This window comes from Mya arenaria, chromosome 17 (assembly GCF_026914265.1).
Source record: "Mya arenaria isolate MELC-2E11 chromosome 17, ASM2691426v1".
Taxonomy (NCBI): domain Eukaryota; kingdom Metazoa; phylum Mollusca; class Bivalvia; order Myida; family Myidae; genus Mya; species Mya arenaria.
In genome coordinates, this window is record NC_069138.1 from 8270269 (window position 1) to 8558626 (window position 288358).

General features: G+C 35.4%; 13 protein-coding genes across 31 annotated transcripts in view; 3 read left to right on the forward strand and 10 right to left on the reverse strand.

Annotated features, from left to right (window-relative positions):
• Positions 1 to 1524: 1524 nt before the first annotated feature.
• Positions 1525 to 15815, reverse strand: LOC128223918 (neurotrypsin-like). The gene is made up of 9 exons (XM_052933385.1): positions 15640 to 15815; positions 14529 to 14688; positions 10799 to 10971; positions 9831 to 9966; positions 9137 to 9306; positions 7380 to 7524; positions 4893 to 5083; positions 3351 to 3486; positions 1525 to 2347 (listed from the first exon to the last, which is right to left on the reverse strand). Exons 1-9 carry the CDS (start codon positions 15695 to 15697, stop codon positions 2164 to 2166), a joined length of 1353 nt encoding a protein of 450 aa, XP_052789345.1. The 5' UTR covers positions 15698 to 15815; the 3' UTR covers positions 1525 to 2163.
• Positions 15816 to 20430: 4615 nt separating this feature from the next.
• On the reverse strand, positions 20431 to 34692 carry LOC128223919 (neurotrypsin-like). Its single transcript, XM_052933386.1, has 9 exons — positions 34583 to 34692; positions 32748 to 32907; positions 29385 to 29557; positions 27428 to 27563; positions 26409 to 26578; positions 24841 to 24985; positions 23348 to 23538; positions 21610 to 21745; positions 20431 to 20743 (listed from the first exon to the last, which is right to left on the reverse strand). The coding sequence occupies exons 1-9, from the start codon at positions 34638 to 34640 to the stop codon at positions 20560 to 20562; spliced, it is 1353 nt and encodes a 450-aa protein (XP_052789346.1). The 5' UTR covers positions 34641 to 34692; the 3' UTR covers positions 20431 to 20559.
• Positions 34693 to 42495: 7803 nt separating this feature from the next.
• LOC128223921 (neurotrypsin-like) lies at positions 42496 to 56086 on the reverse strand. Its single transcript, XM_052933390.1, has 9 exons — positions 55962 to 56086; positions 54849 to 55008; positions 52437 to 52609; positions 51507 to 51642; positions 50814 to 50983; positions 49111 to 49255; positions 46523 to 46713; positions 44799 to 44934; positions 42496 to 43796 (listed from the first exon to the last, which is right to left on the reverse strand). Exons 1-9 carry the CDS (start codon positions 56017 to 56019, stop codon positions 43613 to 43615), a joined length of 1353 nt encoding a protein of 450 aa, XP_052789350.1. The 5' UTR covers positions 56020 to 56086; the 3' UTR covers positions 42496 to 43612.
• Positions 56087 to 61227: 5141 nt separating this feature from the next.
• Positions 61228 to 78421, reverse strand: LOC128223920 (neurotrypsin-like). 2 transcript variants are annotated; one of them, XM_052933389.1, is made up of 9 exons: positions 78321 to 78421; positions 76501 to 76660; positions 69965 to 70137; positions 68501 to 68636; positions 67842 to 67987; positions 66488 to 66632; positions 64993 to 65183; positions 63292 to 63427; positions 61228 to 62420 (listed from the first exon to the last, which is right to left on the reverse strand). In XM_052933389.1, exons 1-9 carry the CDS (start codon positions 78376 to 78378, stop codon positions 62237 to 62239), a joined length of 1329 nt encoding a protein of 442 aa, XP_052789349.1. In that variant the 5' UTR covers positions 78379 to 78421; the 3' UTR covers positions 61228 to 62236. The 2 variants fall into 2 exon arrangements, with proteins under 2 accessions (XP_052789349.1, XP_052789348.1); XM_052933388.1 differs by having other exon boundaries at positions 67842 to 68011.
• A 21581-nt stretch (positions 78422 to 100002) lies between these two features.
• LOC128223863 (kelch-like protein 24) lies at positions 100003 to 120095 on the reverse strand. 4 transcript variants are annotated; one of them, XM_052933300.1, is made up of 10 exons: positions 120063 to 120095; positions 113215 to 113293; positions 112481 to 112657; positions 110559 to 110675; positions 108125 to 108235; positions 106013 to 106417; positions 105078 to 105201; positions 104126 to 104242; positions 102943 to 103068; positions 100003 to 101685 (listed from the first exon to the last, which is right to left on the reverse strand). In XM_052933300.1, exons 2-10 carry the CDS (start codon positions 113269 to 113271, stop codon positions 101150 to 101152), a joined length of 1770 nt encoding a protein of 589 aa, XP_052789260.1. In that variant the 5' UTR covers positions 113272 to 113293; positions 120063 to 120095; the 3' UTR covers positions 100003 to 101149. The 4 variants fall into 4 exon arrangements, with proteins under 4 accessions (XP_052789260.1, XP_052789259.1, XP_052789258.1 ...); XM_052933299.1 differs by lacking the exon at positions 120063 to 120095 and adding an exon at positions 114112 to 114182; XM_052933298.1 differs by lacking the exon at positions 120063 to 120095 and adding an exon at positions 114002 to 114157.
• LOC128223864 (endonuclease V-like) lies at positions 114222 to 134502 on the forward strand. Of its 2 annotated transcripts, XM_052933301.1 has the most exons (9): positions 114222 to 114494; positions 115564 to 115668; positions 117796 to 117881; positions 118663 to 118769; positions 121307 to 121481; positions 123285 to 123397; positions 127867 to 127935; positions 130164 to 130292; positions 131847 to 134502. In XM_052933301.1, the coding sequence occupies exons 1-9, from the start codon at positions 114472 to 114474 to the stop codon at positions 131913 to 131915; spliced, it is 876 nt and encodes a 291-aa protein (XP_052789261.1). In that variant the 5' UTR covers positions 114222 to 114471; the 3' UTR covers positions 131916 to 134502. The 2 variants fall into 2 exon arrangements, with proteins under 2 accessions (XP_052789261.1, XP_052789262.1); XM_052933302.1 differs by lacking the exon at positions 127867 to 127935 and having other exon boundaries at positions 114224 to 114494.
• A 3800-nt stretch (positions 134503 to 138302) lies between these two features.
• LOC128223797 (pre-B-cell leukemia transcription factor 1-like) lies at positions 138303 to 183146 on the reverse strand. 8 transcript variants are annotated; one of them, XM_052933191.1, is made up of 11 exons: positions 182660 to 183146; positions 181291 to 181364; positions 171783 to 172027; positions 167906 to 168004; positions 166110 to 166300; positions 164179 to 164314; positions 152495 to 152606; positions 151297 to 151395; positions 146881 to 146957; positions 145557 to 145718; positions 138303 to 144032 (listed from the first exon to the last, which is right to left on the reverse strand). In XM_052933191.1, exons 1-10 carry the CDS (start codon positions 182854 to 182856, stop codon positions 145602 to 145604), a joined length of 1347 nt encoding a protein of 448 aa, XP_052789151.1. In that variant the 5' UTR covers positions 182857 to 183146; the 3' UTR covers positions 138303 to 144032; positions 145557 to 145601. The 8 variants fall into 8 exon arrangements, with proteins under 8 accessions (XP_052789151.1, XP_052789152.1, XP_052789150.1 ...); XM_052933192.1 differs by lacking the exon at positions 164179 to 164314 and adding an exon at positions 163649 to 163784 and having other exon boundaries at positions 182666 to 183145; XM_052933190.1 differs by lacking the exon at positions 164179 to 164314 and adding an exon at positions 163649 to 163784 and having other exon boundaries at positions 182660 to 183145.
• Positions 183147 to 187150: 4004 nt separating this feature from the next.
• LOC128223081 (prefoldin subunit 6-like) lies at positions 187151 to 192019 on the forward strand. Its single transcript, XM_052932316.1, has 4 exons — positions 187151 to 187271; positions 187852 to 187922; positions 188720 to 188844; positions 191241 to 192019. Exons 1-4 carry the CDS (start codon positions 187196 to 187198, stop codon positions 191356 to 191358), a joined length of 390 nt encoding a protein of 129 aa, XP_052788276.1. The 5' UTR covers positions 187151 to 187195; the 3' UTR covers positions 191359 to 192019.
• Positions 192020 to 194702: 2683 nt separating this feature from the next.
• LOC128224427 (uncharacterized) lies at positions 194703 to 209166 on the reverse strand. 2 transcript variants are annotated; one of them, XM_052934267.1, is made up of 6 exons: positions 208957 to 209166; positions 207527 to 207660; positions 202536 to 202669; positions 196527 to 196654; positions 195794 to 195932; positions 194703 to 195402 (listed from the first exon to the last, which is right to left on the reverse strand). In XM_052934267.1, the coding sequence occupies exons 1-6, from the start codon at positions 208982 to 208984 to the stop codon at positions 195090 to 195092; spliced, it is 876 nt and encodes a 291-aa protein (XP_052790227.1). In that variant the 5' UTR covers positions 208985 to 209166; the 3' UTR covers positions 194703 to 195089. The 2 variants fall into 2 exon arrangements, with proteins under 2 accessions (XP_052790227.1, XP_052790228.1); XM_052934268.1 differs by lacking the exon at positions 208957 to 209166 and adding an exon at positions 208794 to 208865.
• A 1168-nt stretch (positions 209167 to 210334) lies between these two features.
• Positions 210335 to 214067, reverse strand: LOC128224436 (sulfotransferase 1B1-like). Its single transcript, XM_052934278.1, has 3 exons — positions 213864 to 214067; positions 212452 to 212629; positions 210335 to 211169 (listed from the first exon to the last, which is right to left on the reverse strand). Exons 1-3 carry the CDS (start codon positions 214065 to 214067, stop codon positions 211078 to 211080), a joined length of 474 nt encoding a protein of 157 aa, XP_052790238.1. The 3' UTR covers positions 210335 to 211077.
• A 3258-nt stretch (positions 214068 to 217325) lies between these two features.
• Positions 217326 to 226343, reverse strand: LOC128223086 (sulfotransferase 1B1-like). Of its 5 annotated transcripts, none has more exons than XM_052932326.1 (7): positions 226232 to 226343; positions 223617 to 223870; positions 222074 to 222262; positions 221328 to 221462; positions 220444 to 220544; positions 219544 to 219721; positions 217326 to 218151 (listed from the first exon to the last, which is right to left on the reverse strand). In XM_052932326.1, the coding sequence occupies exons 2-7, from the start codon at positions 223795 to 223797 to the stop codon at positions 218054 to 218056; spliced, it is 882 nt and encodes a 293-aa protein (XP_052788286.1). In that variant the 5' UTR covers positions 223798 to 223870; positions 226232 to 226343; the 3' UTR covers positions 217326 to 218053. The 5 variants fall into 5 exon arrangements, with proteins under 5 accessions (XP_052788286.1, XP_052788289.1, XP_052788288.1 ...); XM_052932329.1 differs by lacking the exon at positions 226232 to 226343 and adding an exon at positions 225944 to 225964; XM_052932328.1 differs by lacking the exon at positions 226232 to 226343 and adding an exon at positions 224706 to 224813.
• A 2888-nt stretch (positions 226344 to 229231) lies between these two features.
• On the forward strand, positions 229232 to 259647 carry LOC128224735 (DNA (cytosine-5)-methyltransferase 1-like). 2 transcript variants are annotated; one of them, XM_052934722.1, is made up of 36 exons: positions 229232 to 229353; positions 231595 to 231643; positions 232093 to 232200; positions 233422 to 233521; positions 234314 to 234483; positions 235669 to 235717; positions 236071 to 236158; positions 236600 to 236725; positions 237480 to 237606; positions 237907 to 238016; positions 238953 to 239164; positions 239580 to 239731; positions 240101 to 240178; positions 240893 to 240996; positions 241678 to 241843; positions 243919 to 244146; positions 244949 to 245032; positions 245412 to 245536; positions 245879 to 245984; positions 246230 to 246333; positions 247402 to 247513; positions 248205 to 248387; positions 248992 to 249164; positions 249894 to 249967; positions 250722 to 250840; positions 251379 to 251450; positions 252068 to 252182; positions 252744 to 252895; positions 253139 to 253270; positions 253693 to 253895; positions 254821 to 254932; positions 255316 to 255465; positions 256048 to 256214; positions 256901 to 257141; positions 258118 to 258234; positions 258647 to 259647. In XM_052934722.1, the coding sequence occupies exons 1-36, from the start codon at positions 229301 to 229303 to the stop codon at positions 258854 to 258856; spliced, it is 4671 nt and encodes a 1556-aa protein (XP_052790682.1). In that variant the 5' UTR covers positions 229232 to 229300; the 3' UTR covers positions 258857 to 259647. The 2 variants fall into 2 exon arrangements, with proteins under 2 accessions (XP_052790682.1, XP_052790683.1); XM_052934723.1 differs by having other exon boundaries at positions 236603 to 236725.
• A 25903-nt stretch (positions 259648 to 285550) lies between these two features.
• LOC128224438 (CCN family member 5-like) overlaps positions 285551 to 288358 on the reverse strand; it is a gene marked incomplete at its 5' end in the record, with an annotated part of 16619 nt that continues 13811 nt past the window's right edge. Inside the window, 2 exon segments of the mRNA XM_052934280.1 lie at positions 285551 to 285731; positions 288020 to 288173. Coding sequence (XP_052790240.1) covers positions 285551 to 285731; positions 288020 to 288173 — 335 coding nt within the window.

Genomic DNA, 288358 nt, shown 5'->3' on the forward strand with positions numbered 1-288358 from the left:
TGAGAATTCAAGAAATTTAATGAATAGTTTACGGGAGAAAAGCACAGCAAAACTTAAGTATACCAATTTATGAAAAATAACACGATAAATGCACTTTAAACAGCGAAATATGTTTTGAACACATTTTTCTCAAGTGAATGTAATAAAGTTCAAATGCTATTTTAATGAAAAAAAGAAAAGAAATAAACTTCTGATTATAATAATTATTTGAATGTTGCCTCGGTATCGCCGATATACAGAAGTCTTAAGTTTTTTTATGGTGTAGGTAACACCTTTCATTAATGGCTTGGACATTTCATTTATGAACCACCAAGTGTTGCAGACTTTTTTTGAAGATGTTCTTTTAAAGCTGCACTCTCTCAGATTGAACGTTTTGACAACTTTTTTATAAAACAAAACTAGTCAAATAAGACTGCTGACAAAAAATTAAAACGCAGAGTTTTATATTTAAGTTCAAAAATTGATGTTTTATGCATGTTCCTTAAACCGTTAGTAACGGTTTAAGCTATAAAACATTATTTTTATGAAATATGAAAATCTACGATCTTTGTCAGCAAACTTATAACATTGGTTTGCAGATATTTACGCAAAAATTTGCTCCCTCCAAGACAAATATTAAAACGTTGCAAAAATGGTATATCTGTGAGAGTGCAGCTTTAAGGTCTCATCTAATACTTTAACCAACTCGAGCGCCGTGAAATAATACAAACGCTTGCGCGCGTTCTTACTTTGCAAAGCTATATTTCAGTTAGCGTATATGTGAACATGCTTTACATCATGGGCAAATAATGGTAAAACATTGCTTAACATGACCTACTAATGAAACACCGTCTACAGTTACTAAACAATCACCTACATTTTATATCGCAATTGTAAGGGCATCTTTCATTCTCTATCAATCTCGGTCTAGCACATGTAAGTGTTCATACAATTATATTCAATTAAAATGGAATCGTTTTTTATTTCGCAGCAAAAGTGTTTCCCTCTAACATGTATCATAAAAAAAAAAATATTAAATCGGTCTAATTTTACCACCGAAATTTTTATCACCCTATATTTCAAAGCTTTATTGCGCCCATCATTTCGCAGAGAAATAAAATTAGGGTGTCCAATTGTGATCAAGGCCATATGGAATGGATTTAACTCCTGAAAATTGTATATTTGTGCGAATAGTGAGTAATTCTAGGAAATATCATAAGACTGTGGTAGTAATTGACTTTTTTGTATGATATGAATACTAAATATTTTTAGGGTTTTATCTGTATTAAAACGTTTAAGATATCCATGTTTAAACACGGTATATCTTTAGAATAGTTAAATCAATGGAATGATAAAACGATGGAAACTTCAATAACAAGGCCAGTATCCTTATATTTAACATGGAGCCTGTTTAAAGGCACAGAGAGTACGTCTTTATGGAAGAGTTCAAGTACTTGGGGTTTACCATTAATTTTTATTATGTTTTATTTCTTACGTTTCCTCAGTTTAATGCATATTTTGATAAGATTTTTCATTTTGCTGACCGTTCATTGATTAACACTACTAGTTTGTTGTATATATTCTATATGCTGTGTGTTGTTTGGTAAGTGTTGCGCTGTTGATCCGTGTAGCTGGTATGTTGATGTGTATGTTGTTGATCCGTGTAGCTGGTATGTGGATGTGTATGTTGTTGATCCGTGTAGCTGGTATGTGGATGTGTATGTTGTTGATCCGTGTAGCTGGTATGTGGATGTGTATGTTGTTGATCCGTGTAGCTGGTATGTGGATGTGTATGTTGTTGATCCGTGTAGCTGGTATGTGGATGTGTATGTTGTTGATCCGTGTAGCTGGTATGTGGATGTGTGTGTTGTTGATCCGTGTAGCTTGTATGTGGATGTGTGTGTTGTTGATCAGTGCAGCTGGTATGTGGATGTGTTTATTGTTGATCCGTGTAGCTGGTTAGTGAATGTGTGTATTGTTCTTCTGTGTTTCTGGCTTTGGCCCTGTGTCAGTGAACGTGATTAATGTTTAAGCTTCCGACTACTAAACTAGTTTCTGTAGTTTTTCATGTAAATATTTCCATATCTTGAGCAAGGAAAATCATAATTATAACATAATACTTTCGCTTCAACTTAATGCAACATCGTCAAATCATTCGGACATGGTAAATATCTACATAAGACATCAGTTGCATGTCAGCATGACGTAGCCTTTACACTCTGTCGATGGGTGGTAGGAAAGGTAACTGAACTGGTGTTTGATGTGACAGTCGATAATGCTTTTTGTATTTGGATTACAAATTATCGATCCCAGTATTTCCGTATCCAAATCATCGCCATTTGTCTTAACTGCGAAGCTTCCTGTACCACTGCAAAAGAAAACATAGAAGAATAGATTAAGCTTCAACGATTCATCAACTGTTGTCTTAAATGCAAAGTTTTCGATATCATGTCAAACAAGATATAAGAACAAATCGATCATAACCGATTCGTCGACTATATCTTAATGTCTTATTGTCTTAATTTTAAAGCTTTCCATAGTACTTCAATTAGAGTAAAGTAATGTATAAATCATGATCTATTCATTGACTGTTTTCTTAACTATAAAGTTAAAAACAGACAAACATACACTTCTAACATTTGAATGACTTTATGTTGTTTTAATCACCATCACCTATATTTTGTCATTGCAGTGATTTTTATACGGCAAAGGGAAGTAACCACTGTGAAAAGTTTATAAAAAAGTATGTTATCACAAATTGGTCATACGCAATCAAATGAAAAACGTTATAAATTGAGTTGCCATAACCGAAAATATATCCAAAGTCTCGAAGTTTATTGTACACTCTTCACATACATTACATGTAATACAAAGTTAACAACAAGTGAACGAACGAAAATAAATAGGTCAAGCTGTGTAAGTACTTAGAAAGGAAAACACACGGTATTATCTATATGTATATTTATAGAGTAAACTAAGACTTATACTATAGATATATTTACATCCTATGGCAACAGCTTTAAATCGATGGGTGAAAAGCATTTAAATGACATTAAATCAAGACGCAGTCAGAACCTTTTCGCATTCAACCGTAGAATAAAACTGATGTAAGGTACCCAATTGTTTACCTTTCGCCAGCCGCCAATCGAAAAATGAGTTTACCATTAATAAAATTAGATGTTTTTTTATGAAAAAGCACATGATTGCATTATCCTCTATCGAATGCAACTATCATTCAATACAGTTATTAGTCAACAGTCTGTTTGATTGGCCACTGGCGACTCAAGTCAGTTGCTTTGGCGATTGGGTAAAAGGTGTAGGAATACTACTTTACTAGACTCGTCCACATATACAGTTCATAATTGACTTACTGAAAACCAAGCACAGTACAGACGCTATTGGCTGTTTCTAGGGTAAAGAATGCGTCACAGACAGCCCACAACTGGCCGTTCACGCCCACTTGTATAACGCCACTCGCTGATAGGCTGATATTTTCCAGTGTGTAGTCTAAAAATAGAAACATTTTGTAAGGGGAATAATAATGCTTAGTCAGCTATCTAAAAGTAAAAACATGAAGCAATGGGTTGAGAATGCTATCACAGCGGGTTCTTTAATGGAAACGTAACGATGTACGTATATTTTATACTGTCTTATTCGTTAATTACTGTTACCGGTCAGTCTATTTGTAAACTAGAGTTATCTTACTTAGTTATTTAAGAAGATTGGATGATTGAGTAACGTTGTATAAAGTCTCAATGCAATACATAAAGTAGTTGCCGAGATATTAATCTATGTGTGCCTACATGCAAAACCTAAACCAGAATTTCTAAGTAAAATAATAAAGGACCATTATCTGCATTATATTCAAAAAAGTGTTATCTTACTTCATTAATTTAGTAGGGTAGATAGTTGGGAATACATATCTAAAGTTTCAATGCAATACATGATATCTTTGCTGAGATATTGACTTAAATGTGGTTACTTGCAAAACCTTAACAAGAATTTTTAAGCCGATAAATAAAGGGCAGTTATTTTGCATTAAATGCAAACTAGAGTTATCTTACTTAAGTAGGTTGGATGGTTGAGTACCATTGTATCAAGTCTCAATGCAATACTTCAAGTAGATGTGTGCTTGCACGCAAAACCTTAACCAGAATTTCTAAGTCAAATAATAAAGGCCTATTATTTGCATTATTTGCATAAAATGCAAGCTAGAGGTATCTAACTTGGTTATTTAAGTAGATTGGATGGTTGAGTACCATTGTGTAAAGTCTCAATGCAATACCTCAAGTAGTTGCTGAGATATTTACCTATGTGTGCTAGCACGCAAAACCTTCACCAAGGTGTGACGCCGACGCCGACGCCGACGCCGACGCTTGGGTGAGTAGTATAGCTCTCCTTATTCTTCGAATAGTCGAGCTTAAAATGTATTTTATGTTAATTAAGAAACAAATAAATACAACTGCTTCATAAGTATAGTAAAGATATTTTATTACCTCCCTTTAATACATCATAGCGTAATAGAAGCGTCGTCATGGTTGTTTTTTTTTAAATGTAATCCAAGCAAAAATAATATAAAGGTTAATCCAAATAAATTAAAAATAGAAATAACCTCGATGCTAAAATGCACTAACACATCTTTGTAGTCAGTTGACGGATGGGTTACTTTAATATAAGTATTAATAATGCGAAGTTGTCTGCATATCAAAAATGACAAATTATTTTACGTATTATACGAGAAATATCTTTTTTCTTAAAACAACTCATTCCGCAGTGGACAGATATTGGTTCAGAAAAAGCAGTATTTGATAAGCAGATAGAGAGCTGAATTGTATACATTCTGTATTATGAGTGCTATCTGGTTTAGAAATGACCTCAAGTGCGAGGGAATGCGTATAAGAAAAAACCTTTACCCGAGCAAAATAATGCCACGTGAGTTAAGCTATTTGACATGTGGTAACAGCCTGAATATCCCTGTGTGACACAGTATTGGAGCTCGCCCTGACACTCTTCTATGTATTTCTCGTGACCGTTACAATTAACGTCTTGCTTAAAGTAATATAGATTTTTGCCAGGATGCGCACGACTGGAGAAACCGACATGGCTGAAACATAGTTTGTTAAGACAAAGAAATAAAAATAGGGTAATTAAAAAGTCGTGGTGATCATGACAATTACATATATAGCTTTTCAATTTCGACAGAAGCCAAAATTAATGCGTACTCGTGAGTCTGAGAAGAATGGACTCATTAATATAACTTGTATTGTGATTCAAATCACATTTAGGAAAGCGCTCATATGTGTCATTCAAAGTTTGAGCGTAAAACGTTTTACTTTCATGTTTTAGCATAGAGCTTTGGATGTCAATTATATGTTAAACTTAAATCTATGGCCAGCTGAACAACGATGGCCAATCCATGAAACTTGGCCGTTTTATCTTACAACCCTTGCCAATTCCTGAAACGTCTCCACAACATTGGCTAAAACGACGTCACAAATCTTTGTATAACGTCATCTGATAAATAAGATGGGTTAGACTAAATTGGTTGAAAACTAAATAAAGAAACAATTTGCAATAGATAAATAGTTTGCGCTGTTTTTTGCTAAATATAGTCTTATTTAATCCTGATTGAAAAAAGGGACTCGCTCATGTTCTAGCACAATTTTTCCTCGTTATGCATCTGAAAACACTTATATTATTACCATTTTACTCTTTGGAACTGAAATTGAAGACCCCCACCCCCGTTCATATTCAGGTACCTAGTATCACTTTCATTATAGGGACTCATACACAAACAAAATGAGAACTTAACCTTAAAGACTTTTGTTGAATTAGTGTACTAACGCTATTCAAAATCATGGACATTAAAACCAATTTTTCAGCATACATCAACATTTGTTGAAGGGTTCCAGCCGTCATTATCTTAGTTTAACAATCCTTATGATTGGCCACACCTTTTTCATCATACAAAAACTGCATTTTACATGAGTGTGTCCATTGTAAGTTGCCTGCAAGAAAACAAACGCTTCAGTGAAATTGGCTTATTTTGCCAATAGTATAACTAAATGACTTAACTTTACCTGTTTGACATTGTGTAACCCCCAGACATCCTTAATACGAAAACATCTGTGTTGCTTTATATACATAAGATTTCCATTGTTTAACAAAGAAGGTTTTGTTTTGATTTCCATCCTTAAAAGAATACACTTACATATTCATAAAAAATATTTCACTCCGAAGCTAGATTATATTCAAGTGAAAAAAGAAAGGTTATAAGACAAATAGTTTTGTTATATCAAATCGGCGATTTTTCACTAAACAACATTGATATTTTTTCGCTTGCATCACATTTATTATAGAAAAAGGAGCTTAATTTTCATATTCATATGAAAATGTTCCGTATTTCTCTAGTCATTTCTCCAGTTTTAATCCGGCAACTGCTCAAGTTCCAAAGCGCTATGCTCCGTCAACTTGTCTTACTGGTTAACATATAGTGAGTCAGTGCTCGGAGAAGTGATTTCGATGGAAAATTCCACATCAAACATCGCGTGGACGCCGGGATTTTATCAGACATTGTCTGAGACTTTATCATATTTATATTTTCACTTCATTTTTTCTCACTAATTTTCAATCCTACGTGACACTGGTCTTTTAAGCCTAACTTAATGTAACAACAATACGCATACTTTTTCTATATCTATAAGGTATTAGTTTTATATGAAAATAAAAGCGGGGATGCTGCACCCCCCCCCCCGCCACTGACTCTATTTATATGGTATGGATTGCAGGTGTAGCCAAGGTTGTGGAATGAGTCACGGCTGTGGGACTTTCCACCACTCTGAGTCTTACATTGTATAAAGCTGAGATAAGCTGTTCCCAGGTTAACTTAACTAGTAAAAACCTTTCAATTTCAAAGTTAATTAAAAAAAATGATAAAATTTGACAAATCATCAAACATTTTGGTTAACTTTGACCGCACCAAAGATTTAACCAGTTTAGCAATAAACTTGTTTAACCATACATTTTTAAAATATTTGTTTTGGGCAACACATTAATAACATATTGAGAAAAGGAGTGACAACAACCTTAGATGTACCATGGACCTAAGCAATACGTCACACCATTGGTGCCGCCGTTCTATTTTTGCCACCGGAAACCCTATCGCATTAAAATCAGATCACCAAAACAAGCTTCACGACGTTTCTCGTTGTACATAATGTAATGAAATGATGTGAACGTAACGATATGTCTTGAATCAATTGCGAAAACATTTTGTTTAGTATTTTGTTGATTACTTCACATTACTTTGTATTATACAATCTATTTCCACTTGTTTCGGTTTAATTATTATAGCTTTGAGTTAGTAATGCTGTGATATGAATAGTTTTGTAGGCACTCACCCAAATCCAAGAATAGAACACATTGTCTTCGCCGTTGTTTCCGAAACATTACCAACGAAGTCATACAAAATGTTGTCATGGTAACCGACTAGTATTCCCTCGTATGAACGATTGCCCTTGATCTGCTCCAATTTGATTGGTCCGCCTATGGAATGTATTGGACATTTAAAAAGATGACGGTATTCATATGAATACATAAATATTATTCACGCCAGTAGCCGTATTCAAAAACTTAATTATAATTATCCTAAAATTAACAGTATAATCTCAATGTTTTGTTTTGACAGTGTAACAAATTGACCATAGGCTAAATAGAATCATTGGGGCATTTCGAAGGATAAGGGTATTTATTTCAATTATAGCCCAGGACTACACCACTCAATCCTTTTAGCACCACAATCGCTTTGATAATTTGTATATAGCAATCTTCTACACAGTGATCTTCACTGAAGAGCGAAGTTAAGGGTATTAACCGCTGTGTGGGGTTAAATCATATATGCTTTTTTTCTTCTTTTTTTCTTTTTGTTTTGTGCAACTCAGATTTAAAAGTAGCTTTTAGTATGTACTAAAATATTATTTTTTGTTTTGTTTCGACCTTAGAAAATGTACTATTAGGTTCATTTGTTATTTGTTTCATGTTATTTGTAAACATGTTTTAATTTACAACTCTTATGATTCATATTAAGTCATGATTTTTTTTAATAAACCTTGAAACCGTATATCTATATATAAGAAATTGACGGTAACGTCAATTAAGGGATTCAAAAACCAACTTAGATTTAAGAGAAAATACAGTGTATTTTGATTTGATTGTAGACTGAATTGGCCAATAGAATGAACGGATTTATGGAGCCATGTCTAAGGTTTGGGATAATGAATAACGCCCAATAACTACACTGCCCCCATCCTTCAGCACAGTAAGCGCTTTGATTAATTGTATAACGTAGTGATCTCCCTTGACAAAGCTCCACACTGCACTTCCCTTTGCCCTGAATCAAGGGAGATCACTACGTTATATATATATATATATATATATATATATATATATATATATATCCGTTGATGAGAAACTCACGGTTGCTATAAAAGGCAATGTAGGCTGTTCATGCATGTTTATTTTAAAAACTATTTAAATGACACTTCTGACAAATGGTATCCTATATATATTCGTTGATAATAGGTTATGAAGGCTGTCGTTGCAGGTTCAATTTAAAAACATGAAACTACTGCCGAATGGTGTCTCTGTGTAGCGTAATCAACAACCATAGGGTAAGTATAGTTTATATAGTGGTCAAACATTGCTATAAGTGTTATAAGAGATTCGATTTTAGAACAATATTAAGGGTTAGGGTTAATTACTTAGGGCTGCAGTTGGTCATGAATCCCCGCCATTATTTTCCACCACCAACTATTTCACCTCCACCAAATAGTTCGACCATCACGATCAACAAAAAGGTATTGTTTATGCTATAATAGGTGCAGTTTTCTTGCATACTTAACATGTGTTTCCGGTCTGCATAAAGAGAACTTAAACCATATGGGTGTTAATTCAAGCAGATAAACGCACCATTTGAAACTATTTAAGTGTAGAACATTTTTCCAAATTAGTTTGTGTTATGCGAAACGAAAAGCAAAATCAAAGAATTTAAAAGAAAACAAATATTTTCGAACTCCGTTAAATTGCGATGTTTGTATGAACTATGTGACGTCAGCTTTTTCCCACGTGCTAAAATTCAAATAACACTTATATTCCTTACCATCGCAAGCAACACTGACGACGTTAGCCGGTGTGCGTGACGCGGCGTAGTCCCCAGAGTGATAACATTGCTCAAGTGAAAGCTCGGTACCCGTGCACTGGATGTTGCGAGTATACAGGGGTAGTTTTCCCGCGCCATAATGCGTGCTGGTGTTATAGGAGCGAACTCCGCTTCAGGTGGAAAACATGGGGTTATTTAGGGTTAGTATGAATCCATTACAGTATGAATCTAACACAGTGATATGTAAATAAATATATAATAAATGACAATGGTATTTAGAGCAAGATGCTTAAACATGTGTATATATTTTGTGGGGTTTTTAATTGTTGCTGTTTCTGCATATCTAAAAACTAAAGAAAAATGTTAACGCTCGAAATTTGTTAGAGATGTTAAGACATATTAATCGAAATATGAAACAACCAGATTGATTATCTTTCTGTTTACACTATACACCTGATTGAAACAGTTTTCTTAGTTAATGGAAACCGTGAGATTTCTCAGGTAAAAACTAGTGGCTCTTTGCTGATCTGCTTTAAATGAAGTTCGTAGAAAATATAAATATTTCCACCATCGATCTTTATAAATCATACACATTTGATAATTTATGAAAACCAGTTCTGAAGAATTCTTATTTCCGCTACATTTGTGCATTTATTGAACGAAAATATATTTGCTACCGACGAATTATACTCACCGATATCCTAGTGATGTACACGTGACATTTGCCGCCTTTTCATCAAAGGTACGCCCGTAGACGACCTGCAGTTGCCCGAACAGTCCCGCCTCTAGCCGACCCTCCAGTGGGGAAGGACCGTCTACCAGTTTTAACGCTGTAATATGAACAGCTCATTCAATAGTTGTGTTCATTTCATTCGGCTGTCATTTCCTTCACATCTACATGAAGTCACTGCGCATGCTCAGATGTATAATGCATTTCTCTTACGTTTAAAACTGAAGTAGCGCCTTTGTCTTTTAATCTGCACCTGACGTTTATAAGTGATACGTAGTTATTTACAGTGTAAGACTGTATGTGACTCAAAATTGATTACCCAAACGGCTTACGAACCAAGCAACGGATTGACTAGTAAACTACATCTGGCCCAAATTTCTCTAAAATTCGTTAGCGTAACCAAATATCTTCACAAGAATCTTATTCATTTTTGCAAAATTATTTACTTTAACTTGATAATATTCAATAAAATATATAGGCTGCAGAACTTTTCAGAAAATATTATTACCAAAACAAAAATACAGTCGAACCTCGTTGGCTCGAATTCTCAGGGACCGGCGAAAATTTCTCGAGCCTCGGAAAATTCGACTCAAGCGGAACTGCCTACCATTAGTATAAACAAACGGGTCCTTTACATACAGTTTGATCCCACTGAGTTCAAGCCAACGAGGTCCCACTGTAACGTTCTTAGCTTGATTATGTTATAAAGGACTTAAAACTGTTGGAGAAATCTTGGCCAGGGGTGGTATTCAATATCACTTAATGGTAATTTTATAGTCATACTTCATTGACTTCATTCTCTCGATTTGTTTGTGATTAATAACAACTAATCCGATTAGCTACACCGCTCTTAGATCCTTTTCTGCTTATATTGAATACCAGTCCCGATTTTTCTGCGTAAAAAACGCTGCCGCAGAGCTTTGCTTTGATACCTTGACAGTTTATGGTTTTAAAGATGTTGTCATAGTCATCCTGTGGATTTCCTGCCTGGAGTTCGCATGATGTGTTTAGCACCTGCAGTGACGTCATGTCGACGGGGCAGTGTCGGATAGTAAAGGCGGCATTCGGTGTTCCGTAATCTTGGGGCTGCATCACAGATTCATTCCTACAGAAACAAGATACTTTAGGGCAATGCATAAAATGGGCTTCACAACTGTTTGTTTGCTGAATGTTAAAATGTATACACAAAACATCATTATTCAGGCTGCCTAGCAGTGTCTCCCATACAATATGAGTTTTATGCCAAAATAAAGATTTCCGCATCAGTTTTAGATCGTTTTGTAACTTTTTGTTTTAATGCCTTTTTATACCCTTTTCCTCAAGCCTGCCAAAAACAAAGCCTTGAAGAAACAGTTTCAAGTTGTTGAAACATTAGCATCTTAATATGGAACATTGCCATGCCCATTAAGGAACTTCACCAATGTCGTTTATATAACATTCATTGGTTGATTAAACAGACAACACTTGTTTGTTTCTTGCAAGATCTCAATATATGTCACAGAGTGAGCTCCAAATGCTATAGTTTTACGAGTCGCGTAGTATAACCTTTACTTTTAGTGTTGACGAGGTGAATTTTATTGCGATATTTCTGTTTATAAATGCCTAAATAGGATATAAAAAGGCATATGTTAATCATAGCTTTTCATCAAAATACGCCATGTTGGCTGGTGCGTCATGTCATTGACATTGTGTCCCAGCGCTGATGTTTGATTTGGATGTAAAATTCAAAACAGTGAAACATATCAAACTGTTATTTCATTTTGTTTTATTTTTTATTGCACTTATAATTCTCTTTAACCGCCGAAAAGCATATAATAAATACAGATGTCGAGATTTACACATTGGCTTTCTCACAAAGATACACCTCATATGCAGGTTGTAGAACAGTCAGTGTAGCATAAATGGGAAGCAAACTTAAAACAATTGTGTTAACCACGCCAAGACATGATACTACATATACAAGTCCTATGTTCGAGGATGTCTAGAGGTGTTTTTTTTTTCAATTATAGCGGGAGGTGCAGTCGATAATCAATGACACCCCGACAAGTTACAACTGATAAACATGATCTAATGAGCTCTACACCGACATAATACAACGTTCACGTATCCGAATCAGTTTCGCATCGGAAAGTTACAACTAATGAATATGCTCTCAAGAGCTCTACCCCGACGTATTTCTACTTTTCCATATCCGAATCAGCTTTGCACCAGAAATTTACAACTTATGAGCATGCTCTAATTAGCTCTACCGTGACATGTTACTTCCTGCACATATCCGAATCAACTTCGCACCGAAAAGTTACAACTTATGAGCATGCTCTCATGAGCTCTACCGCGATATGTTACTTCTTGCACATATCCGAATCAACTTCGCACCGAAAAGTTACAACTTATGAGCATGCTCTCATGAGCTCTACCGCGACATGTTACTTCTTGCAGTATCCGAATCGACTTCACACTGGAAAGTTACAACTTATGAACATGCGCTCATGTGCTCTACCGCGACATGTTACTTCTTGCACATATCCGAATCGACTTCACACTGGAAAGTTACAACTTATGAGCATGCTCTCATGAGCTCTACCGCGACATATTACTTCTTGCACATATCCGAATCGACTTCACACTGGAAAGTTACAACTTATGAGCATGCTCTAATGAGCTCAACCGCGACATGTTACTACTTGCACATATCCGAATCGGCCTCGTACCGGAAAGTTACAACTTATGAACATGCTCTCATGAGCTCTACCGCGACATGTTACTTCTTGCACATATCCGAATCGACTTCACACTGGAAAGTTACAACTTATGAACATGCGCTCATGTGCTCTACCGCGACATGTTACTTCTTGCACATATCCGAATCAGCTTCGCACTGGAAAGTTAACACTATGAACATGTTCTCATGAGCTCTACCGCGACATATTACTCCTTGCAAATATCCGAATCAGCTACGCACCGGAAAATTACAAGTTATGAACATGTTCTGAGTTCTACCGCGATATGTTACTTACTGCACATATCTGAATCAGATTCGCACCGAAAAGCTACAACTTATGAACATGCGTTCATGTGCTTTACCGCGACATGTTACTTCCTGCACATATCCGAATCAACTTCGCACCGCAAAGTTACAACTTATGAACATGCTCTCATGAGCTCTACCGCGACATGTTACTTCTTGCACATATCCGAATCGGCTTCGCATTGGAAAGTTACAACTTATGAACATGCGCTCATGAGCTCTACCGCGATATGTTACTTCTTGCACATATCCGAATCAACTTCGCAACGAAAAGTTACAACTTATGAGCATGCTCTCATGAGCTCTACCGCGACATATTACTTCTTGCACATATCCGAATCGACTTCGCACTGGAAAGTTTAAACATATGAACATGCGCTCATGTGCTCTACCTTGACATGTTACTTCTTGCACATATCCGAATCGGCTTCGCACTGGAAAGTTAAAACTTATGAACATGCGCTCATGTGCTCTACCCCGACATGTTACTTCTTGCATATATCCGAATCAGCTTTGAATCGGAACTTACAACTTATGAACATGCTCTCATGAGCTCTTCCGCGACATGTTACTTCTTGCAAGAATCAGAATCAGTTTCGCACCGGAAAGTTAAAAGTTATGAACATGTTCTGAGTTCTACCGCGACATGTTACTTCCTGCACATATGCGAATCAGCTTCGCACTGGAAAGTTTAAACTTATGAACATGCGCTCATAAGCTCTACCGCGACATTTATATTCTTGCACATATGCGAATCAGCTTCGCACTGGAAAGTTACAACTTATGAACATGCTCTCATGAGCTCTACCGTGACATTTAAATTTCTGCACATATGCGAATCAGCTTCGCACTGGAAAGTTACAACTTATGAACATGCTCTCATGAGCTCTACCGCGACATTTTAATTCCTGCACATATGCGAATCAGCTTCGCACTGGAAAGTTACAACTTATGAACATGCGCTCATGAGCTCTACCGCGACATGCTACCTTTGCACATATCCGAATCAGCTTCGCACTTAAAATTTACAACGTATTAACATGCGTTCATGAGCTCTACCGCGACATGTTACTTCTTGCAAATATCCGAATCAGCTTCGCACTAAAATTTTACAACTTTTAGACATGCGTTCATGAGTTCTACCGCGACATGTTACTTCTTGCACATATCCGAATCAGCTTCGCACTAAAAATTTACAACTTATGAACATGCGTTCATGAGCTCTACTGCGACATGTTACTTCTTGCACATATCCGAATCAGCTTCGCAATAAAAATTTACAACTTATGATCATGCGTTCATGAGTTGTACCGCGACATGTTACTTCTTGCACATATCCGAATCAGCTTCGCACTGAAAATTTAAAACTTATGAACATGCGTTCATGAGCTCTACCGCGACATATTACTTCTTGCACATATCCGAAACAGCTTCGCGCTAAAAAATACAACTTATGAAAATGCGTTCATGAGTTCTACCGCGACATGTCACTTCTTGCACATTTCCGAATCAGATTCGCACTAAAAATTTACAACTTATGAACATGCGTTTATGAGCTTTTCCGCGACATGTTACTTCTTGCACATTTCCGAATCAGATTCATACCGGGAATTTTCTATTTGCATATTACTTACACATATCCGAATGTTCTACAAACGAGGTCATCTAGCGGATCTCGAAAATTGTACCGGGATATGTAACGGACGGCACCCCAGGTGCCGTTTACTTTCGCTTCCAGCAGTCCTTCGCTAGGTACAATTGACCCCGACAGGCGAAAATCTTCGACTATCAATCCTAAAAAATACATATACTATTAGCATAACTTACAGTCATACATAAATGTCTAAATAGTTAAGCATATGTGGACAACGGTGCCCCAAGACAAAAAAACCGACAATCGAAAATAGTTCTCTACTTTCAAGCCATCAGCTGCATTAAAAGTATTGCGTTAATATGAAGAGATTTACCCTCTTAGGCAATTATGATCAAATGAATGCAAATACCCTCTGGGATACATTGTTTTTATCCCATGTTATGAGCTTGAGTACATTTACCACCGAGGGTATTTCAAGTCATATAAGCGCAACAATTAATTTGTCATTGGGGTTACGTTGGTTTTGGTTTAACAGTTACTGATTTGCATAAAAACTTACAGGAGGAGGAGTTTTGTTATGTATACAACTTTATTTATCATGTCAACCTTATTTGTAACATTTTAGGCAGGCTGTTTTTACACAGGACTGAAAAACTTTATATACATTTTTGTGTCTGTTTTTTTTTGGTATTTTAATATTTCACAAAACCAACATTTTTTTAAGCTGCATTCTCACAGATTCAACGTTTTGACAACTTTTTTTATATTTTGTCTTGGAACGAGCCAATTTTTGCGAAAATCCATGGGAACCAGTTATGTAAGACTGCTGACAAAAAACTAGATCGCAGATGTTTATATTTAAGTTTGAAAATTGGTGTTTTATGCAATTTTCTTAAACTGTTAGTACCGGTTTAAGCCATAAAACATTAATTTTCGAACGGAAATATGATAATCATTGATCTGATCTTTTGTCAACAATCTTTTATCATTGGTTTGCAGACATTTACGCAAAAATTTATAAAACAAATAAAAGGGTTGTAAAAATGGTTTATCTGTGATTGTGCAGCTTTAAGAAACAAATGATTAAAGGTCGCAAAATAATACATCCAATTTATTGTCAGTAAAATCCAATGTAAATGTATATAACTAACCGTGTGTCCAAGGAGATACTGAAACAATCCACAACAAAGATAAATAATAGCGAAGCATCTTATAGTTTTCTCATCAAATGACAACTGTATCGTTGAACACTGGTTAAGAAGAAAGCGTTTAAATTTAAAATCCACGATAGTATTGCTGATAATTTACGTTGTATTTTGATGGCATACAACTTGTGGTTACAGAATTAACCTAACTTTAAATAAATGATAACGTTGCGGGCGAGCTGTCCTGGTTTGCTTCGTTTGTTTGTCTTTCTTCTTTTTTGCGTCTTTTTAATCAGTGCTAATGGAGTTGTTTATCTCTTTAACTAAACATTTCGATGTAGCTAACAAAACAAGCCTTTCTACAATCGTAACTACTCGGCAATGTTCCAAATGGCCTTTGAACAGTGTCTTATTTATCCATATTCAGCAGTATGAGTCAGAGATGGTGAAATATATTTTTGTACAATAATATAAACATAAGATGTAAACGTTGATAATATAGGTCAAATACTTCCAAGTAATTTCCCTATATAATCTAAAGACAATTTACCAATTTGCACGCGAAATAATACTGATTTCCTGGGCATCACGATCCTCCCCGAGACAGGGAGAAGGTTCCACGTGTGCATTAATTATTAAACAGCGTTAGAAAAACAGTTAAGTTTCTTATAACAAAATATATCAGTTGGAGGTAACCACTGTCTATTGGATAAAGTGATCAAATACAGTTTATCTGTACAAACTATTCGGTGAAAATGTTAACAAAAAGTAGATCAATTGAATCCAGCATGTTCGGCCCTTTTTTTGAAATCATAAACTATTCAGCTTCAAAACCTTAAAATATGGAAAGCAGCAAATGGTCTGAGATGGTATAACCATGTTTTGATTCTCAGCAATGTATCAATAAAAAGAACCAAGGCATGTAACAATGAGTAGGCACTTCCTATTTGAAGTGATTTGCCCTATTCATATCATAGATTATGAAGCTAAAGGGGCTGCAACAGAGAGTCGTTTAGATTCATTTGTTTTTAGTTGCATGAAACACAAGCTTTTATACTATATAGAAATTCATTTTGGATGGTTCGTTTTCTTTTATTCAATACATATATAAAAGCAAGATGATCCAGTTGAGAAAAGAGATGTTAGATTTGATGAAATGACCCGTCAGTAAGCTGTTCATGCGACTGGATAGTAAAATTCCTGTAGCAAATCGTCATATTAAAATACCATCACTTTTGATAAAAGACATGTATTGTTAAACTAAAAAAGCTGTTTATGCGACTAGATAGTAAAATTGCTGTAGGAAATCGTCATATTAAAATACCATCACTTTTGGATAAAAGACATGTATTGTTAAACTAAAAAAAACTAAATTGTTATTTTCATGAACAAACGTATACCAACCTTGGCAGCTCAACATCATCTTCCTCCCCACACTCGGAACCAGAGGGTGCCGACACGGACCAGGCAATGATTGTCCATTGATAATGCCACTTCCGGGAAAGACGCAGCCACAGGCCAGAGTTGCATTGTTAAGCAAAGCGGACTGCCCCTGATGAGTTTTCGCACCGAAATTACCCCAAGTATTGAATTATACCACTACTACGCTCAGGATGGTCAGCCGACCCCCAATATTTTTAATCCGGATTACATTGTTCGTGCAGCCTGAGTTGCATTCCAAATCAACGCGGAGTGTCCTTTGGACATTTACGAAAAGCATTTAGCTCTAATACTGAATTACACCATTTACAAGCTCAGAATGATCACTCGACTCCAATTTTCTCATTCTGGATTGAATTGTTTATGCAGCCAAAGTTGCATTTCAAAACAAACTGGACAGTTTAATGATCGGTTTACGAACAGCAATGTCCTCGAATACTAAATTACTTCCCCAAGACACTGAGGATGGTCATCCAACCCCAATTTTTATTCCGGATTGCAATACTCTCAATGCTGTCTGAATTGCATTCAAAAGCAACAGGGACAGTCCACTGAACAATCTGCGCACAGCAATGACCAAGAAATCTGAATAACACCCTTAAATCGCTGTGAATGGTCACCGACCCGCATTTCTCTTTATTTCCCTTATTACATTGCTCCTACAGCCAGAGTTGCATAGTAAAGCAACACGGACAGTCCCCTAAACAGTTTGCACACAGCAATGACTCCAAATACTGCATACCCTTATACACTGAGAATGGTCACCCGCTCTCAAATTCTCATTCCGGATTATAATGCTCTTGCAGCCAGAATTTCAATTTAAATCAAAGCTGACAAGCCCCTGAATAGCTTACGCACAACAAAGACCCCAAATACTGAATAACACCCCTGATATGCTGAGGATTGTCACTCGGTCCCCATTTTTTATTTATTCCTGATTACATTGCTCATGCAAACACAGTTGAAAAGCAACGCGGACAGTCCCCTGAACAGTCCACGCAGAGCATTGAATCCGAATACTGCATTACACCCGTAACACGCAGAGGATGGTCACCGCTCATTTTTTTTATCCCGGATAACAATGCTCGTGTGAATTATTAATACATTCGGGCATTGCAACATTGACAGTCCCCTGACCAGTTTGCGCACAGCAGTGACACCGAATACTGAATTAAACACCTAATACGGAGATGATGGTAACCTGAACCCATTTTTTTTTCCTGATGACATTGCTCATATTACCATAGTTGGATGCTAAAGCAACGCGGACAGTCCACTGAACAGTTTACGCACAACAATCACCCCGAATAACACCCCTTATACGCTGGGGATTGTCATCCGAACAGCAATATTTTAATCCGGATTACATTGCTCTTGCAGCCAGAGTTGCATTCTAAAGCTACGCAGACAGTCACATGAACAGTTGACGCCCAACAATGACCCCGAATTCTGAATTACAGCCCTAATACGCTGAGAATGGTCACTCGATCCCGATTTTTTATATTTAGGTTTACATTGCCCATGCAGCCAGAGCTGAATTCTTACGCAATGTGGGCAGTCCCCTGAACAATTTACGCCCAACACTGACCCCGATTACTGAATAATTCCCCTTATACGCTGAGGTTGGTCACCCAACCCCCTTTTTATTTCGGAGTCGTTGCTCATGCACCCAGAATTGCATTTTAAAGCTTCGCGGTCAGTCAATTGATCGGTATACGCACTGAAATGACCCCGAATTCTGTATTATACTCCCAATACGCTGATGATTTTCACCCGACCCTTAATTTTTCTTCATGATTTCATTGCTTATGAAGACAAATGTGCATACTAAAGAAACGCTGACCTTCCCTTGAATAGTTTACACAGAAATGAACCCGAATACTGAATAACACCCTTTATATGTAAGGATGGTTTCCCGATATCCTCTTTGTGTTTTCAAACTCAAAAGGGTACCCATTAATTACATCGCAATTGAATACTGGCCTTTTTATTAGCTATGCGGCTTCATTTATATATGATATGGGTGTAATTTGCTGCGAAATGGTTTTGGAAGTAAGTCATATTGACCCGCGAATTTCTGACCCCAACGGAGATTTTACAGAAAAACACTGGGTTTTTCACTTGCCCGTGTTCTTTTCCCCCAGCTTTTAAATAGCTGAGGAAAAATCATGCGGGTTTTCAATAATACAAAATATAAGTTACATTAGCACAAAACATCTAGACGAGCATTATTCTTCGATACCGGAAGTGAAATAACGTAAAACCAAAAAAAAAGCATTTCGTTACTGGGTTTTCTCCTGCTGGATAAAATAACCAGATTTTATCAATATCACGCAATCCATTCAAGCGTTTTATCTTTGAGCTTATATACATGAAGTTTAAGTTAATATTTACTTTGATGTATTTTTAGAGTGTCGTTTCTCCCATTTGAGAATTCTAGAAATATAATTGATATTTTACGGGAGAAAAACCAAGGAAAACTAAAGTATACCGGTTTATGAAAAATAACACGATAAATGCACGTTAAACAGCGAAATAAGTGAATGTTTTAAACATATTTATCTTGAGAGAATGTAATAAAGATAAAATGCTTATTATTTTAATTATCAATTTTATGTAGCCTTCGACATCGTCGATATACATAAGTAGTAAATTTTTGTCACCATCTATGATCTTCGGGTTTATTCATTGTCTAGATGATAGCTTTCATTAATGGCTTGAACATTGCATTTAGGAAGCACCAAGTGTAACAGACTTTCGTTTAAATAATGTCCTTTTAAGGTCTCACCTCATATCTTAACCAACGCAATGGAAACTACAATAACAAGACCAGAAGCCTTATATTTAGCATGGAGCCTGTTAAAATGCACACAAAATACGTATTGAAGAGTTCAAGTCCCTTTATATTGCTGACCGTTCCAAGGCGATACCAAACAATCCTTGATAAACACCCCTAGTTTGTTTTAAACAGTAGATCTGTGTTTCTGGCTTTGGTCATGTGTCATTGAACGTGGTGTAATAAGCTTCCGACTAGGGGACTAGTTTCTGTTGTTTTTCATATAAATATTTTAATATCTTTTTTGACCAAATACGTCTAAATTGAAGAGTTCAGGTACCTTTATTTTGTTGACCGTTCCAATGCGGTACCCAACAATCCTTGATAAATACCCCTAGTTCAATTATTTCCATATTTTGTGCGTTGTTTGTGGAGTTTTGTGTTGTTTATCCGTGTAGCTGGTTTGTGGATGTGTATGTGTGTTGTTGTTCTGTTTTTCTGGCTTTGGCCCTTTGTAATTGAACGTGGTTTATGTTTAAGCTTCCGACTAGGGGACTAGTTTCTGTAGTTTTCCACATAAATATGTCAATATCTTTATTTAAGCAAGAAAAAACTTAATGATATTAAAAAACATTCGCTTTTAGTTAATTCAGACACTATGTAACTGCATGTTCAAGTCATTCGGACATGGTTAATATCTACAAAAGATATCAGTTGCATGTCAGCAGGACATAGTTTCTACACTCCGCCGATGAATCGTAGGGACGATAACTGAACTGGTGCTTGATGTGACAGTCGATAACGCTTGTTGCATTCGGCTTACATATTATCGACCCCAGTATTTTCATATCTGAATTATCGCCCGTTGGCTTAACTTCGAAGCTTCCTGTTCCACTGCAAATGAAAAAAATACAAGAATGGATCAAGCTTCAACGATTCATCGACTGTTGTCTTAAATTCGATCAATATCACTGCAAACAAAATCGATCAGGACAAATCGATCATAGTCGATTTTCGTCGACTATTTTCTTAACTTTCAAGCTTTACATAGCACTTCAATTAAAGTTAAATGTTAGGTCAATCATGATTTATTCATTGGCAACCAATTCTAACTTTTTCAATGAAGTCAAATGAATTTAATCATCAAGTGTTTAGTGTGTTTACTATACGGCAAAGGGAAGTAACCGCTGTGTAACATAGTGTGTTATCACAAGTGTGTAATACCTAGTCAAACGTTCTTAATATATTTGAAATGACAAAAAAAATGTATCCTAAGTTTCAAACTTTATTGCTTACTCTGCACATAAAGTACATGTGACACGGGGTTTACAACAAGAGAACGTACAAAAAATAAATAGGTCAATCTGTGTTAGTGCTGAGAATAAAAACGATATTATCATCCCTTCTACGGTAAACTAAGACTAATACTATAATTATATTTATATCCTATGGCTATTAAATCGAATGGTGAAGCGAAAAGCTTCAAAGTAACATTGAATAAAGACTCAGTTAGAACCTTTTCACATTCATCCCCAAAAATGCTTCCTTAAATGAAACTGATGTAAAGTAACTAAATATTTGAACATTCGCCAAGGTGCCAATTAAACAATAAGCTGACCATTATCCAATACTATAATTGGTCAACAGACTGTTTGATTGACAAACGGCGACTCAAGATCAGTTGCTTTGGTGATGCGGTAAAAGGTACAGGAAAACTACTTAACAACACTATCGATGTATACTGTGTAGTATTTACTTACTGAAAACCAAGCACAGTACAGACGCTATTGGCTGTTTCTGGAGTAAAGTAGGCGTCACAGACAGCCCATATCTGGTCATTCACGCCCACTTGTATAACGCCGGTCGCTGATAGGCTGATACTATCCAGTGTGTAGTCTAAAAAAGAAACATTATATTATAAGGGGGATAATAATGCTAAGTCAGATATCTAAATATAGAAACATGACACAATGTACTGAGAATACTATCACGGCGGTCCTTAAATGTGAACATGTACTTTGATAAATTTCTGTCTTACTTGTAGAATACGGTTCCTGGGAGGTCTAAGTCTACACATAAAAGAAGAAAACGGCTTTAGGGTTTAAAAGTACGATGGACCTATAAATTCAAACCGTTGTGTTTGTGGACGTTTAAAGCGTACAATGTTCGGGTAATCAATCCATTAGGAATGCGAAAAATGTTGGGTGGATGCGTAAGCTTATTTATACTCGCAGTCGGACAAGGCCCATTCAGATTGTGCTCCGATAAGATTGTTAGTCATTTTGATTTTTTTAAGCATAGTGAACAGACAGATAGTAACCCTGGTTAGACAGTGTGTGTATACCACGTGATAAATTGCGTCATAAATGCTACGTCGAATGGCAATATTTTGCTTCGAATGAAGGCTTTAAAAAAGATAACTTTGCTATTTTTTCACCATTTTAAATGAAACATAGCGCAGTCTACCCCTCTTACGGAGCCCTGCCTTCTGTCGTTTACCAGAGTTTGATTAAAAGTTTAGTTTCTTAAAACACTTCGACAAACCTTTTCACAATACGGCCGTCTGACGGAGCACTGTCAAATCATGATTTTGGAAATAGGTTTGTCGAAGTGTTTAATAAAACTAATCACCTTATGAAACTTCGGTAATAAGATGAATGCGGGACTCTTTAAGCGACATAGACTGCCCTTTGTTTCATTTAAAATGGTGTAGTAAAAATAAAGTTATTTTTTATTTAAGTCTTTATTTTAAGCAAAGTTTTGCCTTCCGACGTAGCATTTATGACGTTATTTATCACGTGGTATACACACACCGTTAGAGCTACCCTGGTTTTTCAAGGTGCGCCAGTGAATAACACTGTCCCACGAGGCCTTTATTTACATTGTTTGTAGTGCGACAGGGAATGCAACCCCTGGACTGTCACTCAAGTGAATTACCTACTTAGCCACAGATACGACACAAAAATATGAAAAATTAAAAAAATACATAAAAATTCTACTAGTAAAGTTTTATTCTAAAGCTACAAAATGCTTGATTATGTTTGTAGTTCTCACAGAGAGCATTTTAGTAGATAGACATTGTATTATTTCAGAAACAAATAAATACAACTGCTTATAATCATGATATTGTTTATATTACCTCCCTTCTATACAACATATCGTTATTACAGAGGAATTTATGATTTTTTTCAAAAATGCAATCCATGTAAAAATAATTTTAAGGTTAAAAATATTATTTCAACATATAATTTTAAAAAACTTTTAAAAAGTTTAGTTTCTTAAAACAATATCGATGCTATTATCCAAAAAGCCTAACACATCTGTGCAGGCTAATGGTGGATTGCTTACCTTAATATAACCATAAAGTATGCGAAATTGTTCATATCTCAAAAATGACAAATTAGTTAATGTATTATGCGAAAATGGGCTCATTTTTTACAATCTGATTTAAGTCTAACAAAAGACCTCAAGTAAGAGGGAATGTATAAAATAGTTTACCAGAGCAAAAGAGAGCTACGTGAGTTAAGCTGTTTGACATGATTGTACAGTGGTAATATCTCTGTTCGACGCAGTATTTCAGCTCGCCCTGACACTCCTCTATGTATTTCTCGTGACCTTGACATACAATGTTTTGTTTGTAGTAATGCAGATTCTTGCCAGGATGCGCACGAGTGGCGAAACCGACATAGCTGAAACACAGTTTGTTATGAAAAAGAAACAAATAGAGTAAATAATAGTCTTTGTAGTTATGACAATTACATATATAGCGTTTGCAATTTTGATAGAAACCTAAATTAATGCGTACACCTTATTCTGAGAAGTTGAACTAATTAGTATTATATATATGAAGCGTTTAATTGTGTCATTCAGAGTTGGAGCTTAAAGCGTTTTACTTTTAAGTTGTATAATAGAACTTTGGATGTCATATATAAGTAAGACTGAAAATATATGTCCAGCTAAACAGCGGTGGCCAATGCCTATTTAAAACGTGACCAATTTATCTTAAAAAGCCGATCTCTGAACATTGGTCAAAATGACGTCACATATCTTTATATGACGTCGTCTGATGAACAAGATGACAGACAATATGACGAACTGATGCGTCGGTTTAATAAATTGAGAAACATCTATCAAAAGATAAAAAAAATCGGGTGTTCTTCTTGCATAATATAACCTGATCTTACCCTGATTAAATTAAGCTGCCAGCAAGCAAGACCTTTTTTTAAAACAAGAACAATAGATAAACATTAATTGTACGAGCCTGTAAGTATTGATTAAATATTTTGCTTAACTTCTTTGAGCTTGATATACTATAACAACAGTAAGCATCCGTTTTTTGTATATTTATAAGTAAATAGTTATATAAGATTATTAAAGCGGGGATGCTGCCTTGACACCCTCGCTGACCAAGTTTATATGGTACGGACAGAAGTTGTAGCCAAGGTTGAGGGTTTAGTCATGGCGGTGCGGCTTGATGACCAGTTTAAGGACTGAAGTTGTGGCCAAGGTTGTGGGATTAGTCATTGATGCCATAAATCTGAGTCTTTCATTGTATAAAACTTGAATAAGTTTTCCATAGATTAACTTAGGGCTAGTAAGATTATTAGAATTATTTGACTAGTTAATATTAAATAAATATTGACCAATCATTTAACATTTTGGTTAAATTTGACTGAACAAAAGGTTATTAGGTTTTATACAATTGACTGCTGGCTTACATGTACAATTTTAAATTATTAGTTTTGAGCATTATATCAATATACTATTCAGAAAAAGAACATTAAACTGCCTTAGATGTACAATTGACCTAAATAATACATAACACCATTGGAGCTACCGTTCTATTTTCGACACCGAAAACTATGACGTCATTTTCTCGATTACGTCATATAATTATATTACTAGTATATGACCCATTTCCTCTTGTTTCGGTTCAAATACTCCAGCTTTGAGTCAGTTATGCTTTGAAACGAATAGTTTTGACCACTCACCCAAATCCAAGAATAGAACACATTGTCTTCGCCGTTGTTTCCGAAACTTGACCGACGACGTCATACCAAATGTTGTCATGGTAACCGACTAGTATCCCCTCGTATGAACGATTGCCCTTACTCTGCTCCAACTTTAGTGGTCCGCCTATGGAATGTAATTGGATATAACACGAATGTGATCATTCACTAATCATTACAGAGATACCGTTCGGAGTTTGAAATGTATGAAAAGTTATGTAATGTATCTTGTGTTTATATAAAAACACATAGACAAATTCAAATGTTACAACAGGAGTTAACAATACAACACATGAACAAACCAAGAGTGTTTTCAGTTACAAACGAATAAGTTGATGAAATCTTAAAAGCAAAGATTATATACAACATGTGACGTTTACTTTACATTTGTAAAAATACATGGATTATGCCATACAACAGTTAAGGTATTCAAAAACCAAACTTCGAATAAACTTTAATTTAAAATTAAAGAGAAAAGACAGTGTGTTTTGATTGGACAGTAAACTAGATTGGCCAATAGAATGAATGGATTTACGGAGCCATGTCTAAGGTTTGGGATATTGAATAACGCTCAATAACTACACTGTCCTGTCCTTCAGCACTGCAGGCGCTTTGATTAATTGTATAACGCAGTGATCTCCCTTGACGAGCATAGCTAAGGGAAGAAACTGCTGTGTTGGGTTAGGTTATATATATTCTTTGATAAAAAAACTAACGGTTGCTATGTAAGGCAATGTAGGCTGTCAGCGGCGTACCTAGCGTTACGCAAATACTCAAGCGCGTACTCCTGAAAAAATAACTGAAAAAAATAACAAACGTTTTAATTGCGAAATTTGATGTAAAAAAACAACTCTTACCCGGGTATTAAAGGCGCAATGGTACCCATAATAGTAACATGTAAAGCAAATGTTACAGTTTAGTACAAGACGTAATGATTGATAAACGGCCGAAATGTTTCATCTTTGTTTGAATTTTACATGTGATTTTAACCGAAAATAGCGGGGAATGGGCCTTACCTAGGTATCACGGGGTGCGGGGCATTTTGCGAGAATTTTACGAGCGATTTTACCCGGGATTTGCTGGACCGAAAGTCAAAGCCCTCGCGATTCCCCGAACCTGGGGGAGGCTTGGTTACAATTGACTGGTGCATATATATATATATATATATATATATATATATATATATATATATATATATATATCGTGGGCAGACACTTCTGTGAGTGTTTATATGTATTCGATTTGAAAAATCATAAATGATAAGTGTAGGGTTAAGTTTAATTAAAAAAAATATATATTCATCAGCATTTACATACATAACATAAAGACAAACAAGAACAAATGTACTGTTAAAAGAAAAAAAATCAGAACGAACGATAACTATGTCTTTAAAAAAGGTCTTTTCCAAGATGAGTCACGCGCAAGAAAAACAATCAGAATCTGTAAAATTGCGATGTTCGTACGAAGTATTTGACGTCAACTTTCGCGAATGGCACCAGGTCGGATTTTTTCCCACATGCTATAATTTTAACACTACTTATATTCTTTACCTTCGCAAGAAACACTGACGACGTCAGCCGGTGTGCTTGGCGCAGTGTAGTCCCCAGAGTGAGTACATTGCTCGAGTGAAAGCTCGGTACCCGTGCACTGGATGTTGCGTGTATACAGTGGTAGTTTTCCCGCGCCATAATGCGTGCTGGTGTTATAGGAGCGAACTCCGCTTCAAGTGGAAAACAGGGTTATTTAGCAGTGTGTGTATACCACGTGATAAATTGCGTCATAAATGCTACGTCAGAAGGCAACATTTTGCTTAAAATGAAAATTTAAATCAAAGATAACTTTTCTTTTACTTAACCATTTTAAAGATGCACTCTTACTCCCAAATAAGATTTTCCACAATTAATACAATTGTTTTAATATACCGAAAAATGATAAATAAATGTCAAAATCAATGGTTGATATAAAGGATACCCAGTTTGATTTGAAAGATAGGTGCAGAAAACACGCTATTTCTACCTTATGAGACTATAGTAGAACGCACTTAATCTTTTAGCACTCACCAATCATTTAATATGTTTGCGTTTTCAGCTATTAAATACATAGTTACAACCTTGTTATCAATAATTTATATTTTCCATAAATGCATCATTTAGTAAGTAGTTATAGGTTTATCACTCAATTTATTTAGGTTTGTTATACAAGTGTATATATTGATTTTGAATAAGAGTGCCACTTTAAATGAAACAAAGGGCAGTCTATGCCACTTAAAGAACCACGCCTTCGTTTTATTACCGGAGTTTGATAAGGTGATTAGTTTCATCAAACACTTCGATAAAAACGCTTTCCAGTGTTAAATGTTATAACAGTGCTCCGTCAGACGGCCGTATTGTGAAAAGGTTTGTCGAAGTGATTTAAGAAACTAAACTCTCAATCAATCTCTGGTAAAAGACCGAAGGCGGGGCTCCGTAAGCGGCGTATATAAAATGGGGATGAAATAGGAAAGTTATTTCCGCTACATTTCTGTATTAATTGAATGAAAATATATTTGCTACCGATGAATTCTACTCACGGATATCCTAGTGATGTACACGTGACATTTGCCGCCCTTTCATCGAAGATACGCCCGTAGACGGCCTGCAGTTGCCCGAACAGTCCCGCCTCCAGCCGACCCTCCAGTGGAGAAGGGCCGTCTACCAGTTGTAACGCTGTAATATGAACAGCTCATACAATAATGTGTTGTTGTTTTCATTTCATTCGGCTGTCGTTTCCTACACATCTACATATTGAAGTAACTGCGCATGCTCAGATGTATAATGCATTTCTCTTCCGATTGCCTGAAGTAACGCCTTTGTCTTTTAATTTGCACAGAATAAGTAGACTTGTTGTCTACACTAGCGGATTTAGGTGTGGGGCGCATTTAAATCGTCCAGGTTTACTTTTTATTTCAATATAGGAGAAAAAAAGTCATAAAATACGTCCAAAATGCACCGGACTAAAAATTGTTAAACTTTTCTTGAGGGGGGGGGACACCCAAACCCCCCTGCCAACACTTTAAACCGAATAAATTACGTTTTCGAGGGAGGGGCGGAAGTAAAAAGGGTATGCCCCTAAGTTACGCCCCCTCTAACGTGAATCCGCCCCTGGTCTATACTCTTTAGTGTATACGTAGTTATTTTGCAAAGACAGTGTCAACAGAATGATTACCCAGCTGACCGCTTTAAAGGGACTATACACCAGATGGTTCAAAAATCGGCAAATACAGTAGTTCCTCAAAACAAGCCTAGAATTGTCAATTTTATAACGAGCTAGAATAGGGCCGATAATCCATCATTTAACAGAATTAAAATAATAAAATAATTGTTACTGTCTGAGCTGAGTTTACCCGTTTAAAAATAGCGCATAATGGTTTCCTAGTCTATAGTGTGTATATTTAGCATGTGAAAGTAACGTCATTAGATACAGATACATATACATCGCTTTTTTTTTAATAACCTGGGATTTACTTGGTAAACAAACACAGTAAATATTCAAATTGGAAAAATATGATAACACTTCGCAACATGCATGCGTCGTAAGCGATGTGATACATCAGTTATAAAGATTTAAAGCGTTGTACACAGCGATATCAATTGTATGTAAGTTTGTGACAATTCCTTTTTTTCTTTCAGTTGTTTTCATCGTGTCTAGTCCCTTTAACGCAGTATTAATATGTCGAAGGAGTTTTCTACATCTGGCCCCAATTTCTCGAAAAATCTTAAGCCTGACAAGCAAAAGTATATTGTTTCAATTTGCCATAGTGCTTACTTTGATATTTCTCAATAAGATATCATTTATTATGATTATCATTAAGTCAGTTTCTACAAGACGGTAACTTACCGCAGAACTACAGAAAAATACAAATATTTCAGATTATACCAAAACAAAAATACTTTCAAAAATATTTCGAGCCTCGGAAAATTCGACCCAAGCGGGAATGCATACCTTCAGTATAAAGAAATGGTTCGTTTACAGTTCGAGCCAACGACGGTTTCGAGCCAAGCGAGTTTGAGCTAACGGGGTCCGACTGTAGTGTTCTTATCTTGATACTATTATAATGCACTTAAGATTGTTTGAGAAATTTGAGCCAGAGGTGGTATTCAATATTTAACTTAAATGAATCTTATGGTCATACACCATTGACTTTATTCACTCTATTGGTCAATAATAACAATTAGCTACATCGTTCTTATATCCAAATAGGCTAATATTGAATACCACCCTTAACTTAAGTCACTTTCCTCATTTTATTATCTCATTAGTCATATGAAATAAAAATTAAAGAATTTCCAAAAAACATTATTTCTATTGACCTTATTAAAAAACATACTTCAATGTTAAAAAACAATCAATTTGTTCTTTTCATTTGACTTTATATTTTTAAGAAATTGACTAAAGAAAGGAAATGACTTAAACAGTTTTATGAATACCGCCCCAACCCTGATTATTTTTTATGTAAAAAACGCTGCCTCAGAGCTTTACTTTAATACCTCGACAGTTTATGGTTTTAAAGATGTTGTCATAGTCAGACTGCGGATTTCCTGCCTGGAGTTCGCATGATGTGTTGAGCATTTGCAGTGACGTCACATCGACGGGACAGCGTTGGATTGTAAAGGCGGCATCCGGTGTTCCGTAATCTAGGGGCTGCATCACAGATTCATTTCTGTGAAAACAAGACACTTTAGGGCATTGCATCAAATGGGCTTCACAACTGTTTGTTTGCTCGATGTTAAAATGTATACACAAAGTAAACATTATTCATGCTGGCCAGCAGTGTCCTCCATACAATAGGAACTGAAATGATATAAGAAATAATGAGCTTTTTGCGACAAAAAGAAGGAAAATAAAAAAAAATTCCTACATCAGTTCTCGATGGTTTTACAACATTTTTTTATCATAGCAAACATTTTTGTTAATGCCTTATACCTCTTTCATCAACCTACCATGAAACAAAGTCCTGAACAAACAGTTTGAAGTTGTTGAAATATTTATAGCCTGATAACACGCATTGCAGTTCTCATCAAGAAATTTCACAAGTGGTGTGTATTTAACGACAAGAGTAACACACATGAGTTAAATAAATAGATGATACTTGTTTGTTTTTGTATAAGATAGCAATATATTTCACCTCTTGAACACCGAAAGCTATATATCACGCGTCGCGTAGCTACGAGTGTAATATTTACCCCACCTGGTGAATTTATTGAGCTATACAAAAATACATTTTATGACATGCCTAAAAAGTGTATATAAAGACGGTTAAATGTAGATTTTCATTAAAACGTGTCGAGATGTTTGGTTAGTGTCATTGACATTGTGTCCCAGCCTAGTGTGCGCTGATGTCTGATTTGGACGTGAGAGCGGGCTCAAATTGTGTCCCAGCCTAGTGCGCGCGCTGATGTTTGATTTGGAAGTGAGAGCGGGCTCAAATTGTGTCCCAGCCTAGTGCGCGCTGATGTCTGATTTGGAAGTGAGAGCGGGCTCAAATTGTGTCCCAGCCTAGTGCGCGCGCTGATTTTTGATTTGGAAGTGAGAGCGGGCTCAAATTGTGTCCCAGCCTAGTGCGCGCTGATGTGTGATTTGGAAGTGAGAGCGGGCTCAAATTGTGTCCCAGCCTAGTGCGCGCGCTGATTTTTGATTTGGAAGTGAGAGCGGGCTCAAATTGTGTCCCAGCCTAGTGCGCGCTGATGTCTGATTTGGAAGTGAGAGCGGGCTCAAATTGTGTCCCAGCCTAGTGTGCGCGCTGATGTTTGATTTGAAAGTGAGAGCGGGCTCAAATTGTGTCCCAGCCTAGTGTGCGCTGATGTCTGATTTGGAAGTGAGAGCGGGCTCAAATTGTGTCCCAGCCTAGTGCGCGCTGATGTCTGATTTGGAAGTGAGAGCGGGCTCAAATTGTGTGCCAGCCTTGTGCGCGCTGATGTTTGGTTGGGAAGTGAGAGCGGGCTCAAATTGTGTCCCAGCCTAGTGCGCGCTGATGTGAGATTCGGAAGTGAGAGCGGGCTCAAATTGTGTCCCAGCCTAGTGCGCGCTGATGTGTGATTTCGAAGTGAGAGCGGGCTCAAATTGTGTCCCAGCCTAGTGCGCGCTGATGTGTGATTTGGAAGTGAGAGCGGGCTCAAATTGTGTCCCAGCCTAGTGCGCGCTGATGTTTGGTTGGGAAGTGAGAGCGGGCTCAAATTGTGTCCCAGCCTAGTGCGCGCTGATGTTTGGTTGGGAAGTGAGAGCGGGCTCAAATTGTGTCCCAGCCTTGTGCGAGCTGATGTTTGATTTGGAAGTGAGATTTTGAATTTGGAAACAGTGAAACATATCAAACTGTTATTTCATTTTGTTTGGAACAGTGAAATATCATTTTTATTTCACTGATAAATCTCTTTAAACTAGCAGAAAGCATATGATAAAAATAGATGTCCTGATATAAGCATTCGCTTTCTCATAAAGAAACATCACATATGCCGTGCAAAGAACAGTCAGATAAGCAAAAGAGGAAAAGTTAAATTAAACAGGAAAGTTACAACTCCCCGACAGGATACTATTATGAATTTGCTCTAATGAGCTTTTCCGTGACATTTTACTACTTTCACATGTCCGAATCAGCTTCGCCTCGGAAAGTTACAACGCCCCGACATGATACTATTATGAATATGCTCTAATGAGCTCTTCCACGACATAGTACTACTGGCACTTATCCGAATAGCTTCATGCCGGAAAGTTACAGCGCCCCGGAAATTTACAACTTATGAATATGCTCTATTGAGCTCTACCCCGAAATGTTACTACTTTCACATATTCGAATCAGCTTCAGCCCGGAAAGATACAACTTATGTACATGATTTAATAAGCTCTACCCCGACATGTTACTACTTTCACATATCCGAATCAGCTTCGTCCCGGAAAGTTATAACTTATGAATAGCCTCTCAACAGCTCTAACGCGACATGTAACTACTTGCACATATCCGAATCAACTTCGCCCTGGAAAATCACAAATTATGTAAATGCTGTAATGAGCTCTACCGATATGTGTTACTACTTTCACATATCCGAATCAGCTACCCACGGAAAGTTACAATTTATGTACATGCTTTAATGAGCACAAACGCGACATGTTACTACAAGCACTTATCCAGATTTACCACTTATGAATATGCTGTAATGAGCTTTTACCCAAAATGTTACTACTTTCACATATCCGAATCACCTACGCCCCGGAAAGTTACAACGCCCCAGAAATTTACAACTTATAAATATTCTCTAATGAGCTCTTCCGTGAAATAGTACTATTGGCACATATCCGAATCAGCTTCGTGCCAGAAAGTTACAGCGCCCCGGTAGTTACAATTTATGAATGTGCTATAATGAGCTCTTCCGCAACATAGTACTACTCGTACATACCCGAATCAGCTTCGCACCGGCAACTTTCTATTTGCATACTATTTACACATATCCGAATCAGCTTCGCACCGGTAAATTTCTATTTGCATAGTACTTACACATATCCGAATCAGGTTCGCACCGGCAACTTTCTATTTGCATACTACTAACACATATCCGAATCAGCTTCGCACCGGCAACATTCTACTTGCATACTACTAACACAATTTCGAATCAGCTTCGCACCGGCAACTTTCTATTTGCATACTACTTACACTTATCCGAATCAGCTTCGCACCTGTAACTTTCTACTTGCATACTACTCACACATATTCGAATCAGCTTCACATCGGCAACTTTCTATTTGCATACTACTTACACATAACCGAATCAGGTTCGCACCGGCAACTTTCTACTTGCATACTACTTACACATATGCGAATCAGCTTCGCACCGGCAACATTCTATTTGCATACTACTTACACATATCCGAATGTCCTACAAACGAGGTCATCTAGCGGATCTCGCCAATTGTACCGGGATATGTAGCGGACGGCACCCCAAGTGCCGTTTACTTTCGCTTCCAGCAGTCCTTCGCTAGGTACACGTGTCCCCGACAGGCGAAAGTCTTCGATTATCAATCCTAAAAATTCATATATACTTTTAGTATTAGTTACTGATATGCATAAATGTCTTTGTAAGTAGTTAAGGATATGTGGACAACGGCTCCCCATGACAAATTCACAATTCATTCTGGTTGTTCTTTGCTAGAAAGGCGCAATTCCGACAGGTGAAAATAGTTCAACACTTGTCATGAAGATTACATACCACTATTATTTTAAAATTACATAAGTTTCGTTGTATTTGTCCTGGAATATATTGCTGTCGGAACCAAATGACTTGTAGAAGCTCCTGTTTCCCACAAGCGATAATAATTTACTAGTAATGTATATGTACTAGCTTTGAAGGTTACATACGACTAATAGGTCATCAGCGGGATTGTGGTTGTAAAAACACATGTGTTGTCGTTTATATGACGAGGTTTACCGTCGAGGGTAATTATGTTCACATGAATGCAAATACAAACGGGGGTAAATTTACCCAATGTCATGAGCTGGAGTAGATTTACCACCGTGGGTATTTCAGGTCATATAAACGCAACAATTTATGTGCCTCCGGGGTTAGGTTGATTTTGACAGGGTTTTACAGTTACTGATTTGAATTTTAAAAGAATAGAGGCAGGATATCGTTATGCATACAAAATTATTTATTCTATCATACTTTTTTTAATAAAATAGGCAGACTGTTTCTACAAAGGATTGAGATACCATTAATTTGTGTCTGGTTTAACTACATTTAATTTGATTGAGATTCATATATGCTTTCCAAACTGAGTGCGAAGCTTACAAATACAGCTAAAAAATTGGGAAAAAATATTAACCTTAACACATCATTCATTCTTATTTTTAGGATTAAACAAACATGAACTCATACAGTTATATTTTTGACAGTATGGCAATTATTTTTATTTTATTCTTTGAAAAACACAGATTTGTTATATTATCTTCCTGTAATAATTGCAACATGTACCAGTGGTACTAAATACAGATATTAAAGCATATGTCAGTAATATTAGATTTATCATTGTGTCTAATAATTTTTTTGACACAAAGTTTTTTTCACTGTGTTATCTTAATTGCCTTAAACGCGTCCAAAACACATACCTAAAGGGCAAATTTGCTTATTTGGGTATTTTCTCCCTCCCGAGGGCAAATTTGCTTAAGTTGGCATATCACCCCTCCCAAGGGCAATTTTGCTAAAGTTGGTATTTACCCCTCCTCCCAAGGGCAAATTTGCTTTAGTGGGTATTTACCTCCTCTCAAGGTCAAATTTACCTCCTCCCAATGGCAAATTTGCTTAAGTGGGTATACCCCCCCTTCCCGAGGGCAAATTTGCTTAAGTGGGTATACCCCCCCCCCCTCCCAAGGGCAAATTTGCTTAAGTGGGTATACTCCCCCCTCCCAAGGGCAAATTTGCTTAAGTGGGTATACCCCCCCCCCCACCCAAGGGCAAATTTGCTTAAGTGGGTACATATCCAACCTCAAAAGGCATATTTTCCCCATTGGCAAATGTTCAGTGTATAAACGCAGCACCTGACTTTTATATTTCAGCCGAGTCCCGAGAACTGACACAATACTTAAGTGTTCGACTAAGTTCACAACACTAACAATTCTTTAATAACATGTGTCCAAAGTTTGCAAACTAAAACATCTTCTTTAATGTCAGTAAAACCCGATGTAAAAATAAATATTACTTACCCTCTATCCAGGGAAATACAGAAAACATCCACACCACAGATAAATAACATCGAAACATCTTGAAGTCTTCTCAAATGAATGACAACTGTATCGTTGAATAAGAGTTCAAATTTATTATACTCGATATACTTGATGATGATTTACGTTATATTTTGACCAGGGGCGGCTCCAGGATTTTACATAAGAGGGGGCTTAACATAAAGGTCTTACCTTTTGACTTGCGCCCCTCTCTCATTACCGAAATTTATTTGGCTTAAAATGTTTGTGGTACTCCTCCAAGAAAACTTAAACAAGTTCTAGTACGAAATGGTGCATTTTGTTTGTTCTCCTATATTTACATAAAAAGTAAACTTGGAAGATTTCAGGGGGCGCGCGACTGACGCGCAACCCTCTAGATCCGCTAGTGTTGACATGCAAATTGTGGTTACTGAATTACTTTAACTTTAAACAAATGATTACGTTGCGGTTTCGTGTGGACGTGCTGTACTGTTTTGTGTTCGCTGAAATTTTCTGTTTTGTTTTTGCGTCTTTAAACAGTGCTAATGGAGTTGTGAATCTCCTTAAAGTGACTCGCTCATGGTTTGTAAAATGCACTTTTTTAATTACGAAATAAAGTGTGGCAAATCATAAGGGGTGTTATAACAAAAATACCAAAAGCTGTAACCCTTCAGCAAATGTTGATTTTTGCTCAAATATTTCTTTGAAAACCACGATTTTCATTAGCGTTTATAACGCGATTAAAAATTAATTACGGTTGTGGTGTTGCGTGATTGGTTGATTGATATTATCACGTGATGTTATCAATGTATCCTTAACAGGTCAACATATCCACCAATTTTGTTTAAGATCAAGTGGCCATGTGGACTAGCCGGCTGTTTTCTATTTTTCTTGACTTTACCGGCGTGGGTTCGAACCCCACTTCAACACTATTATGCTATAACAGTATTTTTTCTGCAATTTCGATATCATAGAGTAAAATAATGATAATTAACAAACCATTCAGATCCAAAACCTATAAAGATGGAAAATAGCCAATGGTCTGAGATGGTATAATCATGCTTTGATTCACTGCCATGTGTCAATTAAAAGAAATAAGGCACGTAACAATGAGTAGGCACTTCCTGATTGGTGTCATTTGCCATATGCCGCATAGATCTGCAAGTAATACATATCGTAGAATACATTTGTTCATATACAGCCGTATTCCACTCTGCAGACGTCACTTCTAAGATGTATCATTCCGCGATGTTAAGATGACGTCATTACAACTACAAAGCGCCCCATTAAAATGCGATTAATAATGCATGTACTAGCGTGTCTTTTAAGTAATTTAAACCAGCATTGAATGTATTAAAGGGGTTTTAGTACTGCGGTTTGTTCTTACATAGGTCGGGATTTGACTCTTTTTTGCAGAGACGTTGCAAGAATCGATTAGAGTGGAATACAACCGACCAAAACCTAGTACTATTTGGCCTAAATATATCCTAAAAACATATTTTCACCATCTCTGCCTGATTCTGCGACCTGTGGTTTTATTCGAAAATTAAATTATATGTCGTGGCCTGTCAGCCAAGAATTATATACGTATAGATCTCCACCAGGGATGCTTTCTCGTGGCCTCTTTTAATGGACACCAGTACTGGTTTCTAACCAGAAATGGACAAGAGCATATTTCTATCAGCCATCAGATTTCGATAACATCGAACTACAAGAAATAAGTAAAAACTAACTAATTTCTAGTATATTTACTGCTTCAATATATTTTAACCAGAAACTATATTCAATTGCTAAATATTTCAATGCTACGCTTTTTACGTTCATTTGAACAGGATCTAAATTTTATTTATTACAAATCACCTGTGGTTTTTGAGGTAATCGTTGTTAAAAGTGATAAATCACATAATTAAATTTTACATTACATTGTATTATTATAATAAGACAAAATTAAACATGGTAATTAATTATAACTCGCACATTTGTTTATCAACTACACACAATTAAAACGATCTCACAGTGCATACAAATAATTTGTAAATGCAGATATTGAAATTAAGAATAAGTTTTTAATTCAACCAAATGTTGTTGTTGTTTTTATTTTCTGTCACACAACCCTTCTCCTTTTAAATCCGTGCTTGGGAGCGGCAACGGAGGAGTTAACGTGAAACTTGCAGAAACACGTAACGCGCCTCTTCCGTGAAACCTCCGGCACTTCCGGTTCGCTGCAGCTTTGCCGACAGGGACACTAGGCCGGACAGACAGGACTTGCTCCTACATCGTCAAAATCAGAGCTGGAGCTTCAATCATTGGAATTATATGCTTCCTTTGAGTCTTCGTCGTCGTCGTCGGTGGAATCAGAGCTACCATACGGATATAAAAAAAACGTCGTCGTCGGAATCATAATATCCATCAGCGGAAAGACTAGCTTCCTCGTCGTCGAAATCAGAACCGGAATGCTCGGAGCATATATTCCCATCAGAGACGTCGGAAATGCTGTCGGAACTTCCGGAAGTGAACTCCTCATCGACGGACTCGGTTTCGTCAGACGAATCGGGATATAGGAGACGGACGCGCATGTGGCCACAGAGTCTCACACGACGGCCTTCTCGCTTTCATTCATCATCTGACTTCCGTTGGTAGGGTTTAAGGCGGGTACAGGCAGCAACGATTGTGGAAGGGGCTGCACTAGAGAGTCGATGATATTCATTTGTTTTGTGGTTGTACTAAACACGAGCTTTTAAGAGCTTCAATAGAAATTCATTTTGAATGGTTCGTTTTCTTTGTTTTAATACAAAAGCTAGATGATTCAAATGCGAAAGGAGAACTTGGAAAACTTCAGTTAGCAGTTCATGCGACTAGACAGTAAAATTGCTGAAGCAAAACGTCAAAGTAAAATACCACCATTTTTCAAAAAAGACATACATGTATTATAAAAACAGGAAACAAATACTATTTTCAGGAATAAACGTGTTCATGGAAAGAGTTTCAAGATATACCAACCTTGCTGACGCCTTTCGACTACAGTCGTGAATCGGCGGCGTTTTATTGGCGGCTCAACTTCATCTTCCTTCCCACTTCTTTCACTTCCGGTAAATAAGCAGCCACATACTGAACTCGACAGCGTTTTAGGGACAACTCAATACCCTTATCATCTCAGAAAGAACCAGAGGTGTGAAAAAGGAATAAGGAACAAGTTCTTTGTAATATGTTTAGTATTGTCATTACAATTTAACAACTAAGTGAATAAAATAATGCACGAAAATATAAAAAAAAAGCCAATAAGGAATAAGGAACTAGTTCCCAAATCTTTATTCAAACTAGAATAAGGAACAGAAATGATGAATTTTCAACTTTTTAAGGAAGACATTTTTTGATCAAATAACTATGGTGGTCCACATACAAAGTTTACAGAAATGCATTGTGTATCCAAGAGAGTTTTAGTACTTAAAGTGCTTTAAAAACGTACCAAACTCCGAATAAGGAAACAGAAATCTTGAAAACTTTCTGGTTGTTCTTTGCTAGAAAAATTTCACTAACTGGTTTTATCACTTTTCGAAAAAATAACTATGCAGAAGTGGTTTATATAAAAAGTTTAAAGAAATGCATTGTCTATTCAAGAGAGTTGTAGTGCTTAAAGTGCTTTAAAAACGCTCCAAAATACGAATAAGGAACAGAATTTCCAAAACAAATACTCAAGTTCAAAGTGCTTAATTTGCTTTTTTTTTAGGAAATATCAATTGAACATTGATCTTATCAAATAATTTCAAGTGTAATATAGGCAAGACAAGTCAATATAAAACTAGGCAAGGTAAGACAATTCAAGCAAAGACAAGTCAAGATAAGTCAAGACAAAACAAGTCAAGACAAGGCAAGATAAATCAAGACACAACAAGACAAGGCAAGAAAAGTCTAGACACGTCAAGACAAGTCAAGATAAGTCAGGATAAATCAAGACAAGGCAAGACACGTCAAGCAAAGGCAAGACAAGACAAGTCAAGCCTAATGTAGGCAAGACAAGGCAAGGCTAGACAAGTCAGAAAGAAACAAGACAAGGCAAGGTTAGTAAAGCAAAGGCAAGACAAATCAAATCAAGACAAGTCAAGTCACATCTATACAAGACAAGTCAAGCCTATTATAGGCAAGACAAGTCGAGGCTAGACAAGTCAAGTAAAGGCAAGACAAGACAAAGCAAGACAAGTCAAGTCAATATAAATCATCAAGACAGGGCAAGTCAAGTCAAGATAAGTCAAGACAAGGCAAGACAAGTCAAGACAAGTCATGTCAAGTCACGATAAGTCGAAACAATTCAAGTCAAGACAGGTCAAGCAAATGCAAGAAAAGTCAAGTCAAGATAAGTCAATACAAGGCAAGGCGAGATCAGTCAAGCAAAGGCAACACAAGTCAAGATATGTCAAGTCAAAATAAGTCGTCAAGACAAGGCAAGACAAGTCAAGTCAAAATAAGTCAACTAAATTAGAGTTAATTCAAGGCAATCAAAGGCAAGACAAATAAAACCAAAATAAGACAATACAAGTTGAGACAGGTTAGGACAAGTCATAATAAGTAAAGAGAACACAGGACAAGTCAAATGTAGACAAGACAAGTTAATCAAAGACGAGTCAAGACAAGATAATTCAAGATTGGTCAAGACAAGACAAGTCAAGATTAGCCACTAATACGCTGAGGATGGTCATCCAATCCCCATTTTTTTATTCCATATTACATTGATCAAGCAGGCAGAGTTGCATTATAAAGCAACGCGGACAGTCCATTTAACAATTTACGCACTACAATGACCCCGAATACTGAATTACACCCCTAATACGCTGAGGATGGTCACCCGACCCCCAATATCTTTATTCTGAATTACATTGCTCATGCAGTCAGAGTTGTATTCTAAAGCAACGCGGACATTCGCTTGAACAGTTTACGCACAGCAATGACCCCGAATACTGAATTACACCCAAATTACGCTGAAGAATGTCATCCGACTCCCAATTTCAATATTCCGTACTACATTGTTCATGCAGCCACAGTTGCATTTTAAAGCAACGCGGACAGTGCGCTGAACAGTTTACGCAAAGTATTGAGCCCGAATTTTGAATTGCACGCCTTATACGCTTAGGATGGTCACCCGACCCCCATTTTTTACTCCGGATAACATTGCACATGGATCACGAGTTGCATTTCAAAGCAACGCGGGCAGTCCCATGAATAGGTTTCGGACAGCAATGAGCCCATATACTGAGTTACACACCTAATAGCTGAGAATAGTCACACGACATCCAATTTTCTTATTCCTAATGACATTTCACATACAGCCAGAGTTACATTCTAAAGAAACGCGTACAGTGCCCTGAACTGTTTCCGGACAGCAATAAGCCCGCCTACTGAATTACACCCCTAATACGCTGAGAATGGTCAACCGACCCCCATTTTTTATTCATGATTACATTGCTCATGCAGCCAGAGTTGCATTCCAAAGTCCCCTGAAGAGTTTACACAGAAATTATCCCGAATTTTGAATTACACCCCTTATATGCTGAGGATGGTTTCCCGACCTCCACTTTGTGTTTGCAAACTAAAGTACCCATTATTACAATGCAATCGAATACTGGCCAGTTTTTTAGTCAGGGGGCTTCATATAGATATGGTTTTGGTGTATTTGCTGCGAAATGGTGTTGGAAGTAAGTCATATTGACCCGCGAATTTCGGATTTCGCGGGAATTTTACAGAAAACCAGTGGGTTTTTCACTCGTTCGTGTTTTAAAAAAGCTGAGGGAAAATCATGCGGGTTTCAATAATACAAGATATAAGTTATATAAGCACAAAACACTAGTTTATATTAGAAGAGCATTATGCTTCGACACCGGAAGTGAAATAACGTAATACAAAAAAAAACGCATTTCGTTACTTAGTTTTCCTCCTGCGGGATAAAATAACCAGATTATATCAAGAACACGCAATCTATTCAAGCGTTTTATTTTTGAGCTTATATACATTACTTTTAAGTAAATAAATTTGATTGATTTTTGAAGTGTTCTTTCTCTCATTTGAGAATTCTAGAAATTAAATGAATATTTTACGGGAGAAAAACACAGCAAAACTTAAGTATACCAATTTATGAAAAATAACACGATAAATGCACTTTAAACAGCGAAATAAGTTTTGAACACATTTTTCTTAAGTGAATGTAATAAAGTCCAAATTCTATTTTAATAAAAAAGAAAAGAAATAAACTTCTGATTTTATTAAAAAAATTAGAACGCAGAGTTTTATATTTAATATATATTATATTTAATTTCAAAAATTAAAGTTTTATACATTTTCCTTAAACCGTTAGTAACGGTTTAACCTATAAAACATTATTTTTCAAACGGAAAAATGAAAATCTATGATCTGATTTTTTGTCAGCTAACTTATATCATTGGTTTGCAGATAGTTACGCAAAAATTTGCTCCCTCCAAGAAGAAAAATAAAAAGTTGCAAAAACGGTATATCTGTGAGAGTGCAGCTTTAATGTCTCATCTAATATTTGAACCAACACGAGCGCCGTGAAATAATACAATAAGAATGTACGCTTTCTTACTTTGCAAAGCTTTATTTCAGTTCGCGTAAGTGTGAACATGCTTTATGTCATGGGCAAATTATGGTAAAAACCTGCTTGACATGACCTACTTATGAAACACAGCTTACAGTTACTAAACAATCACCTACATTTTATATCGTAATTGTAAGGGCATCTTTCATTCTATATCAATATCGGTCTAGCACATGTAAGTGTACATACAATTGTATTCAATTAAATTGGAATCGTTTTTTTATTTCGCAGCGAAAGTGTTCCCCCCTACATGTATCATCAAAAATTATATTAAATCGGTTTTTTAACACCGGAATTTTTATCAACCTATATTTCAAAGCTTTATTGCGCCAATCACTTCGCAGAAAAACAAAATTAGGGTGTCCAAATGTGATCATGCCAAGGAAATGGATTTAACTCCTGAAAATTGTATATTTGTGTAAATAGTGAGTAATTCTAGGAAATATCATAAGACTGTGGTAGTAATTGACTTTTTTGTTTGTTATAAATACTCAATATTTTTAGGGTTATATCTGTATTAAAACGTTTAAGATATCCATGTTTAAACACGGTATGTCTTCAGGATAGTTAAATCAATGGAATGATAAAACGATGGAAACTTCAATGACAAGGCCAGTATCCTTATATTTAGCATGGAGCCTGGCACAGAGAGTACGTTTTTATTGAAGAGTTCAAGTACTTGGGGTTGGGGTTTACCTTTAATTTTTATTATGTTTTTTTTTACGTTTCCTCAGGTTAATGCATATTTTGATAAGATTTACCATTTTTTTTTTTTACTTTATTCGGGATTGTTGGGATAAGAGTGAGGCTGTGCACAAAAACTAGTAAATATATATTTTGCTGACCGTACATTGATTAACACTACTAGTTTGTTGTATACATTTTATATGCTGTGTGTTGTTTAGTAAGTGTTGCGCTGTTGATGTTGATCCGTGTAGCTGGTATGTTGATGTGTATGTTGTTGATCCGTGTAGCTGGTATGTTGATGTGTATGTTGTTGATCCGTGTAACTGGTATGTGGATGTGTATGTTGTTGATCCGTGTAGCTGGTATGTGGATGTGTATGTTGTTGATCCGTGTAGCTGGTATGTGGATGTGTATGTTGTTGATCCGTGTAGCTGGTATGTGGATGTGTATGTTGTTGATCCGTGTAGCTGGTATGTGGATGTGTATGTTGTTGATCCGTGTAGCTGGTATGTAGATGTGTATGTTGTTGATCCGTGTAGCTGGTATGTGGATGTGTATGTTGTTGATCCGTGTAGCTGGTATGTGGATGTGTATGTTGTTGATCCGTGTAGCTGGTATGTGGATGTGGATGTTGTTGATCCGTGTAGCTGGTATGTGGATGTGTATGTTGTTGATCCGTGTAGCTGGTATGTGGATGTGTATGTTGTTGATCCGTGTAGCTGGTATGTGGATGTGTATGTTGTTGATCCGTGTAGCTGGTATGTGGATGTGTATGTTGTTGATCCGTGTAGCTGGTATGTGGATGTGTATGTTTTTGATCCGTGCAGCTGGTATATGGATGTGTATGTTGTTGATCCGTGCAGCTGGTATGTGGATGTGTATGTTGTTGATCCGTGTAGCTGGTATGTGGATGTGTATGTTGTTGATCCGTGTAGCTGGTATGTGGATGTGTATGTTGTTGATCCGTGTGTCTGGCATGTGGATGTGTATGTTGTTGATCCGTGTAGCTGGTATGTGGATGTGTATGTTGTTGATCCGTGTAGCTGGTATGTGGATGTGTATGTTGTTGATCCGTGTAGCTGGTATGTGGATGTGTGTATGTTGTTGATCCGTGTAGCTGGAATGTGGATGTGTATGTTGTTGATCCGTGTAGCTGGTATGTGGATGTGTGTGTGTTGTTGATCCGTGTAGCTGGTATGTGGATGTGTGTGTTGTTGATCAGTGTAGCTGGTATGTGGATGTGTATGTTGTTGATCCATGTAGCTGGTATGTGGATGTGTGTGTTGTTGATCCGTTTAGCTTGTATGTGGATGTGTGTGTTGTTGATCCGTGCAGCTGGTATGTGGATATGTTTATTGTTGATCCGTGCAGCTGGTATGTGAATGTGTTTATTGTTGATCCGTGCAGCTGGTATGTGAATATGTTTATTGTTGATCCGTGCAGCTGGTATGTGAATGTGTTTATTGTTGATCCGTGTAGCTGGTATGTCAATATGTTTATTGTTGATCCGTGTAGCTGGTTAGTGAATATGTGTATTGTTCTTCTGTGTTTCTGGCTTTGGCCCTGTGTCAAGTGAACGTGATTAATGTTTAAGCTTCCGACTACTAAACTAGTTTCTGTAGTTTTTCATGTAAATATTTCCATATCTTGAGCAAGGAAAATCATAATTATAACATAATACTTTCGCTTCAACTTAATGCAACATCGTCAAATCATTCGGACATGGTAAATATCTACATAAAACATCAGTTGCATGTCAGCATGACGTAGCCTTTACACTCTGTCGATGGGTGGTAGGAAAGGTAACTGAACTGGTGTTTGATGTGACAGTCGATAATGCTTTTTGTATTTGGATTACAAATTATCGATCCCAGTATTTCCGTATCCAAATCATCGCCATTTGTCTTAACTGCGAAGCTTCCTGTACCACTGCAAAAGAAAACATAGAAGAATAGATTAAGCTTCAACGATTCATCAACTGTTGTCTTAAATGCAAAGTTTTCGATATCATGTCAAACAAGATATAAGAACAAATCGATCATAACCGATTCGTCGACTATATCTTAATGTCTTATTGTCTTAATTTTAAAGCTTTCCATAGTACTTCAATTAGAGTAAAGTAATGTATAAATCATGATCTATTCATTGACTGTTTTCTTAACTATAAAGTTAAAAACAGACAAACATACACTTCTAACATTTGAATGACTTTATGTTGTTTTAATCACCATCACCTATATTTTGTCATTGCAGTGATTTTTATACGGCAAAGGGAAGTAACCACTGTGAAAAGTTTATAAAAAAGTATGTTATCACAAATTGGTCATACGCAATCAAATGAAAAACGTTATAAATTGAGTTGCCATAACCGAAAATATATCCAAAGTCTCGAAGTTTATTGTACACTCTTCACATACATTACATGTAATACAAAGTTAACAACAAGTGAACGAACGAAAATAAATAGGTCAAGCTGTGTAAGTACGTAGAAAAGAAAACACACGGTATTATATAAATGTATATTTATAGAGTAAACTAAGACTTATACTATAGATATATTTACATCCTATGGCAACAGCTTTAAATCGATGGGTGAAAAGCATTTAAGTGACATTCAATCAAGACGTAGTTAGAACCTTTTCGCATTCAACCGTAGAATAAAACTGATGTAAGGTACCCAATTTTTGACCTTTCGCCAGCCGCCAATCGAAAAATGAGCTTACCATTAATAAAATTAGATGTTTTTTATGAAAAAGCACATGATTGCATTATCCTCTATCGAATGCAACTATCATTCAATACAGTTATTAGTCAACAGTCTGTTTGATTGACCACTGGCGACTCAGGTCAGTTGCTTTGGCGATTGGGTAAAAGGTGTAGGAATACTACTTTACTAGACTCGTCCATGTATACAGTTCATAATTGACTTACTGAAAACCAAGCACAGTACAGACGCTATTGGCTGTTTCTGGAGTAAAGTAGGCGTCACAGACCGCCCACAACTGGCCGTTCACGCCCACTTGTATAACGCCACTCGCTGATAGGCTGATATTTTCCAGTGTGTAGTCTTAAAATAGAAACTTTATGTAAGGGGAATAATAATGCTTAGTCAGCTATCTAAAAGTAAAAACATGAAGCAATGGGTTAAGACTGCTATCACAGCGGGGTTCTTTAATGGAAACGTCATGATGTACGTAGATTTTATGCTGTCTTATTCGTTAATTACTGTTACCGGTCAGTCTATTTATAAACTAGAGTCATCTTACTTGGTTATTTCAGAAGATTGGATGGTTGAGTACCATAGTATAAAGTCTCAATGCAATACATCAAGTAGTTGCTGAGATATTAACCTATGTGTGCCTACATGCAAAACCTTAACCAGAATTTCTAAGTCAAATAATAAAGGCCCATTATCTGCATTATATTTAAAAAAGTGTAATCTTACTTCATTAATTTAGTAGGGTAGATAGTTGGGAATACATATCTAAAGTTTCAATGCAATACATGATATATTTGCTGGGATATTGACTTAAATGTGATTACATGCAAAACCTTAACCAGAAAGTCGATAAATAAAGGGCAGTTATTTTGCATTAAATGCAAACTAGAGTTATCGTACTTGGTTAATTAAGTAGGTTGGATGGTTGAGTACCATTGTATAAAGTCTTAATGCAATACCTGAAGTAGTTACATTAACCTATGTGTGCTTACATGCAAAACTTTAACCAGAATTTCTAAGTCGAATAATAAAGGGCAATAATTTGCATTAAATGCAAACTAGAGTTGACTAACTTGATTAATTAAGTAGGTTGGATAGTTGAGTACCATTGTATCAAGTCTCAATGCAATACTTCAAGTAGATGCTGAGATATTAACCTATATGTGCTTGCACGCAAAACCTTAACCAGAATTTCTAAGTCAAATAATAAAGGCCTATTATTTGCATTAAATGCAAACTAGAGTTATCTAATTTGGTTATTTAAGTAGATTGGATGTTTGAGTACCATTGTATAAAGTCTCAATGCAATACCTCATGTAGTTGCTGAGATATTAACCTATGTGTGCTAGCACGCAAAACCTAAACCAAGTTGTGACGCCGACACCGACGCCGACGCTTGGGTGAGTAGAATAGCTCTCCTTATTCTTCGAATAGTCGAGCTTAAAATGTAGTTTATGTTATTTAAGAAGCAAATAAATACAACTGCTTCATAAGTATAGTAAAAATATTTCATTACCTCCCTTTAATACATCATATCGTAATAGTAGCGTCGTCATGGTTTTTTTGTGTAATCCATGCAAAAATAATATAAAGGTTAATCCAAATAAATTAAAAATAAAAATAACCTCGATGCTAAAATGCACTAATACATCTTTATAGTCAGTTGACGGATGGGTTACCTTAATAAAAATATAAATAATGCGAAGTTGTCTGCATATTAAAAATGACATTAATTATTTTACGTATTATACGAGAAATATCTTTTTTCTTACAACAACTCTTTCCGCAGTGGACAGATATTGGTTCAGAAAAAGCAGTATTTGATAAGCAGATTGATAGCTGAATTGTATACCTTCTGTATTCTGTGCGTATGAGTGCTATCTGGTTTAGAGATGACCTAAAGTGCGAGGGAATGCGTATAAGAAAAAAACTTTACCCGAGCAAAATAAAGCCACGTGAGTTAAGCTATTTGACATGTGGTAACAGCCTGAATATCCCTGTGTGACACAGTATTGGAGCTCGCCCTGACACTCTTCTATGTATTTCTCGTGACCGTTACAATTAACGTCTTGCTTGTAGTAATATAGATTTTTGCCAGGATGCGCACGACTGGAGAAACCGACATGGCTGAAACATAGTTTGTTAAGTCCAAGAAATAAAAATAGAGTAAATAAAATGTCGTGGTGATCATGACAATTACATATATAGCTTTTTAATTTCGACAGAAGCCAAAATTAATGCGTACACGTGAGTTGAATGGACTCATTAATATAACTTGTATTGTGATTCAAATTACATTTAGGAAAGCGCTCACATGTGTCATTCAAAGTTTGAGCGTAAAACGTTTTACTTTCATGTTTCAGCATAGAGCTTTGGGTGTCATATATATGTTAAACTCAAATCTATGGCCAGCTGAACAACGATGGCCAATCCATGAAACTTGGCCGTTTTATCTTACAACCCTTGCCAATTCCTGAAACGTCTCCACAACATTGGCTAAAACGACGTCACAAATCTTTTTGTATAACGTCGTCTGATAAATAAGATGATAGGCATACTGCCAGACTAAATTGGTTGAAAACTAAATAAAGAAACAATTTGCAATAGATAAATAGTTTGCGCTGTTTTTTGCTAAATATAGTCTTATTTAATCCTGATTGAAACAAGGGACTCGCTCTAGCACAATTTTTCCTGGTTATGCATCTGAAAACACTTATATTATTACCATTTTACTCTTTGGAACTGAAATTGAAGACCCCACCTCTGTTCATATTCAGGTACCTAGCATCACTTTCATTATAGGGACTCATACACAAACAAAATGAGAACTTAACCTTAAAGACTTTTGTTGAATTAGTGTACTAACGCTATTCAAAATCATGGACATTAAAACCAATATTTCAGCATACATCAAAATTTGTTGAAGGGTTCCAGCCGTCATTATCTTAGTTTAACAATCCTTATGATTGGCCACACCTTTTTCATCATACAAAAACTGCATTTTACATGAGTGTGTCCATTGTAAGTTGCCTGCAAGAAAACAAACGCTTCAGTGAAATTGGCTTATTTCGCCAATAGTATAACTAAATGACTTAACTTTACCTGTTTGACATTTTGTAACCCCCAGAAATTGAATACCTTTATAGAAATTACAAAATGCAAATAAACCGAGATTATAATCTGAATTAAAGCGCACAGCGTCGTCATGATATTTGCATATCTAAAGACATCCTTAATACGAAAACATCTGTGTTGCTTTATATACATAAGATTTCCATTGTTTAACAAAGAAGGTTTTGTTTTGATTTCCATCCTTAAAAGAATACACTTACATATTCATAAAAAATATTTCATTCCGAAGCTAGATTATATTCAAGTGAAAAAAGAAAGGTTATAAGACAAATAGTTTTGTTATATCAAATCGGCGATTTTTCACTAAACAACATTGATATTTTTTCGCTTGCATCACATTTATTATAGAAAAAGGAGCTTAATTTTCATATTCATATGAAAATGTTCCGTATTTCTCTAGTCATTTCTCCAGTTTTTATCCGGCAACTGCTCAAGTTCCAAAGCGCTATGCTCCGTCAACTTGTCTTACTGGTTAACATATAGGGAGTCAGTGCTCGGAGAAGTGATTTCGATGGAAAATTCCACATTAAACATCGCGTGGACCTCGGGATTTTATCAGACATTGTCTGAGACTTTATCATATTTATATTTTCACTTCATTTTTTCTCACTAATTTTCAATCCTACGTGACACTGGTCTTTTAAGCCTAACTTAATGTAACAACAATACGCATACTTTTTCTATATCTATAAGGTATTAGTTTTATATGAAAATAAAAGCGGGGATGTTGCACACCCCCCCCCCCCGCCACTGACTCTATTTATATGGTATGGATTGCAGGTGTAGCCAAGGTTGTGGAATGAGTCACGGCTGTGGGACTTTCCACCACTCTGAGTCTTACATTGTATAAAGCTGAGATAAGCTATCCCCAGGTTAACTTAACTAGTAAAAACCTTTCAATTTCAAAGTTAATTAAAAAAAATGATAAAATTTGACAAATCATCAAACATTTTGGTTAACTTTGACCGCACCAAAGATTTAACCAGTTTAGTAATAAACTTGTTTAACCATACATTTTTAAATTATTTGTTTTGGGCAACACATTAATAACATATTGAGAAAAGGAGTGACAACAACCTTAGATGTACCATGGACCTAAGCAATACGTCACACCATTGGTGCCGCCGTTCTATTTTTGCCACCGGAAACCCTATCTCATTAAAATCAGATCACCAAAACAAGCTTCACGACGTTTCTCGTTGTACACAATGTAATGAAATGATGTGAACGTAACGATATGTCTTGAATCAATTGCGAAAACATTTTGTTTAGTATTTTGTTGATTACTTCACATTACTTTGTTTTATACAATCTATTTCCACTTGTTTCGGTTTATTTATTCTAGCTTTGAGTTAGTAATGCTGTGATATGAATAGTTTTGTAGGCACTCACCCAAATCCAAGAATAGAACACATTGTCTTCGCCGTTGTTTCCGAAACATTACCAACGAAGTCATACAAAATGTTGTCATGGTAACCGACTAGTATTCCCTCGTATGAACGATTGCCCTTGATCTGCTCCAATTTGATTGGTCCGCCTATGGAATGTATTGGGCATTTAAAAAGATGACGGTATTCATATGAATACATAAATATTATTCACGCCAGTAGCCGTATTCAAAAACTTAACAGTATTATCTCAGTGTTTTGTTTTGACAGTGTAACAAATTGACCATAGGCTAAATAGAATCATTGGGGCATTTCGAAGGATAAGGGTATTTATTTCAATTATAGCCCAGGACTACACCATTCAATCCTTTTAGCACCACAATCGCTTTGATAATTTGTATATAGCAATCTTCTACACAGTGATCTTCACTGACGAGCGACGTTAAGGGTAAAAACCGCTGTGTGGGGTTAAATCATATATGCTTTTTTCGTCTTTTTTTTCTTTTTGTTTTGTGCAACTCAGATTTAAAAGTAGCTTTTAGTATGTACTAAAATATTATTTGTTGTTTTGTTTCGACCTTAGAAAATGTACTTTTATGTTAATTTGTTATTTGTTCCATGTTATTTGTAAACATGTTTTAATTTACAACTCTTATGATTCATATTAAGTCATGATTTGTTTTCATAAACCTTGAAACCGTATATCTATATATAAGAAATTGACGGTTGCGTCAATTAAGGGATTCAAAAACCAACTTAGATTTAAGAGAAAATACAGTGTGTTTTGATTTGATTGTAGACTGAATTTGCCAATAGAATGAACGGATTTATGGAGCCATGTCTAAGGTTTGGGGTAATGAATAACGCCCAATAACTACACTGCCCCCATCCTTCAGCACAGTAAGCGCTTTGATAAATTGTATAACGTAGTGATCTCCCTTGATTCAGAGCAAAGGGAAGTAACTGCAGTGTGGAGTTTTGTCATATATATATATATATATATATCCGTTGATGAGAAACTCACGGTTGCTATGAAAGGCAATGTAGGCTGTACATGCATGTTTATTTTAAAAACTATTTAAATGACACTACTGACAAATGGTATCCTATATATATTCGTTGATAATAGGTTATGAAGGCTGTCGTTGCAGGTTCAATTTAAAAACATGAAACTACTGAAGAATGGTATCACTGTGTAGCGTAATCAACAACCATAGGGTAAGTATAGTTTATATAGTGGTCAAACATTGCTATAAGTGTTATAAGGGATTCGATTTTAGAACAATATTAAGGGTTAGGGTTAATTACTTAGGGCTGCAGTTGGTCATGAATCCCCGCCATCATTTTCCACCACCAACTATTTCACCTCCACCAAATAGTTCGACCATCACGATCAACAAAAAGGTATTGTTTATGCTATAATAGGTGCAGTTTTCTTGCATACTTAACATGTGTTTCCGGTCTGCATAAAGCGAACTTAAACCATATGGGTGTTAATTCAAGCAGATAAACGCGCCATTTGAAACTATTTAAGTGTAGAACATTTTTCCAAATTAGTTTGTGTTATGCGAAACGAAAAGCAAAATCAAAGAACTTAAAAGAAAAACAAATATTTTCGAACTCCGTTAAATTGCGATGTTTGTATGAACTATGTGACGTCAGCTTTTTCCCACGTGCTAAAATTCAAATAACACTTATATTCCTTACCATCGCAAGCAACACTGACGACGTTAGCCGGTGTGCGTGACGCGGCGTAGTCCCCAGAGTGATAACATTGCTCAAGTGAAAGCTCGGTACCCGTGCACTGGATGTTGCGAGTATACAGGGGTAGTTTTCCCGCGCCATAATGCGTGCTGGTGTTATAGGAGCGAACTCCGCTTCAGGTGGAAAACATGGGGTTATTTAGGGTGAGTATGAATCCATTACAGTATGAATCTAACACAGTGATATATAAATAAATATATAATAAATGACAATGGTATTTAGAGCAAGATGCTTAAACATGTGTATATATTTTGTGGGGTTTTTAATTGTTGCTGTTTCTGCATATCTAAAAACTAAAGAAAAACGTTAACGCTCGAAATTTGTTAGAGATATTCAGACATATTAATCGAAATATGAAACAACCAGATTGATTATCTTTCTATTTACACTATACACCTGATTGAAATAGTTTTCTTAGTTAATGGAAACCGTGAGATTTCTCAGGAAAAACTAGTGGCTCTTTGCTGAACTGCTTTAAATGAAGTTCGTAGAAAATATAAATGTTTCCACAATCGATCTTTATAAATCATACACATTTGATAATTTATGGAAACCAGTTCTGAAGAATTCTAATTTCCGCTACATTTGTGCATTTATTGAACGAAAATATATTTGCTACCGATGAATTATACTCACCGATATCCTAGTGATGTACACGTGACATTTGCCGCCTTTTCATCAAAGGTACGCCCGTAGACGACCTGCAGTTGCCCGAACAGTCCCGCCTCTAGCCGACCCTCCAGTGGGGAAGGACCGTCTACCAGTTGTAACGCTGTAATATGAACAGCTCATTCAATAGTTGTGTTCATTTCATTCGGCTGTCATTTCCTTCACATCTACATGAAGTCACTGCGCATGCTCAGATGTATAATGCATTTCTCTTACGTTTAAAACTGAAGTAGCGCCTATGTCTTTTAATCTGCACCTGACGTTTATAAGTGATACGTAGTTATTTACAGTGTAAGACTGTATGTGACTCAAAATTGATTACCCAAACGGCTTACGAACCAAGCAACGGAATGACTAGTAAACTACATCTGGCCCAAATTTCTCTAAAATTCGTTAGCGTAACCAAATATTTTCACAAGAATCTTATTCATTTTTGCACAATTATTTACTTTAACTTGATAATATTCAATAAAATATATAAGCTGCAGAACTTTTCAGAAAAGATTATTACCCAAACAAAAATACAGTCGAACCTCGTTGGCTCGAATTCTCAGGGACCGGCGAAAATTTCTCGAGCCTCGGAAAATTCGACTCAAGCGGAACTGCCTACCATTAGTATAAACAAACGGGTCCTTTACATACAGTTTGAGCCCACTGAGTTCAAGCCAACGAGGTCCCACTGTAATGTTCTTAGCTTGATTATGTTATAAAGGACTTAAAACTGTTGGAGAAATCTTGGCCAGGGGTGGTATTCAATATTCACTTAATGGTAATTTTATAGTCATACTTCATTGACTTCATTCGCTCGATTGGTCAGTGATTAATAACAAGTAATCCGAATACCAGTTCCGATTTTCCTAAGTAAGAAAACTCTGCCGCAGAGCTTTGCTTTGATACCTTGACAGTTTACGGTTTTAAAGATGTTGTCATAGTCTGACTGCGGATTTCCTGCCTGGAGTTCGCATGATGTGTTTAGCACTTGCAGTGACATCATATCGACGGGGCAGCGTCGGATAGTAAAGGCGGCATTCGGTGTTCCGAAATCTTGGGGCTGCATCACAGATTCATTCCTACAGAAACAATATACTTAAGGGCATTGCATCAAATGGGCTTCACAACTGTTTGTTTGCTGAATGTTAAAATGTATACACAAAACATCATTATTCAGGCTGCCTAGCAGTGTTTCCCATACAATATGAGTTTTATGCCAAAAGAAAGATTTCCGCATCAGTTTTAGATCGTTTTGTAACTTTTTGTTTATATCAAAGCAACATTTGTTTTAATGCCTTTTTATACCCTTTTCCTCAAACCTGCCAAAAACAGAGCCTTGAACAAACAGTTTCAAGTTGTTGAAACATTAGCATCTTAATAAGGAACATTGCCATGCCTATTTAGGATATTCACCAATGTCGTTTATATAACATTCATTGGTTGATTAAACAGACAACACTTGTTTGCTTCTTGCAAGATCTCAATATATGTCACAGAGTGAGCTCCAAATGTTATATTTTTACGTGTCGCGTAGTATAACCTTTACTTTTAGTGTTGACGAGGTGAATTTTATTGCGATATTTCTGTTTTTAAATGCCTAAAAAAGATATTAAAAGGCGTATGTTAATCGAAGCTTTTCATCAAAATGTGCCGTGTTGGCTGGTGCGTCATGTCATTGACATTGTGTCCCAGCACTGATGTTTAATTTGGATGTAAAAGCGTGCTCAAATTTCAAAACAGTGCAACATATCAAACTGTTATTCCATTTTGATTTATTTTTTATTGCACTTATTATTCTCTTTAAACCGCCAAAAAAGCATACAATAAATCAGATGTCGAGATTTACACATTGCCTTTCCCACAAAGATACACCTCATATGCAGGTTGTAGAACAGTCAGTGTAGCATAAATGGAAAGTAAACTTAAATAAATTGTGTTAAACTAGCCAAGACATGATACTACATATACAAGTCCTATGTTCGAGGATGTCTAGAGGTGTTTTTATCCAATTATAGCGGGAGGTGCAGTCGATAATCAATGACACCCCGACAAGTTACAACTGATTAACATGATCTAATAAGCTCTACCTCGACATAATACAACGTTCACATATCCGAATCAGTTACAACTAATGAATATGCTCTCAAGAGCTCTACCCCGACGTATTTCTACTTTTCCATATCCGAATCAGCTTTGCACCAGAAATTTACAACTTATGAGCATGCTCTAATTAGCTCTACCGTGACATGTTACTTCCTGCACATATCCGAATCAACTTCGCACCGAAAAGTTACAACTTATGAGCATGCTCTCATGTGCTCAACCGCGACATGTTACTTCTTGCACATATCCGAATCGGCTTCGCACTGGAAAGTTACAACTTATTAACATGCGCTCATATGCTCTACCGCGACACCTTACTTCTTGCACATATCCGAATCAGCTTCGCACTGGAAAGTTAAAACTTATAAACATGCGCTCATTTGCTCTACCGCGACATGTTACTTCTTGCACATATCCGAATCAGCTTCGAACCGGAAAGTTAAAACTATGAAGATGTTCTCATGAGCTCTACCGCGACATGTTACTTCTTGCACATATCCGAATCGGCTTCGCACTGGAAAGTTACAACTTATGAACATGCGTTCATTTGCTATACCGCGACATGTTAGTTCTTGCACATATCCGAATCAGTTTCGAACCGGAAAGTTTAAACTTATGAACATGCGCTCATGAGCTCTACCGCGACATATTACTTCTTGCACATATACCAATCAGCTTCGCACCGGAAAGTTACAACTTATGAACATGCGCTCATGATTTCTACCGCGACATTTTGATTCCTGCACATATGCGAATCAGCTTCGCACTGGAAAGTTAAAACTTATGATCATGCGCTCATGATCTCTACCGCGACATTTAAATTTCTGCACATATGCGAATCAGCTTTGCACTGGAAAGTTACAACTTTTGAACATGCGCTCATTAGCTCTACCGCGACATGTTATTTCTTGCACATATCCGAATCAGCTTCGCACTTAAAATTTACAACTTATTAACATGCGTTCATGAGCTCTACCGCGACATGTTACTTCTTGCTAAATCCGAATCAGCTTCGCACTTAAAATTTACAACTTATTAACATGCGTTCATGAGTTCTACCGCGACATGTTACTTCTTGCAAATATCCAAATCAGCTTCGCACTAAAAATTTACAACTTTTGAACATGCGTTCATGAGTTCTATCGCGACATGTTACTTCTTGTCCATTTCCGAATCAGCTTCGCACTGGGAATTTTCTAGTTGCATACTACTTACACATATCCGAATGTCCTACAAACGAGGTCATCTAGCGGATCTCGAAAATTGTACCGGGATATGTAACGGACGGCACCCCAGGTGTCGTTTACTTTCGCTTCTAGCAGTCCTTCGCTAGGTACAATTGACCCCGACAGGCGAAAATCTTCGACTATTAATCCTAAAAAATACATATACTATTAGCATAACTTACAGTCATACATAAATGTCTAAATAGTTAAGCATATTTGGACAACGGTGCCCCAAGACAAAAACCCCGACAATCGAAAATAGTTCACTACTTTCAAGACATCAGCTGCATTATAAGTATAGCGTTTATATGAAGAGCTTTACCCTCGTTGGCAATTATGTTCACATGAATGCAAATACCGACGGGGATTGATTGTTATCATCCCATGTCATGAGCTGGAGTACATTTACCACCGAGGGTATTTTAAGTCATATAAACGCAACAAATAATTTGTCCCCGTGGTTATGTTGGTTTTGGTTAAACAGTTACTGATTTGCATTTAAACTTAAAAGAGGAGGAGTTTTGTTATGTACACATGCTTAATTTATCATGTCTACCTTATTTTTAGCATTTTAGGCATGCTGTTTTTACACAGGACTGAAAAAACTTGATATACCTTTTTGTGTCTGTTTTTTTTTTTTTTTTTTTTTTTTTTTTTTTTTTTTTTAATATTTCACAAAGCTAACATTTCTTTAAGCTGCATTCACACAGATTCAACTTTTTGATTTTTTTGTCTTGGAACGAGCCAATTTTTGCGAAAATCTATGGGAACCAGTTATATAAGACCGCTGACAAAAAATAGATCTCAGATTTTTATATTTAAGTTAAAAAATTGATGTTTTATTCATTTTACCATTTTGCCATAAAACATTAATTTTCGAACGGAAATATGATAATCTGCGATCTGATCTTTTGTCAACAATCTTTTTTCATTGGTTTGCAGATATGTTCGCAAAAATTTGCTCTTTCCAAGACAAAAATAAAAAGTTGTAAACATGGTATATCTGTCATTGTGCAGCTTTAAGAAACAAATATCCAAAGGTCGCAAAATAATACAGCCAATATATTGTCAGTAAAATCCAATGTAAATATATTTTACTAACCGTGTGTCCAAGGAGATACTGAAACAATCCACAACAAAGATAAATAATAGCGAAGCATCTTGAAGTCTTCTCATCAAATGCCAACTGTATCGTTGAACATTGGTTAAAAAGCGTTTAGATTGAAAATCAACGATATAGTTGCTGATAATTTACGTTGTATTTTGATGGCATACAACTAGTGGTTACAGAATAAAATCTAACTTTAAACAAATGATAACGTTGCGGGCGAGCTGTCCTGGTTTGTTTCGTTTGTTTGTCTTTCTTCTTTTTTGCGTCTTTTTAATCAGTGCTAATGGAGTTGTTTATCTCTTTAACTAAACATTCCGGTGTCGCTAACAAAACAAGCCGTTCTACAATCGTAACTACTTGTCCATCTCAGGCAAGCTCGGAAGACTATTATTTTGGATAATAGTCGACAATGTTCAAAATGGTCTTTGAATATGTTTTTGTACAATTATATACACATAACATGTAAACGTTGATAATATAGGTCTCAGACATCTAAGTAAATTCACTATTTAATCTAAAGACAATTTACCAATTTTCACGCGAAATAATACTGATTTCTTGTGCATTACGACCCTCCCCGAGACAGCATATGGGGAGAAGGTTTCGCATGTGTATTAATTATCAAACAGCGTTAGAAAAACTGTTAAGTTTCTTATAAGAAAAATAATCAGGCGGAGGTAACCACTGTGTATTGGATGAAGTGACCAAATACAGTTTATCTGTACAAACAGTTCGATGAAAATGTAAACAAAAGAGTAGATCAAATGAATCCAGCATATTCAGCCTGTTTTTTTTTTAAATAAAAAAACTATTCAGTTTCAAAACCTTAAAATATGGAAAGTAGCGAATAGTCTGAGATGGTAAAACCATGCTTTGATTCACTGGCATGTATCAATAAAGAGAAACAAGGCATGTAACAATTAGTAGGCACGTCCTATTTGAAGTGATTTGCCCTATTTATATCATAGATTATGAAGCTATGCATACCAACATTCATTTGTTCATAAACCGTATTTCACTTTGCTGACGTCACTTCTAAGAAGTATCTTTCCGTAACTTTAAGATGTCGTCATAAAACTAGCATATGCCAATCAAAAAAACATTAAAATATGCATGTAGTAGCGTGTCTTTAGAGTGATTTAAACCACCATTTTAGGAGTTCAAGAGTTATGAGTTACTTTCAGTTTCTTGAAGAGACGTTGCTCAAATCGAATCGAGAGGAATACAATCTTCCGGATCAAAAAGCTATACTTTTAACCCTGAATGTATCAGAAATATTATTTACGCCATCTCTGCCTTATACTGCGAACTATGGTTTCGTTCTTAAATTAATACATGTGTGTATAGAGTGGTCTAGTGGTATCGGTATATGTCTCTCACCCTAATGGATGAGTTCTCTACCGGGGGCGGAATTCAATATCGTTCTTATGCTTGTACATTAGCATTTGCATTAAGTAATTCCATTCAGTCCATTGACCTTATCTTAAAGGTAAGTAAAATTTAAGGCTTTAATTGAATTCCGTCCCGTTGCCTCTTAAAATGTACACTACTTCTGGTTTCTAACCAGAAATGGACTCCAGGACTTGGCATAAGCGTAACCTTTCGACCTGCATTCCTCCCTCAGAATCGAAATTTATATGGTTGAAGTGTTTGCAGAAGGAGTTGGACAGTCCCATCAGACATTTTAAACATTTTCTTGTCCGAAATGGTGCATTTTGGGCATATATTGCTATATTTCTCTACCAAATTGAAATAAAAGTAAACTTGGAAGACTTTATACGGTGGGGGTGATGGTTGGGCGCAAGATGTGTCCCCTGGATACGATAGAGGACTCAAGCGTGTTACTTTAAGCCATCAGATTTCGGCAGCATCGAGACAAAAGAAATAATTATAAACTAATTAATTTCTAGTATTATATTTACTTCTTAAATATATTTGAACCGCCGACTTTAATAAATTGCTAAAAGGTAATGCTCAGCGTTTTATGTTCATATCAACAGGATCTATTTTTCATTTTGTTCAAATCAATTGTTATTCTTTAGGTGATCGATGTAAAAAGTGATAAAAATATCCTATGAATTTTACAAAACCTTGTCTTAAGATACATTAAAACACTGTTGTTAATTAAAGCTTTGTAAATTTCGGTCGGGAACGATTAAGAAAAGGGCTGCAACAGAGAGTCGTTTAGATTCATTTGTTTTTAGTTGCATGAAACACAAGCTTTTATACTATATAGAAATTCATTTTGGATGGTTCGTTTTCTTTTATTCAATACATATATAAAAGCAAGATGATCCAGTTGAGAAAAGAGATGTTAGATTTGATGAAATGACCCGTCAGTAAGCTGTTCATGCGACTAGATAGTAAAATTCCTGTAGCAAATCGTCATATTAAAATACCATCACTTTTGATAAAAGACATGTATTGTTAAACTAAAAAAGCTGTTTATGCGACTAGATAGTAAAATTGCTGTAGGAAATCGTCATATTAAAATACCATCACTTTTGGATAAAAGACATGTATTGTTAAACTAAAAAAAACTAAATTGTTATTTATATGAACAAACGTATACCAACCTTGGCAGCTCAACATCATCTTCCTCCCCACACTCGGAACCAGAGGGTGCCGACACGGACCAGGCAATAATTGTTCATTGATAATGCCACTTCCGGGAAAGACGCAGCCACAGGCTCAATTCTTCAGCGTTTACCGGTCAGCTTAACGCCTTCGACGTCTCCAAGATAACCAGATGAGTGATCCATCGACGAAGTCACATCCGGTACAAAACCCCAAATACTAAATTGCATCCCAAATACGCAGTGGATGGTCATTTACGGATTGCATTGCTCTTGCAGCCAGAGTTGCATTGTTAAGCAAAGCGGACTGCCCCTGATGAGTTTTCGCACCGCAATTACCCCAAGTATTGAATTATACCACTTATACGCTCAGGATGGTCAGCCGACCCCCAATATTTTTAATCCGGATTACATTGTTCGTGCAGCCTGAGCTGCATTCCAAATCAACGCGGAGTGTCCTTTGGACATTTACGAAAAGCATTTAGCTCTAATACTGAATTACACCATTAACATGCTCAGAATGATCACTCGACTCCAATTTTCTCATTCTGGATTGAATTGTTTATGCAGCCAAAGTTGCATTTCAAAACAAACTGGACAGTTTAATGATCGGTTTACGAACAGCAATGTCCTCGAATACTAAATTACTTCCCCAAGACACTGAGGATGGTCATCCAACCCCAATTTTTATTCCGGATTGCAATACTCTCAATGCTGTCTGAATTGCATTCAAAAGCAACAGGGACAGTCCACTGAACAGTCTGCGCACAGCAATGACCAAGAAATCTGAATAACACCCTTAAATCGCTGTGAATGGTCACCGACCCGCATTTCTCTTTATTTCCCTTATTACATTGCTCCTACAGCCAGAGTTGCATAGTAAAGCAACACGGACAGTCCCCTAAACAGTTTGCACACAGCAATGACTCCAAATACTGCATACCCTTATACACTGAGAATGGTCACCCGCTCTCAAATTCTCATTCCGGATTATAATGCTCTTGCAGCCAGAATTTCAATTTAAATCAAAGCTGACAAGCCCCTGAATAGCTTACGCACAACAAAGACCCCAAATACTGAATAACACCCCTGATATGCTGAGGATTGTCACTCGGTCCCCATTTTTTATTTATTCCTGATTACATTGCTCATGCAAACACAGTTGAAAAGCAACGCGGACAGTCCCCTGAACAGTCCACGCAGAGCATTGAATCCGAATACTGCATTACACCCGTAATACGCAGAGGATGGTCACCGCTCATTTTTTTATCCCGGATAACAATGCTCGTGTGAATTATTAATACATTCGGACATTGCAACATTGACAGTCCCCTGACCAGTTTGCGCACAGCAGTGACACCGAATACTGAATTAAACACCTAATACGGAGATGATGGTAACCTGAACCCATTTTTTATTCCTGATGACATTGCTCATATTACCATAGTTGGATGCTAAAGCAACGCGGACAGTCCACTGAACAGTTTACGCACAACAATCACCCCGAATAACACCCCTCATACGCTGGGGATTGTCATCCGAACAGCAATATTTTAATCCGGATTACATTGCTCTTGCAGCCAGAGTTGCATTCTAAAGCTACGCAGACAGTCACATGAACAGTTGACGCCCAACAATGACCCCGAATTCTGAATTACAGCCCTAATACGCTGAGAATGGTCACTCGATCCCGATTTTTTATATTTAGGTTTACATTGCCCATGCAGCCAGAGCTGAATTCTTACGCAATGTGGGCAGTCCCCTGAACAATTTACGCCCAACACTGACCCCGATTACTGAATAATTCCCCTTATACGCTGAGGTTGGTCACCCAACCCCCTTTTTATTTCGGAGTCGTTGCTCATGCACCCAGAATTGCATTTTAAAGCTTCGCGGTCAGTCAATTGATCGGTATACGCACTGAAATGACCCCGAATTCTGTATTATACTCCCAATACGCTGATGATTTTCACCCGACCCTTAATTTTTCTTCATGATTACATTGCTTATGAAGACAAATGTGCATACTAAAGAAACGCTGACCTTCCCTTGAATAGTTTACACAGAAATGAACCCGAATACTGAATAACACCCTTTATATGTAAGGATGGTTTCCCGATATCCTCTTTGTGTTTTCAAACTCAAAAGGGTACCCATTAATTACATCGCAATTGAATACTGGCCTTTTTATTAGCTATGCGGCTTCATTTATATATGATATGGGTGTAATTTGCTGCGAAATGGTTTTGGAAGTAAGTCATATTGACCCGCGAATTTCTGACCCCAACGGAGATTTTACAGAAAAACACTGGGTTTTTCACTTGCCCGTGTTCTTTTCCCCCAGCTTTTAAATAGCTGAGGAAAAATCATGCGGGTTTTCAATAATACAAAATATAAGTTACATTAGCACAAAACATCTAGACGAGCATTATTCTTCGATACCGGAAGTGAAATAACGTAAAACCAAAAAAAAAGCATTTCGTTACTGGGTTTTCTCCTGCTGGATAAAATAACCAGATTTTATCAATATCACGCAATCCATTCAAGCGTTTTATCTTTGAGCTTATATACATGACGTTTAAGTTAATATTTACTTTGATGTATTTTTAGAGTGTCGTTTCTCCCATTTGAGAATTCTAGAAATATAATTGATATTTTACGGGAGAAAAACCAAGGAAAACTAAAGTATACCGGTTTATGAAAAATAACACGATAAATGCACGTTAAACAGCGAAATAAGTGAATGTTTTAAACATATTTATCTTGAGAGAATGTAATAAAGATAAAATGCTTATTATTTTAATTATCAATTTTATGTAGCCTTCGACATCGTCGATATACATAAGTAGTAAATTTTTGTCACCATCTATGATCTTCGGGTTTATTCATTGTCTAGATGATAGCTTTCATTAATGGCTTGAACATTGCATTTAGGAAGCACCAAGTGTAACAGACTTTCGTTTAAATAATGTCCTTTTAAGGTCTCACCTCATATCTTAACCAACGCAATGGAAACTACAATAACAAGACCAGAAGCCTTATATTTAGCATGGAGCCTGTTAAAAGGCACACAAAATACGTATTGAAGAGTTCAAGTCCCTTTATATTGCTGACCGTTCCAAGGCGATACCAAACAATCCTTGATAAACACCCCTAGTTTGTTTTAAACAGTAGATCTGTGTTTCTGGCTTTGGCCCTGTGTCATTGAGCGTGGTGTATGTTTAAGCTTTCGACTTGGGGACTAGTTTATGTAGTTTTTCATATAAATATTTCAATATCTTTGTTTGAGCAAATACGTCTAAAATGAAGAGTTCAGGTACCTTTATTTTGTTGACCGTTCCAATGCGGTACCCAACAATCCTTGATAAATACCCCTAGTTCAATTATTTCTATATTTTGTGCGTTGTTTGTGGAGTTTTGTGTTGTTTATCCGTGTAGCTGGTTTGTGGATGTGTATGTGTGTTGTTGTTCTGTTTTTCTGGCTTTGGCCCTTTGTAATTGAACGTGGTTTATGTTTAAGCTTCCGACTAGGGGACTAGTTTCTGTAGTTTCCCACATAAATATGTCAATATCTTTATTTAAGCAAGAAAAAACTTAATGATATTAAAAAACATTCGCTTTTAGTTAATTCAGACACTATGTAACTGCATGTTCAAGTCATTCGGACATGGTTAATATCTACAAAAGATATCAGTTGCATGTCAGCAGGACATAGTTTCTACACTCCGCCGATGAATCGTAGGGACGATAACTGAACTGGTGCTTGATGTGACAGTCGATAACGCTTGTTGCATTCGGCTTACAAATTATCGACCCCAGTATTTCGATAACTGAATTATCGCCTGTTGTCTTAACGTCGAAGCTTTCTGTTCCACTGCAAATGAAAAAAAATACAAGAATGGATCAAGCTTCAACGATTCATCGACTGTTGTCTTAAATTCGATCAATATCACTGCAAACAAAATCGATCAGGACAAATCGATCATAGTCGATTTTCGTCGACTATTTTCTTAACTTTCAAGCTTTACATAGCACTTCAATTAAAGTTAAATGTTAGGTCAATCATGATTTATTCATTGGCAACCAATTCTAACTTTTTCAATGAAGTCAAATGAATTTAATCATCAAGTGTTTAGTGTGTTTACTATACGGCAAAGGGAAGTAACCGCTGTGTTACATAGTGTGTTATCACAAGTGTGTAATACCTAGTCAAACGTTCTTAATATATTTGAAATGACAAAAAAAATGTATCCTAAGTTTCAAACTTTATTGCTTACTCTGCACATAAAGTACATGTGACACGGGGTTTACAACAAGAGAACGTACAAAAAATAAATAGGTCAAGCAGTGTTAGTGCTTAGAATAAAACGATATTATCTTCTCTTCTAAGGTAAACTAAGACTAATACTATAATTATATTTATATCCTATGGCTATTAAATCGAATGGTGAAGCGAAAAGCATTGAATAGAAGTAACATTGAATAAAGACTCAGTTAGAACCTTTTCACATTCATCCCCAAAAATGCTTCCTTAAATGAAACTGATGTAAAGTAACTAAATATTTGAACATTCGCCAAGGTGCCAATTAAACAATAAGCTGACCATTATCCAATCCTATAATTGGTCAACAGACTGTTTGATTGACAAACGGCGACTCAAGATCAGTTGCTTTGGTGATGCGGTAAAAGGTACAGGAAAATTATTTAACAACACTATCGATGTATACTGTATAGTATTTACTTACTGAAAACCAAGCACAGTACAGACGCTATTGGCTGTTTCTGGAGTAAAGTAGGCGTCACAGACAGCCCATATCTGGCCATTCACGCCCACTTGTATAACGCCGGTCGCTGATAGGCTGATATTTTCCAGTGTGTAGTCTAAAAAAGAAACATTATATTATAAGGGGGATAATAATTCTAAGTCAGATATCTAAATATAGAAACATGACAATGTACTGAGAATACTATCACGGCGGTCCTTAACTGTGAACATTTACGTTGATAAATTTCTGTCTTACTTGTAGAATACGGTTCCTGGGAGGTCTAAGTCTACACATGAAAGAAGAAAACGGCTTTAGGGTTTAAAAGTACGATGGACCTATCCATTCAAACCGTTGTGTTTGTGGACGTTTAAAGCGTACAATGTTCGGGTAATCAATCCATTAGTAATGCGAAAAATGTTGGGTGGATGCGTAAGCTTATTTATACTCGTAGTCGGACAAGGCCCATTCAGATTGTGCTCCGATAAGATTGTTAGTCATTTTGATTTTTTTAAGCATAGTGAACAGACAGATAGTAACCCTGGTTAGACAGTGTGTGTATACCACGTGATGAATTGCGTCATAAATGTAGCGTCGAAAGACAATATTTTGCTTCGAATGAAGGCTTTAAAAAAGATAACTTTGCTATTTTTTCACCATTTTAAATGAAACATAGCGCAGTCTACCCCTCTTACGGAGCCCTGCCTTCTGTCGTTTACCAGAGTTTGATTAAAAGTTTAGTTTCTTAAAACACTTCGACAAACCTTTTCACAATACGGCCGTCTGACGGAGCACTGTCAAATCATGATTTTGGAAATAGGTTTGTCGAAGTGTTTAATAAAACTAATCACCTTATGAAACTTCGGTAATAAGATGAATGCGGGACTCTTTAAGCGACATAGACTGCCCTTTGTTTCATTTAAAATGGTGTAGTAAAAATAAAGTTAGTGTTGATTTAAGTCTTTATTTTAAGCAAAGTTTTGCCTTCCGACGTACTATATATGACGTAATTGATCACGTGGTATACACACACCGTTAGAGCTACCCTGGTTTTTCAAGGTGCGCCAGTGAATAACACTGTCCCACGAGGCCTTTATTTACATTGTTTGTAGTGCGACAGGGAATGTAACCCCTGGACTGACACTCAAGTGAATTACCCACTTAGCCACAGATACGACACAAAAATATGAAAAATTAAAAAAATACATAAAAATTCTACTAGTAAAGTTTTATTCTAAAGCTACAAAATGCTTGATTATGTTTATAGTTCTCACAGAGAGCCTTTTAGTAGATAGACATTGTATTATTTCAGAAACAAATAAATACAACTGCTTTATAATCATAATAGTTTCATATTACCTCCCTTTTATACAACATATCGTTATAATAGTGTAATTATGATTTTTTTCAAAAATGCAATCCATGTAAAAATAATTTTAAGGTTAAAAATATTATTTCAACATATAAATAATATCGATGCTATTATCCAAAAAGCACTAACACATCTTTGCAGGCTAATGGTGGATGGCTTACCTTAATATAACCATAAAATATGCGAAACTGTTTATATCTCAAAAATTACAAATTAGTTAACGTATTATACGAAAATGGGCTCATTTTTTACAATCTGATTTAAGTCTAACAAAAGACCTCAAGTAAGAGGGAATGTATAAAATAGTTTACCAGAGCAAAAGAGAGCTACGTGAGTTAAGCTGTTTGACATGATTGTACAGTGGTAATATCTCTGTTCGACGCAGTATTTCAGCTCGCCCTGACACTCCTCTATGTATTTCTCGTGACCTTGACATACAATGTTTTGTTTGTAGTAATGCAGATTCTTGCCAGGATGCGCACGAGTGGCGAAACCGACATGGCTGAAACACAGTTTGTTATGAAAAAGAAACAAATAGAGTAAATAATAGTCTTTATAGTTACAATTACATATATAGCGTTTGCAATTTTGATAGAAGCCTAAATTAATGCGTACACCTTATTCTGAGAAGTTGACCTAATTAGTATTATATATATTAAGCGTTTATTTATGTCATTCAGAGTTGGAGCTTAAAGCGTTTTACCTTTAAAGTGTATAATAGAACTTTGGATGTCATATATAAGTAAGACTGAAAATATATGTCCAGCTAAACAGCGGTGGCCAATGCCTATTTAAAACGTGACCAATTTATCTTAAAAAGCCGATCTCTGAACATTGGTCAAAATGACGTCACATATCTTTATATGACGTCATCTGATGAACAAGATGACAGACAATATGACGAACTGAGGCGTCGGTTTAATAAATTGGGAAACATCTATCAAATGATAAAAAATCGGTTGTTCTTCTTGCATAATATAACCTGATCTTACCCTGATTAAATTAAGCTGCCAGCAAGCAAGACTTTTTTGAAAACAAGAACAATAGATAAACATTAATTGTACGAGCCTGTAAGTATTGATTAAATACTTTGCTTAACTTGTTTGAGCTTGATATACTCTAACAACAGTAAGCATCCGTTTTTTGTATATTTATAAGTAAATAGTTATATAAGATTATTAAAGTGGGGATGCTGCCTTGACACCCTCGCTGACCAAGTTTATATGGTACGGACAGAAGTTGTAGCCAATGTTGAGGGTTTAGTCATGGCGGTGCGGCTTGATGACCAAGTTTAAGGACTGTAGTTGTGGCCAAGGTTGTGGGATTAGTCATGGATGCCATAAATTTGAGTCTTTCATTGTATAAAACTTGGATAAGTTTTCCATAGATTAACTTAGGGCTAGTAAGATTATTAGAATTATGTGACTAGTTAATATTCTTTTTTAAATAAATATTGACCAATCATTTAACATTTTGGTTAAATTTGACTGAACAAAAGGTTATTAGGTTTTATACAATTGACTGCTGGCTTACATGTACAATTTTAAATTATTAGTTTTGAGCATTATATCAATATACTATTCAGAAAAAGAACATTAAACTGCCTTAGATGTACAATTGACCTAAATAATACATAACACCATTGGAGCTACCGTTCTATTTTCGACACCGAAAACTATGACGTCATTTTCTCGATTACGTCATATAATTATATTACTAGTATATGACCCATTTCCTCTTGTTTCGGTTCAAATACTCCAGCTTTGAGTCAGTTATGCTTTGAAACAAATAGTTTTGACCACTCACCCAAATCCAAGAATAGAACACATTGTCTTCGCCGTTGTTTCCGAAACTTGACCGACGACGTCATACCAAATGTTGTCATGGTAACCGACTAGTATCCCCTCGTATGAACGATTGCCCTTACTCTGCTCCAACTTAAGTGGTCCGCCTATGGAATGTAATTGGATATAACACGAATGTGATCATTCACTAATCATTACAGAGATACCGTTCGGAGTTTAAAATGTATGAAACGTTATGTAATGTATCTTGTGTTTATATAAAAACACATAGACAAATTCAAATGTTACAACAGGAGTTAACAATACAACACATGAACAAATCAAGAGTATTTTCAGTTACAAACGAATAAGTTGATGAAATCTTAAAAGCAAAGATTATATACAAGGTTAACTTTACGTTTTTAGGAATACATGGATTATGCCATACAACAGTTAAGGTATTCAAAAACCAAACTTCGAATAAACAGTGTGTTTTGATTGGACAGTAAACTAGATTGGCCAATAGAATGAATGGATTTACGGAGCCATGTCTAAGGTTTGGGATATTGAATAACGCCCAATAACTACACTGTCTCGTCCGTCAGCACTGCAGGCGCTTTGATTAATTGTATAACGCTGTGTGGGGTTAGGTTATATATATCCTTTGATAAAAAAAACTAACGGTTGCTATGTAAGGCAATGTAGGCTGTCAGCGGCGTACCTAGCGTTACGCAAATACTCAAGCTCGTACTACTGAAAACAATAACTGAAAAAATAACAAACGTTTTTATTGCGAAATTTGATGTAAAAAAAACAACTCTTACCCGGGTATTAAAGGCACAATGGTACCCATAAAAGTAACATGTTAAGCAAATGTTACAGTTTAGTACAAGACGGGTCCGGGGGGGATACCGGGGGGAATGGGCCGTGATTTTACCTTCCAGGTCACAAGCCCCGCAGTACCGAGTGATTGCGGTGGTATGTTTTCGCGCCGAAAATAGCGGGTAATGGGCCTGGTGATGATGGGGATATTTGGCGGGGATTTTACCAGCAGCTTGCCACGGGCTTATAATTGACTGTTGTATATGTATAATATATATCGTGATTGAACATTGCTTCTAGTGTTATTGGTGATTCGATTTGAAATAACGTAAAGAGTTAGTGTTAGGGTTAGGTTTAATTTAAACATATTTTATTCATCAGCATAAACATGTGTACATACATGACATAAAGACAAACAGGAACTCATGTTCTATTAAGACAAAAAGATCAGAACGAACGATACATATGTCTTAAAAAAAGTAAACTTTCGCGAATGGCACCCCGTCGGATTTTTTCCCACATGCTATAATTTTAACACTACTTATATTCCTTACCATCACAAGCAACACTGACGACCTCAGCCGATGTGCTTGGCGCGGTGTAGTCCCCAGAGTGAGTACATTGCTCAAGTGAAAGCTCGGTACCCGTGCACTGTATGTTGCGTGTATACAGTGGTAGTTTTCCCGCGCCATAATGCGTGCTGGTGTTATAGGAGCGAACTCCGATTCAGGTTGAAAACAGGGTTATTTAGCAGTGTGTGTATACCACGTGATAAATTGCGTCATAAATGCTAAATCAGAAGGCAACATTTTGCTTAAAATGAAAACTTTAATCAAAGATAATTTTTCTTTTACTTCACCATTTTAAATGAAACAAAGGGTAGTCTATGCCGCTTAAAGAACCACGCCTTCGTTTTATTATCGGAGTTTGATAAGGTGATTAGTTTCATCAAACACTTCGATAAAAACGTTTTCCAAAATAATGTTTTTAACAGTGCTCCGTCAGACGGCCGTATTGGGAAAGGTTTGTCGAAGTGTTTTAAGAAACTAAACTCTCATCAAACTCTGGTAAAAGACCGAAGGCGGGGCTCCGTTAGCGGCGTAGACTGCGCAATGTTTCATTTAAAATGGGGATGAAATAGGAAAGTTATTTCCGCTACATTTCTGTTATTAATTGAATGAAAATATATTTGCTACCGATGAATTATACTCACGGATATCCAAGTGATGTACACGTGACATTTGCCGCCTTTTCATCAAAAGTACGCCCGTAGACGGCCTGCAGTTGCCCGAACAGTCCCGCCTCCAGCCGACCCTCCAGTGGGGAAGGGCCGTCTACCAGTTGTAAAGCTGTAATGTGAACAGCTCATACAATAATGTGTTGTTTTTGTTCATTTTGTTCGGCTGTCGTTTCCTACACCTCTACATATTGAAGTCACTGCGCATGCTCAGATGTTTAATGTATTTCTCTTCCGTTTAAAAATGAAGTAGCGCCTTTGTCTTTTAATTTGCACAGAATAAGTAGACTTGTTGTCTATACTTTTTAATGCATACGTAGTTATTTTGCAAAGACAGTGTGTGAAATCGGGGGACGGAACAAGCGACAGAATGATTACTTAGCTGACCGCTTTAAAGGGACTATACACCAGATGGTTCCAACATCGGCAAATACAGTAGTTCCTCAAAACAAAAATAGAATTGTCCATATGAGCTAGAATGAGGCCGATATATATCATTTAACATTATTAAAATAATATTTTGTCGCTGTCTTAGCGCATTGTGGTTTCCTAGTCTATAGTGTGTATGCTTAGCATGTGAAATTCACGTAACTAGTACAGATTCATATACAACGCTACTTTTCAAATTACCTTGGATTTACTTGGTAGACAAACACAGTAAATTTTGCAAATTGGAAAAATACGCAAAATACATGCGTCTAAAGATCTGTAATACATCAGTTATTAAGATTCAATGCATTGCACACAGCGATATCATTTTATGTTAGTGTCTGACAATTTTCTTTTTAACTTGCAGTTTTACCATCTCGTGTCTAGTCCCTTTAACGCAGTATTAATATGGCGAAAAAAGATTTTTACATATTGCCCCAAATTCTCGAAAAATCGTATGCATAACAAGCTTAGTTATTTTATTTCATTTTGCCAAATTACTTAAACTAGGTTTTACTTAATAAAATATAGTGTTTCGTGCTTAACATAAGGATTAAAATAAGCCGCAGAACCCATCAAAATAAGAATATTACAGATTATACCAAAACAAAAATACGGTCGGACCTCGTTGACTTGCACTCTCAGAGATCGGCGAAACTCAAGCCTTGGGAAATTCGACCGAAGAAATGTGTCTTTTACATCCAGTTCGAGCCAACGAGGATTTCGAGCTCAGGGAGTTTTAGCCAACGGGGTCCGACTGTAGTGTTCTTAGCTCGATTCTATTATAATGGACTTATGCTTGTTTGAGAAATTGGGGCGAAAGGGTGGTATTTAATATTCAAGTTAACCTTATGGTCATACACCATTGACTTCATTCACCCTATTGGTCAGAGATTAATAACAAGTAATCCGATTAGCTACACCGTTCTTAGATCCAAATAGGCTAATATTGAATATCAGTCCTGATTTTTGCTATGAAAAAGGAGCTGCCGCATAGCTTTACTGTAATACCTCGACAGTTTATGCTTTTAAAGATGTTGTCATAGTCGGACTGCGGATTTCCTGCCTGGAGTTCACATGATGTGTTGAGCATTTGCATTGACGCCACTTCGACGGGGCAGTGTTGAATCGTAAAGGCGGCATCCGGTGTTCCATTAAATTGGGGCTGCATCACGGATTCATTCCTGTGGAAACAAGAAACTTTAAGGCAATGCATCATATGGGCTTTGTTTGATCAATGTTAAACCGGTTCAGTGCAGCTCGAGGGCGTACAAGTGCGTACTAAAATGCTCTATTTTGGGCTCAAAATGCGTTTTTGTTACCGCATGTAATCGATTTTTGTAATCGATTTGAATCGATTAAAAGTTCTGGTGCACTCGAGGGCCACCCACTAGCGACAACCAAATTGGTTTGAACCGGTTCAGTCGTTTACAAGGGCTCTAAAGTGCGCACCAGAGTTGCGCGTTTTGGCCAAGTTCGCGTACTTAGGCTCCCAAAAATATCAGTTTTGGAAACCTTAATAATGCCTCTCTTTAAAGCTGCACTGTCACAAATTGACCGTTTTAACAACAATTTTATTTAATGTCTTGAAAAAGCAATTTTTTTGCGAAAATGCATGTAAACCAGTGATGTTTGCTGAAAAAAAATCAGATCACAGGTTTTAATATTTATGTTGAAAAAATGATGTTTTATGCATTTTTCTTAAAGCGTTAGTAACGCTTTTAGCCTTAATTTTAATTTTCGAACGTAACTATGAAAACCTGCGATTTGATCTTTAGTCATCAGTCTTGTGTCACTGGTTTTTAGATATGTACGAAAAAAATAGGGCATTTAAGGTAAACAAAATGGGAAACAGTTGTCAACACGGTAAATCTTTCAGAATGCAGCTTTAAAATGCATATACAAAAAGCATTATACAGGCTGCCCAGCAGTGTCCCATACATAAGGAGCTGCTTTAATGACAAACGAGTAGGTTAAAATATGATCTTTTTGCGTCAAAAAATAGGAAAATAAATATTTTTGTACATCAGTTCTAGTTCATTTAACAACCATCATAATGACTTTACTCTTGGGAATCGTAATCAATTTAAACTAAGTTATGCAAATGCACGTTAAAACACAATTAATTAGGACTATTAACCAATAGTCTACGAACTACTTTTACTGGTGAACCGGCATACATCCGAGGTTGTTTTCGATGGAAAATGACCGAGGTGATCCGACTGATCATAGCAAACATTTTTTTAATGTCTTATACCTCTTTCATCAAACTTGCTATGTTCACAACAGTTTCAAACGAAAACGTTATAGCCTAATAAGTACACGCATTGCCGTTCTCAGGGGCGTAGCCAGCGTCACGCACTTACGCATGTGCGTAACAACAATTTGAAAAGAAAAATATGGCCAAAAATGACATCAAACTCGAGGGCTAAGCTAAATATTGATATCAGAATAAAGGGAAGATCAGTTGTAGTAAGCATTGTTTCTCTGTTCTAGATACGGCTAACTGAGACTAATTCAATCACTTGGTAACTACAAAGTCGGCGGCCTCGAACCTATAAATCCCTCCAAATACACATCAGTGCTCAACATGTTAGTTCGATTTTCCTTTTTTTTGCCTGGGGAGCCCCCCCCCCCCCCGAACCCACTAACGGCTACAGGGATATTTCCCTCCCACACCATCCCGTAACATTCAGTAAAGCCTAGCTACGCCCCTGGTTCTCATCAACAATTTTCACAAGTGTCGTTCATAAAACGGCAAGAGTAACAAAAATCAGTTAAATAAATAGACGAAAATCGTTTGTTTCAGTTTAAGATATATAGCAAAAATATTTCACCGAGTAAGCCACGAAATCTATATATCACGATTCGCGTAGCTACGAGTGTTATATTTACCTCACCTGGTGAATTTATTGCGCTTTACAAAAAAAAACGTTTTTATAGCATGCCTGATACGGATATAAAAAGACTGTTAATCGTAGATTTTCATAAAAACGCGTTGAATTGTTTGGTACATCACGTCATTTAGGGACGTTTATCGGTTTTCTCAAATAATAACGGGAGGTGTAGTCGATCAAATCAACGACACCACGACAAGTACCAACTTATGTACATGCTTTAATGAGCCCAAACGTGACATGTTACTACATGCACTTATCCGAATCAGCTTCGCCCAGGAGATTTACTACTTATGAACATGCTCTAATGAGCTCTACCCCGACATGTTACTACTTTCACATATCCGAATCAACTTCTCCCCGGAAAGTTACAACTTATGAACATGCTCGATTGCGCTCTTCCGCGACATGTTACTACTTTCAAATATCCGAATCAGCTTTGCCCCGAAAAGTTATAACTAATGAATATTCTCTTATGAGCTCTACCGCGATATGTTACAACTTGCACTTATCCGAATCAGCTTCGCCCCGGAAAGCTACAACTAATGAACATGCTTTTCTGTGCTCTTCCGCGACATTTTGCCTCTTTCACATATCCGAATCAGTTTCGCCCCGGAAAATTACAATTTAAGTTTCTTATGAGCTCAACTGGGACATGTTACTACTTTCACATATCCGAATTAGCTTCGCCCCCACAAGTTACAACTTATGTAACTGCCCTAATGAGCTCTTCCGCGACATAGTAATACTTTCAAGTATCCAAATCAGCTTCGCCCTGGAAGGTTACAACTTATTTACATGCTCTTATGAGCTCTACCGCGACATGTTACTACTTTTACATATCCGAATCAACTTCGCCCCGAATTATTACAACTTCTGTTAATGCTCTAATGAGCTCTACCGCGACATGTTACTATCTTCACATCCGAATCAATGACACCTATACATTGATTCATTGCTTGATAACGACGAGAAAAGTACAAACTTGCTGCTATATTTCCTCTTTATTAGGAACTATTGTCAGTGTGTTTAAACAGAACATACGTGGTGGCTTAAAATGTGTATTTCTTACATTCAAACTTGCTATAGTTTGCTGATATGCGTTTATAGTTATTTGTTAAATTGTAACCCGTTTACTTAAATCACAAATTTAAGCCGGTTTAGAAATTCATAAACATATCATTTATACGGAGGAAATAAAGATGATTAAATTGGGTTAAAATTTTCGGGAGAATTTTAGTGCGTGCGTGCGTGCGTGCGTGCGGTGCGTGCGTGCGTGCGTGCGTGCGTGGTGGTGGGTGGGTGGGTGGGTGGTGGTTGGGAGCGCGCTGTACATAGAGTCGCACATAAAATAAACTTTATGTATACATGTGTGTTTGAGGTTTCGAAATAATACAGTTTGTATTGAGTCATTTTGATAATTGCATTTTAGGTTCAGAATGGACGAAGAGGACGATATCCTTGCAGATAAATCACAAGCTATACCTGAGGAAAACTACATAAGTGATTCTTACGTTCTAAGGAAACCATGTTTGGTCATGTTTTTCTCGCGTACTGTTCCAAATTGAAACCGGTCTTTAAGTTGATCCGGAATCCAACACTCGAAATTATAGACGGCAAATTGGAGAAGCTGAAGGATAGGGGACACAAGTATGGTTCCTTTATTATCGTCATCTGTTCTTACCTGGGTAAAGGGGACGAGATTGAAATATACAATGGCTCAGTTTCAATAGATCACTTCTTCGACAAAATAAAATCATTCGAATCCATGGCTGCAAAACCAAAGCTGTTCCTGATACAAGCTGACGACAAGATGCTCATTCCAACTGCATCCATCACAAAAGGTTCTTTTGCAGAAAATGTCGTAACAAAGAAAATCCCCACTGACGCAGACAGAATCGTGATTTTTTCTACCATACCACAGGTGTTGGTGAATAGACGGATATCTGTCGAACAACACACTGAAAGTGGGCAGTCTGTAAACCAGCCGTTGGAAGAACCAAAATCTTCCCTGTTGATCCAGGCTTTCATCGATGTGCTGACAAGCAATGCGAACATGGATTTACTCAGCAATACCCCGTTTATTAATGGTAAAGTAGTTGAGCTATTCAGAGAACTCGATCCTGCCAAAGTCGACATCCCCTTACCTCTTGTTACATTGACACTCACCAAGCAATGGCTTCTTGGAAGAAATTTACACGTTTAGTTACCTTATAATGACTACAAAACAACTGTTCCGGGCATTTGCAAACATATCATGTACTAACCGGACATTGTAAAAATCAATTTACTGTTCTAGTTTATTTATGCAATTTATAAGATCTGTATATACATTTGAACGACATTATTGTACAATAAGAATAGAAAAATTTATGTCTAAATAAATGTATAAAAGTTTACATGTATGTACAATTGATTGAACAACACAGATATATTGTTTCATTCAAAATGGTTCAAAATAGTGTAACGTGTGCGAGTGTACCGAGCGGCTGTACACTATTTTATCAAAGTTATGGCAGAACTCTTAAATAAATGACAAAAGATCAATCTGTATAATAATTTTCCTACTCATTAACCTCAACATGTATTGTACCTACAGTGATGCCACTTCAATTGCAGTGGCAATTTGTGGTCGCCAATGTATTGCACTTGAAAATTTCATTTGTTTATTTTTTCGTCATTAGTGGAGACGTCCTTGATTCCAATACGTGTTCATGTCGACATGCATGTTTGCAACACTCCGATCAAGTTCCCGGGGATCGCATTACCATTGGTTCCATAGCTATACATACCCACACTTAATAAAGATCACTGGTGGTAAAACGTTTTTCATAGAAGCATCCCATCCTTTAAGAATATAGACAACATTCAGTTATTTGTTCAACTCCTCAGTATTTTTGTAATTTTCGCCTAGTTGTGCCTTGTGGTCAGTTTTAAGAACCAACTACGATGGGAGACCACCTGTGTGTATCAGCAAACTGACCCATCTCAGACTCAGCCATATCTTACAAACTCATGTTGTATTAATTTGGTTATTATTAAGAAGTTTGAAACTACCAAGCTCTCAAGGAACAGTGTCAATCAAATCGAGACAGATAGCTTTAGAACGAAATCTTTTAAAGTAATTTTATGAGCTGATATATAAATTGCTAGAATAGTACACTGAAGTCGTGCGCACGAGATACTAAGTCCTGCGCACGAGATACTAAGTCCTGCGCACGAGATAGTAAGTCGTGCGCACGAGTAACGACGTCCTGCGCACGAGATACTAAGTCCTGCGCACGAGTAACTAAGTCATGCGCACGAGATACTAAGTCCTGCGCATGAGTAACTAAGTCCTGCGCATGAGTAACTAAGTCCTGCGCACGAGATACTAAGTCGTGCGCACGAGTTACTATGTCGTGCGCACGAGATACTAAGTCGTGAGCACGAGATACTAAGTCCTGCGCACGAGTTACTAAGTCTTGCGCACGAGATACTAAGTCGTGAGCACGAGATACTAAGTCGTTCGCACGAGATAATTAAGTCGTGTGCACGAGATACTGTGTCGTGTGCACGAGTTACTATGTCGTGCGCACGAGATACTGTGTCGTATGCACGAGTTACGAAGCCGTGAGCACGACATAATTAGCCAATCAGAATACACTTTACATACATGAATGTTGTTTGAAAACGGCTGATAGCAGAAACGATTTTATTCTATTATATTTTAATGCAGGTTGTCATGGATATGCGCGCAGTGATTTAGATTATGTTAATAGTGAAATCGGTCTTTAAATATTTCTGAGGAGAGTGAAGCAATATTTCTTGAAAGGTGAGTAAAAACTTTTTTATTGTGACATTTGAAGCGAGAAATAATTAATAAGCATTCTAAATATTGCAACAAGACAAGGTTTCTATGGTGCTACAGACGACAGTCTTCAACAAGGGAGGTAATTACAATGTGGTGACCATTATAAAGGAGTTCCATACGGGCATTTTGTCTTCGCCCGTGGGCAAGATAAGAATTTCTGCATGGTTAAATTATTAAATCTACTTATCTGAGATGAGAGAAAAGAATTTCTAACATGGTAAATTTTTTGGATCTACTTATCTGAGGTTGGAGAAAAAAAAAACATACACATGTCACCTCTATGCCGCCGTAGTCACAACCTTGTTATCAGTAATTAATATTTTCCATAAATGCATTATTCAGTAAGTAGTTAAAAGTTTATTAGTCAAAAGTGTTGTTTTCTATACATGTGTGTGTATAGATTTTGAATAAGAGTATCACTTTTACATTCCAAATGAACCAGTTGTTAGCATACCATTTTCATTACCAGCTGTCATATGTCTAAAATTATTTAATGCTCATTAAAAAACAACAACATATTTTATAAATAAAGTTGTATTAAGTTTAACTTGTCAATAATTATGTTTAACACTTTTTCCAAATCTTGACCCAAACCGCAGCATTTCCCATGACATGGTAACATGAGAATTTGACCTTAGATTCTCGGACAATTGGGGGTTAATGTGTAGCTGAAGCTGACCCTCGTGTAAAAATGAAAAGTGGAAAAATTGGCTGGTATTTCTTGGCATGGTCACCCCGGATAGTTTCAACTGATGAACATGCTCTAATAAGATCAATTCCGACATAGGACTACTTACACATATCCGAATGTCCTACAAACGAGGTCATCTAGCGGATCTCGCCAATTGTACCGGGATATGTAGCGGACGGCACCCCAAGTGCCGTTTACTTTCGCTTCCAGCAGTCCTTCGCTAGGTACACGTTTCCACGACAGTCGAAAGTCTTCGATTATCAATCCTGAAAATTACAATTCGTCACCTTAGTGCAAGAACGCAATATCTGCTTCTATTTCTTTATGCAGTTATTGAGTTATTGCATTAAGGTGACGACATATACTATTAGCATAAGTTACTGATATGCAAAAATGTTTCTGATGAAACAAGTGGATATATATTCCCTCCCAAGGGCAAATTTGTTTAAATGGGTGTTTACCCCGTCCCAAGGGCCAATTTGCTTAAGTGAGTATGTCCCTCCCCCTCCCAAGGGCAAATTTGCTTAAGTGGGTGTTTAACCCCTCCCAAGGGCAAATTTCCTTAAGTGGGTATGTCCTCCCCCCCTCCCAAGGGGTAAATTAGCTTAAGTGGGAATATCCCCCTCCCAAGTGCAAATTTGGTTTAGTGGGTATATCTCCCCTCCCAAGGGCAAAATTTGCTCAAGTGTGTATATCACCCCTCCCAAGGGCAAATTTGCTTAAGTGCATATATCCCCCCTCCCAAGGGCAAATTTGCTTAAGTGGGTATGTCCCCCCTCCCAAGGGCAATTTGCTTAAATGGGTGTTTACCCCCTCCCAAGGGCAAATTTGCTTAAGTGGGTATGTCCTTCTCCCCTCCCAAGAGCAAATTTGCTTAAGTGGGTATATCCCCCTCCCAAGAGCAAATTTGTTTAAGTGGGTATATCCCCCCTCCCAATGGCAAATTTGCTTAAGTGGGTGTATCCCTCCTCACTCCCAATGGCAAATTTGCTCAAGTGTTTATATCCCCCTACCAAGGGCAAAATTTGCTCAAGTGTAAATATCACCCCTCCCAAGGGCAAATTTGCTTAAGTGGGTATATCCCCCCTCCCAAGAGCAAATTTGCTTAAGTGGGTATGTCCCCCCTCCCAAGGGCAATTTGCTTAAATGGGTGTTTACCCCCTCCCAAGGGCAAATTTGCTTAAATGGGTATGTCCTTTCCCCCTCCCAAGAGCAAATTTTCTTAAGTGGGTATATCCCCCTCCCAAGAGCAAATTTTCTTAAGTTAGTATATCCCCCCTCCCAAGGGCAAATTTGCTTAAGTGGGTATATCCCCCTCCCAATGGCAAATTTGCTTAAGTGGGTGTATCCCTCCTCACTCCCAAGGGCAAATTAGCTTAAGTGGGTATATCCCCTCCCAAGGGCAAATTTGCTTAAGTGCATATATCCCCCCTCCCAAGGGCAAATTTGCTCAAGTGTGTATATCACGCCTCCTAAGGGCAAATTTTGCTCCAGTGTGTATATCACGCCTCCCAAGGGCAAGATTTGCTCAAGTGTGTATATCACGCCTCCCAAGGGCAAAATTTGCTCAAGTGTGTATATCACGCCTCCCAAGGGCAAAATTGCTTAAGTGCATGTATCCCCCCTCCCAAGGGCAAATTTGCTTAAGTGCATGTATCCCCTATCAAGGGCAAATTTGCTTAATTGGGTATATCCCCCCCCACACCCAAGGGCAAATTTTCCCCATTGGCAAATGCTCAGCATATAAACGCAGCAACTGACTTTTATCGTTCAGCCATGTCCAGAGAACACACACAACACTTAAATGGTTGACTATATAAGTTCACAAAACTAACAATTCTTTAATAACATGTGACCAAAGGTTGCAAACTAATACATATAATTTGATGTCAGTAAAACCCAATGTACAAAAGGAATATTACTTACCTTCTACCAAAAGAAAAACAGAAAACATCCACAGCAAAGATAAATAACATCGCATCATCTTGAAGTCTTCTCAAGAAATGACAACTGTATCGTTGAACAAGGGTTCAAATTTATAATCCACGATATACTTCATGATAACTTACATTACATTTTGACCAGGGGCGGCTCCAGGATTTTACGTAAGAGGGAGCTTAGCCTAAAGGTGTTATCTTTTGACTTGCCGGGTTAATATGTTAATATGTTAAACCGGGTTTATATTTAAACTTTTTGCTACTGAACTTGTTTCTGTAGCTTTTCGCATGAATATTGCGATCCTCCCTCAATACCGAAATTTACTTGGTTTAAAATGTTCGTGGTACACCTTCAAGAAAACTTTAACAACTTCTAGTACGAAATGGTGCATTTTGATTTTTCTCCTATATTGACATAAAAAGTAATTTTGGAAGATTTTAGAGTTTGGGGGTGCGAAGGACGCGCAACCCTCTAGAACCGCTATAGTGTTGTCATGCAAATTGTGGTTACTGAATTACTTTAACTTTAAACAAATGATTATGTTGTGGTTTCGTGTGGGCGTGCTGTCCTGCCTTGAGCTGGTTCGTTTTTGTTTATTCTTGTTTTTGCTGATATATCATTGCTAATGGTGTTGTGAAGCTGTTTTATTAAACAGCTCATTCTTATGTCCCTAACAAAAACAAGCCTTGAACAATCGTAACTACTCGGCCATCTCCGGCAAGCTCGGAAGTATATTATTTTGGATTATAGCCGACAATGTTCCGAATGGCCTTTAAATCGTGTCTCTTATATCCATAGGCGGCAGTGAAAGCCAGAGATGATGAAATATTTTTTTGTAAAATAATATACATAAATATATATATATATATATATATATATATATATATATATATATATATATATATATATATATATATATATATATATATATATATATATATATATATTATTTTACAAAAAAATATTTCAAGATATCAATATCAGTTTGTATACGTTGATTATATAGGTCAAAGAATTCTTAATATATTCCCTATATATTATGTAGACAGATGACCAATTTGCACACGAAATAACATTGATATATCACATGCATATTATATGCCATGATGAAAATAAAACTTGAAACTTGAACTTGATTACTAGTGCTTCACGACCCCAACACAATATATATTGGGAGAAAATTCCATATGTTTACTAAACATTAAACAGCGTTAGATATTGTTTACGTTTCTTATAGAAAATAAATTAGTTGAACGTAATCACTGTGTATTCGATCAAGTGACCACATCCGGTGTAGGTGTACAAACAATGCGGTGGAAATATAAGCAAAAAAGTAGATCAAGTAGATCCAGCATGTGCAGCCTGTTTTTGAGATCACAACCCATTCAGCTTTAAAACCTATGGTATGAAAATAATCCAATGGTCTGAGATAGTACATCCATGTTTTGATTTACTACGATGTGTCAATTAAAAGAAATAAGGCATATGTTACAGTGAGTAGGCACTTCCTAATAGGTGTAATTTGCCATATACGTCATGGATCTGCAAGCAATACATACCGCACAACACATTTGTTCATATACGGCCGTATTCCACTCTGCAGTCGTCACATCTAAGATGTATCATTCCGCGATGTTATGATGATGTCATCAAGTAAAAATGTGGCCGATTAAAATGATTTAAAATAATGCATATAAAGGCGTGTCTTTTAAGTTTTTTTAAACCAGCATTGTATGTATTAAAGGGGTTATTCATACTGCGGTTTGTTCTAAGAGGCCGGGATTTGACTCTCGTTTTTGCAGAGACGTTGCAAGAATCGATTCGAGTGGAATACAACCTCCCGGACCAAAACCCAGTTCTTTTTACCCTAAATATATCCCAAAAAATCACCATCTCTGTCGATACTACGAACTGTTGTTTTATTCGAAAATTAAATGATATGACGCGGCCTGTCAGGCAAAAAGTATATAGATAAAACAAAATCATCTTTGTAAATTACGCAAATCAAAGTAAAAACCTGCGCATTAATAATGACTATGGTCATTTCTAACTGCTATGTTGCTTGTAAGAACAGTTTTGCACTTTTCTTTTAATACGGATATTAATTCATTGAGAGAAGCATTAATGTAGTAATATCTATAATAATGATGCATTACACTTGTATTTAACAGGTGATACTTAACGGAGAAAAATAGAAAATCAGCGAAATCCATTGAAATTTGACATCTAAACATCGTTGTGTTGTGGGTTTTTTTACTTTCGTAAAGGAAATTAATACATGTTTTATTTCCCTAAATTTTAGTTCTAAAATAGTAACTGTTATTCTACTGTAACAAACAAAAACGAGGTTATTTAGAAATTAATCTTATTAAAGTTTTGAAATAATTTAATGTTTTACTTCCTTTTCTTGTTATGTTTTACCATTCTCCATGCATTTTTAATCTGATTCTCAAATAAACCTGTTGTATTATTATCGTCTGCTTCTGCGTACTTGTCGGGGGACCTTACGATGAGGTCACGTGACACTGTATGCGTAGCCTTATCGCTATCGGCGTGCTGTCAATTTGTGTATAGAGTGGTTTAGTGGTATAGGTATTTGCCTTTCACTCAATGAAAGTGTGAGTTCGATCTCTTCCAGGGATGCTTTTTCGTGGCCTCTTTAAATGGATACCAGTACTGGTTTCTAACCAGAAACGAACGAGAGCGTATTTCTATCAGCCATCAGATTTTGACAACATCGAGCTAAAAGAAATAAGTATACAATAACTTATTTCTAGAATATTTACTTCTTCAATAGAATTTAACCGCCAACTTTATTAAATTGCTAAATATTTCAATGCTACGCTTTTTTTACGTTTATTTGAACAGGATCTAAAATTTATTTTTACAGATCACTTGTGGTTTTTGAGATTATCGTTGTTAAAGTGATAAATCACATCATTAAATTTTTACAACACTTTGTTTTATAAGACAAATTTAAACATGGCAATTAATCAAACTTGTACATTACTATGTAAATTACACACAATTAAAACGATCTCGGTGTATAAAAATGTTTGTAAATCCAAATGTTGACATGAAAGATAGGTTATTAACTCAGGCAAATTTATTTTTCGTTTTCTGTCACACAACCCTCCTCCTTTCAAATCCGTGCTTGGACCGGGAACGGCGGAGTAAATGGAAACTTGTAGTAAGGCGGCACCGAAACACCCCTCTTGCGGGGAGTCTCCGGGACACAAGGCCGGACAGAAAGGACTTGATTCCACATCGTCGGAATCAGAGCTGGAGCTTCAATCATTAGAATTATATGCATCATTCGAGTCTTCGTCGTCGTCGTCGTCAGAATCAGAGCTACCACAGGCAATAGGAAAATAATCGTTGACGTCGGGATCATAATAGCTATCAGCGGAAAGACGTCGTCGGAAACAAAACCTTAATCTTAGGCGACGTGGGCATTTCGGTCGGAACTTCTGGAAGTGAACTCCTCGTCGTCAAAGTCGAAATCGTCAGGCGAGTCGGGATATAGGAGACGGGCGCGCACGTGGCCACGGAACCTCACACGGCGGCCTTTCCTCTTCCGGTCGTCATCTGACTTCCGGAGATTGGTTATAAGGCGGGGATTGGCGGGAACGATTGTGGAATGGGCTGCAATAAAGAGGTTTATATTAATTTGTTTTGTGTTGTAGGAAACACGAGCTTTAAAGCTCTATAGAAATACATTTTGAATGGTTCGTTTTCTTTGTACCAATACATTCATAATAGCTAGATGATTCAAACGAGAACAGATATCATAGATTTGATGAAAACATCTTTACTAGATAGTAAAATTGCTGAAGAAAATCGTCATAATAAAATACCATCACTTTTGATAAAAAAATGTATTGTAAAAACAGAAAACAAAAATGTTATTTTCAGAAATAAATTTGTTCCTGGAAAATATTTCTAGATATATCAACCTCGCTGACGCCTTTCGACCACAAAAGTCAATCGGCGGCGTTTCCTTGGCGGCTCAACTTCATTTTCCTTCCAACTCTCGTAACCAGAGGGCGCCTACACGGAGAGGGAAGCTTGATGACGAGAAATAAGCAGCCACAGCCTCAACTCGACGTCGTTTACGGGGCAGTTAAATGCCCCCATCGTCTCCAAAAGCACCAGATGTGTGATCCGGCGACGACGTCACATCCGGTTGAGCAGCAAAGAGGGACGAGACGAAACCGTAGGCAAAATCTAAAGATATGCTAACTTATACTAAGTCACTCTCGTTTGCACGATGTTGCGCAAAAGTGTGGTCTTGTGTTATGGGGGAAACCGGAATACCCGGAGAAAACGCACTTGTCCGGCTTGTTGACCACTAACCAAACTGACATCCACCCAGGCCGGTAATGGAACCTGGGTCACCTTGGTGAGAAGCGAGTGCGCTGACCACTGCGCTAACTGGACAAACAATATTCACCATTGGATTGTAAACATTTAGGCGAAATCTAAAATGAGGTTCAGGTAGCCCTTCATCGCTCCCTCTGACTCTGCAAATGAAGGCAAATTTGCTTAAGCCATTGCCAACTTTGGAGCTTATCAGGGTAACGGCGGTCTCTATCGATTTCTCCTCTCAGTGCAATAGTGGCGTTAAGATACGCTAGTTTAGCACTTATTAATCTAATGGAAGCATGGCTAGATTAAAGCTGCACTCTCACAGATTGAACGTTTTGACAACTTTTTTTTTGTCTTGGAACGGCGGTTTAAGCCATAAAACATTAATTTTCGAACGGAAATGTGAAAATCTACGGTCTGATGTTTTGTCAGCAATCTTATATCATCATTGGTTTGCAGAAATTTACGCAAAGATTTGCTTTTTCCAAGACAAAAATAATAATAAAAAAGTTGTTAAAATGGTCAATCTGGGAGAGTGCAGCTTTAAGGCAGATAAGTAATACAGAAATATGAGGGTCATAAAGTTGACCCGTCCTTTTATTATAAGTTTTGATAGAAAATTTCAGTAATGGACGATTTTAGATTTAGTCATAATTAAGTAGAGCTTGTTCTATAGGGGAAACGTTAGTTCAGTACTGAATTCTCAAATCATCTCTGATTGCACGTAGTTCATGGGTTTATTGTCTGCAATTGAGTAATTAGAAACAAGCCATGAAATATATATAACAAATTAACGTTTTTTAGCAAAAGCTTGCGGTAGAACTAAAAAGCGTATCAAACTTTGAAGTACTTAAACCATAAATTGGCTGCATTATTTATAGCTCAATAAATTTCTGATTCTTTATATATTTCTGGTAGTAGCATTAGCGCAGGATTAGTTTGCAAGGGGTTTGTCTTATGACATTACAATACATTGCCGATAACGTTTTCTAAAATTATATAAAATACAATGGTATAATTGGAACTGGTAAGAAGAAAATGAAGATTTTGAAACGGAATATGAGGAATTGCGAAAAAAATATGAAAAGAATACGAACTAGACGAAAAGGATAAAAAAAAGGTACCAAGTAATTCGAACTGACCGACACAGAGTCAAGCCAGATTAGCGAGAGCAGAGTTACGGTCGGGTCAAGGTCAGCAGTCTTGACCTTTAGGGTGTCACTGACAGCGCAGTTGACCTTGGGAAGGTCAAAGGTCGTGACCTCCATCAAAGTCACTGAGTGAAGCTGGTTAGGAAACAGGGTTGTCACTAAAAAAAGAAAAAGAAGCATGTTTACAGTATTGAAATGGAACTTATATAAGCGGAAAAACGTGGATATGACAGCGCCTACCGTCAACGCATTGTTAACACGGTTGTGATTGACTTGGTACCTGAAGGGCTGAAACCAATTTGGCGATGGGTTTCGGGAGCGCTATAGGATCCCAATACAGGTCAAAGAGGGGAGCACCCTGACACACCTGGCTTTTTATAAGCCTTTGGGGGGGGGTATCTTTCTTTAAATATGAAGCGAACTTCGAACAAATAGAGTAAGAAAACCAAAATCAACCAAAACTTTTTAATCAGTTTTTTTTTAAGATTCGTGGAACACCTCGGGCCATTGTAACGAGCAGTCTTAATGGGCAAAACAGTTCATTTCTATTTCATTGAAACTTTGGTGATGAAATTTGCTAAATTTTAAAACTATTCGAAATTGTACAATATTTCACTTTTATGTGTGTAAAACGAATGTAATGAAGATGATTCTTTGTAATTTAATAAAAGTGCTTTCCCGAGTCTGGGTCCAACATTAAATTTACATCTATACTTGGACTTGATACTGTTCGTAACCATGGCCCCAGCTGTTTCTGTGTATTTTACAGCTACATGTATGTGCCACAACCCATATTTTCGTGCTAAATTTGAACGAGTACAAAGTGATTGTATGTCTCTCCTTTTTTCCAAATTTAGCCCGAACTATGCTGAAGGACATGATATCATCGTTGCATGCAGAAACAATTGTTGACACAAGCGATTTGATCTTTAGTCATCAGTCTTGTGTCACTGGTTTTTAGATATGTACGAAAAAAATAGGGCATTTAAGGTAAACAAAATGGGAAACAGTTGTCAACACGGTAAATCTTTCAGAATGCAGCTTTAAAATTTATATACAAAAAGCATTATACAGGCTGCCCAGCAGTGTCCCATACATAAGGAGCTGCTTTAATGACAAACGAGTAGGTTAAAATATGATCTTTTTGCGTCAAAAAATAGGAAAATAAATATTTTTGTACATCAGTTCTAGTTCATTTAACAACCATCATAATGACTTTACTCTTGGGAATCGTACTCAATTTAAACTAAGTTATGCAAATGCACGTTAAAACACAATTAATTAGGACTATTAACCAATAGTCTACGAACTACTTCTACTGGTGAACCGGCATACATCCGAGGTTGTTTTCGATGGAAAATGACCGAGGTGATCCGACTGATCATAGCAAACATTTTTTTAATGTCTTATACCTCTTTCATCAAACTTGCTATGTTCACAACAGTTTCAAACGAAAACGTTATAGCCTAATAAGTACACGCATTGCCGTTCTCAGGGGCGTAGCCAGCGTCACGCACTTACGCATGTGCGTAACAACAATTTGAAAAGAAAAATATGGCCAAAAATGACATCAAACTCGAGGGCTAAGCTAAATATTGATATCAGAATAAAGGGAAGATCAGTTGTAGTAAGCATTGTTTCTCTGTTCTAGATACGGCTAACTGAGACTAATTCAATCACTTGGTAACTACAAAGTCGGCGGCCTCGAACCTATAAATCCCTCCAAATACACATCAGTGCTCAACATGTTAGTTCGATTTTCCTTTTTTTTTGCCTGGGGAGCCCCCCCCCCCCGAACCCACTAACGGCTACAGGGATATTTCCCTCCCACACCATCCCGTAACATTCAGTAAAGCCTAGCTACGCCCCTGGTTCTCATCAACAATTTTCACAAGTGTCGTTCATAAAACGGCAAGAGTAACAAAAATCAGTTAAATAAATAGACGAAAATCGTTTGTTTCAGTTTAAGATATATAGCAAAAATATTTCACCGAGTAAGCCACGAAATCTATATATCACGATTCGCGTAGCTACGAGTGTTATATTTACCTCACCTGGTGAATTTATTGCGCTTTACAAAAAAAACACGTTTTTATAGCATGCCTTATACGGATATAAAAAGACTGTTAATCGTAGATTTTCATAAAAACGCGTTGAATTGTTTGGTACATCACGTCATTTAGGAACGTTTATCGGTTTTCTCAAATAATAACGGGAGGTGTAGTCGATCAAATCAACGACACCACGACAAGTACCAACTTATGTACATGCTTTAATGAGCCCAAACGTGACATGTTACTACATGCACTTATCCGAATCAGCTTCGCCCAGGAGATTTACTACTTATGAACATGCTCTAATGAGCTCTACCCCGACATGTTACTACTTTCACATATCCGAATCAACTTCTCCCCGGAAAGTTACAACTTATGAACATGCTCGATTGCGCTCTTCCGCGACATGTTACTACTTTCAAATATCCGAATCAGCTTTGCCCCGAAAAGTTATAACTAATGTATATTCTCTTATGAGCTCTACCGCGATATGTTACAACTTGCACTTATCCGAATCAGCTTCGCCCCGGAAAGCTACAACTAATGAACATGCTTTTCTGTGCTCTTCCGCGACATTTTGCCTCTTTCACATATCCGAATCAGTTTCGCCCCGGAAAATTACAATTTAAGTTTCTTATGAGCTCAACTGGGACATGTTACTACTTTCACATATCCGAATTAGCTTCGCCCCCACAAGTTACAACTTATGTAACTGCCCTAATGAGCTCTTCCGCGACATAGTAATACTTTCAAGTATCCAAATCAGCTTCGCCCTGGAAGGTTACAACTTATTTACATGCTCTTATGAGCTCTACCGCGACATGTTACTACTTTTACATATCCGAATCAACTTCGCCCCGAATTATTACAACTTCTGTTAATGCTCTAATGAGCTCTACCGCGACATGTTACTATCTTCACATCCGAATCAGTGACACCTATACATTGATTCATTGCTTGATAACGACGAGAAAAGTACAAACTTGCTGCTATATTTCCTCTTTATTAGGAACTATTGTCAGTGTGTTTAAACAGAACATACGTGGTGGCTTAAAATGTGTATTTCTTACATTCAAACTTGCTATAGTTTGCTGATATGCGTTTATAGTTATTTGTTAAATTGTAACCCGTTTACTTAAATCACAAATTTAAGCCGGTTTAGAAATTCATAAACATATCATTTATACGGAGGAAATAAAGATGATTAAATTGGGTTAAAATTTTCGGGAGAATTTTAGTGCGTGCGTGCGTGCGTGCGTGCGGTGCGTGCGTGCGTGCGTGCGTGCGTGCGTGGTGGTGGGTGGGTGGGTGGTGGTTGGGAGCGCGCTGTACATAGAGTCGCACATAAAATAAACTTTATGTATACATGTGTGTTTGAGGTTTCGAAATAATACAGTTTGTATTGAGTCATTTTGATAATTGCATTTTAGGTTCAGAATGGACGAAGAGGACGATATCCTTGCAGATAAATCACAAGCTATACCTGAGGAAAACTACAAAAGTGATTCTTACGTTCTAAGGAAACCATGTTTGGTCATGTTTTTCTCGCGTACTGTTCCAAATTGAAACCGGTCTTTAAGTTGATCCGGAATCCAACACTCGAAATTATAGACGGCAAATTGGAGAAGCTGAAGGATAGGGGACACAAGTATGGTTCCTTTATTATCGTCATCTGTTCTTACCTGGGTAAAGGGGACGAGATTGAAATATACAATGGCTCAGTTTCAATAGATCACTTCTTCGACAAAATAAAATCATTCGAATCCATGGCTGCAAAACCAAAGCTGTTCCTGATACAAGCTGACGACAAGATGCTCATTCCAACTGCATCCATCACAAAAGGTTCTTTTGCAGAAAATGTCGTAACAAAGAAAATCCCCACTGACGCAGACAGAATCGTGATTTTTTCTACCATACCACAGGTGTTGGTGAATAGACGGATATCTGTCGAACAACACACTGAAAGTGGGCAGTCTGTAAACCAGCCGTTGGAAGAACCAAAATCTTCCCTGTTGATCCAGGCTTTCATCGATGTGCTGACAAGCAATGCGAACATGGATTTACTCAGCAATACCCCGTTTATTAATGGTAAAGTAGTTGAGCTATTCAGAGAACTCGATCCTGCCAAAGTCGACATCCCCGTACCTCTTGTTACATTGACACTCACCAAGCAATGGCTTCTTGGAAGAAATTTACACGTTTAGTTACCTTATAATGACTACAAAACAACTGTTCCGGGCATTTGCAAACATATCATGTACTAACCGGACATTGTAAAAATCAATTTACTGTTCTAGTTTATTTATGCAATTTATAAGATCTGTATATACATTTGAACGACATTATTGTACAATAAGAATAGAAAAATTTATGTCTAAATAAATGTATAAAAGTTTACATGTATGTACAATTGATTGAACAACACAGATATATTGTTTCATTCAAAATGGTTCAAAATAGTGTAACGTGTGCGAGTGTACCGAGCGGCTGTACACTATTTTATCAAAGTTATGGCAGAACTCTTAAATAAATGACAAAAGATCAATCTGTATAATAATTTTCCTACTCATTAACCTCAACATGTATTGTACCTACAGTGATGCCACTTCAATTGCAGTGGCAATTTGTGGTCGCCAATGTATTGCACTTGAAAATTTCATTTGTTTATTTTTTCGTCATTAGTGGAGACGTCCTTGATTCCAATACGTGTTCATGTCGACATGCATGTTTGCAACACTCCGATCAAGTTCCCGGGGATCGCATTACCATTGGTTCCATAGCTATACATACCCACACTTAATAAAGATCACTGGTGGTCAAACGTTTTCCATAGAAGCATCCAATCCTTTAAGAATATAGACAACATTCAATTATTTGTTAAGCTCTTCAGTATTTTTGTAATTTTCGCCTAGTTGTGCCTTGTGGTCAGTTTTAAGAACCAACTACGATGGGAGACCACCTGTGTGTATCAGCAAACTGACCCATCTCAGACTCAGCCATATCTTACAAACTCATGTTGTATTAATTTGGTTATTATTAAGAAGTTTGAAACTACCAAGCTCTCAAGGAACAGTGTCAATCAAATCGAGACTGATAGCTTTAGAACGAAATCTTTTAAAGTAATTTTATGAGCTGATATATAAATTGCTAGAATAGTACACTGAAGTCGTGAGCACGAGATACTAAGTCCTGCGCACGAGATACTAAGTCCTGCGCACGAGATAGTAAGTCGTGCGCACGAGTAACGACGTCCTGCGCACGAGATACTAAGTCCTGCGCACGAGTAACTAAGTCCTGCGCACGAGATACTAAGTCCTGCGCATGAGTAACTAAGTCCTGCGCACGAGATACTAAGTCGTGCGCACGAGTTACTATGTCGTGCGCACGAGATACTAAGTCGTGCGCACGAGATACTAAGTCGTGCGCACGAGTTACTAAGTCTTGCGCACGAGATACTAAGTCGTGAGCACGAGATACTAAGTCGTTCGCACGAGTTACTATGTCGTGCGCACGAGATAATTAAGTCGTTCGCACGAGATACTGTGTCGTGTGCACGAGTTACGAAGCCGTGAGCACGACATAATTAGCCAATCAGAATACACTTTACATACATGAATGTTGTTTGAAAACGGCTGATAGCAGAAACGATTTTATTCTATTATATTTTAATGCAGGTTGTCATGGATATGCGCGCAGTGATTTAGATTATGTTAATAGTGAAATCGGTCTTTAAATATTTCTGAGGAGAGTGAAGCAATATTTCTTGAAATGTGAGTGAAAACTTTTCTATTGTGACATTTGAGAAATAATTAATAATCATTCTAAATATTGCAACAAGACAAGGTTTCTATAGTGCTACAGACGACAGTCTTCAACAAGGGAGGTAATTACAATGTGGTGACCATTATAAAGGAGTTCCATACGGGCATTTTGTCTTCGCCCGTGGGCAAGATAAGAATTTCTGCATGGTTAAATTATTAAATCTACTTATCTGAGATGAGAGAAAAGAATTTCTAACATGGTAAATTTTTTGGATCTACTTATCTGAGGTTGGAGAAAAATATAAAAAAAAGTAAAAAAAAAATAAAGTTGTATTAAGTTTAACTTGTCAATAATTATGTTTAACACTTTTTCCAAATCTTGACCCAAACCGCAGCATTTCCCATGACATGGTAACATGAGAATTTGACCTTAGATTCTCGGACAATTGGGGTTTAACGTGTAGCTGAAGCTGACCCTCGTGTAGAAATGAAAAGTGGAAAAATTGGCTGGTATTTCTTGGCATGGTCACCCCGGATAGTTTCAACTGATGAACATGCTCTAATAAGATCAATTCCGACATAGGACTACTTACACATATCCGAATGTCCTACAAACGAGGTCATCTAGCGGATCTCGCCAATTGTACCGGGATATGTAGCGGACGGCCCCCCAAGTGCCGTTTACTTTCGCTTCCAGCAGTCCTTCGTTAGGTACACGTTTCCACGACAGTCGAAAGTCTTCGATTATCAATCCTGAAAATTACAATTCGTCACCTTAGTGCAAGAACGCAATATCTGCTTCTATTTCTTTATGTAGTTATTGAGTTATTGCATTAAGGTGACGACATATACTATTAGCATAAGTTACTGATATGCAAAAATGTTTCTGATGAAACAAGTGGATATATATTCCCTCCCAAGGGCAAATTTGTTTAAATGGGTGTTTACCCCGTCCCAAGGGCCAATTTGCTTAAGTGAGTATGTCCCTCCCCCCTCCCAAGGGCAAATTTGCTTAAGTGGGTATGTCCACCCTCCCAAGGGCAATTTGCTTAAATGGGAATGTCCTTCCCCCCCTCCCAAGGGCAAATTTGCTTTAATGGGTATATCACCCCTCCCAAGGGCAAATTTGCTTTAATGGGTATATCACCCCTCCCAAGGGCAAATTTGCTTAAGTGGGTATATCACCCCTCCCAAGGGCAAATTTGCTACAGTGGATATTTACCCCCTCCCAAGGGCAAATTTGCTTAAATGGGTATGTCCCTCCCAACTCCCAAGGGCAAATTTGCTTAAGTGGGTATATCCTCCCTACCAAGGGCAAATTTTCTTAAGTGGGTGTATCCCTCCTCCCTCCCAAGGGCAAATTTGCTTAAGTGGGTATATCCCCTTCCCAAGGGCAAATTTTCTTAAGTGGGTGTATCCCTCCTCCCTCCCAAGGGCAAATTAGCTTAAGTGGGTATATCCCCCTCCCAAGTGCAAATTTGGTTTAGTGGGTATATCTCCCCTCCCAAGGGCAAATTTGGTTAAGTGGGTATGTCCTCCCTCCCAAGGGCAAATTTGCTTAAGTGTGTATATCCCCCTTCTAAGGGCAAATTTGCTTAAGTGGGTATTTACCCCTCCCAAGGGCAAATTTGGTTTAGTGGGTATATCCCCCCTCCCAAGGGCAAAATTTGCTCAAGTGTGTATATCACGCCTCCCAAGGGCAAATTTTGCTCCAGTGTGTATATCACGCCTCCCAAGGGCAAGATTTGCTCAAGTGTGTATATCACGCCTCCCAAGGGCAAAATTTGCTCAAGTGTGTATATCACGCCTCCCAAGGGCAAATTGCTCAAGTGTGTATATCACGCCTCCCAAGGGCAAAATTTGCTCAAGTGTGTATATCACGCCTCCCAAGGGCAAAATTTGCTCAAGTGTGTATATCACGCCTCCCAAGGGCAAAATTGCTTAAGTGCATGTATCCCCTCCCAAGGGCAAATTTGCTTAAGTGGGTAAATCCCCCATCCCAAGGGCAAATTTGCTTAATTGGGTATATCCCCCCCCACCCAAGGGTAAATTTTCCCCATTGGCAGATGCTCAGCATATAAACGCAGCAACTGACTTTTATCGTTCAGCCACGTCCAGAGAACACACACACAACACTTAAATGGTTGACTATAAGTTCACAAAACTAACAATTCTTTAATAACATGTACCCAAAGGTTGCAAACTAATACATATAATTTGATGTCAGTAAAACCCAATGTAAAAATGAATATTACTTACCTTCTACCAAAAGAAAAACAGAAAACATCCACAGCAAAGATAAATAACATCGCAACATCTTGAAGTCTTCTCAAGAAATGACAACTGTATCGTTGAACAAGGGTTCAAATTTATAATCCACGATATACTTCATGATAACTTACATTACATTTTGACCAGGGGCGGCACCAGGATTTTACGTAAGAGGGGGCGTAGCCTAAAGGCCTTACCTTTTGACTTGCCGGGTTAATATGTTAATATGTTAAAACGGGTTTATATTTAAACTTCTTGCTACTGAGCTTGTTTCTGTAGCTTTTCGCATGAATATTGCGCTCCTCCCTCAATAGCGAAATTTACTTGGTTTAAAATGTTCGTGGTACTCCTTCAAGAAAACTTTAACAACTTCTAGTACGAAATGGTGCATTTTGATTTTTCTCCTATATTGACATAAAAAGTAATTTGTGTATAGAGTGGTTTAGTGGTATAGGTATTTGCCTTTAACTCAATGAAAGTGTGAGTTCGATCTCTTCCAGGGATGCTTTTTCGTGGCCTCTTTAAATGGACACCAGTACTGGTTTCTAACCAGAAATGGACGAGAGCGTATTTCTATCAGCCATCAGCTTTTGACAACATCGAGCTAAAAGAAATAAGTATACAATAACTTATTTCTAGAATATTTACTTCTTCAATAGAATTTAACCGCCAACTTTATTAAATTGCTAAATATTTCAATGCTACGCTTTTTTACGTTTATTTGAACAGGATCTAAATTTTATTTTTACAGATCACTTGTGGTTTTTGAGATTATCGTTGTTAAAGTGATAAATCACATCAATAAATTTTACAACACTTTGTTTTATAAGACAAATTTAAACATGGCAATTAATCAAACTTGAACATTACTTTGTAAATTACACACAATTAAAACGATCTCGGTGTATAAAAATGTTTGTAAATCCAAATGTTGGCATGAAAGATAGGTAATTAACTCAGGCAAATTTATTTTTCGTTTTCTGTCACACAACATTCCTCCTTTCAAATCCGTGCTTGGACCGGGAACGGCGGAGTAAATGGAAACTTGTAGTAAGGCGGCACCGAAACGCCCCTCTTGCGGGGAGTCTCCGGGATTCAAGGCCGGACAGAAAGGACTTGATTCCACATCGTCGGAATCACAGCTGGAGCTTCAATCATTAGAATTATATGCATCATTCGAGTCTTCGTCGTCGTCGTCGTCAGAATCAGAGCTACCACAGGCAATATGAAAATAATCGTTGACGTCGGGATCATAATAGCTATCAGCGGAAAGACGTCATCGGAAACAAAACCTTAATCTTAGGCGACGTGGGCATTTCGGTCGGAACTTCTGGAAGTGAACTCCTCGTCGTCAAAGTCGAAATCGTCAGGCGAGTCGGGATATAGGAGACGGGCGCGCACGTGGCCACGGAACCTCACACGACGGCCTTTCCTCTTCCGGTCGTCATCTGACTTCCGGAGATTGGTTATAAGGCGGGGATTGGCGGGAACGATTGTGGAATGGGCTGCAATAAAGAGGTTTATATTCATTTGTTTTGTGTTGTAGGAAACACGAGCTTTAAAGCTCTATAGAAATACATTTTGAATGGTTCGTTTTCTTTGTACCAATACATTCATAAAAGCTAGATGATTCAAACGAAAACAGATAACATAGATTTGATGAAAACATCTTAACTAGATAGTAAAATTGCTGAAGGAAATCGTCATAATAAAATACCATCACTTTTGATAAAAAAATGTATTGTAAAAACAGAAAACAAAAATGTTATTTTCAGAAATAAATTTGTTCCTGGAAAATATTTCTAGATATATCAACCTCGCTGACACCTTTGGAACACAAAAGTCAATCGGCAGCGTTTCCTTGGCGGCTCAACTTCATTTTCCTTTCCACTCTCGTAACCAGAGGGCGCCTACACGGAGAGGGAAGCTTGATGACGAGAAATAAGCAGCCACAGCCTCAACTCGACGTCGTTTACGGGGCAGTTAAATGCCCCCATCGTCTCCAAAAGCACCAGATGTGTGATCCGGCGACGACGTCACATCCGGTTGAGCAGCAAAGAGGGACGAGACGAAACCGTAGGCAAAATCTAAAGATATGCTAACGTATACTAAGTCACTCTCGTTTGCACGATGTTGCGCAAAAGTTTGGTCTTGTGTTGTGGGGGAAACCGGAATACCCGGAGAAAACGCACTTGTCCGGCTTGTTGACCACTAACCAAACTGACATCCGCCCAGGCCGGTAATGGAACCTGGGTCACCTTGGTGAGAAGCGAGTGCGCTGACCACTGCGCTAACTGGACAAACAATATTCACCATTGGATTGTAAACATTTAGGCGAAATCTAAAATGAGGTTCAGGTAGCCCTTCATCGTTCCCTCTGACTCTGCAAATGAAGGCAAATTTGCTTAAGCCATTGCCAACTTTGGAGCTTATCAGGGTAACGGCGGTCTCTATCGATTTCTTCTCTCAGTGCAATAGTGGCGTTAAGATACGCTAGTTTAGCACTTATTAATCTAATGGAAGCATGGCTAGGTTAAAGCTGCACCCTCACAGATTGAACGTTTTGACAACTTTTTTTGTCTTGGAACGGCGGTTTAAGCCATAAAACATTAATTTTCGAACGAAAATGTGAAAATCTGCGGTCTGATGTTTTGTCAGCAATCTTATATCATTGGTTTGCAGAAATTTACGCAAAGATTTGCTTTTTCCAAGACAAAAAAAAATAATAAAAAAGTTGTTAAAATGGTCAATCTGTGAGAGTGCAGCTTTAAGGCAGATAAGTAATACAGAAATATGAGGGTCATAAAGTTGACCCGTCCTTTTATTATAAGTTTTGATAGAAAATTTCAGTTATGGACGATTTTAGATTTAGCCATAATTAAGTAGAGCTTATTGTATAGGGGAAACGTTAGTTCAGTACTGAATTCTCAAATCATCTCTGATTGCACGTAGTTCATGGGTTTATTGTCTGCAATTGAGTAATTAGAAACAAGCCATGAAATATATATAACAAAATTAACGTTTTTTAGCAAAAGCTTGCGGTAGAACTAAAAAGCGTATCAAACTTTGAAGTACTTAAACCATAAATTGGCTGCATTATTTATAGCTCAATAAATTTCTGATTCTTTATATATTTCTGGTAGTAGCATTAGCGCAGGATTAGTTTGCAAGGGGTTTGTCTTATGACATTACAACACATTGCCGATAACGTTTTCTTTAATTATATAAAAAAACAATGGCATAATTGGAACTGGTAAGAAGAAAATGAAGATTTTGAAACGGAATATGAGGAATTGCGAAAACAATATGAAAAGAATACGAACTAGACGAAAAGGATAAAAGAAAAGGGTACCAAGGAATTCGAACTGACCGACACAGAGTCGAGCCAGATTAGCGAGAGCAGAGTTACGGTCGGGTCAAGGTCAGCAGTATTGACCTCTAGGGTGCCACTGACAGCGCAGTTGACCTTGGGAAGGTCAAAGGTCGGGACCTCCATCAAAGTCACTGACAGCTGGTTAGGAAACAGGGTTGTCACTAAAAAAAGAAAAAGAAGCATGTGTACAGTATTGAAATGGAACTTGTATCAGCGGGAAAAACGTGGACATGACAGCGCCTACCGTCAACGCATTGTTAACACGGTTGTTATTGACTTGGTACCTGAAGGGCTGAAACCAATTTGGCGATGGGTTTCGGGAGCGCTATAGGATCCCAATACAGGTCAAAGAGAGGAGCACCCTGACACACCTGGCTTTTTATAAGCCTTTTTTTTTGGGGGGGGGGGGGTATCTTTCTTTAAATATGAAGCGAACTTCGAACAAATAGAGTAAGAAAACCAAAATCAACCAAAACTTTTTAATCAGTTTTTTTTTAAGATTCGTGGAACACCTCGGGCCATTGTAACGAGCAGTCTTAATGGGCAAAACAGTTCATTTCTATTTCATTGAAACTTTGGTGATGAAATTTGCTAAATTTTAAAACTATTCGAAATTGTACAATATTTCACTTTTATGTGTGTAAAACGAATGTAATGAAGATGATTCTTTGTAATTTAATAAAAGTGCTTTCCCGAGTCTGGGTCCAACATTAAATTTACATCTATACTTGGACTTGAGACTGTTCGTAACCATGGCCCCAGCTGTTTCTGTGTATTTTACAGCTACATGTATGTGCCACAACCCATATTTTCGTGCTAAATTTGAACGAGAACAAAGTGATTGTATGTCTCTCCTTTTTTCCAAATTTAGCCCGAACTATGCTGAAGGACATGATATCATCGTTGCATGCAGAAACAATTGTTGACACAAGTCGTGGACTGATAGACAAATTCGCACTATCTGTTTTAAAAATTCGTACTATCTGTTTTAAAAATTCGCACTATTCGCACTATCTGTTTTAAAAATTTGCACTATCTGTTTTAAAAATTCGCACTATCTGTTTTAAAAATTCGTACTATCTGTTTTAAAAATTCGCACTATCTGTTTCAAAAATTCGCACTATCTGTTTTAAAAATTTGCACTATCTGTTTTAAAAATTCGCACTATTCGCACTATCTGTTTTAAAAATTCGCACTATCTGTTTTAAAAATTCGCACTATCTGTTTTAAAAATTCGCACTATCTGTTTTAAAAATTCGCACTATTCGCACTATCTGTTTTAAAAATTCGCACTATCTGTTTTAAAAATTCGCACTATCTGTTTTAAAAATTCGCACTATTCGCACTATCTGTTTTAAAAATTCGCACTATCTGTTTTAAAAATTCGCACTATCTGTTTTAAAAATTCGCACTATTCGCACTATCTGTTTTTAAAATTCGCACTATTCGCACTATCTGTTTTAAAAATTCGCACTATTCGCACTATCTGTTTTAAAAATTCGCACTATTCGCACTATCTGCTTTAAAAAAATCGCACTATTCGCACTATCTGTTTTAAAAATTCGCACTATTCGCACTATCTGTTTTAAAAATTCGCACTATTCGCACTATATGTTTTAAAAAATCGCACTTTTCGCACTATTCCCATATCTGTTTTAAAAATTCGCACTATTCGCACTATTCGCACTATCTGTTTTAAAAAAAATCGCACTATCTGTTTTAAAAATTCGCACTATCTGTTTTAAAAATTCGCACTATTCGCACTATCTGTTTTAAAAAATCGCACTTTTCGCACTATTCGCACTATCTGTTTTAAAAATTCGCACTATTCGCACTATTCGCACTATCTGTTTTTAAAAAAATCGCACTATCTGTTTTAAAAATTCGCACTATCTGTTTTAAAAATTCGCACTATTCGCACTATCTGTTTTAAAAATTCGCACTATTCGCACTATTCTCACTATCTGTTTTAAAAATTCGCACTATTCGCACTATCTGTTTTTAAAAAAATCGCACTATCTGTTTTAAAAATTCGCACTATCTGTTTTAAAAATTCGCACTATCTGTTTTAAAAATTCGCACTATTCGCACTATCTGTTTTTAAAATTCGCACTATTCGCACTATTCGCACTATCTGTTTTAAAAATTCGCACTATTCGCACTATCTGTTTTAAAAATTCGCACTATTCGCACTATCTGTTTTAAAAATTCGCACTATTCGCACTATCTGTTTTAAAAATTCGCACTATTCGCACTATTCGCACTATCTGTTTTAAAGAATCGCACTTTTCGCACTATTCGCACTATCTGTTTTAAAAATTCGCACTATTCGCACTATCTGTTTTAAAAATTCGCACTATTCGCACTATCTGTTTTAAAAATTCGCACTATTCGCACTATTCGCACTATCTGTTTTAAAAATTCGCACTATTCGCACTATCTGTTTTAAAAATTCGCACTATTCGCACTATCTGTTTTAAAGAATCGCACTATTCGCACTATCTGTTTTAAAAATTCGCACTATTCGCACTATCTGTTTTAAAAATTCGCACTATTCGCACTATCTGTTTTAAAAATTCGCACTATTCGCACTATCTGTTTTAAAAATTCGCACTATTCGCACTATCTGTTTTTAAAGGGACTAGACACCAGATCGTATCAAAATCGGCAAATACAGTATTTTCTCAAAACAAGCCAAGAATTATCAATACTAGCTCGTATGAGGCCGATTATACATTGCATGATTAAAAAATACTTGGTCGTTATCTCAGCTGAGTTTACTCGTTGAAAAATAGCGCATAATGGTTTCCGTACTTATAGCATGTGAAGGTCCGGTGAAGTACAGATACATGTATCGAGGTTATTTTTAAATTTACTTGAATTTGTAGGTACACCTACAACCTAGTTGTAATATCGAATTGGAAACAAACGCAAACACTTCGATACATGAGTAGTAAGCGATGTGATACATCAACCAGTAAGTTTCAATCCGTTATACACAACGATATCAATTTTATGTAAGTTTTGACCAAAAACATTCTTGCAATCATCTGGTGTCTAGTCCCTTTAAAATCATTTTATAACATAATACTGACAGAAACCTGGTCACTAATACTATCCTTAAAGAAAGAAGATTAGATAAGACAAGATAAGTCAAGTCAAGACAAGGCAAGATAAGTCAAGTTAAGGCAAGACAAGTCAAGTCAAATCTAGACAAGTAAAGTAAAGACAAGTCAAATCTATTCAAGGCAAGTCAATACAAGGCAATTAAAGATAAGACAAGACAAGGCGAGAAAAGACAAATCAAGTCAAGCCAAGACAAGTAAAATCTAGAAAAGTCAATGCAAGTCAAATTAAGACAACTCAATGCAAGTCGAAACAAGTCAAGTGAAATCTAGACAAGACAAGTCAGGTCAAATATATACAAGGCAAGTCAATTCAAGGCGATTAAAGATATGACAAGACAAGTCAGGACAAGACAAGCCAAGCCAAGTCAAGAAAAGTCAAGACAAGTCAAGTCAATGCAAGTCAATGCAAGTCAAATCTAGACAAGACAAGCAAAGTCAAGTCATATCTAATCTAGACAAGAAAAGTCAAATCTTAACAAGTCAAGTGAAATTTGAACAAGTCAAGTCAAGTCTAGACAAGTCAAATCCTGACAAGTCAAGTCAAATCTTGTGAAGTCAAGTCAAATCTTTAGACAAGTCAACTTTAGACAAGTCAACTTTAAACAAGGCAAGTCAATCCATGGCGATTCAAGAAAAGACAAGACAAGTCAAATCTAGACAAGTCAAATCATATAATCTAGACAAGACAAGTCAAGTCTAGACAAGACAAGACAAGTCAAGTCAAATCACATCTAGACAAGACAAGTCAAATCTAGACAAGACATGTCAAATCTAGACAAGGCAAGTCACTCCAAGGCCATTCCGATAAGTCAAAGCAAGTCGAGACAAGCCAAGACATGCAAAGTCAAAATTAGTCAAGTAAATTTAAGTTATTTCAAGGCATGGAAAGGCAAAAGAAATCAAACCCAGACAAGAAAATACAATTCACGATAAGTCAAGATAAGACAAGACAAGCCAAGTCAAATGTAGACAAGACGAGTCAATACAAGACGAGTCAAAACAAGACAAGTCAAGATTGGTCAAGACAAGACAAGTAAACTCAAGTCAAGCAAAGCCAAGTCAAGCCAAGACAAATCAAGACAGACATAGACAAGTCCAGCCAAGGAAAGACAAGACAAAAAAGCCAAGATAATTCAAGCCAATTTAAGTCAAGCCACATCAAAACAAGTGAAGACAAGACAAAAGAATACAAGTCAAGAAAAGATAAGACAAAGTGAGACGACTCAATTCAAGACAAGACAAGCCAAGGTAAGCCAAGACAAGTCAAGTTAAATCAAGTCAAGCCAAGCCAAGGCAAGCCAAGACAATTCATGCCAAGACAAGACAAGACAAGGAAAAACAAGTCAAGCCAATACAGGTCAAGACAAGCCAATTCAAGTTAGCGAAGACAAGAAAAGTATAAACAAGACAAGAAAAGAAAAGTAAAGACAAGCCAAAAATCTTTATCTAAACTAGAAAAGTATAGACAAGAAAAGAAAAGTTAAGACAAGACAAAAATCTTTATCTTAACTTGGGTATAGTATACACTGTAGACAGCGCTGGAGGGTGCATGATAAAAGACATACAAGATACAAGAATCTTTATTTAGAGTCGGCTTTACGATAACAATATAAGCTATTTTCCGACATGAATAACAAATATACAAAACATAAACAAAACATAACATTAATTTTATGAACTTGTGACCTGGAAATAAAGCTCCAACATCATAAAAATATTTATTTTAAGTAAAAACTAAATCTCCCATTCTAAACTCTTTTTTTCACAGAAAATCATGGAATGTTTCAAACTTATATATGATTAAAGTGACATGCTCAAGTTTTGTAAAATGTCCCCTTTTATGACGAAAAGTGTGGCAAATCATAAGGATTGTTAAAAGTAAGATATTGATGGCTGGAACCCTTCAACAAATGTTGATATATGCTCAAATATTGTCTTTAAAGTTTGTAAAACTTATCAACAAAAGGCTTAAAAGGTTAAATTGTGTGTTTCTATTTTTTTCTTGATTGTATTGACATGAGTTGCTTCCCACTAATATCAGGTTTTTTATGTAAATTGTATATTTTGCGCAATTTCACTATTAAAGAGTAAAATAATTATAATATTAGTGTTTTCAGATACATTACAGTGAAAAATAAATTTGGTCCAAAAACATTAGCAAGTCCCTTTAAGACTTTTTAAGAATCAACGTATGATTTACATTGAAAAACCTCATTTTTGCAGTAATTTAAGTGACACTCTTATTCAAAATCAATACATACTTTTTAACAGGTTATTACTTACTAAATAATGCATTTATGGAAAATATTAATTACTGATAACAAGATTGTAACTGTGTATTTAATAGCAAAAAGCGCTAAAAATATTAAATGATTGGTGAATGCTAAAAGATTTACTGTGGTTTACTATAGTCTTATAAATTAGAAATACCGTGTTTTATGCCCATTTCTTTCAAATTAAGCTTGGTATCCTTCATAAAAACAATTGTTTTCGACATTTATTCATCCTTTTTGGAATATTAAAACAGTATTATTAATTTTGGTAAATCTTATTTGGGAGTAAAGGTGCATCTTTAAGAAAAGAATTTTTCCAGCAAAATGTTTTTAAGTAATAACAAAAATAATGATTTGGACTAAAGTTCAGAAATATAATAAATAATATAAGGAACCAACAAAAAATAGCACTTATAAGCAACACTCAGCATAAAATGTTTACTGAAAGTATGTATGATAAAGGAATCGATTATCCACATAAAGTCTATGACAGGCATGAACAGGCCTTGGACAATTGGTCCCCTGCATTTCAAGTGGAACCGATTTCGAATTCTTCACATTCACTCTAACGATGTCACCGAGATAACCTTTACATTTTTCATTCTCCGTTACAACTACCAGCTGTCCTTCCGAATGGGTTATCGCTAAAATTTTACTGTCAACCGGTAATTCTATCCCCGCGTCAGTGAATCCGAATTCGGATGTCAATTTTAACACAAGACTGGAGTCGTCCTCGTCAATAGAAGTGATGAAAACCTCATCGCCCATTGTTGTTGTGATAATCCTCTTACAGAGATAAGGCAAAGTCGATATTACACTAGAATCCTTCGTTCTTGTGTGAAAACACTGCACATAATTCATCGGTTTATTGTCTTTGCCGATTCCTCCAAATAAGAGAATCTGTTCTCCGCATACTGTCGATGTGGTGGAGTAAACAGGATGATTCAGTTCACCAACAGTCCGCCACCTCTGACCTTCGAAAATAATTAATTTCAGCTCTTAATTACGAATCTCATTGTATGTTTTCTTACTAATCATGGTTACATTTAGTTAATAATGATTTCTTTTACATCGATTATGAAGACAGCTGACAGCTTATAAGTCACTCTCGAGTCTGTTTCCTGGGCAGGAACCAGTACTGTGTCCATTTGAGAGGCCATGAGAAAGTACCCCTGGTGGGGATCGAACCCACAACTTCTTGGGCGGACACCTATACCACTAGTCCACTCTCACTTTCCCTTTTATTTCAGAGAGCTACTAGAGAAATCCTACAAGCATAAATTCGTACCACTACAAAGTTGCGCGAGATTAGATTGAAGTGGCTCAAAAAGGACTGGCACCAGAAAGGTCCAGTACCAGCAATGCCAGGTCCAGGAAGTGTGCATTACCAAAAAGGCCTGGTACCAGATAAGCCCAGTACAGAAAATGCTCAGTCAAGGAAGTGTGCATTACCAAAAAGGCCTGGTACCAGATAAGCCAAGTACAGAAAATGCTCAGTCGAGGAAGTGTGCATTACCAAAAAGGCCTGGTACCAGATAAGCCAAGTACAGAAAATGCTCAGTCGAGGAAGTGTGCATTACCAAAAAGGCCTGGTACCAGATAAGCCCAGTACAGAAAATGCTCAGTCAAGGAAGTGTGCATTACCAAAAAGGCCTGGTACCAGATAAGCCCAGTACAGAAAATGCTCAGTCGAGGAAGTGTGCATTACCAAAAAGGCCTGGTACCAGATAAGCCCAGTACAGAAAATGCTCAGTCAAGGAAGTGTGCATTACCAAAAAGGCCTGGTACCAGATAAGCCCAGTACAGAAAATGCTCAGTCAAGGAAGTGTGCATTACCAAAAAGGCCTGGTACCAGATAAGCCCAGTACAGAAAATGCTCAGTCGAGGAAGTGTGCATTACCAAAAAGGCCTGGTACCAGATAAGCCCAGTACAGAAAATGCTCAGTCAAGGAAGTGTGCATTACCAAAAAGGCCAGGTACCAGATAAGCCCAGTACAGAAAATGCTCAGTCAAGGAAGTGTGCATTACCAAAAAGGCCTGGTACCAGATAAGCCCAGTACAGAAAATGCTCAGTCAAGGAAGTGTGCATTACCAAAAAGGCCAGGTACCAGAAAATTTACCCAGTACCAATACCAGGTCCACAAAGTGAGAGCTACAAGTAGATGAGGTAAATAGTATAGCCCTCCTTATTCTTCCAACAGTCAAGCTAAAAAGGGCAAATATCTAAATACCTAGGATATTGTATTCCTCTATCGATCCATTAACTTGCTGAAATTTTGGATGCCGACCCCCAATACAATACAGGGAGCTGCTAACAGCATTCATGGTGTGCTGGACTCGCACCTTCTTCAACTGACCTAAAAAATAAATTAAGAGAGAGAATGGCTGGGAGCATAAATCCATAAACACCGGGGGTCAAGGCCAAGCCTCATTTAGGATCCTGGGGGCCATTATTTCATTTTAAAAAGATTTGAACAAGTTGTTAAAGAATTGAAACTAGTTGGACCAAAGTTAATATTTTAACTGTTTTTACATTTATAATAAGTTCTAAATAGTATACAATTTAGAAATCAGCAATAATTTCTAGTGTCGTCATTGAATGTTCAATCTCGTTCACCAGAGTGAAGATGCTATGCGTACCACAGTTAGATTTATCATGATCGAACCTTTGATGAATTAGAATGTGAATATTCAGCTTGGTGCGAAAATGGAACGGTTATCTATTTTTAACTCATGTTTTACACTATCCCAGGGTTTTATGGAAATATGTAAAAAAAAATGCAGAATAGCTTCATGGCCATAAGTTCCCCAGTTAAAAAGCACCAAAATATCGCTAATTTTTTTTTATCTGTACCTAAACCATATGTTTAATTTTTGTTTTGATCATTAAAATCAAATGAGTTAAACATGATAATGCATCAAAAGTAAGAGGAATTTTGGCATTACCCTTTGTTGTGGCTTTGTGCCCATTTAACACACAAATAATACCTGTACTTTTAGCTGTTTTTCAATCCTTTATGTATTCCCTCTTAAATGACCTGTCAAGTACATTCTCTATTTAATAAAAGTGCATTTGAAAACACAATTTAAACCCTTTGATACTGAAATTGAAGAAAAAGAAAAAAAACTAATGTGCAAACCTACCTAAGTACAGTCAAAGAAAAACTAGAAAACTGACAACAAAACCTCACGCCCACATGGACTCGTACACAAACATGAGTTTTAACATTACACAAACATGAGTTTTAACATTTCTAATGATTTCAAAAATTGTCATCAACCTACATGTATACTGTGCACATGAACACAAAAAAAAATGTAATTTTAGTTGTTTTTCAATCGTTTATGTATTCCCTATTAATGACCTGTCAAGTACGTCATCTATGTGTTAGAAAACACTAGAGCTATATATACCTGTACTCGTGACCCATTCATTCCGTTGGCTCTCGAACTTCAGAAGAGACTTCGGATTGCTGGTCCCCCCAGAGAGGAAAATGTCGTAGCCATATGAGCAGATAGCAAAATTCATTCCTTAAATATACATATAGACATGAAAAGAATTGATAGTCACCATCACCGGCTGCTAGTAAACATAAAAAAGAATTGATAGTGAATTAAATTAATCTCCAGGCCCCAATTTCTCGAAACTTCTTAAGTCTCTTATAACAGGATTAAGCTAAACCCATTATTTTTGTCTTTCAATATTTTGCGTTTTGTATACTCCTTTAACTGGTTTAATACTTACGATATGAATTTTCGTTACTATTATCACAAGTAATCATTTTTCATTTATACAAATTCACTATAAATATGTATTTTGGCTAATTGAAATAAGCAACTTAAGCCTGTTAAGCTTAAGAAGTTTCGAGAAATTGGGGCCAGAAGTGACTTCGGACTGTCGGTCACTCCAGAGAGGAAAATGTTGTAACCGTACGAGCAGATCACAAAATTCATTCCTTAAATATACATGTAGACATTAGAAAGAATTGATAGTGATTTGAAATATAATGAAGAGGAAGTGGCCTAGTGGTAAAGCTGCTGCCTCCCACCCAAGACAATGTTGGTTCGATCCCCACCACCAGAACTTTCTAATGTCCGCTCAAAATGGACATAGGTACTGGTTTTTATCCAGTAAACACTTAATAAAGTCAGAATTATTGGCCGTGCTATACCAGTGTGTATTGTCTCTGCCAACATATGTACCAAGTTTCACTGGAATATCTTGAAAGGTTTATAAGTTATGTCCAAGGTTAAAATATTTGTACAATGGTGACAACAACAAGAACATAACCTACAGGGTGCAGGCTACAATGTAATATTGTACCTTGATTAATTTCTGTGAAAAAAAAACATTCACTAAAATTACCTGGAGAATCTGCCAATGGGATGGGGGCAAGCGTAAACCATCTTCGCTGATGGTAGCTGAACGCCCAAAGGCACCATCCTCCCTGGTAAAATGAGCCTCGATCATCGCTGTTCTCCGTTATCACCTGTGAAATACACCTATGGACATTAAAGTGTGAACCATTGCATACATATAGCTGAATGCCCACAGACACCAGACACCCTGTTAATTCAGCCTAAAACATCACTGTTCTTCATTATCAACTCTTGATTAAACCCATGGACACTAGTGTGTGAACCATTGAATAAATATAGCTGACTTCCCAGAGAGACTAGCCGACCTTGTCCAATGAACCTCGATCATGACTGTACTCTGTTATCTACTGTTAAATACACACATGGACATAAAAGTGTGAAACATTTAATAATATAGCTGACTGCCCAGAGACACTAGCCGACCTTGTCCAATGAACCTCAATCATGGCTGTACTCTGTTATCTACTGTTAAATACACACATGGACATAAAAGTGTGAAACATTGAATAAGTATAGCTGATTGCCTAAAGACACCAACTGCCCTTTCAAATCGAGCCTCATTCATCACTGTTTTCCATTCTCACCTGTGAAATATACACATGTTCATTAAAGTGTGAACGAATGAATTGATTAACTTTACATCATACGCTGGTTGCTTAGTGCATAGAGACAACAGCAGCCCTTTGGAGTCATTAACTGATAACAACTCCTTGTAAAAAATACACTAGCACCCATAAAATTGTGGACCACTTCAGTTCAATACATATGAATGTTGAACAAACAGTCAAACAAAAAATAAAACTGTTTTAAATCACCCATTTTCATAGATAAATTGATTGAAGCATTCATTAAGTCCGATTAATCCCAAGTCTTAACAGACTAGCTTCAAATTAAGAATACAATGGAAAAGGTAATACATACCAAAAGCACTTCTTCTAATTCATCGTCAGCCCGATATTTCATCCGTGGGCTGCTATAATCCAACATCCGCGCAGGCAACATGTGGAAATGCTTCACTTCCTCGATTAATCGTCTACATTGAGGATCGTCTATGAAGTACTGCACTCTCGATAAATGATACACCAAGTACTCCCGTGAAATATGCGGCAAACGAACATGGCATAGGAGTTTAAATGCATATTTACTTCTTTGATCAAGATCGAAATCAATCCATTTACAAACCGCTTCACACACATGTTCCTCGTCTAAAGTTACAAGTCGATCTTCCCGGATAATCGAGATGATTTCATTCAGGGTTAGATTGTCATAATCATATGTTTTCCATAAGTTGGTGAATCCATCTAGCATGGATGGCCAGGCCTTTAGCTGTTTGGACAATATTTAAACATAATTTAGCATTTTTTAAAACTTATGACAGAGTGGCACAGTTATATTTACCTCAATAAGCCACGGCGTGTTAATAATAAAATACAGTCGAACCCCGTTAGCTCGACCTCCAAGGGACCGGCGAAAATACCTTGAGCCTCAGAAAATTCAAGCCAAACAGAAGAATTAACCTTCAGTATAAAGAAATCGGTCCTTCACATCTAGTTCAAGCCAACGAGGAATTCAAACTAAGCGAGTATGAGCCAATGAGGTCGGACTGTATTAATTGAAATCATCATGATGGTTATGTTTTCAGCTGTATACATATCTTCAAGTTTGGACAAATGTATAGACAGACAATGATATACATTTCAATATAGCTATCTTGAGTTGCTTCAATATTATCTCCCTTTTATAAATAGTATAAATATCTTGAAGTTAAGACAGTTGTAGCAGGCCAGGTGATTTTTTTATTACAGTTATCTACCTTATGTTGCTTCAATATTATCTCCTTTAAATTAATTGTAAACATATCTTGATGTTTAGATAGTTAAAGAGGCGTGCAAGGCAATACCTCTCTAAACAGTTACCTCCCTTAGGTTTACAAAGATACATTCAAATTTTGACATTTGAAGGGGCACACCAGACCATTATACTGCAAACAAATGGTTCCCTTGAATCATTCAAATATAACCTCCCTTTGATAAAATGTATGCATTCTGACAACGTTGAACAGCTGAAGAGGTGAGCAGGCATTCCAGGTGGTAGATCTCTAGGCAAATATTTCCCTTGAATTGTTCTCCCTTTAATCAAATGATTACATACCTCAATGCTTGGATAGTTATGGAAACAGGCAAGGCAAAACATCTCTATGCAGTTACCTCCCATGAATTTTCTCTCCCTTTTATTACCTGATTACATACTTTAAGATTTAGACAGTTATAGAAACCGGCCAGGCAATACATTTCTACAAAATTATCTCCCCTGAGTAGTTCTAGAATTACTTCCCTTTGACATCAACTGATTACATATCTTGAGGTTTCGCCAGTTGTAGAGGCAAGCCAAACAATACATCTCAATTCAGTTATCTCCCTTGAGTTGTTCTAATATTACCTCCCTTTGACCAATTGAGTACATACCTTGAGATTTGGAGATTTGAAGTGGCAAGTCAGGAAATACAACTAAATGCAGTTATCTCCCTTAAATAGATCTTATATTACCTCTCTATGATTACCTATACAGATATGTTCAAAATTTAACAGTTGTAAAGGCAAGGCAAGCCATACATCTCTATGCAGTAATCTCCCTTGAATTGTTCTAATATAACCTCCCTTTGATCAATTGATTACATACCATGAGATTTAGAGAGTTGAAGTGGCAAGTAAGGAAATACATCTCTATGCAGTTATCTCCCTTAAGTAGATCTTATATTACCTCCCTTTGATCCATTTAGTACATACCTTGAGGTTCGGACAGTTGAAGATGTGTAGTAAGCCAGGTAATACATCTCTATGCAGTTATCTCCCTTGAGTTGTTCTAATATTACCTCCCTTTGACCAATTGATTACATACCTTGAGATTTGTAGAGTTGAAGTGGCAAGTCAGGAAATATAACTCTATACAGTTATCTCTGTTAAGTAGATCTTATATAACGTCCCTTTGACATCTACTGAGTATTTTCCTTGATTAAATATTTACAAAGCATACCTCCAAATTTGGACAGTTGTAGAGGCAAGCCAAGCGATACATCTCTATGCAGTTATCTCCCTTCAGTTGTTCCAATAAAAGCTCCTCGCAGTGATCCCGTAAAATATCAATCTGAAGTGGGTTTAACATTTTGTTAATTGAAAAGGGGTTTGTTTGGGTTCAAAATTGACATATATGCATTTTAATAGTAAACATGAGTATGTACCAAGTTTCATTGAATACCTAAAACTGGACAGTGGACTCAGAGTTGACATATGCTCATTTGCGGGCTAAGCCCAAAACGGTTGTAACTGACATTTTGAAAATAGCTCAGGAGAGCAATAAAAACTGATTTTTTTTTCTCAGTTTCTATCATTTATACTTTGTTTTAGTATATTTCTAATTTAGTGAACTTTTCATGAATAAATCGCAATAACAACTTGCAATCAATTTCAAAAAGAGTTATTTGTTAAATAGTCAGTATATAACCCTTTTGCACAAAAAATGAGGACTTTTTCTAAATTTATTTTTGTTCAAACATTCATTTACAAGAGTTTTGGATTGAAGATATTTCAAAATGCATTTTTGCGCAGAAAAAGGGCTGTAACAAAAACTTATTTCTAATTTCTTTGATAGCTGGAAGACATTTAAGTTTTAAACACCATTTTTGACTTGCAATTTAAATTATACTTTAATACAAAATTCAGCTCAGATTATTAAGATTATGATTTTTTTTAACTTATAATTTCATTTTGGACAATTGAGTTGAGTAGAAAACTTCTTACATTCTATGTAAAAAAAAATCATAACACTTTACACAAACAGGGGTTTTGGGAAATTTTAGGTTTATATTACATTTTATTATATTTAAAAAACAGTCTTAAATAAATAATTCATTAAATTAAACAACAATAACAATATATACTTCAATTATCTTGAAAATAAAACATTAAATTAATCATCAGCTTTTAATTTCAAACTGTTAATAATTAATCAAATTTAAATTCTGTAACTTCAAACTTATATTTATCAAACAGCATTTTGTGAATACACAGCGAAGATAAAATAAAGTTAAAATGATATTAAGCATGAAACATTATTACAGTGGTCAGAATTAACACAAGCCCGCAAGCCATGCACCAGTAAAATGTCTTCCGGGCTTGCTCAAATTTTGAATTCTATATAGCAGGGTTTGTTCAAATAATTAATGCCAAGCAAAGGTATAAGAATTCGGGTTTGTTCATCAAACCCCAATTTCTCGAAACTTCTTAAGTCCCTTTTAACAGGATTAAGCTAATCCCATTATTTTTGGTTTTCAATAAATGGCGTAATATTAACTTCATTAAGAGTTTTTATACACTAGAAATTATCTTTATAATAATCACATTTACCAAAATTCAATTTAAGTATGTTTTTTGGCTAAATGAAATAAGCTACTTAAGCCTGTTAAGCTTAAGATGTTTCGAGAAATTGGGGCCTTATTTCTATGACTGTTATTACAATTCACCTCAGCATGCTATCATCAGCTTTTTTAATGACCATCAGTATACTAAGTTGACAAAATTTACAATAACTTGATATTAAAATGATTGATGTTTTTCCTCTTTCCTCTCCTTATTTGTGTTCGGTTAATTTCTGCCAATTTCCTCCTTTGAGTTTATTTGTAAAGTGTTCAGTTGTTATCGTTAACAATATGGCCGAAAGCAACAACAACATTAAATAACTTCAAACAATCACATAACATAAGCATAGTTAAGGATCACGAGTGATTGAACAAGAATTAAACAATTGTCAAAAAAATGATTGTATTATCAATAATCGGTCACTTGAGTGGAACCGATAATACTTTATTCCAGTTCTCCAATACTCAGCGCAATTTCCTACTACTTAGCTCTTGAATATTAGAAAACTTACCATCTGCTCTAAACAAATCATGTAAATATATAGAACACAGCCTGCATTTATAAATACTTTCTCTATTCAGGAAAAACATGTAAAAAATATAACAATATTGCTGGTTAACAATTTGTTCTAGATATTATGCCCATACATATTCTGACCAAATTTGGTGATGATTGGACAAAGGCTTCTAAAGTTATTAATAGGAAAATACCAATTTTAGGAAATTTCTATAATTAAATGGTGATAAATCTCGAGTGACTTGAGCAATATGGCTGATTTTTTATCTTGCACAAGATATTATGCTCATACTCATTCTGACTAAATATAGTGAGGATTTGACCAATGCTTATAAAGATATTGAATGTACAAAATACTGGACGCTGCCTGTACAGCACAAGTGAAACTATAATACGTCCTGTTCAATAAACAGGCATATAAATAATCACCCATTTTAGACTGACCTTCACATACTAAATCAACCTTGGTCATGGGAGGTGAGAGAAGAAATATTTGATGAGACATTGTCTAGTCTAAATAAACCATTTCACAATACCTGAAAGTGTGCAGCCATTAGAAGCATATCTGGAACATCGTCTATCGTCATGGAAACCTTTCCAGTATATAAAAATCCCACCAGTTTCTCAAATGGAATTTCTAAATCATCCATGTCCTAGAAAAAAAAATGCAGAAAATGATGCAAAAAAAACAAAACTTTTCAATATAATATAATAATGATAATAATATAGTTTCAATAGTTTTACTAACGCTTTCAGCAAAATAGAAAATTTTCTGTCATATTTTTTTCCAAGATCTATTAAAGTGACTAGACAGCAGATGGTTAAAAAATCGGCAAATATAGTCTGTCCTCAAAACAAGACTTTCTATGAATTGTCAATACAAGCCAGTATGAGGCTGTATGAGGCTGTATTACATCAGTTTACATGATTTAAAGAATATTTTGTTGCTGCTTTCAGCTTAGATAACCCATTTAAAAATAGCCCATGTGAAAGTCACATGATTAGTAAAGATACATGATATACTGACACAATTTTTAAACTAACTGGGATTTATGTAGAAGATAAACCCGAATTTTGAATTGGAAAAATATGCAAAAACTGCAAAAGATATAACTGTTTGAAAGGCCTAGTTTAAGAAATGTTTGCATGGTGGTCCCCTGCTGTGCATCTCCTGCTAATTGCACTGGTGTCACAGTAGCGGCCAATTTCCTGTGTATTCGTTTATTGGCTCAGGGCCATTTAATGTCCATTTCTATAATAAAACTTCAAAAACTGCACAACAGGATACTCAGATCAGAGATCTGATAAGTGACAAGGTAAGTAGATTAAGATCAATAAACAGAAGTTGTGTACTGTACACATTTTTTTTTAGATGGAGGGGGGGGGGTCACTTAAAGAAGGCTTAAACTAGGCCTTTTAAGTGATGTGATACACAGCAGTTAGTAATTCAATGCGTTGTTTGGCAACAATATCAATTTGATGTATGAAATGTTTTCAACAATTTTCTTTTTCCTTGCACTTCTATCGATACATCTGGTGTCTAGTCCCTTTAACAAAGGGGCTCTAATTTGAATTTTTGATGATGTTTTATTATTTTTATTCACATTTCACACAAAATTATTGTTTTTTAATGTAGGACTCCATAAAACATGACGGTGTCCATTCAACAATTTGAAAAACATTACGAAATGCTCCAATTTTAAGATAATTATGCCTTATTACAATCTCAGAAGATTTTGAATATAAATCTAAATATTTAACTAAATAATGCATTTATGGAAAATATTGATTACTGATAACAATATTGTAACCGTGTATTTTATAGCTGAAAACGCAACATTATTAAATGATTGGTGAATGCTAAAAGATTTACTCTGTTCTACTATAGTTTCATAAGGTAGAAATACCGTGTTTTATACTCATTTCTTTCAAATTAAACTCGGTATCCTTCATAAGAACCATTGTTTTCGACATTCATTCATCCTTTTTGAGATATCAAAACAATATTATTAATTGTGGTAAATCTTATCTGGGAGTAAGAGTGCATCTTTAAGTTAGGAGTCGTTAGCAGTAGCAAAAAGAGAACCAGGTTTTGTCAGTTTTCCTATATATATATATCTGCTATAGTTTATAACCATTCAGCCTTTTTTTTATTTAAATCAGATGAAGTGGTAGATATCAACAGTGGCTGGATCAGTTAGTGGGTAGTTTACACAATATAATGTAAACCACTAAAACACTTTAAGATTGTTAGCATTGTTCTTCAATAAACAAAATAAATTGTTATGCAACCTTGTCGCATCTAACCAATTATTTTTGTAAGTATATACTAACAAACTTTAACTGTTATCTAGTTTACTTCCCCAATTATGAGAAAATGACTATAAGTATTGTTCACATATTAAATAGTACACAAAATCAGTTATGAAATTTAGTTTAAAAAAAAAAAACTGAATACCTTTAGCCGTATGGTTCCCTGCTTCGTGGCGGCCTCTTTCATTCCTCCGGTAAACATTACACGGAAATATGGAGACAAAGAAGCCAGCACAGACTTGTGACACTTAAACACCCGATGGTTAACAATTATGTCAACATCCGACAGTTCTTCATCGCCCAGCAACGACTCCATTCCAGACTGGTGAAGAAAGAAGAGCAATGAATTATTATATGCATATATAAAAGTGTTGTTTTTTTCTATGTTGCACTCTCACAGATTGAATGTTTTGACAATTTTTGTTTGTCTTGGAATGAGTAAGTTTTTGCATAAAAGTGCAGAAACAGTGATATAAGACTACTGACAAAGATGAAATCGCAGTTATTTTTATATATAAGTTCGAAAATTAATGTTTCATAGCTAAAAACTTGGCTTAAAATAAATGCTTTAAAACAAATGAAGTTTTTCGCAAATTTTCTAAACAATTGAGATCGGTTCTATTGTGAGTTATCTTTAGAAGACTGAATTGAAGGCATTGATACCAAAATAAGCTGATTCTGAGACAAATACTAAAAAGAAATGTCAAAACTGTCAATCTGTGAGAGTGCAGCTTTAATAAAAATAAATGACAATGGCAAATACATGTACAGGTACACAATAAAAAAATATAACTTGCTGCTGAAATGCAATATTGAGAAATTGAATTGCCATTTCTATTTTAACAAAAGCCTATACTAATTGAAATTTATGAGAAATACCTTCATCAGTTCAAAATGTTTTCTTTGCAGGCTTTCCATTCTATCTGCAATAGTCATGTGTTCTACATCTTGTTGGAAGCTGTAAGTAAAACAACATCTCAACACTCTACAACGCAGTCATACAAAATATTATTTCACCGATATGTAATAAACATGATGCCGAACCATCTTGATATAGATAACCATAACAGGATAACTGTGTTAAATTAATGGAGACAATCATATTGGTTGTACAGTAAGTGCAGTGGTTAGTGCACTCGCTTCTAAGGTAGGCGACACAGGTTCAATACCCTGCCTGGGTGCATGTGAGTTTGGTTAATGGTCACCAATCCAGACAAGTGGGTGTTCTCCAGGGACGTCTAGTTTCCTGACTACACAAGACCAAACTTTCACGCAACTTCAAAATCTTTGTAAATCAATCTAGGCTCGCAGCTAGGTTAGATTCCCTGCCCCACCATTTAAAGAAATATTAATCGATTCCCGGGAGAGACGTTAATTTGGGGTACTGTGTGACGGTGCAATACACTGGTGTACGTTAAACAACCAGGAAAGCTCTAACCAGAGTCACATTCTGTCTGTGCACTGTACTAAAAAAAAAATCAAGAAATATGACTCACAATCTCCTCAGAGTCAGAGTACTCGCCGAATGGGCCTTGCCCGAGTGGCAGTATAAAGAACACACACACCCCATATACATGAAAATATAACAATCAAAATGAGACCATCTGATTATCACTAGTAGCATAGTAAATTTGCAACAGACAACATTTATTGGACATGTTGGTACCTGATCACATGGAAAAGTTCAACTCTGTCCGAAAAAATGCAGAAACCTATTTGATTTAGGACAAATTCATTTGACCATATACTCTTAAATGCAAATAAATAAAGACTTGCTCATTGACTTAGAATGACGGATGATCTGTTTCGGTAAATGCAGGCAACTTTACCAAACCCGGAAGTAAAATCGTATGTAAACAAAGCGTCCAAAGGATCAAGATCAAGTATGTACATGAATGTTGTGATGCAAGCTGAATGAAATCGTCTTAAAATGTTTCATTCCAATCTTTTTATCAATTAACATTTTATAATTTCACAACCAACTGATCATAAAGCTAGCATGTATGATTAATAGCTATTGGTGATATAAAGTTAACGCTGAAATTTTGCGTTAACTTGTAATATTTTTATATTTCTACCAAAATTCGTCTGTATCACACAGACGATTATTAGAATTATTTGGAGTGGAACTAAGGGATGTGTCTTTTCAGAAGATTGAGGTAAGTAACTTTTAATTAGTTATTTATAAAAAGGTAAAAAAAGGTAAACAATATATTCTCTTAACAATCATATAGATGTTAAATAATTATGTATGACAAAGTGTCAGTGAAGTATGCGGCTAGACTGGTAGTCCAAATAATTGTATTGCTCAGGGTCCTAGAGTCCTTCCTTTAGAAATTAGAAGAATCGCATCTTGAACTCCTGTCTTCCATGATTTTAATCTAGGTATACAGCCAGTAACCTAAAATAAATGGAAAGTATTTCAGATAATAATAATGTAATGTGCGAGACCAACAAGGCCAACAGATCCCTTCAGAGAAAAGCATGCTTGACCATGAAGGGGTCCACTGGTCTTTATAAAAAGTAAATTCTCAATCCACACAGAGCCCGAGTTTTGCTAATTTGCATATTACCAACCAAGTAAACATACATACTATTGTAATGTGCGAGCCAATGAAACAAACATCAACAGATCCCTTCAGGGAAAAGCTTGCTCGACCCTGAAGGGGTCCACTGGTCTTATTACCAACCAAGTTTTCATCCGGTATGAACGTACTTCCGTTTTATACGGAATATTATTATGAACACACCTCTGCCGCTGTAGACCTCTGCCACCTACAGGGGACCGTTACACTTCAACCATCAGGAAAGCAGAGCTTTAAAGATTGTTGAAGATCCAACTTACTATGCCTCACAGGACAGCTGAGCTTTCTAGCAAGTGCATAGAAGTGGAGACTATGAATGCACATCTGCCGCATACAGCGGACCGTTACACTATAAACATACTTCTGTCTATAAGGGAATGTTATATTTACTATGAATGCACATCCGCCAGCGGCCATACAGCGGACCGTCAATGAGTTAGTATGTCAAATGACTTGTCCAAATAATTGTACGTTTAGTACTTTTTTTACAATTTTGATATTCAAATCCCGTATAACATGTCTTTTATTTTAGACTAGTCTAACGACCAGTGAGATACTTAACTTAGGAAAATGACTTAAGTTAGGAAATGACTTGCGATGTTTAATGAAAATGACTTAAGTTATCTTTTTTATTTTCTTTCAGCGAGCTGTTTTATCGATATGTCCTTGATCCGCTAGGATTCTATGTGCCACGTCTCAGCCGAGCAGAAAAACTCCTTCCAGAAGAGATTAGGCTCAAATGGGAAAGGTAAATTTTATACCATCGACTGGATACCAGTGTTTCATTTTTACTGAAAATGGCTCCGAATATTGGGACGTGCACAATCCATTAAATCACAAAAAGTATACTCTGTATACACAAAAATGGACTCAAACTTAACTAAACCATTTTTTTTATTCTCAATTCTTTACATTTAAGTCAATTAGTACAGTAACGTTTAAATGCATTCCTTATCTCTTAAAATTCTGTACCTTAAAGTCAGGGTTGCCAGCGGACTTGAAAAGTCAGGGAAATTGGGTATTTTTTCAAGGTCAGGGAAATGTCAGGGAATTTTGAAATTTGGTCAGTGAAAAATGAAAATCCTGAAAAGTCAGGGAAAAGTCAGGGAAAAATTATTTCAAAGGTCGAAAAATATACGCATTGAAGGTCTTTCTTGGCTATGGCAGTCTTTAGGCATTTAATATTTGACTTTATCACTCTCACAGTTAAGCATTAAATTCAAATAACAGTAAACTGTGATATTAAGAAGCATTATATGTTAACTTAGTGATTATAATACCCATTATTTACCTTAGAACATCATTCAGCCTAAAGACTGAAAGGCTTTGCAACCCTTGCCTCCAGAGCTGACTAATACGTAATTTCTGTTGTATTGTAGGAATATAACACCAGAAAAGAGAATTTACCTGACATTATATTCTAATCTATAGATTATTATCCTTGTTTCAGGTGTTGCGGTTTCTTTATATCATCTAATAAAGGGATTTGATGGCAGATAATATAATTAAATTACTCTGTTTCAGGCTCTTCCTTGTTAGCATGACAAATTAACAAATATGAGTTCAAAACAGACATCTTTCAATAATAACTGGCTTACGGACACAGAGTTTAAGTGTTGGGTAGAACTAGAAGGGCTTTTAATTACTAACAAAATCTAGTCAGTATACATGTATACCAAACTACCATATTGGCATATAACCTGCTTTGCTTTTTGCTTTGACACTAAGAAATTGTACAAGAGGATTTGTCTTGCAAACATGATGGAAACTGGTTAAATTATGCAATGCTATGTTTTTCACACTAACTTTTTTTCACACTTACTTACCATACTCATTCAAAGTCTTTAATTTTATAGTGATTATTTCATGATATGCCAAAATGAGCCCTATGTTCTTGTTTTCATGCTAATGTTTCACATGTTTCACTGACCAACAGTCACACTGTGTTTGAATAGAAATAGTTAAGAATAGTAGAACACTATGTTTGAATCATTACTTTGATGTACAATGTAAATGTTTTATATTTTGGAAAATAAATACAAGATTACATGCAAAAAGATAATGGGAGGATTGGACGGCTATAGGGGAGGTCAGGAGGCCGTTTATGTGTTTGACGATTTTGGTCAGTGAAAAACATGAATTGGTCAGTGAAAAGTCAGGGAAAAGTCAGGGAATTTTATTTCACCAAAGTGCTGGCAACCCTGTTAAAGTGCCTTTGCTTTGTTTCCATGTTTGAAGTATAACTATCATAAATTCACAATTTTAGGCAGTTTTTCTGTATTTTCATAAGAGCCCTGGCCCCCATTCATAGAAAGGTTGAAAAAAACACTGGATAATCATAGATTCAACACTTTTCAAGTACCTTTTTTTTTAAACAACTTCTATAATGGACGCCATGATTGTAACCTTCACAAGGCACCTGTAACCCGGAATAACTCATTTCAAATAATGTGTCTACCATGAAATAACACCATTATATTATTTTTTATAGATCTTATATTATACTCATGAATGACATTATATTATTTTTTTTATATAACTAGTTTAATAACCAATCCCAAAGCTTGAAGATATTACTTTTTTTTCCAAATGGGAAGATAAATTTCAAATTTTCATTTTTTTTTTCATTTAATTTTTTCATTTTTTTTCAAAAATCAATAAAAAAAATAATTATTAAGAACCACCAAACTGTTTTTCGTATATATGGACAAGTTTGTGTATTCTGAAAGAAACAATTTCTTTTCTGAGAGAATACCATTTAATCATATATTTTCGAATAAATAAATATCAATTGCCCCTTACAAATAAAATATGTTTGCTTTGGGTTATCTGACTGTTCATGTTAAAATAAAGACAAGAACAAAATATCTTTCAGAGAACAAGAGGCGCTGAAGGAGAGGCTAGTTCTGGAGGACACAGAAGATCTCAAAGTGATGGCCACACTTGGACCAGAAGACACAGGTATGGAATCACAGTGCTATGTTCTTAAACATTTTGTTGGTGCACAGATTCACTTGTACAATGTCATGTTAACCTGAGCTAGTGCTGTATTTTTCAGGAATTGGCATTTTCATCGGTTTATGATCAAACAAAGATCTCCCTTTAAGAAATTCAGATTCAACAATGTAAATTGTTGTTGCCTGAGTATTGATATCTTCATAGAGAAAAATGTTTAGTCAAGTTGTTATTTCAGAATTCAGAGTCATAGAAAATATTTCCATTACATGTGTATTGTAAAATGACTTCCATATTTTTTAAAACTCCATTTTTTCAGTATATTTTTAAATTGTCAAGTTTTCCTCGCATGTTTATCAAAGGAAGCAATATCACAGGTTTAGTGCAATGCAGTGGTAGCTCAATTTAGAAATTGAAGATGTTAAAACAGTATTTTGCTTAGCCTTCGATGTGTCCTTCTTGTTTTTTCCCAATTTCCGTTCAGAGCCAACCAGGCAGCCATATTTTACCTGCATGGATATTTTATTTAATAAGGTGGATGCATTGTCGCCAAACCCATTACTGAATTCCTTTCACACTACATTAGTGTGTGTGTGGGGGGGGGGGATCCGGGGTATATGACAATGAAAAGGATGATTTGAATGCATGTGTTGCCATTTTTCTTCTGATCAAGCGGTCCGTAACGTTGCTTGTCTGGATATTTATTTCAGCAATGGTGACTGTGTGAACGCGTGTGCTGCCCTTTGAATTCCATTTTGAAAAAAAATCAGATGATATCAATTTTCAGATCTGATCAAGCAGTTCTACATTGCCGGTGTCGATATTTCGTTTATCAAGGGTGACGATGTGAACGCATGTGCTGCCCTGGTAATTCTTTCCTATCCACAGCTTGAGGTGATTATTATATCGTTTATGATATAGTATGAGGGATGTTAAAAAAATATGCCAGAGCTACAGATATTTTAAACATATTTATTTTACAATGGTTGTGAAAGAAGTTATTACAACATTATATTTATCACTCTTGGCACGATTTTACGGGAGAGTGTGGTCTTGTGTTGTGAGAGAAACTGGAGTACCCGGAGAAAACCCACTTGTCCGGCTTGGTGACCACAAACCAAACTCACATGTGCCCAAGCAGGGAATCGAACCTGGGTCGCCTAGGTGAAAAGCCATGGCCTAACCACTGCACTAACCGGACAACCTAATAACTTTTTACTTAAAGTGTAATGTACTCCCTTATGTAATTTTTGTACAGTGTAAAATACACCTTGGTTTCACTCATTTAAGTGTAATGGTGATCGTTAACAACTGCTGGCTGATTGAAGTGCAAACATACTAATTTGTATTTTTTAATAATTTGTGCATGTACCAGTATATGTATTTTACATACTCAATAAGCTAGATCCTAAACGCAGAACTTAAATTATTAAAAACGCGGGACAGTGCTTACTTCCCTTTGCATAATAAAAAATACAACGCTCCTGAAGAGAAACCACTGCTTAAGAGTTTAAATAATTCTACACCGTTTTAGCAGCCATTTTTGATTTGGTCAAATCTGTTGTTCCCGAAACAGCCTTAAATTGGTCATAGAAAGAGCATGCCCTTATAACAGTTTGTATTGGTACCCATACAAACATTGTTTGAATTAATTATTGTAATTGGCACATTTTAAAGCATATTTATAATTACAACCTTCAATTGTAGCTCTGTATGTATAAAGTATATCTTTTTATCACCCATCTTATGTATGCAGTTTCAAGATAATTTAACAGTTATATTTATAGAACTTTTAAAATGACTTAGCAAAAATGATTTATCACAGGTTTAAAACATTTTCTGAAACAACACACTATTTTATGAATCTTTAAAAAGTCCTCTCATTTCCCAAAATGGAATTGCATTTTAAGAACATATAAATATATTCAAACCTCGATTTAAAAAAAATATATAAATGCTTTCTTTAAAATGGGTATGACACATTTCATTACAAGAAAATAACAATATTTATTCTTACCTTGGTATTTATCCTGTAGTTGAATTGGAAGAATCAGTTATAAAAATTGTGATATTTTGTATAGTATTAATTTTGTAGATTTTTATTTTATTTCTAAGACCAGTCCATTTACTTTCTGTCTATACAATAATGTAAAATTAATTAAGTATTTTATTGAAAATTCTGCTCACAAGTTTACAAGAAGTATTTATTGTGAAAATTATTGAAAGATAAAGTTCAGGAAATGTCATGTTTCCTTATATACATGTCTATCACTCTTCGCTAATGAAACAACTTGAACTTGTTATGAAAATGTGTTGACTGGTTATAAAATGGTCAATATCAAACTAGAGTTATGACATCATAAAATATCTTAATCATGTTTTTCTCTCAAACTCCATGTGAATTGACTTCTAATAGATGATATTGTTCCGCCAGGAATGATTATCTATGATAAATGTCATAATTCACCGTCAACAACCGTAAATTGCCTACTGATGACCTCATATGATGAAGCAAATTAGTTAAAATACAATTCAAGAACATTGATAAATGCTATATAAACATGTACATGCCATAGCCAATCCCCCCACCCCCCTCCAACCCCTCACGGAATTTTGATCCCCCACCGCCTCCAACCCCTCACAAAATTTTGACCGCCCACCCCCTCCAACCAATCACGCAATTTTGATCCCCCACCCCTCCAACCCCTCGCTGAATTTTGACCCCCCACCTCCTCCCACCCATTGAGGAATTTTGATCCCCCACACCCTCCAACCCCTCACGAAATTTTGACCGCCCACCCCCTCCAACCAATCACGCAATTTTGATCCCCCACCCCTCCAACCCCGCGCTGAATTTTGACCCCCCACCTCCTCCCACCCATTGAGGAATTTTGATCCCCCACCTCCTCCAACCCATTGAGGAATTTTGATCCCCCACGCCCTCCAACCCCTCACATAATTTTGATACCCCACCCCTTCAACCCCTCGCTTTATTTTGACCCCCCACCCCCTCCAACCCATTGAGGAATTTTGATCCCCCACACCCTCCAACCCATTGAGGTATTTTGATCCCCCACCCCCTCCAACCCATTGAGGTATTTTGATCCCCCACCCCCTCCAACCCATTGAGGTATTTTGATCCCCCACCCTTGCCCCAAAGCAATCTTTATGATATTAATATGTTATATGAAGATCCCCTTGTTGAGGGCGAAATGCCTTGGTTTTCTGTTCTCTGAGAAACCTTCCCAGAAATATGGCAGGTATGAGATATTGATGAATCTAATTATAGGTATGTGATTTGCTCACAGACTTGTAGATTTCCACTGATCCATTTGCTTAAGAGACCAAAAATAGAAATGAAAAAAGATAATAATAATAAAAAACAAAAAATGTAAAAAGTATTTTCTTTCTTTTTTTATCCATAACTTCAGGTTGCCTACAATGATTGCCAGATGGTAAAACTAACTGCTCCATACATTCCTGGCTTTCTTGGATTCCGGGAAGTTCCCATGATTCAGAAACTGTTTGATCAGCTGAAAAGAGAACGTCCAGATCTAGTTCCACATTGTGTAATGGTGGATGGAAACGGGATACTGCATCCCAAAGGTTATGTTGATGAGAACCTTAGTTTTTGAGTAAAACATTAATTTAATTATTTTCTTGTTTTTAAAGCTGCACTCTCACAGATTTACTGTTTTTACAACTTTTTTTTTTGTCTTGGAATGAGCAAATTTTTGCGTAAATATCTGCAAACCAGTGATAAAAGACTGCTGACAAAAGATCAGATTGCAGATTTTCATATTTCAGTTCGAAAACTATTGTTATATGGCTTAAATACTTACTAACGGTTTAAGAAAAATGCATAAAACATTTTCAAATCAAACAGAAAAATCTGTGACTAATTTTTTGTCAGCAGACTTTTATTAATCGTTTACCCATTCATTTTCCAATAATTTGGCTCGTTTAAAGACAAAAAATAAAAAAGTTCAATCTGTGAGAATGCAGCTTTAAAGCTAGTCTATTTTTCACACAAGAAAAGTTGACATAAGCTTGGCAGACCCTTGTTGACTTTGGCATTGTTGATCTAGTTTTGAGGTTGTTTGTTTTCCAAAGAAAAAAGTCGAGATATTTTCTTGGCCTTAAATTGTTAAGCTCGGCCATAGTTATTTACGCTGTTAAAGAAATTGAAATGAAACTTGGCTCAAATGTTGCAAGGGACAATGTGTACAAATTTAATATTTTTATTTTATTTGTTGATCTGAAACTAACAGATAAGCATTGGCATTTGCTCCATGGTGCTCTTGTTAATATTATACTATATTTACACCTCAACTTCCATTCGTTAAATGAACTGCCTTTCGGCAATTGTGTTCATCAATCGATGAACGCAACATCTTCGGATATGTTCGGATTGTAATTCATTGCATAACAATATACATGAAAGCTATTGATCTTGTTATTGGTTGTATTGTGTCTGCAGGTCCCGTAAAATATAGATCAACATTTTTAAAAGTGTTAGTTTATTATATTTTAAATATATTGGTACCAGAAGTGTTTCAATTTTACGTTTTAAAGTGATTTCAAGTGGTTGATCTTTTCCCGCGTTATTGTGACGTCATTTGAAAAAAATGTTTCCGGTTATAGTCGGGTCGTTCTATTTACAGAATGGGTAAGAACGGATTACTGAAAGGTTTTCTTAAATGAAATAAAGGAAAAAAAATTAACAATTCTTGAATGAAATAATGAACTAGTGGTGTAAATATAAGGAACAAATTCTTCGGACTCCACACACATTGACCAACCCAATTGCGTTCATACCCCGATAATGACATCAACCCCGCAATTCATTCCTTAAATATCCTGAAAATATAGGCAAAATACCTTACTATAAAAGGTACACAATTTAGAAATTAACTTGTAAAGGGAGAGATTATGCGTTTAAAGGGTACACTAAAGATTGATGCCTGCAGCCAACAATTTTTATCTTTTATTTAATGCATTACGCAAATCATATCAGGGATGTGATTTGTCCGCGGATTCGCGGAATTCCGCGGATCACATGGCCCCAGGGCCCCCCCCCCCCCCCCCATTTTAAAAAGTTACTAGAGTGCTTTTGGTTGTTAGAGTTGATATTCCAGTTTTCTTCAAATTTTAAGTCAGAAGAACCTTCAAACTAGCTTCTAAAAAGCTTTTCTTCTACGACAGTGTGCTTTTGATCCCAACAGTGCCCCATAAACCAATGACCAAAATGGTTTCAGCCCTCCAGCTGCCAGGTCAATCACATCCCTGCATATAAAAAAACTTATTTGAGTCAAATTAGTTAATAACAGTTGAAAAAAATGGCATCAACTTATATTGTGCCCTTCTAAAGTTTATTTTTATATATATAAACAAAACTTTTTATTTTAGAGTTTGGATCAGCATGTCATCTGGGTGTAAGCCTTGGGCTGCCTTGTATTGGAGTGGCAAAGAAACTCTTCCACGTTGATGGCTTGGAGAAAGATGCCAGCCATAAAGAAAAAGTATATTTTTAATCAAGCCAATCATAATTAAACACTTTTAGTAGACCAATTATTGCAATCATCAATTGATTTTTATACTATAATAAAAATGATAATAATCATATAGAGTATAATTGTTTGTTTCAGTGTAAGATCATAATATATTTCACTAGGTGTTCCACAAAAGTTATATTTCAAGAGTGACGTAGCCACGAGTGAAATAATCTACTTTTTGTTTTCATGAGGTGAAATATTTTCGATCTTGCACAGAAACAAACAAAGAATTATTTTTTATTTTCCGCTTAATTAGGATGAAAAATGACATTTAATTGTAGTTTTTCAGAAAAAGGTGGAGGAGTACCCTGAGAAAACTCCTTTGTCCCGTCTTGGTCACCACAAACCAAACTCACATACCAGTTTTTGACACTTAGACTTTTAGAGGGGTCCACCGGACTACTTAATTCCAAAATCAAGGAGATAACGATTGCAAAATTAATACTTACGAGCTTTTGGATACCTTTAATCCTCATATATGATTTAATTGATTTTGACATTAAGGAGTCAGACTAGTCGCAAAATCCGGTAGTCTGTGCTAAATTTAGGAGTCAGTGCTAACCAGACTCCTATAAGTGTCAAAGGCTGCATACTCCTAGGCTCAGAATTGAACCCAGGTCGCCTTGATGAGAAGCGAGTGGGCTTACCAGACAACCAGTGAACTTGATCAACAGTATTAATTTGACCCTAATTTTGTCAGTGTAACATGGCTACACGCTTTCCCGTGCCAAAAAAGGTTCGCTAAAGCTAAGCTAAAAGCTGAGCTAAAAGCACAGCTAAAAGCATAGCTAAAAGCATAGCTAAAAGCTTAGCGGTATTGGCCCGAAAAAGCGCAGCTTTTTTTATATAAAAAACGCAGCTTTTTGGGAAAAAAACAACACAGCTGCTGCGCTAAAGCTATGCTTTTTTGCCAAAATAGCTTAGCTAATTTCTTAAAAAAGCTCAGCTCTTGGTGATATTGGGCAAAATAGCTAAGCTATTTTTATGAAAAGCGCAGCTTTATGGCGGTATTGGCCCAAAAGCTAAGCTTTTTGATGGAGCTGCGCTTTTTCTTAAATAGCTAAGCTAATTATGAAAAGCGCAGCTTTATGGCGGTATTGGCCCAAAAGCTTAGCTTTTTCTAAAATAGCTTAGCTAATTATGAAAAGCGCAGCTTTTTGGCGGTATTGGTCCAAAAGCTTAGCTTTTTCTAAAATAGCTTAGCTAATTATGAAAAGCGCAGCTTTATGGCGGTATTGGCCCAAAAGCTTAGCTTTTTCTAAAATAGCTTAGCTAATTATGAAAAGCGCAGCTTTATGGCGGTATAATGGCCCAAAAGCTTAGCTTTTTCTAAAATAGCTTAGCTAATTATGAAAAGCGCAGCTTTATGGCGGTATTGGCCCAAAAGCTTAGCTTTTTCTAAAATAGCTTAGCTAATTATGAAAAGCGCAGCTTTATGGCGGTATAATGGCCCAAAAGCTTAGCTTTTTCTAAAATAGCTTAGCTAATTATGAAAAGCGCAGCTTTATGGAGGTATTGGCCCAAAAGCTTAGCTTTTTCTAAAATAGCTTAGCTAATTATGAAAAGCGCAGCTTTATGGCAGAATTGGCCCAAAAGCTTAGCTTTTGGATGGGGCTGTGTTTTTTCTTCAAAATAGCTTAGCTAATTTTGAAAAGCGCAGCTTTATGGCGGTGTTTAGCTTTATGATGAAGCTTTTCAAATAGCTTAGCTAATTTAGCGCAGCTTTTTAAAAAAAAAACGTAGCTCCTATTTTCATAAAAAATACCACAGGTGAAGAAAAGATTTTACAAAAAAACGCACTAAATACACACTTGAGTGTATCTAAAGTGCATTTTTTAACAAAAATATATGCTTTAAACGAAATTAAACAAAAAAAAAATGCACCAAGTGTGTTTAAACCGCATTATATAAATATATTGAACCATCAAAAATAGAACACATTTGAATAAATACATAGACATTTTGCTTTATTTAAATTTCCTAAACATGAGTTTGTGTTACATATATTTTTATTATTTCATATTTAATTTTACATGACACCTTGTAACTGGACATAATGTATTTACAGACAGACAAACAAGTACATATTTGTCAAATTTAGCAATAATAAAATAACCTTTTACTCAGTGGCAAAAATAATTGATAGAAAATCATGAAACTGTTCAAGCTACAAATTGGAAAATGACAAGTCTCAAGGATCTTTTGTTATATTTTTGTCAAATCTAGAGATTCCTGACAGCTCTGGAATAAAACAGGGTATCATATTTTAAATATGTAATGACTTTATTAGTACTTAACTTAAATTGATTGACCCAATTTGGCCAGTTTCCAATAACTGGTAAGCCATGTGGCAGATGGCAGTTTTATGACCCCTCCAAAAACCAACACTGTAATCATTTGTATAGCATTAAAGGTGCTAGTGTGCATATGTATGGAAACATGGCAATTTCAGCTTAATATGTTAATATGATATTAACATATATATAAGGCTGAAAACAAGTGCATCTTCATAGAGTTTTAAAACTACGTAAATCTACTATCTGGGACCAATAATCCTACATCCAGCTACTATCTACAACAGCATTGTTATTTATTAAAATATGTGCACTAGATTGAAAGTTGACAAATAAAAGTCCCACAAGTAGTCAAGTGTCATAACAGTGAAATTAACAACTGAAATAAAGAATACATACCATGACCTGAGTGCTTTCACATGTCAGTTTATCACAAATCATCCAATAGTGGTATGTCATGTTTCTAATCATAGTTCATATTTATCTGATCTAATGATTATTATTTTACTTCACTAATCCCTTTACTATTAATTTGTTTTAATTGGTGTGAATTCATTTATTAATTAAAACATCATCATAATTCTTTTAATGAAATCCCAACAAAATGGCTACCAGTAGCTTTGATTTGAAATTGGCTCCCTAAATGCTGAGATTTAATTGGTCCTCGGTACAATCAGATAAGATCAGGCTTATCATGCATGTTGTAAAATTGGAAAGGAAATGACAAAGAATTTGGTAGTGGCATTACAAGAAATTTAAGGAATAATAATTCTATAAATGTTGTTATTACATGCAATTGATTATTGCCTATAAGTAAAATGTGTTCTTTTGATTTAAATAAAAAATATAATATATTTTTGATTTTTAAAATAATCTTTCTTTTTATTTCATTATTTTATTTTATTTTAGTTTGAAGGTATATTGATCAATAATAAAATGCTTATTTACTGGTTGGTTGATTGATTGATTGATTGATTGATTGATTGATTGATTGATTCATTCATTCATTGATTGATTGATTCATTCATTCATATTCTTGTATTTATGTGTATATTTCATAAATGATTACTTTATTACACAAAGATACTACTTTTTTTTACCTAAACTAAAAGATGCACTTCTTAGTAAAAAGATACACTTAAAATGCACTCTTTAATGACAGTAGATTATCAATAAAACTAAAGATACTTTTAAAAGGGATGCCAATAAAAAAAGATGTATCTTTTGTTCCTGCCAAAATATTTATGCCAAAAACTACAGAAACTAGTTCTGAGTAGCAAAAAGTTTAAACATAAACCCAATTTAATGGCACTGGTTAAATGCCAAAGACAGCCAAAAATTGTCTTATTTTAAATCGAATCAGCATGTACAGAGACAAAGAATAACTTGACCAACATGGATTCAATTTTAGTTTAAAATAAAAAATCCAAAATAGAATAATCAGGACCTGATGAGATGGGACACATTTTCAAAACAATTTAAAGGTATTTAGGAAAATGATATATTTTCAGACACCTGCGTTTTGAATAAAAAAAACAACAGAAAAATATTTGGAATTTCTATTTTAACAACTGTGTTATAAATAAATAATAAAATTTTGAAAATGAATTTCACAATATAAACCTTTGTTTTTCTCCAAAAGCTTAGTCTTTTGTTTGAAAAGCTTAGTCTTTTAAAGAAATACTAACCCAATTTTAATTTTGGAAAAGACGCAGCTAATATGAAAAAGACGCAGCTTTTCTAAGAGGCAATCTTTTACCTAGTCAAAAGACGCAGCTTTAGCTAAGCTTTGATTTAAAAAACGCATCTTCATAAACAAAAAGCGCAGCTTAGAAGAAAAAACTCAGCTTTTAGAGAAAAGAACATAGCTTTTGTTCAGCTCTTTTTTAAAAAGCGCAGCTTTGAAGAAAAAGCGCAGCTTTTTAGAGAAAAAAACATAGCTTTAGCTAAGCTATTATTAAAAAGCACAGCTTTTGCTAACCTTTCTATAAAAAACACAGCTTTTGCTAAGCTTTTTGAAAATAGCTTAGCTAAAAAAACACAGCTTTTTGAAAAGCATAGCTTTAGCTAAGCTAAAGCTGCGCTTTTTAGAAAGCTGAGCTTTTTTTTGGCACGGGTTAGATGAATGTTTCACCCTTACAGATAGACAAACTTGAAAAGGGTGGAGATACATTTCCGCTGGTCGGAAATTCTGGCAAAACTCTTGGAATGGTATGCCTTTCATATTTCTGTGCATTTCTAGTAATTGTAACATTTATTAGAGGAGGGAGGTAGCAATAAAGGACGTCACCAAAAACACCTTCTGCAGTAACTGAAATTATTCGGCTCCAAAACATAGTTTTGGGATATAGTTGATTTCTCTCAAGAATTTTACTTACAGTCGAACCTCGTTATGTCGACTTTTTCGGGACCTAGTGAAAAAAGGCGAGATAACGAAAAGTCGACTCATCCGAATTACAAAAAAATATCACCAATCCCAACACGTTTGAGTTGGATTGTAAGATGTTTACATCCACAATTGAACGGTCTTGTTAAATATTTTCGTCGTGAAAACAGCAAACTTATTATTGAAAAATAAAGTGAAACAAAAGAAGAATTATTTGTGTCAAATTAATTTCTTTTACGTTTATGGATCACATAAAACACATATAAAGCCACAATTGCATACATTTGTACATTGTAAGATTTTATACTTTTGGTCTTAAATACCGCATTCTTGTATACAGTAAAACTGCGATCGCTCGAGGTCGCCAGGGACCGAGCCAAAACCTCGAGGGAACCGATGTTTCGAACGACCCGATTTTCAATTTTCCAGTTTGATATGAAATATCTTTCAGTGTATTTTAAGTTTAAAGTCGTCAAAAAGACTGTTTACTAAGACACCAATTATGTGTTGCGTTGTGAAAATCACTAATATGTTCAAAGGTTGACGTAAACTATATATGTAAAATGCAAAAGAAAAAACAATAAATGAATAAATAGAAATGTTTATTTTAACAAAAAAGCACATTTTCGTAACAAGCAACATTTGAATGACAGTACATACTGTGGCATTAGTCAAGTTTCGCAAAATCAAGGATTGTTGATTGGCGCATATTGTCGGTTCCGCGAAACTGTTCAATCGTAATGTGACGTGACAGCGTACAGAGCATTTGAAGATCACGGTCAGCATTGGCAGTGAATTCAAAGAACCTTCTGACAACATCTAAAGCGTTAACATCTCGTCAATAACTTCTCATAATTATCTTCTCAAATGCCCATATCAACTAATATCGGTCATGCGTTAACAATGAAAACGGTTTTTCACACCTTATCAAATTGCCTTTCAACTGTCATTGCAATTTTTACAACTTGCGAAAATTTTAACACCTAGCAATTGTTTGTTTATTTTGGAACACGCGTTCGGGAAAAAGTGTGAAATTATGACCTCGAGCGAGCCATAAGGTTTTGTGCACGATTTGTGTACTTGGGACCGAGGATATTGCTCGACTGCTCGACATAATAAGGTTTCGATGCAGCGTGGGTATATTTTATATGAAAATAGAAGGAAAAGTTCGGGACCAAGCTCCGACCTCGAGGGAACGCCGGTTCTCGAACGACCGCTTGTTTGAGGGAACCCAGTTTCACTGTAATTAATTATTGAATATTTTTTCTTCCATATTGACATGTCAAGTTCACTTTGATAAATTTTGGGGTATATATATAGAAGTGAGGGAACATGAACTACTTGGAATATCTTGGACTGATGTATTCCTTGTGTTTGTTTCTTTGGTTTGAGGCTTGTATTTAGCAGTTTTGTCAGAAAAAATCATCTCAGACTGATACTGGCCCCAATATGTACTCTAAACAAATATAACATTGGGCCGATGGTTCAGAAATTGGTTTAAGTTAACCATGTTATTAAAGTCAGCGTTGTTAACTTTCAAATCAATAGTGCTCTATATGTTTCCCAGAAACATTTATGATTTGCAGTATTCCTAAAAAGAATTGAGACAACTGTTTCAGCTGAACTAATTTCATTTATACATATGAGCACTTCATCAAATATCATAGATGCCTTATCCCCCGGAATTCCAACCCATCCCCTAGTCCCTGCCAGGGGATCCATATCCTCTGGAATTAAAAAAATATAAAAAAAAAAATTAAACTTGTTTAAGGTATTTCTGTATTTATTCTTAAATTATAAATGTTTATATTGAGCAAAATTTCGCCGCGTAAAAATCCCCTGGTGTAATATCAAAATCCCCTGGAATTCAGACAAAAATCCCCTGAAAAGCCTGTCAGAAATATGGCATGTATGAAATATTTTACCTTTAAAAGTTAACAACAATGTCGTTAATCTTGTTGTTAACTTGAACAAAGTTTTGAACAATTGAGCCATTATCTGAAAACATTTTACTGACACAATTGCTATAATCTAATAAACTTTATAATCTCAGGCTCTCAGAAGCTGTGACACTACCAAGAACCCCATCTACATCTCTCAAGGACATCTGGTTTCCATGGATACGTCTGTTAGACTGGTTCAACATTGTTGTCGCCACAGAGTGCCTGAACCTGTTAGACTGGTATGTTTTTAGTGTGTAGGTTTAAAACATGTTTATAGGGTCTGACTTTAAAAAGGGCAGCGGGGTTACAGATAGAGGGGCAGAAAAAGGACAGGGGCTAAAGGGGTTGCAGAAAAGGGGTTGCAGAAAAAGGGCGGGGACAAAGGGGTTGCAGAAAAAGGGTAGGGGACAAAGGGGTTGCAGAAAAAGGGTAGGGGACAAAGGGGTTGCAGAAAAAGGGCGGGGAACAAAGGGGTTGCAGAAAAAGGACAGGGGACAAAGGGGTTGCAGAAAAAGGGCAGGGGACAAAAGGGTTGCAGAAAAAGGGCGGGTGACAAAGGGGTTGCAGAAAAAGGGCAGGGGACAAAGGGGTTGCAGAAAAAGGGCAGGGGACAAAGGGGTTACAGATAAAGGGCAGGGGACAAAGGGGTTACAGATAAAGGGCAGGGGACAAAGGGGTTACAGATAAAGGGCAGGGGACAAAGGGGTTACAGATAAAGCGCAGGGGACAAAGGGGTTGCAGAAAAAGGGCAGGGGACAAAGGGGTTACAGATAAAGGGCAGGGGACAAAGGGGTTGCAGAAAAAGGGCAGGGGACAAAGGGGTTGCAGAAAATGGGCAGGGGACAAAGGGGTTGCAGAAAAAGGGCAGGGGACAAAGGGGTTACAGATAAAGGGCAGGGGACAAAGGGGTTGCAGAAAAAGGGCAGGGGACAAAGGGGTTACAGATAAAGGGCAGGGGACAAAGGGGTTGCAGAAAAAGGGCAGGGGACAAAGGGGTTGCAGAAAATGGGCAGGGGACAAAGGGGTTGCAGAAAAAGGGCAGGGGACAAAGGGGTTGCAGAAAATAGGCAAGAGACAAAGGGGTTGCACAAAATGGGCAAGGGGCAAAGGGGTTGCAGAAAATGGGCAAGGGACAAAGGGGTTGCAGAAAATGGGCAAGGGACAAAGGGGTTGCAGAAAATGGGCAAGGGACAAAGGGGTTGCAGAAAATGGGCAAGGGACAAAGGGGTTGCAGAAAATGGGCAAGGGACAAAGGGGTTGCAGAAAAAAGGCAAGGGACAAAGGGGTTGCAGAAAAGGGCAGGTGACAGAGGGGGTTGCTGAAAAAGGGCGGGTGAGAGAGGGTTTGCAGAACGGCAGAGAGTCAAAAACCATGTGCAAACTTTAAGGTCCTTGTTGGCTTGCAAAAACTGTGACCTTGGCAAGAAGTGAAAAAACGTTTGAAAAAAGATATTTAATTGAAATTTGGTACATATGTTGTTGTCAGAGACAACATGATCATATACAGCAAGGCCCATAACTCGAGCTTACATAATTATTTTTTAATATGATAATGATTTTAAAATATACATATAAAGAGCTATCACAGTGGGTTTTATATTGTGACATGTTCAATTGTCTCTGTCGTGGGCCTCTTTATAATAAAAAACAAATGGTTTAAGACAGAGAATTTCTAAATTAACTCTGTTTTTTGCGTAAACTGTGATTCAATACAACCATCATAAGGAATTTTATTGCATAGAAAAACATATTTTTAGGCTCAAGATTGTTACACTATTTTCATTCCTTTTTCAGGCTGACATCAATTCAAGAGAATATCTGCGGACATTGGATGATTTCGTAAATGGACCTACGTCATCGTAGCAAGGTCTTGGTCATTGTCAGGATAAGAAGTTTTTAACTTGCTCTACCAAATATCAAGGATTCATCAAGGCCATCGGCCTGCTCTACAGAATATCAAGGATTCATCAAGGCCATCGGCCTGCTCTACAGAATATCAAGGATTCATCAAGGCCATCGGCCTGCTCTACCAAATATCAAGGATTCGTCAAGGCCATCAGCTTGCTCTACCAAATATCAAGGATTCATCAAGGCCATCAGCTTGCTCTACCAAATATCAAGGATTCATCAAGGCCATCAGCTTGCTCTACCGAATATCAAGGATTCATCAAGGCCATCAGCTTGCTCTACCGAATATCAAGGATTCATCAAGGCCATCAGCTTGCTCTACCAAATATCAAGGATTCATCAAGGCCATCAGCTGGCTCTACCAAATATCAAGGATTCATCAAGGCCATTAGCTTGCTCTACCAAATATCAAGGATTCATCAAGGCCATCTGCTTGCTCTACCAAATATCAAGGATTCATCAAGGCCATCAGCTTGCTCTACCAAATATCAAGGATTCATCAAGGCCATCTGCTTGCTCTACCGAATATCAAGGATTCATCAAGGCCATCTGCTTGCTCTACCGAATATCAAGGATTCATCAAGGCCAGCAAAGCTGGTTTACAGATCTCAGCCATCGTCGGAACAAACACAAGTTAATATTGGCTCGCTCTACTGTCTTAAATAGAGTGGTTTCCGAAGATGGATTTTCGGCAGCATAGCTAGTAAACAGATCTCAGCCATTGTCCGAACTAACGCAAGTTAATGATTGTGTTACATAAATAGACTGGTTACCGAAGATGGATTTAAGCCAGCAAAGCTGGTAAACAGATCTCAGTCATCGTCATTCGAACTAACACAAGTTAATATTGGCTCACTCTACTGCCTTGAATAGACTGGTTACTGATGATGGATTTTAGCCAGCATGGCTGTAAATGCCCATTTCAATAAGATATCTTTGTCATAACATCGCTCAGGAATACTAGTAAAGTTATGGGCATAATCTATGCAATAAATGTTCTAATGATACTTTTATTGAAAGCAGATGAAGAAAAAAATGGAGATAAGTCTAGAATATAATAGCCTGAAGCCTATCAAGTAATAGATACTGTACAAGTTTTTCTTCAAAAGTGTCCTCTTACAGACGTAAGAAGCCTTTTTGCTAGGCCGAACACGAAGCCAAGGATAAATTTGGTGTTCGTTCTAGCAGTATGGATTTTTACGTCAGTAAGAGGACACTTTTGAAGAAAAAACGAGTAGCTGTATCTGACTTATACAACGATAAGTGTATTTTATATATCAGTGATAAAATATATGCATTAATAAAAGAATAAATACAGATTTATAAATTAGATAAATAGAAATATTTTTCCGAAAGATAGACATTAGATTATTATCATGGCCTTTCTAAATAACGTATGGGCTAGTGGGATTCCAAATTCTCGTGCATGGTCTGCTTACAACCGTAAGAAGACACTTTTTCAATAGCTCTGCTGGGGGTTATATTCATATAATTTATATTGAACCAGGGCCAAGAAAAGAGACAATGAAACATATCATGATATATACTGTAACTGTGATACCTCTTTTAATGTATACTGTAAAATCATTCATATTTATGGAACATTAAGCGGTCATTTAATGGGATTTATCCACGATTTTAAGATCCCAACGAAAATTGAACCTTTAATTTTCAAACTCTGCTACCTTTGTTGAAGGGTATACATATTTTCAGTATGTAAAAAGGCTTAATTGAAATTTAATGTCTTCACTGTTTTATATCCATCATATGGGTGTATATTTATTTATGACCTTTAATTTACCAATCAAGCGATAATTGACATACGGTTTGGTTGATTTTGAGAATTGGACATAGCTTCTTCATTTTTTGTTGAATTGATTTCAAATTTTTTCACAGACAGGAAATGGATAATGCACTTTAAGTCACACATTTGGAAGGGAAGGGGGAGGGTGGGGGATATTTTAGTATTTTTGGACTTGTTATTTTTAGCTAGTCTGATTTTTTAAGTTTTGTGCTTGGATCACTTACTTGCAAACTATCAAAGCTATCAATTTCAAACTTTGGAATATCTGCTCACTATCAAATGTATGAAAAAGGATAAAATCAGACGTGCGTTCAGCAGCCGCAGGCGGTGCTCTTGTTAAATAAAACATTCATATGTACAGCAGTTTGGCTGGAATTTATAAATACTTTGCTTGGTGGCACCTTAACATCTGTGATGTGATCTCTGTATAAAATCAACATTTTTAAATTAAACATTTTTATGTAGGGTAGTTATGCCGGAATTAATTAATACTTTGCTTGGCCTCACCTCAACACCTGTGACATCTGTTTGTATTCAACTTAATAAATAAAATCAACACATATTTAAATGGATTCAATATATTCTGTTTTTCAGATAGTATGTAATTATCAACGTGGGTCATAGTCCTATTTATCTTTGTATCGAATGATTTTGATGGAAGACATTATTTTTGTATTGTGAAAGTTGTATTTTTGCAATAATTGTCTGTGATACATTTTAATAAATGTTAAATCTTTACTCACTGTTTTCATGTGTTCATAGGAGAAATATAGACATTTAAATACTTGAAACCAATTCCAGCTTAATTAATGAAAATTTTGAATTTTCTGTATCATACCTGCTATATGTCTGGAAGACTTTAAAAGGGATTTCGCTTGGATAGCCAGGTTATTTTGTCCCTTACACTGGGGATTTTTATAAATCTTCATTTGTTGCTCGTGAGTGGGCATTTTTTGATGCATAATTTATTCTTTTAAAAGCATTTTTTCTACTGAAAAGCACTGTATTGTGTATTCATTTTGTTTGAAAATGTATACACAGTCATTAAAATAAGACTTGGATGTACAAGCCGGAATCACTTTACTAGCGCTTGCTATCAACAAATTTAAACAAGCCCTGCTATATAAAATTTTAGAAAGCCAAGAAAGCCGTTGACCAGTACCGGGCTTTTCAGCTTGTTCTATTTTCAACCACTGTATAGTTGTATTGGGTCTTGTTTACCTGGAACATTTTTAAACAATCACACACACACATTTTTTTTAACAGGTATGTATAATATTCATCCCCTGCCGGGAGATCGACAAAGAACTTAAGCTCCGAGTTAGACTGGTTATGACCGACCTGTTTGCGAAAGATAAGCCCATATCAAAAGTCAACCACAGCTTGACCTTTTTATGTCATTATGTAATTTTCAAAATTCAAAACAATACAAAAAAAAAATTGGTTTCCTTAAAAACATTATTTTTTTCATAAATATATAGTTTTTCAAATAATATATTGTTATAACACAGGCATGTTACACATATAATAATATTCTGCCATATCGATTTTTTTTCATTCTAGTACAGCCAGAACTATATGTTAAGTGGGTATCAAACCTTTGAACAACTTGGTGTTGAGTCTTCAAACTGGGTATGCACTTTGGTCATGGTCAATAGATGACCCCTGTTGACTTTGGGGTCAAAGGTCAGAGTAACTGTTACTAGAAAAATATACTCAGTGAATAACCTTTGAATAACTGGTTGTAAGCTTCAAACTTGGTATGAACATGTCATTGTCAGTAAATGACTCCATTTGATTATGGGGTCAATGGATCAAGGCCATAATGATCTTTACTAGAAACATTAATATTTCATTTTATTCAAGAACTTAAAGCATTTGTTAAATTCTTCTAACTTGTTATAAGCATAGGTCAGGGTAAGTATCAGTGGGCAGAAGTTCATGGTGACCTTTACAAAAACAATCAGAATGCTTTTGTTTCAGATCAATAACTTTTAAATTACCTCATGTATTGTCTTCAAACTTTGTGTGCACTTTGTTATGGTCAACATATGATCTAGATTGATTTTGGGGTCAATAGGTCAAAGGTCATCAAATTCTTGTTTTGTTCAATATATATATCAGTTTTGAACCAAAGTTTCTTGTCTCGTTTTGCTGCGTAAAGCACCCTAGTTTCCATACCAAGAGGGAAACATTGATCTGGTGGTATAGGTGACCACCTCCCTTTCAAATAGATTGTGGGTTAGAACTCCACTAGGAGAACTATCTAATGAACTCTTATGTACAGATATTTGTTCTGGGTCCATGATTATGACCAGTCTCAAGTCTAGAGTTCCGACTCCAGCTCAGACTCGAGGCTGAACTGCAAATTCATTGCTTTACGATGAAATATGGGGGTTTAACAGTGAAATAACAACAGTGAAAATATCAATTTGATATTTTCACTGCAAAATAAGGAGTGAAAATATCAACTTTCAGAACTATTTTTAAATTCCTTTGTTGTTAAATGTACTTGCCTTGATCAAAATAGAACATTGGACTTCAGTAAATTATGTCAAAAAATGTTAAAAAAAGAAAAAAATATTTTATAAATTTAAATAAATATATAATTGGAAATTAACAACTTACCTTTCATTGTAAATTGTCTTTTTAGTATTGATGATGAATTTTGATGAACATTTATACTAACTACATTTATCAAGTTTTTTTATAATTCTTCACATTCGTTTTGTAAATCAAATGGAATAGATGATTCTTTGTAATTTATTATAAGTGCTTTTCTAAGTCTGAGTTTAGACTTGGACTTGCGACTACGGTACTAGTATTCGTAAATATGGCCCCTGGGAAACAGACCGTGAGACGCGAGCTACAATGATTGTACAAGCTATCCGCTTTCATCACAATAGTACAAAAAGAAATGAGTATACATTTTAGAACCCATGGATTAAGTCCGAGCACCACCACTAGGGAACCAATGTTTGATGGCTTATATATTTTTTTAATCAATCAAGGGCTAGAACTCAATGGCTAAATAATTTATCATGAGTTGTGGGACATTTAAAATGTGCATAATGTTAAAGCGAACATGTGTACCGAGTTTTAACGTTATATTTTTTAATACAGGTTTTAATTGACAGGCATGTTTTTCACTTCTGAGAATACAGACCATAACAATCATGAATATCATGTCTTTTCCTTGAAAAAAACTCAGATTGTCAGATACCCCCTGTACACTTAAATGCAGAGTACTTCGCTCGAAAAGTCTCAGAATCATGAATAATTGATGAGGCAGTTATATTGGTGACTAATGGGGACCTCTTTGGAATCTAAGCCAATGTAATTATGTTGAGTGATCAATTTCATGTTTAGTAACAAAAACTTTATATGATGACATTGTTTATCTTCTAAGATGAAGAGTATTTAGTTGTAACATGCCATTTTATTGGAACAAGAGTTCTCTCCCCTACCCCATTAATATTCATGAAAACAAGATTTTGGCAGGTCCATTTATCTTCAGTACTTATTAAGCGTGTAAACCAGAGTTGTCGATGATGAAAACAGTCAAGTTATCAAGGAAACTAAGGTGTAAAGAGACTCACTCATGTTTTTGGTCCAAAGATTAGTTTTCAAGAAAATGCATATGAAAACACATTATTTGACCATTTGTAGATGGGTTCCAGCTGTCAATATCCCAGTTGTAACACTTCTGGCCCAAATTTCTTGAAACTTCTTAAACTTAACAAGCTTAAGTCGCTTATTTCAATTAGCCAAAATACATACTGAAAATGGATTTTGATAAATGAAAAATGGTTTATTCTGATAATCATACAAATTATTCCTACATAATTTCTAAAATTTCTTGAAAAAGTTAATGTAACACATTTTTTAGAACAACAAAAATAGTGAGATTAGCTTAATCCTGTTATAAGGGACTCAAGAAGTTTTGAGAAATTGGGGCCTGATGTTTGAAACACTTTTAGGTCGATTGTTCAGAACTTTGTTCAAGTTAACAATGTTGTTAACGTCATCGTTTACAACTTTGAAATATTTGCTGCTCTGTAAGTTTAATGCATAAACTTTTGATTTTTCAAACAGGATTTAAGACAACTGTCTCAGTTATACCGGTTATATTAAAATATATAAGCACATCATCAAGTAAAATGCTGTTTAAAAGTTAACAACAATGTCGTAAATCACATTGTTAACTTTAACAAAGTTATGAACAATCAGCGAAAATGGTTTACCATGCGATGTCGGGCTGCACCTACATATATTACGATAGTGGTAAACTTTGTATTTAAAAAAAAAATCCATAAAAAGTGCATTTTAAAAACCATGAGGGAGTCCCTTTAATCAAGTAAGAAAAACAATTTGCAATACCATACATATTATATAGTTATAATCAATTTCATACATCAGTATGGTAGGTAAGACTCTTCACCCAATTTCACGCAAGTTTTTGATTGTTTTCATTTTTTCTTGCAATGGTATCATCTGGTATCTAGTCCCTTTAATCAAGGAAGAAAAACAACTCGCAATACCATACATATTATTTATTTTGAAAATTTCAGAGCCAAATCATAGACACAATATATATTGATAACATCAGTCTACAGAATATATGATCCAAAATAATACAAAATGTCTGCCATTCCTGTCATGTTTTATGAAATAAAATGTACATTCATGATTGTTGAAAAAAAATCAATAAAAAAATCGAAGAAAAGCAACTCAAGAAATTGTGGTATTAATTATTAAAGATGTTTTGTAAGTGATGGATAATTTTATAACTTAATGCTAAAATATTCATCTTTGAATAAAATGATGAAATTTGGTTTAAATGGTTGTAAAAAAAATCATTTAATAAAAAAATCAAAGATAAGCAACTTGAGAAAATGTTATATGATGATTTTTTTTGTAAGTGATTAAATTTTTTATAACTTTATTCTTAAAAATTCATCCTAAATATAACGAAGAATATTGGTTTCTCAAATTTTAACTTTAAATCCATTTAATATTTTTTGCGTAATACTATCATAAATTTTATCCTTTTTAATAAATTCGGTTTCTATAGCTACAGTAAGTAGAAGAGTATTTTCGAGGCAACACGCATAAAAATATGGAAGCACATCTGAGCTTAATTAAAGCAATCAATTATTGCGACATCGGCATGTTTGTAACTATTTTTGTTTCGTTAAATCCTAAACAGAACAAATTTCAAACTAAACTTATATTGAATTCAAAAATATTTTTGTTTTAAGGAATACAAGTTGCTGTATTCAATGTTGATTTGAATTTTGAATAACATTTTTTTTTTAAATACTTAATTTGTAGTATGAAAAAGAATGTAACTATTTATATCATTGTTGAACACAATTGACTACAATAAAACATTTAATATTTTCCTTTCAAATGCTACGGCAAAGGAAAGATTGGCACAAAATGTCATTAATTTCCTTTATAAGTGAGAAAATGCATGTATGATGTATCTAAGAGCGATTTTTAACCATTCCGATTCTAACGTACATTAATAAATCTTATGGCACACAAAACCATGACTAGTCATTTGAAATGACCCAATTACGCAAGAGAAATAACGCGTTCTGTGAAAGCTGTTGTAGATGACTTGAACTTACAAAAATAATATATGAACGAGGGTCGTTCCTAAAGTTTGCATAATTTTAATATAAAAAGAACAATTGTTGCTAATAATGTTTGTAAATTTGTACAAATGAATATCAATGTAGATTGTAGATTATATTGAACTTTATTTAAACAAATTTACAAACATTATCAACAACATTTCTTTTTAAATATTAAAATTCTGCAAAATATTTGAGCGACCCTCGTATTACATTTTTTTTTAGAAAATTATGGCATCTAATATTAGAGATCATTCTCTTATAGTCTCAGAAGAAGTGAAATGTTTGGATAAATTTAAAAGGTTGTTTTTTTCAAACTGGAAATAATAATAAACATAGTTGAGTTGAGTGGAGTTAAATTTTTTCAAGACTGCAAAAGATGCAATGAGAGACAAAATCTACACAAAGGACAAATGTGAAAGAGATTCTTTAGTTCAGATCTGGAATAAGGATTCAGAGTTTACGAAAATAACATAAAACAAAATTCTGCTTGATTTTAAAAAAAACACGTCATTGCGGAAATAATGTAACACTTGGAACTCATAAGAGAAGTCAGAGCAAATTATCTTCGAGTCGTTTTTTGAGTTGTCTTTCAAAAACGATAAACACAAATGTAAAAATACCAAAAAGAATGAAAAAATGTTAACAAAAATAAAAAAAAATAATCATAAAAAGTATCGTCTTTTCAAAAAAAATCTTTACTAAAATGAAAAAGTCTAGAACATTTTCAACTTTCTTATAATGAATTTTTGTCTCTAATAGAAATTCTTTGAATACAATGAAATATTATCTTTCAAATTAAGAAAAGAAATAAGGAAAAAATTAAGCAATGCGCGTGAAGAAAAAAAGAAACCAAACAGATTACAGTAGCACCAAAAAAACACAAAGATACAAGAATATTTACAGAATTTCAACAAAAAATTAACACTCAATGAAAACAGTGTGTGTATAGCACCTGATAAATTATGTCTTAAATGCTGTGTTGGAAGGCAAAATTTTGCATCAAATGAGGCCTTAAAACAAAGATGACTGCGCTATGTTTCAGTTAAGATGGTGAAGTAATAGTAAAGTTATCTTTGTTTCAAGTCTTCACTCAAAGCAAAAAGCTGCCTTCCAACGAAGCATTTATGACGTAATTTATAACTTGGTATACACACACACTTGAAAAACAAGCACAAGTTCATTGATAGATATGAATTCATGTTTTTATCTTTAACATTTGAAGGTAGTTTAAAAATTAACATGACTAAACAGTACATTTCTCGTTCCAAATTGTAAACTTATGTTAAAAACAAACAAAAAAACGCTGCTAAAAATGTTTTTTTATTTCACCAAAGCATATGACTGAACTTCTAACTTGTAATCGATTTTTATATTTTACTCGCAAAATAAAACTAAAATTATCTCCAAATGCATATATTAAATACATCTGCATTTTTTTTTTCAGTTATTTTTCAGTAAAAATACAAACTTTTAACAAAAATAATAATTAAAAATCCTTTTGATCCTTTTAAAAACAGTTACATTTTGGTCAAAAAAAGAAACCAAAGTTCTCAAATCAGAAATCATGGCAATTTAAACTACACCTATTCTCACAACTGTTTTTTCAACACAACCAAATTAAAACACAAGCTATATACAGGTAAACAGATCTAAAAATCAAATGTTTCAACCTTACTGCTTGTATTCATAAAACACCTTAAGTCATTTAACTAACTTAAGTCATTTTCCTAATTTAAGTATCTTACAGGTCATATGATCAGGTCCTCTAAAAACCGACAATTTACCATGTACCGATTTTGACCTTGCCGGACCGATTTCATTTACAGAAAATTGGTAAAAATCGGTCCAAATTTTTTTTCATATTTTTGCAATTAAGAATATATTTGGATGATAAATTCCAAGAGTAAAATATTCATATATACTTTCTATGTAAAAATATGTTCTTTTAAATTGAGAATAAATAAAAAGATATATAAAAAATTTACTTAAGTTAGGAAATCACTAATCATATGATTTAATCGCTTCATAATATCTGAAATACTTTCATTGATTTGGTTACAAATACATAATTTTATGTAAAAAAACAACAACACATAATTTTTTTATAATTTGGCTATGAAAAACTTAAGTTAAGAAATGACTCAAGATGTTTTAGGAATACCGACCGAGGGTCATATAACAAACGAATCTATTGGTGTTTTCAAATATAACTTAAACCACCCTACAACAACAAATTAATATATATGACTCGCAGAAGCTTCACAGAAATAACCAATTAAGTGGATAAAAAAACATATCCACTTACCAGCTTACTGTACTGATGAATGATCAATATTTTTTTTGCACAAGTACGACATAAAACAGGACATTTAAGCCTAAAAACAAGGTGATTTTTTTCACATAAAAAAGAGATATGATAAAGAAAAATAAGCTTTCATACAAACATTTGACACCAAAAAAAAAATCTAGAAAAATTGGATTTTTTTCTTCATTTTTTTAAAATTCAGATTTATGCTTTATAAATTGTTCAAATTTATTTTATTTATATTTCATGTTTAAAAGTCGATAAACAATGAAGTTTTATCAGCACTTTGAAAATTAAAAGCATTGCATGACATTATTCTGACTGTTGTAAAAAGTATCAATAACATAGTCCAAAGAATTTGAATCATTCAATTGTTTTAACTTAAAAATAAAACAAGCCCCTAAATTATCGCTATGGTATTCCACTTCTGTTTATAAAATGAAACTATATATAAAAAAATATCTGACATCAAAAAAGTTGAGAAAAATATATGCAGAGTTTCAGATAATTTTAATACTATCTGCAATATATGTATTGTAGGACTATTTAGAAAAATTCTTTCACAAATGCTTAGACAATTCAAACAATTTGGACTATAACGATCAGATTATTTATGATATTAGAGAACTTATTATGCATTTATTACACCCACTGACTGACTATTTCTTCTCAGACAAATCTTTGAAATCAAACTGTCTCGTCATTATAATAAATATTTCAATCTAAAAATACATCATTTCACAACCTAAACTCATCTCATTGAACAAATCATTCTCAGTTTATAAATATGAAATGCAGAATACAGTTTTACTTCCAAAAATTAAACACAAAAAAAAATCCATGTATGAAAATTACACAAAAATGCCTAAATTGCTTAAAAAATATTTCACATATAAAATTCATACCGTAAAGCAAAAAACTAAGAACACAAAAATTGAAGCCATAGAACAGCTTCGTGTTGAAGTATTGACATTGTTTATAGCCAAAAATAATGCTTTGATTTTTCTGGTCAAAATCCAGTTGTCCATGTTCTTTAGGGCTGAAGTAAAAAATTATTTTTTTCCGATTAGACCACCATAAATGAATAATTTGTTTAATATTACCCGACCACCTAGAGCATTGGGTAGGATACCAGGTAGGATTGTTATTTTCCTCCTAACCCATTCATTCTGTATTAAAATTAAATTAAAAAAGAAAAAAAATACTGGTATGGCTAAATAAAATTGAGAAACAGGACGAAATATTTGTGAGGTGGTCGGGTTCACTAAACAAAATATTTATTTAGGGTGGCCTTAGTGTTCATTAATCATTTTGAGGCAAAGATATATTTGTGTGTTATAATAACCATGCTTCAATAAAGTTATTGGTTTTCAAAAAATATCGTAACACTTAACAAAACAAGATGCTGTTAGCTTAAGCTTAATTCATGCTATTTTTTATGTTAAAAAAATGCATTTTTTGAAAGGGGGAAAGAGGAACGAAGTTTAGAGTGATATGCCTAACTGGTGAATAAAAATAACAAATTGGTAAAAATTTCATGCATCAAATAATATAGCACTTTTTAATATAAAAAGTTTAATGATTGTATTTTTTTTATACAAAACATCACTGAACTGTTCTCCGAATTCAGATCTGTTATTTTCATTTAGGCCCGTGCATAAGAATATTAACAAATTTGGATGAAACATAACTAAAATGGTTTGACAAAAATATGGCCAATAAAATTACTTTACACAAAAATTCCCCTGAATGACATTGATACAAAAATTGGTCTATGATTTTTCAAGCAAAAAAAATAAAAATTTCTTCTGATAAAATAATTCAATGAATTCTTAAGGCAAAAATAATTCCATGATTACTTTTGATAGAATAATTCCATGAATTCTTAAAGCAAATAATTCCATGATTTCTTCTGATAAAATAGTTCCATGAATTCTTAAAGCAAAAATTACTCCCAAGATTTCTTATAAAATAATTCATTATTTTCTTAAGTACATGATTACTTCTGATAAAATAATTCCATGATTTCTTTAGCAAAAATAATTCCATGATTTTTAGATTGTGCAAAAGCATTTGATTAAATAAAGAGTTCTGAACACCATCATGACATAATAAAAGTTAATTCAGTCTTCAAATATCCAGTTTCCACCACTGTGGAAATACATCATGCAGGGTTTCGTTTCCATGGTTACTGGTTGCGTTGTCATGCTGTCCTGTTGTCATGGCAATGGTTGTCATGCATACAAATTCACGCATTCACATGCTCTCAGAGAAAAAAAGGGGTTTGTTTTTGAACTTTGTGGCTCTCTCTACATCTACTGAAAAATTATACATGAGCAACGGTTAATATTTTGTTACATAATAGCATTCATAAAGCATTAATATAAATGCAACACATTCAACCACTGGTCTGACAAAACATACCTGTTCACACTTCAGGGAAATTAACGAGATGTCAGAAATATGGCTTAATGAAATAAGCTACTAGCCCTTTTAAGAAATTGGGCCTAGTGGTCAGTTAGATAAGACAGGGAAATTTAATTGCTGTAACAATTACTTTTGTTCTCTAAAATAAACAGGCAAGCTAACAACTTCGCGCGAAGCAAATTTATGTATTGATTGATTGAACTAAATTTTCACCTCTAAAATCTGCGGGTGCATTCCACTTGCGCACTTCGGACAATAATGTGGGTAATTCCTACTGTTTGCAAATAAACATAACAAAACATACAAGTCATTCAATTTAACAAATCTATGTCTGAAGTTCATTTTTGCACCAAAGAGAGTCAACTTGTACCTCCAGAACATGGGCTTAAAACAGTCAGTTTCAACACATGCCCCCTCTTGCGACCCACCCCTCTTGTGACCTACCTCTCTAACGACCCGCCCCTCTTGTGACCCACCCCTCTTGTGACCCACCCCTCTTTTGACCTACCCCTCTTATGACCCGCCCCTCTTGCGACCCCACTCCTCTTGCAAGCATAATTGAAGCTTCAATTGAAACCAACGCAAACTGTATATCGACGGATGAAAGCGAAAAGGTTCTATCTGCTTCTTTATTTAATGTCACTTAGAACCTTTTCGCATTCACCCATCGATATGTAATGGAAGCTTTGCGGTAAATATAAGCCCATCTCTTCAGTCGTATAAACGTTTTTCCCAATCTTCAGAGAAAAATCCCTATCAAAAGTATAAAGAAATAAATAATGTTTTTTATTTATAAAAGTCTTTATCTGGACTGGTTCATTCAACATCCTAATAAAGTTTTGGGGATAATTGAATTCAGAAATCATTGATTTTCATCACATTCAGAGATCAGTATGAAATATTATCTGTCATGATTTATTGCAATGGATATTTACATCCCAAGGATTGATATTTCGGCAGTTTCAGGTCTTTTGAAAGGGGAAACAAACAAATAGTTAATCAATCCAATTTCCTAATTCGAAAAAGACTGAAAAGCTTGTTCTTTTAACTATAAAACTTCCCAATTTTGGCATATTTCGCAACGCAAATCTTCCCAAATTGTCTAGAGTCTTTTTCCAAAAATGGGCAGAAAAAGCCCTGTTAGTTCAACTTGAAACCTTTAAGTACATGTTTAAGCCATGATGGTGGCATTCAGTTTCTATAATGTGTGTAGAAGATCCACAGGCTTAAGATGTTTTCATTCAATGCTTCAAAAACTTGAAATGCTAAGTAAATTTGCAAACAGTAGTGTAGAAAACAACTAAAATGTGTGATACATATATGGAAAAGCTTAAAAAGCACATTCAAATCAAAGCACTCTGTGCATAATTCGAATGCACCTTTGAAACAGATCTGTATTTTTTGTTTGTTCTTACATAATCTATACAACGAGCTGGAAACCAGTGGTGTCAAAACCATTTCTACACTCCAGGGAACCAAATTCCCTGATGGTTGGTACCCTGCCTTGGCTGGGGTGGATAGGTAGGGGAACCAAACCCATCATCACTGTCGGCTGCTTCTGATTTAGTGGCAATTTCCTAGCAAAGGGACACAATTCATTCATTTCATTATCTTTCTGTCATTTAGAGGCAAAAGGACAGTATTCGCTATTTATTTATATTAAACCAAAATGTTTACTGTATCTTGCGGACTTAAATAAATTTAAATGGATATTCAGATTTATACCATAATAACTGGTCTCTGCTGTGGCAATCAGAAAGGTTAGTTAACTTCATTAAATTTTCCCAAATCACCAAAAATTTGCAGAAATTGAAGACAAAAACACCCAACTGTTATTAAATTTATTCATTTAAGTATTCCTTTTGTTAATTTCAATTTAATTCAAATATCTCCTGATTACTAAAGACCTCTTGTTTACCTATCCCTTTCACCAATGAGAACTAAGCTGACAAAGACAGCAAACCAACGTGATTACTTGAAACAACCAAGTACCAACCAATTAAAATCCATGTAACAATATCAAACATTTTCTATGGACCAATCAAAACGCATGTAACATTTCTTTCCACCAATAAAAATCCAGATGACACCACTGAATTTCCAGCACCGTGTTAGATTATTCTCTATTTCTTTGTGGAGTTGGTTAGTAACATAACATTATTAATAATAACAATATTTAGTTTTTGATGTTCAATATTTTGGGCATATAGTGTTATGGGGTTCATGCAAGTTGAAAAAAGTGATTTGTTAATTGAATTAATCATATTTTTTTTCAAATACATGGATAACTGAAAAATGGAAATAAGCAAAAAGAGTGAATGTTAAATATGCCATACCAGAAATGTTAGTATCCGTAAATAATTAAACAAGAGCGCCACAGAACGAACACATAACGCTAGTCTGTTGTTTGTAAGACTACAAAGGGTAATAACTCAACCATTATTAAAGCCAGAGTTATGGGACTTGCTATACACGTGCATACTGTCTCTGTGAACATTTGTACAAAGTTTCATCTGAATATTTTGAATTGTTTTTTTAGTAATGGCAAAGCTTAGAAGTTGCTATTTCTATGACTCTGTAAGACAAATACAACGCTATCGCCAACATTGACAACAACATCAAGGGTATGATAATAGCTTGACAGTTTCTCTTCGGAAAAAAAGATAGAGCTAAACAACTAAAGAATTTAATTATTTATTGTGAACTGAATAAATATAGTTATATGTCATTGGTACTTACGGAAGTATCCCCACCACTCGTGTAACTATCGCCATTCATGCCCATATACATGCCGCCGCCCTGGCCCGGCAGACCACCTACATGAAACAAGTATACAATACATTGATGTCATGGATAGAAAACAGTTGTCAGTACTAAGGAAATGGTCGATCATGCCTGGCAGACCACCTACATGAAACAAGTCTACAATACATTGATGTCATAGATAGAAAACAGTTGTCAGTACTAAGGAAATGGTCGATCATGCCTGGCAGACCACCTACATGAAACAAGTATACAATACATTGATGTCATGGATAGAAAACAGTTGTCAGTACTAAGGAAATGGTAGATCATGCCTGGCAGACCGCCTACATGAAACAAGTATACAATACATTGATGTCATGGATAGAAAACAGTTGTCAGTACTAAGGAAATGGTCGATCATGCCTGGCAGACCGCCTACATGAAACAAGTATACAATACATTCAGGGTTCCCGCTGGCGATCGCCATTGTCGCCATTTGCGACAAAATCGCAAAAGTGGCGACAACTTTTCAAATTTGGCGAATTTATGGCGACAACGATTTTTTTCTAAAATATTTTCTTAAAACGACGTAAGTGGTGACCATGCGGCCTGCATGATAATCGATTCTGTCACTGTCATAAATCAAGCGCATCTGCTGGTGCGACAACAAAAATTAATCCGATAATTAGGGCAAGCAGTCACGGCCCAGTCAACACCTCGCTAATTATTGCAGAATTTTATTGCTTTCACGGATAAACAATGACATCCTTTAACTGTTATAATTTTAATATTTAGCTCAACAGCCTTGTTGTTGCATAATTATCGTGTTAGTTTTAAATATGCAAATCGTAGAATTTTATGTTGTCGGAAAGTCACGTGATATGCAAATTTCGTAATGACGTTTACGCGCTAAAAATAGACTTGCTTTCGGTTTTGTCGCAATATGTAATTGCTATAAATGCAGCATTCTAAGAGTTCAAAAAGTGTCAAAAAGATTAACAGAAATCAAATAAATAGGATTAAACCCCATTTGATAAGGCTTCTAATATGTTGGCTGGAGTAAAGAGTAGGTAGACAAATTTCTATTAGGAAAGTTATGGCCCTAGTTTGACGATGTATATTTCTTTGAGTTTCCATTTATTTTAAATTTATCTCATAATTTCACAAATGTATTCTTTTATTGTATGCAGGCATTAGACTGAAATCAACATATTGATGTTTATGTCACATTTTTTGCAATATTTTTTTATTTATATACTAGTCCATATACAATGAATTTTGTCAACAGAATAACAATTTGCTATTGATATCTTGTGCTTCATGTACAACAAAATGTTATGATTTGCACGACAATGTGCTAATTAAATGCAATTTAAGGCTCTTAAAATGCTTAAACCCCATGAGCTTCAGGGGGCTTCGCCCCCTTGGCCCCCACAAGGGCGCTGCCCTGGACCCGTAAGGGGGCCTATCGCGGCCCCCTTAACCCCCCGCGAAAAAGTGGCGACAACTTTTTAGAACCCAGGGGGAACCCTGACATTGATGTCATAGAAAGAAAACAGTTGTCAGTACTAAGGAAATGGTCGATCATGCCTGGCAGACCACCTACATGAAACAAGTATACAATACATTGATGTCATAGAAAGAAAACAGTTGTCAGTACTAAGGAAATGGTCGATCATGCCTGGTAGACCACCTACATGAAACAAGTATACAATACATTGATGTCATAGATAGAAAACAGTTGTCAGTACTAAGGAAATGGTCGATCATGCCTGGCAGACCACCTACATGAAACAAGTATACAATACATTGATGTCATAGAAAGAAAACAGTTGTCAGTACTAAAGAAATGGTCGATCATGCCTGGCAGACCACCTACATGAAACAAGTATACAATACATTGATGTCATGGATAGAAAACAGTTGTCAGTACTAAGGAAATGGTCGATCATGCCTGGCAGACCGCCTACATGAAACAAGTATACAATACATTGTTGCCATGGATAGAAAACAGTTGTCAGTACTAAGGAAATGGTAGATCATGCCTGGCAGACCACCTACATGAAACAAGTATACAATACATTGATGTCATGGATAGAAAACAGTTGTCAGTACTAAGGAAATGGTCGATCATGCCTGGCAGACCACCTACATGAAACAAGTATACAATACATTGATGTCATAGAAAGAAAACAGTTGTCAGTACTAAGGAAATGGTCGATCATGCCTGGCAGACCACCTACATGAAACAAGTATACAATACATTGATGTCATAGAAAGAAAACAGTTGTCAGTACTAAGGAAATGGTCGATCATGCCTGGCAGACCACCTACATGAAACAAGTATACAATACATTGATGTCATGGATAGAAAACAGTTGTCAGTACTAAGGAAATGGTCGATCATGCCTGGCAGACCACCTACATGAAACAAGTATACAATACATTGATGTCATAGAAAGAAAACAGTTGTCAGTACTAAGGAAATGGTAGATCATGCCTGGCAGACCACCTACATGAAACAAGTATACAATACATTGATGTCATGGATAGAAAACAGTTGTCAGTACTAAGGAAATGGTCGATCATGCCTGGCAGACCGCCTACATGAAACAAGTCTACAATACATTGATGTCATGGATAGAAAACAGTTGTCAGTACTAAGGAAATGGTCGATCATGCCTGGCAGACCACCTACATGAAACAAGTATACAATACATTGATGTCATGGATAGAAAACAGTTGTCAGTACTAAGGAAATGGTCGATCATGCCTGGCAGACCACCTACATGAAACAAGTATACAATACATTGATGTCATGGATAGAAAACAGTTGTCAGTACTAAGGAAATGGTCGATCATGCCTGGCAGACCGCCTACATGAAACAAGTATACAATACATTGATGTCATGGATAGAAAACAGTTGTCAGTACTAAGGAAATGGTCGATCATGCCTGGCAGACCACCTACATGAAACAAGTATACAATACATTGATGTCATAGATAGAAAACAGTTGTCAGTACTAAGGAAATGGTCGATCATGCCTGGCAGACCACCTACATGAAACAAGTCTACAATACATTGATGTCATGGATAGAAAACAGTTGTCAGTACTAAGGAAATGGTCGATCATGCCTGGCAGACCACCTACATGAAACAAGTATACAATACATTGATGTCATAGATAGAAAACAGTTGTCAGTACTAAGGAAATGGTCGATCATGCCTGGCAGACCGCCTACATGAAACAAGTATACAATACATTGATGTCATGGATAGAAAACAGTTGTCAGTACTAAGGAAATGGTCCATCATGCCTGGCAGACAGCCTACATAAATAAAGTATACAAGTAAATATACACATACCTACGAAACATGTACATAAAACATTAATATAAACTAGAAATGTGTCCATAGGACACGGATGCCCCCACTTCGATTTTTTGTCACAGAAAATAAGCCATAATGATTATTCAGGATAATCTGAGGGCCCTAACTCCTAAATGATTAAGGCGATTTCCATGGCTATCGAACTTGATCAAGATATTATGGTCACAAACATGTGTTAAAAGTTTGGTGAGGATTGGACAAACAGTTTTCAAGAATTAGATCGGAAACAATCTTCGGGACGTATTTTTCAAGTCTTTTTTTGCAAATAAAGGGCCGTAACTCCTAAATGACAAAAGCGATTTCCATGGCTATCGAACTTGATCAAGATATTATGGTCACAATCATGTATGTAAAGTTTGGTGAGGATTGGACACATACTTTTCAAGAATTAGATTGGAAACATATATTTTTGAAGTATTTTTGGCAAAAAAGGGCCGTAACTCCTAAATGACTAAAGCGATTTCCATGACTATCGAACTTGATCAAGATATTATGGTCACAAACATGTGTTTAAAGTTTGGTGAGGATTGGACAAACGGTTTTCAAGAATTAGATCGGAAACAATCTTCGGGAATTTTTGGCAAAAAAGGGCCGTAACTCCTAAATGACTAAAGCGATTTCCATGACTATCGAACTTGATCAAGATATTATGGTCACAAACATGTGTTTAAAGTTTGGTGAGGATTGGACAAACGGTTTTCAAGAATTAGATCGGAAAGAATCTTCGGGACGTACGTACGTACGTACGTACGGACAAGGGCAACCCTATATGCCGCCACTTTGTGGGGGCATAAAAATAGTCATCAGTAAGGATGGAAAAGGTCACTCCTGCCTAGAAGACCACCTACATGATACAAGTATACAAGTAAATAGTACACACAGCTTCAAAATATGTATAAAACATTGATATAAAGGATAGTGAACAGAATACCTAGAGCAATCTGCGTGAATCGGCAAATCTGCAGACAAACCACATCCCTGATAAAAATTAATTCAGTAAAATGTTATCCATGTTTACCTGAGGTCATGTTATAACCGGAGGCGGCTGGAGGTAGAAACGAGCTGTTTTTGAAACCTCCGACCGTCGACGAGTCATCTGAATCTCCGTCACCAAAATCTGAAATTATACACATTATGACATAACATTTATGTATTATATGAGCAACATTTTCATGAAATCATTTCTTTTCCAACATGTTTTTTAACCGCTGATTATAGTCAATCCTGAAAAAAGGCGGGAGTCTTTTTGAGTATTAGGGATTTATGCCCAAAAGCAGAGTTTAGAGGCTTAGACACTTTTCTAAATTTTCCAAAGTAATTTATGTTCATTTTTGAAGAGTTTTATGCACTACTGTACATGCCTCAATTATATGTATTTATTTTTCTGAAGTGTTTTTGATGAAATTATGCTGCAACTAACTACCAGTGTGACCAGAAAATTGGTCTTGAATGTGTTGAGTTTCAAAGAGCATCAGGCTTTGATTCTACTGGATATTTATGAGCGAAGTGGTTATCATCCCACACAAAAACATCAAATGTTACATTGTGGACATTTTTCCATTTAAAAATTGAGTAGCATCCCCCACATGAACATCATTACATAATGGATATTTTACCACTCTAAAAAGTGATATTTATCCCTCAAATCAATGTTGTTACAAACATGACATCTCACAAATTTCATTTTTAACATTGGCATTCTTATAACCCATAACATTAGTTACAAAATGGACATAATATATTTTACAATGATTGTGAAGAAATTTATGATATACTAAGTCACTCTCTTTGGCACAATGTCAATCGAGAATGGTCTTTTGTTGTTGGGGGAATCAGAATACCCAGAGAAAACACACTTGTCCAGATAGGTGACCACCAACCAAACTCACATGCGCCCAGGCTTGAAATTAACCCTTTGCATGCTGGGTAAATTGTCGTCTGCTCAAAAATGTCATCTGGTTTATTCTAAATTTCTTTCAATTTACTTAAAACCTTGGGGATATATTGACTGAGTGGCAAACAGCTTGGAACCTGACCAGACGCCGAGTTACTCGGCGTCAGGTCTGGTTCCAAGCTGTTTGCAAAGCCTTTAAAATCGCCATCAGCAGCCTTAGGGTTAAACCCGGGTCACCTTGTTGAGAAGCATGTGACCTAACAACTGCGCTACCGGGACAACCGAAAAGCATGAAATTTATATATTCAGGGTTGGTACCCACCGTGTTGCGCCGCAGCAGCCGCGGTTTTTGCAGCATATAAGTTTGCCTCTTCTTGTGCTTTGCCGATATTTTTCTTGTATCGAATTCTCTTGTTTCCAAACCAGTTTGAAACCTGAAAAATGTAGTGGACTATTAGAAATTGCTTCAGAGGAAAATCGATCAACATTTTAAAAAAGTAGCATGGACGAATTTTTTTATATATTCTAAATTATTCTTGGTAATAGTTCTATTATTTCATAGTATAATATAGTTAGCAAACATATGAAAGAAGCACAAATAGTGTTCTAAAATTATCTTCTCATGAATGTTATTTTTTGTATTTTCCCTTTTTCACGTTAACTTTGTTTAAAAATGATTTTTTTGAAAACCTCTATTTTTTATGCCACGCATTAAGTATTCATGATGATAAGAGCGGGTATTTATTTTGTTTTTTGGCCACAATTAACAAAACAATTGTTGGACGTTTCTCTTCCCACATTTTTTGGGGTGGGTAGGTTCGGAAGGGTTTTTTTTTCTTTAGTGGTTGGAAAATGCAAAATAATTAAATTATAAAAATTGTGGCCTTATTTAATAAAAATTAAAACATACATATAATAATTTGAAACGCTTAACCACAATGGCCAATGACAACAATGAGGAAAAATTATCTTGATTTTTTCTTCCCACTCATATTAACCATGATATTAGTCAGAATTGGGACCCACCTCTTTTATCAACAAAGATATTGTAAGAGGAAATTTTTGAAACTTTTGTTATTGTCTGTTAGGCATGCATTTAGAAAGGAAAAGATTAGACGGGTTGAATTTTTTTTTTTTTTTTTTTCAAATTATAATTTTGATTTATGGCACTTGCCCAGTATTCCTTCAAGTTTCAAGATATAATGACATTTTGTTGAATGCTCGATGACTTGCAATTTATAACTATAATTAGATTACTGAAACTCTTCTTGTATTTATTTAATTTTCCAATGAATTATAATTAGATCATTGAAACTACTCTAGAATTCATTTCAGTTTCTTAATCAAATCTTGTAGGCTCAATGAGTTGCAAATTGTAACTTAAATTAGATCATTGAAACTCTTTCTGGTATCCATTTGAGTTTTAAAGTTGCACTCTCAGAGATTGACCGTGTTTACAACTTTTTTATTTTTTGTCTTGGAATGAGCAAATTTTTGTGTAAATATCTGCAAACCAGGGATAATTGACTGCTGACAAAAGATCAGATCGCAGATTTTCATATTTCTGTTCAAAAATGAGTGTTTTATGGCGAAATGGGTTACTAACGGTTTTAAAAAAAAATGCATACCGGTAAAACATAAATTTTTAAACTTAAATATAAAAGTTTGCGATTTAATTTTTTGTCAGCAGTTTTTTTTATGACTGGTTTCAATGCATTTTCGCATAAATTGGCTCGTTCCAAGACAAAAAAAGTTGTCACAACGTTCAATCAGTGAGATTGCAGCTTCAAGATCAGATCTGATGCTGATGAGTGGCAATTTATAACTTTAATTAGATTATTGAAAACTTAAACTCCTCAACTATTTGTTCAAGATATTTTGGGGTGCGCTTTTTGGTAATTGTGATGGCCCCCATATTCCTCAAGATCTTATTACACATTAAATAAGTTAAAAAAATAGCTGTCATATTAAATTCTTTAGGCCTAAAAACAGAAAAGTTATTTTCCGGTCACCCAACCAACCCTATCTATTTACCACAGACTTTTAAATGCCCACCAAAAATAAATGTGGTAGACAAAATTGTTCATTCGAAAATATTGCTTCTTTGCTAATTTCACAACTAGAATTATTTCAGCACCAAACAGTGAATGAGTTCTTTGTTTCATATGACAATAAAAATGTCCTTTGATTGACTGTAAATGAACATGCCTTAGAACCTGCATACCACACCAAATCTTATTAGGAATGACCAGAAACAGACATATTTTATGAAACAGACATTTTTTTTTATTTTTTTAAGGCCTTGCTTAAATCAGTTTGACAACAATATCATGCAAATATTCTAAGCATTAAATGTTATTTCTATACACTGTTTTTCATAAGGGTAATTTCAATAAAAAATTTTTAATATAACCAGGCAAATTGAAAAAAAGAAACATTTGTGTGTAGGTGTAATGGGAAATTTAATACTTGATACAATTAAAACATCACCAACAGTTCAAAAGAGAGCTCTTTTGCTAATTAATATTGAAAATTGTGACAAAAAATACTCTATTTTTCTAAAAAGCTTACAGTAAGTTTTGCTTTTTAAGATTTTAAGGATTTTTTTTTTAAATCCTAACTTTACAGAATGTCACAGATGGCAAATAGTTGAAAGGTTTAGGGTTGTTTTTTTCAACTATTAAATCTGACTCCACGTTAGTTTTATCATTATAACAACAATTGTTTTCAAAGACAAAAAAATCAAGTGAGAAAAAAATACACTTGTTAAGCAACATGTGGCATTGAAAAACAACATAAATTGTTATTCTACGACTTTGACAACTCCCAGGAGACTAAAAAAGTTATATAAGATGAATATTCTGTGGAGTATTTGCTTAAAATAACACTTAAAACTGAAAATAAAGTTATAAATATTCATTGAAAATTTAAGTACGAAAAAAATTGACTTCGCCTCCTCCTGCAAAATATTTAAAACCAAATAGATCATTTCTTCTTTTTTTTTATTTCGCCCACACACTTTGAATATTTCTGGCCAAAATTTCATTGGTGTGGCCTTAAATCCCTACAGGCAATTTGTTGTTTTTTTCCAGCCTCAATTCAGGTCAGAAATTCTAATCTTAACGCCCAAATCACAAGTAATTGCTAGACCCCTATTTGTCCGATGATGAATCTCTGGTCGAAAACCCCTCATCAATGCACAAAAGCACATCGACCATTTGGGTTCACGAGGTCAAGAATGCAATTATGTTTACTAAACATGTCATTACCACCGAGCAGGGCTGCAGTTTGGTATGCAGATCACCTTCCAAAGATTTTCTTCCTCAACATGAGTGTGGTCAAAGAATGCTCGTCTAATTAATGAGTTTTTTTCGGGGGGGGGGGGGGGGGGGGGGGGGCATTTCTGAATGAAAGGGTCCAGATGGACCTTTGTGATGTAACTTTTTGGTATAACCTTTGTGAATAAATGTTTTGATAGTTTAAAGATGCACTCTTACTCCCAAATAAACAGTACCCCAAATAATAATTTTCAAAAATGCATTATTTAGTATGTGGTTAAAGGTTTATCACTCAAAATGTATGTTTGTTATACATGTATATATTGATTTTAAATATAGGTGTCACTTTAAAGAAACTGTGCACCAGATGATCAATTTGCAAGAAAAAAAGAAAATTGGCGAGAACTGTCATAAACTTGGTATTAATGTGTACAATGCATTGAAACTTACTAACTGAAGTACCACATAGTTTACAATTTATTTCAAGTTTAGCAGTTATTTCGTATTTTTCCATTAAAAAAAGATTACTGGTTATGTCTACCTAGTAGAATTCATTCTTTATGCGTGATTGGATAGTCGGTGTTATCACGTGATATTACCGAGTTAGGTGTATAGCTTAATTATGTCACCTGATTAGAGTAAGCCATTGTAGCTCGGTGGATACAACGCTGGACTTCAATTTTGGCCACACGGGTTCGAACCCAGTCTCCGACACAATTTTTTTTACATTTTGGTACTTTTTTTTTACAATTATGATATCAAAGCGTAACACATTCTATTAAATAATTGTCCTGAGATTCGTTACAGAAAAAAACTTTTTTTGGTGCCAATCTGGTGTACAGTCCCTTTAATATACTATAAAATATCATGTCATAATCAAGTTATTACAATGGTGCATTTTGTATGCAGATTTTTTTCAGCAGATTTTTTTCTGTAACAAGAAAATCTGTTTAGATTATTACATTTAAACCCCAAAAGCTATTTTGTTTACTAAACAATTTGTGTGAAATATGTTGTGTGAACAGTTTCTTCTAAAATGGTGCATTTCGTTTTGCAGATATTTTTTTAACTCCAGTCTCAGCAAGGTGTTGGACCGAATTAGGAGTTTAATGGGTAGCCTTTTCTGAGTGAAGATTCTAATACTTTTGCAGCATTTGGCACTGGTTAGGGACTACTTTTTTTCACCCATACCAATTATTTCCCCACCCTGTAAAGCCCTTAATTTGTTTAGCAATTTCATTATGATAATTTTCCATACAAATATCCATTTATTTCCATATAACTTCAGACTTCAGAACAAGAATCTAAAAATAAGCTTATCGGCAAAATTGAAATCAGACAGGAATTATGATTTATAACTCTCAGCAAAACTGGAAAATATTTCATCCAAAAAGCCAAAAGTTCAATTTTATAGAAATTAGAAATAAATACAATATTTTGAAACTTTCTTTATATAATTGGTCTAATTATTGATACAGTACATTGTCATTTTAGTGGATTTAACAGAGTATGTTTGGCACATAAAATTGTTATTAAAATAATCATACATTACTTAATCTTATTGTATTTTTTAGATCAGGGACCTTCTTGTTATAAAGAGTTATTTGAATGAAGTAGTTTGTTTATTCTCCATATAAATCTTAAGAGGAAAATGTGATCATATCTCTTGTTTCATAAAAAATATTTTTAAAGATGTTCGGTACATAATGCAGGTGAAATTAGGGAGACCTATTTTGTTATTCAAGAGTTAGTCATCAAATAAAACAATTTTTTTCAACATGTCAGGAAAATATGTTAGTAAGCTCGCCAAAGGCTCATTAACTAACAATTATTTCCAGACCTCGTTGAATAAAATTGTGTATTATATGACAACTCCTGACAGACCCTTTATGAATAAATCCTACATTTATAGAAAATCTTTAATAAATCTAGAAAATACTTCAGCAATTTCTAATTTTGTCTCTTGTGGTTTTTGAAAGACTTTTTTCTTTTATTTAGAAGATATTATATCAAGTAAATGGTGTCATTTGTGCTCCGATGTGAGCCATTAGTATCGGGTATCAACAAAAACTTCAGGAAAAAGTGAAATCGATACTTAACGAGGTTGATAATTATAGGTTTAATCATTGTATTTCAGAGATGTAAAGACGTAACACCATAAAACGCCGAACATTGACTGACATTTTAACCTTGGGGAAATGAAAGTCACATTTTTTTTTTTGTAATTAATTTCACAGCTAACTTATATAATAAAACTTGTACATTAATTTTGGATGCTTTTTCCATACTAAATATTTCAGTTTACAACAATCAAAACCACAAATGGCAAACGCTTGATTAGAATTTGAGACTTCCCGTTTTTATTATGTGTGACTCATTTTTTATTCTCCTGCAGACAAACTTTTCTCCCCTAAGTTTAATTATAGCTCTAGAATTTAATTTCGATGGAGAGATGGGTCTACTAAAATGTTGATTCAATTTTCAGATCTTAGAATCCAAGGATAAACATAACATCCATTGCTTGCTATTCACATATGCAATAAAAGAAAGCCGATGAATGAAAAACTGTGCATGTGTACTTTAAGAAGTTCTTTATTGATATTAAATTATATCCATATTAAATCTTTTATCCGTACTTTATCAATGTAACTTAATATTAATTAAATTAATATCAAATTACGTTGATAAAGCATGGATAAAAAATTCAATACTTGAGACCAATACAAAATTAATGATATCGGCATTTTCCAATTACTTCTTTGTGTAGCTTCTTAGCCAGTCTAATCTGCACTACTTTATCTCCATGTCTTCGGCATTTTATACCAAGAGAAGAGACCAGTAACTGACTGTTATCAAAATGTTTAAAATAACAAATATTCACTACAGACCACAAAGCATTATTCAGCATGATTGAATATCAAAAAAAAAAATTGCTGTTTATATTCTGAAGAGCAGAATTATTAGATTGCTGTTAAGCCCTTTTGCAATCAATTGATTATTCATTCATTCTCATAACTTCTATTTGAAAGTAGGGCAAACAAATTTAACGTAATACATTATAACTATATATATATACGACTGATGACTTGTTTAAAACTCGACAATACTTACATGTATATTTATTTACTAGGGAGCTTTCTTATACTTTGACCTTTAAGGTTTATTTTTTTTGTCTTTTTTTTTTTTCCTCTAAGTCTCATCTTAATTTGCCTTGGACATATATTTTAATTAACATGGAAACTTCCATAAACTATGACCTTTACAGTCTACATCTTATATTTTTTTCCTACACCAAAACAGGCCACTAATTACGGTATTTTCCTACCGCAAAGCCCTGCCTATAATCACAGCTACGGTATTCTGACATGAATGATTAATGACGGACAAATACTGTGTCCCTCTCGCCACTGTATTATTACCGTTCTCGCATTGCTAATAATTGTTAGATGCCACAATTGGGCGAAAAAACATCCTTCATCATCATTTATAGGATATTATTTTGTCCCAGAAACCCATTTTTGGACCAAAGGTGGCTGTTATACAGTATATTACATATATTTTCAGAGATTTTGAATGTTCATAGTATTACTGGTATCAATAATTGTGTTTGTAAAAAATGCTCTTTATTATAAATGCTTTCATATTTTATAAATGTTTTCAGATTTTTTTGGTATAGGATTTAAATGTATAAATGATACAGAAATACTTCATTTTTGTTACAAGAACGAGATACCTCAACATAGGTCAATTTCTTCAGACAGCCAGGGGAGATAACTTTAAACATTAACCAAGGGAGAAAACTCTAAAACATTAAACAAGGGATATAACTCCAAACTATATTTTACTAGATTGATGAACCTTGTTATAAAATGTGCATGATTTTTGCCATAATGACATCTGTACCAAGTTTCATGTGAATATTTAAAATGCGTTGCGTTCAGGTGTTTGCCGCCAACATTTACAATCTGGTTCCCAGCTCGGAGTTATTGCCCTGCATTATTCTACAGAGATTGAATAAAAAACAGTTTGCTAATGTTAGCCTTAACTCAGAGCAGACTTCTCAGTTTAGCCAAAGCTATATATTATATATGTTTGCCAAAGCTATAAATTATATATGTTAGCTTACGTGAGCCACTGTTAGCCTTAATTGAACTCAGGAATGACTCCTCAATTTGGCCAAAGCCATATTCTACATATGTTAGCTTATGTGAGCTACTGTTAATTGAACTTAGGGAAGACTCCTCAATTTGGCCAAAGCCATATTCTACATATGTTAGCTTATGTGAGCTACTGTTAATTGAACTTAGGGAAGACTCCTCAATTTGGCCAAAGCCATATTCTACATATGTTAGCTTATGTGAGCTACTGTTAATTGAACTTAGGGAAGACTCCTCAATTTGGCCAAAGCCATATTTTATATATGTTAGCTTATGTGAGCTACTGTTAATTAAATTCGGGGCAGACTCCTCAATTTGGCCAAAAGTAAACTCACATCTACGAAAACACAAACAGCAACACCAACTCCCTACGATAACAATACGTCAGCCTATTTTCTTTCCATCAAGAAAAAAATTATCTAATAAATAAACTGTACTTTTGAAGTTTGACATCAGGATGACAATTGTAGAAACACTCGTTTAACAAAGATTTGACGAAACGCGATCAATCCAGCCAATCACTTTCGAGTAGATTTGACGACCAATTAAGGGCTTAATAAAAATCATCAATCTCTTTATGTCTGTACTTCAGTAAATGTTAAAACACTTTCAAGTGTAGGATGAAAGAAAATTTCGTGACTTTTATTGTTTTTGCCAACGTAATTAAATGATCATAATGAGCGGTTTGAATAACAATTAAAACAGAATTAATCACTTACTACTGCGGTGTGAATATATTTTTAGGTGTGAATATATTTTTTCTATTTTTGTACTTAAATAACAATTCCAATAAAATAGCATTGCCGATTTGTTTTCCTTGTTTAAACCATTTTAAAGCTTCACAGATTGACTGTTTTGACAAAAAAAAATATATTGTCTCGGAATGAGCCATTTTTTTCGTAAATGTCTGGAAACCAGTGATATAAGACTGCTAACAAAACATTAGATCGCTGTTTTTCATATTAACGTTCACAAATCTATGTTTTATGGATAAAAGCGTTACTAACGCTTTAAGAATATATTTTTTTGGCAGTTTTCCATAAAAAAAAATTGAGATCTGTTCTTTTGTGAGTTATCTTATATGACTCAATTGAAGGCAGTGATGCCAAAATGAGCTGATTCTGACAACAAAAATAAAGAAAATTCAAAACTTTCAGTCTGTAAAAGTACAGCTTTAAATGTCCATGTATTGTGATATATGATTGCTTGGCGGTCATATTCATTTTGCATTTTCTATAAGTTAAGAATTATTAAGACATAAATAATATTAAAATCGGTCATCTTTATTTCGCAGACAAATTAAAATCGGAAAATTCCAGTATGTATTGAGTAATAAAATATAATATATGAATTTCTGGGTATGTAACTAAATACACAAAGGCCTCTTATTCAAATTTATTTACTGCTAATAAGTAAGATTTGTTTAGGCATAGATTATATTAAAACAGTCATCTTTATTTTGCAGACATATTAAAAAAAAAAAAAAAAAAACTAGAAAATTAATAAAGAAATAAAAAAAATCAGAAAACTTTTAACATGCAGTTTTTAAACCAATATTACTTTGTCCCAAAATATATCAGAGATGCTTTTTGAAATTATTTTCACTGCCTGCTCCTCCAAAATTGGGATATTTTTTTTTGAGTTAGGGAAAATAAAAAACCATGCTTGAATAGCAAATATAATAGCAAATATACATGTTTTCACTTTTTTATGCATACATTATGCTGTAAAAGAGTTAGTCTTGTCAAGATTTTGTTTATTTTTCAATAAATTTTTTGCTTTTGATTTTTTATTCATTCAAAGGATCTGAATTACTATATATAAATTGGGAAGATATCATGATTTTTTAGGAAAGATGAACACTTCTTAGCTGGGGAAAACAGTTTATAGAAGGCAGTAAATTAAATAAAAATAATCACTGTATATGAAACAATATAAAAACTCAAAACATATTTAAAGAAATAAAAAAGAGCGATGAGCTTATTTCTTATGAGCATGATGTCAGCTAAAAAAATGTAAATTTTATTACTTAATGAGCTCCAGTTATGAGCATATTTCATAATACATTGTTAATTACCATATAAGCTGGTCGTAAAACGAGGCAGAGGCATTCATATGAAACAAATGATTAAATTTGTGCGCAATTTAGCGAATATAATAAGCGACACAGGATTTCCTTATTCATTAATGTGTAATTTAAACTATTATTTAATACCACACATACACTGATTTACATACGAAAAGCAATATCTTAGAAAATATCTTACACCAAAATTGATCATAATAGCATATTATACAGCCTTAAGAAAGCCATAATTACGTATTCTATTTTATGTATTTAACTCTTAAATGTCATTTTAGCCTTAAGGCCTTTTTAAAAATACTAACATGTATTCTATATAATTTAAAATAATAAATTTACCATGTAGTCTAAACATGTTAAAAAAAAATTGTTTGAATTTTGAAAAAGGCCATACCCAAACCCCAAATAAGTGTTAAATAAAGGATTTGTAATTAAATTCTCTTAGAAATAATACCAGTAATAATAACATAGCCAATTAAACAGTATTTAAATCAGCTCCTCATTTAATGAATGTTCTTGTAATTTATTATTGAAAATTGTGTACCCCTAATGACAACACAAAATTCAAGAAATAAGAGCAAAATGGTTCTAAGTGACACAAAACAATAAATCTGATACTTCATTTTTACCTTCACCCCTTATTTTGTCAGAACTGAACAAGACAATGACAAGTTCATTTTTACGTTCACCCCATATATTGTACCAACTAAAGAATACAATGACATTTTGAATCAGCTGCGGTTTAATGTAAGTTCAGGTTTACTGGCATGCATATGCATCAGTTTTCATCATATTTATATTTACCTTGTGTATAAAAACTACTAGGAAATGAGTTTCTTGATTAAAATGGAGATGAGAATCATAATAAGACGTGAATAAATTTTAATTAAGTTTGCTGATTGTCAGTTCAATTTATGCCCCATTTGATTGAAATATATCGCCCATGCTTAGTCATTTAGAGTTATGACTAATTTGGAGTCATTCAAATTTACGCCCCATTTTGTCATTCAGATTAAAGCCTCACAATTAAGTCATAAAAAAGCCCTATTCTTGGTCATTCAGATTTATGCTCCACATTCTTGGTCATTTAGATTTGAACGCCTCACTCTTAAGTCATAAAAATATTGCCCCTTTCTTAGACATTAAGGTTCATGCCTCAGTTTAAATCATTCAGATTTATGCTCTTTCTAAGTCATTCAGATTTAAGCCCCAATAATTTTCTAAGAACAGCACAGTTGTCTTTTAAGTAAAATTTAAGTACTTCTGACCCCTATCAGGTATTTCATTTTAAAAATAACAAAATTATCCTAAATCTTTATTTACAAAAATATTTTATCTCTAAAAATGTAACTTTGACAACCTAAAAAGTTTAAGAATAAATATCAAACCAGAAGAAAAGTGAAATGATTAACTTAAAAAAAAAACAGACAGGATTTCTGTGTGAGTGTTTTCACATGTATTAAAATCATCATCTCATTATGTAAATACCTTTAACTGAGGTTTGTTAAAAATAAACAAATTAAACCATACAAGGACAAAAACAGAAAAAAACCTTCGATGAGATCATTGTGAAAGAGATTATTCAAAAATCTGTCCCAATAGACTTTAATGCCTGCAACACGGAAGAACTGAGCAATAAAATTCCTTATTTTGAAACAAGCTATAGCATATTTTTGAATCTGACTATAATATGATATTCAGATGATGTATTGAATTGAATTTTGCTTTAAAAGGTTTGCTTGTCTTTAAGTAATTTACCAATTCTTAACCTTGGACATAAATTGATGGTAGGCTTAGGAATATTTTGTCTTTCCAAAACGTTAAACCTGAAACTTTTAACTAAAACAGTTATACCAAAATAACCCTCATCTGAAACAGACTATAGCATGAGAGAATAAAACATTGATTACATGTACATAGACTAAATTGACATGAACATAGACTACTGAGGCACACACCTGGGACACTGTGATATTACATTTTCTCGCCAATTCTTCTTTTGCCTCTTCGCTAGGGTAAGGATTACTCAGATGCGAATAGAAGTATTCGTTTAGCACTTCAGTTGCTTGTTTACTAAAATTGCGCCTCTTTCTCCTGTTTAGAAACAATTGGAAATGAAAACAAAACATCCAGATATGTAAAACAAGGAAGTTAACACAGTAAAATTTCTCATTAGTAGTTCCATCCCTTGATTTATTTGGCACTTAATATTCAAGAATAATTGAAACAGACTATAAGTCCAAGTTTAAAGACCAAACTTTTTCAATTCATTTGAAGATAGCAATTTCATATTACATTATTAGCAAAATTGGTCTTTTTATCTGTCTTTTCTCAATAATACTTGTGCCAATGAGCCAATTTCTGGACAATAACTCTTTAAATATGCCCAATTTGGAAATGCAATTCCAAAAATGTGCCAAAACTGGGACAGGCGTGCTAATGAGCAATTTTATGGTTAAGGAACAAGAAATACCAAACAATAACACACCTGCGACACTGTGATATTACTTTTTCTCGCCAATTCCTCTTTTGCCTCTTCGCTAGGATATGGATTACTCAGATGCGAGTAGAAGTAATCGTTTAACATTTCTATTGCTTGTTTACTAAAATTGCGTCTCTTTCTCCTGTAGACCAGAGAAGACATTTTTTCAATTTTTAAAAATGAACACAGTCAAAAACTTTACAAAAAAAAATATTTGCGAATCAGTTTTGAAAATTGATGGTCACAAAATGTAATTAAATAATAAATTATCTGTTTGTTTATTTTTTGGGAGGAAAAAAAATACACTTCTAAAATAATCAAGCAAACAAATGGGAACCTTTTGTTTAAAGTATGATTTCTGTCAAAAACTTCTTTAGCAAAAGTAATTAAATTTCGAAACTTTTTTTTAATGGTCATTTGAAAATATGTATTGCCTGAGGTTCAGGTTTAATAAGCAATTATGATTAATCATTTAACATTTTATGACCATAAACATTCATAATTGCGATGAGAATGGCTTCATTCCAGTAAAATCTTCGCATGCATTATTACATCATATGACAGATCGGTTTGACACGAGACTGCACATTCTAATGTTTTTCTATAATTATATGACATAATTTAAATTATTCACATATTATCAACGAGCGAATCTTATGATCACTGCTTTGTATCAATATCTCTGAGTAGTTATAACATACATTGAAGGGCTTTAGAATGTCTTTGTTAATTCAGCCAGTTTCGTTTTTTGGCAATTCAAAATTAATTTAGTATCTATTCAAAATTTAACAAAAAATTGTAATTTTCTGATATTTTTCGTACGCTCGTCGATAAGACAGTTTTCAACACTCTGTGTATCTCAGGTATTTTCCTTACATGTATTAACCAGCCACATCAGCTTATTTCAAACATGGGCCATTTTAGATAATTGTTAAAGTTAACAACTTTGTTAACTTTCAAATTTGTACTGCTCTGGAAGTTTCACAAATGTGCTAATTATTATCTGCAGTATTTTTAACCTGCTAAAGCAATTTTTGATTTTTTATGATAAAGTAGTACATCATGATTCACCTTTAACAGTTAACAACGATGTTGTTAATCAAGTTGTTAACTTTAACAAATTACAGAAAAAATTGGTCCTTTCATTTTACAGTAAATGGTGGAATTTTCTGCTAAAGATATAAGAAAATTTATAGATATATTGATCAGGATATAATGCATATATAATGTTTAAGGGAATCCACAAAAACAGCTGTTATTTTTTGGGTCCATTTAATTTTTGGAATCATTTCATGTAAGGAAAAAACTGAGCATACTTCACAATAAATGTACAGCCTTTTCATTTAAATTTTCTTTTATCCAAACTTTTTATTTAATTCGGAAAAACATGAAACAAACAATACAGTGGAACCCTGTTGGCTCTAACTTCTAGAGAGCGTAATAATCATGAGCCTCTGGGAATTAGAGCTAAGCAGGAATGCTTACCATCAGCATAAAGAGATCGGTCCTTTAACATCCTGTTCGAGGCACTATATTGCATGTTTCAGCTTTATCAAATTTTTCGATATCATTTTTAGTTCAACGCAACACTGTCATAACTGCCGAATTTCATTCAAAAGGAAGTAATAGCAGTTTTGCATGGAACCTTTTATCACTGTAGATACGGTTATAATTTCATGAGGATGTGAAGTTCGAGAAGAGATTTCCTTGGATTTAACCAGATTTTGCCGATTTATAATTTACTACTGCATTATTAATCATCTTCAGACATTTGAATACTAAATTTGGAACATGATAAATATTTGGAACATGATCAATTCTAAATCCTCGAAAAATTATAACAAGCTACAGAAACCTATTCATACTAACAACGATATTTTACTTTAATAGTAAATGTGAAGTCTATAGAAATCTATAGACTTAAGCCACAGACGTACCTGGCGTCCAAAAATCGAGATCGTAGAATCATAACAGCCTCGCAGGTACTCTGTTTCAACTGCATTTCAATCGCAGCAAACTTTTTCCGTATTATGCTGACCATACGCTCGATCTCTTTTGGAGCAATAGGGCGCGTTCTGCTCTGCTCTCGAAGCAGGTTAACAACGTGTGTCGTGAACTCGCTGCAAGCCTGAAAAAAAACGTTAGAATATATAGATATTATACTTTTTTCTTTTTTTCTTTTTTTTAACCTTTTACAATACTGAAAGCATAGTTAAAGCATATATTAATGTTAGAACTTTGTTAAGATATAGTGACATGGTGTTTCTATATATGTCCTTCTTCTATTCTTTTTAAAATGTATTCATCAATTCTGAACCTAACGGAAACTAACATTTTCTTTTAAAATAAAAAACCAATGTTCATAATCAGCGTCCATAGCACCTGCATCAATTTCGATGGAAAACAAAACTAAAACCATGTTAGAAAACTACACAGCAAATTATTATTTAAAAAAATGCATTTTTTTCAGAGTAAGAATTAATCTCTTCACTTCGTTTTACATTTTTACTCCAATTTTATATACAGGGGTTCAAACAGCTGATAAATGCCAATATAGAAATATAGCCAAGAATCTGTTTGTGTATTAGGGTTTTTATGCTGTAAGAAGGGTAAAGTTGCTTCGACCCCTTTTGAAACTGTTGCCAAGGTCATTTATTTCAAGGTATTTTAGGTACATGATAAAAATGTCCAAAACACAACAACAAACCATCTTTGTATAATAGTTTTAAGTTAAAAGATCTTAATACTGATTTCAAATTTCATCCTGAAAGTTAGAACCCCTGTTTCTAAAGTTTTAAATTTATTTAATATATTTTCTCAACATAAAATCGACCAGAATTTTGTTTTCTACACCATAAACACCATGCTTCCAAACCAAATATGTCGTATTCCTGAAGGACAGAGATTGTTAGTGGAATGTAACCTAATCTACAGTATTAGTGGCCTTTAACCGTATCAACTATATCCCTTCAAAAAAATTACCCACATCATTAAAACAGGTTTTAAACAAAATATGATTACAGTTTTATGAAATCCTTATCACTATTTTACAATATTATACAATATTTTATAAATAAATATTTTTTTTATCATTATAATTGATAACTAAGAATGCATTTCTCGAAAATCTGACAGTCACCAATTTTACTTTGCACATTTTCAAATCTAAAAAGTCATATTAGTAACTATCAAAACTTCAATATCTCTATGATTTATCACATAAAAACTCCCATCAATATCACACAAAATATTATCAATGTTAACTACACTCCCTCTTTTTGCTCTCAACAACATTTCCAACTGCACCCCATTGTTACCATCACCGCATCTGCAAAATCTGTAATAAAGCTATACACCAGCAACCAACATCTCAGACCCACACTGGAAATATGTTTCGAAATGATTTTCTAAATATTAATTTTATTGAAAGATTTCCTGTTTTTGAAAGATTTACTGTTTTTGAAAGAGTTACTGTTTTTCAAAGATTTACTGTTAATATGTATTTGAATAATCCAATTACCAGTTTTGAAAAACAAAGCGTAATACATTCAAACTTTTTTCTGTAAAATTAATCCAGAACAAAGCATTATCACTTGCTTATAACTATAACTTGATAGATTTAAAAAAAAGGTTTCTTTCTATCTTTGTTAACAATTCTTTAAAATACATTTCATAACATTTCCAGTGAAAGGTCACAGACCACCAATATTGCGTGATTTGTGTAACCTACTACCTGGTCATATTTAGCCATTTCAGTCTGGTATATGCCGCGTATCCGTGCAAGTTTCGCCTGGTAATCATTATTTTGAAGATCGTTCCCCTCCGAATCCGGCTACATGGTGAGAATACATAGGTGAGTGAGGCAGGAAGGATTAAAACGTAATCAGGGATGTGATTTACGTGTTAGCTGGGCTGAAGCCATTTTTGCGTTCGGGTTTGGGGGCACTTTTGGATCACAATGGACGCCTAAAAGAGTGAATCACATCGCCCCAAAAGCCATTTTTGCACTGGGTTTTGGGGGAGCTAATGGGTGTCAAACAGAGTGAAGCACCTGACCCCAAAAGCCATTTTTGCATGGGTTTTGAGGGCGCTTAAGGACCACAATGGGTGCCGAACAAAGTGAAGCATATCCCCAAAAGCAAAACTGGCTTGTTAGAAGTTCTTTTAATGCCTGATTTCAAATTTCAAGCAAACTGACCCTAAACAAATAAAGAAACAGCCAAAAACAACCACTTAATTTTTTGAATCAATTAAAATTAAAAATTAAAATTCATTTTGGTCCCTTTAAGCCATTTGTTTTGCAAAAATCAACAAATAATTGTACAAATCACATCCCTGTTTTGTAATAATGTAATCTAACTCCAGGTGGCATGAATTATAATAAAAATACCAGCAAGCATGATTATTATTGTAATTTGCATGTGGCATAAATAATAAAAGAAGAAACCACATGCAGGCAAAATGGTTTTAAAAACATCTGCAAATTATTCTGATGCAAACCATCTGTCACGCAGTTTGGAGAATGCCAGGTAATTGCTTTATTAATGCATATGGGATTTGTTAAACAACAATTAATTGCAGGTGGGCTTAATTAAATGAAAATTCATAACAATAAATTGCAGGTGGGCTTATTTAAATGAAAACCAACTGCAGGTGTGCTAGTTATACTTGAAACCATCTGCAGGTGTCATAGTTGAGATGAAAACTTTCAGGTAGGTTTTTTAAACTGCAGCAGACAGTTTTAAATGGAAACAAAATTCATTATGGATTTTTCACATAAAAATAATGCAGTACTGCAGGTATAATTGACCAATTTCAGACCAATGACAGGTGGTAAAACAAATTGCAGATGGGATATTATCAATGACACAAACAAGATGGATTTTTTACAAGGAGACACCTGCAGTTAATATCTTCTAACTTAAAACCAACAACAGGTGGAAAACAATGCAGGTAGGATAGTCTATGAAACATATTAAAGATGGGATCATAAAACTTGGGACCACCTGCAGGTTGTTTGTTCAATAGAAAATGAATATGGCAAAAAAATAATGTAGTTAGGGTTAAAACATTTTCAGAAACAGGTAAGCTATATAAGGGTGGCTTTTTTTATAAGGATTTATGTAAGAACCTTATTGTCACCATTGGAATGGTTATATTAAAACACACACTTAATTTTTTTTTTTTTTACTAACTGGTTATAAAAACGGCAGGGTCAGTGCCTTTTTTGTAGGTAGAGTCAGGTAACCCAAACCAAGTGTATCTTTTTTATGGCCTAGAAAATCAGATAAGCAAAAAACACTGCTGATGAAATGGTTAACATAAAACAAATTGCAGGTGGAATCGAATCCAATAAAAACCACCTGGAATATTTTGCAGGTGGGTTAAATTATTACAAGCTGAAGCAGGCAAGTTGTTACCAAGGCCAACCATCTGCAGATGGGGTCTTTCATAATAAACTTATAATTCCTTAAATTAAGCACTTGAGAAACATAATTAAATGTTTTTGGTATTTTGTAACAAAGTAAAGCTAGAAGCTATTCAGAAAGCAGTTTAATAGGTGGTACTATTTTCACCAAAATGACAAATTTCTTAACCAAATCTTGTCTTCAAGTGCTTAATTCAAGTATTTAAAAAGAAATCATCATAAATATCATACATAATTATGTAATAAATATGCAACAATGTGAAGTTATAATGCATATAATTGGTCAATCTCCTATGCGGTAACCTTCCTTGACGAGCGGATAAGATCGCTGCCAACCCGTACGAAAATAGCTGGGTTTTGAGCTATTAAAAGTATTTTTTAATATATTTCTAAAGTATTGTGAGTTCCATTAAATAACATTGTCTCCAATGTTATAAAAGATGACTCAATATTTTTAATTTTTGAATGACATCATGTTATTTGGATCGTGGCGATAAATGGAACTTGCGCTGTGGCAGCGATATGGCAAAGGGACAAAACCACTGTGTGGAGATTGGTCATTAAAAAAAAGCATATTAAACCCACTTTAAATATAAGAGATCTTGAACTGCACAAGAATTGTTAGGTTTTAGCACAGGTAAATGTTTATTTTGCAAATGTATTAAATTGACCCTAACTGAACAAGCGTGCAAGCCCATTTTCTAACTCTAGTGCTTGGAGTCAACTTTTTTAGCTAGCCCTGCATCCAGAATTTGAGCAAGCCCGAAAAAACAAAAATACCAGAGCATGGCTTTATCATGGGCTGGTTCAAATTTCGACCAATGACACAACGGCCATTGACATTTTTCTACGACCCAAATCTACAAATATCAGTACAGTCCAAGGTCAGACTAGGAGTCAATATTTGTTTTATGCACTCCGAGGCCATAAAATTGACAAAAATCAAATATAACCTCAGGAGTTAATAAATTTTAAACAGTGAAATGACCTAGATGTTCGATTTTTTCGTCACAGTGATAATAGGGTTTAAAATGACATGGCATTTTTGTGCAGGCTATCAATAAATAGTTTTATTACTTGAATGGTCATAAAATATCAATTTGAAGTATACTGATTGAAAAAAGAATAAAAATGTGAATTGTTTTTTCAGTACATTGTAGATATCAAATAAAATTCTTACAGTTTGTTCTATTCACATATCAATGATTTCCCCCGGGGAGGGGACAGCGGTGGGGATCTGTGGGCATACAGTGAAAATATGGTCCAACTTTCTAAATATAATCTTTGGGGGGGGGGGTGTTATATTTTTTTCAATTTGACAGTTTCACAATGCTTGTGAGGAAACACATCATCCTATAATCAAAAGGCCTGCAAAGTGTCCTCATTAAGAGCTCCATCACATCTCTTCATAGAGGGCCCACAGCCCCACCCCTGGTAAAAACAAGGACTCTAAATAACCTGGTATTTTTGTATATACATATATATGTTTTTGCAAGTTAACATGTAACAAACATGAAACATAGTCATAAAAGCAGACTTGAAAAACAGGGCTATTTCACCTCATATAATAGTTTATTTCCTTATTGCCAAAAAAGAAAAAATGCCAAGAGAATGAAGGAAATATAATTAAAAAATTAAACAGTGTAATTCTTAAGAAGCCTAAAGCGATATTAATTTCATTCGTTCATAAGATTTGCCCAATCACACTTGAAGAAAGACAAAGCTTTTTTTTACGTAATATGTGAGCGCATGTTTTATAACTAGCTCTTTGCACATGTATGTAATTAGAAGACGTTTTTTGTAAAAGCAAAGCATGTTAGTTAAAAATGAGATAAATCTTAGAAAATAGAATTTTAATTCTCTGTGAGTCACTAATTTGACAGACTTTTCGAAGATTTGTTAGTGTGTTATTTTTTCCAAACTTTTGCAACTGGGCGCATCCAAATATATGTAGTCCTATTAAAATGAACAGCAAATCTAAATAGGGGTTGGAAAATTGGATACAAACATCCATTTTTTTTCGATTTCAACAACAATCTTCACAAATCTTTATGACTACAAAACTGGGTACACAAAAAGGGTACACAAATAAAATGCGTGTACAAGTAGCCGATAACATGAGTGAAAACAGCCATTACCGAAGCGAAACAAGGACAACAAACAGAGGACCCTTAATACACACCTGTTCATATTTTTCCAACTCTGTGTGATATATCTGTCGAATTTGTGCCAATTTTGCGCGGTAGTCTGAATGCTCAATTGCGCTGTCGGGTTGTCCGCCCGATGCTGCCGCAGTGGCGTTCGCGGCTGCCGAAGACCCGCCCCCTTTCTCTGGGCCCGCTACCCCCTCAGCGATCAGCATGTTATCTAGACGCATGAGCTGAGGATCTGGGGGCTCATCTTCTTGTGAGTTTCTGATGCTTAATACTGGAATGAAAATAAGGAAATACATTAGTGCATCTAAATAGAAATAATTTGATATGTATATTTTATTAGAATGCAATCTAAGGCTTGTTAAACGCTCAAACTCCAGGAGCTTCAGGGGGGTTTCGCCACCCCTGAACAACTACAAGGATGCTGCCCATGATAAGCAGGATCCTTACATGACAAAGTGGCTACAGCAAAGCTTTTCAAAACATAAGGGTTTTCAATCCACACTACAGCCAAAAAAAAGGGGTGGGTTTGGGAGGAAAAAATAGGGTCGGAAATGTAAAGTTCTTGGAAATAAAAAAAAAAAATTTAACCCTTAGCTTTAGTATTTGATTAAGTGTTTTTTTAAGCCTTAATCTTTGTGCTTTTAGTTAATATTTTGAGGAAATTCAATTCAAATGGCCTTGTCCAATTTATGCCTAAACTGTAGTATTTGATGAAGTGAGGTTTTTTAGCCTTTATTAATCTGTGTGTTTTTAGTTAATATTTTGGAGGAAATTTATTCAAATGGGTTTGTCCAAGCAGATTCCATTGTATAGTTTTCTACAAATCCAATCTCCCATATGAATTATCTTTGTGACCTTGTGTTTTATTGTCAGATTTACGATTTCAGTATTTCCCAAAATCTTGCGGAAACCAGGAGATTAGCTACATGCCCCTTGAACCTTTCTGGATTTTTCTCATTACAAAACCCAATTTTCGGCTATTGATTTAAGACTTGGGCTCTATCCTCTTCAGCCAATTTCAGACCAAGTATATTGTCTGAGACACCAGTTCTGGAATTCTCAGTTATAATCTTCAGCACTCGTGCAAAACACACGCAACTCCATTTAAAAAGAAGAACGAGTTACGTCTGCCTTGCGTTATGCCCTTAAATCCTTAATGTTTCATGGCGTTAAAGTCTCAAGAAATACCAACGATCAATAAATTGTCCAGAATTAGGTATGTCTGAGAAATGGCTTGTAATTAACAAAGGCAATAATTGTTAACTTTGGCTGTGATTAAATGTTGAACAACAATAGATTTCAATTTCTTTAAATCTTGCATTAAAGCTGCACTCCACAGACTGACGGTTTTTTATTTTTTGTCCTGGAATGAGCCAAGAAATGCGTAATTGTCTTCAAACCAATGATACCAGATTTTCTGTCAAAAGATCAGATTGCAGTTTTTCATGTTTACGTATGGGAATTGATGTTTTATGACTAAAAGCGTTATTAAAATTGAAGAAAAATATTTTCAGCAGTCTTCCTAACTGTTGAGATCTGTTTTATAGCGAGTTATCTTATGAGACTGTATCAAAGACATTGATTCCAAAGTCAGCTGATTCTGAGACAAAAACTAAAAAAAGAAAACTAAAAAAAAGTCAAAACTTCAATCTGTGACAGTGCAGCTTTAATACAAAGTTACATCATACAATAAACATCATTATTTCAAATGCCAAATATGTTAAGATTGTATGTACATAATCATATTATAAGTTTTAATAAAAGCAAAGGAAATATTTAACAGTCCTAAGCATTTATAACTTCTACAAAGGCAGACATTTGACAGTCCTAAGCATTTATAACTTCTACAAAGGCAGACGGGTGCCAATGCTAGTCTTCATTAGGGCGGAAGGGTGCAGCCAGAAATTGAGAGAGTGATGCACCCTTCTATTATGCTAGCTTATTTCCGATTCATACATGTATTATTTTATTGTATACATGAATAGATCCAGGTACAAACCCTGACCCCTTCAATATCTTTTCAACTAAAATGCTAATATATTGTATGATTATTATTGTTGTTTAAGAATATATGTGCAATTTCACAGCATGGTTCCTGCACATTTTATTTCCCCCTCTCCCCTAGCCCCAAATCCAGGCATGCTAACCCTTGAATTATACTTACCTTTCTGATCAGGAAAACTGTGTCATTTTGTCTACAATTGGGATTTCTTATTTTCCCTAGAAATGAATGCTTTTAAAAATTGATGGAAAATTCAACAGAATGAGATCATGCTGTTTCTCAAGAATTCATACAGCAAATCTTCTATCTGAAAATGGTTTTGGGATCCAATATGTTTTACTGGAAATTTAATTTTACATTTAGGAAAAGTACATGTTTAAGTTGGGAATTAATTTATTGGAATTAAAACACCATCGTATCATATATTAAAAAATATTTATTATTAAGTTTTTGATTTGATACATAGGTTTCTATCATAAGATCTTTTGACAGACAAAATCATTTGAAAGACACCCATATTTTTCAATCAAAAACAATAGACATTGCGCAATCATAAATCAGTCTCAAAGCAAAAATACAAGATCAAAATTTAAGACAGAATGCAGCGCACTTGTTCAAGAGCAGTTGAAAAAATATCTCAAGGATTCTTTTATCAGACAACGCAATTGTACGATATTGATTTCTTTAGCACTTAAATCCCTCTAAATTACCCAGCGTTAGTCTTTTTCCATAGCTTTAGGAAAGGTCTCTGTCTCGGCTTTGGTTATTTATATAGGAGTTAATGAAAACTGGTGCAGCCTGAATAAATTTCAATCAATAACATGATCCATTATAATCTTGAAGGAGATAAAGATTTAAAGACAACATCCTCAAAATTTCATCGCGAAATTCCCTAGGATAAAAATATAATCTCGCTGAGTCTAAAGAATGTCATTCTCTGTATCAAGTCTGAAGACATGGAGAGATGATAAGATCATCATTACTCATGCAGTATTTAGTTCATCTTAGGCAAGACTTTTTTAATACCATTAATACCGCCTAACTTAGTTCTTATATCAGTCTTGCTTATCCAAAATACCATTCAAGTTATTATTACCTCTGTCTTGTGTTCAAAATATTCAAGAGACCTAAATTGACTAAAAGTTCAAAATTGACTCAGTCTATCTTTTGAGACCAAAATATCTTTTAAGGGCCATAACTCTGTCTTAAATGACAAAAATATCACTCAAGGGTCTGAACTCTTGTGAGTCCAAAATTTCATATAAGGACCATAACTCTGCCTTGCATGTAAAAATATCATTCAAGGGCCTGAACTCCTCTGTCCTGAGTCCAAAATAACTTTCAAGGGCCTGAACTCCTTCATGCTTGCGAGTCCAAAATATCTTTTAAGGTCATAACTCCGTCTTGAATGTCAAAAATACCATTCAAGATGCTTAACTCCTCTCTCTTGTGAGTCCAAAATATCATTCAAGGGCCTGAACTCCTTTGTCTTTTGAGTCAAAAATATCATTCAAGGGTTATAACTCTGTCTTGCAATGCATGTAAAAATCATTCAAGTGCCTTAACTACCCTGTCTTGTGTGTCAAAAACATCATTCAAGGGGCTTTATTACTGCCAAGATATTATTCAAGGGCCTTAACTCCTCTGTCTTGCATGTCAAGAACATCCATCAAGGGCCTTAATTACTGCCAAGATATTGTTCAGGGGTCTGAACTCCTCTGTCTTGTGTGTCAAGAACATCCATCAAGGGCCTTAATTACTGCCAAGATATTATTCAAGGGCCTTAACTCCTCTGTCTTGCATGTCAAGAACATCCTTCAAGGGCCTTAATTACTGCCAAGATATTGTTCAGGGGCCTGAACTCCTGTCTTGTGTGTCAAGAACATCCATCAAGGGCCTTAATTACTGCCAAGATATTATTCAAGGGCCTTAACTCCTCTGTCTTGCATGTCAAGAACATCCTTCAAGGGTCTTAATTACTGCCAAGATATTGTTCAGGGGCCTGAACTCCTCTGTCTTGTGTGTCAAGAGCCAATTTTTTTTCCTTTGCCCAACATAACCTTCACCTTAACTTCCCAGTGTTTCAAATTCTTTAATGAAAATTAATGTGACTGGTCGCTTGAAAAAAAAATTAAAAAAATTACCATCTTTGATAAAAAAAAAAAAATACATGCATTTCAGACTAATAAAATATCAATTTGGCGCAGCTCTGAGAAATTATATGACGTTTTCAAGGCCTTCGTCTGCACCGATACCCTAAAAACGCCTGCACCGATACCCTAAAAACGCACCAATAAGAAAGATAATTATGCTTTAGCTTGACAATGAGGAAGCATGTGTAGTACTTTAGTGCAGTAAAAATATATTTGCACGAGATTCCCAATGATTTAGTTAAAACAATCTAAAAGATTTATATCCTTCAAGATAGGCTTGACATTTCTGCTGAAAACTAATCCTCACCCTGATAAGCAATCCAGTTTTCTGTCTTATTTTATTCTTTTTTCGAGTTTATAAAATATCTGGGATGTTACAATTGGTCTGATTTCAAAGTTTTTTATGTAGAAGCAATGCGATGGCTGAACAGAATTTTAAGAGTTTTAACTTTTACTGATTTCTTTATTGAATGTTTTTGCATGGAAGAATATTTTTCTTTGCATTGCTCGAAAGGCACAAGTGTTTGTCTATATTTTAAGAGATTTTGCAAAGTATTTTTTTTCAACAACCTATTAACTTTGGGAGATCATTTAGCTGATAAAGCCAGTCTCAGACTCTGGTTCATGTAGTTTGTAATATGATAATCACTTCATTTGAATTTCAGGATTCCATTCCTGACCTCCACCCACCCCCAATTAAGTGTTATAAAAGCCTCCTATTGTAACCCTAAGAAAAACGCCCAGATTATTTTATATCGATTCCTATAATTCTAAATTCACTTTTGAAATCAATCTGTACCACCATGACCTCTTTATTTTTAAATAAATATTCAAATGGCACAAATCCAGAATTGATAAATAAAATGCTTCATTTGGCGTCAACCGACTGACTTACCGAAAATACTTCTTGCGGCCAGGAAGATTTTGAGTCACCTCCATGTTTGTTTGAAGGTGTGTTGTTTTGATGTTTTTTGGGGGGGAGGGGGGTGGGTGAGGGGGGGGGGTATAAAAGTTAAGGGTTTATGAAAAAAGAAAAATATCTTCCTTGTCTAATGATGCGGTGGAATCTACGTCAGGTAATGTTAAACAAAGTATTTTATGTTTGCAGCCTTACATGTACATTTTCACAATAAAATTCACAGCTATTGTACATAAATTTATTTTCTCTTATGTAAAGAGTACAACTCACAAGAAGTGAATAATTTATTGGTTGAAACTATTCAATAACAGTTTGCTTTTATGTACATGTGAATAAATCAACGAGTATCGTTATATCCTGATGATGTGTAACACGTAACGAGCCATTTCTTTATTCGTTTGAACTTAACTTTAAAGCCACTTGCTCTCAAAGAATTTACGTTGGGAATAGTTTTATATCAAATGTTCAACGAACCTTTTCTTTTTCTCTTTGACAAACAACTTTACAGCATCTCGCACACAGATGTAATGTTGGAAAGTGTTATATCAAAATTTGTTTAAATTTAATTTTATTTATTTAATGACATATTTCAATAAATTTACACCATCAGCAAAATGCAGTTATTTGAACAATTTTGTAAAAAATATATCCTGCTTTTCAAACACTCCATCAAAATGAAGACTTTTCTGCAATATTTTATTATTCTCAATCTTTGTGAATATAAATAAAAAATATCATTATATATTTATAAAATTAACAAAAGAATTATTTCTCTAATTAATCTGAACTTCAAAACAAAATAAAACCATACAATTACTAACGTATCTTCACATTACATACAAAATCAAAATTTTCAATGTTTGAGAATATTAAATTAAAAATATAATTATATATATATATATATTAGATTAACAAAATAATTATTACTCTTAAATAAACTTCAAAACAAATTAAACGGTTAAAAATTCTTCACATTACATATACAAAATTTAAATTTTCAACATATGGCTCTCTAAGTATATATATAAAAGCATGTGAAAAGGTCTCCTTATATCACTTAAAATGCAATAAAAACCAAACATTAGCAGAGGAGAATTGGTTTGAGGACATGAAATCGATAGAATTTCCATAAATTTTGTCAACAAATCAACATGACAAACATTTGTCTGTGCTTCTGTGCTCCCCAGATAATTTCGTGAATGAAAACGTCATGTCAAAAGTATATACGAAAATCATTGTAGGCTATATTGTTTAAAGCCATTGTATAAGCTCCCGTTAGGCAGCGGGGAAATACGATCCATATTACATGAACGTTTTCAGAGAAAGTTAAATAAATATATAAAATATTCTGTTCTGCTTGCTGTTATGAATAAATGTTGAATTTTCTATTGTATCTTGATATCTCTTGAGAGGATGATCGCTTTTATGAAGCATGTGATGACTTTTGGAGTATTAAATTGTTACACGCTTCATAAATCATATCGTTGTGCAGTGTTTTCAACCATTTTAGGAATGGGTTGGGGGAGTTGAAATCTGAAATAACTTTAGTTACTTGTAAATACATTTCTAATAAAACTGTAATTTTTTTCTTATTTTTTTTTCAAAGCTGCACTCTCACAGATTGACCATTTTGACTACTTTTTATTTTTTGTCTTAAAATAAACTAATTTTTGCGCAAATGTCTGAGCACCAGTAATAAAAGCCTACTGACAAAAGACAAGATCGCACATCCCTTAGTTATGTTCGTAAAATGTTTTATGCTGAAAAATTCATTATTCTTAAAGCTGTAGTAAATATTTAAGTGTACAGGCTATGTTACGATCACCTGTACATTTAATTCTATGGTGCACATGCTGGTCAGAGGTCCCCATGAGGACAGAAGGGTGCTTTCAAAAAAGGACAGGGTGCAGCACTTTCCCTATCACCCTCTAGATAAAACCCTGTATCCATTCATGGTTGAAATAAAACTTTCAATTAACTTAATTATTTTTAACATTTTGACAAACAGTTACTATTATAAATATGGTGTTTAGGACTTTTAGGGAATTAATTTTTAGACTGCCTGTAGTATATAATATATCCCCTAAAAATCGTAAACACCATCTTCGCATCAGAAAGTTTTGAATGAAAGGTCAAACATGAACTCACGAACAATTAAAACACATGACAATGACTTTAGGATAATCATATTGTTCACAGCAGTAGTCACAACACAGCCTTAGGGCGAACGAAAATCAGAGTTAAGAAAAATTTAGGGCAATCCATAATTCGTTGACAGGTCGTAGGAAAATGCCTTTCGGCTATAATAAAAAGATGGTATCTAGCCACAGCTAACAATACAAGATGAAAACATAATTACACCACACATATTTCTAGGCAGTTTGTCAAATATACTACAAGTTTTCATTAATTACTAAATTGTTGGTACTCCCTCGTCAAAATGAAGAGTTTCTTTAACAAGACCAAACACTAAGAAAATTATTATTTATTTTGGCTTCAATAAATAATTCAGTCCATCAGCAGCTGTGCCTGGCTCAGGATATACCAAGTTATTTTTATGTTCAGCATAAACTTTTTTAGATGAAATCTTGTCTAGCTATCCTGAAAAAAACACACCCCCCCCTCCAAAAAAAAGTGATTACTAAATGAGTGCCATCCTAGAATAGAAACACCAGAGCCTAATAAATCCATTCTGGACCATTCTCAATTGTGAGATAGCTTTTCATTCCAAAGAGTTCAAATAAAACTTGTATTTACGCAAGTGTGTTGATCATGGAAATCCCACAAAATGGATGATTTTTTTTATATCACATGCCAAGAACACTAGTACAAAGTATGATGCATGTTGTTACACTTGTGTTCTGTAGTCCAAATTATTGTAAAAGGAAATTCAAACTATTCAGAAGGATCGTTGATCATATTAAATGTGGGTCCTTTTTTTATCTGGAAGCCCAAAACCTTCGTACACGTAACAAAGAAACAATTTGGGATGGCTTTATGTCTAAAAAATGGTTTAGTAAAGCAAAAAATAAACAATAGCTATTATATGATGACAAATCTACCGTTTGCACCATTTAATTTTCTAGACTCATCAATAAGTTTCAGCATCATCTTGAGAACATAAGTAAGGCCTGCCAGCTCTCTATTGTACAAGGAATAAGGACATTGTTATTATGGATCAACCAAAATTCACTCACCACTGATAAAAAAATCTGAGGCCTTCGTAGTGGATTTATATGGATATATGTTTATTTACCAATGGTCACAGATTTAAACCAAAGACTTTCGTACAAGTTAATCTACAAATACAGTGATATAGTCAGGATTTGAAAAGGGCAGGGTGCTAGGTCAGAAGGGCACTTTTGATGCGCTTTGAATAAGCCTGAATGGGGCACTTGCAAGGGCCAAAGGTCAATTCTTATTTCGTATGTGTTGTAACTACATGTACTTTCAATACTAATAATTTGTGATGAATACCGTAGCTGTGCCCCCACCCTGCTATTAAGGCCTAGCTGAAGCACTGCTACAGATTGTCTCACGCCACGGCCACATGATGAGGTGTGCGAAAATTAAGATCACGGAACTTGTGTTTCAGTGAAATATTTACACAGCATCATTCAGGGGTTCTGACAGCTGATTCAAGCCAAGGTTTTGATTTATATTGATTTCAAGATACTTTCATCTGTTATCTATGCAGATATCTGAGCAAAAAACAATTGTACAATTATAGTTCTGCAGTTTTCGTCGTCATTGAGTTGCCTGAAGCCCGAGACAAGTAAACAGTGTTTCAGATAAGTCAAAATTCCTAGCTGGATGCTCGAATGGGCAAGTGCATTTTCCCGAAATTTAGACACCTCTTTTTTCATAATTTCTTCAGCAACAATTCATAAATCCTGATTGAAAGTTATTATTATATTGACATATTGGCTTTCGTATATTTAAGCATGAATTGGTTATTTTAGGCTAGTAAAACTGTTTTGGGGCAAGTGGATTTGTTCAATAACTTGCCCAAAAGGACAAGTGCTTAAAAAAAATATGGCGAAGATTGGTCCTGTACAATAGTCTGAAGTTAAAGGCTCTCAATCCTAGGCCGGTATTCATAACACATATTAAGTCATTTATTTTCTTAAGCTGAATTCCTTAAATAAATAAATTTTAAGAAAAGGGTAAGTGTAATTTTTACAAAAAAATGAATATTACATATAATTAGTGAAATAAAGTGTATTAGATACTATTAATTTAAAAAGTAAGAATATCATATGACCAATCAGATACTTATTCATTGTGAATTGACCTTAGTTAGGAAAGTACTTAAGATGTTTTATTAATACCGGCCCAGAACTTTAAAACCTCTGTTCAATTAATAATGAAGGGAGCCAAATATCAGGACACTGTGAACTCTAAGAAATAAGAAAGAAGCCGACTTCAATGACATTCAAAGCAATGGTCTATTCACCTACCTGTTTTTTCTTTGATTTCACACAGAACACTGAAAAGGGCTGGCTTCATTCGATGACAGTTTAATGTGTGTTTCCTGAAAAAGTGAAAATGTCCGTAACTTCAACATATTTAAAAGTTTAATTTAGCTACCATGTTTATTAATTCAATTTAGTTCAATATGAACCTTATTTATTGCACTTGAATGTTCTTTCTTTAATGAAAACCAGGCAAATTGATGGCAATTAGCTCAGCTTAGAGAACAGTAGTTAGAACATGTTTGAACCACACGTAGTATCTTTAATAGTTCTGTCAGCTTGCTTAATTAAATCAGAAACATTACTTTTAAACTTTACTGTTCACTTAATTACATATTGCAATTTATTTTTTAAAACTAGGCTCTATAACCAAGGCTAGATATTAATGGACAAAAAACTATGCAAATGACTTATCAGACCGGTCACCCTGAAAAATAAACCACACAACATTTAACAAACATGCCTCATAATTCTATGAACCAATAAGGCCAAGTTTTACAAGCCCAAGGTTGATTCAGGCTTGCTGGTGTGTGCTTATTTTGATCACTGCAAAGGTAGCTCATTCAGTATTTTTAGTTTTGGCAGACATGAGTTCTAAGCCAATTTCATGTATACTTTTCACCCCAAGTTAACTTGACTTGGTGACAGAATGAATGTTAGAAATCACACCACTGATTGATTAATAATCAATTTCCAATGTATATATATTTACTTGTCTGTCCATGTAATATTTATTATTTCTATGTGAGGATCTAACAGCGAGGATTGATTTTGAAAAAGTAAAATTTCAAGTTGTTATAACAGGTCTAATGAGGGATGGAACTGCTGTTGGTAAAACTCAGGGCCCAAACCCTTTTTTGATTGTTGATTTTAAATATTGTGTAAAACTTTGCATTGATATTCTCATTGTAATACTTGCTTTTATACACTAAAATAGCATGAATCTTTATACTTTACGTTTGAGATAATTAATTATGAGAAAAACACCAATGAGTGTCGTTCCAATAGTTCAATATATTTTAATCCATCATTGGAACAATACTAGTCATGTAAAAAATTATCATACAAAGCACTTGGGAAACTCTTCAACATTAGACAATTCACAGCATTTAAACTCTCAGCATTTTCCTGGAACAAGTCGACTGACGGTTCACTGTAACTTTCAACAAATATAAATTTTTGTATATCGTATTAAGGTAAGAATTAACAAAGAAATACCAGAAATACCGGTGTCGTCCGATTTCAGGACTATGCCACAATGACACAACATCCTACAGGAACAACATTTAACAGTTAAGAATTCGAACCTTCACCATACCGTACAACATTTACAAGAACAAAAAAATGGAGTTACCAGGACCTTGCTTGTGCCTCATCCAAGCTCTGGTCCGTGATGGTCATTATCTGCTGTAAAATGTCCCCAATCTCTTGTTTTCTTTGATCGTTCGGCTCATCGTGCCCTTGTCCCATATTATATCCCTGATTCATGTTCATTCCAGCGGTGTTATTGTTCATATTACCACTAGGGTGCATCATGCGACTATCATCCATGATTAGTTTTGATTTTGGTTAAATTTGGTCACGACTCACGGTTTTGATTGTTGTTAGTTCACTGTAGCTAAAATGACAATGAAAACAAGACAAAACTCAATTTCGCGGAAAAGCAAATACAAAGCACTGTGTGGGTTTTAAGCAACCATTGACCGCAGTTAAACACTGCTGCTTTTGTCGCCGATCCGTTACATGAGGTCTAGATATTCCAGTAAGAATCTTGCAGACAATACAACTTTATCGTAGCAATGGCTGCCGCGGTGCATTCATCATCATTTTCCGGTAAGTCTGACCAATCAACGTGAAGATATTCCGGTCATGACCTCAAACTTACCTTATTAGCCAATGAAATGGCAGGAAATCCAATTAAGCTAGAGGCAGTCCGAAGATAATTTGACAGCTCCTTGTTTGAGGGACTTTCTCAAACTATCGAAATAGCGGAAAAGGTTATACTATACTATTTCAAACATCATTGCACACACAGTGATCACCCTTTACAAGCAGAAAAATATAATTATAATAGTACTGGGTTTTTTAAATTTAATACCTTACATGCTTTTAATCAGTGTATGTCATATAATCATAAGATCACGAATTTTAGTAGGGATAGTGACTGTCACGAATGTAATTCCCAGTGAAATAATATTGACCTAAAAAAAGGTATACACATATCTATTACTTTTGAAATTGATATTATAATTTCTCAGAAATATAGATTGTACAATATGATAAAGTCGTTCATGCCCACTATGTTATTAAAGGATGCTGTTTTTAAGTTAGATTACAAACTCAAAATGTATGTCATATCATCTTCTTCTTTTCTAAATTCACATAAATGTGATGATGCTAAGAATATAATGCATGATTCCTTTTCCGTGTTGTCTAAGGACCAGCGAAATTCCATTGAATTTCGTTCCGATAGCAGCTGTAATTATTATTATTATTATTATTATTATTATTATTATTATTATTATTATCATCATCATTATTATTATTAATGTTTTAATGTTTGTATTTCTCTCTCCATCTGTTCTAAATGTGTTTCTTTAGGATGTGTCGATAATAGATAATTTATGTTTCTTTAGAATGTGTCGATAATAGATAATTTATTAAAGAAGCTCTACTAGCTTATGATTATTGTTAATTTCCCTTGTCGACTTAAAATAAATAAAATCTAATCGTACATTATCTTATTGAAATGTCGAGCTTTTGCGGATTATAAGGTTTAATTCACAGACTGCCATATCCCCCGCCGAATTAAAAAAAGTATCAACTTCGCCTTACATCATAGGATAACAATTACATTGAAAATTATCAAAGGTCAGTTACTAATAAAACTTCACCCAGAGTTATGGTTTTTGCGCACTGTTCTTCTCCTAAATGAGATACATCTACATGTGAAGTTTGAAGTCAATACGTCAAAGACTTTTCAAGTTAGGCTCTGGACCAAAAAAAAATAAGTATGAACATAAACAAAGAGTCAAAGCTAAATATAATAGTGCAGCCAGAATGATGGTTTCTAGACTCCACTTCTCCTCAATAAGATCTATATGTATATCAAGTTTGAAGACAATACCTCAAAAGCCTTTCCAGTTATACTCAGTGCAAAAAATAATAACTGTGAAAATTTACAAAGGGCTATAGCTAAAAAATACTGCATCGGATTTATAGTTACTTTGCAGTGCATCCCCCCAATGAGATGTATCTGTATATGAAGTTCTGACAAAAACAACTAGTTCTTGAACGGACAAAATCGGTCTGATTATGCCAAATTTTAAGCTTAATTATAAGCAAAACTTTATTCGCCAAAGCTTAATTAACCAAGTTCTTTTACTAATTGTATTCTATCAGCAAATGGTACAAATTCAATTCAATACTGTATTGTAACGTACTGGGCCTACAAGGCCAACAGATCCCTTTAGGGAAAAGCATGCACGACCTGAAGGGGTCGACAGTCGACTGGTCTTTTATACATGTATATATAGGCCCTGAACCTCAACACGGAGAAATAGTTATGCCAATTTGCATATTACCAACCAAGTACATCAACGTACTATGAACGCACTTCCGCCTACAGCGGAACGCTACACTATGAACGCACTTCCGCCTACAGCGGAACGTTACAAAGTACATTACTTTCCCCTCCGGAAAGACTCGCCCTGAGCCTTGGCCTGGGAAACTCGTGGGTAAAGCAACTCCGATCCGGCAGTTGTCCATATCCCACCGCTGGCACCATTTGAAACGTGCGCGGCCATCAAGGCCAACAGACCCCTTCAGAGAAAAGTATGATCAACCCTGTAGGGGTCGACTGGTCTTATATAGATAATTCCTTAACCTCAACACGGAGAAATAGTTATGCCAATTTGCATATTACCAACCAAGTACATCAACGTACTATGAACGCACTTCAGCCTACAGCGGAACTTTACACTATGAACGCACTTTAGCCTACAGCGGAACGTTACACTATGAACGCACTTCAGCCTACAGCGGAACGTTACACTATGAACGCACTTCATCCTACAGCGGAACGTTACACTATGAACGCACTTCAGCCTACAGCGGAATGTTACACTATGGACGCACTTCAGCCTATAGCGGAACGTTACACTATGAACGCACTTCAGCCTACAGCGGAACGTTACACAATGAACGCACTTCCGCCTACAGCGGAACGTAACACATTGAACGCACTTCCGCCTACAGCGGAACGTTACACAACATTACATGTGATCACATGATTTCAAACGATCAGAATTGTTGTGTGGTGGATATAGACAGTTGTACCGTACTGGCTTAAAAGTGCATTTCCTCTTTTCATGTCCTTTTTAGTTTGTTTGTTTTTATAAATGTTTCTATTAGATCAGCAAATTGTGACTAATCATTACTGTCAATAAACAGTTTTAAAAAATGGGACTGTTTTTTTTTAATTTATACTGTAGATGTAGCTATTAGTTTTTTTATTGCATTTTTGGGTTATTTAAATTTTGTCATTTTTCCAAAAAAGTGTAGGCCCAGGCCTACAATGCCTATATGTAGGGTTAGGTTTGTCTTAAGTTTAACTATGTCTCATCCCCAGTGAGTTCTCACTTAGTTTTAAATTAGCGCGAGAAGGCAGTTACCCCAACATTTAAGTGACACTCTTATTCAAAATCAAAACATACACATGTATAGCAAACATATATTTTGACTGATAAAACTTAAAATACTTACTAAATAATGCATTTATGGAAAATTGTCATTACTGATAACGAGATTGTAACTGTGTATTTAATAGCTGAAAACGCAAAAATATTAAATGATTGGTGAATGCTAAATGATTTACTGTGATCTTCTATAGACTCATAAGGTAGAACTACTGCGTTTTATGCACATTTCTTTCAAATTAAACTCGGTATCCTTCATAATATATATTTTTTCGATAATTTTTTATCCGTTTTGGAATATTAAAACAGTAGTATTAATTGTGGTGAATCGTATTTGGGAGTAAGCCACGGTGCATCTTTACCAATGAAGATTTGTTGGGAGTTGTGAAATGTTTGGTGTCTTGACTCTTTGCACATACTGTAGCGTTAAGTGTCTTGACTCTTTGCACATACTGTAGCGTTAAGTGTCTTGACTCTTTGCACATACTGTAGCGTTAAGTGTCTTGACTCTTTGCACAAACTGTAGCATTAAGTGTCTTGACTCTTTGTACATACTGTAGCGTTAAGTGTCTTGACTCTTTGTACATACTGTAGCGTTAAGTGTCTTGACTCTTTGTACATACTGTAGCGTTAAGTGTCTTGACTCTTTGTACATACTGTAGCGTTAAGTGTCTTGACTCTTTGTACATACTGTAGCGTTAAGTGTCTTGACTCTTTGTACATACTGTAGCGTTAAGTGTCTTGACTCTTTGCACATACTGTAGCGTTAAGTGTCTTGACTCTTTGCACATACTGTAGCGTTAAGTGTCTTGACTCTTTGTAAATACTGTAGCGTTAAGTGTTTTGACTCTTTGTACATACTGTAGCGTTAAGTGTCTTGACTCTTTGCACATACTGTAGCGTTAAGTGTCTTGACTCTTTGTACATACTGTAGCGTTAAGTGTCTTGACTCTTTGTACATACTGTAGCGTTAAGTGTCTTGACTCTTATAGTGTTAAGTGATGATTGTTGGGCACTGGTCTTTAATTGTGTCTTAATGCAGTCTTGATTTTGGTTAAAACTTAGGCTGACTGTCTTGAATTGAGTTTTCCCTGAACATTCCATTTTTAATTTAATTGCCATATATATTTGCTTTCGAGATCCTTTGCAACACCCTTGGACATTGTCCCTATACTCTTCAATAGGAGGTGAAAATGGCGTCCAAAGTAGATTCCGATGTTCAGAAAAAACTTTCGACAGAGTTAGAAAAATACCAAGCATTACAAAAAGGTATTTCTTGTGTTTTCACAATAAAAGAGTTTCTTTATAAACTTGCATTGGAATCAACAGAATATCACCTGTTTTTAATGTGTTTACGTCAACACACGAGATACCGCGAAAACATATGATTTTGTTACATGTCCAGAACATGTTTTTCATTCAATGTTTTGGAAAACCTGTATTTTTCATCATACTTTTTACTTTCTCTTAAGTTAAGAATTTGCATCTCTCATAGCACTTTCGAAAATGAATTCAACTTTGTTTGCTGTTGCTACTGATCTTGTCAGAGAATTTTGTTTATAAATCCAAAGTTTGGTTCTATCCCTTAATTAATACCAACATTCTAAAATGAACCTCCATGCATGATTTTATACCTGCAGACATTATTTTTTTTAATTTAACAGTGAAAATAATCAAATGAGATAAAAAAAAAACTGAGGGGGGGGGGGGTTAAAGAAATTCATATTTCGTAAATACTGCACCAATTTTATGTTTATAATAACAACATCCTTACTTAGCAACCAAAGGTTTTGCATGTTTTATTTGAACAATTGTCATTTTCATTGTTTTTATGATTTTTCTTTTTCAGATCAACAGAAGTATATGAAAGCGCGACAAGCCCTAGATGTTCAGCTTAATGAAAACACGATGGTCAAAGAGGTAGCTTTCACAATAAATCATTTAGGCTTTTTTAGTTAAAAAAATTGGTTTGTTTCTGGTTATGTACCAGTCATTTGTAACCACGGCCCCCCCAGGTCCGGGAATAGTTGGGACTTAGGCTTTTGGTCCAGCCAAGCCCTGGTAAAATCCCCGTCCTGCGGGGACGAACTGCTGGTAAAATCCCCACCAAATGCCCCTGCAACCCAGGGACCCTAGGTAAGGCCCATCCCCTACTTTTTGGTGCGAAGACAAAACCACTGCATTCACCAGGCACTGTGGGGACATCTGGAAGGTAAAAACATGGCCCATTTCCCTGGCTATACCCAGTTTACCCCTGGACCTGGTGGGGGGGGCTGTGTTTACAATTGGCTGGTGCATTACATACCGTAACAGTACTTTTTAACTGTGTGATTAAATTAAGAAGAAAATGGCAGCCAGACCATCTTACCTTTTTTTTTTATTGATTACAAACTATTAAAACATTCTTATAATTAATTTAATAATCATTTATATTTCAAGTTTTAATCTGGAGAATCTTACTCGCCCAGGCGGACAAGTTTGATTGAATTTTTTCTCCTCTGACCATGATATTTCATTCACAATAGTGAGCTAGCAAATGGATTTATCAACGCCTGTCGATAAATTTGGGGAAAATCAAATTTTTTTTTTCAATTGTGAAGTACCGTAGCCAAATTTTGGCCATTCCTAATGAAGGTAGAATAACCCTGAAATAGAATATGCTAGGAAAGCTTGATCACTTAAAGCAAGCCCTTGTTCATGCTTTCATGTAATTTTAGGAACTGGAGAGGTTGGAGGCTGCAGCCACAGTGTACAAGATGATTGGTCCAGTCTTGGTTAAACAAGAAATGACAGAGGCAAAGGATAATGTACAGAAGAGAATAGACTACATCTCCGGTGAACTGTAAGTTAAATATAGGTTATATAATACATCAGGTTTAAGCCAGGTTTTAAAATGTACAGGGCGCTGCAGAAAAGGTACAGGGTGCTGAGGGAAAAGAAGTTATATTGTAGCAGGTAGTGAATAATTAAGCTTAATTAATTTTATAGAAAATGACAGAAAATTTGCTGTTTTGAAGTAAATTTAGGATTGAACCACTAAACATATAGTGTTTGTTTGAATTCATAATCACATTTCAAGTCTTTATCAAAACAAAAGGAATATTTGATGAGCATTTACTTCTTTGAAGGCGGGAGGGTGCACATTCATTGTCATTCTGGAATTCATGAGGGCACTAATGTGTTTCAAAAAAGGACAGGGTGCAGCATTCTCCCATTACCCATTAGCTAAAACCCTGTTATACATAATTTATATAGACAGCAAATCACTTATAAGGATATTATGATAGGACGCTGTTCTGATGTCTTTTTATCACATCAAGTTTAAATGTGTAAACCAGTATCCATTGGAAGGGTATGAAAAAGTGCTCCTGGAGACACATTGGTGACTGATATTGGTTACCATTTAACCATCTTTTTTTGGATATGTAAGCTTATTTATACTCGCACTCGGGCCTTGCCCATTCGGCGAGTGCTCCGTTAAGATTGATTTTAGGTTTTTGGAGCATAGTGCACAGACAGAATGTTAACCCTGGTTAGAGCTACCCTGGTTCTTTAACATGCACCAGTTTATAGCACTGTTACACGGGACCTCTATTTAATGCCCCTCCCGTAAGACGATTCATTTTTTTTTTTGTGATGCGACGGGGGAATCAAACCTGCGACGTCTGGATTGATAGGGTCAAGGGTGTTACCACTAGACCACGGATGCCACTTAACCATCTTACCTGCTAACCATCTTACCTGCAATTGGGTCGTGTTGTGCACTTCTGTGCATTAAGTTAGTCACTGTTTAAGGTGTTACCACATTGCCCAAGAGTTTCTATATTAATTTAATAAACTTGGGCTAAGAAATCAATCATTCAATCACATGTTTTGTTTTATACCTGGGAAAAGGACTATGACCTTTTTGTTGAGCTAGCTTTTATACTATGAGCCAAACATAGTTGTCACAATGGCAGTTCCACGTTTGTGTGTGCGTTCTGGACTAAAACTTGTCCCCGCTGTATCTTGACCATGCATTAAATAGTTTAACAAAACTGATATGAAGGTTCACCATGATGAGATGGCATGTCCTGCACAAGACACAGATCTGTACCTCAAAGGTCAAGGTCAGGCTGAAGAGGTCAAAGGTTGAAATGGTTCTTGTCTGAGCTCATCAGGTCAAGGTCACTTATAGAGGTTGAATGTCAGAATGAGTACTGTTTATAGAACCTCATCTGGGATGTTTCTTGACGATGCATTATAGAATTTTCAAAAAATGTCAAAGGTCACACTTAAAGGTCAAAGTTGAAATGAGTACTTTTAATAGGACTGTAGCTTGTCCGGACCACCTCTTAACCAAGAAGTACAAGATTTCCAAGAAACTTACATGTACGTGACATTCAAATGTTGATGACGATAAAGTAGTGTGTCAGTGACCTTGACATATAGGACTTGTATGTGACACGCCATGTTTACTTCAAGGTTAAATGTCAAAATCAGAACTGTTGATAGGACTGGTCAGGACCAAACTTTGTCTGAGCTGTATCTTGACCATGCATGATAGGATTAAAAAACAACAACTGGCAATGGAGGTCCACCATGCTGAGGCATAGTGTCACAGGTTCCATGTTTTGTTCAACTCCAATTTATTCTGTGGTGCTCTTGCATGGAAGAGCATTATGTCTTTGTCAAAAGCTCTTTCAACGAGCTTGACATGTCACCTTTAAGAAAAGATAAACAAATTATTTGTAACAATTGCAGGGCTTTTTAACCTTCTTTGCTAGGGGCCAAAATTAGGCTACTTCACAATTGGGAAAAATGGCATATTTTCCCAATTTCCAGATATTTTTTTCACAATTCCCAGATATTTTTCCCTAAAAGGAAGATCTTACTTCAAAAATTTGCAATAAAATTAATCTGTTTAAGCAAATTATTCTTTATATCTTTTAAGTTGACATAAGAAGAATGCTGTATAATTTAAACATTATTTGAGGACCAATTAGTCCATAAAATAAAATGAAAGAATTGTAATCAATTTCCCATTTTGAGAAGTTTACCCATTTAAATTTCCCAATTTGCAGAATTTCACGCGTTTAAATTTCCCAAAATGAAAAGGCTAGGCCTCTTCACATTTTTTGGTGAAAAAGCCCTGAATTGTATAAAAAACAGGATTTCTTCAGTTTATTGATACACATGCCTTTGTTACATTAAATTTAAACTGTTTTAAACTTATGTTATATATTGTGCATTTTTCAGGAAGCGACATGATGGTGTGATCAAAGATATAGAGAAAAAGCAAGATACACAAAAAGAAACCTTACAGAAGCTTCAAAGTCAGTTTCAGCAAGCTCAGCAAAGAGCAGCTAAATCATAGTTGTATCTTTACATCCCCATAACTCACATCCGGACGTTTTAATTTGCTTTGGTCAACAGGGGAAATAGCAGTGTGGTCTAAGTTTCTGGCATAATAGAGATGATTTATTGATGTAAACTGTCAAAGAGCTTTTAGTTCTGCTGACTTTAATTTTAGAAATATCAAAATAGACCTTTGGTCTGTCCCAAATAAGTCAATATTGCCCCCACTGTCATTCTTGTCAGTAGTGGCCATTATTCGTCAAACTCAAACTCTGTACAGATATGACTTATTGCCAAAATTTAATGATTGTCAGCATAAAATACCATGAATTGTTGAAATCCAAGCCTGGTAAAAAGCCAGAAGATACCAAAGCCTTCAATATTTTAATGTTGTTTTGTACCTTGTGGCATTAACCCCATGAAATAATGTTAAAACTTATGAAATAATGTTAAAACTTATAAAATAATGTTCAAACTTATAATATTGAAACAAAATAATGTTCATAGAAGATCGGCTAGCTATGATATGAAATAAACAAATGAAGATTTCCAAAGTGCAACAAGGGACATAGCTTTCCTGCCTGTTATTTTCTTGACCATATTTATTTGTGATCTGCATTTCTTGCTCTTGTATATACATTTTGTAACTACAAGTTAAAGAAATAAATGTGTAAACTCTTTCTTGTCATATTGTTTTTAACCTAGGATAATCAAAACCTGAACAATTTGTATTTCATGTAACACTGTGTTACTAAGTCTATAAAGTATAGAACCTACAGTGTAGGCTACTTTAGGGACCTATAAAATACGTATTTATAAGGCGACTATATATTAATTGCTAGATTTTTATTCCAGCCTGCCCTCTTTTTTCTGCTACCTCTTAAATTTTATTGACTCAAAAATGTTGAACAGAGGTCTGTATTTGCTATCGGTCAAGTACTGACGGGGAACGGTGTTCATACCATGTATATTACCAGCCAGGGTCGATGTAAACATTTTAACGTAAAAATGAATAATGTTATGCTTGTGTTCATGGCTCATCTAGAAATGCATGTATATGGTCCCTTATGCAATTAGAAACAATTATTATGAACATATATTCAACGGCAAATAGAAAATGTTACCCCTCCCGCTCACATTTCAGACAATATTTGGATGAAAATCTGGCAATTGATTTATATTGGCCTAAAGAACATATTTTAAAGTATGGCCTGCGTACTTGAATGCCAAACAAGTACCTACCAGTACAGATGTGGTAAATGTCACAATATGACTGTTGACATTTGTTCAGAAATGATGTATGTTTATATCGGAAAACCACTAATGAATACGTTGTTTGATAAAATGCATTTCAAACTTTACAGTAGTTACTAAAACAAGTCAGATCAGCCCATGCATGACTGGATTGTGGCCCTTGAAATGCTGCAGTTCTAGTAAAAATATTTTCTAAGGGAGACAATTTTGTACAAAAAGTTGGATAATTTGAAATAGTTGTTTTCGTATGTCTCTTCTTCTTATTGTATATATGCTTTGAAGTGTGCCCCACTTTTCATACTTTACCAATAATGCAATGGAATATACAGGGAGAGTTTAAAGGCCTAGTATAAGCCTTTTATATAACATTGATTTAAACTAGGCCTTTAAACTGGACCTTTATATTGGTAAGTGACCGGATCTCAGGTCCGAGTGTCCTGCTGTGCATTCCGGGGGGTTTTATCAATGGTTTGCCGCAGTGCAATACAAGTGGGGAAGGCCAAAAATTAAAACTTTTCAAAAGTTCACGTTGTATTTTGTTTTAAAGAACAATATTTTTTCGGGAGTAAACCGTACATACAAAATAATGGACAAAATTCACTTCCAGGTTGCGAAAATTCAGAAATCTTTATTTAAATAACTGCTATCACCACAAAGCCTCAATACATTGCCGATTGGGTAGTATGGACTATTGTGACACAAACACATACTCCTTTTGTTTAAAAAAACATTTGCGGAAAAATGCAAATGTTTGGAGATTGGAATTTTTTTTTTTTTTTTTATTAAAGTGACCTTTAAAATGCACATAACGATTGTCTGTTTGAAAGCTAAAATGTACTTGGTCATATGGTCCTCAAACTTGGCAGTGTGGTAGGTCATGACCCCTAATGATTTAAATGCCAGGAGTTCAATTGTCACGGTCACAGTGACCTTAAAGGCATAGTTTAAGGAATATTGGCATGAATATTGGCCTGCTGTGCATCTCCTGCTAATTGCACTGATGTCACAGTAGGGGCCAATTTTCTGTTAATTTGTTTATTGGCTCAGCCATTTAGAGTCCATTTCTATAATAAAACCTTCAAAACTGTACAGCAGGATATTCAGATCAAAGATCTGATAAGACAATTAGATTAAGATCAATACACAGAGGTTGTGTTCAATACACGTTTTTCTATTTGTTTTTTTTTATTTGTTTTTTTTCGGGGAGTGGGGGGGCATTTATAGATGGATTAAACTAGGTCTTTAAACACAAAAAAGGATTGTCTGTTTGTGGGCTAGAGTATGATTGGTCATTCATTTTAGGGTTCATTCATTTATATGGGTCATCTGCTGGTCAAAACCAAGGGCAAGTTCCATCTTGAACATAAAAACCTTGTCCTATCAATACTTAGTCGGGAGGTTGTCTAATGACAAATTAGCTTCAATTTGGGGGTGGGCATAAATAATTTACAAATATTTCGTGTGATCTAATAATGGCTATTCGTCCGACAAGGCCCAATCGGAGGCATTTGTCATGTTATTGTGACAGCTCTTGTTTGAGCTATCAATGGGCCGATTGCTCAGAACTTTGTTAAAGTTAACACCATGGTTTACGACATCGTTGCTAACGTTTAAACGTGTTCATCAACGTTGCTAACGTTTAAACGTGTTCTTTTTGATGATGTGCTCAAATATTTAAGTACAAACAAGTACAGTTTGAAAACTTGTCTAAACTATTGTTTGAAATACAGCAGTCACAAGCTGTCCATTAAACTTCCATAGTCATAACTATTTTAAGTTAACAACGATGACGTTAACAACGTTGTTAACTTTAACTAAATTCTAAACAATCGGTCCCATAACTATCAATGTTGACGTCAAATAGTTCTTCTAAAATCGTGTTTTTATTAGAGTTATTGTAGAACTATATGATTATATATTTTCGATCGAGCTTTATTGAAATGCCTTTCTTTACTTTCAATATCAAATTGATTTTTTTCGGTTTAGTTTTACATATTTGTATTTCGATTATATCGAGTGTTCGTTATCTCGAAGTGTTTCCCGAGTTACCAATGACTTCGAAATACAAAATGTATTAAGGTTTGACTGTATTATAAAAGAAAAAGGAAGTGGCGTGTGACTCATTTGGTATGTGTTGGACCAGCCTGTCCTGTTTGCAGAAAGATTCAATACCACAAACAAGAAAACATGTTACTTTACGACATTATATTTGTTTTACATTCTGGTTGATAAATAGCTCAGTCTAAATATTCAATCTGTATTATGTTGCGTAGAACAATAGTTGCTGAAATGAAAATTTAACCAGGTATTTAATATGTATCTGCATTTTGAAGAATGTAAAGCACTTCAGTAGGATATTTCAAATAAAACGAGACTATTGCTAGTCAATGACTGGTTGCTTTCCTTAAAAGTATAATACCATGGGTTAAAAGTCTCATAGCAACATATCAACAGTGTAAGCGCCGCTTCGTCACAAGTTGCTTTGTTGAACGTATTTTAGAACAAATAATGAATGAAGACTACAAATATCAATAATATAAGTGCTGATCTGTTACTCGTTGCTTCATCGGTTTGTCCAGGTGTACTTGCTAGTCCATAAACACCTGCTGTACCCGTTAAGTAGCGTTGATACTGCTCGTCCCCACATTGCACATCTGCCCCATACTTAGAGAAGAAGTGGTGACTCTGATCGTTGCATTTCATAAAGCTTGTACTTGCGATTGCCAGATCTTCAAAATAACTTGCATCTGCCGCGATACACTTATCAGTGATTGGAACCTTGAAGCACGTCTTGTACTCAGAATATGCCCTGGATTGGAAAATATAAGAAACACATAAGGTATGATTTCAGCGATGAAAACGAAAACATTCGTAGTTCTGCATAGAACTATTTGATTTTACCATTCGACTTATATATTTAAAAGTAGTTACATCATTTTGTCATTTAAAGGAAGATATGTATATATTAGACCCCTGTTTAAACAAAGCTTAAGTAACAAAAATTTCCAAATCTGGATTTAGTGGCCATCTGTCTTAAGCAGCCACTTAGACCTTTCCCCAAAGGTGGCCACTTAATACAGACTTGACTATACTATTAACAGAGTAAATTTGATAGTAGAGAAGCACACTTCTAGAATGGTATTTTTTTTAATTTGTACTTAATCTGGCAGATTTGTCCTTAAAACTATTTTTGTCCTTACCTGCAGCCATCGATACGGTATTTTGTAGAGTTGTTGTCTTCATTGAAGGTATTGGTCAAGTTCAGTACTGCCATCACGAGACCACTAACACATTGTTTGGGAAGCAGTTCACCGCAGTTTGATATGAACTCCGCAAAGTCTAAAAAATTTTAAAACGGTTTTGCGCTTTCAGATATTTGTCAGTCAGTTGTCTGGTAAGCGCAGTGGTTTGCACACTTCTTAGCGAAGCGTCCTGGGTTCGATTCCCGGCTTGGCCAATGCGAATTTTGATTAAGGTCACCAAGTTGGACAAGTGGGTTCCTCCGAATACTCCATTTTCCACCACTATAGTACGCGACTGCACTCCCGCGTAACAAAGTAACAACAAGAGTAATTAATACACTGTAATAACTTGTTTCACAATCCGTGTACATGTTAAATAAAAAAAAGTTTAAAGCTAATTACTCTCAGTGAACATTTGAGACTGTTAACAATGGAAACTTTAGCGATTACATATGCTACCGTGGTGGGTTTCCTTGCATGTGAACTTGACCCATCAAGGTGGCTTATGTCATCGCTAAGTTTCATGTGAATGTGAATTTAAAATGGTGAAGAATATAGTAAAGTTATCATTGTTTAAAGTCTTCATTCGAAGCAAAATATTGCCTTCCGACGTATCATTTATGACGCAATTTATCACGTGGTATACACACACTGTATCTAAAGAAATTCATTATGATAGGTTGATACAAACTATGTTTTCTGTCACACATTGCACGATGTGCAACTGTCCTAGTCACAGGATCGGACACGAAGAAATATTCGTCAGCTTGGTGACATCGGCCAATGGCTTCCGTAAAACAACGGATTGTGCATTCGGAACTAAAATAAACAAATATGATGTTAGATTAATGTTAAAGGGAACTTGCTCATGTTTTTTTTAAATTCACTTTTTTATGACGAAATTAAGTGTGACAGATACTAGAGATTGTTAAAACTAAGTTACTGACGGCTGGAACCCTCCAGTAAATGTTGGTATACATGAATGCTCAAATATTGTCTTTGAAATCCGTTTGTTACGCTTTTCAACAAGAGGCTCAAAGCCTAAATTATTCATCAAAGTAAGTAAGAGTCCTTGTGGGCGAGCGGTTTGGTTGTCAGTTGTCATTTTTTCTTGACTGTTCCGGCGTCTTCCATATTTAAATATTAATTCGGTGCCAATTTATATACATATAGTTCTTACACTATTTGGGAGATTTAATTTATCAACTTATTTCTCGGTTGTAAACTTAATTATATTTATGTTAAATCTTCTAGGTTTTTTTTAAGTAGCTCTTAGTATATTTTAATTTTTATCTTATTAGCTCTCCGTGCTTCAAAGTAGATTTTACAAATTTATAGACGCTTCAATTTTTATTTCAGTATATATGCTACAAGTTTAAACTAAAATCGTGTATTTTAATACACAGCTTAATTCGCTGATATACATATATAAATAAATTATCTTAAACATGCCGCTTCCTATAAATCTTTTTAAAAGATTGAGATAGATTGGCATTAAATTGGCTGATTTGAAATAAATTCTAACTTTAATCTTGAAATTACTTTATTGTATTTAATCAGAAGTTAAACACCTCAGATGATCCAGATCTAGACCTACAAAGAACGCTTTCACAACAGCTACAAAGAACAACTTAAACGATATACCAATAGCTACTATATAATTACTAAGAACTCTTCTAGAGAACTAGTTTTACAAGGGCTACTGGGGTTATATGAAAACGAAGGGCGTAAGAAATGGGGGTATAAGAGGAGAAGAAGGGGGAAAAAAGAGGCGGGGAATGGAGGAACAAAGAGGAGAAGAAGGAATTTAAGAAGATGGCAATAAGGGAGAAAAGAAGAGGAGTAAACAAAAGGAGGAGAATGGATGATAGAAGAGTAGAAGACAGGAGGACAGAAAGAAGAAGGGAAGATAAAAGAGGAAAAGGGATGAGGTTAAGAAGATGGGGGAAAAGGGAGGATTGAAGAAAAGAGGGGATGATAGAAGATGTGAAGAAGGGAGGAGATAGAAGAGGAGAAGAAAGACGGAAATAAAATGAAAAGGGATAAATGAAGAGGAGAAGAAGGAATAAAGGAAGAGGAGAAGAAGTGATGAAAGAAGAGGAGAAGAAGTGAGGAAAGAAGAGGGAGAAATGAAGATAAGAAGGGAGGAAAGTAGAGGGGAAGAAGAGGAGAAGTAAGAAGGGAGGAGAAAAGGACAAGAAGGGAGGATAGAAAAGGAGATACACGGAGAGAGAAAAGGTGAAGAAGGATGAAAGGAAGAGGTGAAGAAGGGAGGGAATAAGAGGGGAATAAGGGGGAAAAGAAGAGGAGAATGGATGATAGAAGAGTAGAAGACAGGAGGACAGAAAGAAGAAGCAGGGAAGATAGAAGAGGGAAAGGGATGAGGTTAAGAAGATGGGGAAAAAGGGAGGATTGAAGAAAAGAAGGGATGATAGAAGGGGTGAAGAAGCGAGGATATAAAAGGTGAAGAAGAGAGGATGAAAGAGGAGAAGAATGGAGGACAAAAGAGGAGGAGAAGAAGGACGGAAAGAAAAGGAGAAGGGATAAAGGAAGAGGAGAGGGAAGAAGGGATAAAGGAAGAAGAGGAGAAGGAAGGAAAGAAGAGAGAAAAGAAGATGAGAAGAAGGGAGAAAAGAAGAGGAAAAGAAGGGAGTGAAGAGGATGAAAAAGGAGGAAATAAGAAGGGAGGAAAGAAGAGGAAAAGAAGGGAGTGAAGAGGATGAAAAAGGAGGAAATAAGAAGGGAGGAAAGAAAAGGGCAAGAAGGAATGATAGAAAAGGAGATAAAGGGAGGCACAAAGAGGAGGAGAAGGGGGGAAAGGAGAGGGGAAGAAGGTAGAAAAGAAAAGGAGTAAAGAAAAGGAGGAGAATGAATGAAAAAGAATTATAGAAGACAGGAGGACAGAAAGAAGAAGAAGGGAATATAGAAGAGGAAAAGGGATAATGTTAAGAAGATGGGGGAAAAAAGATTGAAGAAAAGAAGCAGGGATAGAAGAGGTTAAGAAGGGAGGAAAGAAGATGAGAAGAATGGAGGAAAGAAGAGGAAAAGAAGGGAATGAAGAGGATGAAAAATGGAGGAAATAAGAAGGGAGGAAAGAAGAGGGGAAGAAGGGAGGAAAGAAGTAGAGAAGAAGGGGGAAATAAGAGGGGAAGAAGGGAGGAACGAAGAGGAGAAGAAGAAAAGGAGGAGAATGGGTGATAGAAGAAAAGAAGACAGGAGGACAGAAAGAAGAAAAAGGGAAGATAGAAGAGGAAAATGGATGGGGTTAAGAAGATGGGGTAAATGGAGGATAGAAAAGGCAAAGATGGGAGAAAAAAGAAAAGGAGAGGGATGGAAGAAAGAAGAGGGGAAGACGGGAGATGAAAGGAGGATAGAAGAGAGAAGGGTGAGGTATAGAATATGGGGGAAAGCGGAGGATAGAAGAAAAGAAGGGAATATAGGATAGGGAAAGAAGGGAGGAAAGGATGAGGTATAGTTCTTAAGGGGGAAATGAAGGGTAGAAGAAGAGGAAGAACGGAATGATATTAGAGGGAGAAGAACGGGTATGAGAGGGGAAGAATGTGGAGTAGAAGGGGAAGAAGGAAGGGAAAAAATAATGATAAGAGGGGAAGAAGAAATGGTAAAAGAGGGGAAGAAGGGAGGGTAGGAGGGTTAGAAGGAAGGAAAAGAAGACGGATTAGAGGGGAAGAAAGAAAGGTTTGGGGAAGAAGGCAGGGTATATATGAGGGGAAAAAGAGGGATATAAGATGGAATTAAGGAAGAATATAGGGGGGGGGGGAATGGATGATAGAAGAAGAGAAGAATAGGGAGTAGAAGATGGAAGAGAATGGATAGGAAATGATCGAGATGATAAATGGAGAAGGATGAAGAGAAAATGGGGAATAAGATAGGAGAAAAGGAAACGAGAAGTAGTGATCACGAGTGGTAGTATTACTAAAGAGAGTCGAATAGATAGTTCTCGTAACATGCACGACCATATGCGCATATACGATGATGACTCAATGAGTCAATGGAAAGACAGAAGAGAAGACAGATCTCGTACCATGCACGACCACACGTACGAGCGGTGGCTCTGAGAGCCAAGCTCGAAAACCAGCACCGCTAGTTTCCGTACAAATTAGTCCAAGATTTGAAACCCTGGGGAATTGTGTCTTAATACAAAATTTGAAGGATTAAGTGGCATATTTCTATATATTCCTTTCCGTGTAAACATTATATTTTTAAAAGTTCGCAGTGGTGCACAAAAACTACATGTTATAATATCATATTTTAAAAGCTTTGTTCTGAAGCGATAACTCTTCAAAATTGCGGTTGTTGTCCTGTTTTAGCGATCATGTAATATTTTTATATTATATATTATATGTATAGTAACAATGCTTGACTGTAGTGCGTTTGGCCGTTACAATAAAGGTGCGAAGAAATGTCCGTGTTTGAAAATTATGTTACATCGGAAGTACATGTTAAAATGATGTTTCTACTACAGGTTTAAGTATAGCCTATGGCGTATAAGGAGTGCTTGTTTTAATTCACAAAATATGTTTTCAACTTGACGACATGATTTTGTAGTGTTGGTGAGTTTTTTTGCTATGAATCTTAGGTCATTTTAAACTCTTCGTATTAATTAAAAGGGACTCGCTCTTGTTTTTGTAAAATAACACTTTGTGTATGACAAAATAAAGTATGACAAATCCTTATTAGTGTTGAAAGTAATATACTGATGACTAGTGATTGCTAGAACCCTTCAACAAATGATGAAATATGCCCAAATATTGAATTTGAAGTCCTCGATTTTGAAAAGCGTTAGTAACGCGATTTAACAAAATGCTAAAATATTAAGTTATCCTAATATTTGTGTATGTGTCCTTGTGGCCGTGAGGTTTTGTTGTCAGTTTTCTATGTTTTCATTGACTGTTCGCAACGAACTAAAATCAGTTTTTAATACTTTTGCTGTATTTGTTTTTGCATTTTTGGTATCAATGAGTAAAATTGTTATTAAATGCTGTTTCCAGATGCAATACCGGGAAATCGAACGTGGTGCCAAAACACAAGCGAGTCCCTTTACAAAGCATCACTCTCTTTGCTGGCCAGTATATTTGTTTTACCCATCATAAATCCACAAGCAATATATTTCGCCATATACGGTAGTCTGTATTCCACTCCATTGCAATACGGCCATATTCCACTCTTGTGACGTCACGTCATAACAAGTATCGTTGTGCGATGTTAAAATGACGTCATTAAACAAAAAAGTGCGTCGTTAAAATGATGTTTATTATGAAATATGTGGCTTTTAAGTGATCTAACCAGTAATTTATATAACAAAAGGGTTATTACTACTGCGTTTTGATCCGGAATGTTGTATTCGACACTCGTGGATTTTTGCAGATTTTTATTTCACTTGGCCTGCGCCTCGTGAAATTTGAACTGCAAAAACCATTTGAGTCGAATACAACCTCTCGGATCAAAATGCAGTACTAATAACCCTATTGTATTTACGCACAAAAAACTGAATAGCAGGGTGAATATACTTCATCAAACACTTTCATTAGTGATGTCAATTTACTTTATTACCCGAAAGAATAAAAAAAAACTGTAAAAACAGGATTGTCCTTAAATATGTTTGAAACAACTTTTAACAATAACATTCACTTATTGAAAATTGCAGAACCCTTCAGAAACGTATATTTACACGGTTATATGAAAACAGCTGGGCCTTTATATGTTAGTTAGATGACATGAAGTAAAATCTTAATGATTAAGAATGGTGGAATGAGCTTAATCCAACGGAGCCTTCTTAATCATTAAGATATTACTTCAGCTCATCTAATGACTTAGAATACAACTTCATTGGCTGACACATTGACAACGCAAAATATCACACAATGAGTGTGTATCGGATGAGTGGCGAAAGGTGGACCTCTTAACACCCTCGAAAGTTCTTAATTATAAAGCCTAGTTCTTAATAAATGCCTAGATCTGAATTTTCATTGGCTGAAAATGAAGGTTGTATACATGCAAGAAACTAGTTTAAAGACCCACATAAGATTAGATAATTGGAGAAGACTTAAAATTGAGTATATAACTATACTAGAGTCTCATATAATATCTTATTCATTTCCGAAGTCCACACGATACTTTATTAAAAAGAAATGTATGGTAAATACCAACGGAATTCCAAACTGGTCCACTGACTTAATCTTGCTTATGAGGCTAAGTGGGCGGAGCAAAGCATCAATGCTGTTTCGTGAAAAATCGCAGATAGGTATATTGGTATAATGCGCTTTTTTGAGTATGAAGAAATAAAGTGTAGCAAATCATAAGGAGTGTTAAAACTAAGATACTAAAAGCTCGAACCCTTCAGCAAATGTTAAATTTACTCAAATATCGTATTGGAAGACCACAATTTGTATATAAGCTTCAATAGCTTTGTTGTTGCGTGATTGGTTGAATGACATTATCACGTGATGTTATCAATGTATGGTTGATGTTAAAATATCGACGAGATGTATAAAATTCCTTGTGGTCGATTGGTTCAGGTGATGAACGGGTGTCTATTTTGCTTGACTTTACTGCCGTGGGTTCGCACCCCACTAAAACCAAAATATTTGAAACCTATAGCTATTCAGAAAAGTCATTTGGATATACATATAAAACATAAGTTTACAACACTTAACGAGACTTAATGTTCAATAAATCTTACTCTTTGCATAAATGCTCGGCCATCAAGTTCATATCAACATTTTCCCCGCCTTTCTGGGCTGCCAACAGCTCGATCAACTGAGTGTGGGCGGGGCAACTGTTGATGCGGTTAAGGATGGCACCAAGCGCGCAGTACTGAAAGTTGAATAGTTGAAACAAAATAATAATTATATCAAAAGCCCTTTAAAGCTGCACTTTCAGAGATTGACAGTTTTAACATTTATTATTATTATTATTATTATTTTGTCTCAGAATCAGCCGATTCCGGCATCAATGCCTTCAATTCAGTCATATAAAATAACTCCCAATAGTACAGATCTCAATTATTCGCAAAACGGTAGAAAAAAATCAATTCTTATAGCGTTAGTAACGCTTTAAACCACAAAACATCAATTTTCGACCATAAATGCGGTTTCACCTTTAGTTAGCCTTCTTATATGACTATTTTCCAGACATTTACGCAAAAATTGGCTTATTCCAAGACAAAAACTTTTTGTCAAAACTGGCATTCTGTGAAAGTGCAGGTTTAATGCTAATATTTAATGACATGGACGTCACCCTATGTGGTACAGTCTAACCCCGTTGGCTCGAACTACCAGGGACGGGCGAAAATACCTCGAGCCTCGAAAAAATCGAGCCAAGCGGGAATTCTTACCTTCAATATAATGAATTGGGTCCTTGACATCTATTTCGAGTCACCGAGGAATTCGAACCAAGCGAGTTCGAGCCAACGGGGCTCGACTGTATATGAATATGTATGTAGTTAGGTTAATCCAGCCCTACTGTCCATTTAGTAACTGCCATTCGTTCTGTCTATGTAATTTTTATGTTTATATGATGTACAATCGAACCCGTTGGCTGGAACTCGACAGAAATACCTCGAGCCTCGGAAAATTCGAGCCAAGCAGGAATGCATACCTTCAGTTTAAAGAAATCGGTCCATTACATCTCGTTCGATCAAACGAGCAACCGAGAAAACAATAATAATAACATCAATTGCATTACAATTTTTCATATCTAATGCGCACAATATAGGTTGATGTAAAAAAAAACTTTATTGATTTAAAGGGACTGTACACCAGATTTGCACCAAAAAAAGTTTTTTTCTGTAACGAATCTCAGGACAATTATTTAATAGAATGTGTTACGCTTTGATATCATTATTTAAAAAAAGTAGTACCAAAATGTAAAAAAAATAATTGTGTCTCCAAATTGCAGACCAGCGTCGTATCGACTGAGCTACGACGGCTAACATTGATCGAGTGACATAATTAAGCTATACACCTAACTCGGTAATATCACGTGATAACACCGACTAGCCAATCACGCATAAGGAATGAATTCTACCAGGTAGACATACCCAGTAATCTTTTTTAATGGAAAAATACGAAATAACTTCTCAACTTAAAATAAATTGTAAACTAATTGGTACTTCAGTTAGTAAGTTTCGATGCATTGTACACATTAATACCAAGTTTATGACAGTTTTCGACAATTTTCTTTTTTTCTTGCAAATTGATCATCTGGTGCACAGTTGTTTTAAAGCAAAAAGAGGACATAATTTAGGTAAAGAATAAAAAATAATCTTTATAAATGTGTTAAATTTTTTTAACAGTAGCCACGTAACCACACATTCTGCAGTTAAAAGGCGCCAAAATATCGCTAATATTATTTTAACTGTACCTAATCCATATGCCTTTTTTGTTTTAATCATTAAAGTAAAAAGAGTTAAATTATATATTATGATAACGCATTAAAATATAAAACAAAATATATATTTTCTCTAACCTAAATTGTGCGCCTTTAAGACACAGTCATGTCTAATTTGCAACAAAACAAAACAAAACAAATCACCTTGGTTATATATTTCATTTCTTGGTTGAATGCAGCCTGTATACAAATATTAGATCTAAATATATTCCTAGATATTATCGTACTAATCCAAATATGTTTAAAACCATAGAATTGCTGAATACAGATCATACTGATTTGTTAAAGAATCTCTCTATTTTCGTGAATAAAGCATTTGCTCAGAGAAAGAATTTCATTACTTTACATGATTCATGATTATTATATGTTTTGATACCAGCCGTTATATAGTTGTAATAAGGATTTGTTCGTAATAATTCTTCTTTTGATTAACATTTGATACTATTTTTGTTACTGTAAAATATCTCAACTAGTTAAAACATATATACACCGCCAAGCAAGTGTTAAATAATGGAAATAATCATGGACTATCATAGTCTACTTCATTGATGTATATATGTGTGATGTTATGTGTGGAAATAAACTTGTGTTCTGATCTATGTTAACACACTAATAACAATGCACGATAAAATGATTATACGTTGTCTTAATTAATCATACTATGATTTCGTTTCATCAATCAAATGTTTTTAAAGGTATTTATTCATAAATCGCTTGAATATGTACGAACATTACAATTCGGTCACAAACTTGGAATGTGAAAAGCAATAAAATAGCTAAATAAGGAATGCTAAAAAAGATACCGATACAATCCATTGAAACAAATCGATATTTTGATAATACTTTCAAGAATGGTAATTTTCAAAATTAAAACATAATCATTTTCCATCTCGCGAGAAACAAAATTAGTTTCGATATAAAACAACAATAACAATTTCAACCTTTTCAACTGAAATTTTCCTTTGCTATCTTTTGATTTGTTTTATTGATTTTTTATTTTGGTCTCGAAGACCCACAGTTGGCCATTTTGAAGGCGCTAAACTTATAAACTTATAAGTATTTTGCCTGGCCTATGCACAAAAATCAACTGAAATTTTCCTTTGCTATCTTTTGTTTTTTTTAATGTTTTTTAATGTTGTTTTTTTTTTGGTCTCCAAGAGCCACAGTTGGCCATTTTGAAGCCGCTAAACTTATAACCATTTTGCCTGGCCTATGCGAAACGGCAATGCATCAATGTAAACGACCAAAAAACATGTCTACATTAGGCGATTAACATAACAACACCTAGTTATATTGCGAGGATTCAGTTTAAAATATTTCGCGATACGTCATAGCATTTAATACTCGATAACATTATCACCCATGTTCAAATTATATCTCTGTAAAACGTTTAATAGGAAATTACAAGGAATATCCTATATTCAAATGTGCAATGATTTAGTTGTTTTGAAATAATATGGAATAATTTTATTATGCGTTAATATAATTATATAGACATAAAAACTGTTATTTTTAAGTCGAGGAACTTTATCAAACAAAAACACACATGCTGGGATTATGGCCCCTAATATTATATATCCATGCAAACTAGTCCCCGCCCAAGTAAACTCACGTTCAAGTGTTTCTGACCATTTCAAGGCGATAAGACAATCAGTTATTGATACAGTTATTACAGTGAGTGTATACCACGTGATAAATTACGTCATATATGCTACATCGGAAGGCAACATTTTGCCTAAAAAGAAAACTTATAACAAAGATAAATATTCTTTTACTACACCATTTTAAATGAAACTAAGGACAGTCTATGCCGCTTAAAGAGCCACACCTTCGTTTTATTACCAGAGTTTGATAAAGTGGTTAGTTTCATCAAACACTTTGTCAAACCACTTTCCAAAATAATGCTTGATAGTGCTCCTCCAGACGGCCGTATTGTGAAAAGGTTTGCCGAAGAAACTAATCTCTCAATCAATATCATTCAAAATGGTGGCGAAATAGGAAAGTTAACTTTTTTAAAGTCCTCATTCGAAGCAAAATGTTGCCTTCCGACGTAGCATTTATGACGCAATTTATCAGGTGGCACACACGCACGCACGCACGCACGCACGCACGCACGCACACACACACACTATATTTCGATGCGTGTGTTGTATGTTTGTTGTGCCTATACGGGTTCCTCCTCTAGTTCAGTTTGTGAGCCCATATCTTGTGCCTCTTTACATGGATTATATTTGATTCCTTGGCCAGTTTTCAAAATTGATCTTATCCTTTGACATGCTTCGATGATTCCATTCAGCCGATTGGTCAGCTGAATATACAGGCCAATCCGAACACTTATGCAGCAGTCAATTGTAACCACGCCCCCACGCCCCCAGGTCCCGAGGGTATACCGGGGATAGCCGGGGAAATAGGCCGTGTTTTTACCTTTCTGGTGGCCCCGCAGTGCCGGGTGAATGCGGTGGTGTTGTCTTCGCTTTAAATATAGCGAGGAATGGGCCTTACCTAGGGTCATTGGGGTGCGGGGACCATTAGCGGGGATTTTACCATCTGTTTGTCCCCGCAGGTTGGGGATTTAAGCCGGGGTTGGCTGGACCGAAAGTCAAAGTCGCCGCTATTCCCCGGACCTGGGGTGGGGGCGTGGTTACAATTGACTGGTGCATTAGTATTTAATCTTAAATTTTATGTTCAATCTAAGTAGCTTATAGAATACGGCCCCTGGGATACTACTAAACTTTTCCCTTTAGTTTTCAGTGCTTGATGCAATATACCTTATTAATAGGTCCAATCATAGACTCTCATTGTAAACAATATGGGATATATTTAGACTCATACACAGCTGGTTAAACAATATTGGATTCACCCAACGGCTCGCTCAGTATGGTTTTCCCAGCTGTGTTCGAGTCCAAAATAACTCCATATTGTTCAAAACAGTGTTAAAGGGTAAAGTAAACCATTTCGGAAGTGCCTACTCATTGTTACAAGCATTATTTCTTTTAATTGACAAATGCCAGTGAATCAAAGCATGTTTAGACCATCTCAGACCATTGCCTTACTTCCATATTTATAGGTTTTGAATCAGAACGGTTAGTGCTTTAACAAACATGCTGAACATGCTGGATCTACTTGACCTACTTTTTTTTATTTACATTTTCACCGCATTATTTGTCCTCGTGGCTTGTCACACAGTGGTTACGATCAATGCAAAAAATAGATAAATACGTGATTAAAATATAAACAAAAACAAAAATAAAAACAAAACATTAATGATCAAGTACAACCTACCTCATCATCTCTTTTATTTCGAGTTGCAGAGTTCAAATTGCTTAGTGCCTGGTTCATGTCGAAACCCAAGGCGTTGAGTAGGCTCTGTTCTGTGTTGACACCGCTCGATTGTCCATAGCTTAGGCATGATAGCACTAGGACGAAACAAAAATCACAAGGTCCCAAATTTTTCGAAACTTTTAAAGCTTAACAGGCTTATATAGCTTTAGTCAATTAGCCAAAATAGATACTTAAAACAGATTTTGGTTCATGAAAAATGGCTAATTGTGATAATCATACAGATAATTCCTATTTAATATCTAAAAACTCTTAAAACAAGTTAATATAACGCATTTTAGAGAAAACCAAAACTGCCAGCTTACCTTAATCCTGATAAATTAGACTTAACGTTTACCCAGTGCCATTAAACCGGGTTTATGTTTAACCTTTTTGCTACTGAGCTTGTTTCTGTAGTTTTTCGCATAAATATAATGATGTTTCGAGAAATTGGTGCCAGTAGTAATATAATTATAAGTATATATAATTATAATATAATTAAGTATGAATATCACTTATAAAGAATAAAGTTATATTGTTTTGAATATGCTTTACTAAAATATACGTTGCAGTACTATAAATAGCATTTTGAAATATCAAACGAGCCGTGATACAAACTTAAATATAACTTAGTGTTGTTTCTTTGTACATTAATTCAAAATTGAAAATGTTTTAACAAAGAAGAAAGAAGAAAGTTTATTCAAGGAAATATAACACACAATATAAATTTGAAATAGGCCAACATAACCCATGATAAAATTTATCAAAATATAATGGCTTACGTGTACAAATTCAAATAGCGTAAACTATAAACAAGTTTAATTATATCAAATAAATAGCAGCTGTACCTATAGAGTTTGATATGCAAATCATAAATACACAAATGAACTAAACTATGCAATAGTATACTTGTATCATATTATTAACAACAGTATCTATAGAATTTGATCAACATATCATAAACGACACGAAACTTATGCACTATATCCCTGCATTGGAATCACTAAACGAAACTTATACTATGAACTTCTTGCAAAATAACTCAAAATATGCATTATTTTGTTATGACGTTTGAAATATTGTGTCTTTGCTATAATGTCTATCTAATACAATAATACAACATACATATAATATATATTAAATGTCAAATTTAGTCATTTTACAAAATGAACTAATAACATATTAGATATAATACTTCTTGCAATCTTAAAATTTCTCATTTAATTCTCACATATAATAGATCTCCATATAAAGTCCATCGTACGAAAACTAACTTGGTGGGTTTTCTTTTGGTATAAATTCAAAAAATCAAAATTCAAAATGATATACTAGTATTAAACATATAAGATATAATGACTATTTGCAAACTTAAAATTTTCCGATTTAATACTTACATATAATAGATCTCCATATAAAGTCCATCTTGCTCAAAATTGTAACGTAGATCACTAGAAAACCTTGTTAACTTTTATAGTAGTAAATTCGTTCACAATTAGAGCACACCACTTCAAAGCACTTGTCAATGAATGAGTTTCATAGATCATTGTACTGTGCCAACCAGCTAATTAGGTGCATATGATTGTGAAAACGCCTTGGTTTTGCAACTACTGAGGTGCTTATAACTGTATTTGCGCGTGTATTCAGCGACAAATGAAACACATAACGGAATACGTAATCGTTGCTACAATTGATTGTTTAAAATAAGATTCATATAATAATGACAATAGTTTTTGTTCGGTTATAAATTGTGTGTAATTATAAGAAATAATTTAGAAATTATTCAAGATTATGATGTATATCGGTATATAAACTTTAAGTGTTGGAACAAATAAAGAATCATAACTGGTTGTCTTTCTTTTATTTACAAGAGTAACTATTTTTACCTGGACGAGTATCCAGATATTAAAAAAATAAATACAATCCATCCATTTATCTGGATCGATTTTATGTTACCGATTCTACACACATTTAAATAAGTGTTTATGAAATAATATGATATCAAAGTCGACACTTAATTTTTAAAACAGCAAATAATTTAACTGCCTTTAAACATAATCTTTACTAAATGTGGCATATTTACAAATGCTAACTAAAAGTAAAAAAAAATGCCTGGAAGATGGGATTAATCATTCATTTTTTTCCAGTTTTATTGGGTAGCTATTCACTATATAACATTTCTATAAAATCCGGAATGTTTTTTTTGAAACTTTTGACACAATCTGACAATACAGATGTCATAATGTGTTGCCAATTTTAATGCCCCTGTCAATCACAGAGCAGTTGTCAAGAGCCACCCATCTACGTCTTAAAATATTTTTGTAATGCTGATGCCAGAGCTAAGGCTTTAGGGGTATGGTATTTTGTACAGATCGCTTTAAAGGGGGCACAAAACAGATCGATGAATTTTTATTTGTTCTGTTTTCTCAATTTTAATGCATTATTAATATATGTTTCTCTTATTTGACTTTATTGGAACATTTCAAAATAATGCATGAAAACGCATTAAAAATAATAATAAAAAACTAATATTCTGCCTCTTTAAATTCGTTTATTCAATGTTCCCCCCCAAATTTTTTTTTTAAAATAACGCGAGTGCTGACGATGTCAGATAAGTTAAATTACACATCACGTATCCGAACTAGAGTAAACTTGTATTTATATTATAATTTATTTGCATTATCAAAGCACACTCTTACAAGCAAATGGATTATTAATAAAGGTTTAACTAACGTGACAAACAATATAACTGAATTTACTTTGCACACACAATATAAGTTTTCCAAAAGGCACGTCCAGCACATATAAGAATATGGTTTCTTTATATCCGTCTTAGAATGTAAGAATATGTCTTCTTTATATTCATATTCAACACTAGAATGCGTCTTCTTTATATCTTTTTTCAAACATTGGAATGTGTCTTCTTTATATCTCTTTTCAAACATTAGAATGCGTCTTCTTTATATCTTTTTTCAAACATTAGAATGTGTCTTCTTGACATCTCTTTTCAAACGCTACAATGCGTCTTCTTTATATCTCTTTTCAAACATTAGAATGCGCCTCTTTTATATCTCTTTTTAAACGTAAGAATGGGTCTTCTTTATATATTTTCTTCAAACATTAGAATGTGTCTTCTTTATATCTATTTTCAAACAGAATGGGCCTTCTTTATATCTCTTTTCAAACATTAGAATGGGTCTTCTTTATTTCTCATTTCAACATTAGAATGCGTCGTCTTTATATCTCTTTTCAAACACTAGAATATGTCTTCTTTATATATCTTTTCAAACATTAGATTGTGTTTTATTTATATATCTTTTCAATCATTAGAATGTGTCTTCTTTATATCTCTTTTCAAACATTAGAATGTGTCTTCTTTATATTAGAAATGTCTTCTTCATATATCTCTTCAAATATTGCAATAAGTCTTCTTTACACGCATCTTCACATATTAGAAAAAAACTAATTTTATCCCTTCAAACATTAGCATGTGTCATCTGTATATTCATCTTCATATATTAGAATATATCTTCTTTATATGTCTCTTCCAGTGTATCAAATCTCTCACTTTGCGCGACTGTGAAGTAGTTTTTCCAGTCTCCCACGATTCCTGGAATGTAACAAAAATTTATCTTTATAGATATACTCTAAACGAAGGATTATTCTTCTTTCAAAAAATCCCAAATACAGCACTTGTCATTCAGTGCTAAACTTCAGACACCACCTTTATGACAGGAAGCGGCGATATACATGTTTTTAGGCGTACACCTCTTTTGTTTCCAGTATTCCGACTGACCCTTCCAAATTTACCATTTTTATCTCAATTTTCTACATTAGAGATATATTCTGATGTAGGTTTGTTGGTGTTTTGTGCTGTTGTTCAATGTTTCTTGTTTGTGATTTTGTGTTTTTGTGTTTTATGTCTTTGGTGTTTACACTGTGCCCTTAAACGGAGTTTATGTTTAAATGCTTGGCTACTGAGCTTGTGTCTGTAGTTTTTCACATAAATATTGAAATATGATCCATGTTTTCATAAAAAAGTTAACTACCAACCCTATTTTTGAGAGATGTTAGTAAAAAGACCTTTTCTTTGATACATCGCCAGTTCATCAATGTCCTCCTACAAATGTGTCCAACGATGTAACACGTGTTCAGTATGTAAATCTTTGTGTAAACAATACTTCATCTTAAATAAAAACATGGAAGATACATAAAAGTGTTAGTTGTCGAGCCATATTTGCTTGAGAAATTGAGAAGAACAAATGAAAAAAACTAAAGGGAAGAAGAAGAAGATGCCAAAACACTACAGTAAGCTGTTTTAATGGCACACGAATCGAAAAACAAAAGCCGAACAGACAATTTATTTTCTTGCGTAAATTAATGTGTTTTTATCGAAGGATTTTGGCCAATACATTGGAGCGACCGGACTATATAAACATCAATATAGTTAAAAAATAACAGCGAACGATTGCACAAAAAATCTACCTAGTTTATAATTAACATTAAGAATGAAATTCTTAAATATGTGTCCCTCTTTATCTCTCTTTCCAGTGTTATTCTATACAACTGGTTCAGCCCTCCCAATCCCAAATTGCCGGAGATAGACATTTCATGTAATTTGATACAACATTCAATTTAGGTGAATGGAAATATGTTGATCGTTCGGACTGACAAATAATTTTCGGTAGAAGCGGTCGATTAAAAAAACCCATTATTTTTTCTTAAAATCATAAGCTGTAAACCCGACTATCGAAACATCAATTTCGTGTGGCCTCAGCATCCAATGATATTCATTCGGACTAGCATTTACTTTCCTATTTTCTTCTGATAAAATACTGGGCTCATTAGTTAATATGTCAATTTGGTGTGCCCTGAGCATCCAATGTTAATACCTTTCCTGTACAGAAAAGGCCTTCCTTCTTTGTCCACAAGCTTAGTAACAACTTTCCCGCTCTCTGTATCTTTCTTAAGTCGGTCGAAGGAGCATCGGTCAAGTATCTGCCGTAACCTCTCATCGGTGTTGTGCACACTCAAGAAATCGCTTAACCTTCGAAGCTTTGCAAGGCCGTTCTGCAAACATATACTTATGATGTTAAGATGTGGTCAAAGTACTTGTCTCGAGTATCAAAGCATCGTCGGCTTCTTTCCGTTACACGTCATACACAACGAAGCATAGCGTAGTGTGTATCGGGGGTATCCGACGATGGTTTAAAAGCTGCACTATCACAGATTGACGTTTTTGGCATTTTATTTTATTTTTTGTCTTAGAATCAGTTGACTTTTGTATACATGCTTTCAATCCAGTCATATAAGATAACTAACAACAGAACAGAAATCAATTGTTTGGAAAACTGCTCATTTTATTTCTTAAAGCCATACTAACGCTTTTAGCCATAAAACATACATGTTTGAACAGTTATATGAAAAACTGCGATCTAATATTTTGAAATTAGTCTTATATCACTGTATTCAGATATGTTCACAAAAGTTCCTTTCAAGACAAAAAATAAAAAGAAGTTGTCAAAACTGTCAATCTATGAGAGTGCAGCTTTAAAGAAGACACAATAGGCTTAGCTTAACTTTCTCGTCAATAAGTTACACAAATTGCGATGGCACTGCCATATACTTCTAAGAGTCGGTATTAGCCTGCCTCTTCAATAACATGACGCGTAAAGGTATGCTATAAATCGCTTATTGCGGCAGTCTGTTCCTAAGTTGTGTGAAGTCAATTGACACGCATAATGTGTTGTACTTGATATCAAATGCATTAGTGACATTGGAACAGAGTTAAAGTCACTAGTGAGTAATGCTTCTAAAACTTGTAACGCATAGTTTATTTGCATACAGTAGTGAGTGGTCAAAGGTATTGGTTGACACTACTTTAATAACGTGCGTTCACAATAAAACTATATTTCGTTAATCAATGAGGGCTTAGTAATTAATATTCTCTACAATAAAAATATGCATTAAACTCTAAATAAGTATGTTATGTTAGGTGCTTTAAATTTAGTATATTACTAGTGGAGTAAAGTAACTGTGCTGGTGTAAACACAATATATCTCCAAAAGCCTAAATTTTCTTATGGAAATTTATTATGGAAAGTGGAACGCTTCTGTTTAAAATTTGCATTGAAATGTTAAATGCATTGGGTACACAAAACATGAAACAGTTTAGATCATTTTAGATATATTGATTATAATGCATAGTTTCTTTTTTCCGACAGTATATGAAGTAATGAAGATATGCTAGTAGGCGTTTAAAACATTTTTGATATGCAATATATGAATCTAAATATGAAAGAAACAATAAAAATGATCATATATGTACCTGTTTTCCCATAATTGCAGATGAGAATATCTCCTTGTTGATACGGTAGTTCACGGACTGCCTCTAACTGGCTGTTTAACTCGCCCAAATCAAATTTTGCCGGTAGTACCAGCTCACCAGAGGTCAACGTGTCAAAACCTCTCCCTGCTTCATTCCGCACAGCGCCTCGTACCCACTCCATAATGCTTAAACTTTTCTTAATGTGAGCTGTAAAATGTGCTAGATTAATCAAGCTACTAGTATGTTGAAAGGTTCATTCATAGTTTGCACCATAATTTTATAGCTGAAATGTATGTCCATCTATTTATAGATAACCTATATAAATGTTCTATATCATGTTTGTAAACATTTATATGCCGTTTAAACTGTAGCACGCCGATTGCCTGGTTGAGGATGAGGCACGAGACCACAACAACCTGAAAGGTATGCCGGTACATCAGTAGAAATAGTTCGTATTTATTTAATTATATCATTAATTAAATGTTGTGTTTTAGCTTGTATTTATTGATCTAAGTTTAAATTGATTGCCAGTGAAGTGTATTATTGCAAACATAATTAAGATTACCAAGAGATAAGGCATTAAGTTTAACTGCTAAATTAAAGTACTACGCGATCTACTTGCAGCGGAATTAAAGTGAACCGATTTCTGAGATTGTAAACCGTCCATATACAGCCGATGTTGTTTTCGATCAAAAAGGCCAAGGAGTTCCGGATGGAAATCCATAGCCTGAAGAAGTCTATAAATTGGTTGTCTGTAGCCGAACATGGACATGACTTTACAGCCGGGTCAAAAATGGTCAACATGATGTTTTCTTGTGATTAAATTATGTGCCTTGGATTGGTCTACAGCTGCCAGTTCCTTTTTTTTTTCAGGCACCGTTATAAATTAAAAAAACAACAACAACACAGATTAGAGTTTATATGAAATGTACAGTAATAAAAATAACCGTGGCCTCACGCCTGTACACCGATGGCCAGGGTGAAGATGATCGGCATACAGCACACCATATAATAGCAAATATCGGATTGGTGTCATCATTTTTTTTTTGCAATTGACATGAGTCATATGCACGGTTAACGCCGGCGAATGCCGATATACTTTTATCTAAGTCGGTCATATATGTTCGATGCTGGAGAACAGTTCTGTTCATTTCTTCGCATGAAAACTCTTCATTAAAAAATACTTTATGCTTAAAATTTGCGCATTTCTGCACAATTTGCCGACGTTAGAAATATCGTTTCCTTCCAATGAATCTCCGTATGCTCGTATACGTTTGCTCAAAAGGTTGCATCGTTTGAAGGCGCTCGTCAGGATATGCCAATACAACTACAGTGGGCAGACCTGGTGTGTTTGGATTCGTCTTTGTTTACAAAAACTGTGATACTATATATATGATGAGTCTATTGTACCGACTATTTATTTATGGCTATTAGTGGAGTACACATCTCTCAATATGCAGATCATATAAAGACTTCTACCAGGACATTGTTTAGTCATATTCATACACCAAATGTGAAATCCTTCAGTAACATAATTACTTTCAAAGCCAAAATGAAAATTTATAAACGACATAAGGCACAAAAGGACATATACAACTAAACATATAATTCATATTATATATCAACAATGGTTCGGGCTACTGTGGATAGAGATAACCAGCAGAGCGATTGATTGACGGTTTAAAATTAGCAAAACAATTTCATTCAATCATTGGAAGGTAATGTTTGTACCTGTTCGAATACTTATAAGTTGATATGATTTTTGTTTGTTCTATACTTCATTGCCTGCAAGTTGACGATAGCTTTGATGAGGCTTAAATGTTAAACGTTGTACCCAATGTACAACGTTTAACGATTAAGCGCTCGTAAAACGGCTAAAAACACCCAGTAATTTAAAGTGACACCCGGATTCAAAATCAATACATACACATGTAAAACATACATACATTGTGAGTGATAAACCTTTAACTACTTACTTAATAATGCATTTATGGAAAATATGAATAACTGATAACAAGATTGTAATCATGTATTTGATAGCTAAATACGCAAAACTTTAAATGATTGATAAATGCTAAAATATTTTCTCTGATCTGCTATCGTCACATAAGGTATAATACCGTGTTTTATGCGTATTTCGTTTAAATTAAACTCGGTATCCTTCATAAGAACCATTGTTTTCGACATTTATTCATCCTTTTTGGTATATTAAAACAATTGTATTAATTGTGGTAAATCTTACTTGGGAGTAAGAGTGCGACGGTATTTTGATAGTAATGTAAAGCGTATTGCCATGATGGATATAGTGTGTGTTTTCTGGCAGCAATATGTGTTTCTTGTTTTTATTGACCGAACTAAGGCAGTTACCCATACAATGGCGGTAATTTGATAGTTATATAGTGTGTATTGTTTGGTAGCATCAAATGTTTCTTGTTGTTATTGACCTCACTAAGGCGGTTACATCAACAGTGACGGTATTTTAAGGTACAATAGTGTGTGTTGTCTGGTAGCATTATGTGTCTCTTGATTTTATTAACCGAACTAAGGCAGTTACACCAATAATTACGACATTTTGATAATTATATAGTGTGTATTGTCTGGTAGCATCAAATGTTTCTTGTTCTTACTGACCGCAGATGTTTTGTTGACCGAACTAAGGGGTTACCCAACAATGGCGGTATTTTGATAGTAATATAGTATGTGTTGTCTGGTAGAATTATGCGTCTCTTGTTTTTATTGACTGAACTAAGGCGGTTACCCCAACAATGACGGTATTTTGATAGTTATATAGTGTGTATTGTCTGGTAACAATTATGTGTCGTTTTTATTGTTGATCGTACTAAGGTTGTTACCCCAAAAATGACGGTATTTTGATTGTTATATAGTATGTGTTGTCTGGTAGAATTATGCGTCTCTTGTTTTTATTGACTGAACTAAGGCGGTTTCCCCAACAATGACGGTATTTTGATAGTTATATAGTGTGTGTTGTCTGGTAGCACTATGTGTCTCTTGTTTTAACTGACCGTACTATGACGGTCACCTTAACAATGAAGGTATTTTAATAGTTATATATAGTGTGCTGTCTTGTAGCATTATGTGTCTCTTGTTTTTTTATTGACCGAACTTAGACGGTTGCCCAAACATTTACATATAGCGGTATTTTGATTGTTATGTCATGTGCGTTGTCTGGTAAGATTTGTGTCTCTTGTTTAGCATTTGCTTGAGCTTAATCACTGAACCCTTTTTTAACAAGATATTGGATAACGGCAACTTGGCTTGTCCCTGCAGTTTCTTTTAGTAAAGCAGCATCCCTCATCTATATAAAAATTATATAAGTGCCAATGTGTACAGACAAATCATTTTGAAAACATACCATACGTATGAAAACAGCATGGTATCCTTCATCATAAACCACCAAGTCATTCAAAAACACAACTGATTCAATTCGGTTTTTATTCCATCTCTGTCTATATGAGAATATGTTGTGAGGCATAGTGAAATCTAACAACATGCATGTGTTTTTTCGATCCTTTTGAAGGGTATGTTTATCGGACCAATTTTTAATGCAAATTGCTCTATATTTTTCCCAATCACCAAAACAATTAGTCCAAATGAAAAATGAAAAGAATAGATAATATTAATGCTGACTTGTATTAAAACACTACTAACAAAAACTTTTTTAAATTACCAAAGGGTACTTTCAGGTTCTTTTTTATATAAATGTAAAATGTCATGGACATTCCAAAATTGACGCTAAACGCCGTATATATTTCTGAAAAGTAGGTTTCTTTTCCTCAAATATCTTAAAAATTATAGGTTGATAGCATTTTAGCTTGCAACAAGTTTATAACTATTTATATTTTTTTAATAGTAATTCACTATGCTAAACCTTCAAAAAGAGAAATAGATTTCAACGTTTCTGCGAGTGCTTTAAAAAAATCCTATGTAGGTCATGCAGCATGAAAATGGGGATGTTCGTGAGTATTGTGCTGAGGTATCTAATTTATTTCTAATATGAGTATGCCTTCGTGGTTACACTATTTCCTGATAATAAATTCTTTGCGTTAAGTCGCAACTAATACTATCACGTGTTTCCTAAATTTGTCCAGAACATGATCACATTCTACTATTCCATGTCACGTTCGCTCTCTTAGCATTTTTTTTGTCCTAGACTGTGAATATATCGTCCTTGAATTTCTCTTCAAGAGTATCGAAAATCTCACTTTGTGCAACCGTAAAGTGATTTTTCCAGTCTCCAACAATTCCTGAAAATAACAAAATAAGAAAATAAACAGAGCAGTTCATAAGCACATCAGTTTTGAGCGACGCGACACATTTCAGTTAGCAGGTTGTTGTGCCTATTCAACTAAGCCACTGACGGATCCAGGGGGCGCACCCGGCGCACTACCCCCTATAATCGTCAAGACTTACTTTTTATTTCAATTTAGGACAATAAAAGTGATAAAATACGCCTAAAATGCATCATTTTGGACTACAAATTTGTTCAAATGGTCTAAGGACACAAAAAAATCCTGCCAACATTTCAAGCTAAAAAACAATCTGTTCTGATGGAGGGCGCAAGTCAAAAGGTTACGGCCCTCTAACGTCGAAGCCTTGATCCACCACTGAAAGCATACCCAATTCGGATTCATTTGTGTATGCTCATTATAATATATAAATAGTTAACTGCTTTTTGTGTGTTCTTTATTGTTTAAGTGTTTTATATTTAAAACTACTAGGCCCAACAACCGAACAAAGACTATTCGAAAACTGTCCTTATCCCACCGTGGCCTTTAGAGAAGTGTTAAGGCCTAAAACATGTTTGTATAGGGTAACATCCCCGAAATTATTAGGAAGGGTAGGTAAGGATTTTCCCCCCAGATTTTCCTTATGTCAATATCATTTTCATGCAAATAGCACTATTTCTTGCACATGTCACTCATGTATTGCTGTTGTTATGGAGCTTTATTCTCTGTAAAAAAATCTGACAGTTTTTGTTTAAACAAACTTTTGTTTATGGCGGGAAACCGTTGTTGTTGTTTATAAAACAAATACTAGAGTCAGTGACTTTTATTAGGTAGACTCGGGTTATCCGACACAAACATTTTTCTTTTGTTAGGCCTAACAGGAAGTCACGGTCTTTAATCGTGTTACCATGCTTTTTCTGTGAAAATATCATCTTCTCTTGGTATTGCCATGAACAACAATTCATGTCGTGGTGTCCGACAGGTAGGATTTTGACAGGCTCGGTGCGGACCGCCATCTGGGAAATAGACTTGGCCGGGGAGTTCTTAAAGAATTCATGAAGCCTGGTGCACCTCTAACTGCAGGGTTTTAACAAATTTCCCTGCTCCAGGTTTGGGAGTTAGACAAAACAATTTGGACTTTGTATAACAACCCTGCGTGTGCCAGCCTCACCCGACGGGGGAAAACATTAAAATGTGCATAAATTAGAATTTTACCCAGGGATGTGTATGGATACATCCCACTAACATATTATACTAGAGCTGGTGTCTGTATTTTTGTGGTTTAGGCCTCTGCCTTGTACCCCTAAACCGGGTTTATTTTTGGATTTTTGACTACTGGGCTTGGATAGTTTTTCATATAAATATTGTCCCCATATTTTTCGTTTTATTATTAGAATATTAATGTTTTACCTTTTCTGTAAATAAATGGCTTCCCATCCTTGTCCACCAGTTGAGTTTTAACCTGTCCGCTCTCAATGTCAGACTTTGAACGCTCAATCGAGCAACGGTCCAAAATCTGACCCAGTCGCTCGTCCGTGTTTTCGACGTTTAGGAACTCGCTTATTCGTTTCAGCTCTGCTACACCGTTCTGACGAAAAAAGAGAGCAATAGTAAATACCATCCATCTGTGCGCTCAAATCATGATATATTTACTTTTAAAAATCATTTTAATTCACATGAAATTATATATCTGTCAGTTTGCAATTAGTTGCTTTACCAGGGTGAGGAATCATGTGACTTAAAGGGGGTTCTCATATAGGTTTCCACGGGTCATAACCGATGTAACAATCAAGTAAAACACGTTAATTTCTTAACAACTTTTTGTCAAAAAGATATGCAAATATTTCTGAGCCAATAAAGGACTAAGCTAGTTTCTACTTCTACACGTGTGAAATATTTGAGATTTGCTTATATTTTAATGATGCAATCCTTGGCCAAAATTTCCACTTGAAGGAATCTTGTAGAACGATGCGGCGCTTAAATTTTGGACAAGGATTGCATCATTAAAATACAAGCAAATCTAAAACATTTCATACGTGTAGAAGCAGAAAATAGCAAAGTATTTTATAGGCTAAGAAATATTTTCTTGCATACCCTGTTTATATGGCTGTTAACGAATGGCTTTGATACATTTGGAAGAATGCACAACTATCTAGACAAAAATTGAGAATAAAAAGAACGTTTCTTTCGAAAGTACAAATTGAAACCATCTTTTACTGACAAATATTTTATGCTAAACCACGAACATATGAAAACAATTTCAAAAATGCATTTCAAATGTTAAAGTTCAATTAGTAATGCAAAACTGACCTTTTTCAGATTTTCATAATGCACAAGAATGATGTTCGGGTTGTTTTCCTTCAAGTACTGTTTCCATTTTTTATAAAAATTGAAATATGATCCAGGAGGAACTGAAAAACCCAAAACAAACTTAAACATTAGGTGAACAAATATTTAAACTAGACAAAGCAATCATACATGAGCAGACGATTCAATTCAAAAAGTGGAATTATTGTTTTTATGAGGTGGTATTCGATATGACACTTATAATGAATCACTGACTTGATTCACTGTATATGCCCGTGATTTATATCACGCCATCCGATTAGCTACATCAATTTCAGATACAATAACTAACAATCGTGAATACCGTCCATGTTCTTCCTTCCAGAATATGGTTATTAAACAAAAGTCGCTATTGTTGAAACTCACTTATGCAATGGGAAATCTTAAATACCAAACTAATTTGAATTTAGCTTTATATGAATGTCAAACAATCATAGGAGTAAACTACTAACGTAGTTCCCGACTTTTTCACTGGCTCTGGACATTTATAGTAACACAAACTTATCCGATAAACAGAGTAATTGGACAGTTGTAGAACGTTTTCTATTGGAACTACATCTTTAGAATTTTTTACTAGAATAATAATTCAATATTAAGCTTACAATGGCATATTAAGCTTACAATGGCAATATGCGATATAATTGCATGTCTATTTTCTTTCTTTTTCTTTGAAACCATGGATATTTGTTTGAAGCGTTTAACGCACTTTAGTATAAAACTTTTATATACGTATAAATGAAACTTTGCACATCTGTTTATGTTTTTGTACTTACTGTTTGAATAAACCAAAAAAGTCCATGAGAAAATGCATGTAAAAATGACTCATTTTTTATCTTTGTATCTCGTACCTTTGCCTGCAACCCAGTTGTCAAAGAAAGTGTCCCACTCAATGTCGGCGAAGTCAAAGAACTCGTGCTTCAGAGCATGGTGTCTGTGAGAGACCAAAACATCCCGAGGGTTTCTTGTCACCAGAATCATCTTCCCTTAATTTAAAACAACCAAGCACCTTTGCAGCTGCACTCTCACAGATTTACCATTTTGACAACTTGTTTTTGGTCTTAGAGCGAGCCTTTTTGCGTAAATATCAGCAAACCAGTGATATAAGACTGCTGGCAAAAGATCAGATCGCAGATCTTCATATATCCGTTCGAAAAATAATGTTTTATGGCTAAGAGCATTACTAACGGTTTTAAAAAAAAATATAATAAATCATTTTTTTAACTTAAATATGAAAATCTGCGATCTCAGTTTTTGTCAGCAGTCTTGTATCACATATCGCATAAAATGGCTTGTTCCAGGACAAAAAAATCAAAAAGTGGTCAACACGTTCGAACTGTGACAGTGCAGCTTTAATCAAATCAACCAAAACAAAAAAGGTGACAGATCAAAAATATAAAACATTCTTACGAAATTGTGCTTAATTACATGACCATTGGTTGAACGATTGAACGGATGGGCACGGATATAATTCTGACATTGTAAACTGCATTCGAAACTCCTCGGCCATTCAGAATGTGTAAACAGTTCATTTTCATCCGGGGTTGTTTTTAAGGAAATTAGCCGAGGTTTTCCAATTGAGAGAAACTTTATAAACCTTTTTGCTCCAAATGTTCGCTCGGGAGTTTGTCTGGTGTAAAGTGCGTCAGGATAACTCTCGGTGGAGTTTGTTCAGCGACTTTCTCGATCGGGAAGAAGTCGATTAACTTTGGACTGACGGTCAACATCTGCTCCACGGGTCCGGGGTTGATGAGAAAGTGGACTAGATTGTTCATCCAGTGGGAACCTGGAATATTTAAAGGTTATTTTCATGTTTTCAGTTTGAGGTCATGTATTTACTTTAAAGCTGCCTCCTCACAGATTTACCGTTTTGACAACTTTTTTTTTGTCTTGGAACGAGCCAATTTATGTGAAAATTCATATAAATCAGTCATATAAGACTGCTGACAAAACATTTGATTGCAGATTTTTATATTTAAGTTCAAAATTTGATGTTTTATGTATTTATTTTTTAACAGTTAGTAACGGTTTAAGCCATAAAACATTAAATTTGGAACGGAAATATGAAAATCTTCAATCTGATCTTTTGTCAGCAGTCTTTTATCACCGGTTTGCAGATATTTACGCAAACATTTGCTCATTCCTAGACAAAAAAAAATAGTTGTCAAAACGGTAAATTTGTGAGAGTGCAGCTTTAAGGGACTAGACACCAGATGATAAAATTACAAAAAAGAAAGTGTCAATAACTTACATTTGACATCTTTGTGTACAACGCAATGAATCGAACTGGATGTGTCCTATCGCTTAACGACACAGGCATCCTTCTTATTCTTTCGCAGTTTTTGCGCATTTTTCCAATTTAAAATTTACTGGGATTGTCTTCCTATTAAATCCCAGCAAGTTTAAAAAAAACAGCGTCGGTATATGTATCTGTACTCATAAACAGATAAGATTTAGACAGGGCAACCATTAAACGCTTTTCATAAACAGGGAAACTAAATGAAACAACAACATGATTGTTGCAATTATTCTTTAAGCATGTGAAATGATGTATTATCGGCCTCCTACTAGCTCGCTTTGAAAATGTTAGGCTTGTTTTGAGGAAATATTGTATTTGCCGATTTTGGGACCATCTGGTGCTGAGTCCATTTTATATAGAGACATAACAATAAAACAGTTGAACAATGGAGGTCTAAATATTGTATCGAGTTTCGGCACGCATGGATACAAAGCATACGTTTGTATTTTCTCATAGATTCTAGGTAATGAAGAGAGCATATCAAAAATGTTGTAAAGAGACCTTTCTTCATTTTTGTCATATCATATGTGTGTTGTTATTTTATATCTTATCGTCAACAAATTAAATTTTCATGATACATAAAACCCCGTTGGCTCGAACTTTTCGTTGGTTCAAACTAGATGTAAAAGATCGATTTATTTTTATTGAAGGTAATCATTCCCGTTTGGCACGAAAGTCCCGAGTCTCGATGTATTTTCATCGGTTCCTGGAAGTTCGAACCATCGGAGTTTGGCTGTATTGCCCGTTTTCGGCGCGTTCGTGTATTTCATGATGCATGTATAAACTCGTTGATTAATGTAAATGCTACACATTATTTATAATAATGAAAAGTTCAAAGTACCTGTTTTTATGAAACTGCATATGAAAATATCATGGTCCTGATATTGAAAGTTTTTGATGGATTCCAGTTGTTTCTCGTAGCTCTGTTCCCCGAACCTAGCAGGAAGTACAAGATCCCCAAATGTCACGGTGTCGAATCCATTTCCAGCGGCGTCCCGGACGCTTCCTTTTACAAACTCCATATTCCCGTTAAAAGAATGTCAGTGCTCAATGGGAATCGAAGAACTAAGAAAAATCACGTTTCCCGTCTAAATCCTGAAAAAGAATCAGCGTTTGATTATAATAAGCCGGGCGTGACGTCTATCATCATATATCCCGCCTCCAACATAAATGACGCAACGCCATTGGTCCAGGAGTGGTCACGTGGTGATCTCATATTTTTCCATATAGGGTCACCAAATTTACATCGTACCAAAATGGCGTCTATTTTCCAATTTCGATGAATATTCCGATGAATAAATGAAACATTTAAACTTGTTAACAGGTTGTCGACTTGATATATGTATGTTACAGACCTACTGAACCCCGTAATTTATAATGTCACATCTACGGATACCTAAGTTTCATTCAGCATCATTAAATCCTATAGCATGTTGGCGTTCACTTTATTCCACTCGCAGTGTAAATAGTCAATCCTATAGCGGGACGTCGTGAGGCGATTATTGAGAATCATTCGGAGCTCCTCGGCCATTTTTTTCGAAAGCAACCTCGGATGTATATGGACGGTTTACATACTCAGAAATCGGTATGTTTAAGTCCGCTGCAAGTAGATCGCGCAGTAATTTAATTTAACAGTTAAACTTAATGACTTAACTCTTGGGGAATCTGAATTATGTTTGCAATAGAACACTTCACTGGCAATCAATTTAAACTTAGATCAATAAATACAAGCTGAAACACTAAATTTAATTAATAATATAGTTAAAAAAATACGAACTACTTCAACTGGTGTACAGGCATACATCCGAGGTTATTTTCAAGAATGATTGAGAATCTCGTTTTAATGAAATTACCATTTTTTTTAATCAGTCTGATAGAAATACTTATGTGACGTCGAAAACTACCACAGACTACTGATTTTAATTCTTACGTATTTCTTTTCATATTGCAATAAGCTGCTCGAAATCCATTGTAAATTACTGCCAATAAGTTACACACAACCGATAAAAACAAAACATAACCATCTGGTACATCAAGACCCATAACAGTGATAGTTTATCAATAATTCTTATAATTGTTTGGAAACAGCTTGCTACTTACAAGATATTATTCCGCATAAAGTTTTGTTGTTTATATGATATTTCAAAGTATTTTTAAATCTATATAACAATTATTTCCAAGAAATTGCCACTGTTTATTCTAAAAGATATGTAGACTATATTCGATCTATTCTTCAGGCGATTTGCCAGTATGATGGCCATTTTCTGCCATTTCGTGTTTTCGCATTTTCCCATTGTTGTATATTCGCTCCGCCCCTTTGGCGCATTTTCGTCCATCCGGAACTCCTCGGCAATTTATAATCTAAAACAACCTCGGATGTATGCCGGAACATCATTAGAAGTAGTTATTAAATTTTTAAATAATAGTAGTAGTTAATTGTAGTGCTGTATGTGTATTTTGTATATCTGAGTATAAATGTGATGTCAATGTTCAAAGTGTTTTATTCCCAAAATAATTAAGATTCCCTCTAGAAAAAGTCATGAAGTTTAAATGCTAAATTGAAATTACTACGCGATTTTATTGAAGTATAGTTAAATGTTAAGATTTCAGACATTGTAAAACGTCCTTAAAAATCCGAGGTCGTTTTCGATTGAAAATGGTCGAGGAGCTCCGAATGATTTTATTCTTTACGCACGCCACTTTGCGCGTTGTATCAACGAAAATGCGAAATAAATCACGAAATGGCAGAAATGCGTCACTATAGCGTTGCTATTTACATTGACAATTTTCTTCCGTGCTAATCTTGATTGAAATTCCACTATCACCCAAGGATCAAAGCCTTGAACCCTTCATATCTATGTTTTTTGTATTTTTTTATCTGCTAGAACTTAAATGACGGCGATGCTGTTATATTTTAGGATAAATGCACGTACGGCAGCTTTTATCAGAGTATGTTTATCAGTGTGCACGCTGTGAAAATCCATGTATAAAATCGAAATTTAAGTGCAGACAGAACCTGTACACATTTTATTTTGTAATCGTTGCTTTTAAACAAGTCTTCCAGAAAAAAATAAATGTTGAATTTTAATTTAAAATTCGATGTTAAATTTTAATTTAAAATTCGATTTTAACTTATCAAATTAAAATTATGTTATATGAAAAGTCTACCTTTTTAATAATATTAAAAGTATGTGAGTTTAACTGCGATGTTTACTCGGATATGACCATTGATAATCCAGTGCGCATATTTATCTATAAGGGCCACGCTATAGGCATTAATATACTAGCTTGTCCAATGCTGTCAGATATTGCATAAGATCGTATTAACGTTATCACTTTTAAACCTAAACATATTTGATGTAAGCCTACAATAATGTCAATAAGAATAATGATGAAATCCATTCATAAAACCTTATGTTCTAATACCTTGTATTGATCATATTTGAAATCACTTACCGTTAATAAATCAACCGTGTTTTTTTCCACTAGACTTTGTTTTTATCACATGACGGATGTTTGCTTATTTCCGGTTACACATGTTCCGGTTTTAAAACAGCGTGAGTTCCAGTTTATAACCTTTAGTTCTAGTTATACTTTAGTCTGGAGTTCCTTCCCCTAACACTATCGTTATCGGTATGAAATATCAGTAAGCAGGGAACCAGACTAATTATACTTTCATTAAGTACCAACGAAAACAGAGTTAGAGTATTTATCACAGTGGGCACAATGTGTAGCAGTTTATAACCTTTTGTTCTAGTTATACTTTCATTAAATCTCCAAAATAGATTCTGTTCATTTTAAATAACTTCTGTTACGTAATTTTAGGTCTTTATCACATTGGGCACATTGCATAGCAGTTTCATTTAATGAATGAATTGCGGGGTTGATGTCATTATCGGGGTATGAACGCAATTGGGTTGGTCAATGTGTGTGGAGTCCGAAGGGTACTTTGACAACCCAATTGCGTTCATATCCCCGATAATGACATCAACCCCGCCATTCATTCCTTATATTTACACCAATAGTTCATTATTTCATTCAAGAATTGTTAAAAAAACTACTTCATTTCATTTAAGAAAACCTTTCAGTAATCCGTTCCTACCCATTTTGTAAATAGAACGACCCGACTATAACCGGAAACATTTTTTTCAAATGACGTCACAATAACGCGGGAAAAGATCAACCACTTGAAATCACTTTAAAACGTAAAAATTGAAATACTTCTGGCACCAATATATTTAAAATATAATAAACTAACACTTTCTAAAATGTTGATCTATATTTTACGGGACCTGCTGACACAATACAACCAATAACAAGATCAATAGCTTTCATGTATATTGTTATGCAATGAATTACGATCCGAAGATGTTGCGTTCATCGATTGATGAACGCAATTGCCGCAATGCAGTTCATTTAAGGAATGGAAGTTGAAGTGTAAATATAATCATTTAAACATTGAGTGTTTACATCCTCTCTTTATTTTTGTATTCGCTAAATGGGGACCCGTGTGACAGCTAAATGGAGACCCGTGTGATAGTGCTTTACACTGGTGCACGTTAAAGAAATAAGTTAAAGGGTAGCTCTAACCACGGTTACATTCTGTCTGTGTACTATGCTCCAAAAACCTAAAATAACTAACAATGTTATCGGAGCAGTCGCCGAATGGGCAAGGACCGCGTGCGAGTATAAATAAGCTTACACACCACCGTGGCCTAGTGGTTAAGGCATCCGCCTACGGAGCGGGAGGTCGTGGGTTCGATCCCTGGCCGCGTCATACCGAAAGACGTTAAAAATTGGTACAAGTAGCTCCCTTGCCTGGCGCTCGGCATTAAAAGGGTAGTGCTTGGAAAAGTGGCGTACTCAGTACTGGTTCAATCCCCGAAAGTTGTATCCCGTGTATCGGTGCTTTACACCGAGCACGTTAAAGAACCAAGAGGTCTCTTCGCAAAGAGCTACGGTATCGCTACCGGGTCTCTTGTATCCCACTCTGTTTCTTCAATTCTCCCAACGTTTTGGATTTGACTGCGAATTGCTGTCACTTCTATATCATGCCACTTATGGCATTTGGAAACACATTTTAAGTCGTGATGGCGTCGCGGCGGGGTCAAGCCATAGTGCAGCCCATGGGCGCGGGCAGACCTTGGTAAACTCAAATAAACATAAACGGATCGAGCGAAAAAACTAATATAACATTTTTATCAAGACGCCCTGCCGAACGGGCCTTACCCAATTGTGAATATATATAAACTAAAGACCACCGGATCGAGCAACATTCTGTGTAGTCACATTTGACGATGTGACGGGGTCAAGCCATTATTCTGCCGTTATAGGGCGCGGACATACCTATATAAAACAACAACAATAACAACAACAACACCAACAACAAGAACAAGGATCGAATAGCTTTGTTTCCTATTAGACTGACCCTTCCTTCTGATCCTCTCTAGATTGTGCAGCCGATCGTCGTTTCAAAGCCTTTTTAGGGGGTTGGGGGTGGGGGTGCGGGTGGTGGTGGGGGTCAAGTTTTCGCTTTCGCTTTACAATTAATTCACGGATGAGGGTTAATTTCCCCTTTATACTTCTAGATTTCTATTAAAAATGAACTGCAATGGGATGAAGTCGTAATGCAGCCAACAGGCGCAGGCATGCCTTAGGATATTTAACACCCACAAATCTAACTATCGTGTGACTATTAGGGTTTTCCATGGCCTTTGTACGTTATTCCAAAATAAAAATATACATGAACCGTAAATTGTACCGCATTGTCTTCGTTGTATTAACACATTTTCATAGCGAGTTTGCCTTGAATTCGTAGGTAATAACAATATAATGCAAGCCCAGTAGCCTAAAATTTAATATAATAAAACAATGAAAAATACATGGACACAATATTATGTATATATATTTTTTTATAATATTATAAAATTCAAAATAATCAAACAATGAAATTCAAAGGAACACGTCCAGTAGTCTACATCTAAATGTAATACAATAATGAAAAATACAGGGAAAGGCCCAGTACCCTAAAATTAACTAACATTCCGTCAAAAAGGAACACGGATCATGTAACACAAACAGGAGACAAGAGAGGCATAATTATATTAGTATAAATTATATTCTGCATTTATATTTGTAGAAATAAGTTCTAGTAAATTTAAAATTATATAATGTTTAATATTTTGAATTATATTTTTATAAAACTATTTTTCAACTGTGCATGGTTATATAGAAATAAACGGTATTTAAAGGTAATTTTTTCCGTCACTGTGCAGACCTTCGTTTTTGTTGTTTTAATATGAACTCGTTTCATAAATTCGATAAAAATAAAACCTTATATGAGATCCTTTACTCGAGCAGAGATAAAAGAGATAACTGCGTTGGGTGATTGGAATAAAACTGTTGTGTGCTCTGTGTGTATGGTTGTGTGTAACCTAAACATGCGCATTGATTACTTCCGGGTTGGAATGCGGGAAACCTGAAGCGCGGTTTGTAAACAATAACTACAATTTGACGTCTCCAGCAATGCCAGGAAGAGTGATCGAAGTAACCAGTATTTCTGGGAATCTTAGAAAAGGGTAACCTTTTTTTAAACGGAGTTGTTTCAATTGACATGTAGTTCTTAGGTTCTTTTTAGAAACAATTAGTTAACTTTTGTGACAAGTTAGTTACAAAAGACAACTTTATGCAATAGAGCTCTTTAATTGACCATAACAAACTATCACCTTGTTACGATGTGTATGGTCATATAGAAAGATATTTAAAGATAGAAAAATGCATGTGACTGCCATAGAGCAAGTTCAGTGATTTAATAAATTGTCTATTCAGATTTAATTTATGCAAAACATGGACAAAACACCATATAAATTAAAATTTTGTCTTTTTAATTTAAAACTGTTTTCACTGAGTGAAGCCAAATGACTCTTCTGAAAATGTTGTGTTGTGGCCTCATGGAAAGACAATTTAAGCTCGGAAGCCCAACAATGGCAACATGTTTGAGCAAAACTTTCAAAAACAGAAAGTAAAATGTATGTAATCAATTTTGAGAATGTCCATTTCTAAAACAGGATTTATAACCTAAGAAATGTTCCTACTCTGCTATATATACATGCCAGTTAGCAGTTATGGAAATTGGGCATATGCAGGGTAGTCAAAACACGAAGACAAGAGCACTGATTGACCTATATATATTCTTTTTTGGATGCAGAAATAAAAGTTGATTTTTCTCTGTGGAGATCCTTGACCCTCACGGTTGTCAAAATGGGGGTCTCCAATAATTATATGTGGTCTCAATATACCGTTAATACTACAGTATCATTTGGGAGTCCAAGGGATGCACAGATGATTCAAAGCCGGAGTCCTTAGCTTGAAATCGTGCCAGGGACTCAGGTTTTCTGCGTTAGGGAAAACCCTACATGTCGATGGCAGAATTTATTACATGTAGGCAGGTGTATTATTTTTCCCCTAGTACTAAACTATAATGATATTCAAATTTTATACACCTCACATGACAACTGTCAAAGTCACATGACTTCATTGTCTACATACATGTACATATGCAGGGGTCGACACTAACCATTTTCCCAAGGGATCCCGAAGGGACACCAACATCTAAAATCAGGTGTCCCTTCCTGAAATTAAGAGTCCCTTCCATTTTTTGTTTTAATATTAAATTGAACATACAAATCCAGTGCCTTTTACTTTTCATACTTTTACTTTACCATATTATACATGTTTTCAACAGCATGCAATGACAAGTTAGTTATAGCACAATGTCACCCATGTGAACCTCTGGCAATGGCAGAGAGGAAGATATGGGTCTTAAGTTGGTAGATTGGGTTCAAAAGTGGTAGTCACACAATGGGTACAATGTAAACAAAATCTTGATGTTGTTACTATTTTTAGATTTTCGGTAAATACGCATTAAAAATGCTATGGTTCAGGGTCTTGTCAGATGTCATTGCTTTTGATTGAAAAACAGTAGAAATATTACATCTGGCTTGTGAATCAATCAGACTGCCCAACAAGTGTAGTGCATACTGGAAGAGCAGACAACTGGAAAATAGTGTATGTTTATTTTCGCGCCAAAATGTCATATATTTTTTTATCTATTGATTGAAGATAAACAATTAAACTTTGGGAATTTTATTTCTATAATGTTTTGATCAAGGCATAAAACAAAGAATGCTGAATAGTAGGATGGCTTCCAAGTAAACTAGTTCCGTAGGATGCCAGTCTTTTGTGCCGTAAATGTTACTGTAACAACTCGATGGTCGCATCATTAAGGCATCAAAGTCAGCAGTTTTGGCATCTTTTTGGGCGGTTCTGACACATGAGCAAACTAGTTCACCATAATTATTGTACCGATTATAACAGTCCGTCACCTCTGACACAATAATTAATGTACCGATTATTAAAGTCCGTCACTTCTGACCTTGTTGATAATGTAAACAACAAAGCGGAAGCGTTAACCCGCATGAGCACTGTGAAATGACCTGTTTATTTATAGATTCATGACGTGATTATAGTGAAAAGGTCAGCCATACTTTCGCTTGAGCCTTTAGTGTGTGCGACTTATTAATATTAATATCTTTTTTACATGCACTGTCAAGAAAGTTAGGGGGACCCAAATTTAGGTAATTAATTCATGAAACGCTATTTATTTATTGATATTTAGCTTTTATCGGTCAAAATTTAAGTGTCCCGACGGAATACCGGACTTTGAAGTTCAGGTGTTCCTCCCGAAAAATTGGTGTCCTCGGGATCCCGGGACCCCGTTAGTGTCGAACACTGACATATGTTACAATTTAATGTTTCAGGTTGGAATCCCTGGAAACAGAGTATAAAGATGGCGACATCACTCAAAAGGTATGTTGCCTAGGCCATTTTTCTCTTACCTCGTGCGTCTGGGTTTGAGTCTTCATGTATACGCATTTGGCCTTAAAATCAGTATGTTAAGGGTAAAATACTATGTCGAGATCAATTTCTTGCTAATAGCACTATTTCTTGCAAATGTCACTCAGATATTGCTGTTGTTAAGGAGCTTTATTCTCTTTCCAAAATTAATGGCAGTTAATGTGAAAACAGTATTTTTATTATTATTTTAAAGACCTACTTTAAGCCTTCTATAAGAGCCCCCCCCCCCCTGCTGAATATGTTAAATATAACTGTGTTACCTTTTATCAAAAGAAATGATATTGATGATGTTTGGATGATTTTAAAAAAGCACAATTGAGTTCGTTTCAAATTTTGATATCTTAAATCCCACCCATGGAGCATAATTTTCAGTCTGTTGAAACTGCAAAAAATTTTTGCAGGGTTACTGGAAGAGAAAGTTCCGGTTGTTTGTTGATGTTATTCCTGACGATGTGAAGGATAGAGTGGGAAAGGCTGAAGAGGAGTTGAAGGATAGTTTAATAACAGAGGTAAGAGTTGCTCTGTCCCCCATTTCTCAAAACTTAAATTCCCTATAACAGAATTGAGCTAAGCTCACTATTATTGTTTTTAAATTAATTGCATAATTTTTACCTCTTGAAGAGGTTTTAGACTTAAGATAGGAATTATCTTTATGATAATCACAATAAACCATTTTTCATTAATCAAAATTCAATTTAAGTATACATGTATTTGGGTTAATTGAAATAAGCTACTTAAGCCTGTTAATTTCAAAAAGTTGGGGCCTAAAGATCGATGATAATCAAAATATCATTGGCAACAATCATAAGTGATTTTGCCTTGATGTAGTGTGGGTTTGCAAAGACGAAACCACTCAACTTCGGAGTTATTTATTTACGTTGTCGAATGAAACCTAAAACATATAATAAAACATATAAAAGTAAATGCTAATCATATTATTAATCACACAAAATACAAAGACAATGGACAGTGATCGGTAAATATATCAACAGAGACTTCGCGGTTAAATACATAAAACATTCTAAGAACTATGAGTAATAAACTTACCAGGCACATCTAAATAATAATTATATATGAAAGAATATTTCAGCTCAAAGATAAGAGCGAATATTAAATAAGTTAAATATTTCAGCTCAAAGATAAGAGCGAATATTAAATAAATAGTAACAACTGTTACAATTGCAGTCTTGACTTGCGTCGATGATGATTCAGAACAGAATGATTTATGTGTATATATATATAAATAAGGGCGTGTGCAATGAAGCGGGGAAAAGGCATTATGAACCAATCAATCACTCTTATAAATTTAGACAAACTCGCATAACCAGTATTCACGCTCTGACGCACTCGGACATAGACGGACAGTGACGCAAAGAGGACAATGACCACGTAGCACAACACTAAACACGACGATACACAAACAATACAAAACAATATACGATATAGAACCATACCAAACACACAAATTGATAAAATACTGAAATATGCACCTTGCTACATTGATCTATCATTAAACAGGATTCTCAATCACTTTCAGTTTGGGATGAATCATCTCAAAATGTTACTGACATATTTCCTTATGTTTTGATAATATTTGGTAAATAAAAGATAATAAACTGATTAATTTTTTACTGGCTCAAAACCAGCACATCCCTGATATTAATATGATGGCATTCCTATTTTGTTTGTTAACATGTTAGTATCAATTTGGATGATTTATTTGACAATAGAAAGGCTACTTCAAGCGCTTGGAGCAGTTGTTTGAACAGTTTCTGAAGAACACAGACCTTGGGGACGGGGAGCGACCTCCAGAGACTGGGAAGTTTAGAGGTATAGTATATGACAAAGAAGGGGAAAACTGGACATGGCTACAGATATCTGTATAAGTGTATTGACCGCTTATATGCAGTGATTGTTTTTGGAATTATTTTTACTGCCTGTGTCTTGAAAATTGGTAAAAAAAGTTGACTTTGGGAAAAATACAAAGTCGGGCCGAAATTGCTAATATAATGGTAAATATACATTCCACTTTTTTATGAATACATTATGCTGTGAAAGAGTTAGTCTAGTCAAGATTTTGTTTAATTTTAAAGAAATTCAACACTTTTTTATTCATTTACCTAGTCGGCATTTATCAAATTGGGAATTTTTTTAATTTTTAGGGGAAAATCAACATTTTTTCGGAAGGAGAAACAGCCTTTAGAAAGCAGTAAATTGCACCAAATAAAATCACTGATATGTAATTTTGTAAAGTGTTATTTACACCTTGGTATTATTCAATAAAGTGTAATGGCGAGTGTTCAAGTCTAATGGCATACATGCATATGTATATTACATACATTATAGGCTTGATCCTAAACACAGAATTTATCCAATTTAAAATCAGGATAGCGCGAATTTCCCTTTACAAAATAAGAAAATAATGTTATATTGTAAATGGCACATTTTAAAGCATTGTGACATTACAACCCATATGTACATGTAGTTGGGTGAAAAATAGAATGGAAAATCAAGTTCTTCTCATTGTATTTTGATGTGAAATTTACATCAGTCGAACCCAAAGTTACGATGATACTTAAATTGGTATAAAATAACCTACTGTATACACATATAAACTTTCAGAAACTGCGGAAGAGAATGGCTCTCCACCGAAGAATGGAAACGGGGATGGAATTGATGAGAAAAATGGGACCAGTCTTGATGAAGCTAAAGCCAGTCCTGATGAAGCAAATGGCGAGAATGAAGGGTCGTCAGAGAGTGGGAGAGACGCCGGAACTGGGGACAGCAGCCAGGTGGGTTACAAGAAAGATTAGAGGTTGTCAGGTTAACACAGTGGTTATCACACTCGGCTTCTCCCCAAGATGAACCAGGTTCAATTTCCGTCCTGGGAGCATGTAAGTTTGGTTTGTGGTCACCAAGCCATGTAAATGGGTTTTCTTTGGGTACTCTGGTTTCCCCCACAACACAAGACCACACTTTCGTGCAACATCGTGCCAAATGAAAATGACTTAGTATAAGTAATGGTATCTTTCTTCACAATCGTTATCAGTATGATAACTAGAGTTAATAAATGAGCTTGAAGCATTTATGCTAAGCACTGTCACGGACCTATAAACCATGGATTGGCATCTCTCATCTGTGTTAATGCGATTAGCTCAAACTCACGCGTGCAGCGCGATTTCATTCCGAGATCTTACCGTGTGGTCGTTTTCGAGAAGTCCGACATCGGCCGAATATATACATGTAGGAAAACATTAATTAAAACTAAATATAAATTTAATCAGGAACATATTAGGTCCTGGTTAATACTTTGATGATTAGAGAAAATGCAATAACGACAAACTACAAACATATTACATGCGACATGTCGATCGGTGTTATATTAAAATAATTATCAGCAGAGCTGGCGGAAATAACCGAAGATCGCCGTTAATCACCGATCGGAGATTCGGTGGAATTTTCCGATATTTGCCAAGTGCGCGCTAAGGATTGTGGGTAAATTATTATTTCTTATCGTTTCACCGATATCGGGCAGTTGCCAATCCATGGTTTATCGGTCTGTGGCACTGTTTAATATTCACAATTTGAAGCATTTGTGTTAAAATTTCCCGATATGAAATCAGGGCTTTTTCCCAAATTTTTGCTAAAAAGCCCTGAATTAGGACGAAATCTTTTAAGTAGGGAACTGAAGAAAGAAATTAAGTGGTATTCTATCCAGATGGGTTAAAGAAAGGATGTGGGTTTGTTTAAAAAATATGGCCAAGAAAGTGAAAATGTTCTTGATTGTTGGAATGCTTGCGATTCTCCAATGATGATAAAATGCCAACCTACCATATCTGTTTTTGAAAAGGATGTACATGTAACCCTAGCCAAACCATGCTTTAGTCTTATATTCATTTGATTTGATTTCCTCATTGCTTGAAAATTAATTGATTTGAAGGCATGTTTTTTTATCATATACTTTTTGGTGTCTTCAGGCTGAAGAAATGGACGTAGGTGACACTTCACAGGATGAAGAACAGTCAGGTAAGAATGTTGAACAAATTGTAAATGAATCAACACTGAATATGAAATAGGGAAGAGTTTAAAGTTCTGCATCGGAAAACTATTAGACATGAATAATCACTGTGAAATAAATAATTGACTTTTTGTGAGACATTGTGTAAAATAAATAACTGATATTTTGTTAGACATCTTGTAATATTCATAATTACACAATTTTTTTAGCCAAATTGCCCACAGTACACAACAAAGCAGAGCGTAGTAGTGTGACTGGTGTATCTAACGTTGAGCTGTTGTATAGTTAATTGTAAGAGGAACTTTCAATTTGAAAACCTGATCAATCCTTCTTTTAGCAAATGTGTAAATACATTTTACAGGCAATTCTAAAAGCAGGAAGGGGCGTTCTAAGAAGGGTAAAAAGACAGGAGCAGCCCAGCCTTCCATCAAATCCATGTTTTCTAAAATGTAAGTGGTTTTTTTCTATGACCCTTAATAAGCATACAAACAATTTTTACTTATCTCGATAGGAAAGCTCTTGTTTCACCCAAAGAATTTTGATATAATATCAAGTTAGTTTTAAATATGTGGTTTACATAGGTCCTTTTTTCTAGGTATGGGAATTAACCCTAGCCCTTTTTGTGTTTTTCTTGTTGTTTTTTTCCAGTTTTAAGGAAAATAAAAATATAAATCAATAAAGGAGTAAATATATCATTCAGAAAGAATAAATTTTGGGATCCTCATTTTTTTTTTAAATGGGAATTTCAGAAGATATTTTTAAGGGAAAAAACAGGGTCTGGCTTTGGAGATGTAGCGGGGTACCAGCCACTGCAATGAAGGGTAAAAAGTCTCTGTGACAAGAGAAAACAACTCATTTTAATATGCTGAAATTTGTACATTATGCTTCAGCAGTTCCCCGAGCCAGAAGCGTAAATCCGATGCAACGACTGTTAAAGAGGAGGCAGAAGATCAGGATGAAACTGGAGAGGCTGACGCCAAGCGGCCACGCACTGACGATGATGCACCAGCTAGCATGTAAGTAGCAATTTGATTTGTATGTCTTGATTTAACATTATAAATTGAAATAAAGTTGAGGTTATTCAAATTATAAATTTATGAGCAAACTAATGGTTTAATGTAAAGCCTTTATTTATAAAAAAGTTCACAGAGGAGTAACTGTTTTTTTCTCTAGGGAGCCTGGGCTTTTTCTATAGTACCCACAGGTCCGACTATCGTACCCATTTCCAAAGCATAAGATATTTTTCCCAATCTTCTTCAGAAAGAAATCCCAATCAAAAGTAAAAATAAAACAAAAACAACTTTTATTATATTTTTATGACTTTTAACCTTGTAATATTTCATTTAAACTCATAAAAAATTGATGTAAAGGTTTGGGGGTATTTGAATTCAGTAATTGTTGATTTTCATCACATTTAGAGATCAATATAAAATATTATCTGTCATGATTTATTGCAATTGATATTTCAGGTCTTGTGGGCAAAGAAACTAATATTTAATAATTTCCTCTTTCTAAGGAAACTGGAAATCTTGATCTTTTAACTGTAAAATTTCCCAATTTCGGCATATTTCGCGACGCAGATTTTCCCAAAATGTCTAGGGTCTTTTTCCCAAAATTGGCAGAAAAAGCCCAGGGAACAAAAGAAGTTGCTTCTGACATACAGAAAGTGCCAACCAACAATGTGCAGCAAAACAAATTGATGCGTCTAGAAACAGACATGACATGAGCAAAGTCACAATATTTAATGTGAAGCATTTAATTTTATTTAAGGGAGCTACGACCGAAGACTGAGGAGGCAGCTCCTACTATCCAGAAAGTGCCTACCAAATGTTTGCAGTGTAAACAGCTTCTAGATGACCCAGATCTCCGCACATTTCCAGGGCCACCTGAGGACGCGGTTGGTTTAGTTTTGTGCCGCATTTGATTCATGGCAGACACATAGGAATTACGTTATCAAGCAGTGACATTCATTTCAATAATGCTTGAAAGTCTTTATGTTGGAGTGCTCAAACACATTGGTCTTGGTCAGAAGATGTCAAAATATATTATTTCCTAGAAAGGAAAAATAAACTTGATAACATTTTACAAAATGTATATTCTCAAAAAATATAGAGTAGACATTACCTTATTTTAATTCTGCTGTCACTGCATTTTGCAATATTTTGAAAAAAAATAACAACTTTGTTTTAATTTCCAGGTGGAGGAATATGTAGCACTTACTGACCCAAAGTTGTCGCTTTTCACCGGGGACGAAGAAGCAGTCGACAGTTATGATGAGCGACCACAGCATAAGCTCACTCAATTCACGTAATTTAGTGGATTTATTTTGTAGATTGAAATTTTAAAATAACATTATTTAAAGCAGGGCTTTTTCTATAGTACCCACGGGTCCGACTGTCGGACCCATTCCCAAAGTAAAATATAAGATATTTTTCCAAATCTTCAGAAAAAAATCCCAATCCAAATAAAAAAAAAATTTTTTTTTTTTTTTTAGGAAGTCTTTTTACCTGTACTGGGTTCATTTTCAACATCCTAATAAATTATGTGATGTAAAGTTTGTTTGATAATTGAACTCGGAAATCATTGATTTTCATCACATTCAGTGATCAGTATGAAATATTAACGGTCATGATTTATTGCAATTGATATAACACCCCAAGGATTGATATTTTTTGGGTCTTTTAAAGAAAAAATAAACTAACATTAAATCATTTCCTAATCGCAGGAGACTAGACAGCTTTTTCTTTTAACCGTAAAATTTACAAATTTCGGCATTTTTACGGCGCAAAATTTCCCAAAATGTCTAGGGTCTTTTTCCCAAAATGGGCAGAAAAAGCCCTGTTAAAGGTAAAAATCAGAGACTCATGAATTTACAGTTGTTCTTTCTTTATAGTTAAAAGATATTAAATCTGTTTTAATGTATTATGTACCAGTATATCATTAGATGACATGTAAAGCTGTTGTCTGATGTTCGGTATAAATGTTAAATGATATATGTTAAAATTCTGATGTTTGGTATAAATGTTAAATGCAATAAGAAAATCTCTGAAAATTTAATATTTTAGTGTATTGTTACATGAAATAACAATCCTAAGTTGAAACTCGAAAATTTCAAATTCTGTCATTTTTTCCAAAAATATCAAACCAAGTTAAAATTCTCGTAAAATTTATATTTATGTGTATCGTTGAAAAATGTGTTTAAACTTAACTAAGCTAAAATTCTCCAAGAATTTCATATTTCAGTGTATATGATAAGAACACTCATCTTTGCCCATTCGACACCGGCTTGGTAGAGAAGAATATTGAGCTGTATTTTACTGGGTACGTCAAGCCCATATACGATGAAAATCCAGACAGCGAGGGTGGAATCCCCACCAAAAATATGGGGCCAATCAATGCCTGGTGGACCGCTGGGTTTGACGGAGGGGAGACTCCCCTAATTGGGTTTAGTACAGGTAAACAAGAGACTCTGTGGGGAAGAGTGGCAGAAAAACATGATCGAGGGATTATCCTAACCTTGATGTCGTTGTTGAAGCATTTGACTGGAATAAATGGTGGGCCACAGGATACCATAAGGGGTGACTCCTCTGAATGGTACCAGGACAGTTGTGACAATATTTTTCGGGGAAAAAAATCTGAGGTATTTTCCATGCCTTGGTGTCTTTGTTGGCAGCATTCGTCTGATATATTTGATAGAGCACTGTATTTCTGGAGGGGTGAATCCTTTGTTTACGAAGCATTCTTGTGGCAAATGTAAAAATGTTATAGAAAAAGTTATTTATTTTGTGTCACAGTAAGCTCACAAGTAGAGTAAGCTCAGAAGTAGCAAGTGAATTAACTAAATGATCGCTATGTACTTGTATTTTCCAGCATTTGCGGAGTACATTCTGATGAATGCGAGCGACGTGTATGAGCCATTTATGCAACAAATGCAGGAGAAAATTCACATGAGCAAGATCGTGATTGAGTTTCTCAACAAGGAGCCAGAATCTACATATGAGGACCTCCTGAATAAGATGCAGGTACACTTAGATGCTATTACGTTTTGTCAGATTTGTCTGGTGATTTCGGCATAATTCTTCAGATATAATGCTGTTGTTTTTTAACTGATTTAAATATGAAGTCAGGAAAGCCCTCTTACAGGCTTCTAAAAGGCCAGTTTTGCATCTGTGGCAGGGTGCTTCACCCCCTTTAACCCCTAAAGCACTGCCCAAACCCAAAATGTTTCATTCCTTGGGCTGCAAATTTTGACATTCTGAGTCACAGAAGGAATTTTTAATATTTTAACAATATACCTGAACACTTGGGTAACAGTGGCAAAGTCAGTAATGAGTTGTTAATTTATCTTTTATGGTGCTCTTGTTTTAATGGAAATGTTCTTTGTATTCCAGACGGCTGTTCCGCCAGTTGGGTGTGCTCGATTCACAGAAGATTCGCTTCTGAGACACGCGCAGTTTGTCATCGATCAGGTTGGTGAGAACTCCTAACACCATTTAAAACGCCAAGAAACGTTGCACCATATGTAAACATGTGGATTTGGGTTGGTTGATTTCACTGATCAAATAATTATTCAAATTATACTGAATATTTTAATGAATTTAGGCATATGCAAGAACTTCTTTTATTTCTTCATTAAAAGTTTACACAGAACATGTCTGCGGTTTATGAAAATCGAGAAAAAAAATAAGTGATATTCCAATCATGTTTTAGCTTGTCTGTATTTTAAAGGACTTAAGTTGATGTATTGTCCCAACCTTGGTGTTGTTGTTTCTGGCGTTGTCATGTCAAATCAAAGCTTTGATGTTTTTGTAGCTGACATTGAAGTGCAAAATCCTTAAACTTGGCTATTTCAAACAATAAACATTCAAGATTTTCAAATGAAACTTGGTTCACATGTTGCCAGAAATATAGCAAGGCCCATAAAATTATCAAACATAAATACTAATGAATTAAACAAAAAAACAAACAGACTAGCTTGGTGCGTTGCAATTTACCTCACGTATGAGAGAATGACTGCCTGGTCAGTTGTTGGATGTTTGTTTGTCAGCTGTGGTCAGATTTATCCATTGCATTATACAGCCATGTGCTATGATTTTGTGAAGAAATATAATTCCCTTATTGATCAGTCGAATGGTCAAATGACATAAAACCATGTTACTCTTTAATCTTGTTCCCATATTCAGGTTCAGAGTTTTGACGAGGCGGCTGATGATGACGAGGAGTTGATCATCACCACACCGTGTATGCGAGCGCTTATCAAACTGGCTGGTGTGACACTGGGTAAAAGGTGGGTTAGTTTATACACTGTGTTTGAACGCAGGAATAGGTAAACACTGCACTTTGTTGGTGAACACTTATCCAACTAGCTGGTGTTGCTCTAAACTAGTTAGGTTTGTTCATACATATTGTGACGATGTCCGAAAACAAAAAGGTTTTCTTATAAACAGTATCAAAATATTTTTTTATCACCACACTCTATGACCACGCATAGTTAACCTGGGCAAAAGGTATTTCCTGAAAAATAAACATGGCTTTTGAAGTAATCTGATTGGTTGGTATACATTATTTCATTGATACATTTCATATGATTGCTATATTTACTATAACGGCAAATCAGATAAGAGACTACATAGAAAACATTACAGCCTAACTTCAATAGTACTGTTCTATTGGAACAATGTAATCATGTTAAGTTATCTATGCTGTTTTGCATGCTATGATGACAGGGCTTTTTCTATAGTACCCATGGGTCCGACTATCGGACCCATTCCCAAAGCAAAATATAAGATATTTTTCCCAATCTTTAGAAAAAAATCCCAATCAAAAAAAAAAGATATTCCCAAAATGGGCAGAAAAAGCCCTGGATGATTGTTTTGACGATCATAAGCTGTATGTGCTTGTATCTAAATAAATATTCTGTTTCGTTCTGTTCATATTTGGTTGAACAATTTCTCCGTTTCCCTGTCAGACGTGCAATGAGAAAGGGGACCAAGGTGGCAAAGAAAGCCGCGCCGAAGCAGACCCTGGCGACCACGACGCCACTTGTTCAGGAGATGTTTGACAGCATGTTCCGCGGCCAGATTGATGATAAGGCCATGAAGGAGGCAAAGAGAAGGCGATGTGGTATATGTGAGGTATAATAAAATTAAATCAAAGCTGTCTTTCTTCGTTTCAGACTGGGGCACTAAAAAAGGGGATTTTCGCTATAAATGGGAAATTTGCAAGTTGACAAGAGAAAAAATGAATCAAAATACGTTATCACAAGTTGATGTAATATAAATGTGCCAATACACTGTTCACAATGCAGTGTCAATACACTGTTCACAATGCAGTGTCAATACACTGTTCACAATGCAGTGTCAATACACTGTTCACAATGCAGTGTCAATACACTGTTCACAATGCAGTGTCAATACACTGTTCACAATGCAGTGTCAATACACTGTTCACAATGCAGTGTCAATACACTGTTCACAATGCAGTGTCAATAATAAATGATTGTTTTTTAATGACATTTGACCTTTAAGATTAAAATTTTGAGATTATGGAGGGAGAATTATACCAGAAATATTTTTTTTTTAAATGAAAATTAATGGAAAATATGATCCTCAATATTTCTTAAAAACTTTTTTTCTTTTAGGAACAAAATATATCACATTCTAACATAATATATCACATTCTAACAAAATATATCACATTCTTTTTCATTTCTGTATGTTTTTTAAGCATTCTTGTTCATTTCCAGGCAAAATTGGACTTCCCAATTTTAGTCAAAATAACGCCCCAGCCCCTGAATTGGGAAAAAACAACAACTGTATTATCTTCTCATGATATTTGTTTATCATCCAAATTCTTCCTTCACTACCAGGGAGAGTCAGACACCTGAATGAGGAATATGTTCTACTTGTGGGGACACGGTCAAGATTGGTGGCATTTAATTAACTCCATGTATTTACCTTATCTGCCTTCCTTGGCTTGTATGAAGATGCCCAAATTTTTTCCTGACTTATGCCAGTCACCAGACTGCGGAAAATTCGCAGCTTGTGGGGACATGGTTAAGTTTGTTGGCATTTAACAAACTCCATGAATTCACCATGACTGCCTACCATGACTTGTATGTAAATGGCCTAAATTCGTTCTTCAGTCCTGTCAGTCACCTAACTGCAGTAAATGCCTGGCCTGTGGGGACATGGTCAAGTTTAGTGGTATATAATTAACCTCATGTGTTTTCCTTATCTGCTTTCCATGACCAGGGTTCGAATTTAGACTCGCATACTCGCAAAATGCGAGCGACATTTGCAAATTCCGAGTGACTATTATTCAAGCTCGCAAAATTCTGCAATTGGCTTTTTCTAGACCACAAAATGTTAAAAGGAAAGTAGAATAAACATGAACTTTACTCCGCTACGTAGTCCAGTGTAAACAGCCTATAAGTGGCATGTTTACACTACCAGTATAAAGATGATAGTACAGAGTCGCGCTCTATTAAGTTTTCAAAAATAGAAACAAATACAGAAAAGGCCGAGTTTTATCTCGAATCTTTCCGGGATGCTCCGAGGCGTGCATAATACAAAGTAAATACTAATAACGTAATCACCTAGCTCAATCATTGGCTAAATTTAACTCTTTCGCGCACTATATGTAAACCCCATCAACCTTTGAATATATTTCCGCCCAACCGTCAAAGTGAATAGACTTCGATATATTCATGGTCCAAAGCATCCACACTACAATTACTGTTGCTTTTATTTATTTTAAATTTATAATGGTAATACTTATAGACTTAATGACATCTGTAGCGTGCTTGCCGAATGGGTATTACCCGATGGCGAGGAGTAAATATACAAAGTGAACAATGTCAAATTATTGAACAGCTTTGTTATCAAAAAGCTGCCAGCATATGATGAGTCTTTCCGTACCCCCCCCCCCCCCCCCCCCCCCCCCCATAAAGAATAAGCCATTAACAAGTTCTAGTAGTTGAGTCACTCAAGATTGATACTTTTTAATATTCATAATATGTCTGAGGTGTAATTTCTTCTTTAGTTATAAGACAATATTATAAGAGAATAAACCAAATAATAAAATTGCAAGTTGATTTTTCATTTTGCGAGTTGCCTCATAAAGCACTGGCAAAATTTTGCGAGTGCTCCCCAAAGTTGAATTCGAACCCTGATGACTCGTATGTAAATCACCTGAATTCTTTCTTCAGTCTTGCCAGTCACCTGACTGCGGTAAATGCGCGGCCTGTGTGGACATGGTCAAGTTTGGTGGCACGGGGCGGGCGAAGCAGGGCTGCCACGAGCGTAGGTGCCCCAACATGGTGGTGAAAGCTGCCGAAGACGATGATTTGTTGGATGAGGAGACTGAAGACAAAATATTGGTGGAACAGCTTAAACAGGCTACTAACCTCGGTCACAAGGCGTCTTGTGTGAAGAAGGTATGTTCCTGAGGTCAGGGTGGTGATTTGTGATAAAAAGATAAAAAATGTAACAGGTTGCTTTTGGTTACTTAATTAATTGTCAGTGTTGAAGCCACGGCTTCTAAAAGTTTGTAACCTCAATCGGTCCGGCTGGGCATCGAACTGACATCCCCCATTTGCAATATATAGTCAGCAAAATGTGTCTCCTGTGTTTAATCATGTGATTAGGCCGATAACAAGGGTCTGCCAGTTAGAAGATATCAAGTGTTTATCATAGGTTTGTGTATTGCAATTTCTTAAACAATTTTTGGATAGAAAATATAAAAAAAGAAAAGAAAATTCAGACTGAATTTTAAACCATTTTCTGTTCCTTAAGGAGAGCCTTTTAAGGAGCTTCTGAAAAGCCATTTATGCTTCTGCAGCAGTGTGTTTCGCCGTTCCAAAACCCTGGCTGAAATGATTCAGACCCTCGGCTGCCAGGGGTATTACATCTCTCAAAAAGTGTACTTAAAAATATTATGAAACCAGGTAATGTGGTTGAACATTGGACAAGTGCCAGAAATCAAAAGAAAATTGCAATAAACATAGTGTAACCTTACTAGTGTAACCTTTCAATTAAACTATATGTTTTAAGATATTATTTCTTTATAACCAAGAATAATTTATGTTCACTGACAAGATGTGCTTAAAACAGCTTTAAACGACTAGATAGATCAGTTATTTGCAGTCTCATGGAGCACTAGGCCAAAATGTCGAAGGCTAAATTCTTTACCATTCATGACCCATAACTATTTTGCTTTTAAACATCTTTGTATTTCAGACTGATCTGAAGTGGGTTGGTAAGCCAATCAAAGTGGAGGGGAAGAAATCGTACTACCAGACCGTACAGATCAACAATGAACAAGTATGGACACGATCTTATCCAGTTGAATAGTGATAATGACAGTTGCATTGACATGACTACTCTGGGGTAATATAAAAAGGCATTTAAGGCCATACTTAGGCTAACATTTTGTTTTCCTCCCAGGTGTTTGTTGTTGAGGGCATATCAGTCAATCCACTAATCCATATATCCCCTTTTGTATTTCAAGAGTCCCTACAACATGACTATATATTTCAGGTGTCACTTGCCAAGTGCATATCAGTCAATTCAGACGATCAATCTATTATACCTATAATTACACTTGAGGTGTCCGTTTCTGAGTGTGTTTCAGTCAAGCCGAACGTTCCATCTATATCCTTCTGCATTGGAAGTGTCACAAAAGAATATCTATATCTTTCAGGTATCCGTTGGTGATTGCGTATCAGTCAAGCCAGACGATCCATCTATCCCCCTGTACATCGCGAGGGTGGCCTACCTCTGGGAAGATTCTAAAGGGGAGAAGAAGTTCCATGCACATTGGTTTTGGTAGGTAGTGCGTTAAAAATATTTGCATTGAACTTAAAACATGTTTTCAGTGATAATGCATGAATATGTAAAAGGTCCTATAACTCATGCTGCAATACTTGTTGAGGTACGCGCCTTGATAGATTGCAATACAATTGTGAAATGGAAAGGGCACCAAAATGTAACAAGGCCCATAACTCCTGCTGTAATAATTGTTAAGTTTAAACGCCCCTTGATAGTTTGATAAGATTAGATTTAGCTTGTGTTGTGAACCACAAATGTTGATTAACATATTGAAAGATAAAATGGCAAAGAAATATTTCTAATTATTTTGATTTGAGAAAGTTTTATTGTTCATTTCAGCCGTGGGACAGACTCTGTAATGGGGGAGACCTCGGACCCGCTAGAATTGTTCCTCGCTGACGATTGTGAAGATTCGAATCTACAATATTGTGTTTCAAAAGTCCAGGTAATTATCTGAAGTATCGCAATTGTGCATAGTTGACTGGTTTGAATATTTATAGTAATAGGAATATTTATGACATTGAACCTGCCTGATTTTAATATTTATTGTAATATTAATGATGGATAAGCCTGCCACATTTGAATATTTGCGGAAACTATCTTAATGGAAAGAAATTGTACTATAGATATGTTGCTTTTAAAAGAAAGCATATAAAAGAGTTAAAAATTTTAAGCTTGTCCTCATTGCAGGTTGTTCATCATGCTCCACCATCTGATTGGTCGATGAAGGGAGGGGAGGAGTTTGAACCTCCAATCAAAAACGACGATGGAAAAACATACTACTACCAGAAATGGTAAGCCGTGTGTTTTTTAGCTCAATTATTCGAATAAAATCATTCTGGTGTCTTCTTACTTAATAATGCATTTATGGAAAATATCATTTACTGAATGAAGATTGTAACCATGTATTTAATAGCTTAAAACACACAGATATTAAATGACTGGAGGGTCCTATTAAATTAAGTGATCAACTATTGTCTCATTAGGTAGATATACTGTGTTTTTGACATTGATTAATCCTTTTCAGTAAATTAATTGTATTAATTACTGCTTATTTGGGAGTAAGAGTGCATCTTTAAGGGTTGCATTTACAGTTAAGTCAATAAGGCAGCAAATACTTTTCGTATTGCATTGAAACTTAAGATAAGTGTTCCAAACCATCAAACTTATTTGATTAATCAAGTAAGATAACTCTTTTGCATATGATGAAAAGATGACCCTTTGTTATTGCAGTTAGAAATTCTGGTTAACGTTTTGCACATATGTGTGCATAAGTCATTATTTTCTTATAGTCTGTGTTTCATCAATTGCTGATTGTTTTGGATTGAAGTTTTACACAAGTCTTTTCAGGCATCAATTAATTCTAATTTTTCGTGATCCATGCATGTTTTACGGAAAACTTTTAATACTTAAACACAAGGGCTGGAACTGTCGAGCCCTCTGTCCTGCTGTCCATTGATGGTCCTCTTGCCTTGTTGAATGTTTCTGAGGAAATGATGGCCAAAGTCTATCGAGATCTTTGTTAACTTATTGTGAAACATTTGACGATGCTCTCATCTCTTTTAATAAAATAAGTAAATCCGAAACCATTGTCTCAAATCCTCTTAGAAATACAGCAGATCACAAGTATACCCATTCAAATTCCAGAGCAGTTAAGATTTGAAAGTGGACAACAATGACATTTACAACCTTGTTAACCATAACACATAACAACCTTGTTGTTGTTTTAATTTTCGAAGCTGATTTTCTGTGACAGGTTAAAGGTATTTATTTAAATCTTGTTCTAAATAATAAAAGCTGTCACAGAAAATTAACCAATCAAGTATTGTGTTTTGTTTTCTGAATTGATTTTTCGCTTACAGGTATGACCCAGAATTTGCGCGGTTTGAAGACCCTCCTGCATTACCTGAAATTCCTGAAGAGACGGCGTACAAGTTTTGTGTCAGCTGCTTCCGTCTCAACAACATGCGCAAGGTGAGAATAAAATACCTTAATACATTATGTATGAGACAGAGTTCATGTGGTTCGCGGTTCCTTTGGCCTTACCTGATATTCCTGACGAGACAGCTAAGTTTTGAGTTAGCTGCTCAAGGATAGAATAAAATTCTCTTACACATTGCGCAGATTGTTCAGAACATCGTTAAAGTTAACCGCGCTGTTAAAAGTCATCAATGTTAGCTTTCAATCTGTGTTGCTCTTGAATTTTCACGGACACAATTTTGATCTGCAGTAAATAACAAGGCCTCAGAGAACTGTTACAGCTGAACACGTTTTGAACATGCTTGATTATCATTTAATTGTTTTGAAATTGTGTCAGTAAACTATCCATGGATGCAGAATAATAAAAACGCATTTCAATTTTGCGTAAATGTCTGAAAATGGTTGATATAAGGCTGCTGATAAAAGATTAGATCTCAATTTGAAATATGAACTATATAAAAAATTATGTTTTTATGGCTATAAGGGTTACTATTCGACTATAAGGAATGTTCTATTGTAAAAAATCTTATATGACTTAATTGAAAGTATTCATGCCAAAATTTGCTGATTCAGAGACAAAAAATAAAATCGGTGAGAGCGCAGCTTAACAGCTAGATATGCATTTTGAGCTTAAATACCGATAAATCTGATGTAAAACCTATACAAAACTCCATTCTTGTTACAGAAAGAGACACCAACACTTGGCGCTGAAGTGAAAGGGGACGGTGGCAGTCAACTCTGTTACTTGAGCGTTTCTCGTGACGGTATAGAGTACAATGTCGGGGATTGTTGTTATATCATGCCAACTGCGTACGGATTTACCGTCAAAGCTGCGGTCCCGAAGAAAACAAAAGTGGACAAGACTGCAGTAAGCTTTGTTTTTCTGACTTGTTGATTTGAGCTTACTGTATTCTTTTTCTTTTTTTGTCCTCCATGTCTTTATTGTACAAGTAAGAGTGAACACTTTGGCCAAGTTCCTGTGACTCATCATGTCCGGCCATATGAACATTTTGAAATTGTGAATTAAGGCCCAATTTTGGCCCCATTTTACTCAGAGAAAATGTAGTCTGTAAAATTGTAAATGAGGCCCAGTTTTAGGCTGAGAAAATACCCCCACTGATTAAAACAAGCTACTATGATACCATTTAGATTGGTCAAGTTAAACAAAAAAATACACCCGTGGAAGCTGAGTAAAGAATTTTGATATTTTCAAGTTTTTTGTAATAAAATTGATTCATGGAATTTATTTATAGATACTTTGTAGTACTACCTAAAACTTGATAAAAATTATTACCTATGTACTGTAGTAAGTATTAATGGATAATGAATAAATTGTATCAGTTTCATCTTCTTCTTTTTACTGTGAAAGAAATATAAGTATTAACAGTTTTTACTGCATTTTTCTCACCATTTTTTCTATGGAACACCAAATCTACATAAACTGATTTAATATATCTCATATCACAATTTAGGTTGATGAAGAAGTGTACCCAGAAGCCTACCGTAAGTCCGACTATATTAAGGGCTCGAACGAAGACATCCCCGATACGTTCAGGATAGGTCGGATTGAACAGATCCACACCAAGGAGTCGATATCTGGGCCAGCCTTGGACAAAATTAAGTTTAAAGTGAAGAAATTTTACAGGTATGAAATAATGAGGACCCTTTAACAGTATTAAACTTGAATATGGATCAGAATTAGATTTTAAAGAAGGAAGTGTCATAAATTATTTGAAGGGCATTTACTACTGCAGAATACTCAATAGGATGAGAAATGAGAGACTATTGTATGATAATTAGCTTGATGTGTTATGAAAATAGGCTGAACTATTCATGAAAAAATGTAATTAGCATATAATTAGCCTGAATTTGTCAGAATTAGCCTGAATTTGTCAGAATTAGCCTGAATTTATCATTAAGTTTTACAAAACATGGTCCCCTGTTTGACTTCTTGTTGCACAGAAGTCTCAAAGCTCGCCAATTGGAATAAAAACAATCCTTTAAAAGAAGAACTGATGTAAAATCATTTTCCATACTCAAAGCCACTTGGCATTTAAGCATGTCTGTTTTCGAAGAAAAAAGTTTAGGTATTATCATAGCCTAAACGACGTTGGTGTGCAAAGATTTAACCTTGACATAACTCAAAAACAGATCAACATATTTAAACTGGTACACTTGTTGTCTGAGACAATACGCAAATTTACATCAACTCAAGGCAAATAACTCTGGGTTTAATAATACTTGTGTTATGCCCATTTTTTCACTGAAAAAACTACAACAGACAAGCATTGGCATTCGCTATGCAGCACTCTTGTTAAGAGTTTATGAATTCTTTCTAAGGTTCTCAAGAGATGAAAATTACTGTATATTCCAGACCGGAGAACACCCACAAGGGAATGACAGCCGGCCATCAGGCAGACACAAACCTACTCTACTATTCTGAGGAAGGTATGTTCAACATCTTAAAGACCTCTTGTTCTAGACAAATCATTGTTCATGCTTGTTGTGAGCCACATATTTGTTGATGGGGTGTTAATATGTTGGTGTCTCTCTTGTTCAGGGTGGTTTGAGCCCTTGTCTTGTGCCCCTAAACAGGGTTTAATTAAAGAAAATTGGCAACTGGGCTTGTCCCTGAAGTTTTCATTGTATTATTGCATATTGAGGAGGAGCATAGAAATAAACTGTGAATTTCACAATGCTCCGGATTTAGTGTTTTTAAGGGAAATTTGCAACTCTCGACCATCTTGTGTATCAGATGAACACATGGGTTTTCCATTGGCAATAATTTTACTTTTTAGGCCTGTGACCACATGTTATTTTGATACCACTTAAAAGGGTTTGCCTCCTGATTACTAATGTGTAAAATAGAAGACTGAAAATATGTTACATATAAAGTTTATCATTTTTCATTTATCAAACTCAAATTTGAATATGTATTTCAGCTCTTTGAAATAATCTACTTAAGCCTGCAAAGCTTGAAAAGTTTTGAGAAATTTGGGACAGGCATCAAAACTTCCCATCATTGTGTCTAACTTATGTTAACTGAGTTTATTCTCAGAATTAAACAGGAAATTTTTAAAGATGGTATCTAGTGAAAATGTAACTGAACAAATTTCATAAAAAATAAAAAGGTAATATGATTTCACTGGCTGCTTTAATTTAGCATTCATACAACTTTTTTCTTTGTTTGTGTACTTTGTAGAGGCGGTGGTTGATTTTGCGGACATCCGAGGCCGATGTACTGTTGTCTACAGCGAAGAAGTGGACGTATCCAGAGATGAAAACTTTATCAATGGGGAGGACAAATTCTACTTCACAGAGGTATTGAATCGACAGATTAACAAACCACATTTGTGTCTTGAAACATATATGAAATTGCTCTTTATTTAAAACAGGGATGTGATTTCCGCTGATCTATTGCTCAGGGGCAAAAAAAATAAACTGGTTGCTTTGGTTGTTGCTTTATTAGTTGTTAGTTTTGAAACCCCATTTCACTTTAAACTTTAAGCTAGGAGAGCCCTTAAATGGGCTTCTAAAAAGCTAGTTTTGTTTCTATTGTGGGGTGCTTCACCCACTTTGACCCCCAGTAGCAACCCAAAGTGCCACCCAAACCCATCACCAAAAAGGTTTCAGCCCTTCAGCTGCCAGGTTGATTAGATCCCTGATAAAAAATATATTCCAAAGCAAAATGCTCTTGGTGCTAATTTTAAGTTGTTTTCCAAATGGTTTAAAATAGTTGTGTTTCTAACAGGACAAAATATTATAAGAGTAATAAAAACAGCTCATAGGGAGAATTAGCAAATAGCATGAAGTTTAATTAAATGTACAAGATAATGATCATTATGAACTTGTTTTTCAGGCATACAACGGCAGTACAAAGACATTTGAAGAACCTCCAAGCAAAATTCGGCTTATGGGCTCTCGTGGAAAGGTGAGTGAAGTTTTATGCTTATGGTAAGTATAATATATGTATATTATACTATATATTATGTAATACATTTATAATAAAGTAGAAAACAAATGTCTCTCAACTCTGTTTGATTAAAGCGGGGTGCTTTTCAAATGGGAATTTTGCCAGAAAAAATTGTATTTTATATTCCAAATTATTTTGGCAAAAATCCGAGGAACAAAAAATAGATTTGGTGTGGCCTTATGTCAAACAAAAAATTGAATGTGTTGGGTTTAGTTATACTCTTATAGTCTATCTGTATTTTGATTATATCAATAGTTTAAGCCCGGAATTATAGTTATTCGGGTTTTCCCAGCCTAATCCTCCGGTACAAATAAAATTAAACCGTTGTTATATACACACGTTACTTCGGAGACAATAGAGTCATTGGACTGTTACATGAATTTCAATAGCTCGATATTCACCTTTTATTTGTACCGGCATGGGAAAACCCAGTTAAGTTAATTCCGGGCTATATATATTTGTGACCTTGAAGTAAATTCTGAGGTCCCCCCAAACAACTTTAACATTCTTTTTTTTTTTGACTGTATGATGGCCCTGAATATGAACTCTGCATGTGCTCCATTTTATCTTTACAGGGTAAGGGTAAAGGCAAAGGCAAGGGAAAGTCTTCATCCACCAGTAATTCTGACACTGAAGTTCCTGTACAGATTCGCAGACTCAGAACTCTGGATGTCTTTGCTGGCTGCGGAGGTATTATAAGACTTGATATATATATATTTAAATGGCAGTCATCGAAATAAGACTTTTCGATGAACAAGTACGAATTCTTATTCTGTCGCTTGGCATCAAAGTTTTAACAAGCTCGGCTATATAAAATCTCTTGCAGGCTGGTGTTAAATTCGACCACTAAAATTGTTTTTAACACTGAGGATTATCCGTGGTTTTGAATGTAAAATGTGTTTAATAGAATTGATATTGAACAGTCGTTATGTGTACCTAACACTGTGACAGGACATCATGGAAGTTTGTTGCTGTATTGGTGTATTTGTCACCAACAGGAATAGTTCAAATGTTCATGACATGATGTTTACCCAGGTTATCAGGGATTTCACTCTGGGTGATAAAAAAAGAACCAGTCACATTTTGGGGATATTATTCCTCAACAGTGACTGTTTTCTTTTAGACTTGTCTGAGGTCTTTGCTGGACAATTGATAAACAATAGTTCACTGGTTTGGGGGTATTTGTGATCAACAGTGACAATTCATAAATAATTTCTATGATTTTACTCTCATCATACAATCTTTTCCCAGGCTTGTCCGAGGGATTCCACCAAGCAGCTGTGGCTGAATCACGCTGGGCGATTGAAAAGGAAGAGCCTGCTGCCCAGGCGTACAGACTTAACAACCCGGGCAGTACGGTGTTCACAGATGATTGTAACCTCCTGCTGAAGCTTGTCATAGATGTAAGTAAGGAGAACATGGACACACCAAAAGGCCAAAAATCTGCTTGAGCCATCTTGAATTGAATTTTTTGTATTTTATGTTACATGTTAGTGTTGCAACTCATTTCTGTAAAAAAAACATTTTGAAAGAAAGATGATTTTACAACATTTTACAACATAATCATAATTCTAACAAAAAAGTGTATCCCCATAGCCCCCAATAATAACCAGCAGTGAATGATGAATATTCCTACATTTCTTTAGGGTGAGAAAACAGATTGCCTTGGCCAGAAACTTCCCCTGAAAGGCGATGTGGAGTTGCTATGTGGGGGACCGCCGTGTCAGGGCTTCTCCGGCATGAACAGATTCAACTCACGGGAATACTCCAAGTTCAAGGTATCTTTAATCATGATTCTTAAGTTGAGGAATAATTCTGAAATAAGTATTCAGAGCGTTTAACTTCAGACTATTGTACAGTTGTAAAGACTGATTTTTTGCGCGGACAATTTCATCAAAACCAGTTGGAAGTACCTTGAAGTGAATATAAATGACATTTGAAACAATTTCAAAGATGTCTTACTTAGCCCCTGTAATCCTTAAACTTTGGTGAACGTTGTTTTATAGATGTTCTGTTTCGACTTCAAAAGCTTTCCTTTAAATATTATTTTGCAGAGTAACAAATTGATATAAATATATACTTAAAAATAATGCTGAATTTCGATAAAGTTGTTTTTTATTTTTTAAAAACTTGGTTTTTAAACTTCACATTACGTTTATCATTTACATAGCAATCAAAGCTTTTAAATATCTATTTATAGAATTCCCTCATAGCGTCTTACCTCAGCTACTGCGACTACTACCGACCGAAATTCTTCCTCCTGGAGAATGTCCGCAACTTTGTCTCATACAAGCGCAGTATGGTGCTGAAACTGGCGCTCAGATGCCTTTTACAGATGGGGTACCAGTGTACGTTCGGCGTCCTACAAGCGGGCAGTTACGGAGTGGCACAGACGCGCAGGAGGTTTGTGATAGATTATGTTGTTTAGTTTGTATCCCATTAAGATTAAAATCTAAGGGGTAGTAGGTTGCTAAAACATTTGCAACGATGCCTTCTGCAGATGGGGTACCAGTGTACGTTCAGTGTCCTACAGGCCGGCAGTTACGCAGTGGCACAGACACGAAGAAGGTTTGTGAAAGATTATGACGAATATAATAACTTTAATGCATAATCTGGTGCTTAAAACTAGCGCTACAATGCCTTCTGTTGATGGGGCACCAATGTATTTTTGGGGTGCTACAGGCGGGAAGTTACCGAGTGGCACAGACACGTAGGAGGTTTGTGATTAAGATTTAAAGCTGCACTCTCACAGTTTGACTGTTTTGACCTTTTTTTTCTTCTTTTCTTGTCTCAGAATCAGCTCATTTTGGCATCAGTGCCTTCAATTCAGTCACATAAGTCAACTCACAATAGAACAGATCTCACTCTTGTTTTGTGAACTGCCGAAAATTTCATTTCTCTTAAAGAGTTAGTAAAGCTTTTAGCAATAAAATATCATTTTCAAGCATAAAATATGAAAACTGATATGCTACAGCAGTCTTATATCACTGGTTTCAAGACTTTTACGCAAAAATCAGCTCATTCCTAGCCAAAAAAAGTTGTCAAAACAATCATTCTATTATGAGAGTGCAGTTTTAATCTGGTGTTAAGAACTCCTGCTTGAATGCCTTCTACTGATTGGGTATTAAAATACATTTTGAGTACTTGTGATACACTGATGGATTGGTGCAGACGTGTCGAAGGTTTGTGATAGATTATTCCAGGGCCATTATCATCCGGGGAGAGGTGCAGTTCTACCAGAGCCACAACATTGGTTTGCCCCTAAGTCAATGATTCTGACTGCGTGTGATTGGAACATATGAGTAATATGTCAATTTTTTTTTTCCAGGGCCATTATCCTTGCTGCAGCCCCCGGGGAGAAGTTGCCCTTCTATCCAGAGCCGCGACATGTCTTTGCTCCTCGAGCAATGCAGCTATCCGTACAAGTGGATAATAGAAGGGTTTGTCATTAGGTTGCTTTTCAATATAACTGTAAATATTGATAGAAAATGCGGTTTGTTATAATGTTAGGGCCAAAAAAATGAAATAGTTTTTTATTTTCCTGCCAAATATTGTAGTAGGTCTGTCTTCCTGCGCTAGAGCAAAAAAAAGTCAGGAAGCAGGAATTTCCTGTAACAATGACCCCCTGATCTTTGTCTAAATGAGAACATCTGCTTTGAATTATGTCTAAAGATTTTAATCATACAATTTGAAGCAATATTGGCATGAAAATGCAATAAGCTATGTACGTTTGTAGTCATCAGTTAAAAAGCTTGGGTCCACTTATTTTGAAAGATTTTTCAATATTACTCTATGTAATTATCATCTATTATTCTTATTACAGTATGTGTCAAACATAACACGAACAGATTCCGCGCCATTCCGCACGATGACGGTTCGTGACACGATGTCAGATCTACCGGAGATAAGGAATGGAGCAAAGGCAGAAGAGATCTCGTACAACTGTGATCCCATGTCACAGTTCCAAAGAGTGGTAAGTATTGTTTAGTTCATAGACCAAATTTTCAGAAAGGCCAAACACAATAGGCTTGTTTCGGTTTACACGCCTCAATGCAGCATTTCCGCCCAGTCTTAAATATTGTGAATAAGTAGTTCTATTTTAATGTAACCTACTCAAGGTCCACAGCCAGCAGCACCAACCAACTTCGTGATTGTATCTATAAGGTTATGAACCTGCCCAAATGCAGCATACATACCTTTGGACTTGGGCTCAAATATGGTGCTTAAAAATATATATACTTTAACATGTCTGATTCCTGATCCATGCCAAGCAGCATCCATCTGTATTTGGAGAACAAATATGTAAGGACATCAGCCCTCTGGTACATGCCTGAATTCAGAATATCCCGCGGAGCCCGTGCTCAAATATTGTGCATAAATAATTCTACTTAAACATACCTTACTCTAGATCTGGGGCAAGCAGCACCAACCAGTACTCAGGGACCACATCTGTAAGGACATGAACCCGCTGGTAAAAGCCCAAATACAGCATATCCCCAAGCCCGGGCTCAAATATCATGCATATACAATTCTACTCTATCATACCTTACTCTAGATCCGTGGCAAGCAGCACCAACCAGTACTCCGTGACCATATCTGTAAGGACATGAACCCGCTGGTACACGCTCGAATGCAGCATATACCTCTGGGCCCGGGCTCAGACTGGCGTGACCTGCCCAACCTAGAAGTCAGGCTCTCAGATGGCAACAAGTGCAAGAAACTGTAAGTAACTACTGTCTTCTCTTACCTACATTTTTAAAAGGCTTCCAAGCTGTTTGTATTCTTTGTTGTTGTTTTTTTCAAAAAAACTGTACCTTGACCAAAAAAAGGGTAACATTCTTTTCAAAAACAGTTAGGGTAGGTCGGCTTATTATTTTATTTTTTTGTTAGGCTTTATGTAAGAACATTATTATCATTGGAAAATGGTGTTAAAGTTACGTTCTTTATTCCGCTTTAAAGGTTTCAAGTTACAGATATTAAACACACACTTTAATAATAAATATATATATTTATTTTTTGTTTTAATTTTTTTTACCAACTGATTTAAAAAATGGTAAGGTCAACGCCTATTTTGTAGGTATGGTGGTGTTACCCGCACCAAAGGTGGTTCTTTTAGGCCTTGGTTGAAATGATGCAAGCTTGTGGTGGTCTGATGGCTTTAAACTTTCAACAATTTATAAACTGTAGTTACATAACAAGATCTATGTGGAATAGGTCTAAAAACGATGGTCTGTATAGAATATCTATGTTTGATGGGACCACGCCAATTAAGTCGGAATGTAGCTGACTTCTATACTGTCGTCTAAATATAGCATTCATTTTTGCACATGATAAACTAGAAAAATTTCTTCATAAAATTAAGCGTAACACACTTCCCTGTCCTTAATTTGAACTTTCCTTCTCTGCAGACGCTACACCCACCCTGATAAGAAGAACGGTCGTTCTGAAAATGGCGCTCTGCGGGGTGTTTGTCAATGCGCAGAGGGCAAACAGTGCGATCCAATGGACCGCCAGTTCAACACCCTGGTCCCATGGTGTCTCCCCCACACAGGAAATCGACACAACAACTGGGCGGGGCTGTATGGTCGACTGGAGATGGATGGGTTCTTCAGTACAACAGTTACGAACCCTGAGCCAATGGGGAAACAGGTACAGCTTTACAAAATAGTTAAAAAATTGAGGAATTGTGATGTCAATCTCATCATTGTTTGATTCTTGAAAAAAAATTAAAGTGACACATGTCGTATTTAAAATCAATTCATACACATGTATAACAAATATAAATTTTGAGTGATAAGCCTCTAACTAAATAATAATTTTATGAAAATATTTATCACTGATAATAAGATTGTAACCGTGAAAATGCAGAAATATTTAATGACTGGTGAGTCCTTTAGAAAAGATTTACAATGATCAACTTTCGTCTCATAAGGTAGAAATACCGTATATTCTGCACCTTTCTTTCAAATTAAACACTGTATCCTTCATAAGAACCATTTTCTTCGATATTTATTCATCCTTTTTGGTAAATTAAAATTATTGTATTAATTGTGGTACATATCCTATTTGGGTTTAGGAGTGCATCTTTAACCTTGGCTGTAACTCAAAAATTGTTTAAGGATATTCAAATGAAAATTGATACACATGTGCCAGCACATGTATAGAGAGGACCATAATTATGAATAATAATTGTTAAATTATGCCCGTATTTTCAACCGAAAACAATGAACCTAAAAAAACAAAAACGTTTGGTTCAGTTGGTAAGTCAGTTGGTAAACAAACGAAAAAGAAGTAAATAAATTTATATATATTATTAAGTGTTTGTATTAATATGTAGTTTAAAATCTTTAATTTTTTATACAGAAAAGTACTTTTGTGAAGACAGGCTAATTGATTTTCTGACATTGTTTGTATTGCAGCATTCTTTAGTGCCAATTGCAATTGTTTAACGTTCAAATGATAATACTGATGATCTTATTTTTAGGGTCGTGTTTTACATCCGGAGCAGTACTGTGTGTACAACAAGAGGGCGTGCACACTTTCCCAGGGTTTTCCAAACACTTTCCTTTTTTTATGTGCAACATTCTTAACTTACAGTAAGAAATGATTCTCACTCTTATTTTAGGGTCGCGTTTTACACCCAGAGCAGCACCGTGTGGTCAGTGTGAGGGAGTGCGCTCGCTCCCAGGGATTTCCAGATACCTACCGTTTCTACGGCAGCATTCTGGACCGGCATAGACAGGTGAGATTGTATAGATAAGACTTAAGTTTAGGGTAACCATATGACAAATAAGCTTTTCAATTTGTGTTGTTGAATTTTCATGCTTAATGTCTACCCTCCGGTATGCGATTCATTGTGACTTAACCAAGATGGCACACATAGTGCCTTGTCGTACCCCATTTAACAGGGTCTGAACCCTGTTTCTTCTCTTCTCTAACTTGTCTTAAGTTAACATGTCGTTCTTCTATGTTACTCAACCACTTTATACATATATTTTTCACCATTTTACCTTATTCAAGAATGAGAGTAAATTTCCCCATTCGTCTTTAAAATGCATGGTGTATGCGATGGGTTCAAGCCATAATGCAGCCAATAATGCAAGCATAGACAGACTAAAACCTCTTTTTATCACCTCCTTTTGCTCTTTTTTTAGGTTGGCAATGCTGTGCCCCCACCAATGGCTCGGGCAATAGGCCTTGAGATAAAGAAATGCCTGGTTGCCAAGGAGATTGAGCTAAAAACAGATCCCAAGGTCACAGAATCAGAGGTCAAGGTCACTGAAGAAGAGGAAAAGGTCAAGGTTGAGAAATCAGAGGTCAAGGATGAGAATGAAGAAATGGATGCTACACCCAGTACTTCTTGAGGATTGAAAAGAGCAAGAGAATTTGGATCATATTAATTGAATTGAATGGAAGAACTAAATTATGAACTTATTTTGATCGAGGCCACAAACATGAATTATTTGTTTGGTGGTTGCGGGCACATTTGTGAAACTGTCCGGAACCACCAAACAAATAATTCTGTGTGTTTGTTTATTTTGCCTCTTCATGTGCTATATATATTAAGTATTTCATTTCTGTTTTATTTCGAAATTCAGGTGTTAGGAAGTAATCTATACATACCAACAAACCCACACCTAATAATGGAGCTATGGAAAGGTCAAACAATATATAGTTTGGACTGATAGTGCTTTTCATTATGTCTTTAAAGAAAACTTGAACATTTCTTATTAAAACTTATTGTGCGAGTATTTGATTTGTTGAAGGAAGGCACTTAATAGGAAATGAATTTCTTTCCTAATTGTTGCATGAAGAAAAGTGCTTAGATTTTTTGGTGATATTTGAGTGGAGAAATTTGATTTTGTACTTTGAGTGATTGTGCTATACTTGTGACAGACCATTAATTAATGTACATGCACTTATTCTGAAAAATATAGTTTTTCAGAGGTTTTTATAACGAGTTCAAATTGTGGGGTGAATGTTAGAAGGTACTTACAAAGTGGCAATTAAATGTAGAAGGGGATAGTACCTTCCTGCGTTAGCCCAGGATTATTAATTTAAATATCTGATTGTTAATGTTTTATGTGGAAAGTGACTACAATGTAGACTGGGGTGGGATTGACTTCACATTGGACTGCTGGGGTGGGATTGACTTCACATTGGACTGCTGGGGTGGGATTGACTTCACATTGGACTGCTGGGGTGAGGTTTACTTCACATTGGACTGCTGGGGTGGGATATACTTCACATTGGACTGCTGGGGTGGAATTGACATGTCTGTAAACATGTTTAGCAACAAATTGTGTTCATATACTTGATACTATGTTCTGTGTTCAAATTATGATTATAATTGAATGATGAACAAGGAAATGTGCTGTACATCTACCAATACATTAAATCATTACTAAACTTCAAATAATAATAAATTGCACATGTGTATGTACATTGACATTCTTATTTGAGTCAAACTCAAAAACCTTAAAATTGTTCTCACCTGCATCTGCGCAAATGAATTCTGCCATATAATGTCACCTTAGTGCAAGAACTCAATAACATTAAATAAAGAAACAGATACCCGTGGTGTACCAGAATCCATTTGCTTCTGTTTCTATATGTAGTTATTGAGTTATTGCACTAAGGTGCAGATAAAACCTTCTCGCTTCCATCCCTTGAGATTTAGGTTTTTGTAGTATTGGCTTTGTTGACTGGGTGCAAAAATTCATCAACCTTGGCCATAACTCTAAAACAGATTTTCACATGGAACTTGGTCCACATGTTACTAGCAGAAATGCACAAACCTCTAGCTTTAATATTTTATTCAGTTATGCCCTTTTATAACTGAAATTTTATTAGACAAGTTTACGACTATTAAGCGATGCTCGTCCAATACATTTTCTGTGCAAAGACTAATTAAAAAATATTTGTTTATTCTTCATATACCTTATACTGTTTATCAATACTTGTTCATATATTGGTGGTAAATGCATGTTATAATCCATTATTCAGGAATCAGTTTTGTTATATTTTTCTATTTATGGAAACCATTATGATCATGTTTAAAATATTGTGAGGTTATGTGCTATTTTGGTTATTAAGAACTAATTACTATAACATATTTAGTATATTTAAATTTAAGCTGCACTCTCACAGATTGAACGTTTTGACATTTTTTGTCTTGGAATGAGCGAATTTTCGCTAATGCATGGAAACCAGTTATATAAGACTGCTGACAAAAAAATTAGATCACAAATTTTATATTTAAATTAAAAAAAAATAATTATGTTTTGGGCATTTTTCTTAAACCATTATTAACGGTTTAAGCCATAAAATATTAATTTTTGAACAGATATATGAAAATCTACGATGTGAGTTTTTGGCAGCAATCTTATATCATTGGTTTACAGATATCTATGCAAAAATTTGCTCTTTCCAAGACAAAAAAATAAAATAAACTTGTAAAAATGGTATATCTGTGAGAGTGTAGCTTTAAGAAATCGATTATTCGGGAATCCATTTCGTTACATTTTTTACTTATGAAGACCATAATCATGTTTTAAATATTGAGATATTAAGTGCTATTTGAGAACTAATTACAATAACATATTTAGAACATTTAAGGAATCAATTATTCAGGAATGAATTTCATTACATGTTTCTATTTATGAAAACCGTTATGATCATGTTTAAAAAATTGTGATGTTTTTGGAAAAATGTGTATATGCTATTTGGTAATTGAGAAATATTTACAATAACATGTGTAATGCATTCAATTCCTGGTATATATTTAATTGAAGTGCATTAAGTTATATATTCCTTGTACGATGAATTTTTAGTAAAATTTTGAGTATTAAATCATGATGAAAATGTTTAAAGCTGCACTCTCACAGATTTTTGTTGATTTTGGCATTAATACCTTCAATTCAGTCATATAAGATTACTCACAATAGAACAGATCTCAACTGTTTGGTAAACTGCCGAAAATTCCATCTTTCTTAATTAAAACATCAATTTCGAAATAGAAATTCCCTGCTTTTAGACATTTTTGCTAAATTTGGCCAATTTCAAGATTTTTTTCTTAACGGTTAATCTGTGAGAGTACAGCTTAAAAGTGGCATGCCTTTAATGAAATTTTTACCAAATTAAAATTAACTGTTCATATACATTTCTGTATCAATTTATTATCATGGAATATTTTCACTGTATTTATATGATTTTGTTTATTTCCATTCACCATATTTTTACATGGAATAATCAAATGTAAAAAAAACCTGTTCCGTTAAAATATGAAATTTGGTGTTTATAAATATACCATTCAAGTTGTTGACTTTTTCATTTGATTGCCAGTAATCAATTCAGTTTATCAATTGGAAAATTGGGAAAAGAAGAATGGGAATTTTTCATTTTTAATATTTAACAAAACAAAATCAACATACATGGATTTACAGGCGAAACCGGTTGGCTCGATATTGCTTGGCTTAAATTCCCCTCTGGATGTTAAGGGCCAATTTTATTTCACATTTGTAAGCATTCCCACTGCTAAATGTGTGAGGCTCAAAGTATTTTGGCCTGTCCCCTGGGAAATCGAGCGAACGGGTACATATAGAGGTGAAATATAATGACTTAAAATGGGAGTTTAATCATGTGAATGTCAAGGAAAGTTAACATTATCTTGTCCGCTTGCTTAGTGCGATAGTACGATGATGAAAGCGCGATAGTACGCTGATGAAAACGCGATAGTACGATGCTGAAAACGCGATAGTATGATGATGAAAGCGCGATAGTATGATGATGATGATGATGAAAGCGCCAAAGTACGATGATGAAAACCCGACAGTATGATGATGAAAACGCGAAAGTACGATGATGAAAACGCGAAAGTACGATGATGAAAACGCGACAGTACGATGATGAAAGCGCGAAAGTACGATGATGAAAACGCGACAGTATGATGATAAAAGCGCGGCAGTATGATGATGAAAGCGCGAAAGTACGATGATGAAAACGCGACAGAATGATGATGAAAACGCGAAAGTACGATGACGAAAACGCGAAAGTACGATGATGAAAACGCGACAGTATGATGATAAAAGCGCGACAGTATGATGATGAAAACGCGAAAGTACGATGATGAAAACGCGATAGTATGAAGATGAAAGCGCGACAGTATGAAGATGAAAGCGCGACAGTATGAAGATGAAAGCGCGACAGTAGGATGATGAAAGTGCGACAGTATGATGATGAAAGCGCGAAAGTATGATGATGAAAACGCGAAAGTACGATGATGAAAACGCGACAGTACGATGATGAAAACACGAAAGTACGATGATGAGAACGCGACAGTACGATGATAAAAATATCGAATCATCGTACTGTCGCTTTTTATCATCGTACTATCGCGCTTTCAAAATATCGCATTTTCATCATCGTACTGTTGATTATCGCGCGTGTTGTTATCGTACTGTCGTATTTTCATCATCGGACTGTTGTATTATCGCGTTTTCGTTATCGTTTTCTCGCGTTTTCATAATCGTACTGTCGCGTTTTCACCATCGTAGTTTCGTGATTTCGCGTTTTCATTATCTACTCTCGAGTATCGCGTTTCAGATGAACACATTCACAGGCGATGGCCCTAACGGCATTCCGTACGTAGTGCACAAAAAGAAGTCCACACGTAACCGTACATGGAGATTTTTCGCAACCTATCTCATATTACAAAGCCTGCAGACTTCAATATTACAAAGTCTACTAACATATACATTTAACAAAAAATGCTTCAGTAATCTTCTGACGTCATTCAAATTATTGTGACGTTGTATTAATAATTGTTAATTGTCTACTTCAACCTCATTTGCATTCATTCATCTCAAATTTGCAAGTATCCGTGCCATATCCTGACGGGTGGCTCGACTTTTTCTGGAGGGATGTGTCGGGGCCGTATGCCACCGGAACCGGAACTCGCAGTCCGCCGCTCTTGGCCCTCACAAGTCCACTGGCGGCAGCACTGATCCGCTACCTCCATCAGCCGCGGGCGGCTGGAAAATAGAAATATATTTAAGTTCACATATATATAAATATTTTAAATCCATTCATTGTTTCATCGTTCCAGAACTAAGGAACTTGGTATAGAGGTGTCGTATATTCGCATACCTTAACGATATTCTATACGATTGGGCAGGCAAGAGGCATGGCTATCGCACTAAATGTATCAATTCTGAATTTAGACTCGGACTTGAGACTACATTTGAAACTCGCTATGTCGAACTCTGTTTTCTCGATGTTTTGGTTATGTCGAACTCTGTTATCCCAATGTTCCGGTTACGACGATTTTTACTAATGCGTTGGGTTAAGATAACATGTTTTGTATTTCGGTTATGTCGAACGTTCGTTATCTCGAAGTTTTTCCCGACGTCCCAACAACTTCTACATAGCAAGTTTAACTGTATTTGTAATGAAGGCCCTGTTTAACAGCTCGTTGATTGAGGAGTGTAAGAGTACATGTGTCGTGTTGCATTTTTTTCCGGCTTTTCTTACAACAACAGACACAAACCCCCGACTATGCAAGAAAGAAATAATAAGTAGCTTGCGGGAATTATCCATGAATTTTCTTTGAAACACAGTTTTGTCACATGAATTCCAGCATTATACTTCAGGCTGTATCTTAAAATAAGTTAAATTGGTTCGAACATTTCCAAAGAATTGATATTAAACAGAATATCCTTGGGGGTAGTTTGTCTTTGTTTGAGAATGGCATATTGTCAATTCAACAGAAAATTGGAAATGATGGTTATAATATTTTGCTTTGAAACATCTTCTCATGAGAATAGTTGAAAGGGTGTACTTGATCATATGTTGAACATTATCAAAACATGTGGTAAATTTATCGTCAGTAAGGAAATTCAACGCTAGTTTATTTAGAATCAACTTCGGCTATTTACTGTAGGGACTCGCTCTTGTTTTGTAAAGTGCACTTTTTATGACGAAGTAAAGTGTGGTAAATCATAAGGATGGGGATATAAACTAAAATATTGCGCATTTTTTACTCCTTTTCTCCTATATATAAATAAACTCAGACTGCTACTAACTCCCTACTACCACTACCACCACTACTACCACCACCACTACTACCACCACCAATACCACCAACAACAACACCAGTACAAACACTGACGTGGATCGGAATGATGAGAACGTCTGAAGTATTCGTGAAATTTAAAGGCGTTATTGTGACGTCACTTCCTTGACGTTCTTGACGACGTAAACACTTCTACAGCTTGTTTCTAACAGACAAGACGCATTCAAAAAGCTCGTACAAAAATGGAAAATTCGCGCTCGCTACATGATGTAGCATGTCAGGAGTTGTCACGTCACAGGTATTTAGTTTGCTACGTTATATAATGACGTCATATGCAAGATATTTGAAGATTTTTTTTGTATATATCCAAAAAAATTATATACCTTTAATGCAACGGGTGGGGTAATGGATATTGACATTTCAATTTTTTAAGCAAAATATTATTACATCAAGGTTTTTACAAAGATATCACGCTTTAATGTGGTCTCAGACATTAAATTACTTTTTTAGGTTTAACTAAGCAGCATTTTTGACTCAAAAATTAAAATAAAAAACAATAAATGATTGAAATTCTTACGGAGACAACACGTCTTCAAATAAGAATTCCATTAATTAATGATTATTGATCTATGGTTAATAGTGCAATTTAAAATCAAGAAGTATATTAGTTTACATATCCATCATTTTTTTAACGATATTCTGAAATTGATAACATAGGCGTAGAGCAGTAATTTTGTGATTCAAATACCGAGACCGAACTTGATTCTAGAAAATTCACAATAACTTCCACTACTACCCAAGTAACCAAGTTTCTTTTTCACTGTTAATATCAAAGTAGCTACTGTCCACTACTTATACTGCTGAAGCGGTTGCTGGTTCACATTGTACGTCCCATGACCGAGGAGACGACCAGATTAACGATTATTGTTCACACTTGACAATCTGACAGCTACTTTGTAAACACTGTCAAAAACGCACGATTACGACACAGATACTGCGTACATGTCATCCCCTACTGCTTTAAGACTTATGTTTTTACATTCTACGACCATTGATGCAACTGCTGCTACTGCTACAGTACTGCTGCTACTATTAGAACTACCTTTGCTGCTTTTCCTACTACAACAACTACTGCTGCTGCTGCTACTGCTTCTACTGCAGCTACTGTTACTACCACCACAACCACTATCACTACCACCACCACCGCCGCCACCACCACTACCACTGCTGCTACTACAATTACTAATACTGCCAGCTACTATTATTGATCTACTACTTCCGCTCCGTCTACCGCATGTTTTACTGCAACCGCTGCCGCAACTGCCACTGCCACTACCACCTTCAACACCATCACCGCCAACACCAACACTTCAACTGCAACCAAAGCTTCTGCTACTGCCGCTACCCTATCTCTACCTATACCGCAGCCACAACTTCCTTCACCAACACAACCAACAACGCAACCGCCACCACCAACAGATCAACAAGCACCACCACCTCCACAACCACCAATACCACCATCACCACATCTACCACCACAAGCACCACCAGCACCAGCATCACCACCACTACCACTACTGATACAAATACTACCACTGATACAAATACTACTACAGCAAATAATACAACGGCAAATACTACTACTTCAAAGACCACTTGTTCAAATACTACTACTACAAATACTTCTACTGATACAAATACCACTACTACAAATACTACTACTGATACAAATACTACTTCTGCAAATACCACTACTACAAATACCACTACTACAAATACTACTACTACTACAAATACTACTACTGATACAAATACCACTACTACAAATACTACTACTACAAATACTACTACTGCAAATACTACTACTACAAATACTACTACTACAAATACTACTAATACAAATACTACTAGTGCAAATACTACTACTACAAATACTACTACTACAAATACTACTACTACAAATACTACTACTGCAAATACTACTACTACAAATACTACTAATACAAATACTACTACTACTACTACTACTACTACTACTACTACTACTACTACTACTACTGCAAATACTACTACTACAAATACTACTACTATAAAAACTACTAATACAAATACTACTACTGCAAATACTACTACTACTACAAATACTACTAATACAAATACTACTACTACAAATACTACTACTGATACAAATACCACTACTACAAATACTACAACTGATACAAATACTACTACTACAAATACTACTACTACAAATACTACTACTACAAATACTACTACTACAAATACTACTACTGCAAATACTACTACTACAAATACTACTACTACAAATACTACTAATACAAATACTACTACTGCAAATACTACTGATACAAATACTACTACTGCAAATACTACTGATACAAATACTACTACTACTACTACTACTACTACTACTACTACTACTACTACTACTACTACTACTACAAATACTACTGATACAAATACTACTAATACAAATACTACTACTACAAATACTACTATTGCAAATACTACTACTACTACAAATACTACTAATACAAATACTACTACTACAAATACTACTGATACAAATACTACTACTGCAAATACTACTACTACAAATACTACTAATACAAATACTACTACTGCAAATACTACTACTACAAATACTACTAATACAAATACTACTACTACAAATACTACTAATACAAATACTACTAATACAAATACTACTAATACAAATACTACTGATACAAATACTACTACTGCAAATACTACTACTACAAATACTACTAATACAAATACTACCACTACAAATATTACTACTACAAATACTACTAATACAAATATTACTACTACAAATACTACTACTACAAATACTACTACTACAAATACTACTACTGATACAAATACTACTACTTCAAATACTACTACTACAAATACTACTACTACAAATACTACTAATACAAATATAACTACTACAAATACTACTACTACAAATACTACTACTACAAATACTACTACTGATACAAATACTACTAATACAAATACTACTAATACAAATACTACTACTACAAATACTACTAATACAAATACTACTACTACAAATACTACTACTGCTACAAATACTACTACTACAAATACTACTACTACAAATACTACTACTACAAATACTACTACTACAAATACTACTACTACAAATACTTCTAATGCAAATACTACTACTGCAAATACTACTACTTCAAATACTACTTCTGCATATACTACTACTGCAAATACTACTACTACAAATACTACTTCTGAAAATACTACTTCTGCAAATACTCCTTCTGCAAATACTAGTACTACAAATACTACTAATACAAATACTACTACTGCAAATACTACTACTACAAATACTACTACTGATACATATGCTTCTTATGCAAATACTACTTCTGCAAATACTACTACTACAAATACTTCTTCTGCAAATACTACTTCTGCAAATACTACTACTACAAATACTACTTCTGCAAATACTACTTCTGCAAATACTAGTACTACAAACTACTATTACTGATCTAATACTACTACTGCCTCTTCCGCCACTACCACCATAACCACCACCACCAACACCAACACTATCTCCACCACCACCACCACCACCATCACCACCACTACCACCACCACCAACAACAACAACAACAACAACAACAACAACACTTGCATGAAACAGCTATTCACGAAACCCCAAACACGCCTGCTAACAGACATATACAAAACATCAGAATATAGAATGGGCTGAAAGAAAACTCCTCAAGATTAAGACATACGCACGACGCCAGTCCTTCAATTGGCATTAGGTTTATAATGTATAGTGGTATACGGATTTTAGTGTGACTGAGACGATGGAGATTAGTAACGTGCAAAGAAAAATCAAACAGTTTTAGAAACATAATGACTATCCTTTTTATATAAGCAACATATTATCCAAACTCTATGCACCGAACTGAAAACGCCCCAAAACGACGTAAACATTCGTGAAATTTAAAGACGTCATTGTGACGTCACTTCCTTGACGTTCTTGACGACGTCAACACTCCGCCATCTTGTTTCTAACGAACAAGTCGCATTCACGAAGCTCTTGCAGAAATGAAAAATATGCGCTCTCTACATAATGTAGAATGTCAGGAGTTGTCACGTCATAGGTAACGTGTTCGTTACGTTAACGTATGACGTCCGATGTGTAGATTGTGACGGAATTTGACCGTAGTGCAACGATAACATTAGTTGCATTTAGTGGGTGGGGTAACGTTTTCAAAAAGTTAAGGGATTTCCGTTTCACTTTGAATTTATTTCTGAACTCAAATATTTCACTCTGATCACATTTACGAAGTGAAATGTAGGACGAAAATAATAGTATACTAAATATGTGAACAGTATATTAATAATTTTATTTTCCAATGCTTACATGAACATTTTACTTTAGTCTCATCCACACATTCTTACAACAGTAGACATAGTGCTGGAAATTTTAAAGTGCCACAGGCTGACAGCTTTATATTAAATACTTTATTTTATCAAGCAATCAAGGACTGGAACAGTCTTCCAATAAAGTTAAAAGAATTGAAAAATAAGAATACTTTTAAAAAAGAAGTGAAATCACATCTCATTGTTGGTTTGAAATGTGCAGAAATGGAAGATTTCTTATTTTATTAATTGTTATTCATTTAATCTTGCATATCAGTCCAAAGATTTTTGTCATATTATGCTAAAGTGTCATATGGTTTTAACAGTCGGTTGCATTATAACTGTAAAAGTTCGATATCAAACATTTAATCATTCTTTAACTGGTCAAGAGTACATGCATGTTATTTTTGTATAAGTAAACCAAATTTAAACAGCTTACAACTGAGATCTTGGCAAATAATTATATTTGTCATAAGAACCCCATTGGAAATAAGTTGAATAACATTAATGGGTTATCCTGTGTTATATCCTGTGTTTGTCACATTGAATTAAATCTTTGTTAACGCACGTATGTATCCAAAGCATTCTAATGATGTTGTGCTTTAGTATAGATATCATCACTAATACTTTGTTAATCAGTCTATGTTATAACTTTATGAGATATTTGGTTTGTTACTATGACATATATATGCACGAATAAATCTATCTATCTATCTATAACCATTTTTTTTATTTCTCTCTTCAGTGACGACCCTGCTTCTCAGCCAACTGTCAGTGACCCACTAGAGGTCACGACCTCTGACCTTTCCAAGGTCACTTCTTCTGAAAATGACCCACTAGAGGTCACGAATTCTGACCTTTCGAAGGTCAATTCTTCTTGCAGTGACCCACTGGAGGTCACGACCTTTGACCTTTTAAAAGTCGACCCTGCTATGAGTGACCAAACTGAGGTCACAAACTCTGACCTTTTAAAGGTCATCACCATAGTTGGTGACCCACTAGAGGCTACTACTTCGATCCACCCTGCTGTCAGTAACCCACTAGAGGTCACGACCCCTGACCGTCCCAAGGTCAACCATGATGTCAGTCACCCTGACCTTTCTCTGACCTCTGGGAGTGACCTTGACCTCGGCCGGAACTCTGCTTTCGATATTCTGGCGCGGCTCTGTGTCGGTCAACTCGAACTCCTTGGTACTTTTATTTCTATTCTCCGTCTTCTTATTTTTCTTTATCTTCATCTTTCTTTTTTTCCATTTAAAAAACGCATATAAGGTTTTCAGTCCATTCATATTTATTTGAATGACGTGTATTTCGTTAAATCCGTGTACGCATAATTTTATGACTGAACTTTACATTTTAATAATCCATATACAAATGCATCAGGACGTTTTCTATTTATTTTTCATTTTATCTTAAGAATCAAAGAGAGCAGAGGGCGATCTGACTCCCTTTTGGAAAGATGCTTCCGGTTCCGTCTCTTCTCCCTTCGCGGCTCAGGCGGATATCACCTCATCGACGGATCACTCAGCCGCCGTTATCGGGAATGATGAGGGCGATGAACCGCCAAGTAAACGCCGACGTATGGAGTCTGTGGCTGATACTTTCCCGGAAGTAACGTCATCGAGGGACCAGGACTCCGCCTCCACGACGGTGTCCTCTGGCTACGAGAGCGAGACGGAAGAGGAAGTTGAACCGCCCCAGAAACGCCGCCGAGTGACGTCTGTGCTCGAGTGGCGTCGGCGAGGTTTGTTACTTTTAACTAGGCAAAATATGGCATAAAACATTAGTTGTGTGCTTTGGGGACAGTTATTTTTTTTATCGCCTTATGGAAGTTTATGCGTTTCAGTGTTTTATACCATGCTTCAGTCGAAATATATGATTTAAATCTGACAATATGATTTCTTCCATTCTGAAGTTATAATCAGTAGCTATTTGAAACATGCATTGGTTTTTATGTCCCAAATTTTAATATAAATTGTCTAAAATCAAATATGAATATACTATCTTACATCAGCTGTAAGTGCGTCTGTTTATCTGTTTCTATATTTTAAACCTTTCTTGAAACCACAAACTACCTTATAAAAATGATGATCTTATTATATTTTGTGACATTTCAAAATTAATATAGTTAAAAGTGAAAAACTTTATATTCCAGCTCCTTCCACTTTTGTTCCCGCCTGCGCTCGCCTTATACCCTACCAACGGAACTTAGATGGCGACCGGAAGCGGACTGGTCGTCACGTGAGGTTCTGTTGCCACGTGCGTGTCCGCCTTCTGTATCCTGAGCCGCCAGATAATTCGTACTCAGACGACGACGATGCAACTTCCGAAAGTTCGGACAATGATACTGACTACTCTAACGAAGACGTCATTTCCGGAAATCCCAGTTGCGATTCCGACGACGAGGAAGCTAGCCTTTCCTCTGATGGAAGTTCTGATTCCGACGATGAACAATCCTTTCATATTCCATATGGAAGTTCTGATTCCGACGATGAAGATTCCTTTCATATTCCATATGGAAGTTCTGATTCCGACGACGAGGAAGCTAGTCTTCCCTCTTATGGAAAATATAATTCCGACGATGAAGATTACTTTCATATTCCATATGGAAGTTCTGATTCCGACGACGAAGACGACAATGATCTGAAGGAAGCTTCACTTTTTTCTGGTGAAAGCTCATCCTCTGATTCCGACGACGAGGAAAATTTAAATTTTGCCTGTCCGGCTTTGTGTCCCTGTCGACGGAGATATAGAGAACCGGAAATACGGGAGATTCCCCGCCAGAGGCGCGTCGCGACGCCGCTTTACTACAGGTTCCTGCAGTATCGCCTGCTTCGTAGCTCCAACATGCGCATGCGCGACTGCTGTAGTTTCCGGTGTAACCGGAAGTGGGTAACGTATGATAATTAATCCATCTCCATGATTATGGCTGACTGCTAGCTTTTAAGTTCCATAATTAGAATATAAAATGTTTATAAATGTTTAAAGCTACACCCTCACAGATATACCGTTTTTACAACTTGTTTATTCTTTGTCTTGTAAAGGCAAATTTTGCGTCAATATCTGCAAACCAATGATAAAAGGTTGCTGACAAAAGATCATATCGCATATTGTCATATTTCCTTTTGAAAATTAATGTTGTATGGCTTGAACGAATAACGGTTTAAGAAAACTGCATAAAACATAAATTTTTGAACTTCAATATAAAAATCTAAAATAGATTTTTGTCCGCTGTCTTAAATCACTGGTTTCCATGCATTTTCGCAAAAAATTGCTCGTTCAAAGACAAAAAAATAAAAAGTTGTCAAAACGTTTTCACTGTGAGAGTGCAGCTTTAAATGAGTATATAAGACCTAAAAGATAAATTGTGTTTTTGATATACTGCTGATGGTAATTTGCCTGATAAACGACCGTTTATTTACACTCGAACTTTAGTGGTAAAATAGTTTGATTTAAATCTTAAGTCTAGATGTTTGACTATTTTTTCGCACACATATTCTGCACCATGCTTCAAAGAAGTCTTATACACACACGCAAGTTCGCCTCATACACACATTCGCACGCAAGCATGAACGCAAGCACCCGAGCGCGAGCAAACACAAACGTACTTGTACGCCACACACACACACACATACGCACGCAAGCATACACACACGCGCGCACAAGCATGCACAAGCACGCACGCACGCAAGCACACACACGCTCGCCCAAGCATGCGCACGCAAACGAACGCTCGCACGCCCGCACACCCATGCATACACACACACACACATACACACAGTAACTCCGCCGTTGCCGGTCCCAAGCCCGGATGGAAAAGGAGGAGGGGCGTGTGAAGCAGCAGACAGATGCAGGCATAATGGAGATCATGTCTTACAGCTGTATTGTCTAAATGCAATGGACAGACTGTTTTTCGACCAAGTCAGCCTATATTTTAGGATAAAAGTTCTACACGGTTGGTTTTAATTTATAAAAACAATCAATCTTGCCAGAACCGATATTACAAAAGCATTCAAAGAAAATGTATATATTAATTATCATATATTTTAACTTAAGTGTAAAATTCTGAATTGTTATATTTTTTTATTGTTTCTTTTAAATGGGATTTTCATTTTTAAAAAAACCCTCAAGCTTCCATATTTTAATCACATAATATACACTAAGCACCACTTTCTTCATGTGAAATAAAACACAGAAGGAACAAGTTGAATTTAAGAAAAGGTACAATTTTACCTTAAGATGCTTATGTAACACAGACCCTGGAGTTATATAATCGTTCTGTTTCCTCGTTAAAGAACAAACAATTTCCTTACCTTGTATAAAGTTAAATATTCCATATTTTTTAAACGTTTACCTTACAGGTTTAGAACTGTCAAATTGCATACACAAGTTTGTTTGACGTTATATTTTTTTACACGTTTTGGTGTCCATTCGTACCAAACATTACATTGGTGTAACTGTCATTTATAAATAGACCAAGCATTACATTGGTGTAACTGTCATTTATAAATAGACCAAGCATTACATTGGTGTAACTGTCATTTATAAATAGACCAAGCCTTACATTGGTGTAACTGTCATTTATAAATAGACCAATCCTTACATTGGTGTTACTGTAATTTATAAATAGACCAAGCATTACATTGGTGTAACTGTCATTTATAAATAGACCAAGCATTACATTGGTGTAACTGTCATTTATAAATAGACCAAGCATTACATTGGTGTAACTGTCATTTATAAATAGACCAAGCATTACATTGGTGTAACTACCATTTATAAATAGACCAAGCATATCATTGGTGTAACTGTCATTTATAAATAGACCAAGCATATCATTGGTGTTACTGTCGTTTATAAATAGACCAAACCAGACAACGGTGTTACTGTCGTTTATAAATAGACCAAACCAGACAACCGTGTTACTGTCGTTTATAAATAGACCAAACCAGACAACCGTGTTACTGTCGTTTATAAATAGACCAAACCAGACAAGCGTGTTACTGTCGTTTACAAATAGACCAAACCAGACAACGATGTTATTGTCGAGACCAGGTATTCATTTGGTGTTACTGTAATTTATTAATAGACCAAGCATTACATTGGTGTAACTGTCATTTATAAATAGACCAAGCCTTACATTGGTGTAACTGTCATTTATAAATAGACAAAGCATAACATCGGTGTAACTGCCATTTATTAATTAACCAAGCATATCATTGGTGTTACTGTCATTTATAAATAGACCAAGCATGACATTGGTGTAACTGTCATTTATAAATAGACCAAGCATTACATTGGTGTAACTGTCATTTATAAATAGACCAAGCAATACATTGGTGTAACTGTCATTTATAAATAGACCAAGCATTACATTGGTGTAACTGTCATTTATGAATAGACCAAGCATTACATTGGTGTAACTGTCATTTATAAATAGACCAAGCATTACATTGGTGTAACTGTCATTTATAAATAGACCAAACCAGACACCGGTGTTACTGTCGTTTATAAATAGACCAAACCAGACAACCGTGTTACTGTCGTTTATAAATAGACCAAACCAGACAACGGTGTTACTGTCGTTTATAAATAGACCAAACCAGACACCGGTGTTACTGTCGTTTATAAATAGACCAAATCAGACAACCATGTTACTGTCGTTTATAAATAGACCAAACCAGACACCGGTGTTACTGTCGTTTATAAATAGACCAAACCAGACACCCGTGTTACTGTCGTTTATAAATAGACCAAACCAGACAAGCGTGTTACTGTCGTTTATAAATAGACCAAACCAGATAACGATGTTATTGTCGAGACCATGTATTCATTTGGTGTTACTGTAATTTATAAAAAGACAAAATCTACGAGTTCATCAGTAGCAATGCATTGATGAAAGTCTCTCCTAGGTAAGAGCATTTTTAAAGTAAGAAAATGTTCCTTTTCATGCAACAGCCAGCAGCTGAAAACGTCGTCAAAATTAAGCATGTAAATAGAAAGCAAACGCTTTTTAGTAAGCGAACACTCACGTGAATGAATCATTATCTAAATTGGGAAAAGTAAATCTTATTAAGTACAGAATGCACTTAATATTTGGTAATAATTTTATTTCGATACCTGGTACATATTCCATATTTACTTTAGATCTAAGAGCCATTGAAAGTGATATGTAATTTATTAGCGATGTCTGGCTTAATTATTATTCTCATAAAGTTCAAATCCACTCTTATGTTCTTTTACTTTTTCAACAAACATTATTTGTTCTATTGGGCGGTAGCACGTTCCTTATTCATCGCCGCAGTATAAATATTCAATCTTATCAAGATAGCAAAGATATTGATTCAAAACATCGTTTCTTTTCATAATCGAAAATCACATCATTTGATCTCGCATTCTCTAAAATAATCTGACAAGTTCATTAAACTGTACAAAGGATTTTCTTACCATTAAACAGATATGAAGAGTTGAAATAAATTTACATCTCTTTTAATTGGGATTTTAATGTATTGATTCGTCTGAGCTTAAAAGAAAAAAAAACATTTCATCTTTGTTAAACTCCTCTATTTGTGAAAACTTTAATTGGATTTAACAGTTTGAATTCTCATTCGATAAATATACCACAAACATATTATACCTCGTTAACCGCCTCAAAATATACTTTTTAACTTTCTACATAGAAAATTCATTAAAACAATTCACATTGAGACATGTGTTTGTGGAGAAATATTCCTGTGCATGAATACAATATTACTACATATGTAAATATGACATTTGCAGATCCCAGCCACAGAGATGAATACGTTTGACGTCGCAGAGGTCGTTAATCGCATCGTAACTTAATCAAAAGTTACTTGTTTAAATATATAACTCGTACTTAATTATAAAACATAATCGAATCTAACAGCCATATACATAGGTTACATTACCAGGGACGTCATCAACAGGCACATCAAGTACAATATATCGTATGACGTCACAGACGAATTAATGTATGATCCAACTATATTATATCTGTATACATCACCAACATACCATTTTGCAAATGGTAGTGCCTTAGACGTCACCAATTTATATCACAGATGAGATCATGTTTAACGTCAATGACTTCTGAATGGTTACATGATTTGATTTTATCTTATCGTAATAATTTATGTAATCTAACATTTGCATACCCCAGTGCCAGGGACGTCAACCACTGACAAACCACAGATGATGAGATCATATTTGACGTCACATACGTCTTAAACATAAAATTATTTTTACTTCATTTAACATAATCGTAATGAATTATGAACGCGTACTTTTGCAGACGCCCGTGTCAGGTACGTCACCCACATACATATAAGTTACCGGTCACGCAGCGTGCCCGAGGGTCGGATTTTTCGATCCGGACCGGAAAAACATGATTGATATTTTTTCTTGCATACCTAAACTTATGAATTTGTGGAAAAATTGACGTAGAAAACGCACTTTTGTACATTTCACCAAAAAGCGCGTGCGACGTTGTGTACTGACGTCATAAAGCGCAGTAATTTTAAATCAAATAGTTCCTTAAAAAATCGCGCTTTTACGATTATTTATTTTCAATTTTAATTAAAAGTATTGTATACTTATATTTTTGATTCCGCTTTATTGAAATTGCATACCATACTTTTCATAAACCATACAATAAAAGAAATAAGAACTGGCGCGTTGTTGCGCGTGACTCATCTTACATGGGGGGTGTAAGATGAGATTTTCCAGCACCGAAAACACACGTCCGGTATGCAAGAATATCAGATATGATATAATGTTTGACGTCACATACGTCTTAAACATAACATTATTATAACTTCATCTTACACTATCGTAATTTATTATGTACGCTTACATTTTCAGACGCCGGTCACAGGGACGTCGCCCACTGACATATCATAGATGAGATCATGTTTGACGTCACATACGTCTTTCACGCTGCCAGTGTCGCCTTGCTGGTGCGCGCACATGCAACATCAACCACATCCGTCCTCAACGCATGTGAGCTCGCGGACCAGGCACGTGCAGGGGTAGCGGCACACCTGAAAAGACCGGAAGTGAAGTGACTTTTAAATTGCATATTTATTTAAAAAAATAGACTAGTACATTGTATGCACTGAAACAAATACGCTTACATGGAAGGGGAAAATGTCACTCGGTCTTCAGGGGCGGTGGATCTAGGATCTGACATAAGAGGAGGCGTTTCTGAGGGGGCGTAACCTTTTGACTGGCACCTCTCCCTCAGAACCAAATTGACCAAAAGTGTTGGTAGCGGGGCCTTGGGGTATTCCACTAAGAAAATTTAAACAATTTCTAGTCCGAAATGGTGCATTGAAATAAAAGGGAACTTGGGCGATTTTAGGTGGGGATGCCAGTGCGCCCCTGGATACCCTAGTGGTGTGCTCATGCAATACAAATATTGTTTCCAGTGTCTCGACCTACCCTATTTAAGTCCCCGATATATGAGTATTCTCTTTTGGGGAGTGTTTTTTGTGCTAAGGTAAATAAGTAGGTTGATTACCGTAATTGTTTAAATAGGTTAAGAATAAAGGCTGCCAAAACATTTAAAGAAAAGCTTTTAATCGTAAGGAAAGTTGTATTCCATCGCATTCTTCCTCCCACTTTAACATGCCATCATTTTTTTGTGCGTGCTCAATATTAGTTATACTCTTTCTTTATTACTCCAGTATTTCAACAATTGCAATAATTTTGTTTGCAGTACGTTTCCCATTATATTTGTAATCAATTGTATGTAAAATATACCGTGTAATGATATTGTTATTGCCTCAGACACTGAAAGTTCTGCAATGATTACGTCTTAAATGCTTGGATTTCAATCAAATGTCAAACTTTTTTTTTCAGATGTTTTTAATTTAATGGCAAACTTCTCGTAAAAATCGCACATTCCAAATTTTATTACCGCTCTTTCAGAATTTCGCAATTGAATTCGATAATAAAATTAGACCGTTTCATTGCAAGTTATGTGTTTTCTGTACCAATAATCCTGTGCTTAAACGCTTTAGAACAATAATTGTTTTCAAAATAAGATTAAGATTTTGTTTAAATCGTGTTAGGGCCTTTTAGATATAAAATACCTTAATCGATTTAAGTCGTTAACTGAAATTTCCGTAGTGCCATAGTTTCATTACTTTGTTACACAGATAGTGAGAACTCGGGTCACGAGAGTTCGAGCCATTCTCCTGCCGATTTGAATATCGCCACATTATTACTAGAAATACGAAATGATGTAAAATGCATGAATAAGAAATTCGACCATTTAGAACAGTCCGTAAATGAGTTAAAACGTGAAAATATTGAAATAAAAGAACAAAATAGCAAACTGTCGGAAACAGTCGGAACTCTAAATGATAAACGTAAGGTTTTCGAAGATAAACTGAACGCGAACACACGACAACAGGAAAAACAAGATATACTTATTCGTAAGAGTAATTTGAAATTCTACGGTATCGACTTTACTGCACGTGAATCAAATACACAAACTGAAGAGAAACTGCGAACTTATATTTCGCGTAACCTTGAAGTGAATACAGAAAATATTCATTTCGATTTTGTACATAGGCTTCCGTTTAAGCAAACGCATCTCATACTCGCTTAGTTCTCGTCAATTAAGGACCGTGACACCGTTCTAAACGCATTTCGGGATAAACGAAAGCACGGGGCCGTACAGGGTAGAGTAGTCGAGGATCTGCCGGACCGCGTTATGAAGGCTCGAACCGGACTGTTCCCTTTCATGCAGGAATGCATTAACAGTGGAAAATCGGCGAAATTGAAACATGATAAGTTACTGGTAGATGGTGACTTATATGAATTTGACTTTGATGCCAAAAAGCCTGTGTTGGCACCGCAGAAATAGGGATTAGGCCAAGGTCCAAAATACTGTTGTAATGTAAAAACATGTAATGATACTTTTGTACAGTTATGCTCTTTCAATATACAAGGACTTAAGAAATATTTACATGACATTGCTTTGAAAACATTTTGTAGTGCATTTGATATTATCGCACGATATGAAACATGGCAAACCGAGGCGAATGAATTCGATGATTTCCTAGATGGGTATACATGTTTTGGTAAAAGACGAATAAGTAATCATAGAAGAGGTTCTGGTGGCGTTATAGTGTTTCTAAAAGATAAACTAGCAAAGATTTTTACACGTTTATATGAACAATTCGATGAGTGTGTATTTTTACATGTAGCCAAGGAACAAACGGGATTTAACAATGTTTTACCTATATATCGCCAGAATATTCTCCGATATATGCTGATGGTGAGCAAGATGGTGTTTATAAACTTAATCAAAAACTTCGGAGTGTGTTGTCCGATTTTCCGACGGCAAGTATGTTAGTAGCTGGCGATCTGAATGCCAGAATAGGCGAACTCAAAGATTACATCCCCGACGATGATACAGACTTTATATTTGGTCAAACGGATTACCCATCTGACACCTTTAATGTCCCTAAACGAAATAAAGACACTGTTTTGAACAAGTTTGGGTCAAACCTTATTGAACTATGCTGTTCATTTGATATTCATGCATTGAATGGTAGAGTAAATGGAGATGAATACGGGGAATATACATGCAAGGCAAATGGAGGATGTAGCGTAGTTGACTATATTTTAGCCGCTACAGACTTGTTTCAATATATATCATGCTTTGAAATAGGAAGTGAATCTTTCTCAGATCATTTCGCACTGAAATGTCAATTATCACTAACTTCACATAATCCTATTAAATCTGAAGATGCTTCACGCACGGCGTATCATTATGTGTATAGACAGGAAGTTAGAGACACTTTTGTGACATATTTTGAAGAAACGTTCGAACAATTTGATAAACATGTTGACCAAAATAATTGCCTTGTGAAACTTGAACAATTTAACGCATTGTTTCATAAATCTGGTGTTTGCTTTAAGAAGGTACGATGTGGTCCCGCTACCAAACACGAACGGCCGCGTCAACCCGAATGGTGGGATAATGAATGTAAACATTTAAACCAGGACAAATATCATAGCCTTCGTAACTATAGAACAACGAATACTAAATCGGACTTAAATAAATATTTAAATAAACGAAGGCAGTTTAAACAGTGCTGTAAAACCAAGAAAAATGTATTAGTGTCAAACCGACGTGAGGACCTTATAAACTGCTGTAATGAACCTAAACGGTTTTGGGGTAAAATAAACAGTGCTAAGCGAACCAGATCGAACACAAGGGATTTAATAGACAGTAGCCAGTGGTTATCGTATTTCAAAGACTTGTTTTCAACCTCAGAGGCCGAGAACCCACAGGCGCGGTTTGATGATTACGTTAGTGAGCGATTAACAAGGGAAACAAATACGTATGTCTTAAATGAACCTTTTACTGAGAGTGAGGTGTCTGATAGTATTAAAAGTTTGAACGGAAATTGTGCATCAGAAGCCGATGGACTGAGTATGGAGATGTTTAAAATCACTACAAATAAAACTGTGCCATTTTTGACAAAACTGTTTAATGCTATTTTTGAAAAGGGTATATATCCTGATGGGTGGGGAGAGATTCTTATATGCCCCATTCACAAAAAAAGGATCAAAACTAGAGCCAAATAATTATAGGGCTATATCATTATCGAGTAGCCTTAGTAAAATATTCATGAAAATTCTTTCCAAAAGACTCATGAACTGGTCCGATGATAACTCGATTATCGACGAATCGCAAGCAGGCTTCAGAAAAGGATACTCGACGTTTGACAATATTTTCAATTTACAGTTTGTTATTCAGAAATATACTACTCGCCAACGTGGGCGGTTTTATGTATTTTACGTGGACCTGTTCAAGGCCTTTGAGAGCTGTAAACACCAAAAGATCTTCGAATGTTTGTCCAGGAACAATATAAATGGCCCGTTCTTGCAAATATTTCGCTCAATGTATAGTAAACTGAAAGCAAGTGTTAAACTCAAACATGGACTGACGGATATCTTCCAGTGTGAATTAGGAACAAAGCAGGGCTGTTTGAGTTCACCAATAGTTTTTGCCCTCTTCATAAACGATCTTATTGGTTACTTAAGACTAAAAATGAACAATGGTGTGGTAATAGCAAATGATATTGATCAAGTATATGCCTTTATGTACGCAGATGACGTGTCTGGGTTTTCAGAAACCGCCATAGGCCTACAGAGACTTATAAACAATATATCCCAATTTTGTGACGAAGTAGGTATGCAAGTTAATACAGATAAATCAAAGGTGGTGGTTTTTAGAAACGGTGGGCCACTAAGAGCTTATGAACAATGGTATTATAAAGGGAAATTACTTAAAGTTGTGTCTTTTTATAAGTATTTGGGTGCATACTTCACTCCAAAACTAAGTTGGTCAATGACAAAAGATATGCTGTGTAAACAAGCTTCAAAAGCACTCATTACTATTTATAAATATGAAAAATACTTTGGACATTTCAAACCCTCGCAATCTTTAAAATGATGCAATGGTTGTGCCGATTCTTTGTTATTCATCCGAAATATGGGGCTATGAACCTTCCATAAACACAGAAAGAGTGCAAATAAACTTTTGTAAGAAAATATGTGCAGTGCATACAAATACAGCAAACTTCTTCGCACTTAGCGAATGTGGACGATTACCGTTATTTGTCAATTATATGACAATATGTATTAAGTACTGGACGAGACTTCTACAGATGTCACCACAACGATACCCACGGCAATGTTACCTTATGTTGCGTAGACAGTCAGAGGCAGGAAGAACCAACTGGACGTCCCATGTTAAACAGCTACTGTTTCAACATGGTTTCGTTTACGCGTGGATTGCAGATGAAATCGGTGATGTTAAGACATTCATGGCTGCATTCACTCGAAGACTGAAAGACTATGCTTTACAGAAACTTAATGCTGACATAAACTCATCGGCAAAAGCAATCTATTATTGCCAATTTAAATCATACTTAACATTGAAAAATATCTAACACTTAATATGCCATATTCACATAGAAAGGCCCTTTCGAACTTTCGATGCTCGTGCCATAAATTGATGGTGTGTGAATATAGAACGACAGTATAGATTTTGCCCATTTTGCTTAAGTCGAAATGTGTACACTGTCGAAGATGAATTACATTTGCTGTTAATTTGTCCACTTTATAACGACTTGAGAAATGAACATTTTATGCCACAATGGCTAAATATATTTGTGAGTGTTGCTCTATTTAATGCTATCATGTCGAGTGATCAGGAAGAACATATACGTTGTTTGTCAAACTTTTTACTAAAAGCATTTTCTTTAAGAGATGCAACTAGATGCAAGTTTAAACAACATTCAATTACGAACATAATTATATGTTACAAACATGTTAAAATATTGCCTATATACTTATTTATGTACCAATGTTATCGTTTCATAACCATTCTATGTGTTACTGTACATACATGTGCATGTCTATTTATTATTTAAATTATGAATATGTCATCTATATAACAAATGTGATACTGTGTATTTTGGGCTGGAGCCTTGTAGTACGTAATAAACTATTCGTATTCGTATTGTTAAATATTTTGTATCTTAGTTTTTACACTTATAAATAAAGGATTGCCACACTTCTTTCGTCATAAAAAAGTACATTTTACAAAACATCAGCGTCGCTTTTAGATTGTTTTTATAAATTGGGGCTAGATGTATCGAGATATTTGAGTCTGAGATTAGAAAATGCCAAACAATGACCAAATATATTAAGGTTTGGTTGGATGGGTTAAACTAATTTCAAAACGTATCTTTCAAAACCTTAAGCAGATTGATCCATTCACACATCTTTATATATTATTGCTACAAAAGTTTATTTCTTTCATCAGGAATACATTTATAGAAGTGGTCATTTTAAGTGTGTTACGATGTACGGAGTTAAATTTAAGGTCAAATACTTCTAGAGACCATTCTTTGGTAAGTACTTCCAAGATATATAAAACCAATTTTAAAAACAACGTCATATATATTGAGTTTGAATGTATCTTTATAAAACACATTTTCTGCTACAATTTTGTAAACGTTTTGGGACCATCCGAGTTTTCCGTTAAACGTTTTCCCTTAAACATTTTGTATTAACAAAGTATATGGTCCTAATTTTGATAATATTATAATATCCATGCATCTATACCGTTGTTTTATTTCATATATATATATTTCTACAAAGACAAACCTGTAAATTAACACAACATTGATAACATAAAGTTGACATTTGGCAGTCCACCTAACGCTTCCATAATTACTATATGTCAAACAAGCGCACGATCATTTTCTTACCTATCAAACAAATGTAAATCAATATAACCCGTTATATAACAATAGGCAAGTGCAATGCAAATGGTACATAAAAACCTGCAGATACTTTTTTATATATCTAAATTGGTTAAAGACATATTCAAGGATAAACATGTGTATTTACCTGTGGAAATATTAAAGGTATAACTACATAATGGCTATTTTATAGCACGACAAACAGCTTGAATATAAACAGCAATGGCGGAAACTGCAGTGTTGATACGATTGGTCAGTTTATGTGACGTATTGATTATTGGCTAAAACCTACTATTAACTACCGACACCAAAGTTTAATACTGATAATGCTACAATGATTACCTGGTTTGGGGAATTTACGAGGCGAACTTAAGCTTGATAATATGATTAGAGGAATATCATAAATTACAGTTTCGAACGCTTTTATTAAATGTAAATCTTATGAACATCCTATGACATAGTGACTTTTATGAGTATCAGTATTCTAGACTGGTAGATGATTGAAGATTGACTTAAACTCAGCCTTATCAAATGAGACGGGTAGAATGATATCTCCCTAATCCTTACGATGCTATATGTATAAACTATCTGTGTTTCCCTCGGCCAAACAAAGGACACATTTTAATGTCAGAGTTATTGGCCTTGGTATACACCATGTTTTTCATGTGTACCAAGTTTTAAACGAATGTCATCAACCTACTTAAGCTACAGCCAATGTTAAAGATTTTTCACAACGATGCCGATGGCGAAAACGGAACCAAGGCTATGACAATGCATGGACTCGTTTTTGAAAACAGACGAGCGGAAAATAAATATTTTAACGGTCGGTCTAGTTTTGTCTTCAATTTCACATACACAAATCAACATTCCCACAACAACACATCAGAGACAATAATTATGTATTTGCTTTAAGGCAAACTAGAAGAACACTATAAACAATTGACAGTTTCATACTTTTTTTGCTTAGGCTTGTCAAGTTCGTTTCAGAGAAAAATTCGTTGAGAGTTTTGCAAATACCACAGTTGCAAACGGTAAACATGACGGGCCGTTTCGAGAAGGGATTTTAGTCAAAACGTCAATAATCTTAAATCTGTATAAATTTCATTTATAAAATAAACAAAATAGTTAATTGTTGTTTTTTACTTTTATTAAAAGTACAAATATTGCATGAGTTTTTACTGTCACTTTTTGAAATCCCAAATAATTTATTAGCTTTTAATGTCATTGTGTTATCTTCCGTTCATCTAGTTCGCTGTGTCTCTAATATATGTTCGATGATAATGCTAGTCATAGTCGAAAAGGCTGACATATGGAGGGGGTCCCCATTAAGCTTTGTTATTTGATGTTAATAAATTAATATTATACAAAGTAGCGCATTTAAAAAGCATAATTTATATGCACTTGTCACATTCGCTTCAGTGCACTCGTTTGTAATTTAATGCATATTTGCTGTGAAAGCTTCAAATAAAATTATTTGCTATAAAACTTTAATATGATTGATGTATTACTTTAACAGTTAATTGGCGTAAAAAATCTCAAAATAGCAAATTAAAATAACACGATGTTATTCATAATGGATAATGTCATGTTTTCTATGAACATGGAAAAAAAGCGTTCAACATGCAGAGGCATAAGAATAAATTAATTGATATGATTAATTATTCCGCTCATTGCTTTGTTATGGCAATACGTTTTATATATCTATCTTGATAGCTTATGTAGCTTATTGCATAAAGTCAAATTTCTAACTTCATCAAGATTTTACTAAATCTCCAACATCCAACATGTATTTGAGACACAGCAAACTAGTTGTACGAAGGATAAAATAACGATATTAAAGAACAATAATCGTTAAAGCTGCACTCTCAGCAATTGATATATAATTACTTTTTTTCTCCGAATCAGATGATTTTGGCATCAACCCCTGTATCTCAGTCATATAGTTCAAAACACGGCCGAAATTTCCAAATTTTTTTAAAGCGTTAGTAACACTTTTAACCATAAATCATCAGTTTTCAAAAACGAATTTGAAAACTGCGATTTGCTCTTTTGTCAGCAGTCTTTTATCATTGGTTTCCAGACATTTGCGCCAAAAAATTGGCTCATTCAAAGGCAAAAATAAAAAAATAAAAAATGTCCAAACAATAAATCTGTGAGAGTGCAGCTTTAAGTATATTATACGTTTATTATCATATATTAATGTTAATTGTTATCTCAAATTTTCAAGTTGCTGTACCATATCTTTTATAAGCCTGTGCCTGAATGACGGGCGGCTCGAATTTTTCTGGAGGGATGTGGCTGAGCCGGATGCCACCGGAACCGGAACTCGCGGGCCGCCGCCCCTGGCCCTCACTCGTCCACTGGCGGCAGCACTGACTCGCTACCTCCATAAGATGCGGGCGGCTGGAAAATAGAACGACACTTTTGATCACTTTTAATTCATTACTTCCAGAATTAGGGAACTTGGTATAGATGTCTCATATACTGATATAGTAATATATGATAGACACATGCATCAAGTTTTGCTTGTCTCAACGATATCCACAACGGTTGGGCAGACAAGTGGCTTGGATGCCGCGCTCAATGTATGAATGGATTTTTTATTTGGATACTGTTGCTCGTGTCAACACATTCATTAAGTTAATAGGGTACCTCTTACGGTCAAGGTCGTCGTTCTTGATATGAACCCATGACCCTGAAGTTATCATTCTTTAGGGAAACCTTATGACTCGACTGTGCTGTGCAAGTATCGTACTTTGTTTGCTTTGAAAGATAACATATCAATAAGAGCTTGCAGAAACTAGAAATCAAGGTCACATTTACTTCGATAAAACAAAACACGCCTCGGAGCGACCGCCAACGCTCGTCTATTATTTTCCAAAACAGTAAAACAGGCGCTAAACTCGACAATGATTAAACTAAGATATATAGGTCTTGGTGTATATCTGTGTATAGTATTCGACAATAATTGTACCAAGTGTCATACGAATATATATCTTGAACAGTTTTGTGCAACTCGCTATGACGAACTCTGATTTCTCGATGTTCTGGTTATGTCGAACTTATTACGAACGCGTTGGGTTAAGTTAACATGTTTTGTATTTCGGTTATATCGAATGTTCGTTATCTCGAATTAAAGCCAAGGGAGCTCGAGCCGACGAGGAATTAAAGCCAAGCGAGCTCGAGCCAACGAGGAATTAAAGCCAAGGGAGCCAAGGGAGCTCGAGCCAACGAGGAATTAAAGCCAAGGGAGCTCGAGCCAACAAGGAATTAGCCCAAGGGAGCTCGAGCCAACGAGGAATTAAAGCCAAGGGAGCTCGAGCCAACGAGGAATTAAAGCCAAGGGAGCTCGAGCCAACGAGGAATTAAAGCCAAGGGAGCTCGAGCCAACGAGGAATTAAAGCCAAGCGAGCTCGAGCCAACGAGGAATTAAAGCCAAGGGAGCTCGAGCCAACGAGGAATTAAAGCCAAGCGAGCTCGAGCCAACGAGGAATTAAAGCCAAGCGAGCTCGAGCCAACGAGGAATTAAAGCCAAGGGAGCTCGAGCCAACGAGGAATTAAAGCCAAGGGAGCTCGAGCCAACGAGGAATTAAAGCCAAGGGAGCTCGAGCCAACGAGGAATTAAAGCCAAGGGAGCTCGAGCCAACGAGGAATTAAAGCCAAGGGAGCTCGAGCCAACGAGGAATTAAAGCCAAGGGAGCTCGAGCCAACGAGGAATTAAAGCCAAGGGAGCTCGAGCCAACGAGGAATTAAAGCCAAGGGAGCTCGAGCCAACGAGGAATTAAAGCCAAGGGAAATCCAGCCAACGAGGAATTAAAGCCAAGGGAGCTCGAGCCAACGAGGAATTAAAGCCAAGGGAGCTCGAGCCAACGAGGAATTAAAGCCAAGGGAGCTCGAGCCGACGGGGTTTGAGTGTATTTGTAATCATGGCCCCTATGCTGGGTAGAAGGTGTACGCTACTCGGACGAGGAGCAGTTCAAACCGGAATGTTTAAGGCAGTGTACATGTCAGAACGGGAATTACGTCTGCGTCCACCTGTGCCCGGACGAGCACCGAGTACCTTCCAGTACTCATTGCAGGTGAGAAATAATATTTTAAAGGAACTTGAGACCAGATTGTCTAAAAATCGGCAAATACAGTATTTCCTCAAAACAAGCCTAAAATTGTCAATGCGAGCTATTAGGAGGCCAATAATTCATCATTTGACATGATTAAAATAAAAATGCAACAATTTTACCGGTTATGGTAGATGCATTTTCTCAAACCTAACTAAATTAAGTGAAAAGGATGTTTTGCTGAAACTCTTTTGTGCGTAGTGAAAATAAATTCGTTTGGGCATGCAATAATTCGTGGTTGTCATGGATATGCGCGCAGTGATTCAGATTATGTTAATAGTCACATCGGTCTTTAAATAGTTCTAAGGAGAGTGAAGCATTATTTCTTGAAAGGTGTGTTAAAACTGTTTTATGGTGACATTTGAAGCGAGAAATAATTAACTAGCATTCTAAATATTGCCACAAGACAAAGCTGCTCCAGACGACAGTCTTCAACAAGGGAAGTAATTACATTATGTGGAGTGCTGACGTCATCTCATTGACGTAAGTAGCTTTGATTACATGATTATTAGCAACATACAAACATTTGCAGTTATTGGACTGCTGACGTCATCACATTGACGTAGGTAGCACAACCTAGTCTCTTCCTTTTCTTTGCAATAAGTGTCACGTAACCGCCTCGTGGAGACGCTTGCGTCACATGTCTTGGAAAACGAAGTCCATGACGTCACATTTACCGTACACGATGGCTCCGAGCTTTGGATGGACGTGGCCTTATGTTGGGTCGCATCTGTAAGATGAACAATCAAATGATTTAAAAAGCAAACTCTTTAGAAATAAAGATTTATCTGTGTAATTAAACGTTTATACAGAAACAATAAATGTGTTCGGACGTCACTTATTCTCATTCATAAGAGGTATGACAATGATAAATCTAAAGCATAGCATCACGAGAATGACGTCAATAGATACTCT

Coding starts and splice junctions, on each gene's coding strand:
- LOC128223864 (XM_052933301.1), top strand. CDS start 114,472: ATGTGTCTTTTCAGAAGATTGAG. Junction 118,770..121,306: donor TTTCCTATCCACAGCTTGAG/GTGATTATTATA, acceptor CCATAACTTCAG/GTTGCCTACAATGATTGCCA. Junction 127,936..130,163: donor CTGGCAAAACTCTTGGAATG/GTATGCCTTTCA, acceptor TTATAATCTCAG/GCTCTCAGAAGCTGTGACAC.
- LOC128223921 (XM_052933390.1), bottom strand. CDS start 56,019: ATGCTTCGCTATTATTTATCTTTGTTGTGGATTGTTTCAGTATCTCCT. Junction 55,009..55,961: donor AGTATCTCCTTGGACACACG/GTTAGTAAAATA, acceptor TGTATTTTTTAG/GATTAATAGTCGAAGATTTT. Junction 50,984..51,506: donor TGTACATCACTAGGATATCG/GTGAGTATAATT, acceptor TTCCACCTGAAG/CGGAGTTCGCTCCTATAACA.
- LOC128223919 (XM_052933386.1), bottom strand. CDS start 34,640: ATGTTTCGATGTTATTTATCTGTGGTGTGGATGTTTTCTGTATTTCCC. Junction 27,564..29,384: donor TAAAACCATAAACTGTCGAG/GTATTAAAGTAA, acceptor TTCATATTACAG/CGTTACAACTGGTAGACGGC. Junction 20,744..21,609: donor TGTACTGTGCTTGGTTTTCA/GTAAGTAAATAC, acceptor TTTCATTTGCAG/TGGAACAGGAAGCTTCGAAG.
- LOC128223863 (XM_052933297.1), bottom strand. CDS start 113,959: ATGCTACTAGTGATAATCAGATGGTCTCATTTTGATTGTTATATTTTC. Junction 112,658..113,214: donor AACATTTTGAACTGATGAAG/GTATTTCTCATA, acceptor TTTCTTCACCAG/TCTGGAATGGAGTCGTTGCT. Junction 110,676..112,480: donor AGGGAACCATACGGCTAAAG/GTATTCAGTTTT, acceptor TTTTTTTTCTAG/GACATGGATGATTTAGAAAT.
- LOC128224427 (XM_052934267.1), bottom strand. CDS start 208,984: ATGGACTTTATATGGAGATCTATTATAT. Junction 207,661..208,956: donor TATATGGAGATCTATTATAT/GTAAGTATTAAA, acceptor GTTTCGTCCTAG/TGCTATCATGCCTAAGCTAT. Junction 196,655..202,535: donor GCCGAGCATTTATGCAAAGA/GTAAGATTTATT, acceptor TGTTTATTTTAG/TTCCGAATGCACAATCCGTT.
- LOC128223918 (XM_052933385.1), bottom strand. CDS start 15,697: ATGCTTCGCTATTATTTATCTTTGTTGTGGATTGTTTCAGTATCTCCT. Junction 10,972..14,528: donor TGTAGAACATTCGGATATGT/GTAAGTAATATG, acceptor TTGTTTCTGTAG/GAATGAATCTGTGATGCAGC. Junction 7,525..9,136: donor CGTCAGTGTTGCTTGCGATG/GTAAGGAATATA, acceptor TACATTCCATAG/GCGGACCAATCAAATTGGAG.
- LOC128223920 (XM_052933388.1), bottom strand. CDS start 78,378: ATGATGCGATGTTATTTATCTTTGCTGTGGATGTTTTCTGTTTTTCTT. Junction 70,138..76,500: donor TGTAGGACATTCGGATATGT/GTAAGTAGTCCT, acceptor TTGTTTCCACAG/GAATGAATCCGTGATGCAGC. Junction 63,428..64,992: donor CGTAGCTCTCTTTTGCTCTG/GTAAACTATTTT, acceptor TTTCTTTTTTAG/ACTACACACTGGAAAATATC.
- LOC128224436 (XM_052934278.1), bottom strand. CDS start 214,067: ATGGAGTGGGTACGAGGCGCTGTGCGGAATGAAGCAGGGAGAGGTTTT. Junction 212,630..213,863: donor CATATATGATCATTTTTATT/GTTTCTTTCATA, acceptor ATATGTTTGCAG/AACGGCCTTGCAAAGCTTCG. Junction 211,170..212,451: donor GCCTTTTCTGTACAGGAAAG/GTATTAACATTG, acceptor GTTACATTCCAG/GAATCGTGGGAGACTGGAAA.
- LOC128223081 (XM_052932316.1), top strand. CDS start 187,196: ATGGCGTCCAAAGTAGATTCCGATGTTCAGAAAAAACTTTCGACAGAG. Junction 187,272..187,851: donor ATACCAAGCATTACAAAAAG/GTATTTCTTGTG, acceptor TTTCTTTTTCAG/ATCAACAGAAGTATATGAAA. Junction 188,845..191,240: donor GACTACATCTCCGGTGAACT/GTAAGTTAAATA, acceptor TGCATTTTTCAG/GAAGCGACATGATGGTGTGA.
- LOC128223797 (XM_052933191.1), bottom strand. CDS start 182,856: ATGGATGATAGTCGCATGATGCACCCTAGTGGTAATATGAACAATAAC. Junction 172,028..181,290: donor TGAAATCAAAGAAAAAACAG/GTAGGTGAATAG, acceptor TTTTCATTCCAG/TATTAAGCATCAGAAACTCA. Junction 168,005..171,782: donor AGTTGGAAAAATATGAACAG/GTGTGTATTAAG, acceptor CTCACCATGTAG/CCGGATTCGGAGGGGAACGA.
- LOC128224735 (XM_052934722.1), top strand. CDS start 229,301: ATGCCAGGAAGAGTGATCGAAGTAACCAGTATTTCTGGGAATCTTAGA. Junction 238,017..238,952: donor CATAAGCTCACTCAATTCAC/GTAATTTAGTGG, acceptor TTCATATTTCAG/TGTATATGATAAGAACACTC. Junction 245,985..246,229: donor ATTGTGTTTCAAAAGTCCAG/GTAATTATCTGA, acceptor TCCTCATTGCAG/GTTGTTCATCATGCTCCACC.
- LOC128223086 (XM_052932326.1), bottom strand. CDS start 223,797: ATGGAGTTTGTAAAAGGAAGCGTCCGGGACGCCGCTGGAAATGGATTC. Junction 220,545..221,327: donor CAACTGGGTTGCAGGCAAAG/GTACGAGATACA, acceptor TGGGTTTTTCAG/TTCCTCCTGGATCATATTTC. Junction 218,152..219,543: donor GCCATTTATTTACAGAAAAG/GTAAAACATTAA, acceptor TGTTATTTTCAG/GAATTGTTGGAGACTGGAAA.